Below are 222,047 nucleotides of genomic sequence, written 5' to 3' on the forward strand. Positions count from 1 at the left end.
CTCAAGATCCTTGTAGCACATTCTCTTTCATGAGTTATCTCTGCATGCATACCACAACTCGCCTTCGATTTAAACTCCTGAAGTGCATGAACTGCACTGAGATTGTCAGAATAGCAACCACAGCACACGGCAGGTTCTGAGTAAATCTCAGCTGTTAGTTGGATAAACTTTTTATTATAATCACTACAGCTCCTACGTAGAGGCCTACGTTAGGAGAATATACGGGTCTAATTTCACGTCTTCCAAAGACACCTACACATAAACCGTACTGCCGTTTATTGGGCCCTTACTGTATTCTTACCATATATGACGTAATTTTTCAGAGGAGGAAACTGAGATTCAGCTTACTTGTCCAAGTAATTAACAGCAAAGCGGAAATTTAGACTCAGATTTTCACTGAACCACATTGCCCTTCACAGTGAAGGAATTCTATTTTGCAGGAAAGGTGGGAGGGGGAGAGGGAGAGAGAGAGACACTTATTAGAGGACCTCCGTTTTCTATCTATAAACTCCCCAAAGGAAAGCACCAAGGTTTTACTTCTTTCGTTAGCTCATAATGTTCACAGTACATAGTAGTAACTCAAAAAAAGTATTTCTGATTATATAAAATTTGAACAATGATATAATGACTAATAAGCTAAAATCTAAAAGTAAGGTATTGTCGCCGGGGGTGGGATGAATTGGGAGATTGGGATTGACATATATACACTACTATATATAAAATAGATAACTAATGAGAACCTACTGTATAGCACAGGGAACTTTACTCAATACTCCGTAATGACCTACATGGGAAAAGAATCTAAAAAAGAGTGGATGTACGTATACATATAACTGATTCACTTTGCTGTACAGCAGAAACTAACACAACATTGTAAAGCGACTATACTCCAATAAAAATTAATTTAAAAATAAAAAAAGTAAGCTATCGTTAACCACGGTCTCGTTCAATTCACTATTGCGGCTATATCTGACAATATACGGTAAGTATCTAACCACTTGCCAAAGGCCATAGCCAGGACTATATCTCGTTTAAATCCCCCAAAGTTGACCTATGTGCCTCAAAAACGTCACCCATGGGAACCACAGAAGCGCTGATTCTCCAGCTATTAACCCTGCGCCCAAGACACTGCCTGGCGCCTTCAACTGGCATCGGATGTCAGAAAAGCGGAACTGGCTGAAGAGACCTTTGCCCCTAACCAACATGGCCGCTCTGAGGCCTCAGGCTGAGGGCGGCAGAATGAGGATCATGTGAGAAGAATCCCGATCCTCTATTCGCTTTCTCTTCCGGACGGCGGGGGAAGATGACCCACGTGGGCCGGCCTTAAAGGGCCCATGTCTAATTCCGCCGGAGCTCCGCCCTCGTTGCCGGGCGGGCCGGGCGGGGCCGGCACTCCGAGGCCGCGTCTCCGGGAGCCGTGGTGACCGCAGCCCGGTGCGACGCAAGCCCGAGGAGGTTAACCGCCCAGTCGGCGGACGGCAGAGCGCGAGGATCCCGCGCGAGCCCGGCACAGCCGGCGGGGGCGCACGGCCGCGGGGATGGAGGACGGTTTGGCCGGGCCCCGGCTCGGGGCGGCGGCCGAGGCGCGAGCGCAGCCCGGGGTGACGCTGCGGCCCTTCGCGCCGTTCTCGGGGGCTGCCGAGGCAGACGAGGGCGGCGGCGACTGGAGCTTCATCGACTGCGAGATGGAGGAGGTGGACCTGCAGGACCTGCCCAGCGCCACCATCGCCTGCCACCTGGACCCGCGCGTGTTCGTGGACGGCCTGTGCCGGGTGAGGGCCGGGCGGGGCGGCCGTCGGGCGGAGGGCGGACACTTGTTGCCGGGAGGAGGCAGCGCCGAGGTCCTGCCGGCCCGGGGCAGCCTCTCCAGCCGGGCCGCCGGCGGGGCGGGAGGCCACCCCCGGGGACGCGGCGACGTCCCCGGCCGCCCTGACGCGGTCCCCTCTGTCCCGGTTGGGGTGGGGGCGCGCTCCCCGAGGTCCCAGGTCCCCAGCACCTGCCGGGCCGCGCGCTGCGCGCCAAGGGGTAGCCTTTCACCTGGGCTAGTAACCCCCTCCTAGCGACGCTCCAGTCCCCGGGTGTTAACTCGGGTGGGGAGGGGGGCGACGTAGTAGGAGACAATCGGAGGATGAATTAGCTCCCCGAGCGGCCGGGGAGCTCGTATCGTCACCTGGGGGCTTGGACCGTGCCGGGCACTTAGTCCTTTGAGGAGGGGGTCGCCTCATTCATGGGGAGGAGGAAACAGACGTTGAGCGGCGACGTGACTCAGTGTTACAAACTGGACGGCGTCTCGGCATTCTCAATCTGCACGCCTGGAAGCAAAGCCAATGTTTGGGTGAGGATCCGCGGCTGCTCATTATCTTGCACTTGGCCAGTTTTGGTGGAATGGTGTTGGGGGGAAGGGGCCCATTTTCTAGGCCTTTAGGATATTTAGTCTGGAATCTTGCTCCCTGAAGGGGTGACAGGAGACACTCAGTACAGGGAGAGTTGGATTTTTTTTTTTTTCCTCTACATCCCCAGGGTTTAGACATGTTGGAGAGAGAGGGGGCAGGTATGACTAACCAAGGGCGGTGGGAAGGAGGAATTTATTTGGAATCTGCAATTAGTGTGCAGAATAAAATTTGGACAACGTAGGCGTTGCAGAATAAAGCCTGTCTTTGAGAGAGATGCCCCATTAGGAGAGCAGCTGTCAAAGAAAGTGCTGCTTTCAGTGCTTGGCTCTGAGTCTGCATACTGTCAATGAACTGTAGTCAGGGTGGCTGCCAAGAGGAACACCACTGTGGAACAGAGAATGGTGTGCTTAAGACCCATTTATTTATAATGTAGAGGCTCATCTACTCTCGGGATTTACAGGGGCTGTGTGCTTAGATGAGGTTCCATGCGTGCTTTCTAAAGGAACCATTGGCACAAATACAGGGTCTCACTCATTTTACTCTCCAGCCTTTTCTCTTCTTGAGGCTAAGGTCTAACAGCATATCAAGTCTCTTTCTTAAGGGTCCTAGGCTCTCATGCTAAAGAAACAAGATCAGATCATGTAAGATGCTGCTTGTTTGCCTAGCAATTCATAGTTTTACGGTCTTCCCAGTGTTGGGGACCATCCTGAAATTGCTTTGTCTGAAATGTTGCCCCCTTTGGTAGCTCTTCATGTTAACAAATATGTGTGGAGATTCTGCTGTGAGCCGGGCACTGTTCTAGGCTCTGAGGGCACAGCAGTAAATAAAATAGCATTCCTGTTTTCAGGGCTGGCATTTTTGTTGGGGAAAACAGACAGTAAACAAATAGATAGCAAATTTGTTAAGAGGTGTTGGTGCTATAGGAAAAAGTTGGCCTTGGAAGATGGGGGGGAAGGGGAAGATTGCTGTTTTACATAAAATGATCAGGGACAGGCTTACAAGGTGCTGTTTTGAGCAGAGACAATGGGCTGGCATTCATTCACTCATTCACTCATTCATTTATTCTTTTGCTGTTTATCGAATGCTTACTATGTTCCAGGTACTGTTTTAGGCCCAGTGGATAGAGTGATGAACACAGTGAGCTTCCTGCTTATGTACTAGCAGTTGAGGAAGAGATAGACAGTCAAAAAAAGTAAGTGAACAAGGTGATTTCAGATGGTGGTCAGTGCAGTGCAGGACATACCCAGGATGATGTGATCGGGAGTGACCAGGGAGAGGAGAGGGACTGGGTGGTATCAGTCAGGGCCTAACAGGAACCCAGTGATATCAGTCAGGGCCTAACAGGGACCCTACGGTATCAGTAAGGGCCTAACAGGGACCCTATGGTAACCAAGAACTGGTTAACTGGGGCAGGACTGAGGGAGTCAGAGGGAGTGTTGGGAGGAAGTCGTATTGCTGGAACCCTAGGAGAGGAGCCTCTTGGCAGGAGCTACAGACGTGGAGGGATGGAATTGAGATGCTGAAGCCACGAGTTGCAGGTAAGAAATACCCCAGCTCGCCCCAGCTTTCTGATCTCGTTGGCAGAGCCCAGCTGGCAGCCAGGAGGCCAGGGAGTCCAACAAATGCAGTCCGTAGGTGGGTCAGCCTTCCAGGGCCCAGAGAAGAGTGGAGAGAGCAGAGAATGGCTCTGGGATCAGTGCAGGTAAAGAGGACGTGCGGAGAGGGTCAGCATGCGGCCGCTTTAGACTGAGTGGCCCCGGAAGGCCACTCTGCACAGCTTGGACTTGCCTGGCAGGAAGAAGCTCCTCATGTAGATTTTGTGTGGCCGGTGTCCAGGCAGAGGGAATAGCGAATACAGAAGTTCCAGTGCAGGGATGAGCGAGTGTGCAGAGGGCGCAGTGAGGGCAGTGGTGGTGGCCGAGGTTGACGCAGCCGGGGAACGGTTCCACGGGAGCCTGGAGGCCCTGGGAGGGATTCGGATCCTGTTCTAGTTGCAAAGCTAGGTGGAGAATGTCTTTGGGGAAAGGAGGTTGGTTGGGCAGGAGAGGAAGCAAAGAGGCCCCTTAGGAGGCTCTTGACTTTGGTTGTCAGGGGAGCTGTGAAGGTGTCTGGACTAGGGTGGAGACGTGGGAGACAGTGCCTGTCCTTTCTATTCGGGGGTCAGGAGCCTCAGAATGCGGACAGGGGGAGCTCCGTGCCTTGGTTGCCCATCGCCAGGGTCCTGCAGAGACCGTTGGTAAGCCTTCCAGTAGAAAGATAAATTTCTCATTTAGCTGAAACCATTCCTCCAGGTGGGAAGATGTGGCTTCTGAGATTTCAGTCTGACGGCCTTATTATTTTGAAGGCCATTCTTATTAAAGCTGGAGTGTCACCTTTGGGTGGTGTAATGAAAACATGATTCTACTTCAGGTCAGTGGTATCTGACCCTTGAGTCGGCGGACCATTGACCGCATTGCCGACAAAAGTCCCTGTGCTGGTGGTGTGGCCACATCCTCTCTTTAACCAGTCTGTTGGAGGATCATCTGGGTGAGTGATGGTGTCTTAACCTGTTAGGGCTACGGTAACAAAATGCCACAGATTGGGTGGCTCATAAACAATAGAAATTTATTTCTCACAGTTCTGGTGGCCAGCATGGCTGGGTGAGGGCCCTCCTCTAGGTTGCAGACTTCTCGCTGTGTCCTCCCACGGTGGAAGGGATGGGGTCTCTTTTATAAGTGCGCTAATCCCATCATGAGGGCTTCATCCTCATGATCCCTAATCACCTCCCAACAGCTAGTACCATCACCTTTGGGGGTGAGGACATCAATGTATGAATTTGGGGGAAACACAAACATCCAGATGGTGGCAGATGGTGTGAAGGAAAAAGGCTATGTCAGTGTTCTTTAGGTGTGTTCATATCAGTCTCTAACCTTAATTGTAAAGTAAAGAAAGAAATTGACCTGAACTGCCAATTCATTTGGGAATTTATATTGGAAGCCCGTTTTCTAACTGTAACAGTTGGATCTGATATGTAAAATTTGTTTTTGTTAGCTGGATCATCAAATTATTATAAATAATTTATAATTAACATGTTCATTAAATGTTTATCTAAAAAATAACTGAAACTGTATCGTCATTAATTTCAAGCAATATTACTAGAGAGATTCACACCATTACAAATGAATGAAAACTTTTATTGAAATAAGGTTATTTTTGGTTGTACAGATATTTGCTTAGCATATTCCATTACTGTACTTTTTGTGAACGTTTTTTCTTTTTACTGAGAAAGCAAAGCAGTGCTTTGAACCGGTAATTACATGTGCTTTGGATTGTTGGCAGTGGTTCGTTGGTTCCCTAGAATTAAAGGCTCCTTCAGTTGTCCCCAAGCTAACCAGAAAGTTAGAGTTCTCAAATAATATTGTTAGTTTCCAGGCAGTAGATATAATTTCATAGAGTAATGGAAACGAATGCCATTTTTCTGTTGTCTGAGACCTGAATGTATATTTGATTGACAGCTCTGCTAGTGACTCACCTTTCTTAAAACAAATGCCCACATAAGATTTATGATACTGGCGTGACTTTCTTTTCAAAACATGAAATATTCTGATAAGGCATGAAAGGTGGTTGAGGGGTGTCCTTAAATTCTTTGTATCAGTGAAGACCCCTGAGAAACTCTCATGCCCAGGCCTCTGCAGACCAATTCCAGTCTCAGGGGCTGGGAACCACCTGGAACGCTCCCCAGGGTGAGTCTGATTGGGAGCCAAGGTTGCGGACCATTGTCTAGCCAGAAGGGGTCTAGCCTGACCAGAGTCATTGTTGTATCATGAAAGGATTATTGAATAATTGATCATTGGTTCCGCTTTCAGCCAGATCTGTGCCTTGATTTCCTCTAGTCCAAAATGGGAGTCAGGCCCCTAGTCGGGAGCCTCCCTTCTCCTAAGTGCCGTTTGACCTTGTGGCTGGAAAGCAGAATGACCGGCTGTCAGCCTGAGAGCCCAGCCTTTGGGCGGGTGACACACGAGATAAGAACACATACCTGAACGTGGGGTTGCCTCGGGGCTTTTGTACACATCCTCTCGTGCTGCTGCTTGCTCTCCACCAGACGTCAGGTCCCGGGCTTGTCCCCCCAAAGCATGTATTTCGGTAGACAAGATATCACTCAGTAGCAATTTGATGATTGAAATGTTTGAAGCTCCAAGGTGGCACAGCTGAGATGCATAGTTTCCGCCTGTATGGTTGTATATGCTTGGCCGTGTATCCGCTTGTTCCCATCACAGTGTGTTGTAAAATGTGACATTCCAGCAGGATGGTGACAGTTGGGAGTTCTATTACAGTGTAACATCCCCGCCTTCCTAGGCCATTTTCACTTTTCATCCTAGTGTCACAGGCATGTGGTTTCTGAGACTTAAATTAAGCATAAAATGTCCCCTGAAACCTCCTCAAGTGTGGAGAGATATTAAACCCAATATGGTATGGTTTCATTTATTTGGGAAAGTTCAGAATGTTGTAAGTTTAAAAAAACAAAAACCTGCATATTCTAAATGTGCAAAGTTTACTTTAGAAGTTATCCACTATTTCCCTAATTTTAGAATTTCTGACTCTTTATCTATCTATCTACATATGTATATATATTTTTTTAACGTCCGTGAGGTTCTTTTGATCTCTCCTCTCCACTTCCCTCCCTAACAAGGGTTTGGTCCCCTTTTCAGCACCATCCATTGCTCAAAGCATTTCTTCTTCAGTAGCAATAGCTTTCGACGTTATTGCCAGCAACTCCCAAGACAATTACATAAGGGAGCCAAAAAAAGAAAAAGAAAAAAAAAATAGGCTTTGTGATAGAATAGCTAAAGCAGAGGCTGTTTGATTCCAGTGTTTATATTTCAGGCTCTATTCTTTCCTTCTTTCCTTTCTAAAAATGTCATCAGATGGCACAGTCTCCTCTTTTGCATACATGCCACTGAGGGGCCTATTTGCCCTGTTCTGTGAATGCATCACTCCTGTTACAGTGATTGCAGTTGTGCACGCATCAGTGTGTGTGTTGAGGGTAGGAGCAGGGAGGGGACTCCTCCGTGTGCGTTTTCTGTGCACAGTTGTTAGGACCCATTTCAAGGGCTAAGGGGGAGTGCCGGTCATTTGAAATACAATTCAATTGTGACAGAATGTTTTCCTTTGTAAATATGAATCACTGTCCAAACATGGGGACGCTGACAGTTAATGAGACAGTAAGTGACTCTGCTCTATTCTCTGAGCAGTGATGGGCTATACCATGGCCGTAGGAAGTAAAAATAGCTCTTCTACCCTTCTTGGGCAGAACAGAAACATTTTCAAACTTGAACATCAGGAAAATATTAACTCCCTTAATTCAAACTTTGACGTGGAAGAAAGGGTTGGCTTCGTGTTATGTAGATTTCAGTCACTGTAGAAATCCTTTATTTGATTTAGTTGGTGTCGAGTGTTTTTGTTTATACTTTTAACCTCTAAAGATTTCCTTGGGTTTAAAATGCTCACATTCCCCTTTGAAGTGTGTCCGTGAGGAGGCGATGCAGCACGGTAGTTAAGGGTATGAATCTGAAGCACACCTTTACCACTAACACCAGTGTGACCCTGGGGAAGCTGTTTACCCTACCGTGCCTTCACTTCCCTACCTGTAAAATGGAGGTGCCAGTAGCACTAACACCTTATGATGCACATAAAATGCTTGTCCCAGGGACTAGGACATAGTGAACACATAATGTAAGTTGTGTATTATCTACTGCTGTGTAACAAACTAACTCAAGACTTAGTAGTTCAGAACAATAAACATTTATTACCTCACAGTTTCTGTGGGTCAGGAATCCAGGGATGGCGTATCCTGGTGCCTCTGCCTCAACATCTGCAACAAAGTACCAGCTGCAGTCTCATCTGACGGCTCAACTGAAGGAGCGTCTGCTCCCAGATTGACTCACGTGGTCTTTGGCAGGATTGCATTTCTGGTGGGTTGTTGGACTGAGAGCCCCAGTTCCTCAGTGGCTGTTGGCTAGAGGCCCCCCTCAATTCATAGCCACACAGACCTCTGGCTTCCATCAGAGCAAGGGAGAAAGGGCATGCAAGATGGAATGCAGTTCACAGTCTTCTTGTGACCTAATAATCTCAGAGTGATATCCCACCACTTTTACTGGATTCTCTTCATTAGAAGTGAGTCAGTAAGTGCAGCTCCCACTCAGGGGGGTGGGGGGCTTACACCAGGGCGTGAGTCCTGGTAAGTGGAGATCGCTGAGCCCATCTTACAGGCTGCCGACCACCAACCGTTACTACTTATTAGGACATTTTCTTCCTTGTAAACTTTTCTGACTTCTTGGAGCAGTTAATGTTCAGAAATGTTTATGAAGGTATTTTCTCATCTGATTTTTTTAGCTTCAGCTCTATAAAGAATACAGTTTTAGACTCTACTACTTAACATAAAATACCTCATTGATAGGTTTATAGCTAGGTTCATAGCAAAAGCTGTCAGCCACTACACTTCTGAACCAAGAGCTCAGGAAACTAAAGCTTTTTTATGTTGAGAAGGTTCAGTACTTTTCCTTTCATTACTAATTTCAGCAGGTGCAATGTGAAGTTCCCACGTGTAATCATAATTAACACCATAGGAAGAGGTGTTTGAGGTTGGCCTGAATTCAGAATTAAAAGACAAAAATGTTATTTGATTCAGAAAGCTAATTTTGGATTTTTTTCATGCGACATAACAATAGCTTGTTTTACTTTATTACCTTTTTAATTTTTGTTAACTTTTCTGCTTTACTTTACAGATAATAAAATAGTTTCTATTCATTAATGTGAAGTGCTTTATGTGTAACATTTATCATTTCATCTTTTTATAAGAACTCTGTGAAATAGGTACTATTATTCCCATTCTGTGGACATGGAAACTGAGACCAGAGGAGGCCAAGTAACCTGTCCCAGATCACATAGCCAGTAAGTGCTGGCCCTATGATTCAAACCTGGTTTTAGCCAACTACAAAACCTGTGCTGGAATCATCTTGTATGCAGTAATGCACATGAATTTTTCATATCTTTCACAGCTTATTTAAACCCTAGGATATCTCTATGAAGAAAGTGCTTTTATCCACAGGAAACTGAGGTTCATAGGAGTTATAACTCTGTTATTCTCTAAGCCATTTATTTATATTTAACAGATCTATTTGAGTGCGTTTTGTTGATGATATTCTCGAATTCAAGCGGAAGGCGGTGCCTGGGCGCTGGAGTCAGGCAGACCCGGATTTGCATCCTAGCTCCACCACTTCACTCATTCATTCATTCATTCAACAAGTATTTCTGAGGGCCTCCTGTGTTCTGAGCACCGTGCTGGTTGCAAGGCCAGCTGTGGGACCCCAGGTGAGTCAGTCAACCTCCCCAGGCTTGGTCTCCCCCATTGCAGAAGGAGGACAATAAGCCCTACCCCACAGTCACGGTGAGGTCAGTGTGAGGGGGCTGCAGCGCCCTTGGTGAATGACAGACAGGTCTCTCCCTTTGTGAAGCTCACAGGCCAGCAGGGAGGACACACACTTTTTAAATTGTGTGTGTTATGTAAATATAACCAAAGAGCTTAACAGATCCATAACAAACCACACGTCCTTGGGCAAGATATTCACCCAGACCTCAGTTGCTTCATCTATGAAGTGACCGGGTTCAGCCCGGATCATCTCAGCGAGGTCACTTCCAGCTCTTCTGTCAGTGGAGCGCTTGCTCCCCTACAGACCTTTTCCAGTAGGAATTGACTCAAGGAGAGAATCTTTCCTAGCGTGACTCTAGTTCTCTTCCATCCAGCTTCCCAGCTCCTACCTGCAGGGGAGACAGACCTTTACCTCTGTCCATTCTAGGTTTTCAGCTGTGGCTCTTTAACGAAAAGGTGGGTCACAAGAGAAAAACAGAAGTCATTAATGCGTGCAGTACAGGTCAGGTGGGAGAACCCTCATCATGACGTGGAGGCTTAGAACTTGGCTTATGTAGCCTCTTCGGCAAAGAATAAATTGATAGAGAAATGGCAGGAGGGAGGAGAGCAGTTTCAGGCTTCCACATGTCAGCACACTGTGGGGAAGTAAATACGTGGGAGGAAACTGATGGGTGCGTTTGCAGATTCCTCTGTAAGAGTCTGGAGTCATCTCCATTAAAAGGGGCATTTATATCCCACCTGTAAGCAGAAAAGAGGGACAAGATAGAGCTTTCTTGCATGTGTGCTTCAGAATTGCATTCAGCTTCAAATACCTTTTATGTCAGAGAGGCATATTTGGGGGGTGACATTCTGGTTTCCGCCATCCCCACTCTCATGCCTTTTCCTGCACTGGTCCGTGGGAGGCCTGTCTGCTGGTTTGTGGGAGAAAGGAGGTAAATTTCAGTCACTTACACTTGTGTCTGCAATTGGTCTTGGAAATTTCACCCATCGGAGAGGAACCTGTGTCAGAGACCATCCAACTGAGGCCAGCGCCGATTCTGTCCAGTTGCCATTTGAGGGTTTGCCAAATATATGACCCTACAAAGCCAGAACAATTGAGTGAAACTTTTTTTTCCTTAAGTTTTTCCATTATTGGGAACTTTTCCCAATCGCCTGACAGCTATTTCTTATTGATACGGTGACAGTACGTCCCAGTTTGTCCATCTGGTTCATGCCTGTTGTCCCGGGAAGGTTACTAGTAGTCCCCTCCTTCACTCTTAGGTTTGGGTCATCAATTATATATGTAGTTAGTAATTAAACAATTCAGGGACTTCCCTGGTGGCGCAGAGGTTAAGAATCCACCTTCCAGTGCAGGGGACATGGGTTCGAGCCCTGGTCGGGGAAGATCCCCACATGCCGTCGGGCAACTAAGCCCGTACGTACACCACAACTACTGAGCCTGCGCTCTAGAGCCCGGGAGGCACAACTACTGAGCCCGCGCGCCACAACTACTGAAGCCCGTGCACCTAGAGCCCGTGCTCTGCAGCAAGAGAAGCCACCGCAATGAGAAGCCCACGCACTGCAACGAAGAGTAGCCGCCGCTCGCCACAACTAGAGAAAGGCCGCGCGCAGCAACGAAGACCCAACACAGCCAAAAATTAATAAATTTAAGAAAAACAATTCATGAGAAGCACCCTGTTCACTTAGCACATACTGTTTGTCAAATATTTTATGTACATCATTTCATTTCATCCTTCTTACAGCTTTCTAAGATAAATGCTATATTTGCCCATTTTATAGATGTGGAAGGCTTCTGCTCCCTTTGCAAAACTCGTCAGCACGTAGAATCCATGGCAGCTGGGCGTCAGACTCTGGGCGCAGCTACAGAACCGTGGCAGAGAGGACCTCAGGCTCAAGCCTTCAACTTCTCCAAGGAGGAATCTCAGAGCAGTGGCCACATTTCCTCAGGGGAGCTCACTAGATATTGGCAGAACTAGAATTTTCTCCCGACCCGCTGGTTACATTGCTCATCTAATTTCCTGTGAAATGATGTCCTCGCCTGCCACACCTCCCACCCCGTGCAAAGAATCCGGAGCATGAGGCAATGAGGAGGACAGCTAGAGCCCCGGCAGCTGAAACAGGCAGAACTGTCTCCTGTGCCACCGTTAGGGGGCTGCTGGAGAGCAGGGTACCTATGGTCCTTCCTGGTGGAAGGGCAGAGGAGGCTGTGCGAGAGCTAGTCCAGGGCTGTTCAAACACCAGCGCCTGCCACCAGGGGGAGGTCACCTCACATAAGTTCTGCGATGGAGTCTGGTGGTTGCCTTCGACTTTATTTCAGGCATCACAGACAGAGCGTGCGTTTTCGGAGGGAGAGGTCACTCCTTGTGCTGCAGAAGAAGCTATTATAATGATAAGTGTGTAGCTGGAACTTTAAACAGGAGACACACCCCCCTCTCTTCCATTCTCCCAGCAGAAAGCCAAGGGAGGGGACTCTCCCTGCTGCTGGGCAATGGGACCCCCTTTGGTTAGAACAGGAAACAGGGACGCTGTGCTCGCCTCAGAGAGTGACCCTCTTTCACTGTGCCTAGTACACATTTGTGACATTCTCTGCCCCGTGCTCTGATTTTTTGTGACTTACTCGGACTATGACTCAAATGATCAGCATAAAGAAATGTAAAGAGGGAATTCCCTGGCAGGCCAGTGGTTAGGAGTCAGTGCTTCCACCGCCAGGGGGCCCGGGTTCAATCCCTGGTCAGGGAACTAAGATCCCACAAGCCAAGAGGTGTGGGAAAGAAAGAGAGAAAGGAAGAAAAAGAGAGAGCTCACTCAGATGAAACAAACACTTCACTTCAGAGATAAGGGGAATTTTCTGAGCTGTCTTCAGCTATTAGGTTGCTATGGTGATTACTTTTAAAAGGCAAAGCTTGTGCTGCTGCAGAGGTTGTCAGCCCCGCGTGGTGGACCCTGTCCTCGGATGAATTACCTGCCGCCCAAGCCATGTAGTGACAGTATTCTTCTGGGCTGGAGTCAGGATTTGAGGGAATTCGGGTAGATCTCAGCTCTGCTCTCATAACCACTTCTGCGCCTAAGCTGCAGATCTTGGATGGTGATGGAGAACCCTCAGGTCTGGGTCAGCAGTCTATAAACTACTAAAAACAGACCACTCATCAGCAAAACTCACTGGGTTACAAACAGTTCATGAACTGGCCTGGAGACCCTTGCAAACGTTTGGCAACATCAGGGTTGGTTTGTATCTGTATCTCTCTTTCCGGAACAGCCCAGTCCAAGATACATCTTTCAAACTCAACCACCTGTTTGACCCTGACACAGCATTTCCAGAGTGGATTTCATTTTTAAAATCAGTTCTGAATTTGTGTATTTCTTCGAAGTGATTCATAAGTGCCCATAATGTGCTGTGTTATTCAGTTATCTCCTTGACATATATTTGGGAAATACCATTAATGGATCTTCAGAGACTTTGTAACCTCCACATTCGGAGTATTTCAGTTATTTACAACATGTTCGGGATAATGACCTGGTCCTCAGCACCACGAGCCTGCCTGAGACGGTGGCACAGGTTAGGTGGATGGGGATAGAGAGGTTGTATGCTGAGGGGATGACTTCCTGCATTTGTTGGGAGGTAGTTGTGCAGAGGGCAGAATGGAGATTCGTGCTTCAATTCGTGGCCTGGAATGAAGCAGTAGCAGCTGGGCCATGGCTGAGATTCTGAGCACATTCTTTATATCATAAAACAAGGGCTGGGCGGTCCTTCACCTTACTAGGATGCCTGTGACATTAAATACAGCAGACAGTGTTTGTGATAGAAGCTGAAGGCAGGAGATGCCCTGAAATGATTTATTTAGTCTTTATCAAGGACTTCGTTTTAATGTCATTGACTATATGACTAGAGATTTTATAGTGAGTAGCCATTTAATTTTTGTTCATTTCATTTCCTTTCTTTTCCTCCTTTGTTTTCTCCGCACAGGGACTACATTGGCAAGATCACCTACTTGTAGGTTTTCTTCTTGCTTGCTACTTATCTCATTTTTATGGCTTAGCTGAGAGTGAAAATGTATAAGACAATATACACATATTACCTGTGAGTGCCCACCTTCTTTGTGGACAAATACCTACCTTTCTTTGGAGTTGTGCATGTTAAAAAGGCAGTAAGATGCAGTAGTTAGGAGGGTGGACCCCTGAACCAAGTCAGTCTGAATTCAAATCCCAGCTCTGCCAGCAACTAGCTGTGTGACCTTGGGCAAGTAACTTAACTTCTCTGTGTTTCAGTCTCTTTGTAAAATGGGATAATAAAAGTACCTACCTCGTGGGGTTGTGAAGATGAAAAGACAACATATAAATAAAGGGCTAAGGATAATACCAGGCTTGTAGTAAGTATTTTGTAACTGTTAGCAATTTTATTTAAATGATTATTAAAATGCAGGGCCTACAGTATCTGTATTGCTTACTGCTATAATCCTGTGCCTAGGACAGTGCCTGCCACATAGTAGGCACTTCAATATTTGTGCAGCAGTGGAAGTAAAACACTAACATAAAAATAAAAGTCTTGCTCTTTTAAGTTCATTAAATATTAAGCCTTATTTTCCCAGGAGTAGCTTTAGGCACTTCCAGAAGTTGCATAAACTATCTCAGGCTAGAAGGCTCTGCAGCTTTAAAACCATGGCAGTGATTGTGTGTGTGTGTATGTGTGTGCACGAAATTAACAGGCTGAGATGTTGCTGAGCATTTAGAGCTGTATTATACCAGAAGACTAGCATGGCTCGTTATCACCTGTAATGCTTAGAAAATCATGTCTTAACATGAATGAGCGTTGCTACAAAGTCGAAAACAAATTAAAAACCTAAACCCTTTAAAAAATAAATCTCGGGCTTCCCTGTGGCACAGTGGTTAAGAACCGCCTGCCAATGCAGGGGACACGGGTTTGAGCCCTGGTCCGGGAAGATCCCACATGCCGCGGAGCAACTAAGCCCCTGCGCCACAACTACTGAGCCTGCGCTCTAGAGCCCGCGAGCCACAACTACTGAGCCCGTGTGCCTAGAGCCCGTGCTCCGCAACAAGAGAAGCCACCGCAATGAGAAGCCCGCGTGCCGCAACGGAGAGTAGCCCCCGCTCGCCACAACTAGAGAAAGCCCGTGCGCAGCAATGAAGACCCAACGCAGCCAAGAATAACTAAATAAAATAAACAAATTAAAAAAATAAAACTCAATAAGATAATGGTTTTTACATAAAGTTGCTCTGGAGCATAAAATCATTATTTATGGTGGTAAGAAATCCTAGGCTTCCCAAGCACAATTTTTTTAAAAAAATCTATAATTGAGAAATAAATGTCATGTTTGCTGGTGAGGTTTTCCCCTCCCTGCCTCCCTATTCTCTCTCTCTCTTTGCTTTCCCTCTTTCCATTCTCTCTTGTTGTTCTTAGAATGACTTTTAGGGAGTACACAGATCTTTTCAGAAATTCATTGTCATCTGCTAAATCCCATCTCCCAGCCAGCCTCTAGCACCCTTGATAGAAGGAGGCTGGTCATTCTTTGCCAAATCTCATCCTGAGAGGGCAAAATCAACCTGTGATCTTCTTATCTCTGAATGCTGCCCTGTTTTCCACTACGTTGTACCAGGAGAGGTGACCTTCCTGAATGAAACGCATGCTGTCTGCTTCGTACTCAGCGGCCTGCTGTGCTTTTAATTAAATGAACCAATCTTTAAAAACTCGAGTCTTATCCCCAAAGCAGCATGGCACTCACAGTCTGTCCCCGGGTCAGACATTCCAGATGGTTACATCATAGGGTGGCACCAGTGGGGACTGAAGATTGGATCAAGGGGCTTTAGCATGGTGTGATCTGGGCTCATCGTTCTTGGAGCCATTTCTCTGTGCTTTTGGTCCAGGATAACTCAGCCCTTATCCAGCCTTCTAGCCAGAGAGTACAGCCATGACATGCTGACTTTGGCAAGACGTTACCCACCACTCTATTACGTCTACACTGTGCTGGGGTAAGGGTATATTATGTCACTGGGGAAAACTTTCTGAAGATCACAACTCATAATGAGTATTATTTGCTGAGTACCAACTATAGGTGATCACATTTGTCTAGATTGCTGTGTGCTTTGAAGAGTAATTCATTGTAAAATTTATATTTGATTGTTAAAGTGTTAACTAAAAATTCCTCATCCTTTTCTCTCAACCTGTTTCTTAGAAATAACCTCTAAGTTTTATGTGTACTCTTTCACGCATATTCTATATATGCCATGTGTATATATTTATAAATATCATATTACATGTACTCTTTTGCTACTTGCCTTCTTAAAATATTGTGGACATCTTCCAACAGACTCAATGGAGTCTGTTCTTTTGATGACTGCCTGGCATTTCATTATAAGAATGTAACATAATTTAACCAGCAATTCCTACTGATAAACATTTAGTTTGTTTCTAGGTTGTGGGGTTTTTTTTCCCTATTTTAAACAATGTCGCAAGCAGCATCCTTATACACGCCTCCCCAGGTATCCATGGGGGACCAGTTCCATGACCTGTGGATACCAAAATCTGCAGATGCTCAAGTCCCTTATAGTAAATGACATAATATTTGCATATAACCTATGCAGTGTAAATGCTCTGTAAATAGCTGTAGATGCTATGTAAATAGTTGCTGGAGAACAGCAAATTCAAGTTTTACTTTTCAGAACTTTCTGGAATCTTTTTCTTCCAAATGTTTTTGATCCATTGTTAGTTGAATCTGCAGGTGTGGAACCCGAGGATCCAGAGGGCCCACTCTGCATATATCTTTGTTTACTTGTGTAAAAATGCTTGCAAGATACATTCCTAGAAGTGAGATATCTGAGTCAAGGGTATGGCTGTTTTGCATTTTGATAGATCCTGTGAATTTGCTATCCTGAATGTTTATGCCAATTTATATTACCACCTGCACGGCGTAACAGTTCCCCTTTTCCCACATTCTTGTCAATACAAGGGATTATAAATCATTTGGGATCATTGCCACAATCTTTGATAAGTGAAAAATAGTATCTCTTTGTTTTCATTTGCTTAAGGTTGACCATCTTTGATTCATATTGGTCATTGTTGTTTTCCTGTAAATTGATCGTTTATATCTTTTGCTATTTTTGTGGTAAGTTTTCATCTGTATTTGTGAATTTTTCAGTTTTGTTGTATATTAAGGAAATTGTTACTTAATCACGTATATTACCAATATTTCCCCCAGTTTGCCATTTGACTGTGGTGTTTTTACCCCATAGACATTTTTGTCCTTTTTGTTTGTAGTTCTGATGTAGAAATTTTGCCTTCCTGTGTTCTGGGCTCTTATACCTAGAGAGTCCTTTCCTGGGCCAAGATGTGTAGGCGTATGTTTTCTTCCAGTACTTTTACGTTTTTATTTGTGATGTTTGCCTTTAATTCCCTGGATATTTTGGTGTAAGGAGTAAATTCAGTTTCTGATTTGCTTTTTTGCATGTTACTTGCAGGTTCCAAATCCTACAGATCTGACATACCAGCTAAATGGTCAAGAGTTCTTGAATCAGGGCTCTTCTGTTCATCTTTTTGTCCATTTCTGAGCCAGTTTCATATTATTTACAATGGAGCTGATTCTCCCCCATTCTCTCTTTCAGAATTTATTTTCCAGGCCCGTTTCCTTTCCTTATCTCCTTCGCAAACCTTAAGAATCATTCTGTCATTTCTAAGTATCCTCTACCCCCCACATAGAAGGAAAACAAGAGGCAACAACCAAACCTGTTGGTATTTTGAGTGAGATTGCTCCGGCTTTACAGTTACTTCAGGGGAACTGACATCTTTAAATATTATGTTCTTATAATGTTGTTCTACTCATTTAAGCGATCTTTTATGCCACCTGTACAGGATTGACGCTTTCCGTATACATATATATATATTCTTCACATAGATCGCCTATATATTTTAGTTTGTTTTAGATATTTCAGTATAAATATTTTTATGTAAGCTTAAGAAATGTATTAAAATATGAGCTCTCTTTTCCATTATACTTACTTTTACTTTTATATAAAGGAAATTGTTTCCTGCATATTAACTTTGTAACCGTCTGCCATACTAAAGCCTCTTACTGTTGCTAATAATGTTACAGTTCATCCTTCTGCATTTTGCAGGTATTGAATCATATCGTCTGCAAATAGTGACGATTTTGCCGTCTTCTTTACAATACCTGTTTTATTCTCTAATCCACGTGGCACTTTGACAGTAGATCATGGCGTTGGCATATGGCATCCTTGTCTTATACCCAGCTTTTAAGGGAAACGTGCTAGTGTCCTACCATTAACCTTAACCTTGGCGTGGCAGTGTGGCATTTTAACTCACCTTCCTTCCGGTATCTTTGACAAATACTTTCCTGTCCTAGACCTGATTACACACAACAGACACATCAGCTCTCTCATTGCTCTTTTGTAGGCTCTTACCTAGCACTCAATCCTCCTTTTAAAGAAGCGGCTTCAGCCTTTCGGCCAGAGCCGTCATCTTCCAGTAATTCATCAAAATGACCAACACAAAGGGAAAGAGGAGAGGCACCTGCTCTAGGTTCTCTAGGCCTCCTAGAAAGCATGGAGCTGTTCCTTGGGCCACATACATGTGAATCTGCAAGAAAGGTGATATTGTAGACATCAAGGGAATGGGCACCGTTCAAAGTGGCATGTGCCCCCAGTGTTCCCATGGCAAGACTGGAAGAGTCTACAGTGTGACCTGGCATGCTGTTGGCATTGTCGTAAACAAACAAGGGCATGATCCTTGCCAAGGCAATTAATGTCCACATTGAGCATATTAAGCACTCTAAGAGCCAAGATAGCTTCCTGAAACTCGCGAAGGAAGATGATCAGAAAAAGAAGGAAGCCAAAGAGAAAGGGACTTGGGTTCAACTGAAGCGCCAGCCTGTTCCACCTAGAGAAACGTGCTTCGTATAACAGAAACCAATGGAAAGGAGCCTGAGCTTCTGGAACGCATTCCCTGTGAATTCATGGCATGATAGGTGTAAAAAACATAAAAGACCTCTGGACTATAAAAAAACAAAGAAAAAGAAGTGACTTCAAGAACACGAAAACAATTTTTTCATTGAAATATAGTTGATGTACAGTATTATACGTTACAGGTGTACAACGTAGTGATTCACAATTTTTTTTTTTTTTTTGGCGGTACACGGGCCTCTCACTGTCGTGGCCTCTCCCGTTGCGGAGCACAGGCTCCGGACACGCAGGCTCAGCGGCCATGGCTCACGGGCCCAGTCGCTCCGCGGCATGTGGGATCTTCCTGGACCGGGGCACGAACCCGTGTCCCCTGCATCGGCAGGCGGACTCTCAACCACTGCGCCACCAAGGGAAGCCCATGATTCACAATTTTTAAAGGTTATACTCCAGTTAGTTATTATAAAATATTGGCTGTATTCCCCGTGTTGTATAATATATCCTTGTAGCTTATTTATTGTACACATAATAGTTTGTACCTCTTAATCCCCTACACTTTCTTGCTCCTGCCCCTTTTCCCTCTCCCCACTGGTAAGCATTAGTTTGTTCTCTATATCTGCGATGTTTCCTTTTTGTTATATTCACTCATTTGTTGTAACTTTTAGGTTCCACATATAAGTGATATCATACAGTATTTCTCCGTCTGACTTATTTCACTTAAGATTATGCCCTCCAGGTCCATCCATGTTGTTGCAAATGGCAAAATTTCATTCTTTTTTATGGCTGAGTAGTATTCCATTGTGAAGCGGAATTTTACATTTTATTTCATTTTAATTAATTTAACTCATGACCAGCTATTGAGCACTTAAAATGCGGCTAGTGCTACTGAGGAACTGAGTTTTTAATTTTGTGTAAGTTTAATTTAATTGAAACAGCCACATGTGACTCTTAGCTCCAGAATCAGGCAGCACCAGTTCCTCAATCATATCAATAAAGGATAGGACGTGAGCATAGAAAGGACCTACACAGTGGCTGCTCCCTGTGCTCAGAGAGGTTGAGATTGGCCCCAGATCACACAGCAAGCCCATGATTAAACTGAAGTAAGAAGCCAGGCTCCTTGTTCTTGTCTCGGGCTCTTCCCACGTTCCTTCTTTAAATGACAACCAAAGTCCAGGTGTGTACGGACCTATACACCTTCAGGAAACGTGTCTCACCCCACTGACTTCTCCACCGTGTCTGGGTTGACCCCCGGGCTGGTTCAGGTGTAGAGTTTTCAGCTGCGTCTTCTCGCACTGCAGGGCAAAGGCTCGCTCGCGGGAAGGACAGGTGCAGCGGGCCTGGGAGGCCAAGCCGCACGGCTGTTGGTCCAGGTTCTGCGTCTGGCCTCTCTGCTGGTGGGATTAAAGCATCATTAGGCACCGTATTCCAGCATCCTCAGGAAGATTAGTTCTGTGCCCTTTCAGTTCACATGTATTTTCTCGTCTTTTTCTTCAAAGATTGCAGGCATCCACGCTTCCAGCAAGACAGCGGGGTGTTGCTTCTCGCCCCTGTGACTAATCTAAACCTTAAGAGAATTCATGTCCAGCGAGTTAGGGAGTCAGAGAGGAGGAAGAAGGAAGGAAAGCCTTTGAGAAGGCCCTCGGACGGGGGCCGCAGAGGAGAAGGAGGGCCTCTCAGTAACGAAGCACCCGCAGCCTTGCTCTCGAGGCATTTAGACTCTTCCTGCCTCCGCCAGCCTTTTCTTTTCCTCGGGGGTCCCTGGTCAGTCACTCAGGCTCACTGCTGGTGTCCTCCTTAGCTGTCCTTCCCAGCCACTAGTTGGCTGGAGGGGAAGCAGGAGTGACCCACCCTGGAAGGAGCTCTTCACGTTTTCCGGCCAATAGGAAGACCCTACCTTCGCGTCTGAAGGTCATTGGTCAGCACTAAGCGGTGAAGAGTGCTGGACCGCCTGGGGTCCAGCCCAGCTCTGCTGCCCCTTCCACGTGGCTGGGCGACTCACCACCCACTCTGTGCCTCAGCTTGCATGCCTGGAAGTTGGGGGGGCATAGTCACGCCCCCACCCCCCCCCACCCCCGCCCAGGGCTCCGGTGAAGAGTACGTGAGTCCATAGGTGGAGAGTGTTCAGAGGGCACAGCTCCACAGAGGGTCATTCTTCACACGGGAGAGGTGATGGCTCTCCCTGCCCCGAGGGCAGGTGACCTCCAGGCTCGGTGTCCCTCTGCCCCTCCGTCGGAGCTCTCGATGCAGGTGGGTTTGGGGAGCCCTGCCTGGGTGCGCGCAGATGGCTATACCCATGGCCCCAGAGAGTCCCTTTTCCTGGCTGCATCACACGAATGTCCCGGCTCGGCAGAGTGGCAGCTGGTGTATCTGACAGCAGGGTCCCAGTCCCCTTGGGGCAGCTGGTCCAGCCCCAGTGACCCCGTTGGAGCTGTCGGGATGCTGGCTCGAGGCTCATCAGGTAGCATGTTGGTGTTGGCAGCCATGCCAGTGAAGCGGCCAGCGCAGGCGCACGCGCGTCTGAACCTTTTGCCAGTGAAGACGTCAGCTCCGCAGGTGGACAGGACCGACCCCCCGGGAGCCTGATCACAGCCCCCGTGTTTCTCTTTCTCAGCCCGGGCTTCCACGGTGGCTCCAATGACAGCACCCGCCTGCAGAGCCTGGCCCCCGGATGCTGGAATTTGTGATGAATCCGTGCGTTGTGTAATTTGCTAAAATGTCAAACTCGGCTTGATCAGAACACAACATTTCTGGGATTCTATTCCTTCTTGCGGACGTTGCTCCATTTTCTTTTTTCATGCTCTGGGAAAAGTCTTGGAGAACTTTCTTTAAAACTGGGTAATTTTTCCTGCCTCTCTGGTGATCCTCTTTCCCTGTCTCCCAGCACACCCAGAGAAGGGAAATGGCTGTGGTGACTTTCCCCACTATCTCCTCAGCACCTACGATGTGCCGGTCCCCATGGCGGGGGGCTCATGTGCATGAGTGAAGTAAACGCGTGTATGGTGTTTGTTCTGTGCCAGGCGCTGTCGTATGTGCTTAGGAACGTGGACGGATTCAGTCCTCACACGAACCCTGGGAAGAAGATGCTGCTATTGTCCCCATTGGATGGCTGGAGTAACTGAGGCAAAGGGACCTGCTCATTGTTGCACAGCTGAGTTGTGGCAGCAGGATTTGAACCCAGCCTGTCTTATCCCAGAGTCCGTGTTCTTAACCGCTAACTGCCGCCACCCCACTGCCTCTCCACTCTGGTCCCTCACTTTGTTTGAAGCCAGCATCCCGGGGAGGTACACACTTGTTGCATGAAGACGCAGAGGCTTGGAGAGTTCGTGGCCTGTGGCCTGCCTGGGGTTCAGACGCCACACCCGAGGCCCTGACTCCTCCCCAGGTGCCTGGCAGCCTCTCCGGCGTTACCATCCCAGCCCCTGGACTTGGCCTCACCGCCTCCTCCCATTGCCTGTCAAATACAACCAACTGACTTCAGGGGGCTCCAGGCTCCCCTAAAGGGGCACATCTCTGCTCCTTCTCTATGGAACATTCTCGTATTTGTTTTTTCTGCTGTTCTGCCTTCCCACATGCGTGTTGACTGGTTCGGTTTCCTCTAGCTTATTTCCTCTGGACGGCTCATATCCTTTGCCTCTTCAGCTGCTGGACTGTTTATTTTACGCAGCTCCACTGTCCTGCTGAAGGGTCAGGACAGTAATTCCTCTGAGTTCATCAATCGATATATAACATCTTTGTCCCTTTCCTGTCCTGCGACGACTCTGAAAATAATCACGTGCCCCTAATGCTGAATAAGGGAATGAGAACGTAGACCTTGTTCATCCCCCAGCTCTCCATCCAGCCTCACAATAAAAACCCAAGTGTAGGGGCTTCCCTGGTGGCTCGGTGGTTAAGAATCCACCTGCCAATGCAGGGGACATGGGTTTGAGCCCTGGTCCGGGAAGATCCCACATGCCGCGGAGCAACTAAGTCCCTGCGCCGCAACTACTGAGCCTGTGCCCTAGAGCCCGCGAGCCACAACTACTGAGCCCGTGTGCCCAGAGCCCGTGCTCCGCAACAAGAGAAGCCACTGCAATGAGAAGCCCACACACCGCAAGGAAGAGTAGCCCGGCTCGCCGCAACTAGAGAAAGCCCGCACGCAGCAACAAAGACCCAACGCAGGCAAAAATAAATTAGTTAATTAATTAAAGATAAAATAAACCAAGTAAACTGGCAGTCTTTTCCCCGCATGTATTATAGACGCATATGTCTGTCTGGGGCAGTGGTCGTCCAGGGCACAAGCCAGTCCTCTGATCTGTACACCCATTCCTTGAGGGCGGGGCTGTGCCTAGTTCACCCTGCACCCCAACCTGGGGCCTGAAGTGCAGGAAACTTCCACAAGTGTCTGTCAAAAGGAATGGCTGTGGGCAGCTCAGATGTATTCAATGGGAAGACTCAGGAAAACAAGCTGGCCCAGAACTTCCCATGCCCACAGCAGTTTTCTTCTTAAGTTTTCCAGACATTTCCCCATATGTGTATTTCCTGAACCTATTTCCTGTTCTGAAAACCATGCATACCTTTTCTCCATGTACCAGTTGGCTCCACAGCCAGAGGGCCCCTTAGCCCATCATAGAACTCACTGAGGCCCAGTTCCCCAATCTCTGGGAGGCTCTGTGTCCGTGACTATAAAACCCACACAGTTATTCCAATTCAGGCCGCCTCTCGCTCCCCTCCCCTGCCTAAGGGAGAAACCGAGTGGGTTCATGCATGAGAATGCTTCACATCCTTAGTAAATCCAAGAGACGAGACAGCAGAAATACTAGCTAACTTAGCATCCCTTCGTAACTTCCCTAAAAGGAAGCTTGTGATTCGGGGTGGGGTGAGCTTGGGACCTCAGCCCATGTCACAAGCCAAATCAAATTCCTTACAGTTTAATTGTTTTACAATTTGTGATGATACATCTGGGGATCGGCCCAGCAAGGCTGAGCTTTGCACGTGGGAAAAATACGCTGTGCCTTGTCCAGGAGTGATAGGCTCTCTGTAAGCACCTGGCTGTTGGGTGGGAGGGCTAATTAGTATTATACCGAAACACATGAAATTGCAAAGATCTGAGTATTTTTGACCTACAAATACTGGTACTTCACTCTCATGCCTCCCTCTGTGATCAGGTTTCTCGTGTAAGACCATCTCACGGTGAACTTCTCCACAACTAGAGCAGGATTGAGGTCATCATATGAAGTCCCAGTCTATATACGCTCAGGTTAAGTTTTATTGTAATCTAGGTGAGGGAAGATTTAGCTCATCTTGGGGAGAAGGCCAACCAACATGTGTTTGGGATCCTGTCCAGCGCTAGCGCGTGACTGGGCTCGTGGGCCCTCGGTGTATTGAAGCCCGTGACTGCTTAGAGCTCAGGGCCCGATCCTGTCTTCACGCCTCCAGATGCGCTTAAAATGATCAGCGCCGTGTCCCCTTCCCAGGTCCTCCTGGCTCTCCAAATTAAGTCAGGCCATTGAGGTTTTCCTGTGATTGTGGTGTGACGTCTCCTATAAATCACTAAGTGAGTAGAAGTCATAGGAAAATTTGGTCAGGGACAAGACGGCCTGAGCCAAGCAATGTTTCTTCTTGGAATCAGAAATCACAAGCAACAGACGACTGGGTCCTGTGTGCTTTCGTAGGCCACACAAATCAACGTGGTCCTTGATACATGGCTGTGCTCCTGTAGGCTGTGGGTCCCAGTGTAGGACAATGACAGGCCCCCTCGACGGCCCCAGAAAGGTGGCTCGGCTAGAAAAGGAGGTCTGGGGTTTGCTGGGTGTGTGTGGGAACAAACTGTCCCACTGAGTTGACTTGCCAGCTAATCCTGGTGCTGGGAAAATGGGACTCCCCCTCTCCCACCCCCAACTTTAATCACCTGACGGATGTTGTATTCAGGGCCGCAGCCTAAATACCGATCCTTGGGTTTTATCAAATCTGTTTTTAGCCAATCAGTCAGGGACAGTGCCAGCTGGGTGTGGCCATGCGCTTCGGTGCAGTCACCCTGAAATAAGGAAGGCGGGGCTATTTGCGGAGTAGGCCCCAGCCCAGCAGGGGGCGTCCTGGCTCTTCTTGACCCCAAGTGCGCTGCGAGGCTGGGCGTTTCCCGCTTCCCCCCGCCCCAAGCAGACCTTCTCTCCAGAATGAAAGTTCAGATATTTGGGTGAATCGGGTTTGTTTTCTCAGGTTTTTTGGCTCCCCGTCGTTTTTTTTCATCTATGTAGAGAGGAAGATTTGGTACAGACGGTGGGCCCTGAAAGCCTAGCAGAGTGCAAGGGGGTGGGAGAGCACCACTTTTCACCACTTTTGATGGCATCTTTACGGCTCAAATCCTGGGCTTGCTGCAGCTGCTGTGTAACCAGCTGTGTTGTACTGGAGGTGGGGAGAGGGGATGGGTCGGGTTAGATGACGGCTCTTCCGGCCACCTCCTGGAAACTGATGGCCCTTCGGGTCTTAGCCTGACAATCATAAGATCCAGCTTGTGGGGATCGCGAACATTTAGGTAGATCAATTAACCGAATTGGGATGCAGTGGCATTTAAATGACTTAAACTCTGTTTAGCCTCAAAGTAGTTGTGTTTGAAGCTCAGCTTTAACTTCCGTCGCTTTATTCATACCCTCCAGGGTTTCCCTTGTCCCCGGAGTCCAGCGGCATCCCTGCAGTGGCCGGTCCCTCTCCACTGCCTCCATGTGTCCCCAGGCCTTTGTGCTTGCTCTTCCCTCCTCCTGGAGTAGTTTTCTTCCAGAAAGCCATAGCTGGCTTCCTCACCCCTCTGGATCTTGGCTCAAATGTCACCATCTCAGGGAGCAGGTCCCTGGCCATCCTATTTCAACTGTACCCCCTTCCCCTGCACCTTCTGTCCGCCCCCACCCCGGCTTTGTTTTCCTTTGTGCCACTTATCCCCACGTGACATGCCACTTGTCTCACTTATTTTTAATTTATTTTTCTTATTTATTTCTGGCCGCGTTGGGTCTTCGCTGCTCCGCGCGGGCTTCCTCTAGTTGCGGTGAGCGGGGGCTACTCTTCGTTGTGGTGCGCGGACTTCTCGTTGCGATGGCTTCTCTTGTTGTGGACCACGGGCACTAGGCACGCGGGCTTCAGTAGTTGCAGCACGCGGGCTCAGTAGTTGTGGCTCGCGGGCTCTAAAGCACAGGCTCAGTAGTTGTGGCACACGGGCTTATGCTTCGCGGCATGTGGGATCTTCCTGGGATCTTCAGTGGCTGAGGGGGGGAGGTTCGTTAACCTGAAAAACTGTGTGTCAGGGTAATGTGGAGAAAAGACTCTGTTGAAGAATGCAATTTAGAAAGGGAATTCAGAACGTTTTTCCTTAGTTTTCCGTTCTCATCCCCTTTTAGGTCAGAGTCCTGAGGTTGATATCCTGTGAGGCGTGCTCATCAGACATTCATTTATTCATTCACTTGTTCGTCCAACCAATATTTACTGAACTCTTCTGGCAATGTCCTGAGACCCAGGGGAAAACCGAGCCATGCCTTTGCCATCAGGGAATGTACATTTTCGTGGCAGAGACAGATAATTTTTAAAAATTTTAAATACTGCTGCAAGTAAAGCCAATGGGGAGCTGCGAGGAGCAGTAACAGGAGGGATTTCGTGGGGGCCCGGAAGTTTCTCTGAGGAGGTCTGAGGGGTGCAAAGAGGCAGGTAAGGTCCAGGCAGGGGGATGGCTGGTGCGGAGGCCTCAGCAGAAAGAGTGCGGGGCATTCACCCAAGAAGCCAGTGTGAGCAGGAAGTAGGGAACAAAGGGAAAATGGGTAAGTATTGAAAAGTGTTTGCTGGCCTTCTGTATTAGTCAGCGTTCTCCAGAGAAGCAGAGCTCAGAGGAGAGATCTGTATCTACAGGCAGACCTCAGACACAGTGTGGGTCCAGTTCCAGAGCCCCCTAGAAAGCAAATGATTGCAATAAAGCAAGTCACACGAATTTTTTGGTTTCCCAGAGCACATAAAAGTAATGTTCACACTATACTGTAGTCCATTAAGTGTGCACTAGCATTGTGTCTAAAAAAACAACGTACATACCTTAATTAAAAAATACTTTATTGCTGAAAAATGCTAATCATCATCTAAGCCTTCTGTGAGTCATAGCTGTTACATCAAAGATCACCAATCACAGATACTGTAACAAATGTAATCATAATGAAAATGTTACCACAAACCTTCGATTCGTGAAAAAGACGCAGCATCTTCGAAGTGCAATAAAACGAGGTCTGCCTGTATCTGTATGTATCTATGTGCCTGTGTACGTATAGAAGCGAAGCTAATTTGCATATTTATAGATATCGGTATAGATAGCCTTACTCAGATGTCAGTTCCTCAGAGAGCTTCCTTGAATCTCTAGCTAAAGCGCCGCGCCGTCCCCCTATCCCTTCCCATATGTCCTCACAGCTGTCTTCAAACAACTATATAAAACTTTAAACCATTGCCCCTTCAGCTTGCGGAACTGGTATCCACTAAATGCACATCAAAGCATGACCCTCAGATAACAGATAATTCTTGTCTTTAGTACCTAATGTCACACATTTACGTGAGGCTGGAGGGAGTAGTGCGCAGTGTGCATTTAATTTTTGTCATCTGCATTCAGGATGCTCTTATGAATCCTCTGGTGAAAGTCAGACTTAGGAAACATAGAGGTTTCTTTTCAAAGAGACTATGCCCAGGAGGCAAGCAGTTACTTGCTTCTGCGGTGGTTTGAAGAAGTCTGGCCTGCGAGCATTTTTTAAAATTTGTAAGCACATGATCCAAAGTTAAAAACAACTTAGGATCTTCTCAGTATTTACCTCCTTTGGAGTGATGCCCTCTGCATCCTTTGTAATTTTCCCTCCAGCTGTCCCTAATTATGCCAGCTCACCTAGCAATTTGATGAAAATCTTAGTAGGTGTTAATATCAACAGGATTATATTTCGTAGGGGAATGTAATTTTTCCACTGCAGTCAGCGATGAAAGAAGAGGAGGTTGGTGAAAGAAAACCTGTTGCCAGAAGGATGTATTTGAGGAGTTTTTCACAAGAACACACTATAATTATGAAGTTTTATTTTTATCGAGACCAATTTTTTTTTTTTCACCATGGTAATGTCTGTTTTCTTAGATTTGGTAGCAACACTAGGAAAGAGAAATACTTTTGATGTTGGAAGGCTTGTTTTTCATCATTATTTTGCTGTGACGTTGTTTGCTGCATTCATCATGAATGAGAGAGACATTTTGGATACTTCGGGCTAACTGAGTTTCTGATTTCCCTCGGGTTCTTCATGTCCTCTGAGAGCCGGGATGGGATATGAATAGAGATTTCTTGAAATAGGTGTGACTTTTCTGCATCTAGAATTCGGGCAAAGGTGAAGCCCAGCAAATCGTTGCCTGATGGCAGGCAGCGGGCCGGGCATTCCAGAGGGCTCTTGTAAGCTGTCTCTGGCCAGCCCTGTCCTTGGGAATCCGTACAGGAGCCGGAGCCACTGTGCCCTTCAGCAGGAAGTTCAAAGAAAAGTTGTTCTTAGGTAGTTGGGAATAAACAGGTAGCTCTTGGTTAGACTTCTTAATCTGTTTAACTTTGCGTGCCTGTGCCTGTGTGTGTGTGTGTGTGTGTGTATGTGTGTGTGTGTGTGTGTAGGTTTTTTTTTTTCTTTTTTTTTTTCAAGAAGATGTTGGGAGTAGGAGTTTATCAATTTATTTATTTATTTTTGCTGTGTTGGCTCTTCGTTTCTGTGCGAGGGCTTTCTCTAGTTGTGGCAAGTGGGGGCCACTCTTCATCGCGGTGCGTGGGCCTCTCACCATCACGGCCTCTCTTGTTGCGTAGCACAGGCTCCAGACGCGTGGGCTCAGTAGTTGTGGCTCACGGGCCTAGTTGCTCCGCAGCATGTGGGATCCTCCCAGACCAGGGCTCGAACCCGTGTCCTCTGCATTAGCAGGCAGATTCTCAACCACTGCGCCACCAGGGAAGCCCCACGTAGTTTGGTTTTTTAATGGTCAGCCTTCAGGTCTCTACAGTGGCTGATCTGGTCACGGGATCTCTATAAAGTGTGGTTAAGTTTATCAACCTACAGATATTCAAAACAACATAGAGGCTCTTGGTATTAATTTGCCAGGGTGGCCATATCCAAGTACCACAGACTGGGCAGCTTAAACAACATACATTTATTTTCTCACAGCTCTGGAGACTGTAAGTCCAAGATCAAGGTGTCAGCAGGCGTGGTTTCTCCTGAGGCTTTTCTCCTTGGCCTTGTAGACGGCTGCTTCTTGCTGTGCCTTTGCCCTGTGCATGTGTGTGTCCTAATTTCCTCTTCTTGTAAGGACACCAGTCAGATTGGATTAGGGCCCACCCCAAAGGCCTCATTTTACCATAATCACCTCTTTAAAGGCCCTATCTCCAAATATAGTCATACTCTGAGGTACTGGGGGTTAGGGGGGGTGTGTCACAATTCAGCCCATAACACTATTAGTGTAATCTTAGCTCTCCAGCTGAAACAGAGTGTAGAGTGGGGGTTATCAGGACTTGGGGGATGTGGGGGAAGTGGGGAGATGTTGGTCTTATAACTTATGGCAGTACAAGATGTAGAAGTTCTGGGGACCCAGTGTACAGCACAGTGGCTGTAGTTGATACCCCTGTAGTGTATACTTGAAAATGTGCTAAGAAAGTAGATCTCACCGTGCACACGAAAAAAGGGGGTAACTATGTGAAGTGATGGATGTGTTAATTAGCTTAATCACAGTAATCATTTCACACCGTATGTGTATATCAGTTCATCACGTTGTACGCCGTAAATATATACAATTTTTATTGTCAATCAGACCTCAATAAAGCTGGAGAAAATAAAAGCATCCGCGGGAATTTATTAGCACTGTTATTCCTAAAACAAGCAATAGGTGTTCTGTCTTTGATCCTCAGCTGCTTCCCCCACGCCTCACATCCAGCCCAGGTACAAGGTCTTTGGGTGTCTCATCAGAAGATGTTCTGAGTTCACCTACTTTTCAGCTCCACCTCCCTCTCCACCATCTAAGCCAGCATCATGGGTTGCCTGGGTTATTGCAATGGCCTCCTAATCCTGTCCTCCACCCTTGCCCCTGCTGGAACTCTGGCTCTCCACGTAGCAGCCAGTGGTGTTTTTTTGTTTTGGCGGTACGCGGGCCTCTCACTGTTGTGGCCTCTCCCGTTGCGGAGCACAGGCTCCGGACGCGCAGGCTCAGCGGCCATGGCTCACGGGCCCAGCCGCTCCGCGGCATGTGGGATCTTCCTGGACCGGGGCACGAAGCCGTATCCCCTGCATCGGCAGGCGGACTCTCAACCACTGCACCACCAGGGAAACCCCCGCCAGTGGTGTTTTTAAAACAGAAATCAAATCCGGTCACGCCCTTGCTCAGAATTCCCCAGCTGCATCCCAGCACATTTAGTGCAAACTCCAGAATGCTTTCCTGGGCCTATAAAGTTGTCCACGAACTGGCCCCTGTCTGCCTCTCCTCCTGGTCTCTGCTTCGGTCATGCACCCACCACACTGGCGCGTTATTTCTCCAACGCGCCAAGTGTGGTCCCTGCCCCAGAGGCCTGGAATCCTGGAATGTTCTTCCCAATCTGCACACATGGCATACTTCCTGTCTTCTAGGTCTCTGTCCAGGTGTAACATCCTCTGAGATCTTCCTTGAGCCCCCGGCTAAACTAGCGCACTGTCCCGCACTCCGCCCCTCCCGTATGTACTCACAGCTGTCTTCAGAGCCCTTGTGGCTCCCCGTCCCTCCACCGCCACATCTGGGTACATAATGGCGTATTTCCTGTCTGTGCTGGACTGTAAACCTCCCGGAGGCTTCCGTCCTGTTGACCCTTAGATCCCACCACCCGGAACAGCGCCTGCTAATCAATGGGTGGGAAATCACAACTGAAATTCTGGGGCTCACGGGAAACTTTGGTCAAAGGCCGAGAAGGCAGAGTGCCTTTGCCCGTGAGCAGACCGCCCCTCTGGTCCAAAGTGGTCACAGGGAGAAAGCTTCCACCCAGACTCCACTGGGCCTGGGCCAATTCGTTGAGAAATTACCTGCAAGAGTAATGACCCCCTCTGGCTTGAAGGAGAGCAGGCCTATTGGCATTTTGATAACAAATTCAGAGCTGGGAGGTCACAGACAGTCTGGTCCCTAATTCTGGGGCTCAGTGGAGAGGCACCTGCTTTGTAGGAATGAAGCAAGTTCCCCCCCCCAGGAGCCACCCAGAATGCACGCTCAGCTGGCATGCCGGCCACTTCCCCATCTTCCTAACTTTTTTTTTTTTTTATTAATACCCTATTGGAACTGTCATGCAAGGTATCCTGATTGGGTTTAAATTTTTCAGGTCCTATAAGCAATAGGGACTTTTCATTTCCAGTGACTTTTGTCACAGATGATGGGATTGCCATCTGGGAATAACCGCTCTTTTCCTTTGGGGCTCTTGGCTTCCAAGATCAGAATTTAGCAAATGGTACCAGGAGAGTTGGGGGCTTGCAGGGGAGGGAATTTCCTGAATTTCCTCTTCCTCCTCCCCCTTCTTCCTCTTATTTTTCTTCTTCTGTTCAAGGGAACTTTTCATGTAAGAGGAAAGACGGGGTATGAATAAGACTTTCTCAGACTGACAAGATATTTTTTTTTTTTTTTTTTTTTGCGGTACGAGGGCCTCTCACTGTCGTGGCCTTTCCCGTTGCGGAGCACGGGCTCCGGACGCGCAGGCTCAGCGGCCATGGCTCACGGGCCCAGCCGCTCCGCGGCATGTGGGATCCTCCCGGACCGGGGCACGAACCCGCGTCCCCTGCATCGGCAGGCGGACTCTCAACCACTGCGCCACTAGGGAAGCCCCGATTCATTTTGTGAGTCTTGGAGGTGTTCATGCTTGTGCTGCTCTGCATTTCAGAAGGCTTTACACTCTCCTTCCTTGCTCTGCCCAGTTCCGAGGTATCTGAGCAGAGGCGTGCAGGACCCTAGAAACAGCGTCTTGATTTGACTGGGATGTTGGAAACGGCATCTTTCAATTCTAAGACACTCTGACGAAATGATGAGGGAGGCTCAAACACGTTGGTTACCTAAACTCTCCAGCTCGGATGCATGTCCGGTTGCTCTTTCCCACAGAGAGGAAGACAAATCTGGGGCGACTCTGGGCCCGGCTCTAGAAGGGCCTAGAACTCCAAACTCACTGCTCAGTGCTTTTGTTTTTTTGTGGTTCTTCTTGTGCTTGTATAAAGACCATATTTGGGGAGAGTGGGATGCGTTGGGAGGTTGGGATTAGTATATATACACTACTATGTATAAAATAGATAACTAATGAGGACCTACTGTAGAGCACAGGGAACTCTCCTCAATACTCTGTGGTGACCTAAAGGAGAAGGAAATCCAAACAAGAGGGCATATATGTATACATATAGCTGATTCACTTTGCTGTACAGTAGAAACTAACACAACATTGTAAAGCAACTCCAATAAAAATTTTAAAAAAATAAAATTAAAAAATGAAGGCTATATTTGAAGTTTTGGCCTAAAACCCCACCCTGTCCTCCTTACCTGTCCTGTTCCCAAGCCTCCCCTGTGTCGCTGGCCTTTCTCTGCTTTGCCTTGACTCACAACGATCTTTCATACCCATGTGAATGGGACACAAGCAGAGTGGTAGGAAGCTCCCAGGTCTCAGGCTTCAGACCCAAAGGGCCCGGGCTTGGGGTCCCTGCTCTGTGCAACATCAGTCAGGTCCTTTAATCTCTGTGGGGTTCGCTTCCATCATCCGTAGAGCAGGGCGAATACCGCACACCTCTTAGGATCACGATGAGGCTCCCACCCACGCGAGCGGCCGTGGAGAAGCTTCCAGAGCCCTGCCGGGCACTTGGAGGGTGAGGAGTGCAGGCGGCCACCCCCCCGCCCCGTCACCTCCCCACCTCGGTTGTCCGGAGCCCATCCCCCTCCTCCTGCTTTTGCAAGTGCTGTCCCTCCAGCTGCCTCGAGTCCCAGCCCATAATTCCTGCAGCCCCAAAGGACGTGCCTGGATGATATAGCCTGTCAAGTGAGCTGCACTGATATTTGAACACGAGCCCCGATCTGATTATGCTTCAGTCATTCAACCCCAGGCAAGAATGGATTCATACTTTCCACTGCTGCCTGCGCCAGCCGGTTTCCATATCAGCTGGAGCCTCAAGAAGATGCAAGGACACGCTGTCATTCTTTCCATCCCTGCTGACCCTGCTTGCTATCGGGGTGAATGCCAGCACGTTTGGCCAAAGGAAGTTGCAACTGCTGACCGGGCCATGCAGACCGGCCTCCCTTTCCAGCACACTTGGGGAGAGATAAGCTGCCTCTCGTTGTTCTAAAGCTGGACTCGCCTTGCCTGGGAAAGCAAAACGAATTCTCCTTGGGAATTCTTGGTCGGGTTCTCTTATTTTGAGCTGTCGACGTAATTGCAGTGCAGATGCTTTGAGTCTGAAAGTAATGCAATATGACATTCTCCCCTGTGTTCCCTGGTGTTAGTTGTAAAGAGTGAGATTGATAGAAAAGTCCATATGGATTCTTCCCAAGAGCCCTGGGAGACAGATTGGAGGTTGTTATTTCTAGTTTACAGAGTAGAAAGGCAATTTTAAAAAAAAAGAAAGAAAGAAAGAAAAATTATTCTGCTCGGGAATATCTCTGAAAAACCAGTGGCCCAAGTGGAATCAGAGTTCATGGCCCTGGACCTGCCAACCCTGCCCCTCCCTCCTCTGAGCTCAGGGACGTTGGTTGCTGATTCTGTTTCAGTTTTAGAAAATTTATTCAAGGGAAATGAGACACGGGTCTATTTTAGGACCCCTGACTAATTTCGTTTTATTCTGTTTTCTGTAAAGCAAAGAGTTATTCATCAGCAAGCATAGGTGATGTCTGAGTGATGCAAGCACACTGGGTTAGGTTTGGGGTCACGGTTATGGAATTGGTCGTGAGCATTTATTAAATACATGCATTGAATCATATGGTATAAGAGCTGGGAGGAACTTAGTAATCATTTAACCCAGTGGCTCCCAAACTGGGCTGTTTATCAGAATCACCTAGAGAGCTTATCTAAAATACAGGCGCCCCAGAACTACTTCAGGCCCCGGGTCAATGACCTGGCCTCTGTCTTTAGCATTGCATTTCTGACGCGCTCCCCAAGTGCTTCCTAAATAGCCAGCCTAAAAGTCTCTAAAGGACCCACATTTGAGAATCACTAAATACAAATCTTTCTGTTTCTCATCTGCTTGTTTTTTTTTAATTTGTTTGTCTGCTTATTGTTTTTGTTGTTCTTGAGGTGAGGAACCCAGGGCCCAGAGGCTCAGTAACCTTGCCTAGGGGTCAAGTGTCAGAGTTGGGACTGGAAACCCAGTTCTGCTCTTCCCAGGGCATCAGTGTGAACGTAGCTCGACAGCGTGGCCAGCAGAGGCTGGTGGGCAAGACGCCGTCTGCACACCTGGTGACGTGTGCCCCAGGCTCCTGCAAAAGTCGCTCTGGCCAGGATGGACCTCTCAGAGGACCTACGAAGTTCAGGACATTCTACCCCGACGCTTTGGAAGCATTGCTTGTGGGAGTGTCTAGAAAGCCGTCTCCGTCTCTGCGCAAGCCCACCTCCCCAGGGCACAGATTGGACCCACCAAGACCGGGGCAGGTGCCAGGGCTTGGCCCTGGAATACAGCTGGTCTGTCCAATCTACCTTCTGCCCTGCGACAGCACCCTGCCTGGGAATCCTGCTGTTACACAACCGGTTCAGTTGTTGTAGACAGTGAACTTCACCTGTCAGTGCCTTCAGTTATGTGGCCCATTTAATTTTATTAAAAACTTTTATTATAAAAAAGAAAAGAAACCCAAACCACTTTTCCCCCCAGTTTTGTTGAGATATAATTTACATACAGCACCGTCTAAGTTTCAGGTGTACAGCGTAATGATTTGACTTAGATACCTCGTGAAACGACCACCACGGTAAGTTTAGTGGCCATCATCATCTCACACAGATACAGAGTCAAAGAAAAAAACTTTTTCCTTGTGATGAGAACTCCTAGGATTTACTCTCTTGATAACTTTCATAGATAACATACAGCAGTGTTAATTATGTTAATCACGTTGTACATTACATCCCTAGTACTTGAAGTGGCCCATGTAAAAATGATTGTCCAGTAGGCTTCGGACGGGGCACCGGCTATCTAATTACTTATTTGGCTCAGTGGAGAGGTGATAAGAGTGTGTAGTTTGGCCTGTCTCAGATTTCCAGGGGGTCTGGCTAATTGCTACTCAGAGTAGGAGAACTACTAACCTAGGATGTAATACATTTGTTAATTTCCTCCTGCAAGATAATCCTGATGTTTCTCTTCCATCCCTCCCCCTTCCTGGAGTTTCTCAATCTAATATTCTAACTTATTTCGAGATCAAATAGGTAGAAATTTTCCATATTGTACCCACCCTTGGTACTCATTTAACATGGATTCCAGTATGATGTCCTCATTGGCTTACCTAAATTATGCCTATTGGTGTGTGTCGGGGGATCATGAGGTAAGTAATCAGAGAGATACAGGGGCAAGGGCAATGTAAAATCATCTATTTCCACTGCACACGTCTTTGTGTATGTGGTGTCTCTATTTCTTTATTCCCATTCAGATATAAATACAAACTTTGCTGTTCAGTTAAGAGCAAACATGTCAGTATATGTTAATAACCAAAGATTCCAAGGTCTAGGAACCATATGACCTGAATTCCATCCTTACCCGTGGTGTGAACTTACTGCCAGCTCTGAGCTAGCCTCTGCCCCTGCCTCTCTGGATCTTACATTCTCCATCCGCAGAATGAACGGCTGACTGAATAGCTGCTAAGGCTTCCTCCTACTCTAACATTTGAGAGTTGCATCTCTCTAATGATGCAAACAACCCTACCCAAAAGCCACACTTTTAACTCCCATTCGATTGTAAAAACATTGCCCATTCAAGTAATAAGAGTAGGAAATCAAAAGCAGAGAAATGTGTTTACAGTTGTCTTTTAGAAGTTGCAAATTCAAATGTCTACAGGTGACAGGCTTGCATGCAAATGGGTGAAGCCAACCATGAGCACGTATCTTGGGAACCAAGGAGCACATGCCCCGTCTACAGAGGGCAACTTGTCAGCTCCAGTCTGCTGTCGCCATGCAGGAATGCAAGTCACCATATCATCAAGAGAAGTCAGACACCCAGCCTTTTCTGTTAGATTTCCTGATAGTTAAATCTCCGCCACACGCGTCTTACCCTTCTGCCTTTTTGAATCATCACCTCCATGTTGGTTTGTCCTCAGGACTCTAACCGTAGCTGCCTTGGCTTCCTCCTCCTGTTACCACTCCCGGTATTCTGCTGACTGACACATCCGGACCCCTCTGCAGGGCTGTGGAACCAGCTAGCCACCTTCCTAGGGGACCCTCCACTCGGACGCTGGCAGGCGTTTCAAGCTCTGTGTGCCGGAACCCTGGCCGTTGTCTTTACCCCTGAACTTGCCATCCCTCTTTTGTTCCCTCCCATCCACTCAGTTGCTTGTGCCAGAAACAGGGAAGATGCAGCCACCTTCTCTCTCATCCTCATTTAATCAGCCAAAAGTTTTGTAGGTTTCACATCTGAACATGCTTTCCATGTGTTTCCACTTTCCCATCGTCTCTGTAAGCGCCTCAGTTCTCACAATACCTCTTGCCTTAGTTACTGCATCAGCCTCCTACCCGGCCCTCCTGTTCTGGTCCGGTGACCTCCAGTCCACCTCTAGCCTGCTCCTGAGGGATCTTTCTAAGACCTATTCCCTCATCACTACGCTGCTTTTAACAACTCTTCCACACTTATCCCCCTGGTCTATAAGGTAACGTTCAAAATCCTTACTTTGCAAATACGGCCTTTTGTCTGCCCCTGCTCGTGCCTCTGCCCTGTTCTTGCAGTTCCCGAACACATCTCATCAAGGCAGGGGTGCAGAACCACCAGGGGTCCCCAGAACACAGCGCGCTGTGTGCTGGAAACTGACGTCGACTCCACCTGGGATGCCTCACTCCCCTTCTGCATTGAGCAGACCCTTTCCAGTCCTTCTGATAGCCTTTAATTTAAAAAACAAACAGACTTTGTTTTCGAACAGTTTCATGTTCACAGCAAAATTCAGTGGAAGGTAGAGGGCTTTCCCGTGTACCCCATCTCCACACATGCCTAAGCCTCCTCCATTATCAGCGTCCCGCACCAGGATGGTGCATTTCTTATACTCGATGAACCGACATGGACACATCATAATCACCCAGAGTCCACAGTTCACGTTACGGTTCACTCTTTTTTTTTTTTAATTTTTATTTCATACTGGAGTATACTTGATCAACAGTGCTGTGTTAGTTTCAGGTGTATGGCAAAGTGCTTCAGTTATCCATATATCTATTCCTTTTCAGATTCTATTTCCCATACAGGTCATCACAGAGTGTCGAGTAGGGTTCCCTGTTCTGTACAATAGGTCCCTGTTGATTATTTTATATGTAGTCGTGTGTGTATGTTAATCCCAGCCTCCTAATTTATCCCTCCCCCGCACCTTTCCCCTTTGGTAACCATGAGTTTGTTTTCTAAGTCTGTAAGTCCATTTCTATTTTGTGAATAAGTTCATTTGTATCCTTTTTTTACATTTCACATAAAAGAGATATCATGGGATATTTGTCTTTCTCTGGCTGACTTCAGGGTTCACTCTTGGTGTTGTACGTTCTATAAGTTTGGACAAATGGGTGAAGACATGTATCCACCATGATAGTATCATACAAAGTAGTTTCACTGCCCTGAAAAACCTCTGTGCTCTGCCTGTTCCTCCCAAGTAGCCTTTCTCCTCCCAGTTAACTTCTAATCTTCTCAAATGAAGAAACAAAGAAACTGTCTAGTATTGCCAGTGCCCAGCACAGTTGCTTGCCGTGTCCTTTATTATTAACAAGTGTTTGGTGAATGAATGAATGAGTTAGCAAGTCATTTAAAAACCAAGTCATAGAATGGACCCGAAGGGGAAAGCATAATTCATTAAGCATCTTTGCGTCTTCTCCCACCTGCTCCCTCATGTGTATGATAAAATTCATCTGACTGCAGTAGATTTCCTGCCGAGCAGCAATTAGACCCGCTGGAAATCTGCCCAGTTTAAACTTTGAAACATCCACACGCGTTTACCAAAACGTGCACATTTCTCCAGTGTGTGTGCGTTATTCTCAACCCGCTGTAATTCGCTTCTTCTAAAGACGATCCTTGCTGGCTGGTTTGGGTTTTGTTTTTAATAAAATTCATCCTTCTTCCTTAAAAAGGAAGCCTGAGTTTCAGAGCACACAAGACAATCAGGGAGTGATCTAAAGTAAAAAGGCTGAACCCCTCACAGCTGCCCACCCGCTGCTCGCCTGTTCTGAGTTGGATGGTGGCCCAGGGGCTCTTGTCTCCTTGTCACAGACTTGTCTGGAAGGCGGCCAGAGCCCTGCCCTTGGAGAGGCCGCAGTTCTCATTGCTGGAAAGAACAGGTCAGGGAGAGGACTCGGCTTGAGGCTGGGGGTGCAGGTGTGAGGCTGTGGAGCTCGTGGACTTGGTCATTGACCTGCTCTGACAACGACGGTACAGAGCAATCCTGGGCCGGGCAACGGAAGGAGGAACCTGGGGGCCACGTACATTGATAGAATCATGGAGTTTTGTCTTTGAGTGGTTCCCAGAGACCACCTACATTGCTGAGTTGTTGGATGCAAATCAAAATCTCCCTCAAGCTTCCCCACACATTGTCTTTTCTTCTCCTCTAGTCATCCCCGAGGGGATGCAGCATTTTGGAAACATCTGGAGGGCCCTGGTCCGCTCACTCATGCACTCTCTCACTCACTCAGAGTAAGTAAGCGAGACTTAACCATCCCAGACAGCGTGGTGGAGAGAACCCCAGCTCTGGTGCTATACAGGCCTGGTTGGGGCCTACTCAAGTCCTTTGAGTTTGTTTCCTCATCAGTAAAATACACCTCAGAGTTGTCCCAGGGATTAATGAGCCGGTGTGTTTTTGTTTTTGTTAAAATTTATTTATTAATCTATTTAGTTTGGGCTGCGTTGGGTCTTCATTGCAGTGCGTGGGCTTCTCATTGCAGTGGCTTCTCTTGTTGCAGAGCACAGGCTCTAGGCGAGTGGGCTTCAGTAGCTGTGGCTTGCGGGCTCAGTAGTTGTGGCACGTGGGCTCAGCAGTTGTGGCGCACGGGCTCAGTTGCTCCACGGTATGTGGGATGTTCCCGGACCAGGGCTCGAAGCCATGTCCCCTGCATTGGCAGGCGGATTCTTAACCACTGTGCCACCAGGGAAGCCCTGAGCTGGTGTGTTTGAGGGTCACAAAGTGGCTGCCGTTTCATCTACTCTTCTGGGTTTCAGCTGGTGAATTTTTATGCATGTCCTTGGTTAGTGGAATTATGCTTAGGAAGTCCTAACACTGCTCTTTCTATGTTAAATGCCTTTTAGAAAATACTTCTACTTTACATCTTCCTCTCTGTCACCTCCAGGCATAGAGTCTTCAGGCTCTAGGTGTGACCTTATTTAAGATGAACCCACCTTGAGAGCAAGACCATCTCGGCCACAATGTTTGGCAGAAAAAAGAAGCTCCATGATCAGAGAGAAGAAGGGGAGGGAGGGAGAGGAGGGCAAAGGAGGGAAGAAGGGAGGTATGTCACTAGCAAGTTGAATGGGTGGTCCCAGGCGGGGACGAGGTGCAGAGCTCATGTTTGCTTTCCTGTGGAGTATTGCCATCCGTGCTGAGGTGGGCCTAGGCCATTTGGAGGCACCCAGGCATGGTGGCAACGAGGGGCCAGGTCCATGTTACAGAGAGTGGCTCACACTGACCGCATCTCTGCAAAGCCCCACCATCGATTTTGGTAACAAATGATCCATGCTGCCGTTGGAAAACTCTTTGGATAGAAATTGGCCAGTTTTAGCAGATTCCCTCAAATTCTGGAATCACGAGTTTCCACCTTCCTTTTCCCATCACTCCTTCTCAATTCTCTCTGCCTGTCTATTTCCACCTTCTAGCAGTCATACTTTTACTTTTAGGTGGTTAACATTTGCCCGTGTTTTATTCATAACTAGATTCTAAAACCTGTACATCAGTAAGTAGGGTTTACGCTATTATAGCTATAAAAATATTCTTCAGTGCTGGGCCAGGCAGTTGGTTAGGGTTACATTTCCTTCTAAGCAGGTCCAACTTCATGACCCGGAGGCACTTGAAGAGAATGTATTTAGCGTCAAAGGCAAATGCAAACTCCTTTTATACACTCAGAAAGCTGCCAATTTAAAATCATGTCATGCTATGCTTTACTTCATATTTGGACCTGACTCTCTTGATAGACTTCTATTTTTCTTAGAGTTCCCGTTACGTTTGTTTGTTCATTTTTAAGTGTCACGCTGCTTCATCACAGTCTTGAGTTTGCAACAGTCTTGCATCTACATCTGCACAATGATGACAGACATTCTGTTTTTCTCGTTTTGCCTTCTGGACTGACTCTTCTCAAGATGTGAGGTTTACCTGCCACCCCCGGGGAGTTTTCGTCACTCCTTCCCTGCTTTCTCTTGTGTGGTTTACGCCTTCATTTTGCTGGACTTCAGTCACATTAACTTCTCCCCTTCCCTAACGAGACAATAAAAAGTAAGTTGTCTGATATCTTGAAGATATCTTGAAATATGTGTATTTTTTTTTAAACATTGCGCCTGAGTGCTAGTTTCTCTGCGTGTAGAATTCTTTAGTGAACATTGTTTTCTCCAGAACTTTTAGGGAAAGTTCAGTGTCTCCTAGGGTCTAGTTTGGCTGACGTCATTCTGACTTATACACCTTTGTAGGTAACTGCTTTCTTTTTTCTTTTCAAACATCTCTCTTCGTCTTTGATATTCTGAGATGCTCTACTCATGTTTCCGTGTGTAGGTCTTTGTAAGAGGTAGTCTTCATTTGGTAAGTTCTTTCCATCTGAAGACTCATCTCCTTGAGACCTGAGAAATTTTTTTTTTTTTTTAAGCATTCCTCATCTCTTCCCCTTCATTTATTTCTCTTCTTTCTGGAATCCTAGGAGTTGAATGTTGGGTTTCCTAAATTGTTCATCTATCTCTCATAATTTCTGTCTTTGTGTTTTTATGACACGGGTAATTCTGGCATTTTTCTACTAATTAGAGAAGCTTGTATATTGTATAATGTATATTGTAACAGCAACAACAAAAATTACAAGTAGGAGTAATTACAAGACGGATTCAGGCCTTGGGGGAGGCAGGAGGGAACAGAATTGAGGGAGCAAATGAAGACTTTATCTTTGGGAAGGAGGAGGGATGCTTCTTATTGACAAGATAGTCAAGGAGTCAAGTTAAGATACAGAATAATGTTATAGTACAGAGGGGAGATGTTGACTCAAGTTTCGGGGCCTTGATAATCTTATAAAGTAGAAGTTGAGGTCCTCTACTTAGACTGAAGACTGGAGGGTATGAAAAGGGATGAAACATCTGCTGATGGTGAATGGAAGTTTGACCCAGAAGCCCTGAAGACCCATCTGACATACACAAGATGTATTTGTAGTGGGACCGGTTGGCCAGGTTTTGTAACGTCCAATATTTAGGGGCCACGAGCAGGAGGGGGATTGAAATTTGACGGCAAGCATGGTAACAGGACACGGATGAGAGGACTCAACCGAGGCAAAATATTTCCATCAGTGATGTTAATGCGAGAAATGAGCTCAGTAATCTTGACTTTATCCAAGTCGGTGACTCAGTGTCCTTCCCCTCTCCCTTGATCACCGTCACCATGCCAAAGGGTGTCCCAGGAAGAACTGAGACCAAGAGGAAGCTGGGAGCTTTCGGTCCCCAAATTTGAGGGTCTCTGCTACAATCTTTCCATTTACATCAAGTCCGTGTCCAAACATGATCCTTGGTTCACCATCATAAAGCCAGTCATTTCTGCTCGCCCACAGAATATCCAGCTTGGATCGAGGGGCGTGGTCCAGATAAGCCAAGTTCACCCACTTTCGTGGACTTTAGAACGTGGAAGCTGCTTAGAGGTCCAGCTCAATGCTCCTGAAATGGTCTCATTTGGGGTGGTGTTGTTGTTAATGAAATACCCTTTTTTTTTTTTTTTTTTTGCGGTACGTGGGCCTCTCACTGTTGTGGCCTCTCCCGCTGCGGAGCACAGGCTCTGGAAGCGCAGGCTCAGCGGCCATGGCTCGCGGGCCCAGCCGCTCCGCGGCACGTGGGATCTTCGCGGACCGGGACACGAACCCGTGTCCCCTGCATCGGCAGGCGGACTGTCAACCGCTGCGCCACCAGGGAAGCCCTGAAATACCTTTTTTAAATGAACTCTTCCATGGAACCCAACCCATAGAGTGAAGTGCAGCTGCCCCCTTGTGGAGCAGGGGTCTGCCCTGCATCATCACCACAGACCCACAGGATTTCCCCTTACTTTTTTTTTTGCGGTACGCGGGCCCCTCACTGTTGTGGCCTCTCCTGTTGCAGAGCACAGGTTCCGGACATGCAAGCTCAGCGGCCATGGCTCACGGGCCCAGCCGCTCTGCGGCCTGTGGGATCTTCCCGGACCAGGGCTCAAACCTGCCTCTCCTGCATTCGCAGGCAGATTCTTAACCACTGTGCCACCAGGGATTCCCCTCCCCTTACTTTATAATCGATGAAACTGAGGCCAAAAGAGGGCAGGAGAGGTCAGAACTGCACCCAGACCCCCTGTGTTGTGTTCTCTTGTGCTGTCTCCCTGCCACCGAGAAGCATCGGGTTCTGGACCCGAAAGAGCTGTGGATAAATCCAGACCTTTGACATTCTAGCCTCCGTCGGCATGAAAGGGGATATCTCAGGAGAGTTTTAATCCTAGGCTTTTTTACCTTAGCCTCTTATAAAATCCCTCGGTCATAGGGGAGTTAACTGCTCGTGTTCTGGTCCCACAGATGCGTATGTGCCCTTCAGATAAACTGCAAGTTCATTATGAAGATTTTCCAGCCTACTGTCCTTGGCGCTGCTGGGTACCATGTTTCCTTCATGACAAATAGGGCTCTTCTTGCAATATGGTGATCGTTCTCTGCCTTTTCCTGGTCACCAATTATGTTAGTGATCATTAAATTAGGAATGGTCTTTGATAGGCATGCAAGTAAAAGCAGTTTGTTGTAATTTACCAAATTAAATAAAGTGTCTTAATAATTAATTGTAAAGTCATTTTAAAATTGTATCTGTATCCTCTGTATAGTGTTAATTTAAAATGAATTGATTGGCCTTATTAGGGAAATGTGATTTCATTAATTAAAAGTGCATTTGTGTTTTGACATAATGCTTATTTTTAAGAGGTAGATGTTAGCTTAATTTTTAAGTGGTGATTTTTTTATTTTTTCAGGAGAATTTTGTCAGAAAATCAAACTATGCTTTGGCATATTTAAACATGTTCCAGTCATTTAGGAAACAACTTCCCTCTGAGAACTCTTCAAAGTCATGATTCGTTTTTGTGGGTCTTTGTTAAAGTTTGCAACGTGCTTGAGTCTGTGATTGGGGAAAGGGTTTCTGAAAATATATATTTTTTTATACAAAATCATGTAAATCTCTAAAAACGAGCGTTTTCTTGTGCTGTACTGAAAGTAATTTGTAGGTCTTCTTTTCAAATTGTGTTTGGAGCAAGTTCACTAAGTACCTGAGAAAATTAGATGGGGGTTATGATCACATGCTATTTTTGGCTTATAATAGTGTTACGAGGTTGACAGTGTACTTCATGTACCAAAATTTCGGTTTCAAGTTTTCAAAAAAAAATTAAAAAGAAAGAAAAGAAACCAGATCCGCCATCATCAAAGGACAGAGATGTATCATCAGAAAGATGTGCTATAGATAATACAGAAAATGTGTTATAGGTGATATAGGCAATATGGAACGTGACTTCCAAAAGACTTTTGAGCCATGAAGCACGAAGTACTTGGACTACATGCTTTATATATTTCAGTGGTGGAGTGCTAATTCAAGACTCCAGCCAGGCTGCTCTATAGCCTAAACTCTTATTGCTACCAAGGCCAAGCTCACTCTGCTCCCCTCACGACAGGCCGGTAAATCGGAGACAGAGGTGTTGAGGCAGGGAGTACGAGTTGTATTCGGAAAGCCAGCCGGCAGACTGAGAAGATGGCAGACTAACGCCTCCAAAAAACATCTTCTTGGGGTTTGGGTGCCAGTTTCTTTTATAGCACAGAGAGAGGGAGGAGATGAGGAAGTAAAGTAAAAAGGCCATAAGATTTGTAAATGTCCCCTGGGGATTTGTTAATTTCTTCTTTCTTGCAGCCATCCACATGTGGACAGGGTCAGGATGTTTCCCTGAACAAAGGCACTTTGGTGTAACATTCAGGCAGAGGGGCAGGGTTCCTGAGGCAGGCCATTGTATATAGACAGTATCCTATTAGTGTATAGACAAGTGTCCTTTTAGTGAACAAAAGCAATGGGAAGCAAAGGTTAAAGTAAAAGAAACAGATGCAACATGTAGTCAGATCTGGCTCTTCCCTGTTACCTTCTTGCCTAAGAAATTGTCATTTACATCCTGTTCTTGGGATTTTTTTCCATATTCACGAGGCCTCTTACACCACTGGTACTTAAATTCATGGGAGTTAAATGCAGAAGCAAATCAGCTCATTTTCTGGAGAACTCGAGGCAAAAAAGCTTGCTCGGGCTTCCCTGGTGGCGCAGTGGTTGAGAGTCTGCCTGCCGATGCAGGGGACACGGGTTCGTGCCCCGGTCCGGGAAGATCCCACATGCCGCGGAGCGGCTGGGCCCGTGAGCCATGGCCGCTGAGCCTGCACGTCCGGAGCCTGTGCTCCGCAACAGGAGAGGCCACAATGGTGAGAGGCCCACGTACCACAAAAACAAAAACAAAAAAACAAACAAAAAAAAAGCTTGCTCCATTTCCTTCCCTCCCTCCCCCACCTTTCTTTCCTCCTTTCTTCTTTTTTTCTTTCTTCTTTCCTCTTTCTTGTTTCTTTTTTCGGTTATTATCCATTTACTTGATTTGTTCTTTTTTATTTTCTCCAGAGCATATTTTACCTATACCAATTTTTTTTTTTTAAACTCTTCAGTTTTAGAGAGGAAAAGGCATTTTTCATTGTCTGGGATCTTCTAGATTGATGGGTTTTCTTTACAATCTCTACAGGCAGCGTACTTACTGAAGACTCAGTTCATACGAGGGCCTGGGGTTCTCATGCGGGGCCTGGCGGCTGTAGTCACAGGCCCTCCCCTTCCCTGTCCCCTGTTCCTCAGCTTCAGTCTGTGGTTGCACAGTGAAACAATGGGAACAATGGGAAACAATGGGAACACCCCCGCCTTCCCCCCTGCTGCCTCCGGCCTCCTCCAAGGCCTCTCCCCTCCCTGAGATAACTTGCCCTGAGCCCAGTGATCTTTGGCTCCAGAAAGGAATTAACTGATGAACTCAGACAAGGCCTTAACCTCTTTGAGATTGCTTCCTTTTCTGTAAATGGAAATAACACGTATCAAGATGAGAAATTTTAAAAGATAATATATATGAGCACCTACGCACAGTTGCTGGCACGTAGGATGTGCTTAAATTGTTAGTTGCTTTCCCTTCCTTTTCTCTCCTTTTCTCTCCAGCTATCCCTCCACTTCCACCCCCTCACTTATTCCATCCTAGAAGCTCTGCCTTGGGACATCACCCCCAGCCCAAGCAGTGCCTAGAGGGCACACACAGCAGGAAAGGCTCCACTTCTCAGGGTGGAGGGAACGAGAGGCACCTGCCTTCTGTCTGAAGCTCTGGAAGTTCTTTCCCACCAGATCATAGTCAGGTTGGGTTTCTAGTCTAAGATATGCTAACGTGCAAAGAATCACCACAAAATAAAGGTAGCATTCGTTTTTTAGTATTTGTATTAAATTATTTTAAAATGACTGAAGGGAAATGGGCTCTCTTTTGAGTTTCAGTCTTTCAGGATTTATGGCAATTCCTATACAGCAATTCTCCCAACTTCAAAAACGAAGTTATTTATTTTTTTATTTGTCTGCGCCGGGTCTTAGTTGCAGCGTGCGGGATCTAGTTCCCCGACCAGGGATTGAACCCAGGCCCCCTGCACTGGGAGCACAGAGTTTTAACACTGGATCACCATGGAAGTCCCCTCAAATAAGTTTTATTTCAAAAAATTCTCTTGTGAACCTGCCATTCGGGACTTGGAAGGCATTTTCCCATGTGCCCCTGGAAACGCAGGTCCAAACATGTCTATTCCGTGGGTTCCACCTCAGCAGTCCATGAGCACAGCAACTTAGAGAAGCAAAGCTCCCTTCTGCTTAGAGCCTCTCACCCTTAAGCAGTCAGCATGGGATTCCTCCCACTGATGTAAGGAGACCCATCTAAGGAGCTCCATGTACTGTAGACGTCAAGGAACTAAGGTGACACCAACACACCTTCGGTCCCTGGCATCGCTGCCATTCCCCACCAGCAAATGCACATTTTAGACTCAGTTGCAACTTCACATCCTTGTGAAGACGGAAAACAGAATTCTCAAAGTCAATCGAAAAGTTAAAACATCCTCTACTCAAGGTCAAGCTCCTAACAGCCAATCTGATTATGTTAAAATGGTCTTTCGATGGATTTGGTGAGGGAGGAATTGCATCAGATATAGCGTGCCTTTATTCGCCCTTTCTCCTGCCTAATGGGAGCACAGAAAAGTGTCTACCTTTCAAGACGGAATTCTGACTTTGGGGGTGGAGGGCGATGAGGCGTTAGCTAAGCGTCAGCAGCCTGCGGAAGTGCTGAAGTAGGAGTCAGCTTGCAGTGTGCATTTCAAACTTCCGTTAATAGGACCATGGTGTGCTTTCAACGCTGGAGCTCAGGTCCTGAGTGGAAGGCTTACGTCCCCGTGGACGCTGCTTTAAGTGCATTGCCACACAGATCTGTCAACACCTCCCCCGTTCTCAGGGCTAAGACGCTTTTAGGCAGAACCACCCAAATGCACAAGAGACATTGGACAGTATCTATTTCACCCTGATTATCTTCTGTCCACGAAGCAGACAGAACTCTGGAATATAAATGGCAAGAGAGGGACATGCTTCCTCCCCCCTTTTTCCTGTTATGTTACTATTTCATTACACCAGCAACAGCAAGGAGTAGGAAATTCCAATGAAGGCTGTCCTTGCTAGAGATGTCTTTGTTGTAGGTTTAAACCTCACAAAGATTTCCCTAAACATTTTCCCTGTCAGTAACTGGGCTGAGGTTTTCAGTTTCAGAGTTGATTTGAGATTAGTCTGAATGGCTGGTTACCTTTATCTAACAGAGGGATACTCTTAGAGCTTGTGTTCTCAATCTTTTAAGTATTCAGGGTTTCCTTTTACTTGAAAGCATGTGGTTTGTGGCTACACCACCTCGAATTGTAGAAACACGCAGAATCGTAATGGGGTTTGGGGGCGGCCTGGGGTGGGAGGAAGGCAAAGCGATACCATCTATCAGATTTTTAGTTTAAAGCCTTCAGGTAAAGAACGCTGAAGTGAGAGTGCTTGGCGTGATTCTGACCTCTCCTTGGCCCCTCCTCCAGGTGAGGGTGAGGCTCACTGGCCCTGTGTGTCCCCTCCGGGTCGGAGGCGCTCTGACCCCATCCTGCTCCACCCGGGGAGCAGTGATTGGTCCAGACCTGCGTGTGTGAGCTCATGCACGTGCGCAACCGGGATGCGCACGTGTGCAGGTGTCCGTGTGCGCCTTGTGCAGATGTGTCCGTGTGCGCCTTGTGCACGTGTCCGTGTGCGCATTGGGAAGGGAGAAAGGAAAAGGATCAGGGAAGAAGAGGCAAGGAGAGTTTGGTTCCTTGTAACCGAGAAGCTAGAGGACAATGGAACTGTGTACTTTTGGGGGTGGGGTGGGGAGGGAACCTGGCGGTGTTTGTCTTGTAATCAAGAGCTCAGTAGACCCTGGCAATGGGCACCAGCCCAGGACCCAGTGCTTCCCCACATTAGCCCTCCTGTGTCCTAAGGAGACATGTCACTCAGACCCTGCACCCCTCCATGAACGCCACATTTAGGGTACAGGACCCTGCAGTTCCCTCCCCAAATGACCCAAATCTACTTCCAAGGTGTGTATGGACCTCTTCCCCAGACCTGAGTCCTCACCATCCCAACCACCATGTAAATGGTGCAGCGGCCCAGATTTGGGGGCAGGGGCTAAGAGGCACTGCTAGCGGCCAATTGGAGCAGGCAGCCCTGTGTGGACCGGGCCAGCCTCTGAGAGCCCCCAGCTGTGCAGTGTGTTTCAATCAGCATTTCTCAAACGATCTGCCAGGATGACCTGCTTTGTTTCCATTTCCAGTCTCTTGCCAACTGATAAGTACAATATAATAAAAATAAATGACTAGAAGAATGAAGTGGAACAGGAAGACGTACAGAGCACAAGCCTTAATGTTTTATTATTAGATGCAACAGACACGCAATTTTTCTGATAAACTGCTTTGAAAGTTTCTAAACACTCCCAGTTTCTGTTCTGACCTCATTGCAGACTGGCTGCTGTCCACAGACCACACTCAGGTAGCATCACCCTAAATGACAGTAGGGGTCAAATCTTGGACTTAACTTAAAATTATAAATATGTGTATATATCATTGCAAGGTTTTCATAGACTTTCTAGAAAAAAGAAAATCAATGAACATCATATTCAATTTGCATTACTTTAAAATTTATGTTTAAATCTTTTCCAGTGAACAAACACACATGTTACATAGTTGTGATCCTTAACTGGGTGTTTATTCTGCTTTTTTATTTTGAAATATTTATTGATTTAATTATTTAGGCTGCACAGGGTCTTAGTTGCAGCGTGTGGGACCTAGCTCCCCGACCAGGGATCGAACCCGGGCCCCCTGCATTGGGAGTTCGGAGTCTTAACCACTGGACCACCAGGGAGGTCCCTATTCTGCTTTTGTTCACTGGCCCTTTTCTCAGGTGTGCATCCCCGGCACCACTGCCTGGGTCCCAGCCCTCCTCACCTCCCGCCTGGTCACTGCTCCAACCTCCACACTGTTCTCCCCTCTCCCCTCTGTTCTGCGTTCAAGTCAAACTCTACAAGGTGCCCAGAGCGGTCTTCCCAAGTCACAAACCGCATCTCGTTCCTTCCAGTGGGCTCACAGTTCTCATAGTACAGCCCCTACAGCCTTCTAAGGTCTGACCTGGACCCTGCTTGCCTCTCTGACTTCATTTCTTATTTCCCACACCACCATCCTTCCCACCACACCACGTGTGCTCAGCCACGCTGAGTTCCTTGCGGTCCTGGAAGGTCCCTGCCTTTTCACACTTCCCGGGCTGTGGCCCTAATAAACCAGCTCTCTGCACCCAGCGCTCAGTGAATGCTAGCGGTTAGTTCTTGCAGATAACAGACTTCCCGTTTTGCTGCATTTCCACAGATATTTTTCTATCATAAACAGCACTGACTTAAGCATCTTCAAACTATTTGTCTTTTTTTTTTGATATAGGAATTAATTCTCCCAAATGGAATCATAGAGTCCAAGATTATGGACCTTATAAACATGGTTGCACATTGCCGACTTGTTTTCCAGAAAGGCTGAGCCACTTTCCAGTGTCAACAGCAATAACTCATGAATTTCAGCTCAGAAATATGGTGCCAATATTGGCTCCAAGATAAGTTTTACACTAGAGTGTACAGTGAGTTCTTAGGTTTGTAACAGCTAATGTCAAACGAATTGGCTTTCCGCTTTGCATGTTAGTTCTGCAAAGGCAAGGGCCTGTCTTCCAACATTCTTTTTCCCTGAAAACAGTGGACACCTAATCAATACATGATGGCGACGGTGGTGATGACACCCAGCCTGACGCTGAGGTGAGCAGAAGTTAAGATAAAAGGTTTGTTGAAGGAAGATGTCCCTCCTGATGTGCCCAGCAAAGGTGGAGCTAAAGAGTGACAAGGATAGCCAGGCATGCTGGTGGCTGAAGGTTGACGTGGATGCGCCACCAGCAGCATCTTTGATTATTTGGGGTAAGGATATCTAATTAACACATGTGCTTGTTTTAATAGGACCAGCACGGTGAGCACTTTACATGTTTCCTGTTGAATCCCCTCCACAACGGTATGAGCTAACACCCGGGTGTTCTTATCCCTTTTTACCGATGAGACACTAAAGCCCACAGAGGTGAGATAACTTGCCCGAAGTGGCGGGTACACAGTGCACAGAGTGAAGCTGGGGTTCAATCCTGGGCGGCCCGGAGCCCTGACACCACCCTGTGACAGCACCGTGCTGAACTTCTGCATGTGCCCTCACTTATAGTTCTCTTTTTGCGGTGGTTGGTATAGAAAAGTCGCAAGTTCAATACAAGTAACTTTTTTTCTGAGCCATTGGAAAGTAGTTGCCAGGTGCGCCCACCACCCCTGAATACAGTAGCACGTCCCCTAAAACAAGGACACACTGCCAAATAATCACAATACAGCTATCGGGATCAGGACGTAAGCACTGACACATTACGGCCATGTAATCCTGAGACTTCGTTCAAAGTTCTCCATTTGTCCCAGTGGCACCCTTTGGAGTAAAAGGATCCCTTTGAGGCTCACGAGTGGCGAGTGGCTGTCTGATCCCTTGAGTGTCCTTCCGTTTAGAACAGCCCCTCCGTCTTTCCTGAACTCTCAGGACCCGGACACTTTTGAAGGGTACCAGACCTGTCACTTCATAGAATGGCCATCAGTCTGGGTTCTGCGGATGTTCCCTCGTGATTAGATTCGGTTCTCGTATCTTTGGGTTTTTTTTGTTTTTTTTTTTAAGAACAGTTCAGCAGTGTTAAGTATATTGACGTTGCTGTCCTAGACACTTCAGGTATAAGAAGGCAGTGGGAGGATGCCGGCTCCTTGGCCCCGCCTTCCCTCCCTCCTGTTCTCCCACTGGTGTAATCCCTCTGCCCTTTGCGGGGCCTCCCCAGGGCGTTGCCACGTGCCTTTCTTCCTGTGCCCCCTGTGTGTCTGCCCCCCGCCCCCGCCCAGAAAATACGCCTTCCTGGGAGCGCCTGGCTTGTAGTAGGTATTCAACCAGTGGTGACCAAATATTCAGAATATTTAGGGATCATTATGGAATATAGAGTAATCTGATTTTTCAGGAGCATGAGAATATGTTCCCAAACTGATTGCTGCAGATGAAATCAGGGCTCCAGGAAGTCTTTATTGATTTACAGCCAAAACGTGACCTTCGGAGATTACCCCTGAGGGAAATAGAGCAAGATGATTATTTTATGTGCCCTCATAATGGAATTCACAGAGCACTCGGTCAGATTTTCTTGAAGCGCTTGTTCTGCCTGAAATCACAGAAAATATGAGGCCGATTTGGGAGTGGCCCGCTTTATTGCAGTCACATTTAAGAGAATGTAATGGAGTGTAGCACGAGTGCACTGGCGTCACGCACGACGTGGAATTTTCTGGGTAGTTCCCTGAATTGGAAAAGATAGGATCTTGAGCCTTTGAAGGAGCCAGATCCCGAATCCTATGCGCCTGTGGAAAATTGGGTGGGCCAGGAGCCAGCCCAGGCTGCATCAGCTATTTGAACAGCAGGACCATTGTGGTGCCCTGACATGGGACAATATTGACAGAACAGTTCTGAGTTAAAATTCAGGTTTTATTGCTGTTGACACCGTGTACGAATTCCTTTTTGGCTTCTTTTCATAAACAGATGACTCAGGTAACTAACTTTTATGTAATCTAATCCAGAAAGAGGGAAACATTTTCCAGAGAGAGCTCGTCCTTGCAGTTCTGCTGTCAACTATTCAAACAAGCCAAGTAGAACTAACAACAACATTTTTAACTCTTGGAGGAAAAGAAAAGTATTCAGATGTATTTTTGTTTACATAGAGAGCATCAGAATGGTATTTAAAGTAAAGAGGATATGCAGGCAGGTCACTATTTTCTTTTCCTTTTTTTTTTAGTTTTTTGTTGTTGTTGTTGATTTTTTTTTTGGCTGGGTGGCATGCGGGATCTTAGTTCCCCCACCAGGGATCGAACCCTCACCCCCCCCACCCCGCAGTGGAAGCGCAGTCTTTTTTTTTTTTTTTTAATGATTCCAATTTTATTTTATTTTATTTTTTTAACATCTCTATTGGGGTATAATTGCTTTACAATGGTGTGTTAGTTTCTGCTTTATAACAAAGTGACTCACTTATACATATACATATGTTCCCATATCTCTTCCCTCTTGCGTCTTCCTCCCTCCCACCCTCCCTATCCCACCCCTCCAGGCGGTCACAAAGCACCGAGCTGATCTCCCTGTGCTATGCGGCTGCTTCCCACTAGCTATCTACCTTATGTTTTGTAGTGTATATATGTCCATGCCTCTCTCTCGCTTTGTCACAGCTCACCCTTCCCCCTCCCCATATCCTCAAGTCTGTTCTCCAGTAGGTTTGTGTCTTTATTCCTGTCTTACCCCTAGGTTCTTCATGACATTTTTTTTTCTTAAATTCCATATATATGTGTTAGCATACAGTATTTGTCTCTCTCTTTCTGACTTACTTCACTCTGTATGACAGACTCTAGGTCTATCCACCTCAATTTCGTTTCTTTTTATGGCTGAGTAATATTCCATTGTATATATAGCTCAATTTCGTTTCTTTTTATGGCTGAGTAATATTCCATTGTATATATGTGCCACATCTTCTTTATCCATTCATCCGATGATGGGCCCTTAGGTTGTTTCCATCTCCGGGCTATTGTAAATAGAGCTGCAATGAACATTTTGGTACATGACTCTTTTCGAATTATGGTTTTCTCAGGGTATATGCCCAGTAGTGGGATTGCTGGGAAGCACAGACTCTTAACCACTGGGCCACCAGGGCACTCCCTAGATCACTATTTTCAACATCAAAAATCGTCCAACCACGGCTTACGAGTATACTTTGGGGAGTTTTTCTGTACTAAAAATAAAAGTTTTGAAGTAACCACTTAACAAAAAGTTTTTTGGTGCATAGAAAGTGGCGTAGATTGGGAGCTTTTATCTTGTGTTTACACCAATCACGATTTCAGCACAGCATTAGTTTTGAAGTATTCTCAGAGAGTCTTTGCTGGATATTACTCTTTTTTTCTTTCTTTATTTCGCCATTAATTCTCCATGTAGCTTCCCCCAGGCTCTCATTGTGCTCCTTAAACAGATGTATCATTCTCCTGATGTCTTTGTGAAATTATGTCAATGTTTACAATTTTTGACACTCTGTTTTTGTTGTCACTTTAACCAAATTTTCTTCTGGTACATTTCAAATTATCGTATTAAGTATTAAAATTATTAAAGAATTGCAAAATAGTTTCCCTTATAAAACCCTATTTTCATTATTTAAAATTGTATAACGACCCTCCTTTTGGACAGATATTTTCCAGTAAATGGCTGCCCCACAAAAAACCAACCACCTTGAGATGAATATCAATATGGACCTTCATTGTCTGCGGCTGTTCTTTTTCATCAGTTTTTATTCGTATGCTATTACCTGTCTTTTCTAAGTGTAAAAGATGGAAAAATAGTAAAGGAAGATCCTGCTTGTTAAGTTCTTACAGAAGTCTAGGTTGATATTCTTATATGGAGCAATTCACAGAGGAGTTTTTAAAAGATTTTTATTCACAGAGGAGTTTTTAAAAGAAATATAGTTGATTTACAGTATTGTATAGTTTCCGGTATACAGCAAAGTGATTCATATATATACACACACACACACACACACACACACACACACACACACACACACATATATACACACACATATATATATGTTCTTTTTTAGATTCTTTTCCATTATAGGTTACTACAAGATACTGAGTATAGTTTCCTGTGCTATACAGTAGGTCCTTGTTGGTTATCTTTTAATTTTTATTTTATACTGGAGTATAGTTGATTAATAATGTTGTGTTAGTTTCAGGTGTACAGCAAAGTGATTCAGTTATACATATACATGTATCCATTCTTTTTCAAATTCTTTTTCCATTTAGGTTATAACAGAGTATTGAGTAGAGTTCCCTGTGCTGTACAGTAGGTCCTTGTTGGTTATCTGTTTTATATATAGTAGTGTGTATATTTTAATCACAAACTCCTAATTTATCCCACCCCTCCCTTTCCCCTTTGGTAACCATAAGTTTGTATTCTATGTCTGTGAGTCAATTTCTGTTTTGTAAATAAGTTCATTTGTATCATTTTTTAAGATTCCATGTATAAGTGATATCATATGATATTTGTCTTTGTCTGACTTACCTCATTTAGTATGATAATCTCTAGGTCCATCTTTGTTGCTGCAAACGGCATTATTTCATTCTTTTTTATGGCCGAGTAATATTCCATTGTATATATGTACCACATCTTCTTTATCCACTCCTCTGTTGATGGACATTTAGGTTGTTTCCATATCCTGGCTATTGTAAATAGTGCTGCTATGAACGTTGGGGTGCATTTATCTGTTCGAATTAGAGTTTTCTCCAGATATATGCCCAGGAGTGGGATTGCTGGATCATATGGTAACACTATTTTTAGTTTTTTTAAGGAACCTCCATACTGTTCTCCATAGTGGCTGCACCAATTTACATTCTCACCAGCAACGTAGGAGGATTCTTTTTTTTTCCACACCCTCTCCAGCATTTATTATTTGTAGACTTTTTGATGATAGCCATTCTGACCAGTGTGAGGTTATACCTCATTGTAGTTTTGATTTGCATTTCTCCACAGAGGAGTTCTAAAACTAGGCTTCTCGCAGAAACTTCCAGCCCCTTCCAGTGTGAGTGCTTCCTTCCTAAGCCCCTTCATGGGTTGCTTGCATCTGTGCCAGCATGTGCCTTTGATCAGCCCACACCTTCAGACTAAAGCATGCTTGTCAGAGTCATAAATCACGCACCTCTGTTAATAGTTTAGGCAGATTTGGGGTTTGTGCTAGAGTGCTCAAGAATGCCTAGAACCTTACTTCTTGGATTAAAAGATTAATTGGGGGAAAAAAATTTGTACTGGTCAGTTAACCCTATCTCAGTTCAGAGCCTAAGACGTGAATGAGCTCACAAATCAGTGTTCCCTTTAAAGTCACGTTTACTGACTCACCACAGAAATCTGAGGGCATGTGTGTATACCTCAACTATGCCTTTTTTGGTACCGTCTTAAGGATTTACAAGACGGTGTATTTGGGTACAGCCATTCTGGGTAATAAACAGTCAGAAGGCATGAACATGCATGTAGATGTTGCCAGTAGGAGCTACATGACCTTGGGCAAGTGATCTGAGCTCACCGAGCCTCATTTCTCAAAGGTAAGGATGAGAATGCCTTCCCTATATCCTCCAGAGAATTTCCGGAAACTCAAATGAGTTAGTACATGTGAAAAGACTTGTACACTGCACAGTGTAGGTTGAACGTAACTTAAAAATATTATTATTCAGAGCCTGCGTAATAAACAGGAAAATGGGAGGTACGTTCTCAGAAGATCGTCAGTACCTTCTATGGGACCCGGTTCTGGATTTTTGACTGACTTAATCCATGGAACAAGGGGATCTTTGAGAGCACAGCGTCTAAAGCATTATTAGGCTGATCAGACCATTGCCAGCAGGACGTTTGTTCACCTTACAAACAAGTTCTTTATCTTCTCCCTTGCCTATGAAAGTTATGGAAACGCCTACATAATAGGATTCTTCATGGAGCTCATTAACTTGAACTTGTCTGAACTCATCATTCACAAGCGGACCAGCCACTGTCCAGAACAAACAGGGTTAGATAAGAGTTCTTACAGAAAGCATCCTGTGCTGTGAATCAAACACAGATTATATTAAGCTTCCTGACACTACTTAATTTCTCAGGCAAGTTTTCTTTCTTTTTTTTCCCCCCTTATCCTGACCTTGTATGAATTTTCCAACGATTCCTGGAATAAGTAGGCTACATTTATCTATCTTTGCATTCTCACAATTTCCAGTGATTCTAACAGAAATTTCATGCAGCTAGGATGACAGTAATTTATGGTTTTTTTTAAAAAAATTATTATGATTACTCGGAAGCCTATTTTTAGTATTCAGGTGAAATGGGTTTATAGTACTCCATTAGCATAGATATGAATACATGAGTGTTAATATCTCTGCCTTGCTTTCCCACAATTTGTTCCATTATATAAGCTGAATTATGTTATAGGTGATTATGATCTTTCCTGTCCCTGCTATGATCCTTTTGGAGCTCCTTTACCATTGATTTTGCAACAGATGAGACAGATCCAGGGAGATGAAATGTTCAGCCCAGCACAGCACAACTTGTTTTTGCCAAAGCTGGGGCTAAAGACCAAAACTGACTCCTGGACCACTGTCCTAAGATGCCATAGCTTCTTGGGAAACCAGCGTAAAACCTCTGCTCTTCAAAATCCTTAGATAGCCAGGTTTTCTGTAGAAAAAGGATATAATGTTCTGATCATTAGAAGTTTAACTATTTGGGGATCAGTGTCTAAAATGGACAGTCCAACCCTGCCTTAATCTTAAATAGGGCTGAAAGAATTTTTCCTGAGAATTTCCTTTCTTGGTAATCCTTGATAATGCCTTTCCTAGGTGATTCCACCTCATCCATCACTCTGAGCCTCAGTCACTGTGTTTTGCTGTACGTGGAGGTGGTGTGGTGCTTAAGGTAAGGAACAGGGCCTGAGCCTGAGGCCTGCTTTCTTACAGAAGGTCCCTGGCCTCGCAAACCTTTTCATCTTTGTCTTTCTCTAGCGTGTTCCTTTGTCCGCCTGTCAGTGCAGGATGCCCGCGTGGGGTAGCATGTTCCCTGGTGTGGCCAAATGTCTCGTGAAGTGTCGGCAGCATTAAGAGAATTAAGCTTTTTCCATTAGTAGTTCATGGGACCACAGGCATCTCCTTGACGGCTTGATCTTGTCAACATAGTTGGCCACCAGGTATGATGGATCATTCTTCACCATTTTAAGAATTTGTGTTCGGCCGGGTACAGTTTCATTGTCACCTTGCTTCAGATTCTGATTCCAAGTCAAACATCCAAGAGAATTCGGCATGACCTGTAGCCTAATTCAGTTAGCCTAATTCGCAGACAATTCCTCGGCTGTGAAAAAGCAATAGCGCCTCTCTCACAGAGAAGTTTAAGGAGGAAGAGAGAGAACAGATGCCACGTACCCGCCCCCGAACCTGGTAGGTGCCAATTTGAGAGCTACTGCTTCCCCTCCTCTTCATCATTACCATTGTTGGCTGCCGAGGCTATTAACGTCATCTTCTCCTGTGAAAAATGGACACCACCTTTCTCATCTTCTAAGTGGGTTCAATGTGAAAGTTGTTGTAATGTTTCTTCTTTTAAAAAATTATCTGGAAATTTAAAAACCCGCCACCTGATATGTGCTAATATGCATCTGAATATGTCACTCAGTTCAGCGTCTTCCCCAGGCTTGGAACAAAGTAGATCATGATGGTTAACACTACATGCTGGGCTTTCCAAGTGTTGGCTTGGGTTTTATTTCCGGCCCTCCTCTTGAGTCTTTCTCTGACTTGGGCGATCATGTGATCTGCATCAGTCTTTTCATAGATGAAATAGAAACAGACAGTTGCCACCTCCACACCTCACTGGATTGTCGTGGGAGTTATGAGTTAGTGCCTCTGCAATGGGTGGCTGGAGTGAGCCATGCGGGCATGAGGCGTCCCCGTGGCGTATCCGGTCGAGTGGACGTTACCCTTACCCATGGCTCCAGTGTGGTCCTCACAGCTTTAAAGAACCATAAAGCATCCAGTGTTTCATCAACCGTGTAGTTAGAGCACCCTTTTCAGCATGGTCCTTAGACCTTAGTCATGTGACTGACCTGACCCGGGTCTGTTACACAGTAAGAAACAAAAACTTCGATACTACTGGGTCCTCATCTGAAAGGTGGACTGAGATGTTTCTTTGTACCTATTTTCCAGCATCTTGAAAGTTGTTCTAAATATTTTCCCTGTTGTCTGTAGGACAATACTTGCAAAAAAATAAGCCATGTCCAAGAGAGTTCTGTTGTATACTTTGTGTCAGGGTATGACAGTTTTCATCAGAGACTTCGTTCTCTTGAAAAATTGCTAAAACTTAAAAATTACATACTTTCAGCTTTTGTGAATTATACATTTTATTAGGAAAGCCATCTTATACCATGTCTGTTTAACATTAGTACAGGTAGTGCTGACCTTATCTTAAATCCCCTATCAATTCTTCACTACTTTTTAAAAATAACTTTGTTTACGGAGGTTTTCAAACACTTACAAAAGTAGAGTGAATAGTCTAATGAACTCAACATGGACTCAACTCATCACCCAGTCTCAGCATTGATCACCACATGGAATTTCCCCTTCCCATCCTCACACCATGGGGTAATTTTAACGATACCCCCCAGACATCATATCATTTCAAAGGTATGCATCTCTAACAGATAAGGACTCTTTTCTTTAAAAAAAGAGATAAAAGTACTTTCTTAATATCAAATACCAATTCCGTGTTCCAATTTCCCAAATTGACTCATGAATCTATTTTTGTCCTTAGCATGTTTGGGTCAGAGTTCAAATAAGATGCACCGATTGCACTTGGTTGATATATCTCTTCTGTCTGTTAATGTCTGGGTTCCCCATCCATAGTCATTTGTATTTGAAGACTGGGTCATTTGTCTGGTAGAAAGTCCCTTTTTAGACATTTCCTGGCAATTGCACCCTGTTAGCACATTCCTTTATCCCTCTATTTATTGTAAACCCATAGGTCTGGGAAAGTGGTCAAATCAGTGTTTTGTTAGTTTTGTTTTTGTTTACGTGAGATGTCCTGTTACTGCCGTCCATCGAGAGGTGCATAATGTCTGGTTGTCTCCCCTTTTGTGTGTCATATCAGTCCATCTCCGAGTTGAACTGTGGTCAATCTGATCCAGCTGATAAAATTCCCCCCGTCTGCTTTTCACCTGATGGTTTTAGTTGCCATTCTTGACCCTGGCCTCTGGAATCATCATTTCATTAGGGTTTCAGCAGCCAATGAGTAACTCATTTTGAAAGATTTTCCAAAAATGTTCCTTAGTGGGTATTAGAAATGCTGAGTGATTCTGATAAGATAATGATTGCATGATTCAAAATGCTTTCACATTTTTATTATATTGAAACACATACTTTTCAGGATGTTAACTAGAAAAATAAAAATAATTCTAAGTGTCAAAGATAGAAGATGAGTATGAGAAATAATTAGTAAAGAGTTGGCTTGTTTACTCTTTTCCCAGAAACTCTGACTAAAGAGTCGAAATGTGTATTGCTTCTAAGGGATTTTGTTTTTTTAGAGAACAAAAGTAATTTTAAAGCATTTATCTTCCTTAAAATAGGGGCAAATCAAGGCAATTTAGAGTACTCAATGTTAAAAGAATAAAAACTAAAATAAAGTATTCCATGCTCCTTTTGGTAATAATGTAAAAAATTTGGGGATTAAATAGTGAAATGTTCTTTTAAATAAAGCATGATGATGATCCCATCTTATAAAACAGAAGGGTCTATACGGCTTCTAATCCCTTTTGCATCCTCATCGTACTTCATCCCGACTTCAGACCCCTTTGTGGTCTGAAAATATTTTTTTTGGGGGGTGTGGTTTGCGGTATGCGGGCCTCTCACTGTTGTGGCCTCTCCCGTTGCGGAGCACAGGCTCCGGATGCACAGGCTCAGCAGCCATGGCTCACGGGCCCAGCCGCTCCGCGGCATGTGGGATCTTCCCGGACCGGGGCATGAACCCGTGTCCCCTGCTTCGGCAGGCGGACTCTCAACCACTGCGCCACCAGGGAAGCCCTGAAAATATTTTTGCTTTATAGCCTATTTGTTTCGTTAAAAGTAGATCTGCTTCTGAATTGAGTTCTGTAATTTTGATCGCGAGCCCAGTACTGTGTTATAGCCTAATCTACTGGAGTGTGTGATGTCCTTGTGAAACCCAGAAACATGTGTCCATCTGATGAATTTATGACAAAAGTTTATTTGGGACTTAGAGTTAAGATTTTAAAACTGTACCTAGGTTTCTGGATTTTATATATCATTCCACGTTTTATGTGGAATAACCTTCATCAGAATCATTTCAGGAAATGAGAGAAGTAGGATATGGTTATGAGTCAGCCTTGGAAAACTACAGCATGGAATGAATTAGTCAGAAGAAGGGTTTCGGTGGCCAACATGAGCTGTGCGCTATCAGGAAGTGGTGTGACTTTCCATGATTTTATGTACTGCAAATCATGTGGCATAACGCTCCAGACACCTGGAGTCTTTTTTTTTTTTTTTTCAATCATAAGTTTTGAGGTAAAATTGAAAAGTACCATGGAGTGAAAGCACAGCCCTTTCAGTACTTGTGGATCCCTGCTGTCAACTCGAATGCATTTCCACTCCACTCCCACTCCATGGGGGATACGGACATTCACCCGAAAGCCCTTTGAGGCTGCTAGGTCAAGTCAGAAAAGCAGCTCATCTTGACAGAGGTGCTGTTGCAAAAGGGGGCATCTGTCCTTTTGTTTCTAATACCTTTTTTCATACTCCTGGTGTTGCTGCTTATAAGGCAATGTCATTTACAGTCTGCAAGAGAGTTGCTTCTCCCTGTGTTGTGCTGTGTTTTATTTATTTATTTTTTATTATTTTATTATTTTATTTTATTTTATTTTTTGCGGTACACGGGGGCCTCTCACTGTTGTGGCCTCTCCCATTGCGGAGCACAGGCTCCGGACGCGCAGGCTCAGCGGCCATGGCTCACAGGCCCAGCCACTCCGTGGCATGTGGGATCTTCCCGGACCGGGGCACGAACCCGCGTCCCCTGCATCGGCAGGCGGACTCTCAACCACTGCGCCACCAGAGAAGCCCATGTGTTTTAGAAGGGTGCTCTGAAGTTGAGAAGGAGGCAGTGTGATCTGGCCTTCTATCATCCTGTTAAAGAGAAAAGAGAACCTTGGGGAAATGGAGTGGATTAAAAGTTTGGATCATATAAGTTTCATAAAGCTACATTGCTAGAGGAAAATGTTGAAAATATAATCAACCACTAAAACTAAACATGGAGGGAAATAAGTTTGTTGTTTTATTGGCAATAGAAGTCAGTTAAAGATAATCAAGTAATCAAGCCATCTCTTCCCTGTCTGTTAGACTTGATAGGTACACATAGCATTCACTAATTACAGCTTGGGACATAGATGTATATAGAGATATATACATATAGATATAGAGAGAGATAGAGATATATGTATAGAAATATAGCATGTATATTTTAACCAGCATATCTAATGGAACAATTCAATGAAGAATGAAGCCTGCATGTGAATTCCCAACTTTCCATTGAACAACAGCGAAAGTCCAGTTGACTCTGATGCCCTTGGCAACCTGGTAAACATCCCTCTGGAAGAATCCTGCCAACCAGATTTGCCTTGTTTGCCATGTGTGGCCATCTGGCAAGGTGTAGAGAATCATCTGTCCCCAAGTTAACCCAGGATGGTTTCATGTCCTTGTCACATGGTATCACTGAGCAATCAGATGGTAACAATGGGCGTGTTCTTCCTCCCCTTCCAGCCTAGACCTCACTGTATGCCACAGATGAATGCTGGTCTCCCCTGAAATTCACACATTAAAATCCTAACCCCCAATGTGATGATATTAGGAGATGGGGCCTTTGGGAGGTGATTAGGTCAGACAGCAGAGCCCTCACGAATGGGATTAGTGCCCTTATAAAAGAGACCCCAGAGAGCTCCCTGCCCCTTCTGCCATGTGAAGACACCATGAGAAGTTAGCCCTCTATGAACCAAGAATTGGGCCCTCACCAGACACCAAACCTGCTGGCACCTTGATCTTGGACTTCCCAGCCCCCAGAACCGACAGAAATAAACACCTGTTGTTTATAAGCTGCCCAGTCTTAGTCTGTTTTAGCACCCGAACAGACTGATAGCATGTGTGGGCATCACCTGGGAATCGTGTGAAAATGCAGACTCTGCTTCAGTGGATCTCAGGTGGGGCCCGATGTTCTGCGTTTCTTACAAGTTCACAGGTGAGGCCAGGACTACTGGCTCAGGGCTGCCCTGTGAGTATCTAGACCATCCAGGCCAGAGCTGCATAAACAAACTATATCTGCAGAGTTAGCAAAAATCCCAACCCTAAAGGGTGTCACCACCTGATGCTAATACCTGCAGAGCTCTGTATGTCCACAACCTCAAGTCTCTTTATGTGACATTCATACCTCTCCCCAGCAGGATTGGGAAACACCCCAGGGTGGAGGGACCCTCATAGGCACCTGGCAGGACTCCTCTGCTGGCCCTTCACCTAACATCTCTTACTATATACTTCATGCTCTGAGCACATGCACAGTTGTCTGCCCCGGACTCTGCCTTGTAAAGATCTGATCATTCCTTCCTTTTCTCCACTGACTGGACTGTTTCTTAGTATGAAGAAAATTTCTAGAACTGTTGGTCATCTAAGTCTTCTCATGGGACCCACGAGCCCTACTCTTAATCTTAATTCTAAGATTTTTATCACCGCCCACTTGTCCTCAGCCTCCAATGTGCTGGGCTCAGAAGGATAAGAACGGATTTCAACTTCAGTGGCCAATGGAGAAATGCTAGAAGTTCTACAAGTGAAGATTTGAGAGGTTTAAGAATTCCTTAAGGCTGATTTAATGAAAGAAAGAGGAAAGAATGGTCTTCAGGGAGGATCCCAGCCTAGGCACTTCCAGTAATTGCTGTATTTCAGAACTACCCATTGTCGGAACGTGGGTTTTGGACTCGCCGAAAAGTCGTTAAGGCGAAGTGTCAGCTGCTTTCTGCCGCCTCCTTTTCCCTTGACTGCTCCTATGGAAATAGGTTAAATCTTTAATTGGTTATTTTATTTTATTACCATGGAATTTTCAAATAAACCAGCAAATCAACATCATTATTTTAAGATCCTAGGAAATATGATTCAGGGCTTGTCATTATTTTTTCCAAGGAAGAAACAGTTATAGATATTTTCTGCAAGGGTAAATTTCTGTGACTTTTCCAGTTAGAAGCCAGCCAGCAACCTTTCACACAGCCCATTTGAAAAGAAACAGTGTTCAGAATGTAGGATGCACTCTTGGCATGCGTGCATCCTCGTGGATGGCTTCCTTGGTGTAATGGGTGCCTTTGAACACCTTTCTGCTATTTTCCTTGGGTCTGTTTAGTTAAAAAAAAAAAAAAAACTCCATTCCAAATGATTGCCAAAAATGTGGCGTTTGCAAAGGCGAGTTTAATCATTGTCATAGAGTTGCCTGTCTTACTTTATTAACATCAGAGAGTTCTGTGGTTTTGCATACATGAATGACTGACTTACAGCTTGGTACTGGATGGTGGCAGAATGTGAATTCCATCAGATACGTAGCAAATCTCTGCACGCGCCACTAATTGTGTCTGGGGGTAGCTGGGTGCGCGTTCCAGTGCTGACATCTCTGTCTAATCGTTTTCTTCCAGACACTTTTCCTTGAAAACATTCAGGCAAACCGTAGATAGGAATTTGTGCTTCTGCAGAGACCTTATATGAGGATTTTTAGTAAGAGTGGTAGTTCAACATGGGCATCGTTTATGTGGTTATATACTCTTAAGCTGGAGGTCGTATTAGTTGGCTAGGCTATAGCTGCTGTAACAAAATACCACAAACCACATGGCTTGTCCAACAGAAATTCATTTTCTTACAGCTCTGGAGGCTGGAAGTCCAAGATCAAGGTGTCAGCAGGGTTGATTTCTTCCGAGGCCTCTCTCCTTGGCTTACTGGTGGCTGCTTTCTCACTTTGTTCTCACATGGTCCCTCCTCTGTCTTGTGCACCCTGGTGTCCTGCTGTGTGTCCACATTTCCTCTTCTTATAAGGACACAGTCTTATAGGATGGGAGCCCACCCTAACAGCCTTATTTAACCTTCATCACCTCTTTGAAGGCCCCATCTCCAAATAGAGTCACATTCTGAGGTGCTAGGGGGTTTAGGGCTTCAACATAGGAATTTGGGAGGGGATGCAGTTCAGCCTATAACTAAGGTCATAGAAACCACTTTGAAATTGCAAAATTATTTCCTAGGCTTGGATTATTTTGCAGTCCTTCCATTTCTTTTCAAGAATGGTTCTGTCACCGTCTTAGCAGAGAGATGGCAGATCTGGAATTTTACTGTGGAAGTAAGAATCGCAACAGCAACATCATCCTCTAAGTGGTATTTCCGGCCACTGAGAGGCTTTCACTGTGGGAGAAGATGGATTTGGGAGGACATCTAGGATACTCTAAAGGTAACAGTGCAGACCCCTGCCACTTGGGAGTCTTGGCCACGCTTCTCCTGTTCTCACTTGCCGACCTCGCCACTCAGGGGCAGTCCTGTACCTGAAGGGCATCTGGGGGCAGGCCCTCAGAAATACACCTGGATTCTGTGTTCCGTAGCTCCTGGGGTCAGATTGGGTGGCCAGGTCTGCCCTGTGGGCCTCCCGGCTCCTCAAGGAACCACAGTAGAGTCATATCTGGGCCCCAGCACCTGGCCTAGGCCATGCCTGGCCTGTGGTAGATATTCAACGAATGAATGAATTTCAGAAGCATGTCAGCCATCAAGGCTACTGACCTCCCATCCCCTGTCATTTTCTCCACCCTGTGCAGCCCCTTTAGGGGCTGCTGCTATAGATCCCACTAATAGAGTTAACCCTCATCTTTTTGCTTTTAGGTATATTGGAAGCAAGGCAGTATTGTGCAGTGAGGGTTTAAGCTGGACTGGAGGGGCACCAACACCACCTTGGCCGTGAGAGAGTGTTAATTTTCCAAGTTTACCTCCGTAATCGGTTCTTTTGGGGTCTTAGGCGCCCACCACTAATACTGATTTCGAGCAACCACAGCACATCATGTAGTAGCTGCTTCTTCAAACTCACCTAAACCACCAGGTGCAAAAATGACCACTGCTATGAAGAAATAAAAATAATAATTATACAGAGTTATAGGCTGTCCTAGAAAGTGCCTTCGGGCAGATTTGGCCTTTTTGAACGCAGGCAGCTGTAACCATGGCTGCTGGCCATCTGACTCTCGACTTTCCCCCGGTACCTTTGAGAGCCACCGACAGCCTGAGTCGGAAGACGCCAGGACCCAGACAGAGCAGGCATGGGCACGGCGCCTTAGTCATTGGCCAAAGACACATGGCTGCCTTTCATCATGTAGGAGGGAGACAGGAAAGAGCAGAAGCAACGGAAGGCAAGTGAAGGCGAGCTTCAGACACGACTATTTGGTCGTATCCCGGCATCCGGCAAACGGAATCTCACGGTCCCTCTCCTGGTTGTTGACCACAAGACGGTTTGTTGGCAGCGCAAGTCAGCAGCATCATAGAACCTACACAAAATAAGAAGCCAGCATACGGAATAAGCGCAGAGAGGAAAAGCATGCCTTTCTTTGTAATTGCTTTGTACCGTGATAGTCTTACAATATCAACTGGGAAGAAAGTTTTCTTTAGGTGGCACCAAAACAGAATTTGACATTCTTCTGCCAGCCCCTTTTGCACTAGACATGAGTAGATTTACTGAGAGATGTAGACATTCATAAGAGCCTTTTAAATGATCATGAATAATGTTTTTCAGTTAAAGCATTATTTCTCGTGATGTTAAGCAAAATATCAGTTTTATCACAACATAAAGACAAAGATATAAAAAATACTGTAATGGTGGGCTTCCCTGGTGACGCAGTGGTTAAGGATCCGCCTGCCAATGCAGGGGAAAACGGGTTCGATCTCTGGTCCGGGAAGATCGCACGTGCTGCAGAGCAGCTAAGCCCGTGCGCCACAGCTACTGAGCCCACGTGCCTGCCTAGAGCCCGTGCTCCGCAACAAGAGAAGCTACGACGATGAGAAGCCTGTGCGCCTCAATGAAGAGTAGTCCCCGCTTGCCGCAACTAGAGAAAGCCCGCGCACAGCAACGAAGACCCAACACAGCCAAAAATTTAAAAAAAACCAAATAAATAAGTTTAAAAAAAAAAACCGTAATGATATTTAAATTATATCTCCATAAAGCTATTTTAAAAGTTCTATGCTCAGGCTTCCCTGGTCGCGCAGTGGTTGAGAGTCTGCCTGCCGATGCAGGGGACACGGGTTCATGTCCCGGTCTGGGAGGATCCACGTGCCGTGGAGCAGCTGGGCCCGTGAGCCATGGCCGCTGAGCCTGCGCGTCCGGAGCCTGTGCTCCACAATGGGAGAGGCCACAACAGTGAGAGGCCCACGTACCGAAGTACTATGCTCAACTCGCTGATATAGAGAACAAACGAGTGGTTACCAGTGGGGAGAGGGAAGGGGGGAGGGGCAAGATAGGAGTAGGGGGTTAAAAGGTACAAACGATTAGTATAAAATAAGCTATAAGGATATATTGTAAAACACAGGGAATACAACCAATATTTTATAATAACTATAAATGAAGTATAACCTTTAAAATTGTGAATCACTATATATACACCTGTAACTTTATAATATTGTATAGCAATTACACTTCAATTTTTTTTAAAAAAGTTCTATGCTCATATATTTCACACATTTCAATATTGCAGAGAATTTAAATCCTGAGCAGGATCACTTTTACCCTCTTGAAATCTGCACTTCCCCAAGTTTAAATCTGAAAACTCAGCTTTCCCAGTTTAAGAGGTCATTAAAGAGATTTTGCAGAAATCAGAGAGATGTCATTTTATTAAGAAAACTGATTCGACTGTTGTATGTTTCAGAAATCTGAGTCATCCAGCACGTATCTAACCATGCAAAACAAATTTCATATATAGCTTTGAAAGCAAACAGCACCCTGTAATTAAAACATATTGAATGTCTTAATTCAGTGTTTCTCACAAAGTGATAAAAGTGCAGTTCTTAAGAACATGAGCTTAGAATCCATAGACTTTGGTTCACAGTCCTGTTCCAAAGCTAAGTGATGGTGAGTCTTCTTAGTTCGGGCTGCCGTAACGAAACTCCATAGTCTGGGTGGCTTGAACAATAGACGTGTATTTCTCACAGTTCTGGACTCCGGAAAGTCTGGGATCAGGTACACGCACGACACAGGTTCTGGTGAGAACTCTCTTCACCTTGCTGGTGAGGTTTGAAGATGGCTGTCTTCTTGCTGTGTCCTCATGTGGCAAAGAGAGAGTGAACTCTGGTCTTTCTCCCTCTTCTGGTGAGGATCCTAGTTTCCATCATGCAGTCTCTACCCTCATGACCTCATCTAAACCTAATCACCTCCTGAAGACCCCACTTCCTAGTACCATCACATTGGGAGTTTGGGCTTCAACATATGAACTTGGGGGGACCCAATTCAGTCCATAGCAGTGGGAGAAGTACTTAGTTTCTCTCATTCTCCTGGCCCCTTCATGACAGGTTTTTACTTTTTCTGCTGGGACCATTGTTTCCAAATTTTCTATCTCCTAGAGGGTATTTGCCTACATGGTAGGGAGCAGGTGAGGAGAGAACTGTGGAGATAATAGATCACCCATGAAAGCTCTTCTCTTGGTTCCACTGGAAATACCCCGATCTCTCAGGTGTGCTGGGAGAGTCCCCATGCCTGGGCTCAGGTCCTGAGATGCCCGGGTGCTGGGGACCCTAGTCCTTCCCTGACACCACTGCCCCTTGGTCCTGGGGGTGGCATGGCTGCAGCCTGGTGGAAATCTTTCCGTGACCCTTTGGGTTCCAAACAAAACACCGCCACCAAGATCCACTGTCTTGCTTACTACGTAAGCCTTTCCAAAGCAAGGATCCCAATATAGAGGTTGTGGGAAATGTTCATTCACGCAGGTATGTCCCTGTTATCCAGAAAGTCATTTTTAACAAGTCATGCACTTATGACTAATCATTTCTCCACCTTTTAAATTTTCCAGATAGGATACAGTAATGGGAGAAGCTACTTATACCCTTCCTGTTTCCCCTTTTAGTGGGGAAAACACACTGTTTCCATATCTAAAATGGAATTGAACATTTCTTGTAAAATATACATCTCAGGGAAAAACCCATTGCTATTTTGAACACGCTTCCTCCTATTCTTCAGTTCCTGGTGCGGTGAATGCCTTCTGACTTCTACTTTCTGAGCTGGAGAGTTACAATAACTTAGTATTTGAGAACACTGTGTTTACCTTCAAACTACAAAGACAGTTTTAAGCTACGGCGATTTTTCTTTCATGTTCATAGGTGTAGCACCTTCTTTGTATCTGCTTCTAAAATAAATAGTAGTTACACACCTGTTGACAATATAATAGCAGCATTATTGGGATTTTTCAAATAATTTAATGCTCAATTATCCCAGTAAATGATTTTAAGTTAAAACCTGCTTAGTTTGAAACAAAGAAAATGTTTTTTACATTTAAAACAAAACCTAACGGAAAGGAAGAAACTGTGAACAAGGAATCGAGTCAGTATTTTTACGTCATTTCCTCTTAGAGCCAAAATGTAGTAAGTTCTCAGCCTGCTGGCAAATGTTTGGAGCGGGACGTTGTTATTAGACAGAGTTTTGGGGTTGTTTTCATGGAAAAAGTGAACTTTGGCCTGATGTGACTTCTAGGCATTTTCTGAGTCACCAAAATGTTCGTTATCCATTTTATTTCTGTAAATCACTTTCTTTTACCATTGTTCTAATGATCAAAGAGCATGTCATGTCTCTGAGGGATTTCCTCTTATTCAAGATGCACTGAACTCTCCCAACATTTTTCCGTGTGTTCAGCTGAGCAGTTGAGACTCGGACAGTATCTCCTTTGGAGCCAGTTGAAATGACACGTTTCAGAGGAGCTCTGTATTAAAAGAGGTCATTCGTTCCTGTTGAACAAGACGTTAAGTGAATGTGTTTGGCGCGCTGGGGCTGTTCTTAGGACGTTAGAACAAACCTGCTTGATTTTAGATCCCAGAGTTCTAAAATCCTCCTCCCAGGGACGTTTGCAGATCCGTGGGTGACGCTGGGGTTGCAGCAGCGACTGGGAGAGAGCTGCTGGCATCTGGGAGGGAGTCACTGAAACAGTCTAGAATGCAAAGGACAGGACCCCACAGGAAAATCTGTTTTGTCTAAAACGTCGTGAGTATAAGCGTTGAGAAATGCTGAGACAAGCCATAGGCTCACAGACTCTTAGGACATAAAGGATCTTCCCATTCATTCATCTCCCCCGTTCTTCACAGGGACAGGCTGAGCGAACTCATCTCTTTTCTCAATTTTCTTTCACTCGTGTCCCACATTGCAGCAACTTTCATCAGAAACCACAAGGAGCCCAAAATACGCTTCCTCATTTCCAAAATGACCTTCTTAGTCATGGCTCAGATCAGCTTTCGGTGGGGATCCACTGTACGTCACTGGTACAAACTTTTGTTGGAAAATGTCAAGTCGGGGTTCAGATTGTCCTCCGGCCGGGTCTTGGAGGGGTGAGTGGCACGTGCGGACCAGCCCACACTTCCCATTGTGTGATGCTGTAGTCTCCCGACCGGAGCGAGAAGCAAACTTGAAGTGACATGACATGGAAACAAGGCCGGGCTAGAGGGGGGCTGCTCTTGTGAGTCTGCTTTGCTCTCGCCTCCTGATTTAGCTCACATCCCACTGAGAAGTCGCCGGGGTTGCTGACCCAGACGGCCAGTAAGCCCACCCCCAACTGCAGGCACAGAGCACCGGAAAGGTGGTCCCAGTGGCTCTCACACGGCTGACAGCGCTGGAGAAGAAGCTTCGTCCACATATCAAATGCCTCCATCTATCGAGCTGCCCACTGGCCTTCAGGGGTGGATCTTGGAGTTCGTGTAGCACAGCCTTACAAGGCTTCCCGACCTGCACCCAGTGGTACCCTGGGCTCCGTTTCTTCCACACGCATCACTCATACCGCTGTTTGCTAAGACTTAAAGGGTAGTTCCGAGTACCGACCTTTTACTCTGACCTAAAGTGGGTGCTTCCCGAGAGCAAGGCGGTGTTGCTTCACCTGCTCTCTCTCGGAGACCAGCTTGGCTCCTTGGACAGGGAAGATGCTCAGAAAGATGCTTGTTGAATGACTAAGGAAAGGAATCCCCAAATCAGATTTTCCGTCACTCACTCATTTACAGGTCTTCAAAGCTACCAGGGACTTCCCTGGTGGCGCAGTGGTTGGGAGTCCGCCTGCCAGTGCAGGGGACACGGGTTCGAGCCCTGGTCCGGGAGGATCCCACGTGCCGCGGAGCAGCGGGGCCCATGCGCCACAACTGCTGGGCCTGCACTCTGGAGTCCACGAGCCACAACTGCTGAGCCCGTGTGCCACAGCCGCCGGGGCCCGCGCACCTGTAACCCGTGCTCTGCCGCAAGAGGGGCCCCCGCTCGCTGTGATTGGCGGGAGTCCGCGCACAGCCCACGCGCAGCGGGAAGACCCAATGAGCCAAAAATAAATAAAATTTTTTTTAAAGCACTGCCAGATATCTTTTTCTTTTCTTTTTTCTAAATTCCTCTTTTTAGATCAGTATTTTGGAGTTGACAGAGAGCGTGGTCATTAATTCATTCGGTCACTCAGTGAACAGAGAGTTGCTGAGCCGGGACCCAGGCAAGATGTGGCAGTGTGGCCAGCAGCAGGAAGGTCATTTTCCAGCCCTAAACCCCAGACCAATTACCGTTGTCATATGTGCCAGGAAGGAAAAGGAGTACTTAATAGAGGGCTTCCCCGTGTCTGTGGGGCCAGGGGCAGCTTCTCTGAGGAGTGATGTTTATATTGTTATTCAAGTAGGACTCAGCCCAGAGCAGATGCCCAGGAGATGCTCCAGGTAGACGGCAGCCCGGATAAAGGTTCTGAGACCTGAAGACCAGCCTGGGCAGCATCGATGAACCAGGACCGTGTCCGGAGCTGGAATGTGTCGAGGGCGGGACCTGCACCAAGAGGCAGCAAGAGCCACTTGTGGTCATGATGCCGGGTTTTCTCCTGAAAGCAAATGGAGGCCATAGAAGGGCTGACGGAGAGAAGGACAGGCCATTTCTAACACCCAAGTTGGGAACGTCTCAGAGGAGAGGACGTGGCAGTGCGTTTTCTGAGGCTCACTTTCCAGCATCCTTCCCAAGATGCGTCCTCCTCTCTGTGCTCCAGGTCCTGTCTGTGGACCATCCTGCAGAGAATCGGGTGGAGCTTCCAGCCATGCCTTCAGATAAACAGGCTTCCCTGAGCTCACGCAAAAGCGTCCTTGGCCATCCCCACGTGTTACCCTGCACCAGGACCCTCAGGAGAGCCCACTGTGAAGCAGTCCTCACAGGAGTAGAGGGGGTGGGGGGAGGGGGATGACACAGGAACCAACCAGAGAGATGGGAAGAATGATGCAGGGTAAGAAACTGGCAAGGATTTTAAAAGGAGAGAGAAATCCTAACAAATATGTCAGATACGAATCCAGCTAAATCAGTAAGCACTTTGAACGTCAATAGTCAAATGCACCAATTAAAAGACAGAGATTGTGACAGTGGATCAAAAAACAAGGCCAACCATATATTGTCCATAAGAAACCCACTTTAAATATAAAGGTACATATAGATTAAAAATAAGTGGGTGGAAAAAATAAACCATGCTAACACTAATCAAAAAAAGAGTCAAAAGGCTTCCCTGGTGGCGCAGTGGTTGAGAGTCCGCCTGCCGATGCAGGGGATACGGGTTCGTGCCCTGGTCTGGGAAGATCCCACATGCCACGGAGCGGCTGGGCCCGTGAGCCATGGCCGCTGAGCCTGCGCATCCGGAGCCTGTGCTCCGCAACAGGAGAGGCCACAGCAGTGAGAGGCCCGCGTACCGCAAAAAAAAAAAAAGAGTAAAAAAAAAGCTGGGAGAAGTGAGAAGGATGCAGAAGGATGAAATGGAGGAAGATGATAAAGGAGACAAAGGCACGACCAGTTCCCCTGACCCCCCATCCCTGTGCCAGGCCCTGTGCTGAGTCCCGGGCATGGCTTTACAGCTTCATAACCACCCAAGGAGGTAGGTCCTGCTTTTATAGTTTCAGAGACTCTGGTCTACCTGCCCCTGCTTGCAGCTTCTCAGAAGATGGGATGTGGTCCTGCCTTCCCTGGCCCACTTGCCTTCGAACTTTCCTTCTGCCGCTGCTTTATGGCTATTAGCTCCAGCTGCCCTGGACTCTTAGGTTGAAGGGGAGAAGGGAAGTTTGCATGGACCCCTTGTCTGGTGTTTGCAGAATGTCCAGGGATCAGTCCGATCTTACACCTGAAAAGGGCACATCTGGAAGATTTTCTGCGTTCGTGCTTTATAAAACGTTTTCAAATGCAATTAAGGAGCGGAAAGATCCTTAGAATATATGATAGGACAACCGCAGCTGTTGCTCACGCTACCTAACGGCGCCAGGCCCGGCTGTGTGGGCCCTTTATGGACGCCAGAGGTGCTCAAACTTGAGTGTGCCTCGCCGTCACCTGCAGGGCTTGCTAAAACACAGAGCTTCTGATTCTGTAAGTAAATTCTTAGCTGCATAATGAAATACCACAAATTGAGTGGCTTAACGCCACACCCGCTTATTAGCTATTAGCTGACAGGTCTGTAGGCGGGACTCAGGGTGTGGTGTGGTTGCCTTCTCTGCTCTGGGTCACACAAGGCTAGAATTGAGCCATAGGCTGGGCTGCCTTCCTTTCCGGAGGTCTGGGGAAGAATCTGCTTCTGGGAACAGATCCCTGTTTCCTTCCGGGACTACCCTGCCTCCGAGAGGCCACTCACATCCTTGCCACTTGGCCCCCTCCTCCTTCAAGCCAGCGACAAGGGATCTCTCCTCTCACACGTCAAATCTCTGCCTTCAGAAGGAGCCTGGTAGCTTTGAAGGGCTCAGCCTAGCTAATCTCCCTTTCACAAAGGGACTTTGTGGGACTTCCCTGGCGGTCCAGTGGTTAAGACTCCTTGCTCCCAATGCAGGGGGCATGGGTTCGATCCCTGGTCGGGGAACAAAGATCCCGCACGAGGCAGCACCTCCCCTCCCCCCTCAAAAAAAAAAGTTAAAACAAAACACTGTGCAGTGTAACATAACCTAATCACGGGTAAAATCCGTCATGGCCATGGTCCTGCCTGCCGTGTCCCCCGGGGAAGGGGGGGAATGGGCCATTTTAGAATTCTACCAGCTACAGTAGGTGAGGCAACATTTTGCACGTCTAACACATTCCCAGGTGATGAGATGCTGCTGCTTGGGAAATCACATTGTGAGAACTACTCACCTACACTAATTCCACCACCTTTGACTTCGATTGCGCCTAATTTACAGAAGAAGACACTCAGAGTTTTAAGCCTAGAGGTAGTAATATTTGAAATTCACAGCAACTGGTAGCTTGTGGGCACCAACCAATCAGGAGGGATGTCAAGCCAATCAGGCCAGATTCTGGCCGTGTAGAACCTCTGTGGTCTTGCTGGCTGGTACCCACTGATGGATTCCCAGCACGCAAGGGCTGGAGTCAGTGCTCATAGCAGAGCCGGGGCTTCGGCTACTCCGCAAGCTAAGATTAAAGAGAAAATGTCCCACCAAGGCTAAGTCAGGAGACGAGGAATAAAGAGATGTTTTATTGATTCCAAAACCCATCTTCTTTTCATTCTGTCTGCTCCGTGTTCTATAAAGCCACCTTCCTCAAGGTTAAAATCTGGATTAGTTTCCTATTGCCGCTGTAGCAAAGTACCACAGATTTAGTGCCTGAAACCACACAGGTTTATTAGCTTACAGCGCTGGAGGTCAGAACTCCAAAATCAGTCTCAGTGGGCTAAACTCAAGAACCTGTTTCCTTGCCTTTCTCCAGGTTCTAGAGGCTACAGCGTTGCTTCACAGCCCCATATCACCATGATCTCTGCTTTCAACATCATGTCTGGGTCCGCCCCTGATGACCCTCCTGCCTCCTTCTTATAAGGACCTGCCCCCAGACAATCCAGGATCGTCTCCTATCTCAGGGTCCTTAAGGACCCTGTGCCGGCAAAGTCCCCTCTGCCACGTGAGGTCCCATGTTCGAAGTTCCAGGGGTTAGGACGTGGACGTCTGAGAGGCTGTTCTTCACCCCACCTCACCATGTAAGGCCGTTCTTCAACCCACATTTCTGCGGATCACAACGGCAGACATTTTCCTAGAACTTCCTCTGTGCCAAGCCCTTTTTAGACACTAGGTCATTAATGTCACAACCACCCTGTGAGGTAGGTCCTGTTATCGTGATCCTCCTTTTACAGACAGAGAAACTGAAGCACGTGGGAGTTCAGAACCTTGCCCAAGGTCACACAGCTAAGAAACGGCAATGCCAGGGCTCCAACCCAGAAAGGCTGGCTCCACAGTCTACACTCTATGTACCTCTCGTCGATGGACAGGTGAAAAGCAGGCCACTTTATATAAATGGCAAGAAGCCAAAGTCACCGTCCCAGCCTCAACCCCTCACCTTCCTCTAACTCCCACTCTGCCTGTTAAGGATCCTACTCTGGGTGGGAAAGCAGTCAGTCACGTTGGTCTTTCCTTCCTTGCTTTCCAAGTCTAATCAGTTACAGAGGCCTCGTCACTTCTGCCATCTCTGAAATGTCGTTCCAGTTACTATTGCTGGGAAAGAAACCACCCAGAACTTAAAGGCTTAAAACGGCAACAGTCCTTTATTTTGGTCTTAAATCTGCAGTTCGTGCGGAGATGGGTCTTCCCTCCTCCATGTGGCGTCTGCTGGGTTTGCTTAACTGGACGCCAGGGAACCTACTCTCAAGATGTCACACTCACATGGCTGGCAGGTCGGTTGGGAGCTCAGCCAGGGCTTTGGGCCAGGGGCCTCAGTTCCTCTCCACGTGGGCCCCTCCACGGGCTGCCTGGGCTTCCCGCAAACATGGTGACCAGGTTCCACGAGAACAAGGCGGAAGTGCATGGCTTTTTATGACCTAGCCTCGGAAGTCATATGGTGTCATTTCCACCATACAGTGTCTGTTGAGACACTCACACATGCCCTCCCACATTCAAGGGTGGAGGATACACACCCCTCCCGTTGATGGGGGAATGGTAAGGTTCTACAAGAGCATGTGGGCTAGGAGGTTTGTGGCAGCTGTCTTCAGAAAATGCCATCTGCCAGAATTGCCTTTAGAGTAGCCCCCTGCGTCCTCCTCTGCCCTCACACTGATGGATACATTATTCCCCAAGCCCCAGTTTGGCTCTGTGAACTAACAGAAGATTTTTGTCTAATATGTTCATTTATTTTGATATTTTTACCAAAATGTTAAAAACATAGCCACATGTATTGCACGAATCGTTTGTATTTTAGGAATAAATCAAAGTAACAAAAGTAGGATTTCCCAAGAAATCCAGGACATGAGATGAACAAACACCAACACTGAACCAGTGCCGCACCAAATGCAGGCACTCAAAGAAATTTGTTCAAAATGAACAAACTGTATATGTCTTTTTTTTTTTAACATCTTTATTGGGGTATAATTGCTTTACAATGGTGTGTTAGTTTCTGCTTTATAATAAAGTGAATCAGTCATACATAAACATATGTTCCCATATGTCTTCCCTCTTGCGTCTCCCTCCCTCCCACCCTCCCTATCCCACCCCTCCAGGCTGTCACAAAGCACCCAGCCAATATCCCTGTGCCATGCGACTGCTTCCCACTAGCTATCTACCTTACTACATTTGTTAGTGTGTATATGTGTATATGTCTTTTCATAAAAGCAGCTCCTTATTTGATTCTGCACGGTAGTGGATGAAGAAAATGTTAACTTTCCTAATACCTTTTATTCAAGTAGTAATGAGAAAATACAGGAATATATCCTTTCCCCCCCTATTTAAAATCTAACCCTATTCTCAAGGCCTTAATCCACAGGACTTTCTGTAATTGGACTAATGGGGTATTGAGATGGGATCATCACTGATCACCACCCTCCACCTCCAGTATCCTGAGCTCTTACTGCCTGCAACACAGATGGGGTCATGCATGTTACCACGTTACTGGAGTGGCAGTCTTACCTCCCAAGCTTCAATCTTAAGCCCCTGTAAGGTCAGGCGCTGTGGCTTAGGCTTTCGAACCCCCTCGTAGAGTACGCGACACCTGGTAATGGCTTAGTAAGAATTTCACGATTGATTTGACCGTGAGTTCTTGAAGGAAGAGTCATGCCCTTCTCTTCTCTGCGTCTGCAGTGAAGAGTCAGGTACTTAGCTGCATGCTTGGTTCAACAAATATTTATGGGGGGTCCTAAGTGTTCCAGGGTCCATGACTTGGTCTGCCCTTAGTTTAGTGGAGGAAACCAGTTAAAATATGATAAGTACTAAGAACTAGAGGTCCCCAGTGTTATGAGAATATGTAATAGGTGTAATTGGACGGAGCGGTGGAGTTCGAGAAGGCACGGAGTAGATCCTTGTTAAATGGTGGTTGAACAAGAAACAAATGAGTGATTTTCCTTAGGCATGGAAGTCTGTTCTTAACTCCAAACAGCCCAGACAAGAATCTGCTCAATGTAGATGCTCAAAAAATGTGTGTCTCCTTTCCAGGTAGGCAACACCCGGCCCCAGAAGAGCCCACCTGTCCAAGGAATTCTTCCCTATAACTGACTTGCTGCGTGGAACTTTCCCCTTAGTGATGCCTTCCATTGGGGCTGAGACTTTGATCTCCAGAAGTTGCTGATTAAATACAAATTCTCTGGGAGGTCTTATACATTAAATAGCTGTCATCATTAACGCAGTCACGGTGAAAAGTTCATTAGGTACGTTCCAGTCTCGTTAGAAGGGAGATGCAGAGGGCAGGACTGTCCCAGGGAGAGGAAAAAAAAAAAAGACCCGGATGTGATTCTGGGACAGAAGAACAGAGGAAAAAAACACAGATGAGGAAGCAGTAGATGTGGTGACATGGCAGTGACAGGAAAGAACTTGATAGTTTTGCTCTGAGAAGGCATCACCCTTGGGAACATTTGAAAGACCCAGATGGGAGATTTTCCCCCCAAGATCAGATATTCTCTGATGAGCACACTCTGGAGCCTGCAGAATGTGCCGTGTGAGGTCTGCTCACACTAAGGCAGTGCTCAGCCTAGCGACCCACACTGTGGAGCCGGACGGAATCGCAGGACCCTGTGCTGGCCGGTGCTTGACCTCGACTCCGTGGAGACTGCTTCAGCACATACAGCTGATGAGTTGGGCGTTTCACCAGATAAAGATGGCTGGCAGGAGAGCTTATCAAAAGAAAAGCAAAATAAATATTTCCTGGTGAAATCCCTGTCTTTACAGGTATTTAAGGAAGACATGGGATTTTTCCAACAGTTGGCACTCCGAAATATTAATGAGTTAAAAATACCAGGTTTGGGAATGGTTTCTTAAGGAATTAAAATTCATGACACCAGACTGCTATGCAAAGAAAGGAGTAGATTTCCTCTCTGACTAACGTTCCACCTTACTTAGTGTATCTGTTAACCATGGTTTCCTTGACCATTGATATAGAACATATAGTGGGGGGAGGGGAAAGAGAAAAGCCGTTTGGTTATTGCAAAAGTAATAAATGTGCGTTGTAGAAATTCTAGTAAGTCCAAAGAAGCGAAGAAGGAAAACGCTGCAATCTTCTTTAATACTAACGTGCGTGCTTTTTCTTTTCACCAAATTGGAGTCACAACAGTAAACACTGCTTTGAAACCTGCATTTCTTTTCTTAACAGCAAGTTGTGAACATCGTTTTATGTCGTTAAGTAGTTTTCACTTCCTTCCCGTGAGGTGTGAGTGGCTTTATAGTCATTGATTCAGCATACTTACTAGCTGGTCACTGATAGGATGGTTAGCTTGTTCTAATGTGTTATTTGCATAAAGAATATGCAAATAACAGGGAATGTATTTGCATCTGAATCTTTGCCCACAGCCCTGAGGATTTCCTTAGAATAAACTCCTAGGAGGGAAACGGTTGAGTCATTATTCAAGGTTTTAGTTGACCTGGTTTACACTGAAAGTTTAAACTATCGAGTGTACTACAGTTCACTACCATATTCCTTTAGAAGTTCCTTACCTGGGGAGATGGGCTAATGATTTGGAGTGGAATCAGTCGTATTTTCATGGTGTCCAGTTTAAAGTCTGTCGTATTTGTCAGAAATTTCAGATGATTAACTTAGGGTGCAGATCTTTGAATTTGGGTCTTTTTGGTTCGTTGACTTTGGGTCTGTTTCATTGGTTCATTGGTTGGTTGGTTGAGGGACACAGTGACACACCCAGGTCCCTTCAAGAATACTGGATTTGTCCCCCAGCTGCCCTGTCACTTGCCCCCTTTGGGGATGACTTCAGCTGAGAGCCACCCCGCTAAGTCCCCTCCTTCTCAAGGTACCGCCCCCATCCCAGAGCTGACCAATGTGGGGTATCAAGGCCCAGCCCTTCTGCTCCAATGAGGGTCATCCTGTCTTCAGAACACCCCACAGGACCAACCAGCGAGGCTGCCAGTGGGACCACATGGTAGCCCTACTCTCCCTCTACCCAGCCTCTTTTTCTCCCCTCCCCTCCCTCCCCTCCGCTTTCCTCTCCTTCCCTGGGTGTTGATCCCAGAAGAACCCCCTAATAAACTTCCTGCACAAGAAGCTCTGTCTCAAAGGATACCTGTTGGGTTTTTGGTTGGTTGGGGGGGTTGTAAGAGCAGAAGTGGGGCTCAGCAGACCCTGACAGTTGATCACTGTATGTGCCACGTAATTTCTCCTCCACAGGGCCGATAGTGCCACCACGACCTCCCTCGGGATGGAAGCGCCAGGGCAGCTCAGACTCAAGGGTGAAGTCAGCCTCTGTCTTCCGACAGTTAGTTCAACATAAGAATATTGATCAAACTGTATCCTAGACTCTTACAAGAGCAGTTTAAAATGCTGTCTTCTCAAAATGATCTTTTGAAAAACTATCTTAAAAGGCACACCCTGAGAATACCTGTATCTCAGTCTACTTTTAGATCATCTTTCCAACTGTGTCATTGAATATTGGTCGTAACAAAACCCTTCTGTCTTCATTCATCGTAAGCCAGTTTTATAGAAATATGTTAAGTTCTGATTCTCAGTCGTGCTGTGTGCCTCCCTGGTATGGCCCAGTCATGTCGCCCTAATGATTGCTAAAGAAACCAACTGTGGTTTGAGCGGAATCTAGGTCAGCCCTATAATAACGTCCCCACCATTCACTTGCATGAGAGTATAATTTCAGGAGTAGGGAGAACATCCTGCAAATGCCCGGGTAGTCACCCGTAGAAATGTGTTGAGCCAGAAAAAAAATAAAGAATTGCTGTGTGAGGAGCGAGGGACACACTCTCTCGATGTATTATTTGGAGTAGATTATGTGACACAGAACATTTTGAGCCCCGGGGATATGGATGGGTAAGCTGCTTTGTGCGTACCCCTACCTCTCAGTATCTGGCTCAAAGCAGGTGACTAATCTATTTTTGATGACTTACTAAATTAAGCTAGCGGCCAAAAACTCAGATGCTTTTGGGGTCGGGAGCGACAGGGCCACTGGTATTCGAAAAGCAGGGGCTTAGCCAAGGGTTCAGCCGTTGCCCAACAGACCTCTGGGCCCATTATTGCCACATCTTCCTTTTTTTTTGTTTTTAATCCCAAAGAAACCAGAAATTCTATTTCTATGTGAAACCTCCCAATGTTTAAATGTTGAAAACTAATATTTTTATTTGGGGGTGGGGGGCTGCCAGTTCACAACCAGTAAACTAACCTGGCCATTCTAGACTTGATGGAAAGGAGGCAGCTCTCACTTCTCAGATGCTCTGGTGCAAAGATGGGTGTGCAAATTTTAAGTCACTTGCCATAAATACCCCAATTTTCCTAATGAACAAAGTTGGCATGATTGTTCTTGCGTTTCATGGTGAAAAGCATGATATCCAAGTTGTGGTGATACCTTGTTTGTCCTGTGTTTAGAGTTTATTGTTTGTTAAGTATGTTTTGAATCACTGTGTTACCCGCATGGAGGTGACAGGAGATAGTTCCTCAGGCGACTTATCAGACTTTTAAATAATCCTCAATGAAGACAATGTCAGTGTGAAAAGACAGCATATGCAGTGGTGCTGTCGGTAACTTCCCAACAACAGACACGGAAATGGGGCCTGGGGGTGGTAATGGAAAGAGTAGGTAAGAACACGTAATACTTTTCTCTTCTCCCAAACTTGGCAAAACAACGATTTCTGAGCTGAGATCATGAGATTGAAAACTGGGTGTGGATACAAACTCTTCGTAGCCAAGTTATTGAAAACTGGGTTTCACACCTGGTGCTAAAGATTTACAGAGTTCGGTTTGACCTCATTCTTTTCCCCTTCCTCTTTTTTGACCTTCGACTCTGGTCTGGCCAGTCACTCACCTGGTATTGAGGGGGTGTCTGCGTGCCCCCAGCGCTGTGCCAGGCTCCCTGGGAGAAACTACCAGAGCCAGAACAGGATCCGGGCCTGCCTCAAGGCAGCACATGTGCCCCCCAGGGTTTTAGTTGTGTCAGTTCTTCTGAGATGAGTATGGAACATAGAATGAGAGAAACAGGACTTTTCCGTCAGTGTTCACACAACAGTGTCGAACCCATCCTTTGAATGTAAAGGGATTTACTGGGTGGGAATGAATCGGTCTGGGGTTGTGAAAGCTGTTTGTAGCTGGAATGGAAGATAACCAGGTCCTGGTGATTGAGGAACACAAGAGCAGCCTGTCACCAGCCCACACCTGCGCGAGTGTTCTTTTTTTTTATTTAAAGTTGAGTTTTATTAGACCATAGTCTCCCCCAACATTCTGTTTCTTTAACATTACTGTGTTTTATTTTCTTTTTCTTTTTTTAATAAATTTATTTATTTTACTTATTTATTTCTGATTGTGTTGGGTCTTCGTTGCCGCATGCGGGCTTTCTCTAGTTGTGGCGACCGGGGGCTACTCTTTGTTGGTGTGAGCGGGCCTCTCATTGCAGGGGCTTCTCTTGTTGCGGAGCACAAGCTCTAGGCGCGTGGGCTTCAGCAGCTGTGGCACGCGGGCTTCAGTAGTTGTGGCTCGCAGGCTCAGTAGTTGTGGCACGCGGGCTCAGTTGCTCCGCGGCATGTGGGATCTTCCCGGATCAGGGCTCAAACCCGTGTCCCCTGCATTGGCAGGCGGATTCTTAACCATTGCGCCACCAGGGAAGCCAAGCCCCTGCACCAGTGTTCTTGTCCACGTTTTTGTCACTGCAGGATTGGGCCCTGGCTTCAGAACAGCTTCAAAGCAGAAGTGAAAATCAATCATTAAAGCAAAGTGGGTCTGGAAAGGAATAAAGAGAACAATTGAGGATGGATTATTAGGGGGGCTTTGGCCCCAGCTGGCTTTAAATAAATGTTACCTCCCTTAATCCGGGGCTGCTGGTCTTCAAGTCATTAAGTATAGTTTTGATTTACCTATGGCTATTTCTCCATCTTAAGCATTGCAAATAGTGCATTTCCAAGAAGTGACAGAGGGGGCGGTTAACCTTCATGTACTAGGGAAAGATTGAGGTAATAAGGAAAGGGCTGGGATGGGGAGGGTGGGAGGGAGGGAGACGCAAGAGGGAAGAGATATGGGAACATGTGTATTTGTAGAACAGATTCACTTTGTTATAAAGCAGAAACTAACACACCATTGTAAAGCAATTATACTCCAATAAAGATGTAAAAAAAATAAAATTAAAAAGTTAAAAAATAAATAAATAAAAATAAATTTAAAAAAAAAAAAGTTAATGGGATTTCAAGTGCACACGGAATTTAACAAACAAGATGAAATCTTGGATGAACTGTGACCTCTCTTTTAAGGTATCGATTTGAACATGCTTTCCTCCCTACTTTTCCCCAATCAGTTGGTTGTTTTATTTTACTTTATGTCATTTCTTTCTTTCTTTTTTTTGAGGGTGATTGCAGTTTTCCTTCATTTCCACCACACGCTTTAACAGAGCATGATTGCCATTCTACTAAAACGCGTTTAGCATTTTCACCACTGCTTCCATCATTTGTGGCACTGGTGTCAATAAGCCACTTTTTTCTTTTTTTTTTTTTTTTAGCGGTACGCGGGCCTCTCACTGTTGTGGCCTCTCCCGTTGCGGAGCACAGGCTCCGGACGCGCAGGCTCAGCGGCCATGGCTCACGGGCCCAGCTGCTCCGCGGCATGTGGGATCTTCCCGGACCGGGGCACGAACCTGTGTCCCTTGCATCGGCAGGCGGACTCTCAACCACTGTGCCACCAGGGAAGCCCAATAAGCCACTTAAAAAAAAAATTAAGTAATAGGAAGTTCCACATTATCTCAGAAATAGAAATTATTTGTATACTATCTTGTACTATTCTGTGTGAAGTATCAAATGATATTTCAGGCTTTTCCATTTTTTTTCCCCAAAGTATCAAAAATGACCCAGGCTGAAGTTTAGTATTAATATCACTTCTTTTGTGTTATCCTACAGATTCAGAAGATTAATGGTTATTAAACATAAAGGTGATTTTCATTAAAGATAGTTTTCTCAGCTCAGACTTAGAATTCATAGGCATCACCTTCTGTCGTGGGAGACAAGGGCACTCTCTTGTCTAAGGAGTTCTGGTTAGAACCTTCCAAGTCCCACAAAAAAAGGTTATCTGCTTTGTTTTACATTTTCTTTCCTACAAGTCCCCTCCCTGTGGCCGAGCAGATCTTACCAGTAATAAAGCAATTCTATGAGCAGTAAATTCCCGAGCCCACATCTGGCTCTGCCCCGCTCCCCAGCCCATTCCCTGATTACCCTTCAGAGAGAACAAAAATGGAAACGCCTTTAGAAATCAGAAAGAGGAATATTTTCCTGTTCTCTTTCTTACACATGATCGTCACAAAAAAGCAGAAAATTGGGAATTTAATCGCCCTACTGCTGAGACAATAGGCCTTCAAACATTTTTGATCATGAACCTCATGGATGAAAGATTTTTGGTACATCTGCCAATAAAAGCATTTTATTTGTAACTTCTATACAAATTCTACTCCCTACTGTGCACCTTATAAAACACACCCTAAAAAATAGGCATTTAAAAAAGACAAGTGAACATATATTAAATTAAACACGTTCTGCCCAAACGACAAAGGGCTGTCGAGACCCCGGCCGTAGACCCCTAAGGAGAGTCACAAGGCCTCTGGGAGTGTCTCGGGGGGTGAGGCCTCAGAGTCTGGAACTGGTGGTGCAGTCCCATGCCTGGACATCCTGCGAGCCACCATGCAGCAAGGACAGAGGAAGTACACCCTGGAATGTGACCAGCACCCGCTGAGCAAACTTGTACCTTTACCATCCCCTGCAATGAAAAGGAGGTTTTTGTTCAAACCAGAGGCACTGGAAACCCTCCAGTTAGGAACACAGATGGCCTTGACCCTTTGATGGCTGGTGGATGCTGGCTCTTGGCCCGTCTCAGATGGACCCTCCCTGGTGTAGTCCCTGAACTGCACAAGCATTTATCCGCATCTCCAGGGAGTGGCAGTGGTACCCTCAAGCAGCTCTCACTGTAGTAGGGAGATTGCAAGGCAAGAATATAACTAGGATGCCAGGCAGACTGCACTGAGAGCTGGGGGGTGGGGGGGTGGGGGGAGGTCACAGGGGTTAAAGGAGGGAGAGAACATAAAGTCCGGAGGGGTGCCTCCTGGAGAACGGATGTTTGGTGATGGGCTTTGAAGGATGAATAGAAGTTTGGCAGGCAGAGACTAGGGAAGAGCTGGCTGACAACTGAGGAAAGCAGGCAGAGGTGAGGGCTGCCTAGAGGAGTCATGGGCTCCGTAGTCAGAGAAGGTCTCATGCCTTAGGGGTGCCTTGCCCCCAGCCTGTCCCTTCCCTCTTTTCTGAACCCAGACACTGGAGTGGTTCTGTTGTATGGAAGTTAGTTCATGCCTCTCCTCTGCTCAAAACCCTCTGATACCAGCATGCAAGCCAGAGACCTTCCAATGGCTCAAGGTCTCGCGTGGCCCTGCTCCCAACCACTTTGTCCACGTCCTTCCTCTACAGCCATTCTGAGCCTCCTGCTGGGCCTGGACATGCCAGGGGCCTTTGTGCCTTCTGATCCCTGGCCTGAGATGCTGTTCCGAGCATCTCATGGTTCACTCCGCCACTTCCTTCGGGTCTTGATGTACCCACCTGTCATCTTCTCAGGGACACCTTCCCTGGCTAGTCTTCCTTCCTTCCTTCCTTTTTCTTTCTCTCTCTCTCTCTGTCTTTCTTTCTCTCTTTCTCCTTTTCCCAGCTTTTCCTATCCCTCATCTCTGCCTTATTCCCAGCACTTACCACTATCTAAACACACTATATGTTTTACCCACTTATCTCATTTCTTTTTCCTTTTTCCCATCTAGAATGTAAGCTCCATGAGGGCAGAGGGTTTTGTCTGTCTTCATCTCTGAACCCCCAACACCTGGAACTGTGCTTGGGTGAAAGAACAAATGGGTAGATAGATGCATGGATCGACACATGGATGAATACCAAGTGAAAATCTTCCCCTTTAACCTACAGAGCGATGGGAAGTCACTGAAATCTTTACAGTAGGAGAGGAACGTGATCAAGCTCAGCTTCGGGAAGTTTTATGTTGTGGGAATTACGCACTATTTTGGAGCAGTAAGAAATTGGCCACAGCTGCCTGAAATGGTGTGCAGGAGTGCCAGGTGGAGGATGCTACAGAGAACCTAGAGACCCCTCTGTTGACCAGTGGGGCACGTAGGAGAGGAAGCCATCCAGGATGCCAGAGGGACTGAGAGAATGGAGATGGGGAAGTACCAAAGGGCACTGCTGCGAGGCAAGCATAGTTCCATGGAATCTGCAGTCAAAGGATCGGGGTGAGTCCTGACTCCTCAACACAGCGAGGCCCTCTGAACCTCAGTATCCTTACCGACGAAATGGGAACTAGAAACACAACTAACATGCATCAACCACTGATTGTGTTTCAAGCACTATACTGGGCACTCTGCCTATGTCAGATTGTTCAATCTTCACTGCAACTGGGAAGTTGATATTAACCTGGTTTCCAAGTGAGAACAAGAAGTGTCCCCTCAGTTAATAACACCTTTTAGACTGGGAAGTGATAAAGATGACTCAGAGGCCCCTGTGTACAGTAACTTAGGTTGGGGGAACAGTGCTCCACCTTATAAAGGGAAGGGTTATGAATATTAAATAACAGTAAAGCTATCCCATTATCTCAGAAGCTAAAAGCTCCGTTAAAACACAAGCTTAACTGGCATTCAAGATAAACTCCCTGATACCTTTGATCTCAGTCGGGTGTGCCATTTTCCCTCCCAGGAGATCTGCAGATTTCTTCTTCGCTTAGCTTTGATTTGCACAGCAAAGTCAGAACTCGGTTTCTCTCTGTGGTCATTCTGTAGAAGGCTTCACTGGTGGCACGTTCTTGGCGTAGCTGTAAACTCCTTGGAGTTTATAATGGGCGTGCTGAGGTCATCCTCCCGATGCTTTAAGAGTGCTGTGATGGGAATGATGGATTTCGACATAAACCTCAATTGTTCCTCACTGAGAATAGAAACTTCTTAATGAAAATATGCTCTCACTGCTTGGAACCACAGGAAGCAAATGCAGGTTGAAGAGATTCATTTAAGATTTTTAGTGGCGCGAATGGAAGAAATGCAAAACATCTAAAGCTTTCAGCGGACTCAAGCATTTCATTTCTTCTCTAACTTCTGGTTTCTGTTTTACTTTTTTTTTTTTTTTTTGCGGTACGCGGGCCTCTCACCGCTGTGGCCTCTCCCATTGCGGAGCGCAGGCTCCGGACGTGCAGGCTCAGTGGCCATGGCTCATGGGCCCAGCCGCTCCGCGGCATGTGGGATCCTCCGGGACCGGGGCACGAACCCGCGTCCCCTGCATCGGCAGGCGGACTCCCAACCACCGCGCCACCAGGGAAGCCCCTGTTTTACTATTTTAAGTGCAATTTTTAGTATGTTTTTCAAGAGTTCTAATGAGACGTTGCTGTGGGCCCTGCTTTCTTCAAATCACTCACAACCAACTTGCAAACAAGAATCAAAAAAGTACTTGCCTTTCAAACCACAAGGGATAGACAAATACCATAGGACGTTTAGAAGTGCAAGTTCATGTCTAATAGACGTGCAGTTGAAGAGTGGACATTCCTAGCAAGAACTGTCAGGTGAGCCGATAAAAGGAAGGCCCTCTGGGTTCAGGGACAGGTGTCTGTCCCCTTGGCCAGCCGGGGCTTTGGAGCACCACGAAGGGTCCATGCTCCGTACCTCTCACGCTGCGGGTAGCCTGTGTTATTGGACCCTAGGTGCCATCTCTCTCAGGTACAATTTGTGACCCGGTGGTTTTTGCCAGCCTCCAATCCAGCCTCCCTACAGTCGGCCACAACTTTGAGCCCCTTTCTCTGATCTAGAAATGGAAGCACTCAAGTTCCCTAAATATGATTCAGATAGAACTTACCATCAATTCAAAGGCACGTACAGAATTGCATGTTTTGGGAGGCTTTCTGGACAGCCTAATGAAAGATCTATCATTTATCATTTATTTCTAGGAGCAAAGATAGTTGAACCATCTTCAAATACCTCACTATTCCTTTTTTTTTTTTTATCCCATCCGTATTAATGAAACCACAATTGTAAATTTGGGTGAGTTCAGTGCTGTTGTCTCAGATGAACAGAAATGTTCCAGATTTGCCCACACGACTGAGTTGGAGCTTCATGTCATGAGTTTTAATAGGATGAGGAGATGGTGAAATTAACCTCTTCTTCCTCCTCTGATCTCCTTGTAACCCTTATTCGCCAAGGTGGACTCCAGGAGAAAGAGAAAAGGAGGGACAGCCGCTCCGGAGGAGTGGAATGCACTTCTGTGCCTTCTACCTCCCGTGCCTTTCCCCTTGGCCTCCCATACCCCCACTGCCACCCCCAGGCCACCACCAAAGCCTGCATGTGCCTCCAGGGTACGCTGCAGGCTGTGCACCGAAATGCAGCCAATCCCAGGGCACAGTTCCCGGAACCAAGCACCACCCAATGGACCACTTCCAGCCAATCCCAGGGCACAGTTCCCGGAACCAAGCACCACCCAATGGACCACTTCCTCTTGGCGTTTGATGCTGCCATACTATCTCACAGCGTTCGAAACTCTTCTAGAACACATGCACTTAGATCTCTTGGGTTGGCAGTTACGGGTAATTTGGCAAAGCAAACACCATAACTGGTCTCTTGCATAACCCTACAGCTGGCAGCAGGGCACCATCCATGGAGATTAAGCAGTGCTCACTCATGCAAGAAGACTTCGCATTTCCTTTTATGGAGGGATAAATGCTCTGGTTTGTTCTTTCCCATTGCATATATTCTTTTTATTATTGGCTGACTTTAATGCTTCTTTGTAGTTAATTTTTAAATGTGAATAGCAGGATTCCACTTAACTTTTGGAAGCTTAAGAGGTGTCCGCCTCTAGACTAGAGAATGTTTTTATAAATAATGAGACTGCATTTAGGTGACACTGAGTAGGAAGGACCTAGGACTCACACTGCCATAGGGACCTAAACTAGCAAAGTACTTGGAAGTTCAAAGACTTGCAGCCTTTTAATGGGATTAACAAATACATACGACTATATATAAGAGAGAGAACCAACAAGGACCTACTGTTTAGCACAGGGAACTACACTCAATATCTTGTAATAACCAATAAGGGAAAAGAATCTGAAAAAGAATAGATATAGATATGTATAACTAAATCACTTTGCTGTACACCTGAAACTAACACAACGTTGTAAATCAACTATACTTCAATTTAAAAAGTAATAAAGTAAAAAGTTGCAAAAAAAGAGTTGCAGCCTTTTCAAAGAACTGGCATCCTGACACCCAGTGTGCTTCTCCAAGACCAGACATCTTACCTGAAAAAAGGCCAACTGAACTAACTTTTCAATTGTAGTGTACATTCTTTCTATTTCTTCTTCCTTTCCTAATTAAAGCAAAAACAAAAACCTTCCGCCTATGAGTCTCTAAGCAGACAACCTCTGAATGTTTCTTTTCTCAGCTTCAGAGGCTAGATCCTCTAAAATATTTTTGTATCTTTTCCCGAATTTAGCAGCTATTAGAAAATGATCAACGTGCTGCATATTCCTAGTTCTCAAATTACAATAATAAAGTTTTCCAATGAAAATCCTAGGATCTCTTCTCCCATTCTCACTGTGAAATACAAGTGGGAATTAGGACATTCCTCCAATAAAGTTTAATTAGAAAAAAAAAAAGACCGTATTTCAAAATGAAGTCCACTTTTTCTTTAAAAGCAGGGTTCATTGACCAAGACTGATTTCAAAATGTTTTCTCTAATACCCCAGCATCTGAAACTTTGATTTCAGTGTTCAGGAAATTACAGGGATCAAACAACTTGCCAAGACTTCGGTTTCCAGGTTTCTCCAAGCCTTGAGAGTTCCCTGGAGGCTAATTACTGTTTACTGCTGTAGACCTTCCTCCTGTTCCTCTGTCACATTTTCCATCTTAAGAAGGGTCGTCCCATTCAGCCGAGGAGCCGGGTGACTGAGTGGCTGAATGGAATTACTACCAGTGGAAACTATGCTGCAAGAGGGGTAGATAAAGCAGCTGCACAGCAAACCTCGGCAGTTTTTTCCATCCTCCCCAAGCAAAGTTAATTAGCATAGGGAAAATGACTAAGGTGTTGACGTCACCTCTTTCCAGTAGAAACTTACACTCTGTCTCTGCCTGCCTGCGAGCAAGTAGGACTTGACTCAGGAATTTGGTGTCCAAACAGGATGCTCTGGAAGCGGTGCTTTTTTTCCCGGTGGGGGCTGGACCTCGGCGCTTTATAAGTGAGGGCTCGAGAAAGAACCTACAGCCTCTGGTAAAGGAACCTTACTTGGGGCTTGACCGCGGGAATTGCAGCTTTCTCTGTAAGGAAGCAAGATGCACTTTAGAAACTTTAACTACAGTTTTAGCTCCCTGATTGCCTGTGTGGCAAACAGTGAGATCTTCAGCGAAAGTGAAACCAGGGTAAGGCTTCTGATATAATGTGATTTTTGAGAGTTTTCGAACTATTATGTTAATTGGGACTATGAGCTGAAATACTTGGTGGGGTATGTGGCTGTCTTGTGGGTTTGGGGGTTTTGAAATACATCCAGAATGCTTTGAGCCTTAAAACTCAAAAAGTGTTGCCTGAGGAATTAACTGTGAAGGAATTTTTAAAGCTCTCAATATTTAAAAGCATCTGTGTCCCTTGACCAGTTAGTAAGGGAGGGTTTGGCGTGGTGTTTTTTCATTCTGTGTGGGTTGTATCAATAAGTAAACTTTTGGAGGGAGGACTTTTCTGACAGTGAACAGAATGTTTCACTTTGACATGTAGAGTTCAGGATACATTGATTTTTATCTCAGGAAATCAATACTGGAAAGATATTTGAATGTTTGCAGGAATTACAAGGGCCTGTCTTCAAGTTTCCAGATTTCTCTAGCTGGAGAAAATGCAGCCATAGCAAATAAATAATAAAACTGGATACATAACTTAAGTGTGGGATGAGTATACCTCCTGGGAAGCAGCTCTCATTGATGGTTATTAATATAATTAGTAATTTTAATTACTATGCTTTTCTTCTTCATTTGATTAAAATGTAAGATCTTCATCAGTAGCTACGAAGCTATCTAATTGATCTCTAACAATATTATATATGAATGACTTCTGTATGTTCTGTTTGGGGGGCGGTGATCACGTTATACCTTTATACCCAAAGCCCTACTGAGACATCAGAAGGTTTCTTTTTTTTTTTCTAATCAAATTTAACTCCATAACTGTGTACAATGCTTGCAAGCCGGGACTAGTTTTTGAACTAGATATTAGAGCATGTTCTACGTGTAAAAGTACTACAAAGTCTATGTATTTAATGTTAGCCTTATATGAGTGAAATCACTGATTTACTTAATTAAGTAGAGATGCCACCCAATAACTATAATTACTAGGTATTGGTTATTGGAACAAATAAGATTATTTTATAAGAGAATACTAATAACATAATAGCAATATGAAATTAACAAGATAGTGTGGGTTCTCTTGGGTTCTGGTCCTAAGCCCTGACTTGTATTCTAAAAATATTCAGCAAAGTCATCTCTCTTAAATTATGAATGATAACTTTAAAACTAAGCAGTTGGTCACAGTGCCTATGGATGAGGTCGTGTGAAATTCCAGATCTGCACAGACACCCTTACGCCCCAGACTTGCCCCATGCTCGGGAGGGGTGGAGAACAAGCCACGTGCAGCCAGATGAAATCGCAGCTGAAACATCTGCTGTGCATTCTTTCTCATTCTTTGCCTCTGCAACACCCCTCGTGGGAAAGTCACAGACATTTCCATCAACTAAAGAGAAGCCGGCGAATTCGAAGAGAGAACGGTTGTGAGCTGTTCCCACTCCCCCTGAGCCACCTGCCTGGTGGAGACACCAGCCAGCAGGGAATGCAGGACCTGCCTACAGCCCTGCCCTGGGGACCAGGCACTGACCGACAGGAGGGCCCCTCCCCTCCCCCGCTCTCTAGCCATGAATATCCTCGAAGATGTTCTCCCTTCTTGTTGGGAATCCTCTCTCCCCTCTGCAGAAGCACCGTGCTCTGCATAGGTCTCCAGGGTACTTGTGGGCTCCAGGGCCTCCCCTTCTCACCAGTCACCTGGGTGGAGGGCATGCTGCCCCATCTGGGCTCTCACCGTCTGCCATCCCACCCCCATCTGCCTCTCACCATCCTCACAGTTTAGTCTGAAAAAAGATTCAGAAAGTTCGGTGACTAAAAGTCCCTGCATAATCTTCCTGGAAGTTTCAAGACTGTCCATCACCTCCCTCTCTGGTCAGAAAGGTTTCAGTGGCCTCCCAGGTCCCCCCAAGGGCACCCGCACCCAGGACCCCGCCGGGGGTCGCTCCCTAGAGCTATTCCCAGGAGCTGATGAACGCTCTCGTGAATCTAGGCTTTTAGTCCTTGAACTTGGGCATTTCAATTCTAAGAGCTCATGCTGTTTCATAGTGTTCACTAGCTCTTTCAACACTAGAGCTAGATCTGTACATATATTAAAGCCAGAGTGCAGAAATGGGTTCATTGGCAGAATGTTAATTTTTGAAACCACTACTATTTTAGAGAGTTAAAACGTAACAGATTGAATGGGAAAATAATAATGGGAATTTTTTAAAAACTGCTTCCTTTACATTAAGAAATGCAAGCCTTTTCATTAACTTCATTAGTTACCAATTCAATAATAATGTGTTTTTGTTTTTTTTTTTAATTATCTCCAGTGCTTTTAAGTCCAAAAGCAATATCTGATGGACAAAGCAATGCCCTGAGCTGTGTGGTGGGATTGGAGCTCACTAGATTGGGGGAGGTCACAGGACAATAGGGTCTGGCAGGCCAGAAGGGTGACAAATGACCAAATGAAAATGTTCCTTCTACTTTTAAAAAGAATGTTTCCGTGACTGTAAGAAGTGTTGAAGTATTGGTAATTGTTCAGCTGATTAAATGAATTTAGTAAATCGTACATTCTTACTTTTGTATAAAATCACGTATATTAAATTAAAAGGGCAGAATCTCCCCAGAGGAGAAAGGCGGGTTCTCTTTCTTCTCTAAGAAAAAAGTTGGAAGTTCTTGACATGATTAATAATTTGGTTCCTCCATAAGAAATGTAATGAAGTCATCCAGTCAAAGGTCATATGCAGGTAAATTTCAACTCCTTTTATTTTTACTTTTCAGGCCAAATTTGAATCCCTCTTTAGGACATATGACAAAGATATCACCTTTCAGTATTTTAAGAGCTTCAAACGCGTCAGAATAAACTTCAGCAACCCATTATCTGCAGCAGATGCCAGACTCCAGCTACATAAGACGGAATTTCTTGGAAAGGAAATGAAATTATATTTTGCTCAGGTGAATCGAGTTCCTTGATACCCATCCTTCTCCCTCCACCCTCCCACCCTTAAAAGTAGCTTAGACATCCATTACGTATAGGTTGATTTAAAACTCCAAGAAATCATCTTGAGAAGGACAAGATTCATACTCGAAATTTTTCATGTCACCTATTTTAAGAAGACACCGGGTGTATTTGAAAGTGCCCTCAGAGATGACCTTCTTGGGTTGAGTGATGAGGGGAGAAAGAGAGCCTTTCCTGACTCAGGAAGGTGGAGGACCGCAGGGTCGTGGGCGTGGCTACCCTTGACACCCCCCCCCCCCCCCCCGCCCCCGGGCCAGAGCGGTTCGGCTCTGCGCTGGGTCCCCGCAGCCCGCTCACTCCTGGAGAGCTGGTATCTGCAAGCCGGCCCTGCGCATCAGCACGGGGCTGCCAGACCCGGCCTGCAAGGAAAAAAATGGGTTCACCAGGCAGGTAGCAAATGCTAAGAAATACTTCTGGTAAGCGGGAGTCCCGGCCCCAGGGCATTCCCGGGAGCTGTGCGGCGGGTTTGCTGTTTCTCCTGCCTCACCCTTCCTGCCTCCCCCAGCAACTGCCTTCTAGGTAGCTTACAAAGTTCCATTTGATGATGTTACCGGAGTCTAACAGCTTGGCAGGGGGCGGGGCAGGGGCTCTTCGGACGCTTCTCCCTGGTGAAAGAGACCCCCCTTGGGGCCCTGAGTTCCCCTTGCCAGTACAGGAGCAGGTCCTGTAGAGGGGCTTCCTGACCTTGCGCGAAGGTGAACTTGCCCTTCCAGGGTAAATGAGAGCCGGGATACCCTGCCCCCTGGTGGTAAGTGCGAGGCGCAGGCTTCAACCTTGGATCCTTAGGGGCAAATTCCCTTCTACATAAGTAATTACTTGGTCTCTCCACGACTTTTTCTAGTTTGTTAAAGTAAATGCATGTTCATTGTGATTTTTCTGGGGGGGGGGGGAGGATACTAAAGAACAAAGAAAATCCAAACTGGTAACATTTTGATGTAAGATGTCTCCAAACAGCCCTCTAAGCACTGGTATAATTTTTAAGCCCAAACTAGGATCTTGGTCATTGTTCCTTATCATTATTGTTTTAAATATGTATCCTGGAAGGTAGATGTATTTTTCCTTCCTCACTTTCGGCATCTGATTCAGAGCCCCAGAGGGAGGGAAGCCTGAGAGCGTGGTGGGCAGGAGTCCTGGGTCATCCTAGAGATGTCGCTTAGCCTTTGGAGCTTCTGTGATATGATGTGATGCCACCGTAATATGAGGAGCTGGAAGCAATTGATGCTGAGATTCCTCTTGACCTCAGGGACAGTGCTTTACTTTTCCCATGTTTACTAAAATTATCTCTGTATATTTTCTATCGGTCTAATTCAAGCATAATTACTTGCAGTCCCAGTGCCTGTGAGTCCCTGTCCTGAGAGGGGTCTCTAATCATGTTTGCACCATAATCCAAGTTCCCTTCCCCGCCCTTAGAAACCGTATTGCGATTCACCCTTGGGCTGCACCTGTTCAGCTGTCTGGACATGGGTTTGTCCTTCACACCTGTCTTCCGTAGGCTGCTATTAAGTGCGATTGCTGCTTCAGTTCTTCCCCCGAGGAACACCCACCTGCATTTATCTCTCTCCTCAGACTTTACACATAGGAAGTTCACACCTGGCTCCACCAAACCCAGACAAGCAGTTTCTGATCTCTCCTCCTGCCTCGCCGCCGGTCGGTTGGAAACAAGTGGAAGACGCTACTCCCGTCATAAATTATGACCTTTTATATGCTATCTCCAAGCTGGGGCCAGGTAAGCAGTGTCCTCGGGTGGAGAGGGTGCAAGGAGACGTGGAGAGATTGTGGTCAAGGCAGAGACACGCCTGCAGCAGGAGTGGCTGCGACCCCATTGCTCTTTCCACTTCTCACGTGATCAGTGCCAGCGTGTGTTGTGAACTGTCTCTATTTGCTTTCTTCTGAATCGAAGTAACCCATGCCCCGGGGTGGGAGCGTGCACGCCTGCCTCTTACTTCATCCATTAGGAAAGCATGCACGCTGGTCCAGGGGACCAAGTACCATGACCCCTCTGGGCCGCATCACGTGAATCCATCCGCTCACCCACTGAGCACAGTCGGTGTGAGGGACTCAAGACCCGGCCTCACGTCCTGTTGCTCCAGGTGGGGATGAGTGATTGGATTTTGGAAAGGGAAAACAGGCTTTCCCCACTTTTAGACATTTCATTTTTAGTCAAAGTAATTTCATCTATTGATCTGCTTCTCCCCTGACCTTTTGAATGTCTGAGGGAACAGAGACCCATAGATCATAGCGGAGAAAGAGCCCCAGTCACAAAGCCCAATAGGGAGGGGTGCTCCCCTAGTGAGCTTGCCAGGGAAAGAAGAGGTTCCGGTCCTCAGAAGGAACAAAGGTGTGAGCATTTAGGAAGAAAGGTACTCTGGCCTCAGGCTTCTCATCCAGAAAATGGGTATTACTGGGTGGAGTAGTAAACGAGATCATCGTGTGAAAAGCACTTCATATAGTGCCTAGCTTATGGGCAGCGCTCAAAACATGTTTTCTGGAAACAGTACAATGTTGGAGGTTCCTGTCCTACCTGATAGGGTTTGGGTGAGCTGGCAGGTGCAAGCGGGGTTCTTGGGGGTAAAGAGGTTTGAGCCCCCCTTCTGCCTTATTTGTGGAGCAAATGCAATAAATGCTGAGGCCATCAGCTTTCTCCTTGACCAGCAATCTGGTGTTCCTCTGAGGGGACGGTTTTATTTTCTTGGACCATTAGCCGTTTCACATGGAAAAGATGACATCTCTGTAAACATCGCTCTGACGGAAAATCCCCCTGTGGTAGAAAGCAAGAATCACATTACTTACTGCTCATCGTGGCATGAAGGTCAAGACGGAAGTGGCCAGCGCTCCTCCTGGCAGCTCCAGGTCAAGGTGTATTAGGTAGCAGAGGGCTGAAACCTCCTGGGATGTTAGAGAAGGGAGGAAGGGGACGTCCACCTGGGGAGAGGCGTCAAACTGCTCCAGAGGCAGGAAGTGATGCTAGCGAGCGTTCTTCACACTCTAGAACCTACCACTTCTTTACAGACGGCTTGTTTGAGAAACCCTTCTGGAAAATAACCATAAGATCAATTTGCCCTTCGTTTACTTAGGGCTTATGACCTTGAATAGTCTTTCTTTCAACAGTTGGAAGATTGCAAAGGTTTTGCAAATATGATCCTGTCCCCGTGCTTTCTGGATTGCGATCCTCAGCAGGTAGACAGGGTTTGTAAAGCGGATCGTGACCCGCATGTTGAGCGATCTCCCTGGCCCTCCACCTTAGCTGCCCCCACCCCGAGAACGCTGAGACGCTTTCAGCTGCAGTTACAATAGCATCCCAGTCTCACGCACGGGGTGGGGAAGAGGCAACACCTTTTTTATGAGTAAAAGCGTCTTGACTGAACCTGATAAAATTCAGGCTGACGGAGAACAGCAGGACACTCCTGGTTCAAGGGGTTGATAGTTGTGTGAAAAAGGATATGGTGTGGTCAAAAATGTTTCCAGAGCACCTGTTTCAACCAGCACACCTGTGTGCTGCACACCCGCGCTTCCTGTCCCTATCGTGGGCTCGAGAGGTCCTTTCCTAACGCCTTTATTCATGCACCGTCTTTTCCTGAACGGGTGCTCCTTGCGCCACACCGGGGAAGTCCTCTGGGTAGCTCAGAGGGCCTGGTGAACATGCTAAGTGTAATTAAAAAATACGCTCCTTCCACACCTTCCATGTGCCTGGACTCAGAGTGTTTGATTGAAAGCTGAGTCATTTACGGTGGTGAGATATAGAATGAGGCACCAAAGAAACACCAATCCAGAGTGTGGCTGCCTGTGGCCCTCAGTCCCCATCGGATGCCCACGGAAGCCTGGCCGAGCTGACCCCTACGTCCGCATCCGTTTGCTCTTTTACTCTTTGACCCTCGGGCCCTTGCCTGAGTTACCCTGCAATTATTTTCTTTCCCTAGGGGAAAAGTATGAATTGCACGCAGCGACCGACACCACTCCCAGTGTGGTGGTCCACGTGTGTGAGAGCGACCAGGAGAACGAGGAAGAAGACGAGGTGGAAAGAATGAAGAGACCCAAACCCAAAATTATCCAGACCAGGAGGCCGGAGTACTCGCCCGTCCACTTAAGCTGAACTGGCACCCAGACGAAGTGTTCTGAATCACACTCACGAGAAGGAATCTTTTACTGTGGAAGCGGCCCAGTCACAACTTTGGAGACGGCAGCCTGTGATCGCTGTGGCAGAAATTCCATGTTGCTCAGAAGAGAATCGAGGCTTTGTCTTCTGGTTCTAACGCTGCGCATCAGTCAATGTTCATGGCTCCTGGGAATGTCCTGAGCCAATCACTGCGTTTGGGGTGATCGCAAAGGACTTCTGGGAACGTCTCGAGAAAACCAATAACGATAGTGTTTTGTACTTGTTCTTTTCTGGTAGGTTCTGTTTTTGCCAGGGGTAGATTGATCAGTGGGTCCAGGGAGAGCCTTCTGTTTTTAACCAGCCTACAAGGTAGACTCTCTCTCCCAGTAGGAAAAGGCACCACGTGAAGCCATAAGGTGTCTGGTGCAGAAAGGTTGTGAAGACAGCAACGCAATGTGGAAATTGTAGTGTCTCATTTTTCCCCCTCACGTTCTAATGTTTGTGCATGTGTATTACTGATTTTCAGAACTAACCTTTGGTCGTATATAGCGTTATGCCATTGTTGTTTTACATCTTTGGGGAAGATAGGAAAGCATTTGCAAAATCTGTCACCTTTCCAGATTCAATGACTGTCTTTGCAACAGCACACACAGGGGGATTCTACCGGTAATACACCCACTCAGCATCCTATTTGATGCGACCTAGAGCTTGTGCTTTTGCAAAAGAAGTCGATCTGAAATTCCTACGTAGCGTTTCGCTTATAAAACTCAGAAAAGAGCAGTTTCACTGTCAACTTTTAGTGGGTGAGAAATTTTAGTGTAGATGTTTTAGGTCAGACAATAAATGGGTTTCATTTATTTCTTTTACGTGGTAGTTTATATACATGAATCACAGCCAAAACCCTTTTTGGGGGGAACTTTCAGTTGAGATCATTGATTTTTTTTTTAACCCCACTGAAACATCAAGATAAACTTGTAAATAAAGCTGATAGCATATATTCATACCTGTTGTGCCCTTGGGTGAGAAATACGGCCGTGGAAGACTAGTGTAAGATGTATTAACCTCCCTGTGAATCGTATGTTATAGAAAATGCCTTTCAGCTATTTGACAGGACCTGAATTCAAAGCATGTGAAGTGGACAGTAGATGCGTGGTGGTATGAGAAGGATGCAGTGCCTTTCCCCATTCATTCCTGACGGAATTGTCACACTAGGTTAAATGTTTGTAATTTTTTTCTAGTTGTCATGTATGTGTCTGGTCAATAGGTATTCTATTTTGGCCTTACAATACCATAACAAGGTTTGTCCTTTTGAAATACCTAATGCCAAGTAACAATGCATGCTTTGGAAATGTGGAAGATGGTTTTCTTTAAGAAGCAAAGGTATGTGGCTGTTCCTATCAAGACATTGACTGAATGTTCTCAAAACCCTGTTTACAGTACTTGGTGGGGGGTCGGGGCAGATGAGGGAGAGACCATTGCATAGCTGTTCAAGTGTCCCTAGTTAAGTGCTTTTAAACTGGAGAGGCTAACCTCAAGATATTTTTTTTAACTGCATTCTATAATAAATCAACACAATATGCTCTTTACGGAAAAGTTACCTGGTTTGTCATTTTATTTCTAATTGTCAACCTGTGCACCCTTTGAATTCTGCAGTCTCAGAAGGACGCATCCCTTCATCAGTTTGAGTCTGGAAACTCCCAGATCCTTGCTGTGATTCACAGAGGGTCAACCACACTAATGCTGCATCACCTAGGAAAGGGGAAAATGGAGAAAACTGAAATCAGAAGTCTGAGTCTTTCCTTTGTCTAGGGAGAGGATACTCTGATGAAAACCCTTTTCGCCAGCAGACCCACTCAACGACAATCTCTCTGATTGTTCATTTAAGGAGTTTTCTTTCCTGTTAGAAAAGATGCCCATGGAAGATTCTAAGTTACAAAGGCCAGTTATGTTCAGAAAATCTGTCTGTAAGCCTCCTCTTTGAATCTCACCTGGAACTCTTATTACAAATGGTGGTGAACTCCTGGCCAGCCCCCAAAGGCCTAAACAACCCCATGTTTATTTGCTGAACTAGAGCAAATGGTGTTAATCTTCATCGAGATAGGCATCAGGCATTTTTCCATGAAAATTCACTTGCTCCTCTGTTTTCCTTGTACAAGCAGCCTCATTCTGTCATTCCCCAACAGCATTTGCATATTTTTAATTCATATACGTTTGAGGTTTAAACATGTTGGAAAATCCACATTTCCACCACATTTCCAACAATCTGATTGTTGAGGAGATTCACTAATTAACCACGGGGGTGGGGGAAGGGCTGTTATTTGTCATCGTGTTGAATAACTAGGAGCCCCTGCAGAGCAGAACTGAATTGGGAAGTGTGCTGGTCCAGGATCCTGTTTCATAAATAACCCAGGAGGGAGTTCCCTGGCGGCCTAGTGGTTAGGATTCCGGGCTTTCACTGCCGGGGCCCAGGTTCAATCCCTGGTGGGGCAACTGAGATCCCACAAGCCACGCGATGTGGCAAAACAAAACATACCATTAATAACCCTGGAATAAAGTCGAATTGTGTTGTCAGTTAATGCAGATTTCCAACAGTTCCCCTTACACCACTGGGGAAATACAGGTGGCTGGTCCCACTGCCCGGGAAGCCGTCAGACCCTAGAGTAGAAATCACAAGTCGACAAACAGCCTCACTCCTGATGGACGATGTCTGATGAGTGGTTCTGTGGCAGGTACAGCCTCACCTGAAATTCCAAAGCCAATCATGCTCACAGTCTGGTTACCTGGCCGATGATTATGAAGGGCCCCAAATCACGCATGCTTGAGTGCCCAGGACTCAAGCATCTCGCTAGCCCTGCTAGCGAGAGGGCTCAGTAAAATGCAAAACGACAGACACAGACAGGCAGAATCACACGGGACGCATCCTTTGCCATTGATTGGCTGTGTTCCTTAAAGAGATTTTCATAGACTATATTTCTCATCTGATGATAAGTAGCTTGGAGCCACCCATCCGAGAAAAGAAAATCAGCCCCTCAATGTATGCTACATCCAAGCAATGGGAGGTAAATGATGAGAGAAGTATACATTTCGTGCGGCTATTAATACTCGGGCTATAAACATTGACTTGCATGCAGTCAGCAAGCATTTAGGATTTTTCATGTCCAGAATCTTGTGAGAATTAGTGCCCGCAGGAGATGTGGGTTTTTGGAGAGCTTTAATTTTAGGTGAAATTGTACAGAACTCACTACCAACTAAATAGATTTTCTCAAATGTTCATTGCAAAGGATTAAATATACTATACAGGCATGTTATGACCAAAAGTGCATCGGCAGTTGGGGTACGTCATATTTTACAGCATTTAAAGAATCCTGTGGAATATTTGCATTAAGTGCCTATCAGGTAAAGTTCATCTAAAGGTCAACAATTCAGATGGAAATTACATAAAGAATTTACCTTAAAATTATCTGAGAAGAAGTTAGGGTATAATAAGAAATACATTTTTTTCTTCTCCAATTCTCGTGTCTTCTGATTCTAAAGTAGGACATGTAGGGAACTTTTTTTCAAGTATGCCGCCACGCTTGGCAATCTTTAATTCACATCTGAAATTCTCACTCTCGTGACTCACCAAAAGTTACACGGCAATCAGGTAGATGGATTTTATTCTCACATATCTCACTTTCTTCAGCACTCCCTCCCGCTGTTCGTGAAAGGTCATTTTAATCATGACTACGTTTATGAAAGCCAGAGAAGATTATTTGGAAGTGACTGAGATGCGGTCCCTACATGCACCGTTTCTCCTTCTTTCAAGATTCTGATTAGGGATCCGATGACCATTCTTTACAGCGACTGACAGCCAAGCCGCTCACAGCTTACAGTAGCCCCTGCTCACAGCTGTATCTTGCAAGGCTATCAAGAACGCCCCTCCTGGCTGACATTCATATTCTGGTCATGTGGAATTTGCAGTGTTTCTAACTCACTCTGTTCTGTGTTCCCTGTGCTCCACTGAGATGTTCCCTAAAACATCCCACTGCCCCAGCCCCGCCTGGGCTAACTCCACGATGATGTGTATACCATGAGAAACGTCCCATGTCTGCCCTACTCACCTCTGTCTGAATAACTAGCAGCTACCACTGTGCCCAGCCTGCAGTGCTTAATAAATGTTCCTGAAATAATTAGCCGACTCATTGATATTTGTCCTACGTCTCCACCATTAATGTCACTTCCCCTGAGAATCCCTCCCAGCTACTCCTGCTATGTCACCCATTGTGTCCCATAATTCCCTGTTGTAGTATGTATTGCCTTTTTAGCATAATTGTTAAATTGTCTGTCTTCGCTGTTAGAACATAAATCAAGTGGAGATGGGATTCCCGGTGGCCTTTGGCTCAGAGCAGACATTCAAAAAAAGTTGGATGGATGGACAGGTGGGTGGGTGAATTGGTAGATGAGTGGAATGGATGAATGGATGGATGGATGGAAGGATGGATGAATAGGTGGGTGATGAATGGATGGACAAATGGATGGATGGATGGATAGATGGATGGATGTGTAGGCAAATGGGTGGATGGATGGATAAATGGATGGATGGATGGATAGGTGGGTGGGGGGGATGGATGGATGGATGCAGATTTCAGAGGATGAAGAGTGAAAAGCTCACTGAGAAAAAATAGAAAAATAATAAGGCATGTTTCTCTCTCCTTAGTCAGTAGAGCCAATAATCAGCTCAGTGCTTTAATTCAACAAAATGCCAGGCTGCTAGAGCAACAAGAATGAAAGAAGGGCTTCCCTGGTGGCACAGTGGTTGAGAGTCCGCCTGCCGATGCAGGGGACATGGCTTCGTGCCCCGGTCCGGGAGGATCCCACATGCCGCGGAGCGGCTGGGCCCGTGAGCCATGGCCGCTGAGCCTGCGCGTCCGGAGCCTGTGATCTGCAACAGGAGAGGCCACAACAGTGAGAGGCCCGTGTACCGCAAAAAAAATAAGAAAAAAAAAAAAGAATGAAAGAGAAAGAAAAGGAGACATAATTGTGTTGGAGTAAAGCAATAGATGAGAAAAGAAGAAACTTTGCTTTTAAATTTTCTTTTCAGAACAGATTGATTGGCTAGAGGATGAGTGACTAGAAAGGAGCATCATGGAATTTTTCAGAATGATGGAAATGTTCTACATCTTGATGGAGGAACACAGTAATGACAGCAGTAACAACACCACAGTAGTAGTAAAACAAGTTTATACATTTGTCCAAAACGGATCAATCCGCATACTTAAAATGTGTGCATTTTGTTTTATGTAAAGTATGCCTCAATAAAGTTGATTTATTTTTAAAATCAGGATAAAGGAAAATATTTAAATCTTAGACAATGGACAAAAGTTGGGGGAAGGTCTTAATTCTCACCCTATCCTTGTAAAAACATTTTTCAAGTGTATAATGCTTTCATAACATTCTTAGAACACAGTATTATACAGCGAGGCAAAGCAGCTTCCCAGATTAGAGTGTGAGCATTCTGATTAATCTCTTCTAGAAGACCTTGATATGTCCATGACAATCTGTTAACTTTAAAAAGTAACCTGGGTCATAGTTCTTTCCCTAAAGTTTAATATATGACTAATTTTTCATATGTTCAGAACCAACCAATTACTACTTCAAGAATATATTCATCCATGGGACTTTGCTGGGGGCACAGTGGTTAAGAATCCGCCTGCCAATGCAGGGGACACGGGTTCAATCCCTGGTCCGGGAAGATCCCACATGCCGCGGAGCGGCTGGGACCGTGAGCCATGGCCGCTGAGCCTGCGCGTCCGGAGCCTGTGCTCCGCAACGGAAGAGGCCGCAGCAGTGAGAGGCCCGCGTACCACAAAAAAAAAGAAAAACCACAAGAAGATGTGACCTGTTTTCATTTGGTATCTGGCTGCCAATCTACTGTTTCCCTAAACCTAACTGTGCAGTGTTCAGCCCCCGAGCTGCTTCCACTTCAAATCAGTTACTTCAAGTTTTCTCTGCTGAATTTCATAAATGATTTGTCTTCCTGTTTTGTTGAGAACTGCTCTGTTCCAGATTCTTGATGGATTTAACCCTCACAGTGCTTGGGGCTTCACCAAAACAGGTGTCACTCTTCTCCCTGAAGTTACTCAGTATCTCTGACCGAGTCTACTGTCATAACCTATTGAGAGGTTATCCTCTGCACCGATGTTTTTCTTTTCTTTTTTCCTCTTTCTACCCCTGGAGGCTCATCAGGAAAACAATGGGAAGAGTTTCCCCTTCCAAAGTGTTGAACCAGGATACTGTACTTCTAAGACTGGGCTTCATTAGCCTCCAGATGAGGTCAGCAAGATCTCCTTGGATCCTGGTGTCTGGGGCTCCCCTCTCTGAAAGGTCAAGGTCTTCCTGGTGGGTAGTCCAGTTTCCAATGTCTAAGAAAAGAGACAGAGTGAAGAATCTGTGCTCAGAGCTGGGAGGTTTGGGTTGGGGTGGGAGAAACAGAAGGCGGGGCTATAAAAGGAGAGAGCTGACCTTGGAAGAGGTTGACTCATCCTTGTGAGGGTTTCAGGACCAAGTGTGAAGCCAAACTTGGCATGGCTCGAGTCACTGGCATCTCCCACTAAGGATCCTCTTCTTGGCCTGGGTCTTGCAGGCCTGAGCAAGGACCAGAGGCAGCCCCCGTCAATCAAGGACCAGGCCCTCCATGGTGGGGGGCTCAGGAGGCACAACCCCGGGCTCCCTGTGTTCATAGAAAGAGTCCCCTACATCGACTTCCACTGAACTGCCGGCCAATCCCAGGAGGCGAGTTTCTGAGCAAATTTCATTTTACCCTGTGCTTGGGATGTTTGGTTTTTTGTTTGTTTTTATTTTGCTTTTCATTTAGACAAAATGTGCCCAAGTCCAAAATTTCTTTTTTATCTTAATTTCCACGCAGGACCCTTAGGCCTGTCCGTCCTCCCATGTTCCCATCAGTAGCAACACCATTCACCCAGCTCAGCTGAGAAACCCTTTGTCTCACTCTCCTCTCCAACCCATTAGCAAATGTTCTCCCCTCTGTCTTCAAAATACATTCAGAATCTCCCTCCTTCAGGTCACCTGGCCCTCCGAGGTCTCTGCCCTGGGGCACTGCAGAGCTTCCTGTGTGGTCACCTGCTCTGCCCCCGCCTCTTCCAGTCACTTGTCCACAGAACCAGAGGGACCCTTGTTACGGTACATCAGATCCCGCCACACCCTTGCTCACTGCCACCCCCGCCCCCCGCACCAGGACTTTCTGTGTGATGGGCTGGATGGTGGACCCCAAAGATATCCAGGTTCTAATCCCTGGGACCTGTGGATGTGACCTTACAGGGCAACGGGAACTTTGCAAGTGTGATTAAGATAAAGATTTAGAGATGAGGAGATTATCCTGGTGGGCCCCACGTGTAATCACAAGAGTCCTGATAAGAGAGAAGCAGAGACAGATGTGATGACAGAGAAGAGATTTGAAGATGCTACACTGTTGGCTTTGAAAATGGAGGAAGAGACCATGAACCAAGGGATGCAAGAAATACAGCTCTTGAAGCTGGAATAGGCAAGAAAAAGGATTCTCCCCCAGAGCCTCCGGGTGCACGTGGTTCTGCCCACACCTTGACTTCAGCCCAATGAAACTGATTTTGTTTGTTTGTTTGTTTTTGTTTGTTTTGTTTTGTTTTTGTTTTTTTGCGGTACACGGGCCTCTCACTGTTGTGGCGTCTCCCCTCGCGGAGCACAGGCTCCGGACGCGCAGGCTCAGCGGCCATGGCTCACGGGCCCAGCCGCTCCGTGGCATGTGGGATCTTCCCAGACGGGGGCACGAACCCATGTCCCCTGCATCGGCAGGCGGACTCTCAACCACTGCGCCACCAGGGAAGCCCTGAAACTGATTTTTGATCTCAGCCCGCAGAACTTAAGGAGAGTAAATGCTATATTAAGGTACAGTGTGTGTGGTAATTGGTTATAGCAGGAGTAGGAAGCTAATATATACCCCCGCTCCCCGACTTAGAATTTAAAATCCTTACTGGGCTTTGAGGCCCTCTTCCTCCAGGCCTTTGTCCTTTCTCTCCGACCTCCCTGTCTACACTCTCTCCCTGGCTCAGCACTGGCTAGTTACACCAACATGCTAAACACACTCCCCTGTATTCAAGTTTGCCAAAGATACTAATTACCATGAAGTTCCCAGGACAGGACTGAAAGGAGTGTGCATGGTGATTCTCAGGCCTTTGCCTTGGGCCCCAAATACCAGCAACTACTGGATTTCCTGTCCGGAAGAAAGTTACACCCTAGACCAATGTTGCCGGACACCCAGGGCAGATGACCCATACTGGCCCCCGCCTGGTTGTGCCACATGGGCTAGGCAGCAGGTGGGCCCCCGAGCCAGCAATGGAAATCACGAATTACCAAAAATTCAGAGTACTTTCTGGAAATGAAGTTTCCTCCCCAGGAAGCAAGGTGTTTGGATCTTGACTGGGACACACTCTTGGCACGCTCCACGGATGGTGGTCGCAGGAAGGTACTGACCGACAGATGTCCTTAAGGGCTCAGGCTAAAGGGGACGTCAATGGGGACATTCCCGGTCCTAATGCCCAGTCTTGGGTGACTGCAGCAAAGATCTCAAGGCCTCCAAAGTAAGGGTTTGGGCGGCCAAGAACAGGAGCTGTACAAGGCCATATATGGTGATGGGCTGCCCCCCGCCCCCCGATCCCGAGGGTCCTAGACTCAGGCCACGTGGCAAGGGCACCCTGAGGGACGTGCTTTGTTCGCCCAAGTGAGCCTGAGCCCCACTCACAGCCTCTTCCAACTGCAGAAGCTGATGGAGACCTGGAGGAGGGAAAGGGAAGGGGAAGGTGGGGTAGAATACAGGATGGTCATGGCGCCAGGCAAGGCCTGCGTGCAGCGGCGCGTTGCTGGCCCGCAGATCTCAGGGCCTTACCTGCAGGCCTGTGGAACCTGGCGGCCAGGGGCCGGGGATCCTCTTCTACCACCAAAAAGACAAGCCGCTCGGCCTGTCGTGAAGGACCCAGAAAATTGTGACCTGGAGCTCACCCAGTGGAGCTGTGCTCAGGAAGAAGAGACTAGAAAGAGTGCCTGAGACGGCCCCAATGAGAAGAACCTACCGCCGATGATGCGAACACTGCAGTGTGGCTGGGAGGGGGCCTCCAGACACACAAAAGGGACAGGAGAAGGAGGCAGCGCAAGCCCCTCTTCAATCAGGGACCATCCGCTTCACTCTCCATCCTCGCCGCCACCGCCAGACCACGGGCAGAGGCGGAGGCGTGCTCATCCGCCAGCAGGGACCTGGCCATGGAAGCCCCCTACCCTTGCACTGCCACTCCCCTGCGGCAGGGCTAACTCCCCTGCAGAGACGCAGGCTGAGAGGGAGGAGACCTCAGGCATAGGCACAGCCCGCCTTCTCCTGGGAGAGAGCCGGGAATCCAGGAAGAGGCGCATGGCCTTGGGATGCGGCTGAGCTCCCGCCTTCTGGGACCTCCCGCCTTCTGGGACCGCCCGCCAGCCAAGGCCGGCAGCGGCCCCTGCTGCCCGTATTGAGCTGTACACACTCAGGGAGTACGGAGGAGAGACGTGCAGCAGCGAGCGGGGAGCGGAAGTTCTGGGGTGGAGGCTGACATTCTGCAGGACGGGAGGTGAGGCAGACAGGTGACCTGGACAGGCAAGGGGGCTCAGCAGGAGGCCATCCCTGGTCTGATGAGACAGTCCCGTTGTCCCCAGTCGTAAGAGAGTTCCCAGAGCTTAGCAGAAGTCCGGCTGAGGCCGCGCTCCCTGGGGTTAGAAAGGATGGGATTGGTGAGAATGCAGTTGTGAATTGGGGTCGAGGGGTTGTGGTTGGTGGACTGACGAGGTTGACCCCCAAGATTCCCACCGCCATCCCTGGGGAACCAGCCCCTCCCTTGAGTGTGGGCAGGCCCTGTGGCTGTGACGGGCTATCACCCCCATGATGATATCACCTGATATGGGAAAAGGGATTTCGCAGTTAGAACGCAGTACCCGACTCAGTTGACTTTGAGTTAATCCAAAGGAAGATGCTCCCGGGTGGGCCTGACCTAATCAGGCGAGTCCTCAAAGGAGAGCAGAGCCGTAGCAGGGTTTTCCTGCTGGCCGGGAAGAGGCAAGCTGTGAGAGGAGGGCCGTGTGCCAGGCACCTGGGGGCAGCTTCTAGAAGCCGAGAGCAGTCCCTGGCCAACAGCCAGCTAGAAAAGGGGATGTCAGTTCTACAGCTGCAAGGAAATGACTTCTGCTAACAACTGCGTGAGTTTGAAAGAGGACTCCGAGCCTCAGGTGAGATCGCAGCCCTGGCTAACACCTTGACTCCAAGGGGGTCTCACCTGGGGAGAGACCCTGAGCAGAGGACGCAGCCGTCACAGACCTGGATCCTGACCCACCGAAACTGTGAGATGATAAATGTGTTCTCTGAAACTTCCAAGTTGGTGGTAATTCATTGAGCAGCGATAGAAAACTAATACAGAGGTGGAAGGTGTAACCTCAGAAGGGAGGTGTGGCATCTTCATCGGGCCAGGCTCACAGTGCCGCGTGACCTGTCCAAGGCCAGCTCCTCTGGGGCAGCCTGTGTGGCCCCGTGAGCTGTCAGCCCCCAATGAACCTGATATCTCCTCAGGCCATCCCTTTGTTGCACGCTGCAGGCCATGTGGACTCAAACACTGATCTCTCCTCTCCCCTTTAATGCGGCGTTTATAAACATATTTTAATAGTTACATTAAGCTCTTTCCTAAGCAATTTTGCAACAAAATACAGCTTTGAATTTGGGTGGGTTTTTTTTCAAGGATACAATACTCTTAGTACAAAGCATTGTTATAAAATGTGCAGGGCTTCCCTGGTGGCGCAGTGGCTGAGAGTCCGCCTGCCACTGCAGGGGACACGGGTTCGTGCCCCGGTCCGGGAAGATCCCACATGCCGCGGAGCGACTGAGCCCGTCAGCCATGGCCGTTGAGGCTGTGCGTCCGGAGCCTGTGCTCCGCAACGGGAGACGCCACAACAGTGAGAGGCCCGCATACCGCAAAATAAATAAATAAATAATAAAATGTGCAAAGTAAGGTTACTATGATTTTAAAAATCAGGCTTCCCATGATTATCAGAACCAGTGGAAGAGTAGAAGCCCAGATAGTGCCACACATAGGCCACTGCACTATTGTCATGTTTCACTCAAGGCTCACTCAGTAAGTATTTATTCAGCAACCAGATGTGCCAGGCACTGTTGGCACAGCTGGAGATGAGGTGATGGAGACCAACACAGAGCCCACTCTCAAAGAGCTTAGTAAGAGGAACTAGACAATCAACATGCAAATAAATAAATTAAATAACTTCAGATAGTGAGAGACGCCATGAAGAAGATAAAGAAGATGCATTCATTTCCTATCGCTGCTGGTAGCAAATTACCACAAATGCAGGGCCTTGAAACCACATAAATTTATTATCTTACAGTTCTAGAAATCAGATTTCTAAAATAAGGTGCCCTCAGGTCTGCATTCATTCCGGAGGCTCTAGGGGAGAATCCTCACCTCTTTTAGCTTTCAGAAGCCACCTGTGTTCCCTGGCTCATGACCCCTTCCTTGCACACCAGGCCTTTGCTTCTGTCATCTGTTTTTTTGTTTGTTTGTTTGTTTTTGCGGTATGCGGGCCCCTCACCACCGCGGAGCACAGGCTCCGGATGCGCAGGCCCAGCGGCCATAGCCCATGGGCCCAGCCGCTCCGCGGCATGCGGGATCCCCCCAGACCAGGGCACAAACCCACACCCCCTGCATCGGCAGGCGGACTCCCAACCGCTGCGCCACCAGGGCAGCCCTGTCATCTGTTTTAATCACCTCCCCTTCACCCTCTTCATGAAGGAGGGATTCCTACCGCAGGGTTATGGGGATGGATAAACACGCAACACCCAACACAGGACAGATGAGATAAAAAGCAGCTTATTAGTCACACACACTCACAGCCCGGGAGAGGGGGATGCTGCATACCATGCAGGGGCACATGGGGGTTACACTCAGGACAGAGTGAACAAGCAGGGCGGTGGAAGGCAGGCTCTGTAGTAACAAGAGGGTGGGATGGCCCCTGGTTCCCACGGGAGAATGTGACCGGCTTGTCTGAGTAATTCTACCAGCCGGGAGGGAACGGAAACCCACTACTCAGGGGTAAGCAGGAACTGGGCCTGATCTGTTTGATAAGGGGTGGGGGGGCTGGGTGTTTAGCTGGGGGACCTTATCCACAGGAACAGAGTGGGGAGGGAAACTTGCTGTTGGGCCATAAGAGGGCCTCCAATTTCACCAGATGTCAAGACCACATAATCTTGAGTCTCATTTTATGTCTTACACCCCATGGTCACATCTATTGTCAGGAAATGGTTGAGTCAAAATTTCAACCTATGTTAGTCTGACGCCAGATCTCTGGTTCTAACCACTTCACTGCTCATCCCTCTTGCACTGTGAACCGTGGCAGCCAGTGTGCAAAGGTGGCCCCCAAGGAGCCACACCTGCCAGCATCAGTACCCTGGGGACGTCTGCTCCCACACTGAGTCTGCATTGCCTCTAAGACTTGAGTAAACCAACAGAACATGCTGAAAGTGACACTGTGCCTGTTCTGATCCTAGGAGGGCTTGACAGCCTCTGCTTCTGCCCTCCTGGCAGCCAGCTGCTGTGTAAGAAGTCCAACTACCTCTTGTGGAGAGAGGCCACACAGAGAGACCTTAGAGGGTAAGACCCCTCCATGGAGACAAAGGCCACAGGGAGGAGCACCAAGATGGCCGAGACGTCATCTTGGAATGTTCTAGCAAAATAGAGCCCTCGGAGACTGTACTGCTAGCCAACCTCATGGAGCAGAAGAGCTGCCAGCTGACACCAGCCAATCCACAGCCCAGTGTGAGAGAATACAGTGGTGGCTGTTTTAAGTCACTAAGTTTTGGGGTCGTTTTTTACTTCTACATAATTAAAATCCCAGTTTATATCTTCTCTTAGCTAACTTTATATCAGTACCATTAGTGAAGCATAAATACTTCAGACCAGTGCTGTAGTAAGGAATACGACCTGATTCTCTGTGTGAGAAGAACACTTGGGTGAATATATTCATATATCAATAAAAAAGGGTGAAGAGGGCTTCCCTGGCGGTGCAGTGGTTGAGAGTCCGCCTGCCGATGCAGGGGACACGGGTTCGTGCCCCGGTCTGGGAAGGTCCCACATGCCGCGGAGCGGCTGGGCCCGTGAACCATGGCCGCTGAGCCTGTGCGTCCGGAGCCTGTGCTCCGCAACGGGAGAGGCCACAGCAGTGAGAGGCCCACGTACCGCAAAAACAAAAAACAAAACAAACAAACAAAAAAAGGGTGAAGAAGGACTGCTAGCTGTATTGCATTTTTTATCATATATATTCACTTCTATGGATATTTTTATAAAGGTGTCCAGTGACTGCTTGCTCACTCTTTGCATATTTCCCATGTTTTTAAAAATACATTCTGTCCTAATGTTTGATTATTCTGAAGCCTTTCAAGAGAGAGTTACCTCATAGATGTCCTTCCAGAAAACACCAAATCGTGAGTGAAACCGATTAGCTAACCTAGACCTGAGGCGATGAGTTAGGCTCTTTGTATGCCTCCGAAGAACGATGGTCTGTGGTTCTAGATGGTGCTGTCATTGTGCAGTCCCTGGTCTAAAAACATTCTAAAAGCCAGAGTAAGTGTCTAAATTTTTTCAGATGCTAAAGCCGCTGGTCCTCAGTGGTCCTCTCACCTCTTACATTGCGATGCAGTGGAGTTTTAAGGCCGAGCATTGTATTAACCTGAATAGGACCTGCTCAGTTTCATCTCATCACCGACTCAGGTCCTCTCATGGGCAAGGGAGAGCTGGGATACGCTACCCCTGTCCCATCATTTAATCCCCTCAAGAGAGATATTCAGGGCTGACCCGCTGATGTGTGTTTATGTCTCGCACCATCAGAGGTGTGCTTTCCTTCTTTCAGAAAGAAGTCTTGACATGCTTACGTGGGTCAGGCCCTTGTTCCCCGCACACTTTTCCACCCAGGCCTCTCTCAGGAACTCCAGAATTGCCTATCCGGCAGGGCTCATTGATTTCCAATCCGCATTTCCAGATCTCAGCCCTGTCCACCCAGTGACTCAAGCTAGGGCCATGGAAGGTGGCCTCCTTATCCCCGACTTCAGTCACTTTTGCAAGTCCCGGTCCCTCTCTGTTCTATCTTTAGGATGTGCCCCCTGTGTTCCCACCCCATCAGACCCTCACCCTTTCTCACTGTATTATAGGCAAAGCCTCGCCCATCCATTCTCCACACAACAGCTCGAGTGAGCTTTCTAACACATAGGTCTGATCTTCATACCTCCTTCATCTTCATCCTAAAGTCCAAACTCAGTCTCCTAAGGTGCATCCACTTACACTGGAAATCCTTTCTCACCTCCCGCAGAGACAGCAAGCACAGTGGGCATCTGCGCTTCTCTGGACGTACGTGCCATGCTTCCACCTCTGTCTTCACCCGCGATGTCTTTCTCTGACTTTCCAGCTTCTAGTTGTTCTCAGGGAACTTCTCAGGCATCATGTCCTTTGGGATGACTTGCCTGCCACTTGCCTGTCCCATCAAATGGAGCTGTGTGTCCCTGGGACTTACCTGGCGGTCCAGTGGTTAAGACTCCGAGCTCCCACTGCAGGGGGCGTGGGTTTGATCCCTGGTCGGGGTACTCCGTGTCCCTGCCCCGGCTCCTGCAAACCCATTGAGTTCCCGGCACAGCTCTCACCCCACTGATCTAGACCCCAGTGGTTGGCCTCCCTTCCAGCCCCCAGCCAGTTCACCAGCTGATTTATTTGTCTCTGGTTTCTCAGCACCCAGCAGAGGTTTGGAATGAAATCATCGCTCAATAGCTACTTGTTGAATGAATTGCTTACAACCCAGCTCGATCCCTTTTTCTTTAACTCTGTATGGGTGTAGTTCCCTCAAGCACTATTGAGCGGGCCGTGTCTGTGTGGGAGGCTAGAACCTAAGGCAGGTGACGCACACGAATATTTCACCGGGGTGTTTTCTGGGTGCAGACTCTGTGCACCAACATGGAAACGCGGGCCTGGCTTTCCCCAGATGCGTCCAAGAGAGGCTGGTTCTTACCTCCACGCCCCCAGCTGTGTTCACATTGTGTGATTTATCCAACCAGCGGAGTTAAGCTAAAGCAAGAAATCACTGATGAGAAAACCTTTGATTTCTCACATGGAAGTATGACACGCACGCATGAGAAAACAGTGATGAGAAAACATTTCAAAGATATGATCAGTCTAGACACCTAGCAGTTTTCTGAAAGGTTGTCCCCTTGGGATCTGCAGGGCCCGCCTTAAGGAGCTGGGACAGAAGGGACATTCCTGAGTTTTTGACCTGGACCTGCAATATGGAACCACTGCAGCCACAGAATTCTTTTTCTTTTTTTAAGAAGCAACTATTTATGTATTTATTTTAAATAGATAAGGGTTTATTTGTTCACATATACGCAGAAGCCCAAAGATTGGCAGATCAGATCTGACACAGTGGCTCAAAAATCAACAGGGGACCCAAACACCTTCCCATTTTTCTTGTTGCAAGGCAGTCTCTATTGTGTCTGCTCTTGCACTGTCTTCCACGTAAAGAGCATGAGTTTGGAGGCTTAGTTTGATTATGATGTATATTTCAATTTTTAATACATTGAATATGTAGCATCACATATATGGAATTCAACTGATGTGGCTATCTTTGTTTCTTATAAAGTAAGGCACAGGGCTTCCCTGGTGGCGCAGTGGTTGAGAGTCCGCCTGCCGATGCAGGGGACGCGGGTTCGTGCCCCGGTCCGGGAGGATCCCACATGCCGCGGAGTGGCTGGGACCGTGAGCCATGGCCGCTGAGCCTGCGCGTCCGGAGACTGTGCTCTGCAACGGGAGAGGCCACAACAGTGAGAGGCCCACGTACCGAAAAAAAAAAAAAAAAAAAAAAAAGTAAGGCACAGTCCTTCGGTCCTAGGTAAATAATGTACTCTTAATATATTAAAAACTCATGAGAAGTATGACCTTCTGCATCACCATTTGATGGGTAGGAATAATGGTTGTAAAACTTGGTTGCTGAATTGAAGTGTTCTTTTGTAAGTGTCAAAATGGTAGCATAGGGAAAGAGTACAGGTTGCGGGGGATATGCATTAAGAATCTTGCTATTGTTGCCTTCTACATAGAATGGAATAAACAGGTTATGAAGACTTGTATTTGTAAAGATAAAAACAATGCAGCCACATAATTCTGAATGCACAATAGTGATCCGTTCCTGAGGAATTCCCTGTTGAGTCTGAAAACAAAATAATCTCTGCATGTGAGGCATTTAACATACAAGTGCTATACAACTCTACTGACAAAGAGTATATGTTGAAATTACTTTTAAACAATGTTTCTTAAAAAAAAAAAGAAAACTGCCATTAAAAAGTTTTTGTTTTTGTTTTTTTCCCCAGAAACTTCTGTCTTGTCTCACTAAGCTCAACACACGGGAATTTTTACCAACTTCGAGGTGGAAGCTAGGTGTCTTGGGGGTGGGAGTAACTAGGAGACCCCCCAAGCCAAGATGTTTTCAGGGGTGTAGTCTTGCCTCTTTTGAGCTGGAGTAACCAGTGGAGTCTTTGCATGCACTTTATTTCACTTTTTCTCAGACAAGAGGGGAGAAGGAGAAATCTACAAGATGATACTCAGTGGCACTCAGGACATATTGACAAAGTGAGTACAGAGAAACCAGCACATTCCCAGCTCCTAGGGATTGCAGTGTGGATTAGAGGACATGTTTGCACCCTGGTGTCAACCGGTACTGCTCGGGTCTCTAAGACCTGGGTGAGTTCAAACCCCAAGTCCACAGCTTAGGAAGCCCTGAGCCTTGTGTGGTGCCTGCTGCTCCCCACCTCACTCCCTCCCCACCTGCCTCTGTCTCTATTGGGACCCACACCTCCCAGGTCACAAAGTGTGCCTCAGTCACCAGCTGCCACAAGAAATCAAAAGGACAGAAAGAAGGTCTTTGATTTCGTTTGTTTGTTTTAAACGTCTTTATTGAGATATAATTCACAGACATACAATTCACCCCTTTAATGTGTACGATTCAATGGTTTTTGACATATTCACAGATATGGGCAACCATCACCACAGTCAATTTTAAAACACTTTCATCACCTCAGAAAGAAGCCCTAAACCCTTTATTATCACCTCCCTTATCGCCTCATCCTTCCCCTGCCCCCGCCCCCAGCCCAGCCCTAAGCAACCAGCAATCTACTTCCTGTTTCTATAGATTTCCCTATTCAGGAACTTCATACAGACAGAATCCTATAATATGTGATCTTTTCTGACTGGCTTCTTTCACTTAGCATAGCATTTGTTAGGTTCATCCACATTGTAACATGCATCAGTACTCCATTCCTTTTTATGGTTGAATAATATTTCATTGTATAGATATATAGCATTCTGTGTGTACATTCGTCAGCTGATGGGCATTTGGGCTGTTTCCAGTTTTTGGCTTTTATGAAAAATGCTGCTACAAATGTTGATGTGCAGTTTCTATGTGGACAATTGAAGTTTTGTTTCCCTTGGGTAGATACCAAGAGTAGAATGGCTGGGTCATATGGTAACTCTATGTTTAAGCATTTGAGAAACTGCCTTTCGGTTTTCCAAAGCAGTTGAACCCTTGTATACACCCACCGGGAGTGTATGAAGGTGCTGATTTCTCCACATCCTTGCCAAAACTTATTGTTTATTGTTATCTGATTTTTTCATGCTGGTCGTCCTAGCGGCAGAAGTGGCAACTCATCGTGGTGTGTGTTTGCATTTCCCTGATGGCTAGTGATGTTGAGCATCTTTTCCTGTACTTAATTGGCCATTCATTTTGATTTCAGAGAAGCGGGTCTCATCTTGCAGAACATTCTACCATCTCCCTCTCCCTCCCCCTCTTCCTCACCCTGTATCCTCCTGAATCCCACCCACCCACAAACGCTCACCTAGGTCCAAACTACATGGAGTGGCTTCCTCTTCCTCTGAAGGCCCTGCACCAGTCAACACAAGGTCCAGGGCTCAGGGTCTGCCACACGTGGGCTCACCTGATAAAGGCTGGGCTTCTGACACCAGCTGCTTAGATGAAAATTTCTCTATCTTTTTGCATCTGTGTAACTGGAATATGGGAGGGGCTTACTAGGAAATAACTCTTGGTATTTACATGTGTTTGAATTTGGGCGTTTCCTGCTTTGGAGTGTTACAAATTCACAAGGGGAAGAGCTACTCCAAAATTTCAGAGCGAAGGAAAGAGTTTGGCGGCATATGTTGAAATTCTGGATGCCCAAAGAGCTCACTTTTTGTAAGGATGTACTTCCCTTAAAGCAGGTGGTTTTCTAAAGGAGGAGACTTTGGAAGATGAGAACCTCACCCATGCCTGACAGTAGCCATGGTGAGATTGTATGGAAAACTCAGAAATTCTAGAGCCACCTTTCTTAAGGCAAACTGCCTGGCTTAATAAGGAGTATTGTGACATCTGATCATGTGGTCATCTGACCAGCCCTGGCTGAGTTCCAGTCTCAGGCCAGTGCCCTTAACAACTCTTTGCACTTCACTTGTCTCGGTCGAGAATAATTGACAGTATGTCCTCAATGTACTCTTGTTGATTGATGGAGGGACCAAGTCTTCAGGTGGGGTCAGGTGAGTGAGTACAGGGGATGGGGTTGGGTGGGGCATGGGTTTTCCTCATTGTCGCACAATGTGAGCTCCACCCAGGTAGCCACCAGGGATTATTAGGTGTGACCAACAACAAAAACTCCATGGTAAGTCTACACCTGTATGAAGGACAGGACATGCCCTGAAATGAAAAAGCCAATCTGAGTTTTGGTCTTTGTTCCTGGTTGGTTCAAAGAGATGAGAAACTAACAAGCTGGATGACTTTGTCAAATGGGCAAACCACCCTCAGACTAGTTTCTGCACCTGAATTCATTCATTCATTCATCTCTGAACAGTTATTGAGTACCTGCTAGGTGCCCAATACAGGGCAAAATGATGGAGCTAGAGATGAGTCAAAGTCCTTATAATCCAGACAGGATGAAACCAAGCAGGACCCTGTGGGACCCTCCTGAGTACAAAAGCCTTTCTGTGTCCCCCATTTCTTGTGTGGGGGAAAATGGTTTCAGCCTCTTAGACCTTCCCTGAGTTCCAAAGGGCAGATTCAAACAGTCACTAATTAGAGGAATGAGGCAATGCAGAAACAAAGGAAAGGCAGTCAAGAAACAATAGTGCAAGGATGGGGCAGGGTCCTGCTTCCTCCTGGGGGATATACATGGCAATATGCCTCTGGGTTCTTCTGTTGGAACCAAGGCCCCCACCCATGAGGACCCCAGGTTGGAAACAGAAGGCTGAACACCAGCCTGTTACCCATGAGGTAACCAAGGCCCCCACCCATGAGGACCCCAGGTTGGAAACAGAAGGCTGAACACCAGCCTGTTACCTCACCACCAGCCAATCAGAGGAAGGTCACATACGCTGCAGCCCACCCCCAAATTTTGCCATTAAAAACTCTTCCCCCCCACCCCGGGGTTCCCTGGTGGCACAGTTGTTGAGAGTCCGCCTGCCGATGCAGGGGACATTGGTTCGTGACCCGGTCCAGGACAATCCTGCATGTTGTGGAGTGGCTAGGCCCGTGAGCCATGACCGCTGAGCCTGTGCGTCCGGAGCCTGTGCTCCACAACAGGAGAGGCCACAACAGTGAGAGGCCCGCGTACCGCAAAAACAAAACAAAACAAAAGAAAGCTCTTCCCCCCAGATCGTTGGGGACTTTGGGCTTCTTTAACATGAGCTGCCTGTGCTCCTTGCTTGGACTTCCAGTAAACTTTTCTCAGCTCCAAACTCTAATGTTTGGGTTTGTTTGGCCTCACTGTGCATCAGACACACAAACTTGGGTTCATCAACAAGGACTGAATGCAAGAGGAAGGATTGGGCCATTTGACCTAAGGGGACCCAAGAAAGGTTCCTTCAGCAACGTGATGCTAATGTTGACTCTTGGCAGACAGGAAGGACTCTGCCACATGGATCAGAAAAGGAAAGGTGTTTTAGATGGTTGGCACAAAAGCAAACTCATAGAAATGGAGTGCTTATCTCGTCTGTCCCCAGTTCCCAGGGCATCAACATTCCCACTCTCACCAAGGTATGGGACTTCCAGGTCCACACCCACTGGTTGGTGATAACACCAAGCTCAAAGCCCATCTTGGGATCTAGTGCTACCCAAGGCTTACAGAGGTTCCAGATTATTATTGAACTCACTCCTCCTGGAGTCCAGAGTGTAGCTGAGGTGTACCTTGACTGGAGAGTAACAGATGCTGCCCATCATTAGCTTGCAGAAGTCATGGACATTCCAACTGCAGAGTGGGGGCCTGTGGGAATGAGGTTATAGTTCAGGGGTGGGTTCTCTGTCTGGGCTTGATCCTGGCGCACTAGCATGGAGCCCATGGACCTAGAGCTTTCTTCTGTGTACCCACCTGTATGGTCCCAGGCTCTAATGGCTCTTTAAGACTCCCCTGTTCTCACCAACCACACCTCTTGGACCCAAAGACTGTAACCCTTCTCATCCACCTCCACCCGACCCTCGGGGTCCTGAAACCTATTTTTCAGGCCCTGAAACCTGCAAGATCTCATGATCTCATCTTCTTTCTCAGACAGTTAAGTATCAACCTCTAGGACAATAGCAAGAGTGGAGTCCAGGAGATGGGCATTTCCTCCCAGACCAGTGGGTGCCTGTCCACACTTCCATGATAAGAAACCCCTTTCCCATTCCCAGTAGAGCTGTGAGCAGCAATCCTCAAGTTCTACCTGGGAAGTTGCTCTCATCTTCTTCTGGAGCAGACGACTTTTGTGTTTAAGAATGTGGGGGACCTTTTTCCATCGCTTTTTCTTTGGGCAGTAACTTACTATAGTGGGTAACCCTGACTTGCCTGGTCTTACTCTCTGCTGTGATATGTATATGAGTTCCTGATCCCCCTTCCATGAGATTTGGGATGGCCTCCACTGGTCAGCTCATGTGTGCTTATTGGGCAATCCAACTTCCATGGCAGTGCAGCTCCTACCTGGCATTTACACATGCTTATTCCACTTCGCTAGAGCAGGAGACAGCAGTGGCAAACCAGAACCAGTCCTGTAGCTTTGGGTCGAGGGTGCCTGAGTCTGGAGTGATGCCCCCAAAAGTCCCACCTCCCTCATCCACTCCCAAGAAGAATTTGGCAGGCAACACCTAATGTTAAGAAAAATGAAAATTCTTTCCTTTGTCAAAGCATGAAGTTACACCTTGGAGCCAGAGAGACAGGGAGTCAGGGTACCATCCTCCTTGATGTTCACATTTCAAAGAGACGGCTCCAAGGTCCCCAAGAAAGACGTCTCTGGGGAGTCAAACTGGTAAAGGGTTATTAGGTTTTATTGAAAGGCTTACACACATCTCAAAGAGACAGAGAAAGGATTGTAAAGGAAACACCCTAAGAAAGGGAGGGAGGGAGTTCTCTTTCCCTTCTGGCACCAGGGAAAATCTTTTCTTTCCATTTGTAGTTACCCTTACACTGCCTAGGGAAAAAGGAGCAGGTGAAGATCTGCTGAGGGGCCGAGCTGCCTGGGAGGATGGCCCCCCCAGTGGAAGTGCCCCTGTAGTCCAGGAGGACTGGCCTTCCTTTTCCTGTTCGCTGGCTGCTTCACTTCTCAGGCCACTGGTCAGTCCTGGGGCTGCTGTCTATCAAGGTCTCACAAGCACCCTCCCAGGTCCGGGTTCCCACATTTCCCTTCCGCATCCCCATCTCCATTTCTCTGTCTGAAACCTACCATATGCTGCATGGAGTGACCTTGGAAACACAACAAGTTTTCTTCTCTTTGAGCCGCTGGAATCTGCAAATAGTTCAAGAAGGTGTCACCAGGTCTTGGGGAAGTGAACTAAAACTCTGGATACCTGGGACCCTCCCCGGACTGATTAAACCAGAACCACTGGGCAGATTTTTTTCTTGGTTTTTTAAAAATATTTATTTATTTGGCTGTGCCAGGTCTTAGTTGAGGGATGTGGGATCTAGTTCCCTGACCAGGGATCGAACCCAGGCCCCCTGCATTGGGAGTGCAGAGTCTTAACCACCGGACCAGGAGGGAAGTCCCAACTGGGCAGGTTTTAAAGCTACCAAATCTTTAAAGGATTCTAAAGTGTAGCCAAGGTTGAAAACTGCTGGCAGGGTCAGAACGTGGAGGGATCTTCTGTGTATTATTAGGGAGTCCAGACTGGAGCCTTTTGAGAAAGGGAAGACCTTTGAATTTTTGTAAGGAGAAGGATAGTACTGATAGATTGGGGATTTTGAAAGATGCTCTGGCAGCCATGTGAAGGGTGCACAGGAGAGGAACAAGCCCAGGGAACCAGGTAGGAGACTGCTGGGTGATCCAGGTGAGAGCCTGGGCTGGAGTGGAGGCAGCAGGACAAAGAAGAAGACCCTCAAGGTCGTCCTTTCCCTGTCTCTCTGCTCTTAGGTTTCCGCAGCCTCTAAGTCAGTTTCCAGAAGAACAGGAGTTAGCGTTCACATCTAGAAGTGAGGCAAATGTCCTCTCATGAAGGGGCAGAAACATCTGCTTATGTCACCCATCAAATTCAAGTGTAAGGTAATTCTAACAGAGCAATGATAAGGGAGAGAGATTCTGGATAATTTTATCTGTTCTCAATTGTACGTGTTTTTGTAACATGGTTACATTACGTAGGTATAGGAAAACCAAATTCATGATAGTGAAAAGCATCATTAAACAATTTCTTCTTGTGGTTAACATTCTTGTGGCAGATTTGAAGTTCCTGGGATGGAATGCTGGAGATTAAACCCGGGACTGCTGTCTTCAGTTTTCTTTGCCTTGTTTCTAACAGTCTGTGAAGGAGAATGACCAGGTTCCCAATCTACTTGGCAGTAGAATTCCCTAAAATGGAATAATAGAGCCTTTAGTGTGGAGCTTAAGTCCTGGGAGCGGGCTGAGGTTCATGGGAATCTCAGGTGTGATCTAATCAGCCAGTATTTCTTCCCAGTAGGGGGCAGTGTTTGCAGCTCAGTCCTCCACAATGATGTAAGGTGCCACCTGCAGGGACTGACTGGTATCTTCTCTTCCTAATTCATCCTGTTTGTTCCTGTTTCCAACCATTGCCACAGGAAAATGTTTCTCCTGTGTGAGAATTCAGCAAGAATGATGGTTGCATCTCTTTTTCATCTGGAAAACCTCGATCTACTTTTGCATCTTCCTCTTATCAGACATTTCGGTGACGCTTGCCAGTTAACTACTCCCTCCTTCTGGAGGCGCTTTATTTTCCTGACTCCCAGGATGAGGTTTTTCTTTGCTCTTCCTCCTACCTCGTGCTGTTCCCTCATAGTCTCCTCTTCTGCTTTCCTCTCTGGAGAGACTGAATATACAAATGGACAATAGTCAGATCATATATAAAAAGAGAACTCTGACCGACAATCTGCAGCAACCTGTCCAGGAAAGCAACCCCTTGACTACAGTAACCAGCCCAGAAAGCCAGCCTGCTGTCAGTCCGACGTGTAGGCAGCTAGACTGCCATCTCCAGTAACAATACAGGAAGTTCATCAATAACTTCTGCAACAACTGACCCCAAATGGCCAGGACTTAATAACTGACAGCTTCCCAGTTTTTGTCCCCGCTTCCAACTTAAGGCCAACAGAGAAAGCCAAATATGCACCCTAAGCCTTCACATAGGATGCCCCGCTCTAATTACCCCACCTCCGGCTTCCCCAGGCCCACAGCCTCGAATCAGGGACACTGAAGCCGTCCCCTTCTTCCACTACGAGGTTTTCCTGCTCTTCTGCCTGCCTTTGAGTCTCTGCCAAAATGCAAGTGATGGTGGCCAACTCCCTTGCTGCAGAAAGCTCTGGAATAGCCTTTGTTTTTCTCATTTGGTTCCACATTCCTCTGTGAAGCTCGAATCCCTGGAGCGTTTCCAGACTTGAACCTCAGACCTCTCTTCCCTAGCTACCCTTTCTCCACGGGGGTCTCATCAAGTCTCCTGGCATGAAGTACCATCAGTATACTGATGAAAACCAAGTGTATATCTCCTCCCTGATTCCTCTCTGAGCTTCAAATTCAATATACAAGCGCCCACTTCTAGACCTGGACTTTGAAAGGCAACCCAAATTTCCCATGTTCAAAAGACAAACTTCCTAAATTTCTCCCTCATCTTCACCATCTCAGTTCATGACACCAACCTCCATGCAGCCACTCAAACTTTGCTGTCAACGTCCTAGATTCCTCTTCTCATCTGTTGGAGTCCTGGGCTCTGCCACATTATTCAGAGCCATTCAGCGACTTCTGAGAGCTCAGCCTCAAAACGTTTCTATTTGTTTGTTGTTCTCCCCTCCCCCACTCCTCTGCTACCAGCCGAGTTCAGACCCCATCATATCTCACATGGTCCGTGCTGCAGAGTGAATGAACAAGCAGCTGGGTTGCTTTCTCATCAACCTCCAATATCTGACTGCTCCCAGTGGTTCTAAAGAGCCTTGTCAGCAGATGTAATTTATCTTCCAGGAAAATTTGAATTACATTTCATGAAAGATATGTTATTAACAAGGGGGTGGTGAAATGTAAAGGTAATTAATCTTTGAGTTAGGCTCTTCATAAAAAAAAAGCCAAAAGTTTCCATATTGCAAAAGATTTACGTATCCATTCATCCTCAGAAACACTGAGGCCAAGTATTGATCACAAAATACTTATTAATTCTCCTAGGTTGTTATTGTTCTATATGGTATTGGTTGCATGTTCTTATACCCCTTTCTCTCTCTCTCTCTCTCTCTCTCTGTGTGTGTGTGTGTGTATACATATGTACAAATACATGCAAGTGTACTAGGAAAAAGAACAGAGGTTAAAATCATGATTACCCACGTAGCTGAACCCAACTATATCACAACTTGACATCTTGTAACATGTATTCCAGATATTTCATATTTATAAAACATTATAAAGACCCTCCACACCCCACTCCTTCATTCCATTTCGGTTCTTCCCTCTGCAGAGGCAACTTTATCATGAGTTCACTATTTATAATCTCATGTATGTTTTTGTACTTAGACTGAATTTTATAAGTCTGTAAGTAAGATATAGTTTGTTTTACTGATGGTATGTTTTTTAAATTGGTATATTTTAGGCATTATTTGGCAAATTACTTTTAAAATTCAACATTGTTTTTTATGTTTACCCATGTGGAAACATATTCTGATTCATCCTTCATGCATCCTTGTTTTCTTTCCATCACTGAGGTTTATTGAGTTGTACAGAAAAGTAGACAAATAATGAGCACCAGCTCGATCAATTTTCATAAAGTGAATATATTCCATGTGACCACAAACTGGATTAAGATATTGAATATTAATTATACACCAGAAGCCCTCACGTGACATCACCTGGCCATCATCTGCTCCACTACCCCAGAGAAAACATTTTCCTAACTTCTCACGCCCTAGTTGCCAGTTTAAGAACTCTGTATGGAGGAATCAGAGTTTGTAGACTTGTGTCTGACTTCTTTCGCTCAACTTTATATTCGAGAGGTTCATCTATGTTTTATGCATAGAGGTAGTCTGTTCATTTAAAATTTTCCCTTTCATAGACTTTACTTTTAGAACCATTGTAGACTGTCAGAAAAATTGGGAAGTTAGTACAGAGAGTTCCTATATAGCTCATCCAGCTTCCCCTATTACTAACCTCTTACGTTAGTATGGTACATACTAACGTAACTAATATCGATACCTTATTATCAAAAGTTCATAATTCATTTTGATTTTCTTAATCTTCACCTAATGTTCTTTTTTTCTGTTCCAGGCTCCCACGTGACATTAGTTGTCAGGTCTCTTCATGCTCCTGTAGCAGCTTCTCAGACTTTCCCTCTTTTGATGCCCTTGAGAGTTTCTATGAGGTCTGGTCAGGTATTTTGTACGGTACCCCAATATTGGGATTTGCCTGGATTTTATTTTATTTTATTTTATTTTTGCGGTACGTGGGCCTCTCACTGCTGTGGCCTCTCCCGCTGCGGAGCACAGGCTCTGGACACGCAGGCTCAGCGGCCATGGCTCACAGGCCCAGCCGCTCCGTGGCATAGTGGGATCCTCCCGGACCAAGGCACGAACCCGTGTCCCCTGCATCGGCAGGCGGACTCCCAAACACTGCGCCACCAGGGAAGCCCTGCCTGGTGTTTTTCTCATGATAAGACTGGGTTTAGATTGGTGGGAGCCAGACCACAAAGGTGAAGTGCTTTTTTCATGACACCGTAGCAAGCATATGTACTGCCAACATTATTGATGACTGTTGACAGTGGCCTTAGTCACCTGCCGGAGGTAGCGTTTGTCCGGTTTATCCCCTGTAAAGTGACTCCTTTTCTCTCCCTTTCTATGTTGTACAGTTTGGAAGGAGGTCATTCTGCACAGCCCTCACTTACAGAGTGAGCAGTTTTACTCCCTCTCCTTGGAGGCAGAGTATCTACGTAAATTCCTTGGAATTCTTCTGTATGGGAGATTTGTCTCTTCTTCCTCATTTACTAATGTATTCAATCATTTATTTACATCAGTATGGACTTGTGGATATTTACTTTATTTTCTGGGTTATAATCCTTTGACCCCTGGAACTCTTTCAATGGGCTACTGTGGTCCTTTTTCCTTTGACATACCGGTCAATGTTTTATTTTGTTTTGTGTTGAGCTCTTCCTCACTTTCAGGGACTACCAAGTTATCCAGGCTCATCTTGTATATGTCCTGCCTAGTCTTAGAATCAGCCATTTCTCCAAGGAGCCCTGGTTCATCTTATTGGAGAACGGTGTTAGAAACCAAAATTTGGGTACTAAGCCATGCTTGATACTGGGGTGTCATTTCTTGTTAGACTTCTCTGATGACAGAGCAAAAAATATATGTGTACTAAGTGGTGTGTATATAGTGTAACTATAAACCCTTGTATATGTAACCATCTGTATCTATATTAAGCAAAGCATGAGTTTGTATTGATATCTCAAATCCATTACTACATGGATCCTACCCTTGTTTATCCATAAACTCCCACTCTAATACTGAGAAACCTGGCTCCACCATCGGCCATACGTTGATGTGGTTGTTCCAGTCTAGTATACATATATAGCTGTATCAGAATTGTCAACCAGTATCCCAAGGGAAACAGCTTTATCCACTAGTGTACAGAGCTCATATGCAGTTCCTTTTGCCTTTAGTCTTAGAGATCTCACTCATTTCCAAAGACACTTAGGTCAACACCTCTCCCCACCCCACCTACCCATCCCCTTCAGTGAGGTTGTTTCTTGTAATAGTTAACTTGAGAACTGCAATAGTTAACAAGTTAGGGCTTCCCTGGTGGCACAGTGGTTAAGAATCCGCCTTCCAATTCAGGGGACACGGGTTTGAGCCCTGGTCCAGGAAGATCCCACGTGCCGTGGAGCACCTAAGCCCGTGTGCCACAACTACTGAGCCTGTGCTCTAGATCCCGTGAGCCACAACTACTGATCCTGCACTCTAGAGCCCGTGTGCCGCAACTACTGAAGCCCGCATGCCTAGAGCCCATGCTCTGCAACAAGAGAAGCCACCGCAATGAGAAGCCCGCGCACCGCAACGAAGAGTAGCCCCTGCTCGCCACAACTAGAGAAAGCCTGTGTGGAGCAACGAAGACTCAATGCAGCCAAAATAAAATTTAAAAAAAAGTTAACTAGTTAACTTCTCTTGTCACAGTCTGCATTCCTTCCTGAGTTCCCCCAACTTCTTAAATGATTTTTTAAAAAATTTGCAGTCATCAGATTTCACTCTTTGTTCTATAGATTTTGACAGATGCATAGTATCTTGTATCCACCATTATTGTAATTTTACTGCCCTAAAAGCTTACATTACAACGATTTTACTGCCCTAAAAATCCCCTGTGTTATTCATCCTTCCCCCCTTCCTCCTGAACCCTGGAAACCACTGATCACTTTACTGTGTCTACAGTTTTACATTTTCCACAGTGTCATATAAGTGGAATCATACTATATGTACCCTTTTCATACAGACTTCCTTTACTTGGCAATATGCATTTAAGTTTCCTTCATGTCTTTTCATGGTTTGATAGTCATTCTTTTTATTGCTGAATAACATTCCATTGTATGGAGGTACCACAGTTGGTTTATGTGTTTGTTTAATCAGTTCCTGCTAAAAGTGTGTTAAAATTCCACCCTGTTCATAGATTTGTCTTTTTCTTCTTTTTTTTTTCTACAATTTTTGCTTTATAAACTGATGATATATTTAGTACATACAAATACAGAATTTTTATATCTCTCTGATGAATTGAGTCTTGTCATTATGAAATTCTCCTCCTTATCTCTAGTACACTTCTTAGTCTATTTTGTCAGCTATTAGCATCCTTATGCCAACTTTATTTTGTTTAGTGTTTGCATGGCATATTGTTTTCTGTTCTTCTGCTTTTAGCATTTCTGTACCCTTATATTTAAAAGGTGTCTCTTATAAAGCCCATATACCAGGCTTTATGTTTTTATCCTGCCTCATAATCCTTGCCTTTTAATTGAAGTATTCTGTCTTTTATGTATAATTACTGATGAATTTGGGTTTAAATCTACCATCTAAATAATTATTTTCTGTTAGTTTCACTTGTCTCTGTTCCTTTTCTTTCTTTCCTTTTTTGGATTACTGAAGTTTTTATTTCATATTTCTCCATAATTAATTTATTATCTATGCATTCTTTCATTATTATTTTAGTGACAACACAAGAGATTACAACATGCTCCTTGAATTATTAAGGTCTTTATTTTGCTTTCAATTTTAAAGGATATTTTCACCGGGTATAGAATTCTAGGTTGGCAGTTATTTTCTTTCAGCACTTTGAAAATGTCATTTCTTTTTTTTTTTTTTGGAGGGGGAGATTCTATCATTCCTTTTGAGAAATAAGACATATATTTTATTGGTGATTCTTTAAGTTACGTATCTTTTTCTTCCCCCATCTCATTTTAAGAGGTTCTCTGTCTTTTGTTTGCTGCATTTGTATTATGATGTGCCTACAGGTGACTTTCTTTGAAGTAATTCTGCCTGACGTTTTTAATATTTTTTTAATCCGTGGCTTGATTTTTTGAAATCAGTTTTGGGAAATTCTCAATCTCTACCCCTCCAAATATTTCTTCTACTCCATTTACTTTCTTCTCTACTTCTAGGACACCAGCTGCACTTGTGTTAGTCCTTTTCCCTATATTTCTTATACTCCTTTTTTGTACTTTCCATTATTTTTTTTCCTTGTGCTTCACTCTAGATATTTTTAACCTACTTCTTCTAATTCATGAACTCTTTCTTTAACTGTGTCTAATCTACTACTAAATGTATTCACTGAATTGATATCTTTTAATAGATTCTAGCTTTCTGCTGAAATTGTATTTATTTATGAGTTAACTTTGGTAATTTATTTTTTGCTGGAGAAATATTTCATCTAAATATTCAAATTTTGTTTATTGAGTGGCTTTTCATTTAGTTGATCCTTTCTATTTTTCTTTGTTCTCTTTTTTTTAATTTCTGTTCTTGGCTTAAATTTTAATTTATTCTACTTTTTTTAGTTTATCGCATAGTTTTTGTTTGTTTGTTTGTTTGTTTTCCACACTGTGCAGCATTCAGGATGCTGAACAGGGATCAAGCCTGTGCCCCGGGTTAGTTCCCTGACCAAGGATCAAACCCATGACCCGCTGGCATTGGGAGCATGAAGTCTTAACCACTGGACCACCAGGGAAGTCCCTCTTCTTTTGCTTTTTGAGTTTAGTTTCATTTATTCATATTATTTTTCTTCTTAAAAATGTATTTAATGCTATAAATTTACCTCTAAGAACCACTTTATGAACCCAGAGGTTTTCATATATAGCACTCTATGTCATTTAATATCTTATTGTTTCCACTGTGTTTACTTCTTCAATCAATGAGTTAAGTAGACATATATTGGTTTTTTGGTTCTCAGATATAAGAAGGTTTATTGACTATGTATTTATTATGGATGCATAACTTTTTTAAAAAATAACAAACAGGATTTATTTTTCTATCAAATCTCTAATCCATGTTCCAGCCAATGCATGGAGTGTAAATCAAGCCCCATGTAGACTCTTGGTAAAAACAATTGTAACTTTCTACAGGGCAAAAAAAAAAAAAAAAAAAATCAGCATTTTTTTTCTTTTTTTTTAATTGGAAAAAAATTATATTTTGGAAGAACTCACTACATAAGGTGACAGAATTCCAAAATCAAATTACATGAAAATATACATCATAATTTCTTTGTACAATAGGTGAGAAAAATCTGCAGTATAGAGAATACAGGCAAAGAAATATGAAGGGCTGAGGAAAAGGGTATGTGGGTAAACAGCATTTTAAATAGCAAACCCAGAAGTTAAGTAGAAAACCTGTAGCTGCGCATGATTAATTCATCCAATATTCACATTAGGTAACTGAGGGCAAAAATAAAACCAAATCAGAATTTTTTACTGTTTGGGGTACATTTCAATAATTTTAAATCTGAATTGAATTCAGAACCAACTCTTTTTAGTTCATGGGGATAATGACTGAATTCAAGAGCTCTCAACAACGAAAACATGTTATTGAAATATCCAATCCAAGAGATGGATGCAAATATAATACAAAAGGGACAAAGCACCTAGTGACAACCATTGCTCTGAAGTCATCTTTAAAAATCAAGTAGTTGCTTATTGAGTGTTTCAGTATTTGCACTAAACGATTTGAAAACTTCCTGGTAGACAGAGGAGATTAAAGCAAAGGGAAGTGTGTCAAAACAAAGAAGATACAAAGTTTAGTAAGTGAAAAGAGTTTAATGAAGCCTCAACAGTTTAAAGGAAGTTAAATGGAAACTTTTAATCCTAATTGCTTTTTATCTGACATGCTTTAAGGAGTCTTTTAAAACTGATAAGAACAATGAATAGGGAAAGAAAACCTGCTAAAATCTTTTTAGAATTTACATGATTCTTATTTTACTACAAGAAAGCATTATTGGGTACAAGGTGTGTCTGTGGATGTACGTGAACAGTATATATATTTTCCGGATCATGTTGTGCTATGTACAGGTCTTTACAATTCTTCCTGAAGGTTAAAACAGTTCTTTAGAATTCAAAATGCATAATCATCTGTAAGTTGGCACTTGTTAGGCTCCTGTCAGCATTGATACTGACATGTTTTATTGCAGCCCAGTTCCAGCCAGTGTTTGCCAAATTGTTACAACAGAAGTCCAGCAATAGGTGGGGTAGAGTGCAGGAAAAACAGTGCCATGTTTCTCAATCGGAGACCCTGAAATGAGTGAAGTTACAGCTGTTGAATAAATGTCACTCAAAAGCAGTCTCTTGCTTTTTCTTACACAGCGGGCAACCTTCCTTTTGAATTCTCCATTTCTGTCTTCCCTCCATTCTTTTGCAGCATCAACATTAGCAGGTGAGTCTCCATTAGGATCTGGAAGCATAGAAATGACACTAATCATGATGGTTTCCACGGTGTGAATAGGCAGCCAGTGTTCCTCTGGCTTTTCATAGCCATATTTATCTTCCCCTGGCTCGTGAAGAATAGAAATGCATGCATCACCATTTTTATCAACATTTGGGTGCCAGATTTCTGTAACGAATTTCATTTTAGGAGGCCTAAGGGGATAATCTTTTGGGAAAGTGAGACGAGCCTGAAAAACATCGCCTTCATAAAATGTATCTGGAGGACCAATAATGACTTTCCGTCGATAGAGATCGTTGTCATTTATTCAACCTGCTGAAAAGCCTTCCACTGGATTTTTGTTGAGTTCTGCCAGCTATCTTTGCAGTAGCAGTGCAGACTGCAGCTCCGTCATCCTCCCCGCCAAGGGCCCGGGCTGGTGCCGGGGCTTCCGAAGGACTGAGGACAGGCTCTGGGGCTGCTGGAGCTGGGTGTGCTGAGGAACCCAGGCCCACACGACAGGAGCGCCGAAGGCGACGGAGGCTGGGCTGGGGCAGCGCCTCGCTGCCCGTGGAGTCCGCTCGCTTCTGCTTTCTTCACAACGCCTCACGCCTGGAAGGGGAGGGTGCCCATGCCGCCGCGGAGCGCACAGGGCAGCATTTTTTTATTTTAAAGAATATTCTAGATGTTTTTGTGCAGATGAAAAAGTTCACATATTACATGGGTCTCTGCTCTCTTCGTTTATGTACTCAATTGTTCCCTCCCTGCTGTCAATTCTGCACAGAGGAGGCATGGATCATTGCTCTGCAGCTGCACTAAACGCTTCTATCTCCACGTCGCTGCACTAACGCTCCTATCTCCATGTCGCTCCATAGTTTGGTAGCCTGGAACCATGGTATGATTTCACTTTATAATGCCCCAAGAGCAGCTGGAAAGTTCTGAATTAAAGTCTTCAGACCTTTTTTGAGTGCCTACTCTTAAATCACCAGGAAGTGATTCTGCTGGTTCTGAGAAACATAAACGGTGCTGGGAGAGGAGTTTTCCTCTGAAGTGGCAGGAGGATGTTTTCTAGGAGTCAAGGGAACCAATTTCTCCTCTGCTTAGATTACTTTTGGTAGGTGTGGATCTCAGGCCCTGGGAATGGATGCTGTGCTCTCTTCTGACAGATGCTGCCATGGAAGAACCAAGAGCAGTAGAACGAGGAACACCTGATATCGTAGTTCAAAGGCTGTCAGGCAGAAGTATTCTCACTTACTCTTACTTATGGGAGAGTCAGTCTTTTGTTCTACTCAGGTCTTCAACCGATTGGGTAAAGCCCACCCAATTTGGGGAAAGGCAATCTGTTTTATTCAGTCTAAAGGTGTAAATGTTAATCTCATCCCAAAACACACTCACAGAAACACCCAGAAGAGTGTTTGAACAATTATCTGTACACCATGTGGCCCAGTCAAGTTGACACATAAAATTAACCATCACATCATAATATTAATATTAATACTGCTAACATGTTAATTACACCCACTGATTTTCTCATATTATCCTGTGTTAAACCAGCCTGGCATTCCTGGATAAACCTACCTCTATTGTGATATAGTGCTTATTTTAGAATTACTGGATTCAGTTTGCTAATACTGTATCTAGCATTTCTTTTTTTTGTAGGGGGGGGGTGTTTACCTTTTTATTATTGAATTGAAAGAATTTTTTTTTTTACGTCTTTATTGGAGTATAATTGCTTTACAATGGTGTGTTAGTTTCTGCTTTATAACAAAGTGAATCAGTTATACATATACATATGTTCCCATATCTCTTCCCTCTTGGGTCTCCCTCCCTCCCACCCTCCCTATCCCATCCCTCTAGGTGGTCACAAAGCACCAAGCCGATCTCCCTGTGCTATGTGGCTGCTTCCCACTAGCTATCTATTTTACGTTTGGTAGTGTATATATGTCCATGCCACTCCCTCACTTTGTCACAGCTTACCCTTCCCCCTCCCCATATCCTTAAGTCCTTTCTCTAGTAGGTCTGTGTCTTTATTCCTGTCTTACCCCTAGGTTCTTCATGACTTTTTTTTTTTAATTCGATATATATGTGTTAGCATACGGTATTTGTCTTTCTCTTTCTGACTTACTTCACTCTGTATGACAGACTCTAGGTCCATCCACCTCATTACAAATAGCTCAATTTCGTTTCTTTTTATGGCTGAGTAATATTCAATTGTATATATGTGCCACATCTTCTTTATCCATTCATCTGATGCTGGACACTTAGGTTGTTTCCATCTCCGGGCTGTTGTAAATAGAGCTGCAATGAACATTTTGGTACATGACTCTTTTTGAATTATGGTTTACTCAGGGTATATGACCAGTAGTGGGATTGCTGGGTCATATGATAGTTCTATTTGTAGTTTTTTAAGGAACCTCCATACTGTTCTCCATAGTGGCTGTACCAGTTCACATTCCCACCAGCAGTGCAAGAGTGTTCCCTTTTCTCCACACCCTCTCCAGCATTTATTGTTTCTAGATTTTTTGATGATAGCCATTCTGACTGGTGTGAGATGATATCTCATTGTAGTTTTGATTTGCATTTCTCTAATGATTAATGATGTTGAGCATGCTTTCACGTGTTTGTTGGCAATCTGTATATCTTCTTTGGAGAAATGTCTATTTAGGTCTTCTGCCCATTTTTGGATTGGGTTGTTTGTTTTTTTGTTATTGAGCTGCATGAGCTGCTTGTAAATTTTGGAGATTAATCCTTTGTCAGTTGCTTCATTTGCAAATACTATCTCCCATTCTGAGGGTTGTCTTTTGGTCTTGTTTATGGTTTCCTTTGCTGTGCAAAAGCTTTGCAGTTTCATTAGGTCCCATTTGTTTATTTTTGTTTTTATTTCCATTACTCTAGGAGGTGGGTCAAAAAGGACCTTGCTGTGATTTATGTCATAGAGTGTTCTGCCTATGTTTTTCTCTAAGAGTTTTATAGTTTCTGGCCTTACATTTAGGTCTTTAATCCATTTTGAGCTTACTTTTGTGTATGGTGTTAGGGAGTGATCTAATCTCATACTTCTACATGTACCTGTCCAGTTTTCCCAGCACCACTTATTGAAGAGGCTGTCCTTTCTCCACTGTACATTCCTGCCTCTTTTATCAAAGATAAGGTGACCATATGTGCATGGGCTTATCTCTGGGCTTTCTATCCTGTTCTGACCTATATTTCTGTTTTTGTGTCAGTACCATACTGTCTTGATTACTGTAGCTTTGTAGTATAGTCTGAAGTCAGGGAGCCTGATTCCTCTAGCTCGATTTTTCATTCTCAAGATTGCTTTGGCTATTCAGGGTCTTTTGTGCTTCCATACAAATTGTGAAATTTTTTGTTCTAGTTCTGTGAAAAATGCCAGTGGTAGTTTGATAGGGATTGCATTGAATCTGTAGATTGCTTTGGGTAGTAGAGTCATTTTCACAATGTTGACTCTTCCAATCCAAGAACATGGTATATTAAGAAAATGGGAATAGGAACATGCATATCGATAATTACTTTAAATGTGAATGGATTAAATGCTCCCACCAAAAGACACAGGCTGGCTGGATGGATACAAAAACAAGACCCATATATATGCTGTCTACAAGAGAACCACTTCAGACCTAGAGACACATACAGACTGAAAATGAGGGAATGGAAAAAGATATTCCATGCAAATGGAAACAAAAAGAAAACTGGAGTAGCAATTCTCATATCAGACAAAATAGACTTTAAAATAAAGACTATTAGAAGAGACAAAGAAGGACACTACATAATGATCAAGGGATCGATCCAAGAAGAAGATATAACAATTCTAAATATTTATGCACCCAACATAGGAGCACCTCAATACATAAGGCAAATACTAAGAGCCATAAAAGGGGAAATCGACAATAACACATTCATAGTAGGGGACTTTAACATCCCACTTTCTCCAATGGACAGATCATCCAAAATGAAAATAAATAAGGAAACACAAGCTTTAAATGATACGTTAAACAAGATGAACTTAATTGATACTTATAGGACATTCCATCCAAAAACAACAGAATACACATTTTTCTCAAGTACTCATGGAACATTCTCCAGGATAGATCATATCTTGGGTCACAAATCAAGCCTTGGTAAATTTAAGAAAATTGAAATTGTATCAAGTATCTTTTCTGACCACAACGCCATGAGACTAGATATCAATTACAGGAAAAGACCTGTAAAATATACAAACACATGGAGGCTAAACAATACACTACTTAATAACGAAGTGATCACTGAAGAAATCAAAGAGGAAATAAAAAAATACCTAGAAACAAATAACAATGGAGAAACGATGACCCAAAACCTATGGGATGCAGCAAAAGCAGTTCTAAGAGGGAAGTTTATAGGAATACAATCCTACCTTAAGAAACAGGAAACATCTTGAATAAACAACCTAATCTTGCACCTAAAGCAATTAGAGAAAGAAGAATAAAAAAGCCCCAAAGTTAGCAGAAGGAAAGAAATCGTAAAGATCAGATCAGAAATAAATGAAAAAGAAATAAAGGAAATGATAACAAAGATCAACAAAACTAAAAGCTGGTTCCTTGAGAAGATAAACAAAATTGATAAACCATTAGCCAGACTCATCAAGAAAAAAAGGGAGAAGACTCAAATCAATAGAATTAGAAATGCAAAATGAGAAGTAACAACTGTCACTGCAGAAATACAAAAGATCATGAGAGATTACTACAAGCAACTTTATGTCAATAAAATGGACAACTTGGAAGAAATGGACAAATTCTTAGAAATGCACAACTTGCCAAGACTGAATCAGGAAGAAATAGAAAATATGAACAGACCAATCACAAGCACTGAAATTGAAACTGTGATTAAAAATCTTCCAACAAACAAAAGCCCAGGACCAGATGGCTTCACAGGCAAATTCTATCAAACATTTAGAGAAGAGCTAACACCTATCCTTCTCAAATTCTTCCAAAATATAGCAGAGGGAGGAACATTCCCAAACTCATTCTACGAGACCACCATCACTCTGATACCAAAACCAGACAAAGATGTCACAAAGAAAGAAAACTACAGGCCAATATCACTGATGAACATGGATGCAAAAATACTCAACAAAATACTAGCAAACAGAATCCAAGAGCACATTAAGAGGATCATACACCATGACCAAGTGGGGTTTATTCCAGGAATGCAAGGATTCTTCAATATATGCAAATCAATCAATGTGATACACCATATTAACAAATTGAAGGAGAAAAACCATATGGTCATCTCAATAAATGCAGAGAAAGCTTTCAATAAAATTCAACACCCATTTGTGATAAAAACCTTCCAGAAAGTAGGCATAGAGGGAAATTTCCTCAACATAATAAAGGCCATATATGACAAGCCAATATCATCCTCAATGGTGAAAAACTGAAAGCATTTCCACTAAGATCAGGAAAAGGACAAGGTTGCCCACTCTCACCACTCTTATTCAACATAGTTTTGGAAGTTTTAGCCACAGCAATCAGAGAAGAAAAAGAAATAAAAGGAATCTAAATTGGAAAAGAAGAAGTAAAGCTGTCACTGTTTGCAGATGACATGATACTATACATAGAGAATCCTAAAGATGCTACCAGAAAACTACTAGAGCTAATGAATGAATTTGGTAAAGTAGCAGGATACAAAATTAATGCACATAGATCTCTTGCATTCCTATACACTAATGATGAAAAATCTGAAAGTGAAATCAAGAAAACACTCCCATTTACCATTGCAACAAAAAGAATAAAATATCTAGGAATAAACCTACCTAAGGAGACAAAAGACCTGTATGCAGAAAATTATAAGACACTGATGAAAGAAATTAAATATGATACAAATAGATGGAGAGATATACCATGTATCTAGCATTTCTGCATCTATTTTCAGAAGTGATATTGGCTTGTGATTTTCCTTTTTTGTCCTTTTTTATCCAGTTTGGTATGAGTGTTCTAGCTTCATAAAATGAGTTAAGGATTTTTGACTGTCTTTCATATTATATTTCTTCACATGTTTTAGAGTTTCGATTTTTAGGCTCATTTTGAGTGGGGTTTTGTTTTTATTCTTTTCGTTTTGCTGTGCACCTGCCTCCACCCCACCCAATGAGCTTTTCCCTGATGATCATTTTGTGATAGCTTTCACCTGGGCTCTGTGATCTCATCCTGGACCAGATTTTATAAAGGCAGTTTGGGATTTCTGTCCCTTAGTGATTGTGGGGATGTCCATGCCATCATGAGGCCAGCATGTGACTAGGCTCAGTTTTTGGCTGGGGCTTGGGTCTCCAGCCCCACATTCCTAGACTCTCATTCTTCTAAAATATTGGTCTCCAGGCAATGGAAAGCCATGGGGCTCCCATCCCAGTTCTTGACTTAAGCAATGTACTTAGTTCTTGTCTGCCATCTTGGGTGTTTGTGTCTTGGGTTTATCCCATAGGAGCCAAACTCCCTGCTGATTTTAAACGAAGAGCCCCCTGGGTTAGAGGCTTTCAGGAGTTTTCTTCTGCCTCTGTTGAGCCAGATATCTCTTTTTAGCTTTCTATTTTTATACCTTATCTGTCATGGCTTTGTGTTCAGGCTAAAGGATGGATCAAAGCAAGAACTCATTGAGCTGCCTTGTTCAAAACACTCTTCCCTATCTTTCTTATTTTCAATTTACTGCCTTGTCTCACAGGGATTTAAAGAAACTATTTTACTTTATGATGCCAATGCAATGAGTCAGATAGAGCAGGTATTCCTATCACCCGGAGTGACAAATGAGCAAAACAAGAAACAGAGAGTTCAAGTGCTTTAGTTCAGGTTTAGAGAATAGCTGGTTACCTGCAGAGCCTGTTCCCCCAGAGCCCATCCCAATTTTATTTTTTACTCATTCTTGCTGCCAAGAGAAATAGAACACTGAATGATCATGGCATTCATTAAAAACAATTCCCTTGACCAATTTTTCAATGCTTTTGCTACCTTGAGCATTTTGTAATTTTAAGAATAGTATCAGAGGAGAAAATGTCCGATCTGCTGTCACAGCACTGGATTTTAATTTAGATAGTGTCATTCCCACTTATTCCTCCCATTTACCTTTCTAGTACAAATTTCCATGCTCCAAAATTCAATTCAATTCAGTTCAATTCAGCAAATGTTCACTGAGGCTCTGTCATGCTCAGACACCACCAGGTGGTATGGTCTGGTCCATGACTGGTCCAGAAAGGGGCGTCCCCCAAATCACGCATAGATGAGCAACTCGTTTTCCACTCAAGAAATATCTAGGAATCTCTTTCCACATGTCAAGCTCCTTGCTGGTCATAGTAGATGACCGAAAGGCAAGTCCCTTGGTAGAGCCTGTCCCTTGGTAGAGCTTACTGCTGGAGGACAGCCGACATGGTCATTGATTACTGACATGTGAGGCAGAAAATGAAGAGTGGTGAAGTGGACCATGCAAGGATGGATGAAGAGGGTGGGACTGGGCCAGGAGATCAGCCCTGAAACTCTTGTGAGATGCCTGGTAAAAGTCGGTACAGACTGGCCTTTGGTAGGGGCTTCAGAAATGAAAAGAAGTCCTGAGATCACTGTTGGGGGTGGAGGGCGTAGTCATAGGTGACACCCTGGTGCTGTTGGAACCTGCACAGCGGTCCCCAGCAGAGAGAGAAAATCACTTCTGCCAGAAAGTCTTTGTGTGTGTTGGTTGGGACATGGGGGAGGTTAGCAAGAGAAAGGATATTTTAGCTCTAATCTGCAAGATGGGTGAATTTGAACATACATTTGATTGGGTGCTCTACAACCTACCCATAGAGGAACTCAATAAATACTGAATTGAACTGACTAGTCATCCACGGAAAAGATTTATTTATTGGGAAAAATTGTAAGGAAAGGGATCCGAGTTTAAACTAGGACACTACTTAGAATAAGGATTCAGTTTGAAAATCAAGATTGTCACCAACCAACAAGGACCTACTGTCTAGCACAGGGGACTATACTCAGTATTTTGTAATAACCTATAAGGTAAAAGAATCTGAAAAAGAATATATAAATATAACTGAATCAGTGTGCTGTACACCTGAAACTAACACGATATTATAAATCAACTTTACTTCAATAAAAAATTTTTAAATAAAATAAACGACAATTTTAAAAATTAACAAACAATAGACTGTTATCAAAATCTTTTCACTGTTTACAAATTTTGCACTTAAAAACGAACTTTTTGGCCAACCCAGTATTTTGGAATTTGCTTTTCTAAAGATTTCCTTTGAATATTTTTCCTCTCATCCCCTTTTGAGTCATGCTGGACACCACCCCTGATTTCTTCACTTTTTCCTTCAATCCTCGTGGAGGACCTGCAGAAACCCACATGAATCCAGACTTCCAGGTTGAGGTCCTGGTTGAAATAACACAGAAACCATGACAATGGCTGTGGACAGTCCGTTTCTAAAAAAAAGTGACCTTCACACACATTCCCAGAAAGCCTGCCTGCACTGGTTTTAAATTCAGGCTTGCCAATGCATTTCCATTTCAGGCACTTTGGCCACAAGAGTGCTTCTGTGTTATCAGGAATTGGAGGTACACTGAAATAATCTCAGACATGCAAAGAACTGAAGAGATGCTAATCTCACTCCTGCGTCTCCTTGTTCTTTGGCTGAGTAGAACAGCCAGCATACTGTTACCTTTGTGATTTTCAAATCCACAGCATTTAAAAGGATTAGACATATGTCAGTGTAAACTGGATGGATTGAGGGTTTTTTTTTTTTAAACATAAGGGCTATGCTTGTATTCAAATGTCAAACACTGTATGTGTAGATTTAGTGTTCTTTCTTAGCCATAAATAACATTCCAAGCTGTAATTAATTTATCCATGTTCTTATCAGCACAGCATTATTCCAGGACATAAAGGGGTGGAGAGAGGCGGGGGGTGGGGGCAGAAATCAACACTGTTATTTCTTTTGGAAAAACTTGCTTAATTGGATTTGTGCTCTTTTCATAACAAGGTGAAGGCTGTGGTTATTTGTCAAATGCAAGGGCAGCTGGGATGCCTGAATCCATGGGTCTATAGCCAGCTGCGTCGTCTTCTTTGAATGACTCGAGGGTGACAAAAATTAGTGCAAGTGCCCCTGAGACCTGGGCAGAGGGAGCTTAAATGACTATTTTAATGGATAATCTTGCCATCCGCCCACCAGGCAACACTCAGTGGCACCGTGCACTGTAGAGCCCCACAGAATTGATGCCACAGCGTTGAATTTGTTTTATGGGAAAGACAGTCCTTGCCCTAAATCAGCAGTTCCTAACACAGCAGCCAAGAATCATCTAGCCCATCAGGGGTCCATAAGTCTGCACAATTGTAGCTCAAACGTTGCACACGTGTGCATTTGGGGTAAGGGTTGGGGAGAGCCATAGCTTTTCTCAGATTCCCAAAGGAATCCTGAAGAATCCAGAACCATTGCTCTAAAAGGACAAACAGAACATACACATCTGAAACAGCCAAAAAGCACGTGCAACACGACATCTGAGCGAGGCCAAAACAAGTCAATGAGGAAGTGAGTTCCCAGGTGTGCAAAGTGAAGGAACAGCCAGAGAAAGGGCCTTGCAGGAACTTTTTCCTGGAAGGGAAGGGCCTAGAATAAAAGTGACAAACTCAGTACCTGCAGAACCAGGCAGGGCATTCCGTAAGCGGGGCCTGCTGAGTGTCCTTGTCAGGGAGAATGTGGAGTCTGCATTTTTCTGGAAAGGGGCTGGTGCCCTCAGCTCCTGCCACTTGTTCTGCCAAATATGGGCATAAGTTTCTAAATCCACTGGGTTTTGTGAGAGAAGCCAAAGTCTAGGTATTTAGTATAAGAGCTCTCAATGTTTTTAATCTAAAAACCAATTCAAAATTAAAGCTAACAGGGACTTCTCTGGCGGTCCAGTGGTTAAGACGCCGCACTTCCACTGCAGGGGGCACGGGTTTGATCTCTGGTCAGGGAACTAAGATCCCACATGCCGTGCGGTGCAGCTAGTCTAAGACTAGCATTCCCTAGTCTTAGACCTTTGCTGAAGATCTGGGATTTGAAAAAGTCCTGAGCTCCAGCTGCAGGACAATCATCAACCTCTGGTTTGTTAAGCTGGAAACAGAGGGCTGACCCCATGAACAAGGGACTGGAGCAGGGGGAAAAGATGGGCAGTGACCAGGGGATGGAGGTGCCTCGTTGGCTGGTCCGGGAGCTCAGAGGGGCAGAGCACCGGGAAATGAGGTTGGGAGCTGGAATGGCCTGTAGGGCCCCAAGCAAGCTGGGAGTGGTTTCTTTTTGGAACGGGATCAGCCCTCAAGTGGGTTTTAGGAGAATGCCGCGTTTGGGAAGGATGCATCTTGTGTGCAGGACTCCCACCTAAAGAGGAGCCCTGGGAGGAAACTGAAGCTGGCCTCCTGTGACCAAGTGAATCAGGTGGGAGCTGCTGGCTAAGGAAGGGGGATAGAAAAGATGCGAGCATTGAATGGCCAGTAGAGAAGACGCAAACACGTCCAGCCATCTGCGTGGCATGGTGATGGAGCTGGGGCGGCACTGGGGGGACCACAGCCGAGGCAGCAGGGCCGGGCTCTCTTCCATCATTCTGTACCTCCTCACCTGTCACCGGGGGCAGGATGGGGACTTCAATGACCTTCCTCCTCCTTGTCTTTCTCGTGAGGAGGAAGTATTGCAATTTTCGCGCACTACGGCACCCAGGTTATGCTCTGTGGCTGCTCAAAAAAGTTGCTGGCTTTCCAGGTGTTTCCCACTGACAGGTGAGAGCTGCCCTCGGGGACACCAGAAGCTGTGCAGTTAAGGTCAACAAGAAAGAAGGAAGGGGTCCTAAGGGAAAGGCATGTTCCCCAGGCTAACACAGGGGCATCTGGATGCCAATGGAACAGCAGCCAGAGAAAACGGCAAAGAGCTATCTGCACGATCCTGGGTTCCGTATGTGCGTCCTGGGTGGGTTACAATGAAGACAGTCCTCTCTGGTGACGGGGACTCTATTTCTCTGGCAGCGTGCGGAAAGGGTTAGAAACATGAGCAGGAACTCCAAGCTGCGAGTTGAGATCTTCCTAAGAAAGAACGAGAAGCGGCTGGAGCTCTGGCTTTGGATGTCACCTGCATTGAGGTGGGAGCTCATGGAAGATGACGATAAACCCACCAAGAGGAGCGGAGCCCACATTTGCCATCCCCTCTCCCAAGGGACAGTTCCCAGTGAGGGGACCAAGAGGAATGGAGAAGGTGGAGGAGCCAGAGAAAAAAGGGAAATGACTCAAGGACTTTGTCGCTCTGTTGTTATGTTTGTTTAAGACCAATCACACCTGTTTGATGGGAAGAGGTGAGAATGAAAGAGTAAAAGGAGAAGGAAGAGAGAAAAGAAGCCATTTCAAGTTCGCCAAAGGCAACAAAATACACTCTCTTATCCGTAATTGTGTTTTATCATTACGAATAGGGAATGACAACAACGGTATGACTGCAATAAAATAATTCATCACACGTGGGATGGAGAGAACCAGGGAGAGAAATAAGAATATCACCACTCATTAGGACTCTCTGCTTGCTTCCACTGCAGGGGGCATGGGTTTGATCCCCAGTGGGGGAACTATGATCCTGAATGCCGCAAAAAGAAATCACCACTCCCAGAATACTTTACTTTTTTTGGTGGGGGTGCTGCGTTGGGTCTTCGATGCTGCGCGTGAGCTTTCTCTAGTTGCGGTGAGCAGGGGTTTCTCTTGTTGCAGAGCACGGGCTCTAGGTGCATGGGCTTCAAGTAGTTGTGGCTCACGGGCTCTGGAGCACAGGCTCAGTAGTTGTGACGCACGGGCTTAGGCGCTCCGCGGCACGTGGGATCCTCCCGGACCGGGGCATGAACCCGTGTCCCCTGCATTGGCAGGCAGACTCTCAACCACTGCGCCACCAGGGAAGCCCCCTACTTTACCTTTTTGAAGACACTTCCAAACACACAGTCTGCAAAGTAACTGGGTGACAGGTGGGCAGACATCGACCACCCCATCCCCTGACGGGGGGTCTCTGCAGTTGGTCTGGAGCACACTGTCCATGCATGTTTACCTGGCCCATGGATTATTACTGAAAGGGTAGCACATAAATTCTACAGGACAAACATTTTTGCTTCAATGATCCATTTTTTCCTTCCTGGTGGAGTTCTTTTGCGGAAAGGTGAGCAAAAAGATACTAAATACAGACAGCATGACCTTCATGGGGTAGAATCCAGAGAATTTTCAGATAAAGTTTATGTATTTTTTCCTAAATGTTAAAGAATATCGTTATTACAAAAAAAGGAAAGGAAAACATAGAATGTATAAATAAGAAAATAAATACCATGTAAGCCCATCACTAGCACACAGTATTAACATCATGATGTGTTTTCTTAGTCTTTTGAAATAATGCATAGCATCTTGTATGTACAATTTAGGGTTTTCTATTTTTCACTTAACATTACAAACTATTTGTAAACATTATCTTAATGACCACATAAAACATTCCAGTATGTAGAATAATATTCTATCATACGTAACATAATGTAACCACTTTATTTTGCGACATTCAGATTCTAGTTATTTTAAGTAAAACTACAAAGAACTTTTCTACGTATAAAGCTTTTCTACAGTTCGGATCCCCTCCATAGAATAGATGTCACACAGTATAAGTACACATCAAGGCTATGGACATTTTAGAACTTTCCAGAGCGGCTGTGTGGGTTTATTTAGACTAGCACCCGTAGTGCAGGGGAGTGCCAGCTCTGCTTGTGCTAGCTGGGCTGCGTCCTAAAGTGCCACATCCAATGGACCCCTTCCCAGAGCCTTCAGTGGCCTCCTCCCCAAGAGAACCCCCAGGCGGAGGCTCAAGCAGAAGTGACTGGCCCAGGAAGACTAGGGGGGTCCGAGAAAATGTCTTCTATCTCTAGGTCAGGAATCTAATTTCTCTGTTGCTTGCCTGTAGACCGCAAGCCTGGACCTTATTGCCCAGCGCTTTCACAGGACTGTCGTTTGGGAATTGCCCGTCTCACGCTCGCCACCCCCCTACCCGCCCCCACCCCCCTAGCTGGTAGACAGCAGTTGTGAAATTTCCCTGGAGGTTCCTGGGGCCAAGGCTCAGTTTGCTCCTGGCGGCCTGAAAGGCTGTTCCCACTGCCCCAGGAACCTCGGAGCTGGGGTGCCAACGCATGGGTGGCTCCAACCACCGACACCTGCACACGGGGACCCCTGTCTGTCTGGTCCACAGCTGCACCCCCAGCTCAGGACAGGACACCTGTCAGTAGGTGCTCAATAAATGCTTGTCGATAGATGCATGGTCACTGCTGGGGTTCAGGACGCAGCTAAAAGGAGTCTGCTGTGGTTTTGAGCTGATTTGAAGTTCTTGTTTGGAGATGTTTGAAGGAGTGTTTGGCGAGTGCTTGGCCGACAGTGGGGTTCTCCGGGACGGACTTCTTTTGGCCACTGCGGCTTCTTGCCTGCCAATGCCGAACTCCTCAGGAAGGTATATCTGGCTGGCTGGCTGGCTGGCAGTTCTTATACAGACTCTCTGCCGGCTCTGCGCTTACCCAGCGTGACAGAGCGCTTGCTGGAGACGCAGGATGCGGAGGATCCGGGGGGGCCCCGGGATGGCCTGGGGTGGCCCGGGGGCCGCGGGCTCTGCGGAGACGCGCGGGGACGGGGCGGGGCGCCCTCTGGCTCCGGAGGCCCCGCCCGCCCCGCCGCGCACTTGCCCGCGGAGCGCGCCGCCTGGGGCGCGGCTGTCGGTGCCCTGCGCTTGGCTGCCCTGGACCCCGCTGCGCTCCCGGCTCTCTCCGCGCCCCAGACCTGGTAAGTCAAGGGCTCCTGCCTCCCGGCTCCTCGCCCGGAGCGCGATGCCCCAGGCCGGCGACCCTGAGCGGGCTCCAGGCACCCAGTCTCAGCCCCTGGGCCAGGAGGCGCCGCGATCCCCTTAGTGGGAGACAGAATAGGTGGTTCGGCCTCATGCCTCCTTTCCCTCTGCCTTCTACACTTCTAGAACGCATGCCTAGAAAATCATCTCACCACCAAACAACGACAACATTTTCCCATTATTATTAAATTACAGTCGTTCCTGGAGAAAATTGGGAAAATACTTAAAAGCATCCAAAGAAAACTAAAACCGCCCATGACCCCAGCCCCCCGCTTGGTTTCAAAGACCTCCAGATGGGGCAATATTTGCAAACGCACCCAGCCTCAAAGGGAATCTTTTGTGGGTTTTCTTTGGACCAGAAAAGTTTCTTGGGCCTTGGCATCTCCCCAGGGAGAAGGCATGGGACACGCAGAACGTTACTGGTATCTGATCTTGATTGTAGTAACTGGGGAAAATGTGGAACTTTCAGAAGAAAGTTGACCCAGTAGCCGTCACGTGTTATGTGCTGAGTATATCACGTTACTCCGCCCCGCCCCATCCCCGCCCCCTGCCCCCGACCCTCGATTTTTCAGACTGCTGTATGTGAGCTGTTTGAGTCCACTTTTAGGTTAAGAAGGAGCTTCCAGCTCCATTGAGGAAGGGCCTTGTCAATAACCACAGTTGTCACTTATGGTCACCATGGTGGGGAACTTTGCTGTGATCACACCATTGCTTTAATTCATGTGATGAGTGAATTGCTAGAAGGCGCTGTTGACTCTGCTCTATGGGTTTCTAACCAGGGGGCAAAACCCCTCTGCTGGCTCTGCTCTGTTTCCTGCTGCTCATCAGAGATGAGCTGAGGATGGGTCTGAGGAAGGCATTCTTAGTTTCCAGAATATTCAGGTATGTCTTGCTTTTGACAGGTTATTCAAAAGTGGATTGTTTTGAAAATAAAGTACCCTGTGAAGACATCAGAGGGATTCACTCCTGTCGTCTTAAGTCTCTGGAGGCAGAGCTGGTGAGACAGTTTCTGTGTGGTTCGGGCTTTCCAGTAGTTGAGTGGGACATTTACTCACTCATGCATCCATGCATGCGTGCCTGCATCTGTCAATATTCACTGTGCTCCCGCCACATGCCAGACACCGTTCTAGTCTTCGGGATACATGGGAACAACACAGGCAAAGATCCCTGCCCTCAAAAGCTTACATTTTGATAGGGAAGACAAACAATAGACAATGCACAGAATAAATAAGAAAAACTATACTAGGTGCAGGTGATCAAGTACTATGGATAAAAAGGAGGGCAAGGTAAGAGTTACGGGAATTGGGGAGGATGGGTGAAAATTATGCTGTATTATTGACAATTATCGATGGCTTTGAACCTTTTTAGGAATAAGGTGGGTTGCAGATATATATAGTTATTAATATAGTTATACATAACTATATTAATAATATAAAATTTAATATACAAAATAAATAATGCTAATAAAATAAATATACATAAAATAATTTAAATTTTATTATATCAAAACAGATTACATTGAAAGAGGTTTTCATTTGGTTACACCAAGCTCTTTTCAGAGTGTATTCTACTTTGTTGATTATTTGCTCTCACATTCACATTGTAGTTGTATTAAATTTAATACTTTGCATGCCCGTTTAATTCAGCAAACCCATATGGACTCATTCTGGGGGCTGGAGTGAGGACAAGGTGAACCATACAGTCTCTGATCCTCCTGAGCTCCTGGAAATGCATAGACGAGCCTACAAATGATTACAACACAGCTTAGAATCTGAGTGGTACAGACTGGGTACTATGAGGGCTCAAAGCAGGGGATGGGACATCTGGAAGGGGCTTCACAGGTTGGCATAGGAGTGTGCTTTTGGAGGAACAGTAGAATTTTGGCAGGCAGACATGGTGGTCATGACTCTCTTGCAGAGAGAGCAGCAAAAGCAAGAGATAGGAAGGTTGTGGGCTTGTTTCATGCCTCCCCAATCATCCCATCATCCCCAGTTTTCAGATGAGGAAACTGGGACTCCCCAAATTCATTTAATTTGCTGAGGGTGAGATTCTTCCTTCTATGTGACTTCAGCTCCCTTCCCAGAGTCTGGGAATCCTGCTGCCATCCATTCTCCATGCCAAAATGCTCATCCTTTTTCCCATGTTGAATTTGACCGGGTCCCTCTCATCAGCTCTCTGGTTCACATTTCCACCCTTCACACCCCAGAGCTCCTCTCTGCCACCCACAGAGAGGTCTGGGATGCTCTTAGCCCTGTGACCAGACTCAAGAACCACACCGCACATCCAGCAGGGAGGTGGCAGAAAGCCCTTTACAGATCTTTGAGGACAGTCAAATGCGGTGCCTCTGTACAGGTTTCATCCTGACTGTTTGAGACCTTGGCCACCTTAGTGATTCCTCTCCCGGGAGAGAGGAAGGTGAGAAGCCCAAGACAAAGCCCGCTGACTGCCTGGGAGAGTCTGGGCCCCTCTTTGCTGCTAGGAGGTAAATATATCTCCAGAATTTGGACATCGTGTTTCGATAAAGATGAAGACAGTTGACAGGTATTTCCAAGGCAAATTGGCTCACAGAATTCTTGACTCAGTAAGATCATATTCCCCCAAATTAAGCTTATCCATAATTGTTTCTACCCTAATTCTGCTTCCTGAAACAAAAAATGCTGATTTCAAAACTGGATGCTCTTTCGAGGAAATGCTGACAAGAATGGCAGGAATGTCATCCCCATCCCACCTAGATAAGCAAGCTACGGTACCATCTGGGAGCCGCGAGGAGTAGCTAGGACTGAGCCAGGGCTGGAACTCTGGAACCCTGACATTCCTCTTCCCCTGACTTGCCCCCAGAATCTTTCCCTCTCTGTAGAGAGCTTGGAGTCAGTCACGAAAGCCTTGCCCTTTTAGTAAATGCATAAGAAAGAATGAGAGGTGCGGTACTAGGAAATCTGTTCTAAAAGCCTGTTATGGGTGCTGATATGAGACGGATCTGGAACTCCCGGGAGAAAGGCAGAAGGGGCGGTGTGTGCCGGGAACAGCGTGACATCACCTACTTCCCCCTCTCCCCTGGGTACAGTTGGGGCGTTCGCAGGATCCCGGGGTGCTGGAGGCATGCTTGCTGTCAATTTGCAGCTCAGCTCGGCTGTCCACAGTCCCGAATCCTGAGTGATTCTCAGTAGACCAGCAGCTCTGGGACTCAGCTTTGACGGAAAAAAATTGCACTAACCTTCGTTGGGGGCAGTGTCTATGCCTCCTGAAGAGTCTCAAACCCAGGCAGAAGCAGAAACTTCTAGACCCCCACCCCACTTCCTTCTTTCTGGGCCCAGTAAGGCCAGTTTGAGAATGTTTAGCACAGGCTGATCATCAAATTGGTTGTGTTTGGAGCTGGACCTCCCTGGTTCCTGCTGCTTCTTCCTCCTCCAGCCCCCTATTTCCTGTGCGAGCTACAAAACGCTGTGGTTCTTGCCGGTGGGGCAGAGGGCTCTTCTGATGGCATATGTAGGTCAGAAGCCAGTTCCCAATTAGTTAGACTCAGTTTTACCTGACACAAGTAGCCGGCTCCTTGGTCCCTTTGAGCTTAAATACAGATCTGCCTTCTCTCTGCAAGGTCCTGAGAGCTCCTTTTTCTATGCTAATAAAATATGAGTCCATGGCTAAAAGATTAAAGTTTAGATGTATTTTTGATCGCAGACGTGACCTTGGGCAAGCCAGCTCACCTCTGTGGAAACCAGTTTTCTATGAAGTTAAGACTGTTGGATCAGCTGGTCTCCACATCCATTTGAGTCCAACAGTCCTCACTGTGGCCACTAGACAGTGCTTTGGCATTATAATGGATGTGAACTTGGAGAATGGGACATAAACCCACAGCTGTTGTGAGGATTGGCTTCTGTGTCGTTTACACCATGCTGATTATTAGAGGACGTTGCCAAACTCATTTTGTGACTCAATACGCAAAAACACCACATGACCCAGCATGCAGGCCTTGGGGGCATAGAAGGCATTTAGCAAAAGCGATACAATAAATTAAGTGTAAAGTCAGCAAAAGATTTTTCGTTAAAAATGCAGAGTTGTTATTTGAAAGGCAGTTAAGGAACTTGGCTTTTCTGGTCCAGCATAAAGTTACGACAGGCTTACCATAATGTTGAGATGCCACTGTGAGTTAGGACAGGGACAGCTGAGGTCATGGTGATGACTTGAGAATTTCTTTCCGCAACTCCCGTTCAGATTTTCTCAGGGACATGCAAGACCGAAAAAGAAAATCTGAAAAACAAACAAGATTGGAAAATTATGCTATGAAGTTATTATTTCTCTTCTTATATAATTCTTCCGGGTACTCTGCAGCACAAAAGACGGATTGGTTAATTTCCTAAGGGCCCACATCATAGCTCAGTGGTTCTCAAGCTTGAGTGCAAAGTAGGATCACCTGAGAAGCTTTGAAAAGTCCCAATGCCAGACAGGAACCCAGACCAAGGCCTGTCTTCCTCTTCTTATAAGGCCACCGTCCTATCAGATTAGGACCTTACCCTTATGACCTCATCTAACTTAGTTACCTCTGAAAGACCCTACCTCCAGGTTCAACTGCATTAGGGGTTAGGGCTTGAACGTATGACTTGCTGGAGAGAACAATTTGGCCCATAGCGTATAAATTAAAAGGCACACGTACGACACAATGTGCGTATTAAGGGAACTCGTTCTGGTGATCACCTATGGAGGCAGGGAGTGGGGGTGGTGAATAGAAATAAAAGTGAATCAATTTATCACTTGATCAGTCAAGAGAAGGCATTATGTAGATCCCAGGTGGCACACACCATGACCGAGTACTCCCCCGTCATACTCTGGTAGGGCACCCCTCTTACTGAGATTTTTAAAAACTGTGTGGGGTGTGTGTTTGTGTTGGGGTGGGGGGTGGGGGTTGGGCCAATACATATTTTTTGATTTCAGGTTGCACTTTTCTTTTAGAAAGTTTTCCTGGGAAGTTCACCCTCCCGCAGTGAAACCTTGACTCCCAGGATGATCCTGTCTAACGCCACGGCTGTGACACCCTTGCTGACCAAGCTGTGGCAGGGGACAGTTCAACCGGGCAACAACACATCCAACCTGGCCCGCAGGTCCCTGGGCCATGATGACGGCAAGCTGGCGGCACTGTACATCCTCATGGTGCTTGGCTTTTTCGGCTTCTTCACCCTGGGCATCATGCTAAGTTACATCCGCTCCAAGAAACTGGAGCACTCCCATGACCCGTACAATGTGTACATCGAGTCTGACACCTGGCAGGGGCAGGACAAGGCGTACTTCCAGGCCCGGATTCTGGAGAGCTGCAGGGCGTGTTATGTCATTGAAAACCACCTGGCTGTAGAACGACCCACTGCATACCTTCCTGAGATGAAGCTGTCATCCTGACCCCGAGACTGGTCAGAATTGGACAAAGCCTCCCTGATGATCTGATTTTTCCAATTACATGTTCCTTATATTCTTTCCTGCATGAGTATAATTCGGTTTTTTTTTTTTTCTATCATAAGGGGTGAAAGGTGGATTAGTAACACTATATTTCTAAAATCACTTTCCTTCTATAATAGGCTGTGAGCCGCTCCCCAGTATGTGTGCCTGCCTTGTTAATTTCAGCAAAATCCCTGAGCTCACGGTCTCTGAGAATAACAGCTGTCTTTCCCTGACTTCCTTGCAGCTAGCAAGGTCCTGTGTATGAAGTTATGGCCAGTTGAAGTGGGAATGATGAGGGCAATTTCCCAGTGAGTATTGAAAAGGAAAGGATGTGTCCTCCACTCCCCTCTCCCCCTTCCCCGCGGCTGGGACATGGATCAGGTGGTGAGCCAGTTTTGACTCTGGAAAAGGACAGTGTATTCACAGATGGTACAGCAATAAGAGTCTGGGTCCCTGGGCCATGGCATGGGGCAGGGTCTGGTCAATCAACAGCTCAGACTTTAGAGGAAAGGGAAACTAACTCCGATCTTCCTTGGGCCAGTGTGATTTTGGTTTTTGTTAAAGTAACAGAATCAAAATCCTAACGAATACGCCTTCCTTATGGGACTGAGACCCAAGACATAATGTTTCCATATTCGTTGCAAGCATACTTCCCCACTTGCTATGGGACAAGACTTACTCTGCCCTTTTCACTCGTACCCTTACCATGGTGGCTCTATCCTCCCCTTCCTCTCCTGCCTCCTCTTCCCCCCCATGCCCACCCTTCACACACACACACCCCAAACACACGCTCATACCCAGAGGCACACACGTGCACACAGAAACACAAAGAGAAACACACACAGATACTCAAGGACACACACACACACACACACTACCTACTCACGTAGCGCAGTTGAGATGCAGAAGGAAAAAAATCCTGCTTCAGAATGTGTACCAAGGGGAAGGTACTCGGTTTTCGTGGCAGGAGGGAGGGTTGCATCCACCACCTCAAGAGCTCAGGGGAAGGCGTGGGTGTGGGCAAGGGGCAACACACGGGACTGAGGTGGCAGGGCCTTTTGAGGTAACGTGCCCATCGTGGTTGAATTGTGACCCCCCCAAAAAGATCCTCTTAACCCTTCAAGTCCTAACCTGTAAACATGACCTTATCTGGAAATAAGGTCTTTGCAGATGTGATCAAGGAAGGTAAGGTCATTGGGGTGAGCCCTAATCCAATGTGGCCGACATCCTTATAAGAAGAGGGAAATTTGGGCAGAGATAGGAGTGGCGCTGCTACAAAGCAAGGACCACCAAGGACCGAGGGCCACCACTGGAGGCTGGGAGAGGAAAGGAAGGATTCTCCCGGATGGCTTTCAGAGGAAGCAGGGCCCCAAGACCCCGTGATTTCAGACTTCTGGACTCCAGAACGGGAAGACAAGGGGTTTCTCTTACTCAAAGCCACTCAGGCTGGGCTAGTTTGCTCCAGCAGCCATGGGAAGCTCGCGCAGTGCCTCTGCCCTGACCACCCCTCCAGAGACAGCGCTTTCCTCCTGGCCCTTCTCCTCACAAGACAGAGATTCCCTTGGAAACTTCCCTCCCGACTGAGAGCTGGGAAAGGGATTCAGGGGTGGAGGCAGACGGTGCCAGGGACTTGCTCATGGCAGTGGAAGGAGCCTCGTGAGCATGGCCTGGCCTGAGGGACTCAGAGGACATGTGACCTGGGTCTCAGCCTTCTTCCCCAGCTGCCCTCGGTCACCTGCGCCATCCTGAACGCTCGCCTGCCTAGGCATTGCTTAAGAGGGTGGAGTACTTAAATAAAACATACTTGTTAGAAACCTGCACATAATACAAATTAGAAGCAACACGTAAGCATCGCTGGCCATCCTCCAATAGATGAATGGGGGGCACAGTCCTTGCTTCATGTAATAGACAGCGATTCCTTTGTGGGCTTGGGGGCAGAGCTCCCAATGGGACATCCCTTGGACAGAAGCCTGGCAGAGTTACTACAGTCCTCGAGACCAGTGGTTATTTGCGTCAGAGTCCTTTGAAAATCTAATGAAAGCTATGATCTCCCCAAATTGCACACAGACACATTTTACCCACAATCTCGGGGGTTCTTGGGCCCCTGGAAGCCCACCTATGATTGCTGGCATCTCCTGGCCACGTGTGACTTCCCTGCTGTGACAGACACAGTTGGAGCTGCAGGCAGACTGCCGAGCGCCCCTTCCCCTATTACCCAAGCCTCCTGCTAAGGGGGTGGGAGGCTGCCACTGCTGCTGAGTCCCAGACGTCCTCAGCCAGCCAGCAGCTTGGGCAGACTCTTGATGAACTTGTGATATTTATTTGATTTCTTTTTAAAGTTTTTGGCCGCACCCCACGGCATGTGGGATCTTAGTTCCCCAACCAGGGTTCGAACCCACGCCTCCTGCATTGGAAGGCAAAGTCTTAACCACTGGACCACCGGGGAAGTCTGGATATTTATTTGAAATGTCCTGATTTTTTAATGTGGGCAACTAATTCAATTTTATTTTTTTTAATGTGTGGGCCAAACAGGCTATGACCTTGAACTGAATTCTGCTCAAAGACCACTGCTTTACAACCTCTGCTTTAAGCAGAAAGAATAGCTCCGGGACAGCCCCAGGCCACACTTGATAGAAACCAGAGTCAGGGAGGGGAACCTGCATCTGAAGGACTGCCCGCCATGGTGGCAGAGGCAGGTGGAATCAGTGGCAGCAAGCCCCGAGGTGGGGGCCTGGCCAGTGGACCCTCAGATCCCAGCCCTCTGAAAGAATGCTGCATCGGGCTGTCTTTACCTGGCACGTCCCATTCAGATGCCAGGCCCCTCACCCTCTGTCAGTATAGAAGAGGCCATTACGGCTCCAAGTTTGCTCTGCAGATTCTTGGAACCAATTGTGGAGTCCGCCCTGGAGAGATGGGCCCACTCTATGAGCAGACAAACCAGGCTTGTCTACAAGGCTGACCGGGGACTCGGGTACACTAGCCAATACGAAGGATGGCACGCACCTCACCGCTCCTGGAGGCGCGCAGCCTGGCTAGGCGAATGGCTCCAGGTTAGATATGCCCCACGTGCAATTCACCAGACAGTTGGCCTTGGAGAGCAAGCTCCCTGAGGTTTAACTAGACCATGGCTGTCACTTAACTGCTGAGGAAACTGAGGCTCAGCGAGGTTCAAGGACACACCCAAGGTCATCGCTTGCCTGAAGGAGGAAGCCAGCAGGAGGTGTGCTTCCCTAACTTCTGCCCTCGCTGACAAGCCAGGGGTTCCTGGGGGCCTGTGAGGTGGGGAAGGAATGACGGGGCTCTGATTTTATTCTTTTATGCACACTAACCCGACTTGATCATTCTTTACGGGATATCATTTAGGAATATCAGACAATTTACTCTCCAAAAGGGTCCTCCTTGTTCCCTCCCTTTCTAGGCCCTTTAAGGGCTATTCTTGTTCTCCTTTTTAGCCCTTGTTTGTTTAACCGTTTGGTTGAGTTTGTGTCTTTTAGGCTCCAACAGTTTGAAGTAAGACTCATGATGGCTCAGGGAATTCAGCCAATTCCAGAGGAGAGTGGCCCAAGTCCCTACAGGTCCTTGGAACAGTCAGTGAGGGACTTCTATACCTCTAGGATAGGCTAGGGTCTGTGGTCCCCATCCAGCAGGAAGAAGTTTCAGAAGAAGAGACCTTCGGCCTCTTACCCCTTAAGAATAAGGGTGTAGGGTGTCTCGGGGGGGATGAGACAGGCTGACCCTTTGCTGCAGTGCTGCAGTACTTGCACCTGGACACACCTTTCCTCAGGCAACAAAATACAAAGAAACTGTATGAGCTAAGTATAACTGCATGCATGCACAGTTAGGGCAAATTCTGGACAAAAGATACAAAGAGACCAAAAAACTCAACTGTCAATTTTGAAGAGCCCACAAGCAGGGCGTCTGGGGCACTGTGCATGCCTCCTGCCTGCAACACCATCTCAGGGGTGGGCAAAGCACCTAAGCCACCACTCCGCCCTGACCCCTCGACACACCCTTATTCTCACCCATATAAGGAACAAGCTCGCCTCACCTCAGCGAGCAAGCCAGCAAGGGAACCTATTGTTTGTTCCCGCTCCCCCTTGCTGCAGCGGGGGCCCCATAAAGCCTTGCCTGAAATAAAAAGTATCCTAATACCGTCTGCACTGTATACCTAGAGGTCTGCTTAAAGAGACAGAAGGTAGTCCAGCATCTGAGCTGGGCCATTTAAAAAAAAAAAGGCAAACTGAGCCAAAAAGAAGCCAATTGCAAATTCTGATAATATGGCTTGAAATATTGTCTTTGCCCTGGCTCTGAATTTCAGTTTCCCCTCAGGACACTATGGTAATTCGATAGTAGCCATAACAAGAATTAGAAATAAGCTGACAGACAGAGAAAACTTTTAGGGATTCCACAATCTCTGAATCTCCAGACAAGCCCGTGTGTGACTTGTGTGTTAATGCGTGTGACTCTCTCCAGAGGATGCCGGCTCTTAAATCCACATCAGTAGATGGCTTCTCTATGGGCACATAAATACTAAAAAAAAAAATGAGAAGTAAATACTAAATCAGATTAAGGGAGATAGCCAAAGGCTATGAGAGCTTGAGGACAAAAGAAATGTACAGAAAGCTAAGGATGGATTGAGAAGGGGTGGTAAATTCTTTAACTGATTCATTGGGTACACAAACAAATCTAAATACAAATACAAAAAGGAGTCAAGGACTTAGAGCAATCGGCCCCTCAGTTTCCTCGGTGTGTCTGCTTAAGGTCAATAAAGCCAGGTGTCTTAGACATTTCCAGAAATACAGGGTTTTGTCGGCCAGTCTGCGCGGGCAGAGGAAGGCGCCCTGGGTGTGGCTGCCCCCTGGTGGTCAGGTTGAGAATCTCCAATGCACATGGAGCCCTGAGCACCTGGAGCCGGGTGGGTGCCTGCTTGGGGCCGGCGAGGTTCTCCGGGTGGGCTTCAGACATTCTCTGGAGGCTAAACTTCTACTCACTCATCAAGTTCAGCAGGACAGAGCCCACCATGGTCATCATTACGAAACAGGAGGGAGAGAGAGAAGCAGGCCTCTGGAGGTGCCTTGGGAGGCCCCTCCTCTGAGCAGGGGCCCTGGGGGCTCAGAGTTCTCAGGAAGTTGCTAGGACCGCTTCTCCCTTCCTCTGTGCTGGAACCTGCCCACCCGCTTTCTAGGAATCTCTTCATCATCCTTTCCAGCCGTTGGGAAACCATCTCTCACCCAGACCTCAGCCCCTTTCCATTCCAGGCCTATGACCATTCCTGCTCTCACGGAAGAGGCTCAGCAAATTTGGGGTGACAGTAACCTAAGTGACCCCGTTCAGATATTGTCACAGGGAGGAGGAATGGGGAAAGTGGTTGCTTGTCTAGGGCCCCCACCATGGGTGTTTTTTTTTTAATTTATTTATTTCATTTATTTATTTTTGGCTGCGTTGGGTGTTTGTTGCTGCGTGCGGGCTTTCTCTAGTTGCAGTGAGCAGGGGCTACTCTTCCTTGCGGTTGCGTGGGCTTCTCATTGCACTGGCTTCTCTTGTTGCGGAGCACGGACTTTAGGCACACGGGCTTCAGTAGTTGTGGCTCGCGGGTTCTAGAGCGCAGGCTCAGTAGTTGTGGTGCACGGGCTCAGTAGTTGTGGCTCACGGGCTGTAGAGCGCAGGCTCAGTAGTTGTGACGCACGGGCTTAGTCGCTCCGCGGCCTGTGGGATCTTCTTCCTGGACCAGGGCTCGAGCCCGTGTCCCCTGGATCGGCAGGCGGATTCTTAACCACTGCGCCACCAGGGAAGCCCCCACTCTCCACTGGGTGTTGTCCCTCTCACACCAGACAGGCCCCAGAAGCAGGCTCCTCTCAGACTACCATGACCCAGTGCAGTGGGAGGGAGTGGGAGGTGGGAGGATGGGGGCTGGACTCAGCCCCCGGGGCGGGAAGTCTTCCCCCAGGACGAGGAGGGGCCTTTGGGCTAACTTGGCAGTGAGTGACCTTAAGGTAGCATAAGGAATGGAGAATGTGGCTTCTTTGCAGAAAACCCGGGAAATCCATAGAAAAGAACCCAGGTTTCCTAACTGCTTTTTTTTTTTTTTTTTTTTTTTTTTTTTTTTTTTTTTGCGGTACGCGGGCCTCTCACTGTTGTGGCCTCTACCGTTGAGGAGCACAGGCTCCGGACGCGCAGGCTTAGCGGCCATGGCTCACGGGCACAGCCGCTCCGCGGCATGGGGGATCCTCCCGGACCAGGGCACAAACCCGCGTCCCCTGCATCGGCAGGCGGACTCTCAACCACTGCGCCACCAGGGAAGCCCCCTAACTGCTTTTTAAACATAGCTTTTCTGTGAGAATTCAGTGGGCGATCATATTAATTTCCTGTGGCTGCCATAAACGATGACCACAAAATTGGTGGCTTGAAACAACAGAAAGGTATCCTCTCATGGTTCTAGAGGCCAGAGTCCAGAGTCTGGGTGTCAGCAGGGCCTTGCTCCCTCTGGGGCTCTGGGGGAGGACCCTTCCCACCTCTCGCGGCTTCTGGTGGCTTCTTGGCTTGTGGTCATGTCACTCCAACCGCTGTCTCTGTCTCACCTGGTCTTCTGCTCTGTGTGTGTGTCTTCTCCTCTTCTTATAAGGACATCAGCCATCAGATTTAGGACGCCACCCCAGCTGCTACCGTAAACCCAGTTGTGATTTTTCTCAAGTGATGTTTTCACCGCATATTCTCATCCTTCAACCACGGACTTTATCACTTATTTTGTGTCTGATCAGTCAGGGTCCAGTCGGGAAAAGAGAAACCTCACTGTTTTGGCGGAGAAATTAATAGGAAGAATCGCTTAAGCAGGTGTTAAAGAACTGAAAAGGCGAAAATGGGAAAACAGGCAGAGAAAACTAGGAGGTCCTAATGGCAGACAGCAGCCAGCAAACAGAAAGACAGGAAAAGGTTGAGGGTCTTGTTGTCTCTTCTTTGAAGCAGATTGACCTGCAAATCCTCCCACAGGCTGCCTGAAGCAGGGAACTGGAGGGAAGGTTGTTTATTTGGGGCTAAAATGTAAACTAACCCATGGGGGCTACTCCTTGGATGTCAGAAGCTGCCTTCCAAGCTTCCAGGCTGGACACATGCTAGGTCAAAGCTTCTCGCCTGTTTCACTTTAAAGGGTGGCCTTTCTGATATTTGTGGCAAAAAGAAAAGAAAAGAAAAACTCCAAAGTTTCAGCTATTAAGCAAGTCCTCGAGAGCTGGCAAGACTGAACCCCTCCTGGTCAGGGATGTGTGAATTCAGGGAGCAGCTGAGGGCCCGCACATGCGGGCTAATGCTCCATCAAAGGAGGAAAAGAAAGAGAGAAAGAAAAACATCACCACATGGTCAAGTCAAAGGGAGGGAGGGAGGCCCACGCAGTGCCAAGGAGGACACGAGGGAGAAGGTGCATTTCCCCTGTGCCCACGTGTTCACAGGACCGTTGGGAGAAATTGAAACAGGCGTGGAAACTTTGTTTTTTGATGCAGCCAGAGGAGGATGGGAACATTTGACGGCTGCATTTTTCAAGCTGATTTCTTGGATCAAAGACTTTGGGGCCTTATAGAGCACTGAGGCATTCAGGGTGTCACTCCCCCCCCCAGCTCATAAAGGTCACAAGATGTCAGGACACACTGAACTTGGGAAAGACTCAAAGTGGATGTACTAATAGGGCAAACCACAGCCATTGACCCCGTGCATGTCCCACTGCTGGACAGCGCTCAACTCCGTTGGACATCAGACCACAAAACTCACATCACCAGTAAGGTACAGAATCATTGGGTTTTGGAGACAGGAGGAATGTTCTAGACTAGGGTTTGGCCAACTATGGCCCACAGACCAAAACTGGCCAACCACCTATTTTTTTTGTTTTTTTTTGTTTTTGGTTTTGGGGTGGTTTTTTTTGTTTGTTTGTTTTTTTGGCCACGCCGCAGGGCTTGCTGGGTCTTAGTTCCTCAGCCAGGGATTGAAGCCGGGCCACGGCAGTGAGAGCGCTGAGTCCTAACCACTGGACTATCAGGGAATTCCCCTGTTTTTGTAAATAAAGTTTTACTGTAACACAACCACACATTTATTTACATATTGTGTAAGGTTGCATTCCTGCTACAGAGGCAGAGTTGTGTTCTTGTGACAGAGATCATATTGAATCACAAATCCAAAAATATTGACTATTTAGCCCTTTACGGAAATAAAGGAGGCTGACCCCTGTTCTAGAACGATCCTGAATTTTTTGATGACTTGGCCATACTTGGTAACGTTGGCACCGTAGGGCTCAGGGGATGCACATTCTGGAGCATGCAAGTACAGGAGCCACAGGCGAGAGGCAGGTAGGCACTCTCTGGGGTCAAACTGAGGCAGGCCCGGTTCTTCCAAGTTTTGTCTGTTAAGCATGGAATACCAGAATTGGATTTTTTTTAAATCAATGACTATTGAGTTATGTACTTTACAATTTTTTTTAATGCTTTTGTGTGCATTATGTGTGAAATCCACGTGTCTAACCATCGTTCTAGAAAACACGAGCAGCTCCCGCGTGGCTGTCTCATCAGCGCCCTCTATTGAAAACCCTTGAGCTGGTCACCCAGGGAATCCGTCTGCGGCAGCTCCCTGGGGATGGCCTGCTTGTTATAGCAGCCTCTCGCCACACGGTGGCAGTGCATCCATCGGTACCTCGGAGCCCTGCCCCGCAAGAATCCCGGAGTCCAGAGTCGTCAGGGGCCTCTTGGAGCCCCTTGGAGAGAGAATGTCTAGTGGTGGTAGCATCAGGACAGCCTACACCGAACTACTGAATCAGTAATTACCGGGGACACAGAATCAGAGGGAGAATGAATTACTGAATTTCAAAGGGCTTTTGCAATAAAGTCAGGGCAAGCTGCACATACATAGTTTTCACACCTCTTGTGATTCTCTCTTGTGAGGCAGGCTACTTCTCTTACACAAGGGAACATTTCTACAAGAAGATGCAAATCAGGGACAGAGATGGACGTCTAGGGGATTGGATTTTAAATGTTTGGAAGCAAGACTTTCAAACATACTAGCATAGAAACAGCTGATTCCATGTAAAGAGTTGATGTGTTCATTGCAAACTCCTCACTCTTAAGAAAATAGATTTGCCTTTTCAATAGGTAACAGGCACATAGTAAAAAACAAACAAACAAATCATTTAAAAGGAAACTGCCCAGAGGACAATAAAAGGATTCTTAGGTCTCTTTTTAGAAATATTCTTTGCATATACAAGAATACACAGCTTTTATATACAAATGGTGGACAACACGCCAATCTACATCCTGCTTATTTTTTTCCTACTTATCAAGATTTTGAAGATTGTTCCTCTTCAGTACACAGACATCTGCCTCAGTCCTTTTAATGCTCGACTAGGATCCCATCGCGTGGATTTCCGTACTGTCCTTACCAGTCCTCTCTTGATGGACATTTAGATGGTTTCCAATCTCTTGCTTGCAATGACCAGACCTGTACATATGTCCTGGAAATATGCTCACATCACATCTAAGTCCCCCAGATTCCCAGAAGATGACTGAGTGGTCAGAAGGTATGTGTGCTATAAAATTTTAATAATCCCAATTATCCTCAATAATAATAATAAAAGCTGACTTCTATGAGCTGTCACTGTGTGTCAGACACCGTTCAGACTGTTTTGTATACCGTGGCGAACACACTGTGGATGGATAGACCCACTTTGCAAATGATCTTTACTTGTCTACCAGCAGTAAATGAGATCTCTTTATTATTCTGATTTGCATCTATATTGTTATGGGTGAGAATGAGTATATTTTTTCTGTTTAAAAGACATTGTTACTTCTTTTTCTTTTCTTTTATTAAATCTTTTTTTTTTCTTGGACTTCTTTTTCTGTGACTAGCTGTCCATGTGCTTTGACCATGTTTCTGTTGAATAGCTGACCTGTTTTATTTAACGTTGAAAAACTTTTAAATATTAACGAATTTGACACTTTACCATATGTGTTGCTAATGCTTCCCCCAAGTTTATCATTTATTTATCTCTTGTCTCGATTGATAGTATTTTGCTTTTGCCATGAAGGCTTTTTTTTAAAATAAATTTATTTATTTATTGGCTGCGTTGGTTCTTCGTTGCTGTGCGTGCGCTTTCTCTAGTTGCGGCGAGCAGGGGCTACTCTTTGTTGTGGTGCGCGGGCTTCTCATTGCGGTGGCTTCTCTTTGTTGCAGAGCACAGGCTCTAGGCACGCGGGCTGCAGTAGTTGCAGCACGTGGGCTCAGTAGTTGTGGCACGCGGGCTCTAGAGAACAGACTCAGTAGTTGTGGCACACGGGCTTAGTTGCTCCGCGGCTTGTGGGGTCTTCCCGGACTAGGGCTCGAACCCGTGTCCCCTGCATTGGCAGGCAGATTCTTAACCACTGTGCCACCAGGGAAGTCCCCACGAAGGCATTTTTAATGCTTATGTAGTTGGATTGATCAGCCTTGTCTTTTGTGACTTCTGACTTTTGTGTCGTGCTTGGAAAGACTGCCACAATCTGAGATTATAAAAATAACTCTCCCATGTTTGTTCTAGTTCTTTTATAGCTTTATTTTTTAAAAATTATAATTTAGCTCCATCTGGAATTTATTTTGGCATAGCAAAGTAGAGATCCAATTTAACTCTTCCCCAGATGTTTACCCAGTTGTCCCATGCATTTATTAGATAACCAATCTTTTCTACACTGATTGGAAACATTCTCTTTATTTTATCCTATTTTCCTGAATGTTTTTGAATCTATTTCTGGAATTTATTCTGTTCTACTGGTCTGTCTGCCTGTTTATATGCTGGAATCAAGCCCTTTTAATTTCTGTGGCTTTACAATATGTTTTAACACCTTGGAGGGATATTTCATTACTGCTTTTTTCCTATAATTTTCTTGGCTATTCTTGCATGTTCAATTTTACATATAAATTTTAGACTCAACTTGTCTGTGTGAATTTGAATGGAGCATGGCTCTCAAAGTCTTTTTCTAAATGAGAAATTTAGCAAATTTATTTACCTCACGCTTCTGGTGAAAGAGGAGGGAAGCCAAACAAAGAAAGTTAACAAAGATATTTCCTTTGAGGAAACAGTTATCAGTTTATATCTCTGCCAGAGTCAACATAATTAAGTAAAACGACCAGTTTGAATGATAGCTTTGGGGGAAGTCAAGTTTACTTTTCTCAGAGGCAACCTTGAAATCCTGGGGGTTCGCCTATTCATTTGTTGGAGTAATACCTGCAAGGATGGGTGTTTATGATGAAGGATGCTGTCTGCTGCCCTCTGTAGCTGCAGGGGAAGAAGAACCATTTTCTCCTTTTGATTTTGCTGTGATTTTTCAAGCCTAAAAGTTGGAATTCTATTCGTTGAAACTGAAAGAAATATGGGCCTGAAAACACGAAGTATATCATTGGAAAGGAAAAGGCAAGAAAAATATCATTAACAAATGGAGTAAGGGCTCTGAAAACTTGGCATTCATTCAGTGTAGTTTGGAAAACAAAACAAAATGAGAACAACAAAAACCCCAAAACCTCTGTTGGTCTTTTGTTGGGATTGTACTAAATCTATAGATGAATTTGGAAAGAATTATCATCTTTACACAAGTGAGTCTTTCTAAGAATAGGAAATATTTGCATTTAGTCAAATCTTCCTTTTTGTCCCTCTTTTTAAAGATTTTCTCTGTATGAATCTTATGCATTTATTGTACTCATAGGTGTCTTATCTTTTTTGGTTCCAATTGTAAGTAGAATCTTGTCTTCAATTATACTTACAAAGTTATTGCTGTTAATATAGATTCTTGGATATTGATTTTTTTTAGTATTTATGTTGTACCCACGCAGCTTACTGAATTATCCTACTAATAGTTTGCTAATAGTTTTGCAGTTGATTCTCTTTATTTTTCCAATTATCCTACTAATAGTTTGCTAATAGTTGCTAATAGTTTTGCAGTTGATTCTCTTTATTTTTCTAATCATACAGTCAATGATAATTTTTGCCTTCTCTTTTCCAGTTTTAGTACCTCTTGTCTAATTGAATCGAATAATTCCTCCTGTATAATATTAAATGACAGTGGTGATAATGGGTGAATGTGTCTTTTCTTTCTTTAGTTTCCTTCCAGTTTTATTTAGCTATAATTGACATACAGCTCCATACAAGTTTAAGGTGTACAGAATAATCAATGATTTGCCTTACTTACATCATGAAATGATTACCACATAAGGTTATGGAACATCCATCATCTTACATAGATACAAAATAAAAGAAAAAAAATATTTTTCCTCCTGATGAGAACTCTTAGGATTCACTCTCTTAACTTTTATATGTAACATGTATCAGTGTTAATTACATTTATCATGTTGTACATTACCTTCCTAGTACTTATTTTTCTTATACCTGGAATTTTGTACCTTTTGACTGCCTTCATCCAATTTGCCTGTCTCCCACCTCTGGTAATCACAAATCTGATCTCCTTTTCTATGAGTCTGTTTGTTGTTGAAGTATAATTGACCTATAACTACGTTAGTTCTTGGTCTACAACATTGTGATTCAATATCTCTATATATTTCAAAATGATCACCAGGATAAATCTAGTTACAATCTATCAATATACAAAGATATTACTTATTATTGACTGTATTCCCCGCACTGTGTATTTCATACCCATGATTCATTTATTTTTTAACAGTAAATTTGGACCCCTTAATCTCCCTCATCTATTTCTCTCATCCCCTCACCTTCCTCCCCTCTGGCAACCACTTGTTTATTTTCTGTATCTATGACTCTGATTCTGTTTTGTTATGTTTGCTCTTTTTTTTTTGTTTTTTAGATTCCACATATATCATTAGTAATATTTTAATATTAATATTTGATTTATTTTCTACATAAATCATACAGTATTTTACTTTCTCCAACTTATTTTACTTAGCATAATAGCCTCTAGGTCCATCCATGTTGTCATAAATAGCAAGATTTTGTCCTTTTTATGGCACAGTAATATTCCCCTGTGTTTGTGTGTATGTGTGTGTGTGTGTGTGTGTGTGTGTGTGTGTATCACATCTTCTTTATCCATTCATCTATTAATGGGCACTTAGGTTGCTTCCATATCTTGGCTATTGTAAACAATGCTACAATGAACACAGAAGTGCATATATCTTTTCAAATTAATGTTTTTGTTTTCTTTGGATAAATATACAGGAGTGGAATTGCCGGATTGTATGGTAGTTCTATTTTTAAGTTTTTGAGGAACCTCCATACTGTTTTCCACAGTGGCTGCACCAATTTCCTTCCCATCAGCAGAGTACAAGGGTTTCCTTTTCTCTACGCCCTTGCCAACAATTATCTGTTGTCTTTTTGTTAACAGCCATTCTGACAGGTGTGGGGTGATTGTGTCTTATTCCTGACTGTATTGATGTCCTTCTAGTGTCTCACCATTAAGCATAAGTCCAGTTTCTGACTTCAGATATATTTAATTTAGCATATTAGAGAAATATCGATCATCTTATTTATCAAGATTTCAAAAATCAGGATGGAATTGAAATTGAACAAATACCTATCTATCATCTATAAAGATGAACACATGTTATTTGACTATTTTTGTGGTAAATCACGTTAATGGATTCCTAATATTAAACAATTCTTTCATAATTGGTATGCCTGCATTCGTTTGTGGTGTATTATTCTTTTAGTGTACTATTGGGGTCTATTGACTAATATTGTACTTAGAATACTTACATCTTTATCCAGAAGTGAAGCTGGTCTGTGGTTACCTTTTATCATGGTGGTTTTATAGGGCTAGGTTATCACCGATGTAGTGGCTTCCTCAGAAAAATTCGGAAGATTTTTCCCTTCTCCATGCTCTAGAGCTGATTAAAAGCAGCCTTCTTTATCAGTAAAGGTTTAGTAGGATTCACCTGTGAAATCAGCATAACCAGATTCTTCTCTGGGTGGATGACTCACAAGTTTTTCAGCATCTTCTATGGTAACCGATATTTTCTGATTTTTAAAATCTCCTTTGGGATCAGTTTTGGTCATCTACATTTTCCTAGAAAATCATTAGTTTGGTCAAAGTTTTCAAATTTATTTGCACAGAATTGAGCAGGTGAATTGAGGAATCATTTCTTTGATTTTCTCTATATCTATTGCTATTCCATTCACAATTCTTATTTTGTATATTTGATCTTTGTCCTTTATTTCTTTATTAGGGTAGCTAATGGTTTATCCATTTCCTTCCTCCCTTCCCTCCCTCCCTCTCTCCCTCTTTTTCTTTCTTTCTTTCTTTCTTTCTTTTCTGTTCTTTCTTTCTTTCTTTCTTTCTTTTTCTTTCTTTCTTTCTTTCTTTCTTTCCTTTCTTTCTTTCTTTCTTTCTTTCTTTCTTTCTTTCTTTCTTTCTTTCTTTCTTTCAAGGAAGCAGGTCTTAGATGTATTATTAGCGTTATCAATTTTCTGACTTCTAAATTCTGCTCTTACCCTTTTTTAATAAACCACTTCCTACCCCCACTTTCCTTAGGATTATTTTGTTTTCCTTTTTCTAACATCTGGAATTAGGTGCTTAATTTACAATTTTAAAACAGCCTTATTGAGATATAATTTACATACCATAAAACCTACCCATTGTAAGGGTACAGTTTGATGATGTTTAGTAAATGTATACAATTGTGAACCATTACCACAGTCCAGTTTCAGAACATTTCCATCAGCCTAACAAGTCCCCTTGTTCCTGTTTGAATCAGTTCCTATTCCCACCTCTGGCCCCAGGTAACCACAGATCTGCTTTCTGTCTCTGTAATTTTGCCTTTCTAGAGATTTCATATAGATGGAACATTACAATGTGTGGTCCTATGGGTCTTGTTTCTTTCACTCAGAATAATACTTTTGAGGTTCATGCATGTTTATTGCTGAACAGTGTTCCTTCATAAGGATATACCACATTTTGGTTTTCCATTCATCTGATGATGGACGTTTGGACTATTTCCAATTTGGAGCTATTATGAAAGGTACTGATATTAATATTTATGTATATTATGTTTATGTATACATATTTATGAATATTTAGTCTTTGTGTGGACATATATTTTTGTTTGCCTTGTGTAGATACCTAGGAGTGAAACTGCAACGTCATGTAGTAGGTATATAGTTAGTTTTTAAAGAAATTGTCAAACTTTTCTAGAGTAGTTGTACCATCATCATTCTCACCAGCAATGTATGAGAGTTCCTGTTTCTCCACATCCTTGCCAACATTCAGTATGGTCCACTTTTTAAATTATAGACATTTTAGTGAGTGTATAGTGATACATCATTGTGGTTTTGATTTTCATTTCCCTAATGACTAATGGCGTTGAGCATCTTTTCATGTGCTTGTCATCCATTTGTGTACCTTATTTGGTGAAATGTCTGTTCAAATCTCTTTCTGACTTTTTATTGAGTTGTTTGTCCTCTTATTATTAAATCGTAAGACTTTGTCATATATTCTCGATGCAAGTCCTTTATCAGACAATTGACTTGCAAATATTGCCTACCAGTCTGTTGTCTTTTTGTTTTCTTAATAGTGTTTTATGAAGATCAAAAGTTTTGCATTTTGGTGAAGTCCATTTTATCAGTTTTTTTCTTTCATGAATAGTGCTTTTAAAGTTATATCTAAGAAATCTTTGCTTAATTCAACATCACAATGATTTTCTTCTATGTATTTGTCTAGAAATTTTATAGTTTTCGCTCTTACATTAAGGTTAAGCTAAATGATCCATCCTGAGTTAATGTTTGTGTATAGTGTAAGGTAAGGGTCTTAGTTCACTTTTAAAATATGAATATCTGATTGTTCCACTGCAATTTGTTGAAAAGACTGGACTTTCCCCATTTTTTTGGTAAATCTATTTTTAGTTTTTCTTCTTTACTAATGTTAGCCATATTGTATAGCAGATATGCACTGTTTTTAATTAATTTTCTAGATAACATTTTACTTTTAGTCTTGATTTTCATTTTAACTAAGAATTTTCTGAACCTTCATTTCCAGTAGCAAGACTTATACTTTTCAATTTTTTAAATTAATTTCTGTTCTTAATAATTGTTAGTAGAGAATATTTCTACTTTAAAAAAATGTCCTTAAGTGTCCTTTACAGCCAAATATATGATTTTTGTGTATGTGAAAATTTAATGGTTCTTGGAAAAAAAAACTGTATTCTGTATTTTCAGGACATAGAGTTCAATATGTATATATATATATATATATATATAATTAGTTCTGTCTTATTAAATATATCAATTATGTATTTTGATTTCTATAACTTTACTTAAAATATCTTGTTTATTTTTTCTATTATGGGCCAAGAGGTAAATTTAAATTGCCTGCTTCTATATTTTTTCTGTCATCTTTTATTTTCAGTAAGTTTTGCTTTATGAATTTTTTTTTTTTTTTTTTTTTTTTTTTTTTTGCGGTACGCAGTCCTCTCAGTGTTGTGGCCTCTCCCGTTGCGGAGCGCAGGCTCAGCGGCCTTGGCTCACGGGCCCAGCCGCTCCGCGGCATGTGGGATCTTCCCGGATCGGGGCACGAACCCATGTGCCCTGCATCGGCAGGTGGACTCTCAACCACTGCGCCACCAGGGAAGCCCTGCTTTATGAATTTTGATGCTGTATTATATGGTGCATAGATACTCATGATGTTATATGATCAGAGTAGATTATTAAGTGCCTCCTTTTACTTTATTTAATGCTTTATGTATTGAGTTCAACGTACATGATATTAACATGGATATTTCTGCTTTCTTTATGTTTGTATTTACTTTGTGTGTCTGTGCCCATTCTTTTTCTTTTGATATAATTAAGTGATTTAGATTAATTAATAATTGTAATCTGACTTAGAACATGCCTGGCACATAGTAAGTGCTAATTAAGAGTTTGCTGAAAATAAAAACAAACAAAGCCTTTCTGCATTTCCTGAATGCAAAGTATAATTGGCTATTGTTTGTGTTGATTTTTTTCATCTGCAATATATAGATAGGACAAACTTATTTAGTCTTGGTTTATTATCTGGTTTTAGATCATGCTTTTTATTTTTTATAAATTTTATTTATTTATTTTTTGCTGCACTGGGTCTTCGTTGCTGTGTGTGGGCTTTCTCTAGTTGCAGCGAGTGGGGATTACCCTTTGTTGCATTGTGTGGCTTCTCTTGTTGCAGAGCAAGGGCTCTAGGCACACGGGCTTCAGTAGTTGTAGCACGTGGGCTCAGTAGTTCTGGCTCGCAGGCTCTAGAGCACAGCCTCAGTAGCTGGGGCACATGGGCTTAGTTGCTCCATGGCATGCAGGATCTTCCCTGACCAGGGCTCGAACCCATGTCCCCTGCATTGGCAGGCGGATTCTTAACCACTGTGCTACCAGGAAAGCCTGCTCTTTGTTTTCAATGCATTTTTATTTTTCATTTTTCTTATTTGTTGTATTTTCTTTGCTTTGCATGTGTGCACCTTCTGACAATGTGAAATCTTTATAATCTGCTTCTTCCAGTAGGCTTTTTTTTTATTAATGTGAAATTCACATAACATAAAATTAACCTTTTAAATTGTACAATTCAGTGGCATCTAGTACATTCACAATATTGTGCAACCATCACCTCTATCTAGTTTCAAGGCATTTTTGTCATCCCAAAGAAAATTTCATACCCGTTAAACATTATTACCCATTCCTCCTTCTCCTAGCCCCTGGCAACCACTAATCTGCTTTCTATCTTTATGAATTTACCTTTTCTGGACATGGAATCATACAATATGTGACCTTTTATATGTCTGACTTATTTCCCTTAGCATAATGTTTTCAAGATTTTTCCATGATCTAGCATGTACCAGTACTTTATTATTTTTTTAACATCTTTATTGGAGTATCATTGCTTTACAATGTTGTGTTAGTTTCTGCTGTATAACAAAGTGAATCAGCTACATGCATACGTATATCCCCATATCTCCTCCCTCTTGCGTCTCCCTCCCACCCTCCCTATCCCACCCCTCTAGGTGGTTGCAAAGCACCCAGGTGATCTCCTTGTGCTAAGCGGCTGCTTCCCACTAGCTCTCTATTTTACATTTGGTTGTGTATATATGTCAATGTTACTCTCTCACTTCGTTCCAGCTTACCCCTCCCCCTCCCCGTGTCCTCAAGTCCATTCTCTACGTCTGTGTCTTTATTCCTGTCCTCCTCCTAGGTTCATCAGGACCATTTTTTTTTTAGATTCCATATATATGTGTTAGCATACAGTATTTGTCTTTCTCTTTCTGACTTACTTCACTCTGTCTGACAGACTCTAGGTCCATCCACCTCACTACAAATAACTGAGCTTCATTTCTCTCTATGGCTGAGTAATATTCCATTGTATATATGTGCCACACCTTCTTTATCCATTCATCTGTCAACGGACACTTAGGTTGCTTCCATGTCCTGGCTGTTGTAAACAGTGCTGCAATGAACATTGTGGTACATGACTCTTTTCGAATTATGGTTTTCTCAGGGTATATGCCCAGTAGTGGGATTGCTGGGTCTTATGGTAGTTCTATTTTTAGCTTTTTAAGGAACCTCCATACTGTTATCCATAGTGGCTGTATCAATTTACATTCCCACAAACAGTGCAAGTGGGTTCCTTTTTCTCCACACCCTCTCCAACATTTCTTGTTTGTAGATTTTTTTTTTTTTTTTTTTTTTGCGGTACGCGGGCCTCTCACTGCTGTGGCCCCTCCTGTTGCGGAGCCCAGGCTCCGGACGCGCAGGCCCAGCGGCCATGGCTCACGGACCCAGCCGCTCCGCGGCATGTGGGATCCTCCCAGACTGGGGCACGAACCCGTGTCCCCTGCATCAGCAGGCGGACTCTCAACCACTGCACCACCAGGGAAGCCCGTTTGTAGATTTTTTGATGATGGCCATTCTGATCAGTGTGAGGTGATACCTCATTGTAGTTTTGATTTGCATTTCTCTAATGATTAGTGATGTTGAGCATCTTTTCATGTGTTTGTTGGCAATCTGTATATCTTCTTTGGAGAAATGTCTTTTTAGTTCTTCTGCCCATTTTTGGATTGTTATTTTTTTAACATCTTTATTGGAGTATAATTGCTTTACAATGGTGTGTTAGTTTCTGCTTTCACAAAGTGAATCAGCTATACATATACATATATCCCCATATATCCTCCCTCTTGCATCTCCCTCCCACCCCCCCATCCCACCCCTCTTTGTTTGTTTTCTTGATATTGAGCTGCATGAGCTGTTTGTATACTTTGGAGATTAATCCTTTGTCAGTTGTTTCACTTGCAAATATTTTCTCCCATTCTGAGGGTTGTCTTTTCGTCTTCTTTATAGTTTCCTTTGCTGTGCAAAAGCTTTTAAGTTTCATTAGGTCCCATTTGTTCATTTTTGTTTTTATTTCCTTTTCTCTAGGAGGTGGGTCAAAAAGGATCTTGCTGTGATTTATGTCATAGGGTGTTCTGCTTATGTTTTCCTCTAAGAGTTTTATAGTGTCTGGCCTTACATTTAGGTCTTTAATCCATTTTGAGTTTATTTTTGTGTATGGTGTTATGAAGTGTTCTAATTTCATTCTTTTTCATGTAGCTGTGCAGTTTTCCCAGCACCACTTATTGAAGAGGGTGTCTTTTCTCCATTGTATACTCTTGCCTCCTTTATCAAAGATAAGGTGACCATAGGTGTGTGGGTTTATCTCTGGGCTTTCTATCCTGTCCCGTTGATCCATATTTCTGTTTTTGTGCCAGTACCATACTGTCTTGATTACTGTAGCTTTGTAGTATAGTCTATCAGTGCTTTATTCCTCTTTAAGGCTAAATAATATTACATTGTATATAGAGACCACATTTTATTTATCCATTCATCCACTGGTGGACATATGGGTTGTTTCCACCTTTTGGCTATTTGAGTAGTGCTGCTGTATGCATTCATGTATGAGTGTTTGTTATATACATAGGAGTGGAGTTGGTGGATAGCATGGTAATTTTATGATTAACTTTTTGAGGAACCAATACACTCTTTTCTACAGTGGATGTGGATGCAGCATTTTACATTCTTACTAGCAGTGTTTAAGGGTTCCAATTTCTCCATATTCTCACCAACACATGATCATTTCCTTTTTTTTCTTGTGAAGTTATATCTCATTGTGGCTTTGATTTGCATTTCTTTAAATACTAATGCTGTTGAGCATCTTTTCATGTGCCTGTTGGCAATTTGTTCCACTGCTTATTTTTAAACATATTTTTTATAATGTGGTTAATCCTGTTTCTTGAACAATATCCATTAATTATCTAATATGGATAAAAATAAAATTAGAATACTACTAACTGTCCTGCCTATCTTGACAACTTTTTCTGATGATTTTTTCTAAAGAAGTTTCTCCTCCTCTACCTCTTTGTTCCCTATTTCAGCATCTTATTTCTTTCCTTTATGGCGTGAAGTCCAGTTTTTATTAGTTTATTGTTTGCTTATATGTTTTTTTCTCTCTTCCCACTAGATATAAGCTCCTTGAGGGCTGGGAATCTGTCTTGTCATCATTGTACCTCCAGCATTTACCTAGTACAGTGTCTGACTGGCATATAGTAGGTCCTTAATAAACATTTTTTGAATGTATGTTTGAATGAATGGAACAAAACTAGTCCAATTTTATAAACAATGACTCCCTATATGATAATCATGATAATGATAGATACAAGTACTTATATTTATATCCAACTATATTAGTGTCCAAGCACCATGTCAATAAATTGCCACTGACTTTGTGGCAGAAATTAATCTCTTACAATTCTGGGGGCCAGAAATCCAAAATCAGGGTATCAGCAGGGCCACACATGCTTTGAAGGCTCAAGAGAGGAATTCTTTCTCCTTGCTTCCAGCTTCTAGCAGCTACAAGCATTCCTTGGCTTGTGGCAGCTTCACTCCAATCTGCTCTGCCCTCACACAGCCTTCTTCCCTGTGTCTTTGTGTGTCTTCTCCTTTCTTGTCTCTTATCAGGATACTCCTAATTGGATTTGCAATCTATTTTAATCCAGGATGATTGAGATCCTTACCTTAATTTCATCCACAAAGGCCATTATTCCAAATAAGGTCACATGCTGAAATTCCAGGTGAACGTATCTTTTGAGGGAACACTGTCTTAGTCTGTTTGGGCTGCCATAACAAAATACCATAGTCTGGGTGGTTTAAACAACAGAAACGTATTTGTCATAGTTGAGGGCTGGTAAGTCTAAGTTCAAGGTGCCAGCAGATTCAGTGTCTGGTAAGAGCTCTCTTCCTTGCTTGCAGGTGTCTGCCTTCCTGATGTGTCCTCACATGGTGGAGAGAAAAGGAGGGAAGCAAGTTCTCTGATGTCTTTTCTTATAAGGGCACTCATCCTATCATGAGGGCCCCACCCTCATGACCTCATCTAGACCAAATTACCTCCCAAAGCCCGACCTCCAAAAACTATCACACTGGGGGTTAAGGGCTTCAACAAATGAATTTTGAGCAGACACAATTCAGTTCATAGCAGACATCATTCAACCTACTGCATGAGCTAATCAAGCTCTGTTTTTTCTGAATGTCTCTTGAATCCATCACTTCTCTCCAGCATTACTCCCACTAACCTCTTACCTGGATTAAGCCCATAGCTGCCTGACTGGTTTCTCTGCCTCCAGTCCTGTCCCTCTTCAACCCATACTCTACAATGCAGTCTGTGTGATCTAGGACAGGTGACTTTTGTCTTTTTCTGAGCACGTGCTATAGACTGGTTTAATTAGTGGACCCCATCCCAATTCTGACCGCCCACAGTAGATGCCTGACTCAGTCTGGCCAATCAGAACCATTCCCTGGGATATCCCTGGCTAAACAGGGAGAAAAGTACCCCCTTTCCCATCTGGTGGTGAAACTATTTGGGTGTAAGTCTGAGCACCACATGCCACAATACATGGAGAAAGGCTGAGAAGGAAGACAGAAATGGACCTTCCTCCCTGCATTAGCCCTGTAAGCCAGCTCTATCCCACCCTCTCTCTTGCTTGCTTGAACCCATAAAATCTCCCTTTCTTCTAACTCTTGTTTAAATTTGGCTCTGCATCCCAGAGCAAGGGATCCATCATTACAGACAAGACTCATGGGACATAATAGTAACACACCTTTGTGCTTCCACTTCTTTAATTCTGCTCTGTGGGCTCTACACAGTGTGGGGTTTGAGCTCCCCTGCCCTACAGTCAGGTTGGGGAATCTGAATTCGGTAATTAAGATCATGCAGTCTCATGTCATAATCAAAATTCTGAGCTCGATCTCAGGTTGAAGCTCCCCCGTCTCCAGCTCAGGCTGCAGGGGCAGGAGAACTGCAGGGAGACAGTGGGGGCAGCCTTCCTCCTTCTTCCTCCCTTCCTTCTTCCTTCCTCCAGCCACTGCTCTTCTGCTTTACTCCCGCCTTGTTACTGTGGTGTCTGACCTCCCCAGGGCTGAAGCAAGGGAACCAGAGAGGGAGCAGAACAGTCTTATTTGTCAGTTCTGTGGTGTGAACTAGCAACAGGCAGGTGTTTAGAGCTAATGCCTTCTCTTGTGGGTTCATTTTTTCAGTCTTTGAAGACTTGCTCATCCTCATCTGACAGACTGTGCAAGGCCAGTGTTCAACAGCGGCCCCATGTGGCAGCTGGAGGCAACAGCAGCAGAGGATTATTCAGACTCTAGTCCTCTGGGCTTGGCTGAGGAAGCCAGGCTGCCCTCCGTCCCTACTCTGGACAAAGCTCCTGGGAGTCCTGGTCAACCTGGGAGGCCTTAAGAGGGAAATAAATATAAAATTTCCTATGAATCAGACAACCAAGGGCTCAAGTAATTAATTGGGAGAAGAAATGAGGTGTGACTGTATTTGCCCCTTGGAGTCCTTCATGTCATCACAATTTATTATCCTTTGTTTACAGCAGAAGTTCAGGTCAGGGAAGTGACTTGACCACAGTCCCTCAATTAATAAGTGACAAAGCCCCTACTAGAACCTGGCTCCTCCAATTGCAAAGGCTCTGAGCTTTCCTCTGTAACTCCCTGGAGACAGCAGAGAAGAGTAATGTCCCTAAGGGCTAGAAGATGATGATGAAGGTGAAAGGAAGGGCAGGAGTGACATATAAGTTAGAGACTTTTTAAATATGCAAAACATCTTTTAAAAGTCCTCTGGGAGGTTGTACCCCCTGCAAAGGCAGAAACACCTGGAATCTGTGTTCTTGGCCGTACGACTCCTGGACATCAGCTTTAATGTCCTTTCACAGGGCAGGGTGTCAGACTTGGTTGGTGGGGTCTTCCTCCCACACCCAGAAAATACTTCTTAGAAAGAAGGTCAAGTGTGGATATAGGCATTTATTTATTGACATTTTAAAAAATACCATTTCTGGCCCCATGAAATGCAAAAGCACTTGTTTCTTTTCTTTTTTTCTCTGTTTTGGAATGTCAAATCCATATCACTGCCACCTTGGTTCCCAATTTAGCCATTCTCTAAGCTGACTGGCTCTTCAGTAACAAAAAAAAGCCATGGCCCCCTGGGAGAGTTCAGGTTCTAAAGTCAAAGGAGCCAGAGGGTATTGGGGCCCTTCCTCCCAGAGGAAGGAGAATATTTGCCCCAGCTCAGTCAACTATTTACTGGGTGAGTGGCTTTCCTTGACTGCCTTGAGGTTGGTATTTGTCTAGACTGAACCAGAAGGCCAGAGGAGACATACATAAGTGGGAAGGAAATTCTTGGCCCACGTGGTGGTACATTTTGCTGTTATGTAAGCATTCAGGAATGACAAATAGTTGGCATCACCCACACTGCATAAGAAGGCAGGCAGCTGCCCAGCCCCTGTGACCATAATCTTGACCATCCCCACCCCAGGGCACTTTTCCTTAGATGGTATCATGTGGCCACAGCCATGACAGAATATAGACCCCTTTTTAAAAACAGCATTTGTATTTTTCTAGATAAGCCTTCAACTTTATTTTCCCATCGCCTATCGGGGTTTTCCATGTTGAACAGCAAGGTAAGGTTTGCAATAAAGTAGAACATACATGCAGAAAAGTGAACACAATTCTAGGACGTGCCCCAAGTTGAACAAAGCCCTGAAACAGGACATGACCAGCACCCTAGAGCCCCCCTCCTGCCTCCTCTAGTCACCCTCAGCTGTAACGTACCTATTACCTTGACTTGTAACATAACAGTTTAATTTCGGCCAACAGGGAGGGTTTCAAGGTCATGGATATGTCTCAGCAATGACAGTCTACAAGTCAACCTGTAGGACAAGCAGTCCGGAGAATTCATGGGACTCTGGGTCCAGCCTGAAGGTGACATTCGCAGTGTGGAAGGAGAAGGCCTTTGGCACCTACAAGCTGTATGACATTGGGTAAGTCTCTTCTCTGAGCCTGAAAGAGCGTTCCCCTCTTTAACTGGGAATGATACTCCCGCCTTGCAGGAATCCTAAGAGGCGGAATCCAGGAGGAAAACACCTGGCACAGAGCTATTCCTAATGTCAGTGCTCCCGTGGTGGTATGGATGAGACCAAAGGCCCCCTTTCCTTACATCTCCCCTATTTTTCTGGAGCTTATCCCTCCCAACAACCCACACTGACATCCTGTGGAACTAAATGCCGAAAACTTCTGACTTCACAGATGACATACGCTCCAAAGCCTGCACCTCTTGGGCGCCAGCTGCCCAGGCGTGTTCTCCCTCTCCCGAGGTGGCCAGTGCTGGCAGCCTTCCTGTTCAGACACCCTCACAAGGAGCAGCTCTTCCCTACACCCCAGGCTTCCTCCCTGTCTCCCTGGGACCAGAGGATACTGACCCTGCTGCTCCTCCAAGTTGCAGGGGAGGAAATTGCAGGAAGGGTGGGGACTTGCCTAGGGTTATGCAACAAGGACAAATTGGGGACTAGAGCCCTGACTCCCAGCCCTCCTCACTGCCATTTGCCCCCCTTTAAAAATTTTTTTTTATTTATTGGCTGCATTGGGACTTCGTTGCAGTGCGCAGTCTTCTCGTTGTGGTGGCCTCTCCTGTTGCAGAGCATGGGCTCTAGGTGCGCAGGCTCAGTAGTTGTGGCGCACGGGCTTAGTTGCTCCGCGGCATGTGGGATCTTCCCGGACCAGAGCTCGAACCCGTGTCCCCTGCATCGGCAGGCAGATTCTTAACCACTGCGCCACCAGGGAAGTTCCCATTTGCCCTTTATCATGAAGGATCTCCAATCTGCCCCTTCTCACCTCTCATGGTGGTTGTTGGGAATCCCTGTCTCTGTGGCAGAGCCAGAGGTACCAGGGTCCAGCCATCCCACAGCAAGAGACAGCAAGAGCCTAGATAGAGCTTTGACAAAGATTTACATTTAATGAATGGGTGTGTTTAACACTGTTAAACTTCTTTATATTCATAAAGAATACACAGTGAGCATTGTCCCTCGCACACCTGCCCTCCATCTACCCAGTTCTCGCCCCCCACAGGTTCCTCTTGCTCTTACTTTCTCGGGCATCCTTTTAAGGGGCTCTTCAATGCCTATACGAACAAAATCAGATCTGGATGATTACATAGATGGTAACATACTCTCTTCTTTGCTGTTTCCATTTAACAAAACATCTTGGAGATCTTTACACGTCAGTACACAAATAGCTTCCTCATTGTTTCATAGCCGGGTAGTATTCCATTGTGTACCTATATTATATTATTGAAATACAATCCACATCCCATGAATGAGACATTCATTTTTACCTCGTGGATACTAGTGCTATAGAGTTCACTGTTGTACACAGTCTGTTTTCTATTTGTTAAGAAAACCACAGCATCATTGTATAATTCTTGACGGTAATAAATTTGAATAATCAGATTTCTTACAAAAAAATTCACCCACTAAAAGTCTATGATTCAATGGATTTTAGTATGTTCACAAATATCACCAAATCAATTGCAGAATACTTTAATCATTCCCCAAATAAACCCTGTATCCCTTAGTTATCACCCCCTAGTCTCCAACCCCAACCTTAGGCAACCACTAATCTACTTTCTGCCTTTATAGACTTGTCTATTCTTGACCTTTCATATGAATGGAATCATACATGTTGTCCTTTGTAACTGGCTTCTTTCACTTAGCATAATGCTTCCAAGGTTCATCTATGTTATAGCATGTATCAGTACTTTATTCCTTTTTATTCCCAGATAACATTCCATTATATGGATAGACCACATTTTACTTATCTGTTCATCAGTTGATGGACATTTGGATAGTTTCCACTTTTTTGCTATTATGAATCATTTTGCTGTGAACATTCATATACAAGTCTTTGTCTAGATATTCGATTGCATTTCTCCTGGGTATATACCTAGGAGTGGAATTCCTGAATCATATGGCCTATTTTAAAATTTACTTATCTAGTCCCTCATTGATGGAAACTTGATCAAATTACATCTTAAAAGCCAGCAAGCCTCATGAGTTAGGCAGGTCAGGGCCACATTAGTGAGGATTCAGAGAACAATGGCTGCATCACAGAACCGGCCCAAGTCTTCCGACCTTTTCTCCCGGCATTCCCTTGTCTCCCGGACTCTTCTTCTCACCCGTTCTCGTTAAATCTGCTTTGATTCCAATGTGGCCTGGGATTCAGGGGTGTGGGAAAGAGAAGCCCCGTTACTCACAGCCTGACCCATGAGCCCATCGCCCACTTATCTCTGAGGGGGACCCAGCTCCCTCAGCTGCGTCCTCCTGCACAGGATCCTTCCTGTCTGGGTTTCCTCTTCCGGGACAGTCCTAGAGGAAGCTGGTGACTGACTCTTGGCCCTGGGGTTTCCTGGCCCTGTGACAACGGGTCTCTGCCACACCTGACAGTAAGCCACACCTGCAACAGGTTCAGAACAGGGAATTTCAGGAACCTTCCAGGCTGTAAGCCAGCCTCGGAGAGCTTCCGGCCACCACTGTCCTGGATGGGACCTGCAAGAGCTGGAGGCTCCTTGGTACCAGCATGTTTTTAAACAACTCTTGTGCTTTGGATCTTCTCAGCAAGCCAAAGCCAGGAAGTGCTTTCTATTCTGAACCAACAGATGACAGATCGGCTTCGATCCTCTGATTAATTGAAGGAGAGAAAATGAGTCCAGTTTCTCTCTGCTCAGTTTCTACTGAAACTGAGTTTCTAGCCGCCCTAAGATTCTTTGGGTGTCTCGTTGCTATCTGCTCTTGAACCTCAGTGCAGCCTGACTTCAGTAGGACTGTGGTCATTTGCAAAAAGAAGTTATTCTCTTTCAATGGCAGCGGCTTATACTTGCCTCCTTAAGAGTCAAGGAAAAGACCACCTCATGGAACGTGAGTATTCCGCTCTGACGCAAGGATGAGCAGTTCTAGAATTTCTTATATATGTCACATTATTAATTTATAAGTGCAAAACAGCACAGATGAAAAAAGGTTTGTCTCTTCTATAGGATATAGAAGATACCATCTAACTTATACATCTAAAAAGAAAGGTAAAGAACAATGTACTGCAATAATTAAAATACTGAGTTTCTTTCATGTGGAAAATGGACTGGCTTTCAAATAATTTAATGTTCTGTAGTTCTTAGTTGGGTATATTTTATATGTATTTGCACATATTACATCATTCTATAACAAGCCACAGAAAGGTCTATAAGTTTATACATGCGTTCCAGGTTTAAACAAGTTCTCCTGCCCTAATTAAAGTTTGTGAGGTTCTTGTTGGGTTGATTTGTTTTTCAATAATTATGGGAACATTTTCCCTTTCCTTATTTAAGTTCTCAAACGATTCTATCAACAGCGGTAAAAAATCCCAGATCACTGTACTGTTTCTTATGAGTGACAAATTTTATATAATGAAATCTGTTAATTTGGGCTGTGTCACATGTGGTTTGTACAGTTATTTTTAAATGGTTTCTCCCTTAATCTCAAAGTAATAGATTATTCATTCGACAATTAACTATAATAAAACTACTGGTCTCTCTGAGCCTTGCATTAGCAAAATGAATTAACAACAAGTGAATGTCAAATAGAAAGCACTTATGGAGCACCTTTGGTCTACCCAGCTGGTGATGCGATTTAGCCTATGACATGTCTGGATACATCTGTGTTTACATAGAGCAAGAAATGAGAATTTGAACCTATAAAACAGCTGGAAAATGTCTCACAGTACTACTTCTCTGATTTTTATCATTTCATTGTCACTGGCTCTCCTAGTACAGAAAACAGTTTTGAGTTAAACAGCAATTAAGATCTTAATCTTCTGGTCTTGGAAGGGCACACAGTGTCTTTACCCAGGGGCACTTCACCAAGGAGATCAGGAAAGTGCTCACTTGTACTCTTCCATTTTTAAATTAATTTCTTTTTGAAAATAAATACACATTCCCAGAGATATTTTACACGTATATAAGCTTCAAGCAAATAACATACCCTCCTTTATACATAGGATCGTATCAGTTATATCACTATACACTTTTTTATTTGTTAAGATTTAGTACCAAGAAAATTCTTTGTTACTTTTTATGGCTGCATAGTATTCCACTGCATGGATGTCCCAAAATGGATTAAACCATCTTCTAATTGATGCTATTCAGGCTGTTCTTAAGCATTAGTCATCACAAGCAATGCTGCAATGACTAATCTTAAACATGCATTGTTTTGGACATGTTCCAGCGTATTTTTAGGATAAATTCCTACAGGTAGAATCGCTATGTCAAAGGTACATGCATTTGTAATGTCAATAGACCTTGTCAATCTGCCTTCCATATTGGTTGTATAAATTTACACTCTCACCAGCAATTAAGCAAGGTCCTGACAACCCTGCAGACATATCCAGTGTATTCTGAGACATCATGAGTTTGCAGACCTGATAGATAACAAAATGTTATCTTGCTGTAGTTTTAATTTGCATTTCTCCTATTATGAGTGATACTGAGAAGCTTTTCTTATGTTTAAGGTCCATTTCTTTTTCCGACCTAATTGCCCATATCCTTTGCATATTTTCTACTGGGGTTTTGGATTTCTTATAGAACTGAAGCTTATTAAGAAGTTTAGTGGCATAAATTTCCATTTTTCTCTGGTTTGTCATTTGTCTTCTGGTTTTATAGTACACAATCACTGTAAAATTTTCTAGGTAGTTGAATTTAGCATTTTCTTTCTTTCTTCCTTTTTTTCCACCTCTGAATTTTTGTGTTTCGCTGAGAAAGGGATATCCCACTCTGACATGATAAGGGGGAAAAAAATCTACCATGTTATTTTCTAGTACTTTAAATTATTTCTTTTTTTAATGTTAAAATCTTTGATTTATCTGGACAGTTTTGGGGCATGAGGTGAGAGATGTGAACTCACTGCTATCTTGTTTTAATGCTACTTATTGAATAATCCATCTTTTTCTTCCTGATCAGAAATACCCCTTTGTTATCTACCAAATTCCAATTCCAACTCTACTGATGTTGTTACTCTGTTCCATTGGTCTTTCTGTCTATGTATTATGTCACACTGTTTTAGCTATTGTAGTTTTATAGGGAGACATTTTAGGGAAAGCTGTACTTGGTTCTGAAGAGCCCCTCATGCCCTTTGCAAAGCCCAGTAAGCCCCACCTGGGCTGTGGGCAAATAAAGCACTCATTCATTAAAAAAATAGTAAACATTTTTCTGGCTGGCTAGGTTTAAATTTCTGGCTAAACTAATTTCCACTGATCACTCTTTCAGAGTTTTCCTAATTAGGAAAACTTTTTCAGTATGCAGAGTTTTTCTATTTCACAAAGAAATCCTACTGATCTTTTAAGTGCAATTATGTTAGTTTTGTAGATGATCTTAGGGACAATTGACATCTTTATGATGTTGCATTTCCTATTCAAGAATTTGGTGTTTTGAACTCTCTTGATTGTAAAAATATATTGACATGGGAGTTACTCAGTTTTCCTGGGTCTCCCCCATGTGTACATGTTATTAAACTTTTGTGTGATTTTCTCTTATCTAAAAGGAATATATTGACACGTATGTTGTTAGGCTTCTGCCCATTGAACAGAGAAAGCCTCTTTCAGCAGTCCCATTTTCCCACCGATGTAAAGACACTGCTATTGGCTTGGCCAGGCAAACTTTAGCCCAGAATGCTGGGTCTCATCTGGACCTCTCTGTTTCTCAGGGGATCAGGGAGCCCCCAACCAGACCCAGGCCAGCCCTGTCCTGGGGCACCTGCTGAGGGACCATTTGGAGGGAAGGAACAGCACCAACTCCACCAGGGCCCTGAAGCTTCCAGACGGGACCAGTGCCGCCTGGTATATCCTCATCATCATTGGCATCTACGGAGTGATTTTCCTCTTCCGACTGGCCAGCAACATCCTCAGAAAGAACGATAAATCCTTGGAAGATATTTATTACTCAAACTTGACCTCTGAACTCAAGAAGAAAGGGCTCCAGAGCAAGGCAGCCAAATGCTCTTCACTGCCCGTTAGCAACGGAGCTGTCCTGCAGCCCAACCAGGCCAGCCTGGGGATAATGTGTGGAAACAGCAGCCCCACACCGAAATCCAAGGAATCCCTTGAAAGTCTAGGCAAGCAGGCCTCCGTAGAAAAGGCCCAAACTTCTTGCTTTGGGGAGCACCTTTGGATTTAAATGGAACCTTGAGAGAGGGGTCGAGCCCTTGAGTCGGGCTGGAATAGCATCACTGAGCCACTGGTGGATGGGGGTGTGACCAAAAGCCAGCATCCTGTTTCCTTCTCAGGCTTTCTGGTGCTTTGAGATGAGCAGGGGTAGTGGCTTCCAGCCCAACTCAACCTTCACTGGAAAAGCTTGTGCTCCAGGAAAGGGCATGGGACATCCAATGTTCTTAGAGTAATCTGGGAAACTCTTGGTGTATATGTGAAGGTGGCCTCTTGTCATGGAAAGAAGGCTGAATTTGGAGTCAAATCCTTTGGATGAAAATTCAACTTCTAGAGGGTCACATGAACTTTGAGTGGCTAGTGGCTCATCTGGAACATGTGAGGGTTGGGATATATGGTCCCAGAGGGCCATTCGTTCTAAAAACTCTGGAATATCGAACTAAAGTTGTCAGTATCAACATCTTCATTTTCAGAAGTTCTTCATTTTCATTGAGAGGGTGGGGACCATTGGAAAAAAGCATTAGTTTTGCAGTCAGAAGAACCAGACTCTAATCTGAGTTTGACTATTGACCACTTTGTTGTCCTTGCACACATCACTTCACCCCTCTGGACCTTAGTTTCCTTACAGATAAAGTGAGGATAGTGATGCCAGTTTTCTGCCAACCTTACAAAGTAGATAAGAGCTAATGAGATCATGCATATGAATGTATTTTGGAAAGTAAAATAAATATGTAAATATAAGCCCTGTTGTTGTGGTGGTGATAATGGTTGATGGCTGGTGTTGATGATGGTGGTGTTGGTGTTTGATGGTTGATGTTGATGTTGTTGATATTGGTTGATGTTGATGGTGGTGGTGGTTGATGTTGATGGTGGTTGATGTTTATGGTGGTGGTGGTTGATGTTGATGGTGTTGGTGTTATTTGATATTGATGGGGGTGGTGGTGGTTGATGTTGATGTTGATGGTGGTGGTTGATGTTGGTGGTGTTAGTTGATGTTGATGGTGGTGGTGGTTGATGTTGATGGTGTTGGTGGTGGTTGATGCTAATGGTGGTGGTGGTGGTGGTTGATGTTGATGTTGGTGGTGTTGGTTGATTTTGATGGTGGTGGTGGTTGATGTTGGTGGTGGTGGTTGATGTTGATGGTTGTGGTGGTGATGCTATTGTGGATCAGGAAATGACTAGTCTACTGGTAATAGCTATAAGTAATGGTTGTATTACCTTATTCTACAGGAGAACCCATCTGCATAACAGTTGATGTCCTGTGCTCTGAATCAAGTCCATGAAATTCAAGTTGTATATGTAGACAAAACAGTCACTTTTAGATTTTGTTACCTTAGACATCAAACGATTCATTCAAATGTTTTACAAATATCTGTTACTTATATTCTTGTCTCTGCTTCAAAAAGAAATAAGATCTTGGGCTTCCCTGGTGGTGCAGTGGTTAAGAATCCGCCTGCCAATTCAGGGGACATGGGTTCGAGCCCTGGTCTGGGAAGATCCCACATGCCGCAGAGCAACTAAGACCGTGTGCCACAACTACTGAGCCTGTGCCCTAGAGCCCATGTGCTACGACTACTGAAGCCTGCACACCTAGAGCCCACGCTCCACAACAAGAGAAGCTAGTGCAATGAGAAGCCCGCATACAGCAACTAAGAGTAGCCCCGGCTCGCCCCAACTAGAAAAAGCCTGCGTGCAGCAATGAAGACCCAACGCAGCCAAAAAAAAAAAGGATGTGGTGTGTTTGTGTGTGTGTAAAAAAAAAAAGAGAGAGAAATAGGATCTTGCCTACCAGACTGATTAATTTAGAGAGATTGTGATTAACTGAATTTCTACAAGTGGCTTTCAGTAGGCAAAGAGAAAAATATATTTTATACCAACTTCTGTGAAGTTTATCTAGTTTCGCTTTTGGAGGGGTTCCCTGGACTACAAATAAAATGTATTTCCCTGTCTTCAGACAGTGGTCAGCAACTAGCCCCAATGATTTAATAAAGGTTAGAATTAAATGCCAAGCTTTTTTTTTTTTTTTGAGAGGATGAGATAGACTTCCAACTATTTTTCTTTTTTTCATATTTTCCACATCATCATCTCACAGGCTCTCCAGCAAAAGTGTTTATACAGTTAGGGCTGGGCTTCATCCATATATTTGAGATGCTTACAGGGCAGGATAAAACAGCAGACACAAAGATAGATAAAAATGTAATCCACAGTGAATGGGAATGCAGAATGCACTAAAATGGGAGCAAAACGTCAGAACTTAAATGAATTTGAAGACAAAATACACACTTTCTTGTTGGTTGCTTCCTCATTATGCATTTTTCTCTTCCTTAATCCAACACCCCCTAATTTGCATTTGGGAATCCATATGGCTCTAAGAAAGCTGAAACTACTCCCAGTGCAAGGCTGAAATAAGAGACCTAGGTTAATCTAATCAGTGCATCCTATCTCCAGCTTCACTGACTGGGGCCAAGCTGGACCCATGACCTAAGTAAGCCTTAGAGTGACAGGAAGGACTTCCATGGGGACTTCTGGAACACAGATGCCCTCTCTTGTGCTGGATGGTGTTAAACACAGATCTGAGTCTGGAATTGCTGGAGCCATTTTTTCACCATGAGAAAAGCCAGTTTGAGGGCAAAAGCCAACATAAAGAGGAGAACTGAGAAAATTACAGAGGCTAGAGTCCTGATCAGACTGTGCCCAAAGACTTAATTTCCCACCGGAATGTTTTAGTTTATGGGCCAGTAAATTCCCTTTAGTAAGTCCTTTGGAGGTAGGCTTTCTGTCCCCCTCAACCAAAAATATCCTCAATGATACCACTGGAGAAATAATTTCCTGGAGGAAGTGGGCCTTGGAGTGGAATTTGATAAAAAAAAAAAAAAAAGCAATGTGATGTGGTAAGGTGGGATCATTTCTTTCACAAAGATTTTTATAGGATTTTGTGTTTATAGGAAAAACACAGATTTGGTAAGCTTATGTCAGCTCAATAGTCACTTGCAAGATTTCTCGTAACTTGACCTCTCAAAGAACATTCAGTGAGATTTTGTTCCATTTAATCCCTAACCCCTGACTCTGATTGTGGAAACTCCTTAGAGGGCTTGCCATGTTAGATATGAGGTCAGGACTGGTTCCAAAGGTATTTCCTAAGAAGCAAAAGCCACTGTCTTCCCACTGACACCCAGACACAGTTAGTTACATGGGATCCGAGGACATTTTCCCTGCTTGATCCAACTTTACCCACTTTCTGGGGAGCTGGGCCAAGAGTTTGCCAGGGAGATGTGTTCTTGGGTGGGAATTAGATCCGTGTAGGCTCCATTATAAGCTAGACTGGTGGGAAAGAACTTCAGGTATTAAGAATATTTTGTGCAAAATCCCTTAAATCTAAAATGTTTAGGCTCACAGCAATTAATCACTGTCTGGGCAAAACCTACGTAGCTGGACTAGGAGGGAGAGGTTCCAGCACCACAGTGTGTGTTCAAGTCAGTGACTGCGGAAGAGATTTGCATGTTTCATCAACCCTGGTGGAGACAAGAACAGAGCAAACTGAGTCCCAGATTCAGACACGTTTTCTTTCTTTGTCCTATAGTAAGTTTTCTCCAAGATTAGCAGATCAGGACAGATGAAGGCCTTCCTCTTAAATGGGAATTAGTTAAAATCAGCGTAGAGGAAATTCCCTGGTGGCGCAGTGGTTAAGAATCCACCTGCCAATGCAGGGGGACACGGGTTCGATCCCTGGTCCTGGAAGATCCCACATGCTGTGGAGCAACTAAGCCCGTGTGCCACAACTACTGAGCCTGAGCTTCAGATCCCGCGAGCCACAACTATTGAGCCCACGTGCCACAACTACTGAAGCCCACATGGCTAGATCCCATGCTCCGCAACAAGAGAAGCCACTGCAATGAGAAACCCGCACACTGCAACGAAGAGTAGCTCCCACTCGCTGCAACTAGAGAAAGCCTGTGTGCACCAACAGAGACCTAACCCAGCCAAAAATTAAAAAAATTAAAATTAAAATCAATGTAGAATGGGTTTGGTTCACTGTCTCCAAGAATGGTTTCCTCTGGGATTTGTGGCTGATGGTACTAGGGTTTGTACCAAATCAAATCAAGGTTACCACAGCTTTCCTGGGGATCAGAACACATCTCTTCTAAATAAAAGTCTAATCAGCTCTGCTGCACTATGATTTGTCTGGTGTGATATAATTACCACAAGATTTTAAAAAAGAATTTAGGGGGTAAACATTTGTTGGTATTTACCCAGCTTTTTGTAGAGTGGCAGGTGGCTCTGATTCTCAGAACTGATTCTGATTGTCTAGACTTCCACGAGAGCAGAATGTCAACTCACCCTTCAATTAAAGTTAGACTTTCTTCTCCTGGCAAAATTGAAACCAACTCTAGTTAACTCATGAAAAAAAAATGGGGGTGGCGGGGGGAGGATCTGGGAGAAGGCAACTGAGCTAGCTCACAGAATCTAAAGGGCAGCAGCTTATCCAGGCCTCAGGAAGGAGAGAGGTCAGTTTGCTCAGTGCCCTCAGCTGGAGAACCTTCTCTCTAGGGTCCTCCCAGAAGATGGCTCAGCTCCCATGCTGTCTCTTTGTGCCTCTGCTCACGTTTCAGATGTCAGAGGACAGCATTGCATTGGATCAGGTATAGCAGCTGCCCACCCCTTGGACCAATCACTGAGGGTGGGCCCAGGGAGTGGAGAGCTCTGACTGGCTGAGGCTGGGTCATGAGCTCCCTTATGTGACCTGAGGGCACTAAGTCTAGGAAGAAAATGCCAATAAAAAGAACAGTTAAAAAAAAAAAAAAGAACCGTTGCTCAGATATCACCCTCTGTGGAACTTTCTTGACTCCTAAGGCAGACCTGTTTGCTCCTCCAGGGCTGCCATAGCACTTGGTAAACACTTGGATGGGTCAAAGAGAAAATTTTATTTCACAGAATTTCTCCAAGGATGAGAACTGCATTTGTTTACCAAGTATTTGGTACAGGAAGTGAGACCCCAGAGGCTGCTGAATATGGGTGAAACGATTCTTCAGGAGACCAGGAGAAGAATTTGCTTCTCAAGAGAGGTGGAGGGAGGAAAAGACGGAAGGGTGATTAAGGGACCTAGCTTGATGGCAAAACACACTGAGAAATGTCTCCAATGACTCGCCCACCACCAGTCCCACCAGCTCTGATCTACAATGTTAGGAAACTCATGAAACAAACGCTTGAAGTGAGTGGTCTGGGAGACCGTGAAGGGACGGGGTGATGTGTCAAGTCTGTGGCAGGTAGAGTTGAAGCAGCAGGTGGACATGGGATGCTGGGGACAGGAACGCTTTAGTTCCAGTTTAGTTTTAGCTAAACTATCAAGAAGTAACAAAAGTCATGGAGAAGCTGGTACCAAATTTAACCAAATCCCTGTAGAGTGGGTATGGGGAAGAGGGAGGGTGGGGTGAGTGCTTGGGGGGGCACCTGAAAACTTGGTCCATCTATTAGAGCACTTATCACATAAGACTACAAATACTGGTCTGCAGTCTGTGTCCCCCACCGACGCATGAGAATATGATTTTAAAAATAAGGACAACATCTTATTAATTTTGACATCACTCACTCCTGGCAAACACACAATAAGTATTTGCTGAATGAGTGAATGTTGCAAGTGTGTCAACTTAGTTATTTACAATGGGTGCTATTCCATTTGGGACAGTAGGTACTAACAATTTTCTCTAGGCACTTTCTCCTGGTGGAAATGTCCAGTCCTCAGACAAAATATAATGAGCATGGAATTTGCACAGGGGACTGGTTGTCCTTAAGGTCTGCTTCCAGCAAGCAAAGGGAGTTGGATTATTACTGTTTATAATCTCTCTCTATGTTTACAAAGTACACTTATCTTTCTATCTCATTTCAGTCCTTATAACAACCATGGGAGGTGGGTCAGTTCCTGGTTTTGGCCCTGATGGCTCCCTTTCCACCCATAGGTCTGACTCACTAGTCTGTCTTCAAGCCAGCTCAGATATCCTCTCCTCCAGAAAGCCTTCTCCCCTTGCCCAGTCTCCTACAGGTGTGCCCAAAAAAATAGCAATATTCATTTAAAAATAATAACAGCTAAAATAAAAGGACTTGGTGTGTACCAGTTGCTAAATGTTCTACATGTATTATCTCATGTGCCTGTTACCCATTCTCTGCATCCCCAGGTCCTATGCTGCCTCTATGCTAACACCCACCAATGAAGCTAGAGAAAAACCATGCAGTCATTTGAACAGAGGAAGTTTCATATAAAGAATTATTAAATGACAATAGGGAAGAAACTATGAAGATGTAAAGAGAACTCTAAAGCATATCCAGGGTCTGAGGGAGAGTGCCCAGGGAAGGACAAACTTGGAAGGGGGTCCCCTCCCTAAGGCTGAGGTGCAGACCTCGTTGGAGAAGGTATGGCTGCAGCCACTGGGTGGTGGAGAGGTTCACATGGTTGCCTGGGCCACAGTCTCTGGGCAGCAGTTAACAATTTCCCTGGCCCAGCAGAACCAAGGCTGATGAATGGGTGCATAAAGAGAATTGGGGTATAGGGAGCCCACTCACAGGCAGGGTAGCACATAGTCTGTTGTGCACTGCACCACGATGGGAAGGCTGCAGAAAACAACTGCCCAGGACAGAGGCCAGCACAGGCTAGTGGACAGCCAGTGGGGGAGTTAGGCCATTGGTAGTGTGCTATGGACTGAAAGTTTGTGCTCCCACCCCCAAATTCATATGTTGCAGCCCTAATCCCCAATGTGATGGTATTAGGAAATAGGGCCTTTGGAAGGTGATTAGGTTTAGATGAGGTCATGAGGGTGGGGCCCCTACCATGGGATTAGCGTCCTTATAGGAAGAAAGACACAGGTCATGCACTCTTTGTAAAAGAAGCATGTATAAAGTGTGGGTGATTGGGAACAATGTGTTACAACAGAACTGCAAAATTGATCAATAAACCTCAGATCAGAGCAGAAAAAGAAATTTATGTCATCCACCATCAGCATTAGCAATATAATTTGACACACTGGAAAATTTAATGAAGTGAAACCAACAAGTTGATGAGCCTCCAATAAAAGTCGTAAATGTCAAATTAAGCCACATCATTTCCATGACATGGATTTCTGTGTTGCTCTCATGTGTGCACAAGTCCTGAAGTTCTTTGGAGAGTATTGTTATTGTAATTATTATTTGCTGGGGAGATGCTGAGCTGTCTGCCCCCGAGTCGTATTCCTCCTGGGTTGTTTGAAACCCTGATTGCCTCATGCCTTCTGCCCTTAGCTGCCACCAATCCCAGACAAGAACTTTAATGCATTTGTCTCTTTATCATCAGGAAGTGCAGAGGCCTGGGAGGCCTGGCAGGGCCCTTTCTCTAGGCCTGGCAGGGCCCTTTACCCCACACCCCCTGCCTTGTAAACCCACTTAGCACAAGTTATATTAGGAAGTTTAATTAGCAGAAAACAAACAAGTGTGTGGGGGGTCCCAGCTGGAGCCCAGGGGACATCAGGTCCCCTGCTGGGTTCAGATGTGTCTGAACAAGTGTCAGCGAGGCTCTTTGCATGAAGGACAGAGGACAGATCTCCTCCTGGGGAAAGAGAGATGAGAGGAGTAAGGTTTGGCCCCTCTCAGGTCCTGAGGGCCCAGAAGTCCTAGCAAGAGCCCCAAGACTTACTGGGGGCTGCTTATGTCACGAGCACTCCCTGAACCACACAGTGGCTGGGGGAGTGGGATGTGCTGATTGGCTTAAGCTTGGCGCAGGAGTTGACATGGCTTCCTCCAAAAGAACCTGAGCTTCATGGGAGACAGGTGAACACTGGAACCGAACTCAGGGCACTGCTGGGGAGCGGGGTGGGGGGGTCGTCGGGAAAATGGAAGCAGGGAGGCAAACATGTGTCCATTAAAGGTGCCGTAGGAAGAGAAGAAAACTAACATTTAATGAACACTACCAAACGCTGGGTGCCTTGATGTACACTAGCTGGGTGATCCCTTTATAAACACCACGAGGTGTGTGCTATCCGGGAATTGAGGGGCAGAGAGGCTAAGAAACCTGTATATTGTCAAACAGTGGGCAAGAAGTTAACAGCTAGGTCCATGTGATACTTCTGTGAATTATTTGTCCAAAATATACCTTTATTTTCATCCAAGGTGAGGAATGAGAAGGCTACTGGTTTGGGCTAGGTTCATTTCTCTCTCATGCCCCCTGCACACGGTGGGTTGGCTGGGGCTCTGCTCTGTGTCATTACTGTCCTTGCTCTGAGACTCAGGTTTCTGGAGCAGCCACTGTTTGAAACATCTCTGGTCTTGGTGTTGAAGGGAAGAAATCCAGAGAGTCTCACCTGGATGGTTAAACGCTCCAGCCTGGAAGAGACGCACATCACACCTGCCTACCACTCACGGGCTAAAGTAGCCCATGGTCCTCCCAACTACAAGGGGGTGGGGAAGTGCCATCCTAACCTGTGCCTGGAAGGCCAGAGCCAAACAATCCAGGAAGAGTACCAATGGCTACTACAGAATTGAACCAGATCCCAGGTTCTCAAGCCATGTGCTAAGGACTGAATGTTTGTGTCCCCTGCAAAGTTCATATGTTGAAATCCTAACCTCCAATGTGATGTATTGGGAGGTAATGAGATCATAAGGGTGGGGCCCCCATGATGGGGTTAGTGCCCTTAGGAGAAGTGACCTGAGGGCTTGCCTCCTCCAATTTCTGCCCTCTTCATGTGAGGAAACCCTGCGTAAATGACTGTCTGAGGGCACAGGGAGTGGGCCCTCACCAGACACTGTATCTGCTGGGTCTACAGGCACCTTGATCTTGGACTTCCCAGCCCCCAGAGCTGTGAGAGATAAATGTCTGTTATTTTTAAGCCCCATCTGTGGTAACTTGTTACAGCAGCACAAAGGGACTAAGACTCCTTGTTCCACGGAGGTTCCTCAGGTCTCCGCAGGACTGAGGAAAGGTCAGTCCCATTCCCTACATTCTATCCTTTTCATTCATATAAAACTCAAACTTTTCTACATTAAAAAGAAGTCTATAAATTTTATGTGAGGAAAAAAAATTGTTCTGCTCCCTTTCAAACTAACTCTGGGGTCCCTGCCAGCCCTACACCCATAGGTCCCCACCAGGCTCTGATCAGGCCTTGCTCTCAAAAGGGGGTTTCAACTTGGCCTCACCTTAGAATCACATAGAAGTCTGTAAAAAACTTGATGATGCCTGGGCCTCGCCCCAGACCAATTCCATCAGAACCCCTGAGCTCGGGGCCCAGGTATAAGCAAAGCTCCTCTGACAGTTCCTCAGTGCTGTTCCAAGCAGTGTCAGGAAGCAGCTGAAGCGCTGAGGGCTGGTTATTGTCTTCCAGGTGAAGGCGGGAGGAGAAGCTGGGGGTGGGAGAATTGCCTCCATTAAACGAGGCAAGAAGCGAGCTGAGGAAGGTTGAAGAGAATTTGGTGATTACCCTGATGGTTCCAGCTCCTTCCCAGCGGCAGGGAGCTGGAGATGATGTGGCCCACGGGTTCAAAATTCACACACACGACACCGTCCACACACACTCACACGCAGACACACACGTTCACACACACATCTGCACACAACACACATGCACAGCATCCCACACACATATACACACACTCACGAATGTGCACACACACATACACACTCACATGTGTAAATCTACCCCATATATACACCTCACACACACACACATATTCCACACATGTATACACACTCTGCACACACACACTCTTACATCCATACTCACATGCATCTTTTTTGTTTCACAAGAAAGAGAAAGATCACATCCTGGGGTGAATGAAACTCCTCCCTTGTCTGGTCCAATTCTCTCATCCTACGTGTGACGAAAAGCAGCTGTGAGGAGGGTCAAGGCGTGTGAGAAGTCCCCCCTTAGTTCTGGTCAACTCTCCTTAGCTCTAGAAAGTATATTAGAAGGATTTTTTTTAAAGAATTTTTTGTGTGTGTGTGTGGAAAAAAGGTGGCTAGGGGTTCTTCTCCTGGTTGGCAAAGAGAGGAGAAGGGGCACTTTTGTCCTCTCTTCCCAAGCGACTTGTCTCCCAAGCAGGGTGATAATCATTCCAGCTCCATGGGTCGCCACGAGGATTAACCAAGATGCTTCATGTTGAGGGACCAGGGCTGTTTCCGGCACTAAGTGCTCTAGAACAATATCATCTCCCCCACTCACCGACAGAGCAAGGGCTTTGTGACCTCACTGGACAGACATGTCTCATTGGGGGTGACACTCCAACAGTGGGTTGTGGGACAATGAAAAGTCCGATACCCACGTGTACACACACACACACACACACACACGCACACTCAGTGGTGGATCGTCTGCTGAGCAGTGAATTTGGGTTTCTTCCCAGCAGTCTTTCCTTCCTGCCCTGCCCTTTGTAGGGGGTGCTGGGCTCTGTGCTCGTTGCCCTGGAGGAGATTCAGGATGCCAGGGCAAAAGCCTGAGGGCAGGCCCTCTTCCCCTGTAGCTGAGATGGTGCTACTTGTCCTGCAGAAGGTAGGGGAGGACAGGGCTGCCTAGAGGAGAGAATGGGGGCAGAGCTGTACCCAAGCCTGGGGCCAGACAGAGTCTCTTGGGTTGGGGGAACTGCGGGGTCCTCAGCCTATTCACTCTTGGGCCCCCTGGAGTTGGCTGGGTCTCCTGGGGCAGTGGCCTTGGGCACACACCTCAGTGGGCCGGATCCTAGCCTTGAGGTTGTTAGCCCCAACAGGACTGCAGTGCCTAGGTGCCGGGACCACAGGGTTGGACGCAGGCACATCCGCATGTGCCCACAGTGAGCAGCGGGGAGGGGTGGCCTCAGCATCCTGCCAACGCTCTGGCCTTGAGGGTGGGGTAAGGAGCCTCTACAATGCCCAAGTCCAGTGTGATGGATTTATATCAATAAGAGACTGTCTTACAGAGTGATGAAAGTCAGAAAGAAAAACAGATACCGTATATTAACGCATATCTATGGAACCTAGAAAAATGGTGCAGATGAACCAGTTTGCAGGGCAGAAATAGAGACACAGTTGTAGAGCACAAACGTACGGACACCAAGGGGGGAAAGTGGCAGGGGGTGGTGGTGGGATGAATTGGGAGATTGGGATTGACATATATACACTAATATGTATAAAATAGATAACTAATAAGAACCTGCTGTATAAAAAAAATAAAATTAAATTCAAAAATAAAATAAGCATAATGTTGCCTGCACAACCAAGTTTGTGCAATAAGACTCGAAGTAGCACATGTAAACACACATCTGTGTATATGTGCGGCAACTCTTTTAGTTTATGGGATTTGGTGGGGGGAGGTTACGGTTGGTGAAACCAGTTTCCAAACGTTCCCCCTTTTTGGTGACAAGCACAATTTGTGGCAGGTGTGCCAACAGAACCACACTAATACTTACACACTGAGTTAAGATTTCTGTTACTCTCCGTCTTTGAACCGAACAACCTTGATCTCCCAATTATACAAAATTAATTTCAATGAATTAAGCATGTGACAGCATTCTACCTTAGAATATCCATTACCCAGGCAGTGGAGAAGAAAGAAGTACAGAAGTGTTTTCTAGAAAAGCAGATAGTAGTGACTCTTAGGGCCAAGGGAGAAGGTTGTGACTGGGAAGGGGTGTGGGGTGTGAGGCTTCTGGGAAAGCAAGGTTCTATCTTGAGTCCTGGGAGGTACTTAAAAGGTGTTGCCTTATAAGTCATCAAGGAGACATATACCTACTGCCTCCTAGTGGTCCTTCTGCCACCCTGCACATTCTCCAAAGTGGGACGTGTCCCAGGTGAAGCTTTGTTCTTTCTCCCAAGCCCTTAGTATCTCCCAACAGAACCTGAAGTCAAGAAGGGGAAAGCCACAAGGCATAGCATCAGGGGAAGGAGTGAAGGGGAGGGTTCTCTGAGTTTCTCTGGCCGCCCATGGTGCAATGCTTTGCTTGAGTCCAGACCCCACCCACTTTACTGCCTGGCAGGCTACTTCTTGGTCCTGCCCGGATGCAGGCTTGGCCTCTCCCTGGGCCAGTGAGGGTGGATGCTTGTGGTCTTTGTTGGCTTCCTTTCTGTCAGGCTGGACAAGATGTCCCAAGCTCATCTTGCACATTTCCTTCCCCAGACCTACAATCAAAGGACCCCTGATTCCTTCAGTAGGAAATAATATTGAGAGACCATAATCTGGAGGGTAGAGTATACATTGCTACTGAGTTTGTTTGTTTGTTTTGGTTTCTGACACGATAAACAGTGAGGTTCATTAGTTTCCATTTTCTTGCATATTTTAGAGATCATTGTGTTTTAGTTTTCTTTTTTTACTCTTGTTTTTTTTTAAAAAATGTGAAATGTTTACATTTTCTAGTCAAAACTATAAAACAAGATACATTCAGAAAAGATTTCTCACTTTTTTTCCTCCCTCCTGTTCTATCCCTTCCCCTATAGGCAAGCATTTTTAATTAGTGTTAGGTTTATTCTTCTGTTGTTTATATTTGAAAATGCAAGCAATTATGTATATCCTTTATCATTTATACACACACACATATTTACACAAAGGTAACATTATACATTTTCTTCTACACTTCTGAGCATGTTTCTCATATCCATACATAACTGAAGATTGTATGAGAGAGAAGCAAAGAATTGTGTCTTGGAATTGACTTCATTGTATTATATAATGTTTTCACATCGCTCCAGGCCACAGGGGCCTGTGGGAGAGGAGGCAGAAAGGGGTGTCTGAACGGGGGGAGGGCTCTAGGACCACCATTACCACTTCAACCAAGCAGCCACACTTCTACATATTTAGCATCCATATCAAATTTGGTCTGAAAATGGTTCCTGCCACCAGAAGAAAAATTCTAAGAGAAAATGGTCACAGTTATCAACCCAGACCCACTGATTCTAGCCTCTGAGAAAGTTGCTTGGAGAGCACAGGCTTCATGTTAACTTTACTATGCTAGGTTAGTCTTACTGTCTGGCATTGCCTAAACTTGAGTCCCAAGAAAACTTTGTGGCAAGAAAATCTTCATCCATTCAACAGTAGAGAAAAGGACCCAATAAATCAGTTTGTCCACATCTTCATTTGAGGGAACCCATTATTCACATTTATGAAAGATCTTTAAGGAGACAAGAAAATACAAAGAAAATTAAAGAGGCTGCTAGAGTTTGAAGTAAACTGTCATTTTGCCTTGAGTATATAAAACTAAAGTCCTTTGTAGACGGGGTATTGAATTAGCTCAAGAATTGGCAGCCCCAGTGAAAGACAGGTATGCAGGCTGACTTTCTTTCACTGTTCGCCATACCTTTTCTGCCACCTGGAAAAACCACTCTTGATTGTGAAAGTGGACAGGCAGCAGGCACAAAGTCCATGTGTACACAGACATAAACCATATATGTGTCTAGGCCCCACCGGACACATCATGACTGGTACCCTTGGGGCCTGGCACAATGCCTGGTGTATAGTAGGTGCTCAGAATGGTTGAATGAACAAATATATTACACTTCATCCTCATGACCTAAATGGAAATGAGTGAGGAACTTGGCTCATCACTGTTAAAAGGTTGCTTTAGGGGCTGAATTGTGTCTCCCCCAAATCTCATGTTGAAGCCCTGACCCCCAGGACCTCAGAATGTGACTATATTTGGAGATGGGGTCTCTAAAGAGGTGATTAAGGTAAAATGAGGTCATATGGGTGGGCCTTAATCCCACAGGACTGGTGTCCTTATAAGGAGAGGTTAGGACAGAGACACGTGGGCACACAGAGGAAAGGCCAAATAAGGACATAGGGGGAAGGTGGCCATCTGCAAGCCAAGGAGAAAGGTCTCAGGTGAAACCAGACCTGCTGACACCTTGATCTTGGGCTTCTAGCCTCCAGAACTGTGAAAAAATAAATTTCTGCTCTTTTGTTACGGCAGCCTTAGCAAACTAATACAATTGCCAATCTCTCTCCAGACCTACTACAGATGCAATGTCAAAGTAACATCTTGGATGGCTTGCCATTCCCATTCCCACGTCATACAAGCCAGAAAGGAATTGTTCTGAGTGTGTGTTTCATGATGCTTTGAAATCTCAAGTGTATCTATGGGACCAGCTCAGCTGTAAGAAAGCCCTTTATGAGGTCATCATCCCACTCTTGCCAGATCACTGCAGATGGAGACACTCAAGCTTTGAAAAACACTTGAAGAGCTACCATGCCTCACTTTGCAAAACCTCTTTTAAGAAACATTATTATCAGAAATCTATTCAACAGCATGAAGAGGAAGCAATGTCTCCAGTATTTGAAAACCCTGAGAACACTGCAATATGATGGGTTCACAACTGTATATTTGGGGGAAACTTATATCCCTGAGAGTCTTGTAACAGGGGAAGATTTTAGTGATGGCTATTCCATGCCAACTCCAACTTGGTGTATTGTGCATGCTGGTGGTAGTCAAGGATGGATGCCTTGGAAATATCGGATGTTCCTAAGGGATGAGTTATGCATCAAACAAGAAGACAGTCTCTTCTCTGAGTTCTGTGATGTGGCAAAGAAGACCTACGGGAAGTGCACCATTGTGGTCAAAGACAGAAGGCAGCAGGATGAGATGAAGCCAAAGGAAGACATAGAATCCGAGGCCCAGGTCCATGTCCCATCAGTCCTTAACTTAACGAACATCACATGTTGTCCACAGGTGGCCAAGTCCTATGGCCATGAACTACTCTCTCTGCCTTCCGCTTACAGTTATCTGAACCCTCTAGACTCAGCCTGGTCTTCTCTGAAATGGTTTATCATCAATTACAGAAAGGAGTTTTGTTTGCAGTCCACTGATGGTGTCTATTCTTACAAGTATATACTCTTCAGTGATTTAATTAGCAAAGGGATTGAAAGGATGAACCCAAGCAAATGGAGAACACTAACTAACAAAGTACAAAGATGGGAAAACTACTACCTTGGTAAATTTTCTGAAGTGCGATTCCTCTAACAGCAGGGCCGTGCTGTGGGCATGATCTTTACCAATTCTGTTGGGTTTGATTCTGGACCACTGCAGCCAAAGATACTCCAACAATGACCTCACAGAGATGCTGTGAGGACTGCTTCCTAAGGGCATTGGCAAAGTGCTTATGGTTTGCTGAAGGTTTCATTAAATCTTGTTGGTAAATTAGTGATCTTGACTTTCATCTGGTTAAGGCCACTCTGAGGGCTATTATGTCAGTGAGAGGATGAGAGTTAACCGAGCCCAAAGGAGCTGGGAAGTGAGAGAGATGAACAGAGCTAAAGGTTGTGTGAGGAAAAAAAGAGAACCAAGAGTGTGCTCACAAAAAATTGAAATTAACTAGTGTGCCTACCGGTTTCAGTCCACCAAAATAATCCACAGGGAGCCGGCTTGCCATCAACAGATGTGGTCCAGATGGTGGCTGAACAGGCTCTTTCCCTTCCATTGCTTGAAAGCAAGGAGGCAGAGGGTGAGCAAGAGACATCCAAGGAAGTTAAACCCCAACCAGATCCTCCAGGCAAGTTGGTGGTCCCCATAAGGAACCTGGAAAGCTATGACAGTGATTGGTTCAAGTTGGACTTGGTGGGTGAACAGGTGACGTAAACAGGAGGGTCTACAGAACCCACTTATCCAATCCGTCTCCCATTCCAATTCCAAGAATCCCAACGGGAGGTCACTAGCCTGTCATGCAGTTGCACCTCGGGGCCCTGGTTGCTGAGCCACCTGTGGCTAACGGCACCCTAAAGTCTGGGGCTGCTGCTAATGGTGGCTGTAAGGGTTTGTGGTGGTATTTTTCACTTTTATAAAAAAAAAAATCCCTGCCTCCTATTAAACATATCACAAAATTCACTCTTGTTTATGTATGCTCAGGCAGTAATTTTATAGCAGAAGTAATTATTCTGGGGTATGTCAAAAACAATGTCTGAAAATTGCTACCAACTCCCAACAGACTTGCCTATATATCAGATGGTGAGGCCAGGTTCCCGCTAGCCAAGCACAGAAAAATCAGATTCTTTGCTTGTCTTCTGCCCTAATTCCTTCCTGAAACTCCCTGGATTATTTAGAAACACTTTGTCAGAAAACAGATGTTCAGTGCTTTTCAGCAACTAAGCGGTGGACTTCTGCAGCATCCTGTTTTTATGCATTTTATCTGCAGATGAATCACACTTACCACCTCCACCCACTGGGAACCAGACACTCTCAGCTGCACCTCCCACTTTACAGCCGACCGTGCAGTATGAGTTTCTTGTGGCCGCTGTGACAACTACCACACACTTGGTGCACTAAACCAACAAAAACGTATCCTCTCCCAGTCCTGGAGGCCTGAAGTCTGAAATCAGTTCCGTGGAGCCAAAATCAAGGTGTCAGCAGGGCCACGCTCCCTCCACAGGCTCTAAGGGAGAATCCATTCCTGGCCTCTTGTGGCTTCTGGGTGGCTGCCCGCCTTCCTTGGCTTGTGGCCACATCACTCCAATTTCTGCTTCTGTGGCCACATTACTTTCTCCTCTTCTGTGTCCAATCTCCCTCTGCCTCCCTCTTATAAGGACACGTGTGACTGCATTTAGGTCCCATCCAGATAATCCAGAATCATCTCACCATCTCAAAATCCTTAATTTAATCACACATGCAAAGATTCTTTTTCCATATAGGGTAACATTCTCAGGTTCCAGAGATTCAGACCTGGATACATTTAGGGACCATTATTCAGCTGAGCACAGGTTCTAAAGAAGGTTTTCTTCTGCCAGCTGAAATACTGCATTTCCCACTGAAATACTTCACTTCCCAGCGCATTTCCCAGGGGTAACACAGTTACCCCTGGTGAAATGGCTCTCACTGTGTGGTACTTTTATTTTTAAACCTTTTATTTATTTTGTTAAAAAAATTTTTTTTATTTTTTGGCCATGCTTCGCTGCATGAGGGACCTTAGTTCCCCAACCAGGGATCGAACCGGCACCCCCTGCCATGAAAGCAGGGAGTCTTAACCACTGGACCGCCAGGGAAGTCCACTGCATGGTACTTTTGTGTGGTTTTTTTTCGCTACCTGTTTCATGTATGTTTCAGAATTTATGTTCCTTAAGGGTAAGTAACAGGACTCAGACCTCCTTGGTGACTTCAGGGTCGGTGGCCTGCGTTTGGGATGTGAGTGCGTTTTGCCCCTACGTCGCATTTATCTCACACCTGTCCAGAGTTCTGTAGTGGCAACCACTAACAGCTATACACGCTTAACTCACTTAATCCTCACAACAGTCTGCGATGTAGGAACTACCATTGTCTCCATTTCTCAGAAGGGTAAACTGAGGCACAGAGAGATACGCAACTTGCTCCAGTGCGGAAGAGCTGAGGTTCAAATCCAGAGTTCCCAGGTAGAACTGTTATTCACACAGCCTCTCTACTAACGAGCAGCTCAGTTCACCCTCAAAACAACCTCTCAGGTAGGTCCTATCACTTTCCCATTTTACAGATGAGGAGACTGCGACACTCAGGCCAGTCAGAGCCTAAGCCCGTGTGCCCAGCCGCCATGCTTGGCTTGGTTATTGAAACACGGTGTAAGGCTTGCCTCTGACATCAGACAATCAGCTGGCAAAGTGGCTGCCTCCAACTGGACACAACAAAACATCCTTCAGCACAATATTGAGCTAGAGGCAGGTACTTTTCAAAGACACACTATTTTGCAGTGAGAAAAAAAATGGGAGGTTTTTGGGTTATCAGATGAACAAGATAGACCGACAGGAGTATTTTTCTGGGAAAACCGAGACGATCTAATAAAACGAGTTTAGGATTGTATTCCTTCGAGGCCTTGTTCAATCATTAGAAAGCAAGTAGGGAAAAAGAGAACATCGGTATAACCAGAGATCAAAGGGCCACGGGTAACGTGCAATTGAGTTACATAATATTGTACTCATAATTAAGAAATGCTGCTTTATGCCAAGCATGGAAACTTCCAGAAGAAAATAGTGGAAAGTACACGGGCTTCTGGGAATCGGATGGATCTCGTTAGAATCGCAAGTTTCCAGCTTGGTAACTATGAGACTTTGGACAAGTTACTCCCTGAGGCTCAACGAACTCATTCGTAAACTAGAGTTGAGGGCTTAAACACTTAGCACACACCAAGCCACTACATCATGACCAGCCCCGACTCAGCGCTCAGTAAACTGGAGCTCCTGTTACTGCAGTGCAGGCTGGGCTTCCAGCAAGCGCATGCACAGTTAGAGCTGCTTCTCATTTCCTTTTCACTCTTTGTGGCAAATTCTTGCTTTTTATCACTGGGTTGTAATCAGAGTAGACACATCTTAAGATGTGTCTTTTGATCAAAGGAAATTCTTTTCTCTGGCATTTCTTTTAAGACCGTCTGCGATAGGTTAGGGAATTAAGGATAAGAGGTCTCTTCTGGTGGTGTGGACGGCGAGGATGGAGAGTACAGCCTGGAACCTTTTGGGAGCAGCACTTGTATGAAATAAACAGTAGGTGAGGGCTTCCCTCGTGGCACAGTGGTTGAGAGTCCACCTGCCGATGCAGGGGACACGGGTTCGTGCCCCGGTCCGGGAGGATCCCACGTGCTGCGGAGCGGCTGGGCCCGTGAGCCGTGGCCGCTGAGCCTGCGCATCCGGAGCCTGTGCTCGGCAATGGGAGAGGCCACAACGGTGAGAGGCCCGCGTATCGCAAAAAAGAAAAAAAAAAAAAAAAAAAAACAGTGGGTGATAAGGCCCAGCAGCCCTGCAGGTGTGGACACATCTTCTGGAAGACCCTTCGTGATGTTGGTGGCACTGACTCCTTCGGAGAGGTTGGCTGAGGGCACATCTCAAGCACTTTGGTCCTCATCAGGACCAACAACCACATGCCCACTCCCTTCCTGTGGGCCAGGCTCCCCCTGAGGAGGTGGCGCGTTGGAAAATGTGCTGCCGTGGAAAAAGCCCAGAGGGAAATAGGTTAATGGAGCTGAATGCCCACTGGCTCAGGCCTTGACCACTCAAGGAAGGTCCAGGCTCAACTGAGTTGATCGAGCTGCACCTGGCCAATCAGGGGACCGAGTTGCCCCCCCATCCCCGCAGGCGGTACACATTCCTTACATTTGTGATTGTTTTCCATGTACAGAACATTTTTATATACTTGACCTCATTCAGTTTAGACAACCACCCTGTACACAGGCAGGGCAGTGATCGTTAAGCTCATTTTACAAATGAAGACAAAGTGGTAACTGACTCACCTGGAGGGATGCCCACCTGTAGTGGCAGGAGGGTCAGGACTAGAATCCACGTCTTCCTATCAGGAAGTCCTCACAGCCCTCTCTAGCTGGTTCTATGGGTCAGTTAGGATTAGGTCAGGCTATGAGTAGTGGAGACCTAACCACAGAGATTTAAACAAAATAGAAGGTACCCTCCCATCCCCCACCAAAACAAAAAATGCTAAGGTGGCAGTTCAGGGCTAATATGATGGATCCACGATCATAAAGAACTCAGGGTCTTATCTTTTTCCTCTACTGTCCTAGACTTGGTTCCATCCTCAACGTCACCTCATAGTCCAAAATGGCTGCTGAAAAAGCCATTGCATTAGCATTCCAGGTAGCAGAGAAGGAGAAAAGGAGGAAGAAGGGCTCATCCCTTTTCTTTTAAGGGGCTTTCCAGGAAGTCTCACACTTAAACCTTCCACTTAAATCTCATTGGCTAGACTTAGTTGCAAGGGAAGCTGGGGAAAGTAGTCTTTATTCTGGGTGGTGATGTGGCCAGCTGAAAATCCCTGCTCCCCTTCCTTTGGGTGTTACCACTCATCCACTTACCAAATATTCGAGCACCTTCTATGTGCCTGTAATGTGTGGCCCGGACAGGGGCCCAAAGAAAGTAAGCTCAGGCCCTGGAGGCAGTCAGGTTGGTGGTGTGGAGTACCTCTCGGTCAGTGGGATTTTGGAGGTGTGGGGAGTGAGGGCTCAGAGTCCAGGGCCTGGCTGGGGAGTCAGGGGCAGAGCGGCAGGAAGAGGTGAAACTGGAGCCGAGGCCAGAGGAAGAGCAGGGACTTCATCACAGTGGGTAGAAGAAGAGGTCAAGTGTGCCCAGCTTACCCACTTCCCAGGGCACGGGGTATGTGAGTGCGCGCGCGCACGTGTGCGTGCAAGTGTGCGTGTGGTGGGCAGGGAGCAGTGTGAGTGGAATGAAAGGAAGAATGCAAGTGTGGAAGGGACAGGATGGAAAAAGAAAACAACGTGTTGTATGAGGAGTTTGGGCTATTCTAGAAGGAAAGGAAAGACCCTGAAGGGTGTGGTGCAGGATGATGGGTTAGGGTGGGGAAGCATAGGTTTTCCCACCAAGGAGTCCAGCTCCTGGTTCAAAACCCATGTGTGGTTTTCCAGGCCTGACCGCAGGCAGTTACAAAGGTGTCACCCAGCAGGGTTCATGGGGGCAAAAGCCACCCTCCCCACAGCAGACTTGGTGACAGCCAGGGCCCTGCCGTCTCTGAAGGGAGCTGTAGTCCACGGCTCAGGCCCCTGACCTGGAAGGAGAGGGGAGAGGGGACTGCAGGCCCCAGGTCCTTGGGCTCTGCCCACTGCACCCAGCATCCCTCCCACGCTCAGAGTAGAAGGACTTGCCTCAAGCTAAAGGGGAAACCGAGGCCTTTACCCAGCACAGCTTCCCTGGGTATCCCCTCGCCCTGCATGTACCGGGGCCTTCAGTGCCCGGCCCCCAGATGCCATCCACCTCCAGCCCGGCCAGGTTCCCTTCCCTTTTCCTGTCGCATCTCCTTCAGCCTGTGATCATGCTCAAGCTTACTCCTTCTGGAAAAACCTTTCCCTCAACCCTGCCTTCCCCTAAGGCTACCAATGTCTCTGTCCCCACCTTTGAGGTGCACAGCAGGCGGCAAAGTTGGGAGAACTTCTTTTACAATTTTTAAACAATCAGCTCGCCGTGAAGTCCCTCCAAGTTTAATTCAATGGGGCTAATTGTGAATCTTTGAAAAGTACAATCAGTACATTAGAGAGTGTCCACATCTGGAAACTCAAGGGAAATACTGAGCCAATTATTTGAAATCTAACCAGTTATTTGTAATTAACATATTGCTCAGACAAAAATTTGTTTCCTGACTTTGCAGACCACACACACACACACACACACACACACACACACACACACACACTTGAAATTAGGATGCAAACAGCACTGTTTCTATTTCCTCATACCCTCCCCACTTCCCACAGCCTGGCCTCTGTCCTCATCGTGTCGTCTTGAAGACTTGATGACCCACGACTTGGAAGAACAAGAACGCCTGCCCACCTGCCTTGTCCTTGCACGGGAGTGAAAAGTACAGGTCCAGAGCTGAACTGCGAGGTCCACATCCTGTCTCTGCCTCTTGCCAGCTGGGGAACCTTAGACAGAGAGGTTAACCTCTCTGTGCCTCGGCTTCCTTATTGTGAGACGGGGACGGTGACACATGTTGGGGGTAACAGATGTAAAGCAGGAGGAATAGTTAAGGGCTAAACAAGGATTCGCAGCTACGTTCTCTCCCCTGCTCCCCAGCCTATTGGCTCCAGTTGTTCCTTCCCAGCCCGGCTTCTGGCTCATCTCCCTCTGCTCATCGTTTAAGGCTCCAAAGGAGATTCAAGGACCACCTCATCGGCATCCCCTTGGGGTTTTCAAATTTGTTCACAGATTCCTGGTCTCTCCCGCATGGCTTCTGATGCCGTGGGTCTGGGGTCCAGCCCAGGAATCTGCACTTTAAACAGCCTCTCATGTGCGCTCACGTTTAAGAACCCAGCCATAATCCTCTTTTCCCTCCAGACTCTCCACCACCCCTGGCTTCCCTCCAACAAGGACGAGACCTGTGGCATCTCAGCACAGCCGGGGATCTCAAGTTGGCAGTACTGTGCATGCACAGGCCCGGCCCCTGCAGAGGCTGGGAAGGTCGCATCCAGGCAGGTGTGCTTCCCTGAGATGAGAATTTGGTGACGGACGGGCAGGAGATGACCTTTTTTCAAATGCCCCAGATTTTTTGTTTGAAATATTCAGTTCCTGAAATATATTATGTACGTCTCTGCCTCGTTAAGCAAAGTATAAAAAGACAGTTTCACCTTTCCTTAATGTCATGATGGGTGTCGTTCCTGGTGTGGGCTTGGCGATCGTACAGACGAGTTCTCCGCCTGGTCTGCTGCTCAAAGACCGTCTCTCTTGCTCTGAGGTATTTCTGCCGCCAACAGCCTTTCTTCATATCTGATTCTAGTATGTTGTAAGCTCAAAAACCAAAAACGTGTTAGGAGCCCATCTAACAAGATGAAATATGATCTGTGTGAGGGATCCTGGGGCTCTCTTGTGCATGGAGGACGCAGATTCCAGTTTACGTTCTTTGAAACATCTTTCAGCTGCCCAGGGACGGTGGTCTTATGGAATCGTTCTCAGTTATGGGCCCGAGAGAGAGGCTGGGTAGGTGCAGTCAGATGGGGTCCTGGGTGTGGGCTTTACCAATCACTCCATCCACCCACGTGTTCATGCATCCAACCACTTATTTAAAGTCAAGCTACAAATCTATTGACTTCATGTACACAGGGTTGGAAAAGTATCAATAACTCCAACTACAGTAAGTCCCCTACATACAAACCTTCAAGTTTCAAACTTTCAAAGATGCAAACGTGCATCTGGTTCCAGCAAGGAACCAGAACCTGAGCCATCAGCGTCAGGCGTGAGTGAAATTGCAGCTTGCCCTCCGTCTCCTGTTGCTGACGACCGTTCAGCTCTACCATCTCCCACCTCCTCTCCCTCCTCCAGTCGTAACTCTTCTTGCCTGTTCACTCGATGCCAGCCCCTATATGCCAGCTGTTGGACTGTACTGCTGTACTCTTCAAGGTACTGTACTGTAAGATTAAAAATGTTTTCGTGTTTGTTTTTTATGTATTATTTGCGCGAAAAGTATTATAAACCTATTACAGTACAGTACTATAGAGCCGATTGTGTTAGCTGGGTACCTAGGCTAACTTTGTTGGACGTACACACAAAATTGAACTTCCGAACGCACTCTCAGAACAGAACTCGATCGTATGTAGGGGACTTACTATAGTGATTATCTCCCCCTAGTGGAAGAAGAGAGTATCAGAAAGGTTAACTTAAACCCCAAAACACCGTTTACAGAAAACCTGTGGGTGTGGTCAATGGTTTATTCCTATCCTTAGATGATCTGCTACCGAATTTTCCAAGAAGACGGCCAGATGTTCCACCAATTCCAAAACTGAGTTCTAAATCCCAAAGCCTAGAAACACACCTGTGTTTAAAATAAACCTGAACCTCTACTAGATGGGCATAGGGTCTCCGTGAAAAGCCAAGGCCACTCTGCATCCCCTGCCCTGGGATTTACGAGGCATATAGGTGTAAGTACATATGAGGAAAGGGTGCCCAGAGGTAGTGGGTGTGATGCCAGGTGTGCTGGGAGCCCATGATGCCCTCATCCTGCAGAGAGGTGAGGAAGCAGAGGCCGAGGTCCTAGCGCAGGAGCCTAGAGCAGGGTGAGGGGGTCACCCGCCAGGCGGCAGAGTCCGCCCTGACAAAGGCAGGAGGCTAGGCCATGGCCCAGGGTCAGTTCTGGACCTACCTGAGCAGGTCAGGGAAGCGAGGGTGCCAGGCTGCATCTCACCTCTGCTCTGGTCATCTGCTCCTGCCGCACGGGACCCAGGCCACCGCAAGGCTCCCAGGCAAAGGCCAGAGCAGCATCCTGCAGGGACGCTGAGGTGCGAGCATTAGGGCAAGTCCCCTTCTATTTTGGGATTTGTAGCTTGTAGAGTCAAAGTCTCCTGTATTTAAAACTTTGATTCTGTGTAAATTCTGTTTTCTAAATTGTGATTAGGAGCAGCCAGCAATCACAGTAAAACTTAAGAAAAATATAATTCCCTTTATTCCTCATGCTTAAAATTCCAAGTTCTGCCAACCTGGGCCAGGATGGCGTGGGGCAGGGGGGAGGTAGGGGGAGTATCTACTAACATGCCCTCGCGCAGATTTTCCATGTGGCTGCCTGCAACGAGACCAAACATTCCACCATATTTGTGGCTTTGGTTACTGTTGCCTCATTCCCCATCCTCTGTGGTATCTGGAGAGAAGTGAAAAAACAGGAACCTTTTAATAGAGACCTCAGTCGGTTAGGGGCTGAGTCAAAAGACTTATGGGCCCCACTCCTCTCAAATATTACAGTCTGCTGAGCATGTCCCGCCCTTCATCTCATATCAGCAAATCGGAACAAGCAGACTGGTGGGGAGAGGACAAAGCACACCTGGGATCCTCTTTCCTCCTCACAAACAGGCAATTCCTCCTAGACTTGGTACCCACCGGGGCAGGAGGGTCTCATCCCGCACCCCTCCCTGCAAGGACCTCACGGGTCAGCAGAGGCACGATGCTCCTGGAGCAGCGAACACCCCCTCCCCCCAACAATGAAAACACAAGAAAGAGCCGAAGTGATCGGAGGAGAGAAAGAGGAGGAAAGGAGCGTAGGCACTAGGGCAGCAGGTTAGAGGGCTGGAGGGTGGGTGAGGGACAGCAGGCTGATGCGACAGCTACGGCCCCGTCGTCTGTGGAGGTGCACCTGTGATCTGGTACCCACGGCTAGGAGATGCTAGAAATGCAAAAGTCCCTCCTCTCACTACACAGAGGGGTGTGTGTGTGTGAGGGGGAGGGGGAAGGGGAGGGGGGAGGGGAGGGGGAGGGGGAGGGGGGAGGGGAGGGGGAGGGGGAGGGGGGAGGGGAGGGGGAGGGGGAGGGGGAGGGGAGGGGGAGGGGGAGGGGGAGGGGGAGGGGGAGGGGAGGGGGAGGGGAGGGGGAGGGGGAGGGGGAGGGGGAGGGGGAGGGGGAGGGGAGGGGAGGGGGAGGGGAGGGGGAGGGGGAGAGGGAGACATACACCTACTTTGGCTTATTCCAAAGACCGGAGACACCCTTTTTACAAAGGTATTTTATTTTAGTAAACAAAATACTGGTTCGTTTAAAAGCACAGAAAAATTCACATCGTTTTAAGTTAGACTATAGGCTGGGAGTTTATCTTCTGACATACCATTCAATAATTAAATCTTTCATCTCAGCCGGAGTCCACTCAAGCTGACATTTAAATTACAAAATCTAGAAAGGAAGACCAAAGGGAGAAGCATGAAATGTCTCACAGAGTAAGAGGATTGTTTTACTCGCTCAGCATCAACCTTTATGTTCAGCCATTTACACTTAAACAGAAACCACTGAAGCATATCTATTAAGGAATGAAGTTTTAGCATCACAATTTCCTTTCATCTAAAAAAAAATCCCTTTTGTTTAAAACAAGGCTCCAGGCCAAGCTTTGATAGGCTGCCAGCCTAGGACGGGGAAACGGGCTGCCCCGGTCAGTTCTAGGCTCAGCTGGACAAGCCATCCCTCCCTACTTCACTGACGGGCCTCTACTGACGTCTGTGGGAAGGAAGAAGCGTTTAGGGCCTCGCACCTCGTCTTTTCTTTCTCTTTGCGGTTAACACACAAAATGATGACTCTGTGGATTAGAAATCCAATCAGCGTTTCGAGGGAAACTGCCTTCCCTCACCTTCTTCGATTCTGAAGTGCTCCCTCTTCCCCCTCTAGTGTCGACTCATGAATTTCAGTCAATAAAACATCTTTTTTTTTTTTTTTTTTGCGGTACGCGGGCCTCTCACTGCCATGGCCTCTCCCGTTGCGGAGCACAGGCTCCGGACGCGCAGGCTCAGCGGCCATAGCTCACGGGCCCAGCCGCTCCATGGCACGTGGGATCTTCCCGGACCGGGGCACGAACCCGTGTCCCCTACATCGGCAGGCGGACTCTCAACCACTGCACCACCAGGGAAGCCCCCAAAACATCTTTTTTTTTTTAAAAAAAGGCAAGATTTCATAACAATAACTTCTTTGGCCTGGCAGGGCATCCAGCTCACTAAGGACCAGTGAGAGGACGGTCTCCTCCCCTGGGGTGAGAAACAGGAGCTGAGCGCTTCCCGCAGCTCCCTCCCTGAACTCGGCATTCAGGACCAGGACACAGTACGACCACCGGGAGGGACACACTGGGGTCGAACTTTCGACCTGGGTTCAGTTCTGGTTCTGCTCTTCACCATGTACAGTGGGGGCCACTTTTCAATCTGAATGGACCACACAGGGCCGTCAGGAGTGGTCAGTAACATCGCTGTATGTGAAATGCTCAGCAAAATGCTAGCCCAGAACAATCATTCAATACGTTATGACAATTATTACTCATAAGTATGCTTTTCAGCCTCAACAAGTCTACGAGTATTGTAAGGGAATTCACGTCTACAGAAGTCTGTCTCAGAGTGGACAGAGGTTTTGGAGGTCACCAACCCAGTGGTTCCTACAGTGACCTGTTGCTGAGAAGACAGCACAAGAATCACCTAAAAAGTTTTCAAAAGAACAGATGCCAGACCCAACCACAGGCAGAATGGAATCTCTCTGAGGCTGGACCCTGGGAATCTGCATTTTAACAAGCACCCCAGGCAAATCCTGATCATTAGGCAAGTTTGGAAACCACTGATCTAGAACTCCCTGCTACCATATTTGAATCCTCTAATTTTTAGAGAAAAGCATAGAACTCAACCTAAGAAGTGATGAAACTGGGTGAGCACAACAGAATTTAGGAAACTGCTAATTGTCCTAAGTTCGATCTGTAAGTGGGTGTTTAATAACTTCCTGGTGCCTTAACTCAACAAACACATTCTGGGCACCCCCTGCGCTCTGGGACAGGCACTGGGCTACAACGATGAGGAAGACTTTGTGCCCAGTGAGGCGGTCATCGGGAAGGCCCTCTGGCCAGGGGACCGACCAGCAAAGGCCAAGGGGCACGAACGTCTATCGTGGTCAAGGAATGGCCTGCAGGAGCGTAGAGAGGGGCAGCAAAGGGGGCAAATGTGACCAGGGTGAGGATACACCGGGAAGGGATTTATATGCCATACCTAGGAGTCATTATCCTGAGGTTAGCAGGGCTTCTTAATCTTAGGTACATGCAGGGGTCTTAAATGACCTGTGACCCCACTTCCTCCCCACCCCTGTCTGCAATTTTATGTACAATTTAGGTGTTTCTAGTATGTGAGCTTCTGCAGGGAGAAGGTCCACAACTGTCATGAAATTCTCAAGAGTCCTGTGACCCAAATCCTGTTAAGCACCATTGCTCCCAATGAGGGGGAACCTGCGCAGGCTGAGAGCAGAGGTGTGCCCTGCGGCTCACCAGCAGACGGGGCTCAAGGGTCAGGACCTGCAGCCCACACCTTATACACAGCTGTTCTACCTCCTGTGACAGGTGGGGCTCCGCGCTCGCCCACAGCCTTCAGACCGAGGGATCCGGAATTCTCTGAACTATCACATGCAAGGACAGGCCCGCCCTAACCCACTGTGCAGTCTGCATTTGCAAAGTCCCAGTACCTTTGATTTCCCTTTAGTTATCCTTCTTCTCTGACTGCTTCTTCTTTTCAGCTTCCAGTTTTTGCCGTTTTGCTTCCAATTTTTTCCTTTGGTATACTTTGGCTCCGGCAAACGCCAGGCAGAGAATTAATGTTTTCGCTGCCAAGATATACAGCAGCAGGGGCACGTGTTCAAGAACCTTAAAGAGGAAAGAAATGATCCTAGATGATCTATAATTGATAAGGAAGGTTTCTCTCATGCTCCATGTTGAATGCTTCATTCAACACACGTTTCCTGTGCACCCATTATGCACCAGGCACTACACTAGATGCTAGAGCTTCACTGATGTAGGACAGACGAGGTCCCTGTCCCCGTGTCACCGACAGTCTAGTTTTAGGTGCCCTTCATCACTCCCTTGTTGCTGGCTTCACAGAGAGGACCACCAGTGGCCTGCAGACGTCATAACTCTGCTCCCTCACAACCTGACCTTGCACTCTGCCGATCACCTGGCCCCCTGCGTCTGAGGCAGCAGCTCGGTCCAGTGCGAGAAGCCGGAGCCAGGGGATTGGTCCCAGCCCAGCTCTGCCACTGACTGACCCACTGACGGACCGTGCGACCCAGGTCCGTCACTCGACTTTCCTGAGCTTGTGCCTCTTCACCTGCAAAGGGAGGCTGGACCAAACCTTCCTTCTGAATTCTCCAACCTTATAGGATGCTGTGATTTCCTCTTGGTTCCAGCTACTCATTAGCACTGGTATTTGAAGATAAAATAAATATAAAAATAAAATACAATAAAACTTAAAACATTAAAACTTAGCTACTTGGTTATGGTTCCTATAATTTCCTGTCGGAGGGAAGTTTTAACCCATTGGCTAGAATGAAGTCTGGGGAATAACTAGGGATTGGAATTACTCACTTTTTGCACCAGCAGGCTTTATTATGAAATTCTGTATATCACAAGTATCTCAAGGCAAATACTACACTAGTTTTGTAAACATGATTAGTATGACCTGAGTGATAACTATGGGCTTTCTGTGTGATTAAAAATTCCTTCCCAAATAAAGTGAAAAGGTATGCCTTCGTCAAGAGATCATTATTCTAGAGGACGAGGTAGGATTTAGTCCAATGAAACCATTAGGTTAAACGCCAAACATCACTTCTTATATACCGCAGCAGTATAATGAGACTCTGCGACGGACAGTGCATTAGTCCCTCCCTCCAATGGTTTAACTGAAGCTCATCTGAAACTAGTTAGTGAAACCTTTAGCTGAGAACAGTATGCTCGGAGACGTGGAGGGCTAGAAAGGATTTTAAAGACGACTTGGTCTACACCTTGTACTACACACGAGGAGAGTAAAGCTCAGGGCAGTTGAGAGGCCCGTCCACGTTACACGGCTAATTCACGAGGAGGCCAGAGTTGGAACGGAACATTCCAACCCCTACGCCAGTTGTCCTTCCACTGATTCTTGATTTTAATGTAGTGGAATTAATGAAATCAACAAATTATGTCCCAAGAACACCCTGAGTAACTAGATAATGGTTTTCAACCACAAAATCATTTTAAGGTAAAGAATACGCACATCATATGCACTTCAGAACGCTCACTGGCCACAGTGTAAAAGACTAAAAATGTTGCAACAGTGAGAGCTCTTATCCTGACGAGCAGAAGCAGCTTAGAACACCGATGTGGTGTCCAGGTCCTTCCTGCCTCAGACCTATGGCTAATCTCCCCGACCTCCCCCAGCAACCCTCTAACTCATCTACTTTCTTGAAGGTTCACACTTTAGGGACGAGGATTGGCTCCATGTTTATAAGCCAGCTGAGAAAGGAAAGGTTGCTAAATTGTACCTCCCTGGAGGCAAAGGCCACCAGTTTGGAGAGATAAACTTCCTTTTACGTCCACTAGGACTTCCCGGGCTAACCGAACCCTGGCTTGCCCTGGCAAAAGTTACCCTCTTCCAATTCTCTCAGTCTCTATGGGAGAGCCTCTGGAGTCCTGTTATAACCAAGCCCCCATCACAGCCCATGGTTCCCGCGACCTAAACCCAAAACTTAGCTGTGGCAGTTACAGGAATGTACATCATTGCAACCAGAAGTTAGAAACCCACTGAAATGGAAACACAACAACAAATGGACCCAGGTAAGTGGTTTCAGTATTTACTTTCTTTTTAAAGGCTGTGGAGAGAAGGTGACAACAGGCAGAAGTTTCGGGACTGAGAAGGGGCAGGGCAGTGGCAGTGGAGGTCAAGGATACCACAAGGGCTAAAGTGAAGGGTTTCAGGGCCCCTGTTCCTGCAACACTCTTGGACAGTTTTGCTAAATCTTCAGTCGTGTTAAATCTCCTCCTCTGATTTCCTTCTAACAAACCCCTCACGTTAACTCCCCAAACCTGCAAATCTTCAAGGAAGTAAATGAGTAAAATATACCTGGGTGGATTAGATCTATAACAATTTTCTAAACAAAATCCCAATACCTGTGTCATGAGAATGACTGACTTTTTAAACACACTCTGTTGCTAAGGTACTAATACACAAGTAGGGCTGACTGTCGCTGATGGCCACAGGCCGACCGAGCTAGAAAGGGAAGCACAGGATTCACCGGGGCCTCCATAATCCTTCAACCTCCTGGGGGGTCACCGCAATCAGGGCAGGAGAGGCCATTCCTTTCTGACACTACATGGAAGGACGCCCCCCTTTAAACACGAAGCTGCTCCCTGGTAGCCCTGGAGCTGTGTGTCTGCCCGAAGTTGGGAACGTACGTGCAGATTTTGTTCCTGACACAGGAAAGGACTCCTTTTGGGACAAGCAGGATTGGCCTGGGTGGTCAAGTGGGTCGATGTCACTCCACAATTAAAAAGAAAACTTTCTCTGCGTAGCGCCTCACCGGTACACATCAGAATCCCCTGGGAACTCACTAACCCCAGGCCTACGCAATCAGAAACTCTGGGCATGGGGCCACATCCGTATGTTAACCAGTCCTCATGGTGGTCGTGCTACAGGCTGCGGCCTCGCAGCACCGAGCACACGGCCTGACCCTCGCTGGCTGACGTGGCCTCTGGTACCAGCTACCGCCTGTCGTCAGGCTCTGCAGAGGCTAAAAAGCCTTCCCTACATCTCACCCCACACTGCTCTCTGCTTCCCCTACCCCACACCCTCTTACTGCCTTGTCTTTCCTTCCCAGCCTTTCTACTGGCAGCGCTGGAACCCCAACACAGGCGAAACAAACGCTCCCGCATCTCCAAGCCCTGCCCAGAATGCTCACTCCGACTGCTGAATCTCAACCAGGCTCAGTCCCCAGAGCCCTCCCGCAGGGCCCCCCAAGCCCCATGGAGCTGGGGAAGGAGGGGGGTCTGTACTCTCCCGCCTCCCTGATCCTGCTTCCAGACCTTTCCACTTCTTGCGATGAAAGCCAGCGGCTGTTCTGAAGAAGGAAATGCTTATGATAATTGAAAAAATACATACAATGAGTTTGAAAATACACACATTACACATATATGTGGAAAAAGCACGGGAAGAAAATACACCAAAATTGTTCATAGTAGCCATCTCTGGATAGTGAGACGATACATGATTTTGATTTGATTTGATCCTTTTCGAAGCATCTATTTTCGTGACTGCTCTCTTAGCCAACCTCCAACCTACCCCATTCCATCTCCTTCCGGGAGGTAACGTGACACTCCCCTTCCCTCTCCAAGACGTGCTGACTGTGCCCACAGCCCTCTGAATGCTTGCGGCTAACAGGAAACTCTCTGGTTGCCCTTGAGCTTCTGCTCCCACCAACTGCATCTAAGGTTTTACAGGGGTCAGTTGTGTTTATTCTGCAGCCGGTTTACTTAAGTAGCACTTGATGTGATAATAGATAATTTATTTAAACACGAGACTCATGAACTATGACTGTGTAAAGGAAAGGCTGTTTCCATGAAAACTAAGTTGCATGCTTTGAAAGACTCAATTTGAACTGGAAAAAAATGCCACTGTTGGCAACACAAATGTAAAAGATTAGAGAAGCAGAGCATAAAAATCAGGAAAGATCTTGTATGCAGATTGCTTCATCAGATCTTAGTCATCCACTTTAAAGAAACCAAAGTGTGAAATTATAGGTGAGACTTCAAAGGCATGGTTTTTGCAAGAAAAGTGAGGCAGACCTGAGGGCAGGTGATGTCCTCTCAAAGAAAAGGCCTAGCCTTCCTCCAGAAGCCTGGCATATAAATGCACATTTATCTGTCTTCATTTAAAATATTATGTACTATTATGATTCCTGCTTTAATCTACTTTTCTTCCTTCTTTTCTTGCTTCCTAATCAACCCATTCCTACAGAATTATTATTCTGAATTTTTATGAGCAGGAGAAGGAAAAACCCCAAGCCATCAATGTTTAATGGTATTCTTACCTTCCAGTTCATGCTGGGCCAACTGGGAGCTCCCTCCTGGTCAGTGCGGGCCACTCCACTCAGGCAGGTTGGAGAGGGGGCCGGAGCGGCAGGTCTCACTGTCCTGGTGGGGAAGAGAAGAAGCAGGTCAGCGTGGGCTTTCTAGAGCAGACCACCTTAGGGAGACTTCCCTTGCATGGAGAGAAGGCCCATGAACAAAGACGGCAAGCTCTGCAGAGAGGAGGGTAAGCGTCCCCAGCAAGGGGACCAGAGCCTGCTGGAAAGCAGAAGGCCTGGGTGAGGGTCGAGCTCTTGCTGAGTGGGTGGATGCCCTTGGTAGCTCCTCACTGGGGAAGGGAGCACAGCCAAGCGGAGGTGGCGGCGCTGCTCCTGAGGGGACGCAGGCTCCCATTCCATTCATCTGTAGACGGAGGAGCCCAGGTCCAGGATCTGTTCCTCCTCCCACGCCCTGCCTTGAACGAGAGCCGGTCTGTGGATGAGTGTCATTTTATTTCTCAGGTCCTCTGAGTGTTCATTCAGGTAATCTTGGCTTTTTAAAATATCTGGAGGGAAGGGAATCAGTGATGGGGGAAATCAATATCCTAAGAAAGCCGTTCAAATCGAGAATTCCCTCTAAGACGTGAGGGAGACCTAGGGGAAGGTGAGGCAGGAGGTGACAAGGCAGGGACACGGCTGGAGCACAGGATTTGCTCTGAGGCCTCCTGCATCACTATTTTTAGAATACGACACATACCCCAAGAGTCAGAAGACTTGAGCTCTGGATGAAGAGCCTACACACTCTGGTAAGTGACTTCCCTCTGGGGGCCTCCGTCCCATCTGCAAGTGAAGATGGGGGTGTCAACTAGATGGGCTCTGGGGCCCCTACTTTTCTTGCAGTTCGGCGACTTTCAGCATAATAGTCACAGCTTCGCTTTACTGGGCCCGGCTGTGCCGAAGTGCACTACATGCGTTAACTCAGCTAGTCTTCACACCAGCCCCATGAGGTGCAGTTTACCGTCTACACCTTGGAGATGAGGAAACAAAGTTTCTGTGACACGTCCAGAGTCACGGTGGGGACTGAGATTCGAACACATCCAGTGCGGCTCCGGAGTCTTATCCTAATGCAGACAGAGAGCTTTGCGGTAAAAAAGCATGGGGATGCTTCTCTTTAAATGTACTTACAATTAGAATCAAGCAAGCAGAAAATTTCACAGGCCTTTAGAATGGGGCTGATGAGATAAACTTCAGGGAAGATGGTTTTTAAAATTTTCACTTACAAAAGCATCTAAATAGAGAAAGTTCAGACCTCATTTACTCAAGGTCATAGTATGTTGAAAACAAGCTAGCAGTTGGCACAAGATAGCCAAGTTTTCCCCGTGACTTTTTCAAAGTCAGATAAGCTAACAACAGGAATTTACACCATAAATCTGTTTACATGCGATGACCATGACTGAAGGTGCGAATTACCTTCACGTATAAATGGCCTGTTTGTCTTTAAGTAGCAGCAGGTTCTGCCCTGCACTGGAGAAATATTTCCTACCAGGTTATAACCTGTTGCTGGAATTTTCACTTTGAATAATCTCTAATAATCTCAGGAATCAGCCATGTTGTAAATTAAAATGTTTAAGGTTGTGCAAATTTTATTTTTACAACTCATGCTTTTACTGAGTTGTCTGCAGATATAAGTAGACAGGTTTGGCTGTTCCCCACACATTTTCTGAGCCCAAATTACATACTCAGTGAATTGTATTAGGTAAGATATTAATTCCCAAGGTCAAGGACCTCGAGTAGGTCCAAAAAGGTTATGGGGAAATAAAAAGAACGCCCGGGGGTCTGGCCCTCTGGTAAACATGTACTATGTGACCTTGGATGAGTCACTGGGCCTCTAAGCCTCAGCTCCCTTGTCTGTAAATTCTCCTTCAAAGACTGGATCATGAACACTAAGCACCATGTTCCGCACATGAAAAGCACTGAACAAATTATCAACCATAACTGTTCTGATAAATACCTCTTTCCACTAATGGACATGTGAAGCTGCAGGACACAAGCAAGTGGCATCCAGGGCAACGTGTGACAGCAGGGTATAAAGCACCACCACTGGGCAAGCAGGAGAAATGGACTCTATTCTTGGTGGCACCAGTGCCAAGGCATGTGACCTGGGGCAAGCCATTAGCCTCTCTAAACCAAAGTGTTATCATTTTAAAAACCAGAACCCGAAGAACAACGCTGCAACACTGAAATGCCTAAGTCACCACTCTCTTTGATACCACAGAATCTGACTAAAAATATACTGGCAGCTGCCTCAACATCATATCTAGAGTGATAAAATTCAATCTCTTTAGGAAAGAAACATATTTAAAGTCCATGTGCAAAGTAGTGGAAGGGGTGCATTGAGGGTGGGAGATGAGAGGGCAAATCAATCAAACTCATCCCCACCCACTGCCTCCAAATGATAACTTTTCTCCATCTCCCTTAAATTACAGGCTCCAACTCAGCCATTCTTGTAGCACCCTGCAGGACTTCAGCAAATGAGAACAACTGAGAAAGCTAAAAATATTATCAGGCTATTTGCTCTGCTGCCATATGTACACCTGGTGCAATATTAGAACCAGGAGGCAGCTGGCATCTGAGGGCTGAACTGCAAAAGCCAACAAGACCGGGACAATTTTGAGAGGCATAAAATCTGTGAAGTGCAGGAAGTTTTAAGCTTCCCCTGGAACTATCCACCGTCTTAGCTTAAAACCCAAAAATAACAATGGCTTAGGAAGAAATAGTTCTCTTTCCTTCACTGCAAAAATATCCTGATTTCTCCTTTGCCAGATTTCTCCTAAAAAACAGAAGAGCCAGTGGCTTATTTTGATTAGGCCAATTACAGCAATATGGACAATGTGTAGTCCACAATTTTCTTCTTGGCACACCTAACACACCCAAGGGTCGGTCTGTCCCTGGGTGTCTCATTCCAGCCACTCATTAGGCTGTGTCCTTAGTTTGAATTGTCCGAAGCTGTTCTCATTCCCCGTCTCTACCGTTTTCACCCCAACACTTCACCCAGTCATCTGAAGTAGAGGTAGGTGCGGGGAGGAGAGGGTTCCAGTTGAACCTTGGGTATCACTTGGTCGACCTCTGAGCCCCACGCCCGGGTCAGCCGGGGTTCCCAGGGCGACGGGCTGAGCCTCGGCTCCTCCGTAGCCGGAGGGCCGGGCCAGGGTCCGCTACAGCCGCGATACCTGGGAGCAACGCCTGCCCCGCTCAGACCCGAGGATGAGGACCAAGGGCGACCACTGCTTCCCCGCCCCCCCCCCATTCTACAGAACATTCCAGGGCATTCGCTCGCCCCCAAATCTCTCTGGCGGGAACCACCTCTGGGTCCCCCCCTCGGCCTGCGTGCCAGCCTCAACACGCCGCCCCCGGCGCCGGATCCGCCGATCTCGCGGCGCCTGGACAACCTAGCCAGGTAGGACGCTCTGCGGGGGGAAGGGGGGGAACGTGACCGCTGTCAACCCCGCGGTCCCCGGGGGCCCGCTGGAGAGCGTCCTGCAGAGAAAGTGCAAAAGCGGGGCGAGCCGTCGAACTCCACAGCGCCCCCAAAGAGCTGCCGGGTCTCGGGTCAGGATTCGGCAGACACGGACCCCATCCACTTACAACTCCAGGCCACGGAAGATCCAGCTCGCCGCCACAACACGAACCACGACTCCCACAATGCCGCGAGAAAACTACATGTCCCAAAATGCACCGCTCCGCGCGCCGGCGCAGTGGGCTCCGGCCACCTCGGAGTGTGCGCCGCTGCTCGCGCCGGCGCAGTGGGCCCAGGCAGCCTGGGTGGGTGCGCTGCTCGTCGCGCATGCGTTTTGGGCAGGACGGCCTTCGTGGGGCCGTGACGTGGGTCACCTGGCGGAATCGGCCTGGCCCCGGGCAGGTTCTCGTTCTGAACTTACCTGAGCTGGAAGACGGCGGTCGGAGGGCGGGCGTCGCGGGGGCTCCTGCCGCTCAGCCGTCTCGCATCCCTGGACGCTCCTCGCTGTGTGCGACTGAGGGCACGTGGCTCCCCAGAAGTTTCCAAATTTAGCGTTCATGTTCTCTGTCCAAAATGCGTGTGTTTTCCCGTGGGATAGCAGTAGGGTGCCCGGTACTAGGTTCCCAGATTCCTTCATTCAACAAGCGCTTAGAAAACCGGAGCGGAGTTTGAGTCCATCAGTCCCTGCGGCACGGGAGGGCGCAGACTGGCCACCCTCCCCCCCACCCACCCAGTTCAAGGATATCGAGAGGGAGGTTCACAGACTTCTTACTACGTGCTTGGCTCGCCATTTTTTGGTTGAGGAAACTGAGGCAAGGGAAGATGATGTGGCCGGCGCAAGACAACGTGTGAATTGGAGTGGCAAAATCTAGATTTGAACCCAGGCAGGCTAACTCCGAACCCCATTGGGACATCTTGGTGCTGGTGAAGAACGAAATGTTACGGAGTGCAGAGGAAAGGACAAACTGGAGGATTGGGGAGAGGGGGGTTAGTTCTGTCAACAAGTGAAGTTTTCCTGGAGAAAGTAACTAAAATAGCTTTGTTCTAAGCACTTTGTGGCAATTTTCTAATTGAAGTCTCCTAACAGGCCTATAAAGGACATAATATGCCTGTAACCACTTCACAGATGAGGAAATGGAGACACAAACTGATTAAATTGTCCAGGGATCGGGCTTCCCTGGTGGCGCAGTGGTTGAGAGTCCGCCTGCCGATGCAGGGGACACGGGTTCGTGCCCCGGTCCGGGAAGATCCCACATGCCGCAGAGTAGCTGGGCCCGTGAGCCATGGCCGCTGAGCCTGCGCGTCCGGAGCCTGTGCTCCGCAGCGGGAGAGACCACAACCGTGAGAGGCCCGCGCACCGAAAAAAAAAATTGTCCAGGGTTTTAAAACCAGCAAGCTCCAGAGCTGGGGTCTGACTATGGGTAATCTGGGGCTAGACTCTCTCAGGGCAGCCACTATAGTCCATAGGTTCCTTTTCAAATCGCTTCTGATCTATGCTGTAAGAAGTAAATGGGGCTCAGGTCATTTGGAGCCAGTAGACCAAGCAGAAGGAACTCTAAAAGCAAACGGGGTGGAAAAGAAAACTAGCAAGTTGTTTGAACTGGAATTTTCAGTTGCCAGGTTGAAAGTGGCAAGCCTGGGTTTGGTGGAAATTGATGCTGGAGTGACAAACGGGGGCAAGTGGCAGCAACTGTATACCCAGAATGCTCGTAAACATTGGGCATTTCTCCCATTCCCCAAAAGTAAAGTTGATACTGATAACCATCTATGTTGGCCCCATATACTTTAGTGATGATAATAAAACATACTTAATTAGGAAAACCTAGGTTTTCCCCCCTTAATTTGTTTCCTTGTGTCAAAGATAAACAAAGCTGGACACCAGTTCAAGTGCTAAGGATAGACTTTATTAAGCAACTATTGCAATAGGGGAGAGAGTCCAGCATGAACTGAACTCAGCTTTGTCTTGCCAGAGGTAACTGGGCATTTTAAAAGGGGAAGGAGGGATTGGGGCCGCAGGCACTTGAGCAGAGTCAGGGAAGTGGAAATTTACAAAAAGCAGAGGGGATTGGTCAACCTGACCTGGGTTTGTTAACAGACGCTTATCTGGAGGAGAAACAAAGTTCGATCTTTATGACTGTCCGCAGTGGTGCATGTTAGAGCAACGTGCCCAGAGGTTGGGGAGAGTTATTCCTTGAATGTTGGCACCTCAAAGAGACAAGACGGTTCTGAGTGGTAAGGATTTACACCTCAAAGGGGGAGACAAAGGATTTATAACTGTAAGATTTCTAAAATAGCTGCCCTAGGAGGGATTCAGGGGGCTGATTTGCCTACCATCAGGGTTTGGCTGGCACAAAAAGTAAATTGAGTTTTCTTAGGCAAGCACTTTAAAGCGGGCTGGGGTCCCCTTAGGGACGCAACCTAGAGCTGTTAGAAACTATGGTAGTGTTAGTTCAGATGTGGGGAGGTGGATGATATCTTTTTTGCCAAGAATGTGCAGTGTTTATAGGGCAAGAGGTCTAGTCAAGAAGAAGGCTCAGAGAAGCCTGACCAGAGTTTGGTCAAAGACATAGTCATTGTCAGATGGTAGAGACCCTGGATTCCTGTCTGGATCCAGACCCAAGGCTGAGATTTTGTAGTCTGGGTTGCTGCTCTGGGCACACTGGTGAGAATGTTCCGTGTGGTACAGCATTTCTGGGTTTCTGATCTAAGGAGGGAAACCACTCTTGCCGTATCTGCTCTTGGAACGTGAATGGCTTTCTCCAAAACTGTATTTAACACTTCTGTTAGCATAATTGCATCTTTGTTATTAGGAAACAGACCTTGTATATATCTCGCTCTAAAGACACAAAGCTTGTAATCTATATAAGACGTTGAAGAAGGACTCCTGTTTTGAATTTTGTCTTAGTGCCCTGAGACTTGAGGCTCTGCTCACAATTGCTCTGCTTGTCTGAGTGGATGGGAAGCTGGAGGAAGAGAAGCGTGTAAGGGGGCGTGAAGCTTCCTGAAGTTACAGCCCATAAGTCCGTCTTGCCATTGGCTTTCTCCTCTCAGCTACTCTCTAGACCTTAACCCGACGTAGGCGGGGCCTCTGTCCCGGCTCTAGCTCTGCCCCCTTTGTGTTGCTCTCCGTTATAACGTTGTCACATTATACCGTTTTGATGTTCACGTGTCTGACTCCGCCTCGACTGAGTGAGTTCCTGCAGCTCTGGGAGTCCCATTCATCTCTATACTCCTGGGGTCTAGGCCAGTGACCCAAGTAGATAGATATTAAATGATGCTTGATTGAATTGATGAGTGAAGTCTCCTAATCTGTGGACTGGAGATTCCTGTCTACAAATGAATGGATTCTCCCCTAGAAGCTCTAGAAGAACACAGCCCAGTGAGTCCCAGTTCAGACCTCTGACCTCCAGAAGTGTAGGAGAATGTATCTCTTTGTTTTAAGCTGGTAGTTGGTGGTAATTTGTTACAGCAGCAGTAAGAATCTAATACAGGATTAGGAACCAGCATGCTGCCGACCTTGGGTTCCAGACCTGCTCATAACCATCCTGAGATAACCCATGGACCCTTGGTGTGCCTGCTCTTTGAACATACACTTTCTTGTAAATTACCCCTTACAGCCATGGTTGCTTCAAGACTAATGTTGACACAACTGTTTCCATTAGCAAATAACTTCCAAAACAGGAAGCACAGAGGCTATTTTCTTAAGGAGTATGTTTTGACAGTCTTTGGCCAACTCTTGACTAGGCTTATTTATTTATTTGTTTGCTTGTTTTTTCCTGTGCCTAATTTTCTGGTATTAAAGCACCCAGACTCTCTAGACATCTGGAAAGAAAAAAAAAAAAAAAGAATACTATGATCTCCAAGGTGTCTTCCAGCCCTGACATTCTGTGATATTGTGAACCCCAAGCTTCAAAATACTAAGCAGTTAACAGTCTAGCTCTTCAACAGACAGCAACAATTCAGCCACTTTCAGTATGTAAGTGACAACAAGTTTCTTGAAACTAAGTGGAAATAAGTAACTGTAAATAGGGAAGGTAAACTGAGTGAAAAGAGTTGTTTATAAAGCCGTGTTACAATGTTTTATTCCTTTTTCTATAATAACAAGGACTTTTAAAAGTCTTCTGTGAAATTTTAAATGTTAATTAAAAGGTATGTTTCTGTTGCACCAGGTAGTTCTTAAAGATTCTATTTCTCTGGTGTGGACTCTTTGCCCTTGTGAAATGTTTGTTCTGTCTTCAGACTTCCAAATAAGTTCAATGCTAGGGAAACAAGACACATAAAGGAACCCCGTGGTTCTATTCATTCATCACTTCAGACTCTACATTCATGAGTTAATAAATAAATGCTCCTACATCAATCCAGTGAGCAAGTGACAGATTTTTGAACCTCAGCTTCTGGGTAATAACCTGGGTTATTTATAAATTGATTTAATCACAAACAAAATGTTTCAAGAGGAAGAAGATTCAATGATTTGTTAATCTCTCCTTTCTACCCCACTGCCACTGCCCAGGCATGTTACTTCCAATCTGGCTTTATTTTCACTATTGACATTGATTAAAATGACATTGACATTGCACGGAAAGGGAGAGGTCTTCAGCATAAATTACTTCTCCAATGAGCAAGCATAAATCACTGAGATTGCAGTGTCCCCTGTCTTAGTTGACCAGCCACCTGATCTCCATGAAAATTCTCAACAGAGAGCGAGGAACTTAGTGTCTTCTAAGCATGGCAACTTGGATTGGCTCCATGACACTGGCGTCTCTTCATATTTGCATATCAGACGTTGGCTGTATGCCTCTCTCGCTAATCAAGGAGATATTCTGAGCCCCGCTGCACCAGTGTTCTCGTGGATGGTGGCCCTTGATTCTCCCAGGTTCACAATTTGACTTTTGTACTTGTCTTGCCAGTCCTCCACAATGTACTGGTGGTACGGGTCATTGGAGTGTTCTCGTCTCTTGGATTTCACGGTGCTCACCAGGATGGCTACAATGATGAAAGAGAACATTCCGATCATAACCATAAGGTACAAGATGACATAGTAGAAGTTCTCAGCATCGACCTTGGCTTGCAGGGCCTCTTGTGCAGCTGTTGTGTTCCTGCGCCAGTTGTCCATGTAAGTCACAAAAATCCTTTTGAAGACATATTCCAGTGTCTGTGTCAGGTTGGATGAAGTAGGCATATTTCCCTCCTGCTGCAATTTAAAGAATAAAATATATGAACAAGCTTAAGAAAATGAATTCTTTCTGCATTTGGCTACCTTAAGGGATGGCACGAGGAGCATGCAAGGGGGGGAAGTAATATTATTTCTTCTTTACCTGGCTGGTGACTGAGTGAGTGCATACTTTGTTATTCTTTACATTTTCTTTAAATTTTTCCCTCTGCTACCTCCTCACCCTTTGGGGCCCAGCTTAACTTGATGCATTGTTTGCATTCATGATATCTTACAATAAAAGTTTAATGGAGTACATAAAACTATATGTATTACGATCCCAGTTTAAATATGTGAATAAATATACATGCAGATGAAAATGGAAAAAAGACTGGATAAATAAATAGTTCAAAGTGTTAATAGTGGATGGTAGGGAAGCAGGCGACACGGGTTCGTGCCCCAGTCCGGGAAGATCCCACATGCCGCGGAGCGGCTGGGCCCATGAGCCATGGCCGCTGAGCCTGCGCGTCCGGAGCCTGTGCTCCACAACGGGAGAGGCCACAACAGTGAGAGGCCCACGTACCGCAAAAAAAAAAGAAATAGTGGATGGTATACTCACAGATTTTTTTTTCCTTATATTTTTCTTCTGTTCAAAATTTTCATCAATAATCTTGCATTCATTACTTTGTTTCTAAATAGGTCGGTCACCTCACAATGGCTAGCACAATGCCTTGTTCATAACAGATACTCAACAGACATCGGCTGAAGGAAACAATGACTGATGTATGTTCTGTGTTTTCAGAGACTTATGGGTCAGAAGCTTGCAAGGGGCATTGACAGACTTTGCAATCCGCTCCACCTCCTATGTCTAGGCAGTGCTTTTTCCAGTTATACCAAAGAGATGAGTATGTGCCTCCATATTTGAAAGAAGTACTTTAGGCAAGTGATAAAAAGGAACAACCTGAGAGATCATTGGTATTTCTCAACTCCCACTCTCTTCTCCATCCTCACTTTCACTGCCCAGCCACCAGCATCTCTCACCTGGCTGATACAATGCAATGCAATACAACCCTCCCCAAAACTACCTCCCCAGGGTCACATCTGCCCCTCTCTGCCCTGCACAGCAGTCGGTGTGCTCTTTTTAAGAGAGAAATGGGAGCACATCATTCCCCTGTTTTTAAAATGATGCAATACCTTCCAGTTCACAAAATAAAATCCTCATTCTTTAACGGGTTTACCTGGCCTGGCCTGGCTGGCCCCTGACCACCTCCCCAGTTTACTCTCCGCTCGTGGCAACTGGTCTTCCTGGCCTGCCTTCCTCCACATCAGTAAACCTTCTCCTGCTTCAGGACATTTGCACATTCTGTTCCCTCAACCTGGAATACTTTTCCCCTTCTCTTCCCTCTGCTACCTCCTCACCCTTTGGGGCCCAGCTTAACTGTCACTTCTGAGAAAAGTACCCCGGCCCTGCTCTCAAACCCCACCCCCATCATCACTTTTCTCCAATAGCATCTTATTACTTTCCTTCAAAGCACTCTTCCCAACATGTGGTGCTTCTGTGTATATGTCACTGTGTGTGTGTGATGATTGGCTTATGGCCTCACCTTTCCCACTCGACCATGATGTCTGCGAGGGCAGGGCTCACATCGCCTCTGCCTACCTTGGTTTAGTGAATGTTGGCACTAAACCAACTAAACTGGCACACAGTAGGCACACGATGGATGTCTGATGAGTAAATGAATGTGCCGGGAACACGCTGGCATCGGAAATGCAGCGATGACGAGTATGAGAATTCTGCCTGAGGAAGCTCGGTGTAGTGGGAGAGATGCAAACAAACGACCATGCAAGGTGCAGAGAGTTGTCACAGGTGTGAACAGAGCGGGTTGAAAAGTAACTTAACAAATAGGTAAGATTGCCCCAAAGTACTCACCAAGCATATTTTCCAGGTAATGTGACAGAGGCACGCTTTCTCCCCCTTAAAATAACACAGTTCACTGTGAAAGAGTATAGCTAAACCGGCTTTAATCCGAGTCAAGACTTCACCACTGGCTCCTTAACCCTTGAAGAGCCCAGGTCTACTCATCTGGGGGGAGCTCACACCTGTTTCATCCATCCAAAAAATTCCATCCCACCCCCCCCTTCCCGCGGTCTGTAGGGCTCACCTTACAAACGTGACGGGGCCGGATCACTTCACCTACCAGTGCCCTCACCCTCTGTTTCTGCCAACCCTTTCCCACAGCTTCATCCAATAAAGAAAACTGTGATTTTCCCAGCTTATATATCCCCCTGCTGCACCCTCTGGAGAGAATTCAGTTTCCTTCTGTGAAGCCAAATTGAAGAATGGGTAGAACATAGAGACAACTAAAAAACCAAACAAAGAATGAAAACAAACAAGAATCCCAGAGGAGCTAAGTGGACAAAAGCAAAGACTGGTGGGTGACGAGGGAAGTTCGGTCTGGTGGAAGGCCGCAAGGGACTGTGGAGTACGAGGCAACTGAGAAGGGGAAGAAGGGGACCTCCTCAGGGCAGAGAATTGGGTCCCCTTCGTGTTCTTCCTGCCAAGATGGGGAATAGTCTACTTATTTCTGCTCATTGGACAGCGGTTCTCTGAAGCAAGGCCAGCATGTACTGGGCTACACGAGGCCACCTTGGATCTGGGTTTCCCCAGAAAGGAGGGCGCATCGCGAGCTCCTCCGTGCTCTGAGCTCCTCTGCCTGCCCACCTCGCATGCATCTCCTTCGTGGCTGTGCCGCTGTGCTTGGAATTCCAGGGGCAACCCTGAGTGGAGGGAGTAAAGTCCCCGTGTTACGGGGGAGGGACAGCAGGGTCACGCTCACTGCCAACATCGTTCTGCGAATGCTTTCATCAAAGCGACTCTTCAGCTTTTAAGCACCTGTGAAAACTCTGGGCCAGGGCCTGTTCCTTCAGGGCTCCGAGAGACCACAGCGGACACAGGAGAGGCATCTTCTCAGGCTTAGCAAGACCATCCAGGACAGGGTGCCTCAAGGGAAGCCCCAGCTTTCCACGCTGGAATGTGGACGGGCACTTTAAGTATTGAGGGGAAGGGGCAGCGGGGCGGAGGGAGAGAGGAGAGAGCATTGATCTTCTCCAGGACTTTCCCTGGGTTGCCCTTCTCCCTCCCACCCTCCCTATCCCACCCCTCCTGGCGGTCACAAAGCACCGAGCTGATCTCCCTGTGCTATGCGGCTGCTTCCCACTAGCTATCTGTTTTACATTTGGTCGTGTATATATGTCCATGCCACTCTCTCACTTTGTCCCAGCTTACCCTTCCCCCTCCCCGTGTCCTCAAGTCCATTCTCTAGCAGGTCTGTGTCTTTATTCCTATCCTGCCCCTAGGTTCTTCAGAACCATTTTATTTTTAGATTCCATATATATGTGTTAGCGTACGGTATTTGCTTTTCTCTTTCTGACTTACTTCACTCTGTATGACAGACTCTAGGTCCACCCACCTCATCAAATAACTCAGTTTCGTTTCTTTTTATGACTGAGTAATATTCCATTGTATCTATGTGCCACATCTTCTTTATCCATCACACTCACACATTTTAAAAAGATGGTTTGCTCTTATGGTTTCAGAAACTTAGGTCGGCAGTCTCCCTGTCCACAGGCTTTTCCCCGACCTCCCAGCATGGGCTGGAGATCCCTTTTCTGTGTTACTCCTGCAAACTGTCATGTGTATTTTTGCTTGCTTGTCCTCAGTTTTCCCATTTATTGTGTGCTATTCATGGGATGCTCAAAACCACTCTAAAATGGAAGCAAGTACCTCCATTTTACAAACGAGAAAACTGATGTTTAGAGAGAAAGTCCTTTGATTCCAAATGACATAAGCACTGAGCTGCTGGAGGGCAGAGATTGTTTTATTCACCTTCGAATCCCGGAACTGCACTTGGGTTGATGGATAGCAGACCTTTATTACAGGTTCGGTGAATGAATGAACGCTCCTCTCCTGTGTTCTACAGAATTCAACTGGAAACTACAATAGTGATTCTTAACTTATTTGTGGGGAGGGGAGGGTCCCTAGCTTCCTTGGAAAATAAAATAAAACAATTTGACTTTATTTTTCCCCAGAAAATTGTACATATGCACATATGAAGCGCTACCTTCACTTTCAGGGGACTCCTGGGGCCCCTAAAGCCCAATCAAAAATCTCTGCCACGAAATGTCTTTGAGATGAAGGACTTCAGTGCCGAGATCCTCTGGAGTTGGGTTTGTTTCCAGGTGTGGGCGAGGCAGCCTTCACGGGCCTGTTAGAGCTGATAGTACTGATTATCTGTTCAGCTCTTCTATATAATATGGACAAAGGCCCGCTGCTAAGCAGGTCAGGACGTGCTTTCTGATAACACTTAATCACAGAGCTGACAAGGGCCTATGGGGGTTAACTGCCTAAGCGCTGACCCCTGGCCAGCCTGAAAAAGTGGAGTCCAAGGAAGGGTCACTATTCGGACACTGTTGCGTGAGGCATGGCTGGGCAGCCTGTCGTCCACAGGCAAAAATCAAATTACAGTGTGTGAAAGCTATTTCATTGACGGACGTTCTGCTAAAACAAGCAGATTAACTTTGCTGCTACCCAGAATAACTATTTAACTGATAGCCGTTGACCACATTTGGTATAAACACTTGCCCCTCCTCTAAGTAGAATATACCATAATAGGCATTCACCCTTGGAACGTGAAGGCAGCTATTATTTATGTTCTGTTGAACCATTTGAAGTTGCCCTTTGTAGAGGTTAAAAATGGTCAGATATTGGCAATGTCCCATTTAGTTCAAACTAATACATGTGGTTCTACATTTTCAGGCATTTTTAATAGATGATTCTTGCTCTGTCAAATAAGAGGATGGGCCCCCGGAGATCCTTTAGGCTGGTCTCTCCTTTGGCAGGGCGAGTAACTACAGCCCAGCGAGCTTAAATCCCCTGTCCAAGGTCACAGTGCTAAGTCTAGAAACCCAAGCCACCCAGGCTGTTGCTCAGCCCCCGCTCTGTCT

General features: G+C 45.8%; 6 protein-coding genes and 2 pseudogenes across 12 annotated transcripts; 5 read left to right on the forward strand and 3 right to left on the reverse strand.

Moving 5' to 3' along the window:
• The first annotated feature begins 1,383 nt into the window (after positions 1-1,383).
• RCAN1 (regulator of calcineurin 1) lies at positions 1,384-97,218 on the forward strand. 4 transcript variants are annotated; one of them, XM_060010338.1, is made up of 4 exons: positions 1,384-1,772; positions 91,113-91,286; positions 92,917-93,076; positions 95,268-97,218. In XM_060010338.1, the coding sequence occupies exons 1-4, from the start codon at positions 1,539-1,541 to the stop codon at positions 95,438-95,440; spliced, it is 741 nt and encodes a 246-aa protein (XP_059866321.1). In that variant the 5' UTR covers positions 1,384-1,538; the 3' UTR covers positions 95,441-97,218. The 4 variants fall into 4 exon arrangements, with proteins under 4 accessions (XP_059866321.1, XP_059866322.1, XP_059866324.1 ...); XM_060010339.1 differs by lacking the exon at positions 1,384-1,772 and adding an exon at positions 1,814-2,335 and having other exon boundaries at positions 95,268-97,216; XM_060010341.1 differs by lacking the exon at positions 1,384-1,772 and adding an exon at positions 56,200-56,254 and having other exon boundaries at positions 95,268-97,055.
• LOC132423964 (large ribosomal subunit protein eL21-like) lies at positions 18,306-18,899 on the forward strand (annotated as a pseudogene).
• Positions 97,219-98,130: 912 nt separating the features above from the next.
• LOC132424198 (uncharacterized) lies at positions 98,131-127,750 on the reverse strand (annotated as a pseudogene).
• Positions 127,751-140,627: 12,877 nt separating this feature from the next.
• On the forward strand, positions 140,628-146,442 carry KCNE1 (potassium voltage-gated channel subfamily E regulatory subunit 1). Of its 2 annotated transcripts, XM_060009807.1 has the most exons (3): positions 140,628-140,711; positions 141,675-141,769; positions 145,720-146,442. In XM_060009807.1, the coding sequence occupies exon 3, from the start codon at positions 145,771-145,773 to the stop codon at positions 146,158-146,160; it is 390 nt and encodes a 129-aa protein (XP_059865790.1). In that variant the 5' UTR covers positions 140,628-140,711; positions 141,675-141,769; positions 145,720-145,770; the 3' UTR covers positions 146,161-146,442. The 2 variants fall into 2 exon arrangements, with proteins under 2 accessions (XP_059865790.1, XP_059865789.1); XM_060009806.1 differs by lacking the exon at positions 140,628-140,711 and having other exon boundaries at positions 141,756-141,769; positions 145,702-146,442.
• Positions 146,443-147,338: 896 nt separating this feature from the next.
• SMIM34 (small integral membrane protein 34) lies at positions 147,339-176,729 on the forward strand. Its single transcript, XM_060009993.1, has 2 exons — positions 147,339-147,384; positions 176,260-176,729. The coding sequence occupies exons 1-2, from the start codon at positions 147,339-147,341 to the stop codon at positions 176,727-176,729; spliced, it is 516 nt and encodes a 171-aa protein (XP_059865976.1).
• A 14,150-nt stretch (positions 176,730-190,879) lies between these two features.
• Positions 190,880-191,650, forward strand: C4H21orf140 (chromosome 4 C21orf140 homolog). Its single transcript, XM_060009808.1, has one exon. The coding sequence runs from the start codon at positions 190,880-190,882 to the stop codon at positions 191,648-191,650; it is 771 nt and encodes a 256-aa protein (XP_059865791.1).
• Positions 191,651-201,561: 9,911 nt separating this feature from the next.
• On the reverse strand, positions 201,562-212,162 carry SMIM11 (small integral membrane protein 11). 3 transcript variants are annotated; one of them, XM_060010344.1, is made up of 5 exons: positions 212,023-212,086; positions 209,135-209,217; positions 208,402-208,504; positions 204,034-204,211; positions 201,567-201,732 (listed from the first exon to the last, which is right to left on the reverse strand). In XM_060010344.1, exons 3-4 carry the CDS (start codon positions 208,411-208,413, stop codon positions 204,047-204,049), a joined length of 177 nt encoding a protein of 58 aa, XP_059866327.1. In that variant the 5' UTR covers positions 208,414-208,504; positions 209,135-209,217; positions 212,023-212,086; the 3' UTR covers positions 201,567-201,732; positions 204,034-204,046. The 3 variants fall into 3 exon arrangements, with proteins under 3 accessions (XP_059866325.1, XP_059866327.1, XP_059866326.1); XM_060010342.1 differs by lacking the exon at positions 209,135-209,217 and having other exon boundaries at positions 201,562-201,732; positions 212,010-212,059; XM_060010343.1 differs by lacking the exon at positions 209,135-209,217 and having other exon boundaries at positions 201,568-201,732; positions 212,023-212,162.
• Positions 212,163-216,619: 4,457 nt separating this feature from the next.
• Positions 216,620-217,250, reverse strand: KCNE2 (potassium voltage-gated channel subfamily E regulatory subunit 2). Its single transcript, XM_060009809.1, has one exon. The coding sequence runs from the start codon at positions 217,071-217,073 to the stop codon at positions 216,702-216,704; it is 372 nt and encodes a 123-aa protein (XP_059865792.1). The 5' UTR covers positions 217,074-217,250; the 3' UTR covers positions 216,620-216,701.
• Between the last annotated feature and the right edge of the window lie 4,797 nt (positions 217,251-222,047).

Source organism: Delphinus delphis, chromosome 4 (assembly GCF_949987515.2).
Source record: "Delphinus delphis chromosome 4, mDelDel1.2, whole genome shotgun sequence".
NCBI lineage: Eukaryota > Metazoa > Chordata > Mammalia > Artiodactyla > Delphinidae > Delphinus > Delphinus delphis.

Bases quoted from the DNA above. Each gene is read 5' to 3' on its own strand.
- RCAN1 (XM_060010338.1), top strand. From the start codon at position 1,539: ATGGAGGACGGTTTGGCCGGGCCCCGGCTCGGGGCGGCGGCCGAGGCG. The intron at 1,773-91,112 runs GTGAGGGCCGGG...TTTACTTTTCAG, and splicing joins TCGTGGACGGCCTGTGCCGG to GCCAAATTTGAATCCCTCTT. The intron at 93,077-95,267 runs GTAAGCAGTGTC...TTCTTTCCCTAG, and splicing joins TATCTCCAAGCTGGGGCCAG to GGGAAAAGTATGAATTGCAC.
- KCNE1 (XM_060009807.1), top strand. From the start codon at position 145,771: ATGATCCTGTCTAACGCCACGGCTGTGACACCCTTGCTGACCAAGCTG.
- SMIM34 (XM_060009993.1), top strand. From the start codon at position 147,339: ATGACCTTATCTGGAAATAAGGTCTTTGCAGATGTGATCAAGGAAG. The intron at 147,385-176,259 runs GTAAGGTCATTG...TCTGTTTCTCAG, and splicing joins TGCAGATGTGATCAAGGAAG to GGGATCAGGGAGCCCCCAAC.
- C4H21orf140 (XM_060009808.1), top strand. From the start codon at position 190,880: ATGCCTCACTTTGCAAAACCTCTTTTAAGAAACATTATTATCAGAAAT.
- SMIM11 (XM_060010342.1), bottom strand. The intron at 204,212-208,401 runs GTAAGAATACCA...TTCCTCTTTAAG, and splicing joins GGCCCAGCATGAACTGGAAG to GTTCTTGAACACGTGCCCCT.
- KCNE2 (XM_060009809.1), bottom strand. From the start codon at position 217,073: ATGCCTACTTCATCCAACCTGACACAGACACTGGAATATGTCTTCAAA.